This window comes from Podarcis melisellensis (assembly GCF_964234715.1).
Source record: "Podarcis melisellensis genome assembly, chromosome: 15".
NCBI classification, from domain to species: domain Eukaryota; kingdom Metazoa; phylum Chordata; class Lepidosauria; order Squamata; family Lacertidae; genus Podarcis; species Podarcis melisellensis.
Genome location: NC_138532.1, coordinates 24,730,845 through 24,974,637, shown reverse-complemented (window position 1 = coordinate 24,974,637; position 243,793 = coordinate 24,730,845). Strand labels below are relative to the sequence as shown.

General features: G+C 45.9%; 2 protein-coding genes and 1 long non-coding RNA gene across 7 annotated transcripts; all 3 read right to left on the bottom strand.

The window, feature by feature from the left end:
* Window positions 1-1,828: 1,828 nt before the first annotated feature.
* LOC309357410 lies at window positions 1,829-8,524 on the bottom strand. The gene is made up of 2 exons (XR_014163119.1): window positions 7,764-8,524; window positions 1,829-2,194 (listed from the first exon to the last, which is right to left on the bottom strand). It is a non-coding gene; the product is annotated as an uncharacterized lncRNA (long non-coding RNA).
* A 7,811-nt stretch (window positions 8,525-16,335) lies between these two features.
* On the bottom strand, window positions 16,336-25,109 carry SPATA19 (spermatogenesis associated 19). The gene is made up of 7 exons (XM_081890063.1): window positions 24,903-25,109; window positions 24,658-24,714; window positions 22,461-22,622; window positions 21,584-21,666; window positions 20,364-20,441; window positions 18,158-18,256; window positions 16,336-16,555 (listed from the first exon to the last, which is right to left on the bottom strand). Exons 1-6 carry the CDS (start codon window positions 24,978-24,980, stop codon window positions 18,169-18,171), a joined length of 546 nt encoding a protein of 181 aa, XP_081746189.1. The 5' UTR covers window positions 24,981-25,109; the 3' UTR covers window positions 16,336-16,555; window positions 18,158-18,168.
* Window positions 25,110-40,659: 15,550 nt separating this feature from the next.
* IGSF9B (immunoglobulin superfamily member 9B) lies at window positions 40,660-165,328 on the bottom strand. Of its 5 annotated transcripts, none has more exons than XM_081889741.1 (21): window positions 165,002-165,328; window positions 126,653-126,850; window positions 121,737-121,883; window positions 110,756-110,907; window positions 107,345-107,462; window positions 101,390-101,531; window positions 100,518-100,663; window positions 93,980-94,122; window positions 87,162-87,302; window positions 85,479-85,595; window positions 82,094-82,244; window positions 77,316-77,439; window positions 71,334-71,509; window positions 70,507-70,733; window positions 69,181-69,265; window positions 68,230-68,391; window positions 66,331-66,376; window positions 64,212-65,843; window positions 51,673-51,794; window positions 41,871-50,881; window positions 40,660-41,832 (listed from the first exon to the last, which is right to left on the bottom strand). In XM_081889741.1, the coding sequence occupies exons 1-20, from the start codon at window positions 165,066-165,068 to the stop codon at window positions 50,658-50,660; spliced, it is 4,320 nt and encodes a 1,439-aa protein (XP_081745867.1). In that variant the 5' UTR covers window positions 165,069-165,328; the 3' UTR covers window positions 40,660-41,832; window positions 41,871-50,657. The 5 variants fall into 5 exon arrangements, with proteins under 5 accessions (XP_081745867.1, XP_081745870.1, XP_081745869.1 ...); XM_081889745.1 differs by lacking the exons at window positions 40,660-41,832; window positions 41,871-50,881 and adding exons at window positions 61,811-61,856; window positions 63,323-63,689 and having other exon boundaries at window positions 51,753-51,794; XM_081889743.1 differs by lacking the exons at window positions 40,660-41,832; window positions 51,673-51,794 and adding an exon at window positions 61,811-61,856 and having other exon boundaries at window positions 50,782-50,881.
* Window positions 165,329-243,793: the final 78,465 nt, after the last annotated feature.

Below are 243,793 nucleotides of genomic sequence, written 5' to 3'. Positions count from 1 at the left end.
ACACTCCAAAAGTTGTTCTGGTGCTTCTCCCAAATTTCATGGAATGGTGGCAGGATAAATCATTCCAGCCCCCCTCCCTGTACTGAAGTAAAACCTTATAATTTGTTGAGCCGCTTGTTTAACCAAGCTGAAATCTTCTTGATTAGGTTTGTTTCTTTTGCACTGATAAAGCAAATGAGAGGTTCTTTAAAACAAAGTTTAATGAAATAAACCAAAGTTGAGATGAACCAATAAAATGAATTTGGGCTTCATTAGGCAATCAAGCTAAGTGAATTAAAGCAAATAAGAGACGCATTTTATTCTCTTGCTGAAATAAATGCCTGTGCTTGTGACATAGGAGTGGATTAAAATGTTCTCAACCCTAGCTGGGTCGTGATGTAAGCTCCTCCACCTGTTAAGTCTTTCGTCACATACCTGCATTTTACAGCAAGATGGCATTGGCTGGATCTGTTGCAGGCCTGGATCTGTTTCAGTTCTTATGTCTTTGGTTTGCTGTGAGGCCCTCCAAACTGATGGGTTTGTTGTTTGTTTGGTGGGGTGTGTTGTCCTACATGTCATTCACCTGTTAATAGCATGCTAGGAGCAGATTGAAAAGGACCATCCACATAATCATTCCCCTTTTTTGGTTGCAGTGTGACGCTTCCCCAACATTTCCACAAGATTGTGATCCGGAGGGAGTCTTGCTTTGTTCTATTACAAAAAAAATAAATTGGTACGTTTGTGGCATTAAAAAGCTACAAAGATTTCAGCAGGCTGTAATAGGACACAGATGGAAAATAGAACTGCATGTCCATCCCAACACTTTTTGTAGATGTAAGCAGCATCGAAAGTGGGAAGAAGCATAACTGCCCCAATACCTTCATGAGCACAGATCTTCACAAGTGCCCAATAAAAAAAGGGCATCTACAGAAGACCTCTGTCCTGCCTTCCACTCCTTTTGAATTCCAGTTTAATTTAGTGAATTTTCTCAAATTAATTCTGGACTTGCAGGTCCAGACCTGGTGAAGCTGCAGGCAAGGTGCGGGCTGAACATCATATTAGTTGTGATAAAACACAGGACAGCAGTGTGTTGTTGTTTAGTCATTTAGTCGTGTCCGACTCTTCGTGACCCCATGGACCAGAGCACGCCCAGCAGTACTGGGATTTAAACAGGCCACAACTTTATCGATTATAGATGTCAACCACCCCTTCTTCATGTGAAACACCCACACACAAGATTAGAGTTTGGACACATTTTGTCCAGGTTGTGCCACTCAGCCAACATCTCATTGAGGCCAGCCACTTTCCATGAATGAGCATATGAGCAACACATGAAGAACTGGAGCCTGTAACAAAATGTTGCAGTGTGAAATGCTCCAGCCAGAGCCAGTGTGGTGTAATGGTTAAGAGTGGTGGACTCGTAATCTGGTGAAATGGGTTCGCTTCCCCACTCCTCCACATGCAGCTGCTGGGTGGTGACCTTGGGCCAGTCACACTTCTCTGAAGTCTCTCAGCCTCACTCACCTCACAGAGTGTTTGTTGTGGGGGAGGAAGGGAAAGGAGATTGTTAGCCGCTTTGAGACTCCTTAAGGGGAGTGAAAGGCGGGATATCAAGCCCAAACTCTTCTTCTTCTTCAGACAGACAATCATGCCCCACCTCTTTTTTCTACAACCAGCTGGATTTTTCCACAGAGCCCATATTGGGATTTTAGCAGGTGGGTGTTTTTTAACAGAGTTTGTAAAATCTGAATCATTATTGAGCTTTATTTAAATCTTTTATGTGATTTTAAATATTGTTCTATTCTCATGTAAACCACTCTGAGCTTAAGAAAAGCAGTATGCAAGTATCTTAAATAAATCAATACATGAAATTTTAATCTCAGACTCTGGCAAAAGATTTGAGGGATATGAGAAGAAGAATTCCCTTCCTTGAAGGAAGTGGCAAACTTGAGGGGGAACCCAACATTTTCCTTCTATTGGATGTGAAAAATCTACAAACCCTCATCTTCATGCTCCCTTCTGACAGAGCCAGCAGGACTTCCAACTGCCAGTGCAGTTACCCTCAAAGTTTGAGCCAAGCCAAGCTGAGCACAGTTTCTGTTGAAGCCCCCAAAGATTTAATTAGTTAAAGTCTTCTCCTCTTCAGCCAAAGGAGCTTCCCAGAGCAGCTTGCAAAGATCAGTAATAACATAACCACTGTCCTCAGGCTTCCAATCTAAAAGACACAAGATCAAAGGAAAATGGTTTGGGAGGGAGGAGGAAAAAACAAGCCCAAGTACTTCTTAAACAAATTAGGAAAAGCCGGATCATATTGGATGAATGCATTTACCAATCTTTAAATACATTTCTCAAGATTTGTTGGGAATGGCTTTTATTGCTGCGCTGTTGACAGCATGGCATTTCGTTCATGCCTAAAGTTGTTTTACAGGTGGTAGGAAAATATACCTTAGTTACTGCATGATCTTGACTGACATGAGCCCTTGTCCTCCTGGACGTGCCCTGCCTTGAGCAAGGTCTGGGATAGCTCAGTCGATAGTGCATGAGACTCTTAATCTCAAGATCATGGGTGGTATAGCTTTTCCTCCTGTCTTGGAGCCTTAGGCCCTTACATTTACAAGGCAGGGCTGAATTGGTCACCTATGAAGCTGCACCATTGCAGAACCTTTGCTTCCATATTCAGGGCCTTTGCCAAGGTGGGGCAGATACTGTGCTGCCGCCACCATTGGGGCAGTGTCAGGATGCTGTCAGCGGCTCCCGACTGGTTGCCCAGGAAAGTATAAAGACAAGGAAAAGTTTCTTACAGTCCTTCTTTATTTCAATCTTCGCAGAGAGAGGCTACATAACCCAGTTTATTGGATAATGGCACTGTCCCGAGTGAAACTCCACCCCCCATCTCTCCCACTTCTTCATTCCACACTTCTGTGGGTGTGGCTATGTGCCCCCTGTCTTTGAGCTCTTTGCTCTCCTACTTTTAAGGTTCGCCAAGTTCTGGGAGATGGAGGGTCTGGAATGCTTTCTCATGACAACATGTCAGCCAGTTGCTGCTCCTCCTCTCCCATGATTTCCCAACTTTTCCCCTCATCTGCCTCTGAGCTGTGACCTCCCGCAAACCACTGTTGCAAATCTATACTGTCTTCCTCCTCCTCCTCCTCACTGGGAGGGTCAGGATGGGGAGGTAGTCTTCACCATTCCTCCTCTGCCAGGTCCCTGACAGGCAATTATTGACCCCATCATATGGCAGCTTCTATTTAAAGCTAGGGTGGGTGCAATGACACAATGGTCCTCTCTCTCCCTGGCACCACTGCACCAGCCCTCAATTTCCCTTCCCTCAGGTGATTTCCCCCAATGGAGAATGAATCATGACAGTGGGTTTTTCTTTTGGGAAAACAGGTTGCAAACAAACTTTATTATAACAGATGTAAAAAAGGAGTTTTGGTTCTTCTTTCTTCCACAAAAATGTAACAAACCGTGAGGTTATTCACGGCACAGTGCTGTTGCTTTTTATTAAAATGTATACTGTCTCAAGTTATAGGCTGTATGCTGTTCAGGCTCAAGGTTACTTTCTTTTACACAACTTTCATAGATCAGAGTTCTCCACACACACTTCAGGAACTTAGGGTTTTAACTGGACTGTTTCCCTTACAGACCCCCAAATCCTCCTTGGCCTCGGAATCACTACTGCCTGTTCCTGTCAGAGTATTCCCTCTGAGGACCCCTTTTTTCCTATAAACACCGTGTGGGACTGTGTCTTTTTTATTTTAACAGGGTTCTGTGATTCAGAACCTTAGAGCATATACTGAGAGTTCTCGGCGCTCCTCAGCTCTACCACCTGTCAGAACAAACTCTCCTGATCGAATCCAACTCACAGACTGAATCCCTCTCACACACTCCTCACTCCACTCCAACTGCCTCCCATGGAACTATGGCTGATCAGGAGCTGTTACTAGTTAACTGTTTGCTGGGGGGGGGGGGGCAATGACTCAACTTGCTCAGCAAACAAACTTTTCCGTCACAGTGGGCACATCAGAAACAGGGGCCAAATGTGGCCCTCCAAGTCTCTCTATCTTGCTCTTGGGACACTTCCCAGCCCACACCCTTCATCAGCCCTACTCCAACAGCCACAGGCAGCATGGTCAGTGGTCAGGATGATGGCAGCTGCCTCCAACAATGTCTGGAGGGCACTAGGGTGAGCAAGGCTGAGCCAGAATATTTCTTTCTAATTGGCCAGCTGCATTGTTGACCCAAACAGGACAAGTTCACATTCTGCATTAATCACATCTGTGCCCACAGTCAATCCTGTCATAGAAACTTTAAAAGCTGCTTTATTCAGACTCACTGGTCCATCTAGATCAGTATTGTCTGCACCATTGGTGGTGTATCTCTAGCCTGTGGGCCAACTTTGGCCCACCAGGAAGTCTAAGGTGGCCCATGGGGCCTTTCCCCCCAAACCATGCCCACCTGTCCATCTGCTGACACCACTGCGTAATGAGCAGGGAAATAGAGTTCAATCCTTCTTAGGGCTGCTTCAGGAGCACACTTACTGCACGGAATGTGCTGGTGAAGTGGACCTCTGCAGCCAGCAATATTGTTCCCTCCATTCATCAGCTGGTGAGCGAAGGATCCAAGGCTCCTCACTTTGGCTGTATGCACCTATTCCCCCACCAAAGCGAGGTTTTTTGAAAGTCCTTTCGTAAACAGCGCTGCACCACTCAGGGTTTTGGAGGTTCAGAGAGCAGTGCTGGGCTGTTTGCAAAAGGGCTTTCAAACAGCCCTTTTGCTATGTCTTAAAGTTCCAATAGTTAGGGCTTCAAAGCTCAGTGTCACCTGTTGTAACTGCCCACCGATCAAATTTGGCCCTCCAGGGCTGAGCTGTCACTCAGGACAGAAAAGGCTTCCCCCGCTCATCCCTTATCTACACCAACAAGCACTGGCTCACCAGAGTTTCGGGGGGGGGGCGTTATTCCCAGCCCTACATGGAGATGCACTTGGGGACTGAACCTGCAGCCCTCTGAATGCAAGGCAGGTGCTCTACCACTAAGCTGTGCTCCTTTGCCAAAATACTCTGGTATTTAGATCCTTTGTTATAAGATGTGGCCATTCCCCCATCATTTCCATGCCCCCACCCTCCCCCGCAAAAATCCTGAACTGTGTTGTATGATTCATCCACGGAGCAACTTGAACCAGAGGAATTAGGTCCAACTCTGTTTAGTGATGGCACTGGAATACTAAAGTCAGCAAGGGAGCGTTTGCCTGAAGAGATTGGGAGTGGGGCGGGGGCAGGGAGAGAGTGTTCAGTTTATGTTTGTCAGAGTCACAGAGGAAAATCTAATTAAAGATGGCGTCCGAGCTTGGCAAAGACTGTAGATGGTGCCAGAATATAAAACACAGCTCCTACCCACAGATCAGAAGGCAATATTAATAAACCCATGGAGAGGGGATGGCAGGATCAGCCGGTAATATTGATAAAATGCAAAGCAAAGACAAAGCGTCCAGGGAATATTGGATGGCAGGACTGATAAAAAATGAAATAGGGGCCATTTCAACAGGGGTTGGTGACAATATTTCTCCGCCTCCTGCCAGCGTTGCTCTGGTCATTTCCCGGGAGGAAGCATTCATTCCATAGCAGGGAAGGGGGAACTCAGGCTTGGAGAGCAACTGTGCCCAGAGGCTGAGCTAGCTGCTCCAGCACCCAGAGCGGCATACATGCTGTGCACCCAGGGGTGGGGCTAGCCACCCATGGATGTGTGGTGAGTGTCCCAGGGGGTGGCACGGCAAATTCACACACACCCCAGGGATGACACCCGGGATGGACTGCACCCACTGCACCCCCTTCCTCTGCCAGTGACTCTCAAGACTCTCCCCAGGCCATGCCCCTCACCCAGTCCTGCTTTGCATCCCCCATCTAATGTTCTTGCATGGCTGGAGTGTGACCTTGAACTTAGATCATGCCTCTTGCTTTCTTGAGTGGAAGATAGAGAGTGGGAGATGTGCCTATAGAATCAAGCCCACTGTGCAAAAGAGAGCCGGTGTGGTGTAGTGGTTAGAGTGTCAGACTAGGACCTGGGAGACCAGGGTTCAAATCCCCACTCTGCCATTAAGCTTACTGGGTTTGACTTTGGGCCAGTCACTGTTCCTAAGACAGCGCTACCTCACAGGGCTGTTGTGAGAATTAAATGAAGAGATGGGAAACCATGTGCCCTATAGTGAAACACGATAAATAGTAATAAAGATGTCCTTCACATTTGTCACTCTTTCCACTCGTTGTAACAGGCTATATATGCCTTCCTGGCACTTGTAGGGTATTGGTGTGTGTGTGTTCCTTCTGTTTAGGTGTGTGTGGATGAAAACTAATATTGCCACAACTTTGAAGTTCTCGAGGGTGTTTTGTGGGGAGGGGAGGGGTTGTTTGCCTTTGTGTATGTTCAATTAAAGGTATGCAAATTTAAAATTGCCTATCCAGATGGCAGCCATACAGATCGGCAGCTCTGAAACACGATCACAGTGAGCCACCCTTAGTTTAAATTAAAACTATTCAAGCCACGGCTTGCACAAGCACATATTTATGGGGAGGAAATCAATGCATGGTGGTTTATCCCAGCTTATTGCTGCTTCTGGGCTGCAGGGGATCACTTAGAAAACCTCCATGTACAGAGCCAGTATATCTTTGATTACCAGTTTTCTGGGGTGGGATGGTAGGAATAACAAGGTAAGCCCACCTTTTTATGTTCTGCTTGAGATCTTCTAAACACACACGAGAGAGAGAGAGAGAGAGAGAGAGAGAGAGAGAGAGAGAGAGAGAGAGAGAGAGAGAGAGAGAGAGAGAGAGAGAGAGATGAAAATAGATTGATAAATTGCAGGGCCACATACACACAGATCTAATCCAAAAAAGGGAATTATTAGGTTCATGTTTTCAAATACCTGAGAACCGAGTGTCACCTGTCCATTTCTCATGGAAGTCCCTCTTCCCTGCAAACAGTGGTTGAAGGATTTTGTGGCCTTGTTGCCTATGCAGATAGTGCTTCAAGTTGACTGCAGCAATGGCATTATCGGCACATTTCAGGGGGAGGGTGGCTGCAGCATCAGGGGCAATTTGAACAGCAATTATGATCTACACAGGACAAGAGGAAGAGGCATACAAGCCCTGGGAGCCCTGGGTTGCCCACCCGTAATTTTGGTGCATGAATCAAACTCACCAGGAAGGGAAGAATGTATCGAGGCCAGTTGTCTAAATCTCACCATCTTAGAGCAAACTGCTTTCCTGCAGGGGACCTTTTCCTGTACAGTGGTACCTCAGGGTACAGACACTTCAGGTTACATACGCTTCAAGTTACAGACTCCGCTAACCCAGAAATATTACAGTACCTCAAAGTTAAGAACTTTGCTTCAGGATGAGAACACAAATTGTGCTCCGGCGGTGCAGCAGCAGCGGGAGGCCCCATTAGCTAAAGTGGTGCTTCAGGTTAAGAACGGTTTCAGGTTAAGAACAGACCTCCGGAACAAATTAAGTACTTAACCCGAGGTACCACTGTATCCGGTTTCCAGAATTTCTAGAGGAGAGCTAGCATGGTGCAGTGGTTAGAGTTTTGAGCTGGGAACTAGACCACCAGAGTCCAAACCCTCACTTTGCCGGGTCATCAACTCTCAGGCAGCAACCTGCCTCACAGCAATGTTGTGAGGATGGGAGGGAGGACCCCCATGCATGGCAAATGGATAGATGGACAGATAGACAGATAGACAGACAGACAGACAGACAGACAGACTAGCTCCAAAGCAGAATCACTGACCTGAAATGACCAGCCTATTGCTCAAAATGCATTCTGATCCAACCTAACAGGACTAATACATCTGAGGAACGACCGTGGCTCAGTGGTTTGAGCATCTACCTTGCATGCAGAAGGTCTCAGGTTCAATCCTCTTCGAGTAGGATTGGGAGAGATTCCATGTCTGAAACCCGGGAGGGTTACTGCCGGTCCGTGTAGACAATATTAGCTGGATTGGTGAGTTGACACAGTCTGCTGCACCAGTTGGGTTTCTGTTTGCTTCTGTTTTTGGGGAGCGTGGCTCAGCTTTTGTGCTGAGCTCCACTCCCAAACTTCTAAACTCCTCCCACAGCCCCACCCCAAACTGTTGGCTCTGCCCTCCCAGGTGTCAAACTGCTTTCTTTAGAGAGCTTGCAATGTTTGGTTTCTAGGGGAGAGAGGAAAAGAGGTGCCATCCTGCAAGCTGGGCCGCCCTTCCCATTGTCCGGCGTGTTGTGATTGCCTGTCTTCATTCCGAGCTGGAGAATGCAGAGGGGTCAGGCGATCAGCTGCCCTTGCTTTGGGCTCTGGGCTCCGATAACAGGATTTGTCAAACAAAAGCACAGACCGCCATGCAGCAGGGAGGGGAGGGAGGAAGATGGAAAGCCCAGGGCAAGATGAGTCCGCAGCAGGAGAAGAAGAAAAGGCGCTTTGTGTCATCTATTCTGTGCTCCTTTTCTCTACCTTCAAAGGGGCTTTTGTGTCTGGTAATGTGAATAAATAGTTATCGGAAAGGAATGACCCCCTCTCCCCCAGTCTTGCCGCCTTGTCTCCAAGCTGGTAATCGCTACAGGAAACAAGGTGGAGGTGGGAAAGGTGGCAGAAAACAACATGCTCTGGGGGGAGGTGGGTTGGGGGGTGCTTCAAAAAAGCTTATAAAAAAAATCACTATAGCTTCATTAGGCTATCTGTTTACTGAATATCCATCCTGATTGGTTTGTATAAGGTTTGCAGGGAGGTTACACAACATTTTCTATTTGTCAAACATTGGTCCTCGTTCGTTTCCACAGAGGTTATATGACATACAGCCAAGCAAGTGTTATCTCATACATTCCAGAGCATTTCTGAAACACTCTTCTTATTGAAAATGAGGGGGGGGAGAGAGAGAAGCCATGGAGTTGTGGGATGATGGGTTTGTTGCACAAGACAGCCAAGTAAACGTCAGCCGTGCCACCTGAATTTGCAGGCATGTGTTAGACTCCCACCTGAAAACAACAACAGCCTGGAAATGCCCTGTGACCCTGCCACAGACAACACAACTTGTGTCGAGATGGCTAATGTTGCCAACTTTTCAGGTGTCTACTATAGCTGTGCCTTTAGCAGTGACTCAAAGAAATATTGGCCTTTGTCTGCATGCTTTAGAAAGCATCACTTGATTTTTGCAGATCAAGCTGCAAGTACAGTGGTACCTTGGGTTAAGAACTTAATTCGTTCTGGAGGTCTGTTCTTAACCTGAAACTGTTCTTAACCTGAGGTACCGCTTTAGCTAATGGGGCCTCCCACTGCCACCGCACGATTTCTGTTCTCATCCTGAAGCAAAGTTCTTAACCCGAGGTACTATTTCTGGGTTAGTGGAGTCTGTAACCTGAAGTGCCTGTAACCTGAAGCGTCTGTAACCCAAAGTACCACTGTACATGCACAGGAGCAAGCTGGGGCATTTTTCCCCCCCAAGTCAGTTGGCAAACTGAAAGACAAGCTGTTTGGCTGACAGTATGTGCTGCCTCCGACACAGCCTGTATGTGCTACTGTGCACCATCAATCCAAAAGAGTCTGATATAAGGCAAGAAAAAGATGGCAAACTCCCTCTGGGAAATGTTCTTATAACTTCCCGATGTGCAAATGCAGTAAAATAGCCAGTCTTAAATCCAGGGTTATTTCCTCTACAGCCCTAGGAAATGAAATGGCTTAACAGAGAAAGCCAACCACAGTGCGCTGTTAAATGCAGCCACTAAACTGGTTGCTGTTGTTAAACAAGTGCAGACAGCCAATCAGGCAGAGGCGTGTCCCTGATGAAAGTAGCGATTGGGTGGAGAGTTGCAGCGGGTCATTTGCTAGGGAGGGGAAGAAGAGCAAGTTCCGAGTAGTCAATGAACAGTTTGTGGGTAACGCTCAGCTCATTAACAAGCCATGCAGGGAAGCAAGGCAAACTGAGGCAATGGTGCCATCTGGTTGCAAAAAATGGGCAATAGGCTTGCCCCTGGAACAGCAGCGTCTTTGACATTACATCACAAGCTAACATTACGTCATGTGCAGGTACATTTAAAATTTATTTAATCCGGCTGCTTATTGTTCAGATTTCTTTCTTTTTTTTAATCCTAAATTTTCAGATAAAAGCTGCTCAGAGCAATTTATGGTGTGGGAAGGGGGACTCTGGCTATGTTCCTGCTCTCTCAGCTGTTTTTCCAAACCAATACCTGAAGCCTAGCAAGAAGCAGAACAGCCAGGCAGGGGGATTTGGAGCACAGTCTGACTCTCCCAAGGCTGAGTTACTTTGCAGTGGGATGCGGGGGAGACAGTGGAACCTACAACAAAATGTTGCAGTGCTGAACATTCTTGCTCAGGGTCCCTTCCACCCAAGACAGGCAACCATCCAGTGAAGCTGAATGTTGGGATATTCAGAACTGACCAAAAGAGGTGCTACTCCACACTGCACAGAATTAAAATGTGGAACTCACTGCCACAAGACACACTGATGACCAACAACTTTAGTGGTTTTAAAAAAGGATTAAATAGATACATGGAGGACAAGACTATTGATGGCTATGAGTCACAATGGCTGTGTCCTACTGTACCTCCACTGTCAGAGAATGTAACCTCTGAAGGTTAGTTGCTGGGAATCACAGGTGAGCCAAGCGCTGCTGTTGCGCTCAGGTCCTGCTTGCAGGCTTCCCACAGGCATCTGTTTGGCCACTGTGAGAACAGGGTGCTGGATGAGATGGGCCTTTGGCCTGAGCCAGCAGTGATCCTATTGGTTCTCTCTCCTGCTGAGGACACCTGCCCTCCCTGTGTTTCGAGACAAGGAAACCATTCCATGAGCCCATGTCCCCACCAGCCTTGCAGGAAGAAGATTGTTGAGACCTTTTCACCTGTACCTGCTGCCTGTCCCAGAAGAAAAAGAAGAGGAGGAGGAGGAGGAGGAGGAGGAAGAAGAAGAGTTTGGATTTGATATCCCGCTTTATCACTACCCTAAGGAGTCTCAAAGCGGCTAACATTCTCCTTTCCCTTCCTCCCCCACAACAAACACTCTGTGAGGTGAATGGAGCTGAGAGACTTCAGAGAAGTGTGACTAGCCCAAGGTCACCCAGCAGCTGCATGTGGAGGAGCGGAGACGCGAACCCGGTTCACCAGATTACAAGTCTACCGCTCTTAACCACTACACCACACAGGCTCCTCCTGTGTTGTTTTCCTTGCCTCACTTCGACTTTCACTTATTTTGTTTGCTTGCATTCCCCTCAAACAAGGGTCCAGGACTGGGCAGGGGGAGGCAAGCAAAGAAGCGGAAGGAAGCACCTGGGCACATATTAAAGATTGTGGCATTGCAGATGCTTCGGGGGGGGATGATTTAAACATGAAGTCAAAGACGATAATGGTGTTGTCAGAGCTGCAGTGTTAACACCAATCAATAATTCACTGATACACTGCTGGTGTGCCTTCAGCTATCATGTCCGCCTTTGGCAGGCGGGGGCAGGGGGAGAACAGGTGCAATAACAGGCAATTTGGTCCCTCGTGGCCTGAGGCTCATCTTCAAACGGAGGCTTTAATGACCTTCTGCAGCTTCAGATAGGGAGGAATGACAGAATCGACTGAGACTGAGTAAATACCGCCTTTGGTTAAATTACATAGCCTTTCTACGTAAATTTTGAGTTGGTGGGTCTGGGCCTGAAATGGCTTCATCATCAGAACAGAAGAAGATCCCTGCTAGATCAGGCCAATGGACAATCTAGTCATAAAATCATAGATCTGTGGAGTTGGAAATGGACTGTGAGGATCATCAACCTCCTGTAATGCAAGAATCCTTCACCCAACATGGGGCTTGAACCCACAACCCTAAGATTAAGCATCTCATGCTCTACCAACTGAGCTAAGTCCAGCATCCTGTTCTCACAGTGGCCAACCAGATGCCCACAGGAAAATCTCAAGCAAGGAGGGTCCAAGCGCAAGAGCCCTCTCTCCTCTTACGGGTTCCAGCAAGTGGTCTTCAGAAGCGTTACTGCCCCCAACTGTGGCAGTAGCCAGGAGTGGCCAGCACAGTGGGGTGGGGCTGCCCCACTGCCCTCCCAACAGCAGGGTCACTCCTGCGTACCAGAGCAGTGCAGAAGTGGGACAGTGAGATGGCCAGGTGGGAGCTGGATGGGTGCCCAGCAGAATGAATCCTGCATGGTTATGTGCACCAACATAACCCTGACCCCACCACCTGCTCTGCCGCCCCCCACTGCCCTGGTAAATGGCAGGCCCAGCCAGCAGAGTTGTACCCAGAAGCAGGCAGAGCCCATTCCCAAGCAGGAAGTGTAGGGTATTAAAAATGCAGACAAACCAACAATTCATGTTTTGCTAGATAGGCACATGATAGGAGCTGAAGCTTACAGAGTTTTCCTGCTAGAGAGAGCTCTGAGAGAGACACTCCCACTGTGCCTTGACAGGAAAGGCTATACAGTACATTATATATTATTCTACCTGCCTGAACACACCCTCTCCTTTTTTCCAACTCTTTCTGTCCTGCCAGCAATATGACAATGTCTGCATCTGTGCTCCAAACTGAAGACACAATTTTAAGCTAGACTTAAGTATGTATTTGTAACTGAATTACCATTTTAAGCCTGTCTGAACAAAGCTCCTGTATCTGTTACAAGTATTCTGAATGAATAAATGTTTATTTTTACCTTTTACAGCACTGTGATTGTTATTTTAAGGGGGAGAAAAGGAGGAAATGCTAGGAAAATCCAGCCTGACTTAAAGCACCCTGGATTGCTTCAACTAAAAGGCTAAAACTAGCCTATCCAACCTTCCTTTTTAAGCTGCAAAGGGAGGCACTGCAAAGGGAGTTCAGCAAACTCACAAACATGAGGAAGGGGCTGTTTGGGGGAGGGGTTAAGGGAAAATGTATTTGATTGCTTGTATTTGATTATATGTTGGCCTTATATTCAACTAATAAAATATTCAAAACAAACAAACATGAGGAAGGAAAGATAATATCTAATGAATATGTCCTCTCCTAACATCTACCGTATTCACACCCAACAGGAAGAAGGTTGAAAGATTCAGGAACAACAGAAGAAAGTCCTTCTTCACACAGCACATAGTCAAAGAGATGGAATTCACTCCCACAAGGAGTGATGGCCACCAACTTAGTTGGCTTAGGCAAATTTGTAGCTACTAGCCACAGTGACTATGTTCCACCTCCACTGTCGTAGTGAATGGGATGTGGGTGGCGCTGTGATCTAAACCACTGAGCCATTTGGGCTTGCTGATCAGAAGGTTGGCGGTTCGAATCCCCACCACGGGGTGAGCTCCTGTTGCTCTGTCCCAGCTCGTGCCAACCTAGCAGTTCAAAAGCACACCGGTGCAAGTAGATAAATAGGTACCACTGTGGCAGGAATGCAAGCAGCATTTCCATGTGCTCTGGCTTCCTTCACTGTGTTCCGTTGCACCAGAAGCGGTTTAGTCATACTGGCCACATGACCCAGAAACCTGTCTGTGGACAAACACCCGCTCCCTCGGCCCGAAAGCGAGATGAGCGCCAAAACCCCATAGTCACCTTTGACAACTTAACTGTCCAGGGGTCCTTAACCTTTCTTATCATAGGCGGTATGCCTCTGGGTACCATTCGCTTGGAATCACAGGTGGAGAGAGTTGCTGGTGAAGGCATCTCAGAGGCATCTGGTGAAGAGACACCTTCATGGATCGGGGGCAGGTCTGTGCAACTCATATGAACGTCGGCGTCTTCACCTTCACCCTCACAGGCCGGCAATTTAGGTCTATTTAGGTCTACAAGGAGACTACCGGTAAGCAACACAGACCATTCCTTTGAAGTCCGGCATCTCAGAGGCATCTGGCGAAGAGACACCTTCATGGATCGGGGGCATGTGTGTGCAACTCTGAACAGGCTCCCGCCATCTCTGGCCTTCCATTCTGCACACAGGGGCAGCTTCTCGGTGCTGCAAGCATCGCCTTCCCAACAGACCCTCTGGTCAGTATTCCACGGAAGCCGCCGGCAGCCTTGCGGAACCCCTTGACCCACAGACGCCTTGATTAGCACTTCTTTTCAGCCTATTTAGCTACGCAAATGCCTCCGTCACGGCTGAGCGGCCACGTCTTTGCCACTTGCTTTCCCATTAATTCAGCGTGAAAATTGGTGGTGCCTGGAATACAGGTGGGGATGCCGCCACCGTTTCTGTCTCAGTTTCCTGACACCTGCCCTCCTCCTCCGCCAGAGTTAATCATGCAGGGAACAAAGATCCCTTTGAATCGCTTAATGACTTCGTTTCCCTGAGGCCAGAGAGAGAAAGCGTGTGCAGCAGCGGCGGTGGCGGCATCGCCAACCGCACTGCTCTAGCACACGGTTGCCAACTTTCGTGACCAAGGTATCTATGCTCCTGAACATTTAATGGCAGCTCGATCCCCAGGCATTAACAGGCGAGAATGTTTCCTCTAATTCACCTGCTAATTTTCTGTTGATCAAACTGTATTTTTTTTTAAAAAAAAAAAGGCAAAAGAGTAGCTCAGTCTAAGTTTTATGTTGACCAGTTGGTAACTGCACTCCCAGCATTTAGCAACAAAAGAGTTATCAATATTTGTTCATTTTGTAATATGCTTTTGGTGTTTTCAATGAATATTCCCCCACACAAACACACACACAGTGGCTCTTTGGTCACTATCTGTATGCTCACTGGAGCAAATTAATATAGTCTGAATTAAGAACCTAGGTTTTTTTACGTGGAAATGAAGCCGCTGAGGTTATCTCTGCATATGAAAATCACAGTGTGTGTGTGAAGCAGCCTTACAGGCCAATGATATAGAACATTTTGAAAGAGAAAGACAGGGAATGTGGACAAAAAGAATGCCCCTTAAAATAAATCCCACATGCCAACTTTAAAGGCACTTTATTTTCTCTTCACATCTCTAACCCCCCTCCTCTGTTTCTTTTCCAGAAGTTTGCTCTTGCAAGCCTGTACTGCCATCTGGTGGGATTTCTGTGCAAGTTATCCCAGTTAGTTGGGGCTGAATTAAGACTCATAGATGCCCTGAGCACCGAAAATATTATGGTGCCCCCTTCTATACGTAATTCAAAATAAACACAATGCCAAACTGGAAAAATTAAATTGTGTAGTGGAGTGTAAGGAAGTCTAACAAAGCTTTGAACTTCCCCATGATGACTACTGTGGTGTGGGACTTTTGGTTGGTTGGTTGTTTTTCAAAAACAAAATCCTCATTATTATTTTTTGAGCCATTATTATTTTGCTGATGCCCTAACAACATGCTTGGTCCAACAATTGGGCAATCCACTGCAGCATTTAGTGTAGGCTCCAGATTTGTTTGAAAGGGGCTAAGTCAGGGATGGGGAACCTTTGACACACAAAACCTCCACATGCAGCCTATGAATCCATTTCCCCCAAACTGCACCCACCTGCCCCAAACCTGAATATTGTATTCAACATCAGGTGTGGGGCAGGCAGAGACATAGTTGGATTAGCAGTTTACCCCTGCAGGAAGCTGGATTGAACTCGATCCTGCAGGGTAGCAGGAACCCCACCTCCATGGGACAACTTTGAGAGGTGATTTGGACAACCCAACCACCAATCACCTGCCATTCGCCTGCCATCATTATTATGTCAGGTGATTGGCAGGGGTACAGTCCTACCTACCTAAGTTAGCCTGTGGGGTTTGGGTGTCATGGACCCAGAGGGGTGGTGAGAGCTTAGAGCCCAGGGACTGGTGGTGGGACTATGAGTGGTCAGAAGGAGAAGAGGGAGCAGACTGGGAGGAGGTGGCATCAGAAGCTGAAGAGGCACCAGGGTTTAGTGAGCAGGGAGAGCATGTGGCAGACAGAAGTCTAGAAACAGAAGCTGAAGTGGAGAGAGACCAAGAGGCAGAAATGAGTCAGGCTGGTGAAGAAGCCAGGGTGCCTCCACTCCTGCTACGACAAGTTCCCCTGCCCCCAGATTTCCCAGGATTAGAAGAGACATGAAGAGGGAGCAGCAGAGAAAGGCTAAGGCACCACCATGTCCTCCCACTTCCTGGCCACTTTCACCACTGCCCATCTGTTGCCCTTTGCGCACTGCAGCCCAGAATGAGACAGCAGCTTAAGTGGTGTCTGCATCTCCTCCTCCTCCTTGTCACCGCTCACACTGCTGCTCAGGCAGCCTTAGCAAAGAGGAGGAACAGGGTCTGGTGGGGCTTTAGGGATCAGCAGCAGGCCCCATGCAGGGATGTGGGCCTTGGCCGATGCCCTGTGGTGCCAACTCCGGGCACCAGGACTGTGTGAACACTTACCCTTTAAAAACTTTGCACCCTCCAAAAAAAGATGAAAGGAAAGCCCAGCCTGTCTTTTAGAAAGCGCTTTAAATGGTAAGCAATTTTTTATTAGTCATTCACAGTTCACAAAGCCAGGCATTTATAATAGCCCGAGCAAAAAAAATAAGTAAATCCTTCCGGAGGATTCAGGCTGCTTCTCTGGCCATTTCAAGAAGGCAGGGCTTTCACAGCCAAAGGAGAAGACCCAGAGGGCAGAACAGGAAGGGCACCTCCTTCTCCTCAAGAGCCACAAGGAAATAGGGACTCTGGGAGGAGGAAAGCACAGGAAGAAGATCAGGGGGAAGAATGATGCTCCTGCATCGGGAAAACATCACATGTCATTGCTAGAGCTGCTACCAGGTCATTATTTCCCAACAGACGTTTCAAATTGCTAACTGAGTGACTGGTGCTTTTCTGAGTTTGATCCAGAGATCAGGGGAAAAACTAGAGGCTTCTGCATTTTCCTTCCCCCAGATTCCTGCCCAAGCTGTATGCATGAGATCAGGGATGTGGAACATGTAACCCTCAGGATGCCATTGACCTACAACTCTCATCAACCCCCAGCTGGTATGACCAGTGGTCAAGAATGATGGGAGTTGTAGTCCAACAACATTGAGGTCATGAGTCCCATAGAGATGTCATGGAGGGGATGGGAGGATCCTGAGGAGGAATGGAAGCAACTTGGGGCATTGGATCAGGGGAGTCCTGAAGGGGGTCCTGGCCATAGCTGTCAACATTTCCCTTTTTTAAAGGGAAATCCCTTATTCTGAATAGGATTCCTCACAAGGAAAGGGAAAAGTTGACAGCTATGGTCCTGACAGGATGGGGGAAATTGTCTGTAGGCAGGGGCGTAGCACTGTTTGCCAGTGCCTGGGGTGGGTGCGTGTGCATGTGTGCCAGGCAGGTGGAGCATGCTTGCCCAACCCTCAATGCCCAATGGGCACTCGTGCACCAGGCGGGGCATGGAGGGTGAAGAGCACCCCCGTGTTCCCCAACCTGTGCCCTCCCTGGACTGCCATCTGCATGCCAAGTGGGGGCACAGCACCAAAGGTGCTGTTCACCCTCTGCACTCCCCAGGCAGGGCATGACAGGAATCTCTGTGGGGCCGCCTGGTTTTCACATACACCCCTTCAGACTGTGCACCCGGGGCAACAGCCCCTCTGGCACACCCCACACTGACTGTGAGATCCCAAGATGTGTCTGAGCCCACAGAAATCCAGGAAATGGAAAGCTGGGTCCAGGGAAGGGATAATTCAGGTTGGCAGAAAAGTACCCCTGTGGCATCAGGCACCTCTAATCAGAGACATCCTGCAGTTGAGTTCCCCTACCCCAGCACTGCCTCCGGGTGGTGAGGAGTTTCCTCCTGCAGGGGAAGGCAACAGAGACTAAATTGGATGCTGAGCCAGTGCTGTCAACACCTCCATCCTCCAGGGTTGTGGAGGCACTCGAGGTGGCATTAACAGAGCTCACAGACCCAACTCACTAGGTCAGTGGCCCATCCATCCCAGCATCCTGCTCTTACAGTGGCCAGCCTGTGGGAAACCTGCAAGCAGCACATGAGCATAACTGTGCTCACCTGTGGTTTCCAGCTACATGTATTCAGAATCATTACTATTTCCAGTTGTGGAGGCAGATCATAGCACTCATGGCTGCTACGTAGAGCTAAACATTAACAGAAGAGTCCTAATGGTAAGGGCTGTTTAGCAGTGGAACAGAGGTGGCCAGCTGTCTTTCTGTGGAAATAGGCAACCACATTCAGCGCTATGGCTGCAGGTTCCTGCAATGAATGAGGTTAAATGGCCCCGGGGTCCCTTGCAATGCTAAAATCCCATGGAGGGAAAGGCAGAGGGCTGGGATGAGCACCTCACCTGTCCATGTCTTAATACGCTGGCATTGAGAAGTGGAGATTGGTGTCTGATGGGCCGCTGTCCAGGTCAGTCACAGCTTGGAACATGACTCTGGAGACACTGAGAGGTAAAGAAATGAGGTCAGACTGAACTTGCTCTCTTGCGGAATCTGGACAAGAGCTGGTAGTGGATTCAGGACACAAAAACCTGCTGAAGGTGCACATCCAGGAACCCTGGACAAGACCCTCCAACCACCCTTGTGAGATGGCCACTTAGTTGCCCCAAACACACCAGCACGTCAGCCTGCCACAGCAATGTGAGGTGGTAAGTCCATCAATAAAACTGAGGTTTCCAGACATGCTACCCAATAGAGCAGCTCTGGGAAAGGGGTTGGAGAGGAAGGCATCAAGGCTCTTTGGAAGGCCAGCAAGCCACTTAAGATGCTGCAAGCCCACCAGAAAAAGGAGGAGGGGCAGCCCACAGATGCTGCTCAACCACCTTGCCTCCTATTATAAGTCCACAGGGTGAAATCAAAGGCAATTCTGGACTTGGGGAGCATGTCTGAATCTTCCCTGGATTGAGACCCACACACAGTACACACAAGGTCAAGCATGGTGGGCCTCTTGAGCTCACACACACTTTGTCACCAAACCCCCACTTCAAAACATATCCCAGGCTGGGAAACCTCCACCCCATGAGCATAATTAGGCCTGGCATTGGCTGGCATCCATATGTCCTGGAAACAATGAAGATGACAGTAATATTTCTTAATGCCAGTTGCTGTAAAATGGTAGGGGGGGAGAGTGGCTCTTGTGCTCAAATCTCACTTGCTGGTTTCCTAATGGGGCATCTGTGAGAACAGGATGCTGGACTAGAGGAGCCATTGGTCTGATCCAGCAGGCTCTTCTTCTGTTCTTATCTCCAAACAGGGCTAGGAAGAACCTCTGCTAGAAATCCCAGTCAGCGTAGACAAGAATGAACTAGATGGACCAATTGTCCCCTTATCACCCTCCAACAGTGAATTAAGCATTCCAGAAGTGCTTTCTTTTGCACATATGAGGAATAGCAAAGAAAGATGGGTTTGAAAGTAACTCCTTTCTGTCTCAATCACGGCAGCCACTATGGAGAAATTATCTTAACACTTTTAGTTAGTGTGTGTATGTGTGTGTACCGTATTTTTCGCTCTATAAGACGCACTTTCTCCCTCCTAAAAAGTAAGGGGAAATGTGTGTGCGTCTTATGGAGTGAATGCAGGCAGGAGGCTCTGCTCAGCACTCCCTTTAAAGAGTCACGTGGAGCAAGAGCCGCACACATGCTCCACACGCTCTTTAAAGGGAGCACAGCTCTTGGGGGAGCCTTAGCCATGCACAGCCTCTCCCGGGCAACAGGAGCCTTCATCCCGCTGCTGGGGAGAGGCTGTGTGCAGCTATCCCATAATCCAGGACAGCAAGTGGGATCACTGTGCTGCAATCCCTCTTGCTGTTCTGGCTTCTGGGATTCAGAATATTTTTTTTTCTTGTTTTCCTCCTCCAAAAAGTCTTGTGGTCTGGTGCACCTTATAGAGCGAAAAATACAGAGTGTGTGTGTGTGTGTGTGTGTGTGTGTGTGTGTACCAATTGTCTGACTCAATGTAAGGAAGTTCCCTATGACACAATATAAAAACAGAAGTTAAGGAAAACTAGTTGGCCTAAATGGAATACCCTTTGCCAGTCTGGATGTGATTCAAATTGCAATATCCATATGCAGATCAACTCCGACTATAGAAACTGTGTGTAGAGATGTTATGGTCTATTTCCCCACTCCTAGGGTTAGAGACTCACTGATATGAGCACCGTTAAAAGAATTCCACATTGGATCACATCTAGGATTCAGTGAATTTATTTTCATACTAATGGGGCAGAACTAGGTAAGAATTATTTTCGGAAGCTGGTGTTAAGGGCGGAAGGGGAACACTGTATTGAACTTGCAGAGATAGAATTGTTATCTCAGGAGTGTAAAAAGTTGCCTTAAACTGGGTCAGGGCATTGGTCCATCTAGCTCAACATTTTCTACACTGACTGATAGTAGCAGCTCTCCAGGATTTCAGGCAGAGGACATTCCCAATCTTATTTGGAGATGCTGGGGATTAGACCTGGGGATGCTCTACCACTGAGCTATGGCCCTTCCCCATATGTGTAAGCAACAGAAATGTTGCTAAAAGCTATTTGCCCTTCCAGCTGGGTCTCACCTATTGCTCACTTTATCCAGCCTCTCTTGCATGGCATCCTTTCTCATATCGCTCGTGACATGATACACCCGGGTGTGACTGAAAAATAGAGTTGGAAAGGACATCAATATGTCATCTAGTCCACCCCCTGCCCAGGAAACCACAGCAACAACAACAACCCAACAACAAGAGTAGTCTGAAATTTCTTAACCACCCCATGAGGTTCTAAGATACATTGTAATAATTTTAAAACAACAACATTAAAAACAATTAAAGCAGAATAGAATCAAGATAATGGGGAGATCATTAGGTAGTCATCCAGCCACTTCTTAAAATCCCATTCCAAAGGAGAGTCAACCACCATCCAAGGCCATCTTTGTTCCACAGTCAGGAAATTTCTCATAATATTTAGTTTAAATCAATTTTCTTGTCAATTGGACCCATCAGTTTAGGTCCTGGTCTTTGGGAATATCTGAAAAGGAATCTGATTCATCATCTATTTGACAGCTGTTCAAATATTTGAAGCTGGCAACCCTCTCCCCTTTTAACTGCCTCTTCTCTGGGCTAAATTTACCAAACCTGCCAGGTTTTCAAGGTCTGGTGCTAAAAATTCACTCATCTCTCAAAGTGAGTTGAGTTGTCACAAGAAACCATGCTCTACTCTCAGACGGCCTCGTAAAATCACACATAATGCTTGAACTCAGCTCTGTTCATGTTTTGGGTGCACGTCTGAAGAGGTCTAGCTCCATGGTTTTCTGTTTCCTCCCCTCTGGATCCCCTCTCCACATCGAGTTGCCTGCTGTGGAATCATCTGCATATCTTCTGTGGGATTCCAGCATAGTGCAAAGGATTCAGGATCACTTTCTAGATCAAAGGTGGGGAGCCTTCAGACCTGCAGATGTTGATAGGTTACCACTCCCAACGTCTCTGGCCATTGTGCTGACTGAGGCAGCTGAGTGCTGGAGTACACTAACATCTAGAGGGTTGCAGGTCCTCCTTTCTCCATCCAGATGTTGCTTAACTACAACTCCCACTATCCCTGGCCTTCCTGGGGTGATGAGAGTTGTAATTTAGCAACATCCAGGTGACCAAAGGTTTCTCACACTATAAAACTATTCTGTGGTTGCATATTTCAAGGAAAGATCAATGTCCCACCCCTGTTCAAGAGTGTGCACTCAGATCATTCAGAATGCCATTGCTCATCACTTCAATGGACACCATTGACCCATGTGAAGGCTCACCTCCATCGGACAAACTGGATCCTTGTCCTGTCATCTGTCAGGTCCAGGCTGGAACTGGATGAAAGCATTGTGCTGGAACACTCCTGCAACAGTGATATGAAAAGTCTGCTTATGTGCACCAGAAAAATCTTGGTGTATACTCGATTCTGGCCAAACTAAGCCTCCTGATGTATATATTGCTCTGGGAGGCATAGTTGAGTATACACTTCCAGAGATAATGCAAAAATACATAACTTCTGGTAAATGAGCCACACTAGTTGCTAGAGGGCCGTGGAAATTCCAGTCATCCACATGGAATTGCATACTCACTTCTCTGAATTTTGCAATGCAAGTTTGGCACAGTCAAAATACATTTGAAAATGTGTTCTTTACAGGATCAAAGATCCCCCCCAAAAAAAATATTTTAAACGGGGGAATGAGTTAAAAATGAGTACAAAAAGCTTACAAGTTGCATATTTCAAGGAAAAGTGCATATAAAACTATGTGCAATTTAAATGCAAATTCATTGTATAGCTCTTTTTTTAAAAGCTATGCACAAAGTAGGGGAAGAATGACTTATTGAAACTGACACAGACAGAAATACACTGATTTCTCATAGAATACTTCCTTTTGCAGGCTATGGCTGCATACACACCATACATTTAAAGCACATTGGAAAAAATATTCATCACCATGCACACAAAAAGTATGCTGGAAACTGTAGTTTACCACTCACAGAACCACAATTCCCAAGACCCAATACAGTTTTCCAGATGTTTGGAGGAGTGCACTTTCAATAGATGGTGTATCCACTGCCTATAAGTCATCTAAGTATTGCTCCTCTGCTTTTCTCTTTTCCATTCTCATCTGCACATAAACTATTGCAGCTCTCACTCACCCTTGGTGGCCTCCTGTCTTCAAAGGTCTCCCAGGTTTCTGGTTTTGATCTTGCTGCTGCCAAATCTAGGCCAACTGAAGGAAAAGTTCTGATCCCTTCCACGTGGCAGTCTGACCTGTTTTCTGACTTCTGCCTAAAGATCTTGACAGCATCTTCTTCGATCTAAGAGGCAACACAAAAACACATGCTGCCACCATATTCTCCCCCAAAGTGAAGTTATTTATCATACAAAACTAGTTGGTCACCATTAATGTCATTACAGTTGTACCTTGGTTTTCGAACAGTTCAGTTCCCAAATGTTTTGGCTCCCAAACGTCGCAAACCCGGAAGTGACTGTTCCGGTTTGCAAACTGTTTTTGGAAGCCAAACGTTTGACCTGGCTTCCGCAGCTTCTGATTGGCTGCAGGAGCTTCCTGCAGCCGATTAGAAGCCATGATTTGGTTTTCGAACATTTTGGAAGTCAAATGGACTTCCGGAACTGATTCTGTTGGACTTTCAAGGTACGACTACTGATTTATCATAAATGTGAATGACACTTGACTTCATAGAGTTTCATAAGAAAAGAGAGATGAAAAAGAAACAGGCTTCTGCCCTGAAATGAGATTGCAATTTAGATATCATGGAAGGCAAAGTATGAAGAGAGGGGACTTTGAACAGGACCTCAGCATAGCTAACTTTTATGCAGGATCAAACCCTCACTCATATCAGGGCCAACCAACTAAGAAATGCATTTTGCAACTCATGGCTCCAAAAAGGCCCAGACTCACCCAAGGCAGAACATCAACATTTCTTCTCTCTCTCTCTTGCTCTCCCTCCCTTCCCATTGCACAATAAAATATATTTAGAAATGCAGATATTGAGAGGGAAATGCATAGGTTTGAGATAATATGCTTAAAAATAAATATGTGTGTGCAGATTAAAACAACAATGGGTTAATGTAAACCAGGATGGGAAAGATTTGGGAATGATGTGTATGACAGCAGTTCTAGATACATGTGGAAGTGAAAGCATGCACATGTGGTTCAGTTATGCTTACCCCTATCCTATCCTAGTTACCCACGATGCTATCCACAATGGAAAACCATCCTATACGCCGTAGGCTCCTCTGCATTTTAGAGCCTTGGTTAAATGTGGTTTCAAAAACATGCAAAAGCTTCCCTAAGTGTAGAAGGCTAACCTGGTGCAGACAACCATCCTTGAACATGCAGAGTTTGAGGAGGGTGGCGCTAGCATGCTCATGCTCATATGGCTAGTTAAGCCCCATGATGAGTGCTTACATAGGTGCCTGGTCTCCATGCTAATGTTGTGTGCTGGATCCGAATTCCTTCCAAGCAGTCTGCATGGACAGAGCATAGAAAGCTGCCCAATATTAACTCAGCCTCTTGTTTCCTCCGTCTCAGCACTATCAACACTGACAGGCAGTAGCTTGAATTTTATTCATTTCATAAAATGTATACACTGCTTGATGGTTAAAAAACAACAACCTCAAAGCCGCTTATAAAAAGAATGAAACAATGATGTTATTAGTAAAAACAACAGTTCAAAACATTTAATAATAATAATAATAATAATAAACACCCAAAGTAATCAATAAACTAATAGTAGACTAAAACACACACCAACATTCCAAATATCTGGACAGGTTTGTCTAAGCTAAAAGCTTTCCCAGGGATTTAGGCAGGGAAACTTTCCCTGACACACCTGGAGATGGGGGGGGGACTGAATTTGGGAGCTTCTGCATGCAAAGCAGATACTCTGCCACTGAGCTATGGCTTAAAAGGTAAAGGTAAAGGTACCCCTGCCCGTACGGGCCAGTCTTGACAGACTCTGGGGTTGTGCGCCCATCTCACTTAAGAGGCCAGGGGCCAGCGCTGTCCGGAGACACTTCCGGGTCACGTGGCCAGCGTGACATCGCTGCTCTGGCGAGCCAGAGCTGCACACGGAAACGCCGTTTACCTTCCCGCTGGTAAGCGGTCCCTATTTATCTACTTGCACCCGGAGGTGCTTTCGAACTGCTAGGTTGGCAGGCGCTGAGACCGAGCAGCGGGAGCGCACCCCGCCGCAGGGATTCGAACCGCCGACCTTTCGATCGGCAAGTCCTAGGCGCTGAGGCTTTAACCCACAGCGCCACCTGCGTCCACGAGCTATGGCTTACCTGCCCCAAATTTCAGCCTGTAGCCCTATTCATTACACTCACCTTCTTCAGCCAATGCTCCAATACATACTCTATCTCTGGCTCAACTATGTTATCGGCCTTAAAGGGAAAAGAGAAAATGAGTGGTAGTCAGAAATTCAACAGGGTCACCTTATAGTAAGTATCACCAGTGCTTTTTAAAAAATGGGGGTACTCAAGGGTATGCAGTACCTGCACCCTTTTTCCAGGAGAAAAGCACTGATATCACCCCCCCCTTCACCACCTCACAGCCCCTCCTGTGCCCTTACCGGAGCATCGTCAGCTGGGAAAGGTGTTCTAGAAGCCCTGCGGAACAAGATGTACGCTCCCCATGTGGTAATGATCATCCTGAGGCACTCTTAGCGAGGGCCAGATCTCCTTTGCCTCAGCCACCGTTCTCATCTGCCCTAGAAAACGTGTAGCCTCTGCAATTCCAGCTGTGTGTTTGTGGCAGGGAGACATTATTGCGTCACTAAGTGCAAAAACACAGTTGTCTGGGCAACCATGATGTCATAATGAGATGGGGGAGGGCAGATACTTATTGGTCAGATTCATTGTGGAATAAATATAGCTGTTTATTCTTTTGAATCTGGAAGACTGTGGACTTTACCACAAAAGGCTGGCTTGTGAAGGTCCTACAACTAGCCTTGAATGAGAAGCTTACTGAGTACTGCAGGGCCAGCGAGGTGCGAAAGACAGATTACCTGGATGACCTTCATTTGGCAATGGATCCTGGAGAGAGACGCTCTGTTAGATATCACAAAAATACAGAACCCAGGGTCCTCCCACTGGTTTCCCCAACTGAAAACAGTCAAAACCTGCGCCAACTACTTGGCGAATATCACCAATCCCACCGATCGGAGAGCTTTCACCATGGCCCGTTTTCAAACCATTCCTACAGCCTATCTGTCAGGCAGATATGCAAAAATCCCAGTAGAGCAGCGTATATGTCCTTGTCATATGAGAACCAAAGAGGATCTCACACATTACATGTTGTATTGTCCCATCTATTCGGCCTTCAGGGATGCGATGTTACAAACCATTCCCAAATCAATAGTCAACTCTGAGGACCAAGTAAAGTTTTTACTGGTGGACGCTGATCCACGGATTTCTCACGTGGTAGCGGTCTTTGTGGTGAAGGCTATGAAAACTAGAGTATGGTTCCTGGATGAAAAGGGGAGGTCCCTCCCATTGCTCTCCTAACCTGTTGCTGTATCTTCTTTTTTGAATGGTGGGGTTTTTTGGGGTAGTTTCCTTGCTGGAACAGCAAGGCTTGAATTTTAGCTTATTTTTATAATTTTATTGTTTATCTTTTAATAATGTTTTATGGTATTTTGTGTAAAGGCATGGACCTCACAAATTTAATAAACTTGAACCTTCATTTGGCACTTAGCTAAAGATTTCAAAAACTGGTTGTGCACCAACAGCATAAAATACTGGGTAGCTGTTTTTGGTACAGCAGCAATAGCTTGTTGGTGCAGGATCTTGACCTAATTTTAAAATTATTAACACCTTAAACTGTTCTGCCTCATTTCAATGTAATGATTTTAAATTTCTCACTGTTTTTTATATTCTACATAGTTTTTAAATTCTATATTTAATATTTACTTAATGTACTATATTATGTCCCTGCTTCTCAACTGGTTATTGACCAAAATAAATTAACACACAATGCATTTGGGAATTATCTATGCTCACAAGTTTAGTAAAAATGGACTTTGATTTCTGGAATGATGGACCTCAGTTATGTGTTTTTACTATTTTTGGGTTGGGAGCTGCCCAGAGTGGCAGGGGCAACCCAGTCAGATGGGTGGCATATAAATAATGTAGTAGAAGTAGTAGTAGTAGTAGTAGCAGTATTAGATGGGGCGTGAGGACGATGAGACAGTATTGCTTGGGTTTGTGTAACAGATGTCAAGAAAAGCAATGAATACATGTTACTTTCAAAACAATGTATGGCCTGTCATATCCTTCCAGAGTGTAAGAAGTGTGTTGCTACATTTGAAAGCGCAAAGTTAACTTTGAATGCATGGTGTGAAAATTAACTTTTGTGCCCTGCAGCCTCAATCCTTCCCCTTTAACGCCCCTGGGAAACAATCCCATGCAGACAGAAGGAAGTTGACCTAGAGTTGCCCCTCCCTCCATCAAATCAAATAGGAAGGCTGGCTGAGCTGTATCTCTGGAGAATCCATGGAGTGCTGATTCAGAATCAAGGTTTTTGGATTGGTTCAGGACCGATTGTGTCTGTTCCAAGGTGTGGGGGGAGGCAGGTGCTGTGGGGTAAGTCATAAAGTGTCTGGTCAAATCTCCAAAGACACACTGGTGTCCATTTAGGATTCTGGGGACAACAAACAACTTACCCAGAGATGTCTTTGGAGCACAGTTGCCACCAAAGTCCTGGGATTGAATTCCATAGCTTAATTACATGCTGTGTGAAGAAGACTTTCTTTTTGTCTGCCCTGAATCTTCCAATGTTTAGTTTCATTCACTCTCTCTGAGTGGATGTAGGATTCCTCCTGACATTACTTTTGAGGTTGCCCAGGGGTGTTTGTCAGTGTCCTCACTGTTTATTCTTCAAACCATCTATTCAGAATTCTGCAGCCTCCCTGGGTGCTCATTCTTCAAAAACCTTATGATGTCCCAGAGTGGTTTTTCCTGGAAGTGCAGGAAGGTGGGGAGTCTGCCTACAACTGGTCATTGTTGTACTTTTTAAGTGAAACCTTTTTACTTTTGAACAAATCCAGGCAGAAAGATGTCTTTAAAAGGTTGTAGGAAGGGATTTATTTTTTTTAGAAAATGTGAGCACACTGATCTCAGGTGCTTAGGAGCTAGACTCCCTAACATCCTGCACTTTGATTAAAACTAAAGAGAAGGCAGTAAATGGTTACTCCTTCCAAGGTGCTTTTTCAGATCAGAATGTAAGAAAAGTGTTGTTGCTGACCTTTAAAGCCTTAAACAGCCTCGGCCCAGTATACCTGAAGGAGCATCTCCATCCCTATCATTCAGCCCAGACACTAATGTCCCGTGCCGAGGTCCTTCTAGCGGTTTCCTCACTGCAAGAAGTGAGGTTACAGGGAACCAGGCCGTGGACCTTCTTGGTAGTGGTGTCATCCCATCAGATGTCAAGGAACTATCCAACTTTTAGAATACTGTACATCTGAAGGAAGCTCTGTTTAGGGAAGTTTTTAATGTTTGAAATTTTATTCTGTTTCTAATGTTCTGTTGAAAACCGCCCAAAGTGGCTAGTGAAACCGAGCCAGATGGGCGGGGTAGAAAATAAAATGTAGTAGTAGTAGTAATAGCCAGCTGGATCAGGCCAATGGCCCATCTAGTCCAGCATCCTGTTCTCTCACAGTAGCCAACCAGGTGCCCTGCCATGGGAAACCTGAAAGCAGGAAACAAGTGCAATAGCACTAGTCTCCCCTCCAGTTTTCCAGCAACTGGTATTCAGGTGCATTGCTGTCTCTGACCATGGAGGCAGATCATAGCCATCATAGCTAGTAGCCATTGACAGCCTTTGACCTCTATGAATTTGTCAACTTCTCTTCTAAAGCCATCCAAGTCGGCAGCTGACATTACCTCCTGTGGGAGCGAGTTCCATTCTATAACTATGAACTGTGTGAAGGCGTACTTTCTTTTATCTGTCCTGAATCTTGAACATTCATCTTCAACAGATGTCCACAAGTTCTAGTGTTATGAGAGAGGGAGGAAAACAAATTCTGTCCACTTTCTCCATCCCATTTTTAGAAAACAAACAAAACTTCAGGTTGCAGAAGCAGCTGGAGGTTGCAGAACTCTTAGAAACATAGAATTACAGTCATACCTCGGGTTAAAGTTGCTTCAGATTGAGCATTTTAGGGTTGTGCTCCACGGCGACCCAGAAGTAACGGAATGCATTACTTCCGGGTTTCTCTGTTCACACATGCGCAGATGCTCAAAATGACATGACGCGCATGCACAGAAGCAGCGAATCGCAACCCGCGAACGTGCAAACGTGGGTTGCGTTCTCTTCAGGATGCGAACGGGGCTCTGGAACAGATCCCGTTCGCATCCAGAGGTACCACTGTATAGACTTGTAGAGATGGAAGTGACACCAAGGGTGGAGGAAGAGGAGTACAGGGGGAGTGCACAGTCCCCGGCAGCGCGATCCTGGTGGGGTGCCATTGGGGCTGCATCCCTGTCCGTGCTGGGTGCCACGCCCCCAGGATGCATGTCAGCCCCACCCCCACCTGCTCTCCGCCCCCCGGTGCTGGAGTGTGAAGCTCTGCCACTGACCAAGGGTCATCTTAGTCCAACCCTCTGCAATTCAGGAATCACAGCTAAAGCATCCATGAAAGTTGGCCATCCAACCTCTGCTTAAAAACCTCCAACAAACCTCACGAGGGAGACAGTTCCACTGTCTAGCAGCTCTTACTGCCAGAAAGTTTCTTCCTGATGTTTAGTCAGAACCTCCTTAGAAATGCATGGGATAATAATTATCATATTTAAAAATACTGTGATAAATGACATAATAAACTACATATTTTAATATGGATTTTCCTGCTTAAACAAAGTTAATGTAGAATAGGATGAAATGGACTTTTAAGCACATGCAAAATTGACTGATCTAGTTTGAGGTCCATCCATGAGGTTAAAGCACTGGTGTCCTATAGATATGCATGCATTTTAGGCAGCGTAGATGGATAGGAGTCTGTGTTCTCACATTAAACCTCCCCGGTGGAAGTGCATCTGCTGCCTGAAATAAGAGAATCGCTTTTCTGCACATTATAATCACCAAAGCCTTCCAAAGCCCAGACTAGCCACCTGGGCTAAAGACACAGGGATTTGGGGACTCAACTGCACAGCTGTGGAGCTGTACAAGGTATTATTTACAGTGAAGTCACAGATGCAGGAAAGCCCCATCTACCCTTGTACTGCCTGTCATTTCGCCCCATGGGGTTGTAGTCACATGTCTGCAAATGTAAATAAATAATTTATACCCTTGAGGGCCAGGGAATCAGGCTTTTTTTGGGGGGGTGGACAAGTGTGAGTGAGTAAATGATGGGCAGGGAAAGAGTTAAGCATCAACCCTGATTTTCCACTGCTGGAAATACTTTTTCCCTGCAGCAGTACCTCTTATCTTTTTAAAAGAGAAAAGGCATCAGGGGTCTCTCGCATGTGGTTGTGTGCAATGAGAAGGAGTGAGCAGTTGAGTAGGATTTTAAACACCATCTCCTTGGTTTAAATTCAACATTGTCACTAGTCCACACTACTGTCCAGACGCTGGCACTGATGTACAAAGCTTCATCCAGCTTGGGAGCAGAATGCCTAAAATATAGTCTCATCCCTGAATATTGCATTTTGTAGGAGACCTTGTCCTCCAGACACCACCCACTCAGGAGGTGCATTCCATACAATATTGAAATTGGGGCATTAGTGTGGTGACACCAACCCCAAGCAACTCTTTCCCATTATATTTCAGGCAGATGCATCTTGACTATCTTTTCACCATCATTAGGAGAATAGTCTCCTGATGAAAATGAGTGATAGTACCACTCTATTCTGTGTCCAGTCCTGGAAACCACCATTTAAGGAGGATGTTCACAAGCTGGGAGGATGGCAACCAAGGAGTTGAGCATGTTCAGCCAGGATAAGGGAAGGCTGAGTGGTGATTTCAGAGTCACCTTCAAATATCTAAAGGACTGTCACGTGGAAGATGGAGTAATGTTTTCTGCAGGGAAGACCCAAGGCAATGAATTCAAATGACAAGTAAGGAGATTCTGACTCAACATTAGGAAGAGCTTTCTGAGGGCAATTGCCATTTGAGTGTGGAATGTACTACCTCGGAAGGTGCTGGACTGTCCTTCATTGGAGGTTTTCAAACAGAGTTTGAGTGGCCATCTGTCAGGGATTATTTAGCTGTGATTCATGCATTGCAGAGGCTTGAAGTAGATGACCTTTGGGATCCATTCCAACTCTTAGGGTCCCTTCCTAGACTATAATTCTATGATTCCTATTGAAGACTTTTCTCTTTCAGCACACCTAAGTGAATATTTTTATCCCAGTCAGCATCTGCAGTAGATTTAAAATTCTTCTTACGCATGCAATTATTTCAATTACTTTTATGTATATATTTTTTATATAGGCAATGCTTTTAACTGCTTGCATATGTGCAATTGTTTTATATATGTCCTTATGGCATTGTGAAATCACTTTGAAATGCTTCCTAGGAATTGATTCGTAAATGAAATAAGCACACAGGCACACTTAAAGAAAAGCAAAACTATCACACAGCAGGACATTTTTTGCAAATGTTTATTTATATCAAAATACAAAACATTTCTGAAGCAGAGTAATGTTACATGTGGAGCAATTAAATGTTTTTGTTTTTTAGTTTTTTAATCAATTCCAAAATCCATCATTCTCCTACAGAATGGCTAGTTTTACGTAACATTGTAACACTGCCATAATTTCCTTTACTGGGTACATTCTTAAATAAAATTAAAAAATACAGGAGAGAGGGGAGAAGTAAAGTCAATGAACATGCAAGGCTTATAAAATACCAGCAGGTCAAAGGGTTAAGGGCATATTATCGTTCACATTTAAGGCAGGGGCTACAGTTTCCATTAACTGACAGCATTCCAGAATGCCTGGGGGGTTGGGTGAACATCAATGGCAGAGAGGAGCGGGTTTATTGCTTAAGAGCCCCCAAACCAGATGTGGCCAGGAGTTGTCTCCAATAAAAGCCAAGTGGGGAAGTTCTTTATAGGAGGAAGGACAGAAACGTCAGAAGGAACTGAGAGAATCTCAGCAGAAGGGATGGTCAATGTTTCCTTTTCCCACATGACATACACTGCCATTGTTGTCTACGCTGGAAGGTTTTAAACCAAACAACCAAAGTGACTGGAACTCCAGAAATCTTCACTGGTTTTTGCCACTTGCAGAATAATGATAAAAAATATCTGTCCACACTACACTATTAACCCACTGGCTCCTGGAGAAGGAGGTTAGGAGCTTCGGAACTTGGTATGTCCACATTACACATTTAAACCAGTGTGAATCCAGGTCAGTTCTCAAGGCTTCCAGTAATGGTCCCCACAACTCTTTTTTTTCCTGAGGGTCCTGAATTATTTGTGGGAGATTTGGAGCTTTTGGATGGAATGACACCTTTCTGGAGTCCCTTTGCTGGGAGCCATGGTAGTTAAAAACTGGCAATAAACTGGTTTATATCTGTAGTGCAGACATGCCATGTGTTCTGATTATCCTCTGCTCAGTCATCTGCTTGGAAAGGGAACGCTAGAAAGGAAGAGAACAAAGTGGCGCTTTCACCCGAAACTTGTGAGGTCATATGTGCCTACTCCAACCAAACATTAATAAATTAGCACCCAGAGATATGTGTGTGTATGTGTGTGTTGAGGGGGGTTAGACTCCCTTTCCACCCTTCATTATAAACTCAGGGCCTGGGAAAGGGTGAGATGAGGCTGAAGTCCTTTGCCTCCATATTCAGGCTGCTTGGATTCCTCAGAAGGAACATCAGCAGCCAAGAAGCTGAGCCTGCATCCTGATTCATCTACTTCAGATGGTCAAGAGGAGAGGCAAGGGAGGAAGTGGGAGGGCATGTTCTTCCCGCCCCTTACATTTCTGGCTCTCGTCTGATATGGGGAAGCGATATGGATCCTCCAGACTTAGGATCAGGAGCTGCATCTCCCAACTTCTGGTGAATCTCAGAAATTTGGGGGGGGGGGAGGAAGTGTGAGATTCTTGGGCTTCCAGTCTCAAAGCTTCCTTGGGAAGTCTGAAATGGCTCCTTGTTCCCCAGAGGCAAGGCAGCAATGCTGGCAAAAGTCCCCAAGGCCAGCTCACAGTCCAAATTCCTTTCTGCTGGTATTTTAGAGGCCTTTACAAAAAAAAAATGGAGGCAAAGAGCAACAATGAAGATACAGAGAGATTATATATCGCACGGAATAAGTCTCGTATAAGGCTTTGGTACAGCACCATCGTATCTTGGATTTTATTTTGAAACTGTTTACAGGAAGGGGAAAAAACAGACATACTGAAAAATAGTTTTTTCTTCTACTTTTTTAAATTTTTTAATCCTTCTGAGTTATCTGAAGTTCAAAATTAACCCTCTACATGCCACCTTGGCTTGTACTGAATGATATATATATATAGATATATATTAAACCAACCTACCATTACACTGTTTACACACTATTCCCATAGCTAACAGCTAAACAGGTTGAAGTGTGCCGATCAGGAATCAACATCACAGATTTTTTTATTTTATTTTTTAGTAGCAGTGACTACTAGTCAGTATTTTAAAAACCCAAGAACAGAAACACAATGATAAGGAGCAAGTGAGGAGGGAGGAGAGTAACCTCCTATTGGTTTTATTTATTTGTAAGTCAATCTCTTCACTCTCTACCCCACCCACCGCAATTGCTACCTTTGAAACAGCACCAAAAAGCACCTTAACGTGAGTTATACATCGTAATACTCAACATTCAAGAAATGGAATCGAGGTTGAATGGTCTTCAAAGGTTAAAGTCAGTTTAATTCAGTAGGCAAGACTATAAAGAGGAAAAAAAGCACAATTTTAATGATTTAAATAAATTCTCAAAAATTTTAAGAAAGGAAAATTAAAAAAAGCAATAGCACCTTATGGAAAAGTCCCATGGATCTCACATGGAAGAAACCAAGGGCATTTTTGTAGAACAGTATTAGAGATTTGCAGAGACCAAGTCTCCACAGAGTGATATAAGATAGTGATAAAGGATTTTGATTGTAGCTTTCTTCTTTTTTGAAACTATGACAGGGATATAGCTTCTCTCTTACATTTCTGTCAAGTGGATGCAAGCTACTTACAGAAAAAAAGGTCTCATCTACTAAGCCACTTCTATAGGATCTTCCAGCTGGGGAAGGCCAATTCCATGCACTTGGGAAGGAAGGTCCATGTTTTTGTAGCTGGAATGGAGAGTATTAATGGACCATCTTCCTGCAAAACAAGCTCTGTCCTAAACGGAAGTCTTACTGATCTTACAAACGGGGCTCAGGAATCATCGGCAGTCTCACTGAGACCAAGTGAAAGGAAAGTGTGCCCATAGGACCACCAACCTTCAGTGGGAGGTTCTTCAGACTTATGCTGGCCTTATCGGAGCACGAGAACAGCAGTCAGGAGCGACAAAGGTAACATTTGAGATGGCTGGCAGTTCACCCGACTCCTCTCTCCAGCTCCGTGTATGTTGCCTATACCCTCTAAACGAGTAACTGGACATTTTCCGTGTGGCCCACTCAGGGCTATTTTTTCTACCACCTCAGTTCTCATTCTCTTGTTTAAAATGTATTGATTAATCTCACACAAACCAACACCTTCCAAATTATTTGTCCCAATGAATTCACACCAGAAATGTGTCAGGAGGTAACAGTCCATACCACAGTTGAAAACCAGGAGTCCTGGTGTCAGAAAGTCAGGCATCTCCAGCTTCATACCTCAAATACTATACAGGATCGGGTGAGCAGCAAGACTCTGGCTTGCATTTGGCATTACAGAGGGCTAACAGTATTACTGCTAAACTGTGCTTTGTTGATGTTTACGACTACGTAGATATATATTTGCCTTATAAGTGATTGTGGAACAAGATGGAGAGATAACATACGCATGTCCTACTCTACTTCTGCTATACCAGTTAAGTGGAACCTCCCCCACCCACTATATATATATATATATATGCCGTATTTTTTGCTCTATAAGACTCACTTTTTCCCTCCTAAAAAGTAAGGGGAAATGTGTGTGCATCTTATGGAGCGAATGCAGGCTGTGCAGCTATCCCAGAAGCCAGAACAGCAAGAGGGATTGTTGCTTTCACTGCACAGCGATCCCTCTTGCTGTTCTGGCTTCTGAGATTCAGAATATTTTTTTTCTTGTTTTCCTCCTCCAAAAACTAGGTGCGTCTTGTGGTCTGCTGTGTCTTACAGAGCGAAAAATATGGTATATATATATATACGAAAGCATATATATATATATATATATATGCTTTCGTAGATTTTCACGGGTACAGGAATGCAGGTTTTGGTGTCCTCGGGTGTCTTCCCGTGTAAAAGTTGGGGTGTCTAGGCGACGTTTCGACGAGGTCTCACTCGTCATCTTCAGGCTGGTGCTTTCGGCTTCTTGTTACTGGAACAGAGCAGGATCTCAGTGTTTGAGTTCCTATAAATACTGTTGAGGGGGTGTGGTGTATAGCCTCCAATGTTCTGGGCAGAGAGGAAGTTCCCAGGCTAGTGTGCCTTTTCTTCTTTTGTTCCTTAATTACTTGAGGGATATCTTGAGTGATTTCTTGAGTGATATCCTGAAGAAATCACTCAAGATATCCCTCAAGTAATTAAGGAACAAAAGAAGAAAAGGCACACTAGCCTGGGAACTTCCTCTCTGCCCAGAACATTGGAGGCTATACACCACACCCCCTCAACAGTATTTATAGGAACTCAAACACTGAGATCCTGCTCTGTTCCAGTAACAAGAAGCCGAAAGCACCAGCCTGAAGATGACGAGTGAGACCTCGTCGAAACGTCGCCTAGACACCCCAACTTTTACACGGGAAGACACCCGAGGACACCAAAACCTGCATATATATATATATATATATATATATATATGGTTGGGGTAAAGGTCTTTTCTTTTTGGATGTTCTCATTGCTTGCTGCTAACCGATGAAGCTAAAAGACCTTTAAAAAGAGACAAACACCCATTTCCTCCCAAAGAGAAACATTTTCAAATTTATTCCACTTTCATCTTTGCAACCCCTGCTGAACAAAGGCTGAAATTGGAAAACACCTGCCCTTTTATATTCATATGTGTGATGGAGAAATAAAACAGAAAATGAAAGAAAATCATCATTGCACCATTATGGGATGGATAAATCTCTCTGAGTCCAGCTCCTCACAATTCCACAACGGTTTGTGATTTTAAAACGTTTTCATTAAAATTCATCACAATTTAGTGTGAAAATATCTGGATAAACGTGTTTTTGCAGGGGAGGGAATTCCATATTCACTAACATATGCATTTTTAGGCACACTGGGCCCCTAACATACAGAGTTTTATAAACATTATTCGGCTGGAGAACTGCATCACAAAATTTGGAAAAGTGCAAATTCTGAAGGATCACTGCATTTTACTTTGCAAATTGCTTCAGAAACTACAAATTACAGTAAGGAGGGTCGCATTAAAATGCAAACCAAACCAAATTTTCCCACCCCACCCCTACTCATGAACATTACATTCTTGTTTTAGCTTATAAAGGGTTGCCTAAAGGTGCTCACATAAAAAGCCACATCCTGTGGGTGACCTGCCAGGTCTTTGGTGGTGGTGGTAATCCTTTTGTGTGGACACAAAAATAGCTAATGCAATTAAATATAAACACCAACTTTCCTCCAAAGTTTTTATAGCAAGAAGATAGCACTTGAAGAACCTGGTTGAATCCACAAGATTTGCCTTAAAAAAAACCTCCTGCCTGGAGGCATTGCCCATGTGGAAGGAATCACCAACCTTCCTGAACTGTTCAGTCCAAGAACCACCACTAAGCATCAGAGGAAGCTGTGCAACCTTGCCTACACTTCAACTCTAAAGTTCAGTCTGACTATTGAGAGGGTGAGATAGGCCATTCCACAGAATGTGTGCTCCTCTGCCTCCCACAGTAAAAGGAACACTGAGAATGAGGACTCCTAGGCTTCTGCCAAAGGCTAAAGAGTCACAGCCTCAAGAAAGTTTTGTGGCTGCAACTCCGGTGCAGCCCATTCCAGTCGCTCAATTGCTACAGTATTTTGATTGCCACTTTGACTTCTTCGTTCTTTAATGGCATTCACCCTCCCTGGAAGAACTAAAGGCAGGTATCCCAGCTCTGGCCAGCCCAGTTACAGAACAGGAGATGTTGTCTGGAAGCACCAGCAGAGGCATCACATTTTGAGATCCACTTAATCTACAGGTAATATAGCGCCTAGACAGATGGTTTCCTCTCCCCACTACCACCAGTCCCTCTCTCCTATTGAGAGCTACTACTTAGGCATCCCACATCAAGGTCTCTTAGGAAATTTGAAGGAAGACTCTTCTTGCACTGAGCATAAGTGTTAACTTTGCTTCTGCCTGCAGCATTGAGAGGAGTCAAGTGCCTTGAAGATGCTTAGTAAATAGTGGACAGGAACCCACTGAAAGCAGCCACCCACCATATTTTGCTTTCCATATTCTAAGCCTACTTTTGTCCCCCATACCCACCTCACCAATGCATAGAGGCCAACCTATATACAACTTCATTAAGGACAGATGGACAGCAAAGATTAGGAAATCCTAAGTTTAGTGAACTGCTTCCCTAAGAGATCCTACTGAGCCAAGTGACAGCAATGCTGAAGCTTTCTGGGTTCCTGAGTAAGCACTTCTGACATTCATAAATGGCTACAATTTTGTGCTAGATCTTTCCACCACCCCCACCACCCAGATTGATGGACCAGATACTAACTAGAAGGATCAGCCTGAGGGGCACAGTAGGACGAAAACCTTCTGTTGATTAGTCCTTTGCCCCTCAGTTTCTCATGAAACTTTCCTCATCCCAACTACCAGATTAGTATTGCAGCTTTAAACCAGCAGATGGGTTATCCTCCCACCTGGAAAAACCTTTAGATGGTTCTTCAGTGCATCCCAGGGCCTTCTACAATTTCCCTGTGGCCATACCTTTCACACTCCAACAGTGCTATTGTGAGTGTTGAGGAAACCACTCCTGCTGAGAGGACAATTTAGAAACAGCCACTACCTAATTATATTTTTTTGCCCACCTGAACCAGCATTGATTACATTCACCTATATTCACCTGTATTTGGTTTGGGATTTCCATTTTTGAACTGAAGATGCTTCTCAGTTGAGCGGCACCAGATTCTACCCTTTTACAGAGCAGGAGCCGCTGGTAAGATGCAAATTTCATGCCAGCACACAAGGTTAGAACCACACAGTAGGTCTAAAGTATAATACTGACAGGGAAGTTACACACTTCAAGCTAGAGAAGCCTGGCAAAAATCTTTGCATCATATATCCCATTTCTTTGTACCAACCCTCTCCCTTAGAAATATGTCCCATTCCCTCCCCATTACCCACCCCAATCATTTTTTTTCTACACTAGTGTGACTGCATTAAAAAAAAAGACAAAACAAGAAGCAACAACTTAAAATGCATTTCACAGTAAAGATAAGCTGCATTGTGCAGGCAGGGCTGAGTGTCCTTTTAAAAGCCCTTCAAACTTTTGCACTGACTGAGATTTTGCAAAAGGAAAGCAGAATTCTGGAACCCATCTACATTATGCAAACCCAAGCCTATTTGCAATATTTTGCATTTTGCATAATTATTCTGCTGGTCATCAGGAAGGGGGAAGAATCTGGACAAGATACAACAGACCTACCCTCTGACCACTGGAAATCTTAGGTTCAAAAAGGATTCCGTCCAGTTTCTGAGATTTCACCAGATATTGCTCACAGACTTGAAAACATATCTTTGCAATTGCACGGGATAGAACCCTGGATGTGTGTTTTAAAACACACGCCTTTAGTCCTCCGGAAGCTCAAATGCTACACTGTAGCTTCTTGGCACATCTGCAGAATCACAGTGCACACAGCTCTGGGGATAAGAAGGGACTGCAAAATCACAGAGCACTGCTTGGAAAGGCTGACAGCCCACTCTGGCACCTCAGCTCATTTTCCCTCAGCTCGTTTTCCAACAAGAGGGAAATAATCTTCACAAGTCTGCAGGGGATGCACCTTGTGGTATTGATCTACCCTGATCTTGATGCCTTTTGATCAAAGCTCAAATAACTCATCCTAAGACAACATATTTCCCAGGATGAATCTAAAGCACAGGGACAAAAAAAAAAAAAGGAATCCACATAGTTTATGATATGCAGACAAGTGATGAAGTGTAGAATTCCTAAGCACCAAACACATTTTTTTGTTTTAAAAAAATACTTGCTCTGCTCCTGCTCTTTAAGCTTCACTCCACCTCTAACAGCTTTGCTGAACTTTCAAACACGTTATTATTTACTTGCTATTTTTAAATAGTTTTCTTCTATTTATTCCCATTGCCCCCCCTTAAAATAGAAATCAAATTTGTATTTATATAATTTTTATATACAATGCAGTTCTGGAATACACATAGAGCACATATTCAAAAGGTTTTTAAAGGAGCTGGATCTTATCTTTGCCAGTTCCTCTGGGGTGTCAATTCTGATGCACAAGTGGGATTTCTGTTTTTTGTATGAGGCAAGGCATGATCCTCCATTCTGGACCTCTGGAAGCTTCCAGAAGTTGCTGTAGCAACCCAGAGCTCCCCCCACCCAATGCATCATGGCAAGAATTTCAACCCAGACTGGCCCAGCCAAACCTGTGCTCTTCATTGTAGCCACAGAAGACTTCTGCACAAAAGTCTCAAATATGTGGCGCTCTTAAAAGTCTGCCCCAAAAATATACAGCTGGCAGTTTTTGACTGCCAGTTAACAAGCTTTCGACCCAGGGAAGGTTCAGGGAGTTCCCATAACCAACCCCCTCCATTTCCCCCATTTTTTAATTCATTTTTTTAAAAAAAGATATCCTTCCATGGTATTTCCATAAGTCATGCTTGCAACACCTGATTCCCCTGCCCTACCCCTTAGAATGTGGACCAACCCCCTTACCCCCATCTTTTTTTTCTCCCCACCCTACCCCACCCCTCTCACTGCTTACTGCCCTCCTATATCATGCACATTATCAAAACTACAAGAGTCCTCAAGATTTGGGGCATGGGAACCGCCTCACCTGCATACATCCTATAATAATCTATATAGCACACCTCTGTGTTGGATGCATGTGGTGGGAAGGGGGAGAAATATGGATAAATGCCAGGCCCATTGAAAGCCTGTAGAGGATGACTATTAATAATCATAACAATTGACTGCAGTTGGGTACTGATGCTGGATACAGCTGTGAATGTTCAGAAGTATCTCTATGGAAGGTGCTTTTTTCTGACCTCCATTTCGATCCCTTGATGACATGATAAGCCCAATAAATGTCATCAATTTAGAAAAGAAGTAACAACTACATTCGATTTCACACCAAACAGTAGTTACAAGCATCAAGTTCATCCAGTCTCAATAATCAGTCCTGTCCAATGAAAACTGCCAAATGCATTCCATCTCCTGTCTTCCATTCACCACCAGCAACACGCATTCATGAAGGGTTTTCTGTATCTTCCTCAGCCACCTGAAGAAGACTGAGACAATTTCTAAGACCAAATGAATATGGGACCCACTTGGTCTGAAAATTATGGCTTTAAACAAACTGGTTATACTTGGGGGTTTTCTCTGATGGCAGCTTTTAATTTGGCCATAAGTGAATGTTTACTTTATGGACATTCTATTAATGCTTTTTGTGACTACTATGTTGAGTTTTCAGTTTCTGCAGGGTGTTAGAATTATTGTCCCAAAATACGATATTATAGATACAAATGGGCTTTCTGGTTTTCCTGGTCCCTATTTACCATGTAAACACAGGATACATTTTTTAAAAATAAACATTTATGTAACATAAAAGCTAAGGAGAACGATTCCTGTTTGGCTTTCTCATCTGCACACAGGTTGCCATAAAAACACAGGTGATGTACCTGATATCAGGCATCATTTTCAGAAGACATGCCAAGGTCTAAGCTTGCTGAAACTGAATTACTTGGGTGTGCAATTCTTTAAAGTCGTCAGGGTGCATTATAATTCACTTTTGAATTAAGATTCACACAGGACAAGCATAAACAAATGCTATCCCTTGCCTAGGACATAAAGTAATGTTAAAGGGAATGGGCAGCCGTATGGGCCTGTGTGTGTGTAATTGGAGCAGCTGCACTCCTCTTCCTGTTAAAAAGGAGGGGGGGACAAAAGTGTGTTCCAGCACTTTCAAGGGTGTGGTGAATTAATCTAAATAACTAAATTCTAAAAATCAAGACTCATGAACTGGAAGGGTTAGGGTCAAATGTCTACCTGGCATTTTCCTGGCGCTACCCAAAGGAGTCACACGACAACTGTGCCACCGCATTCCACACAGCACACAATCACATTGGATATAACAGGTGTGTGTATAGAGGGGAGGAACCAGGTTTCTACAGCAGCAAACACATAACCAGTTACTCTTGCATTGCCAAGGAAGAAAATGTTTGTTAACAGTCTACTGACCAAACGTCCTGTGGAAAAGCATATCTGTGTGTACAGGCCTCGATGATATGCTAAGCAAGTTGTGTAGTCTAAAACAATGCTGCAGTCATTCATCACAGGATCCAAGTCAGTTTTCCCCACCTGCCATCTCAGATAAGTCACAAAAGAGGAGTTAACTGGGACTCTGTTTTGCTATGATCATTTAATGAACACCGTTATACTGGCTTACTCTGATGAAACATGCATTTGTAGTCATTTGTTACAACCTCCTATCAACTAAAAAAAAAAAGGCAAAAGGCACTAAGTGACTGAGTACACCTTGGGTCAATAAACTCCAACCAGAAGATTGAGCATCCTGAAGTTCAGTCAACATACTGATAAAAACAAACAAATGCTACTAGCTTCAGAGAGTCTATTTGTCTTTGCCTAGAGACAAACTAAGGTTGGTGGTTGATGTCTTTAAAAGAAAGATGAAGGTAAAGTTGCTGCCTGAGGCAAAATATTAAGCACAACATTGGAGGGATTTTGAGGGTGTCCCCCCCAAAAAAAAAGATTTAGTGAGACCAGCAAAATCACTCAGTGCTTTGCAGAACAGTGATGTGATAAGATGCATCCTTTCTAAATTGTGATTCATTTGACCTGGCATTATCTCCAGTTACACAGGTTTTGCAGAATCCTTCCAGAAACTGTTTCTCCATCCTGATTCAGTAGACTAATCCAATGGGCGCAAAACCTTTCTGAAAGGGGCACTTCCCTACAAATACAGCCACAGCTGAACCATGAGGAACTTCCATTTACATACCAGGCATTTGAAATATTTCCAGTATCCTTTTTTTCACTCCATAATTTAGTAGTGTCAATGAAGTGCAATGATGAAGTACTATCATTATTCTTATTATCATCAGACTCTGTGCAGATGAAGACCTGCATCCTTGTCGTGCACAGAGGCCAGAGGAGAAACTGCCACATCTCCCTACCCCCAAATCCAGTCTGGAGTCTATTTCCACCTTCCCACCTGCCCCACATCCCACCCCCATACTGCCTTCTCCCCACCCCACCTCTACCAAGCCTTTAACACCAAATGTTAGTTCTACATGCAAATATACTAGTTTCCTGCAAATACATCTAACTGCTTCTCCTATAGTTCCTCTGTATATATCACTAAGTTCTGATATACATTCCCCCTTCTTTAATTAAAACAAAGAAATCAAGGTAAGATCAACACTGCCAAGTTCTGTGTTGGAGCCTGGTGCCGGAGGGTCTCTACGGAGGGTAAACTGCAATATTCTGGCACCATGCCCAGGATTTAAACACACTATTCAGGGTGCTTGGAGGGTGTCCCAAGTACAGTGACTAAAACAAAAGGGAACAGTGCAAACCACAGGGTATAGCAATGGATTTATTAAAAGGGGTTTAGACAATGTCCATCAGAGACCATTGACCACAACAGCTGAGTGGAACCTTTCAATTCATTGAATACGGATGCTGGGGATAAACTGAGGGGAACGGTCCTTTTAAAAAGCCCTGCCTTTCTGGAGTCTGTTTGACCTCTGTGGGAAACAGGAATAGATGGATGTTTCATCTGATCCAGCAGAGCACCTCTTATGTTTTTATGGCAGGGTGATGGTGGAAGCAGGAAGCCAACACCACTTTATTCTGCCAAAAAGTCCTGGACAACTTTTGATCTGCACCTCTACTTTGGATGACTTTCAAGGGAAGGTAGTGTGAATAAATTATCATCCTATTTTCATTATTAATATTCACAGCACAAGGGAAGCTTCTATGCCATTTTCTTTTTCCTTTCCTTTCCTTTTTAGTTCTAGTGATGATAGAACTGCTACAAGAAAGCATGTGTTACTGAACTATTTTTTAAAAACTAATAATTAGATTTTAAAAAATAATAATAGCAACTTTCCCTTCCTCAGTTGTTTTCCTCTCTGGAAACACAACTTGCATACTACCTGCAGCAAAATACAGCGCTATACCATTCCATCCTGCAAAGTCCACAATCCCTTTGACCATCTTGTCATTCGGAATGGGTAGCTTGTCAAAATCTAGCAGAGTTCAGAACATACAAAACAGCCTTTCCATAATCACTTCAATAAATACTGACATGAAAAGTCTTGCTCTAAGCCTGTGCAGTCCACCAAAGCAATTGCATCCCATTCTGACAAGTCTACACACCCACAATGCATTTCCAGGAAGGAAGGAAGGAAGGAAGGAAGGAAGGAAGGAAGGAAGGAAGGAAGGAAGGGTGGGTGGGTTTTAGGCGTTTATAGCACCCCTTGTGGGTTATCACTATACATGTTTTTGGACTGATGTGTCACAAGATGTATAGGCCATATTAATGGTACAAATACTTAATGAAAGGGAAGTGATAATATCAGTGTGTTTCATTTACATTCTCAAAGGGGGGGGGGGAATAGAAGCCTTTTTATACCACAGTGAAAGACATTCTTGCTGCCGGTGTCTCATATTTTTTCACAATGTATTTTTGCTATATCCCCTGGGACTCACAGGAAATTTAGGAAACAAATACCATAAAGAGTAATTACTATGGAAATAACAGCACAATATATCTCAGAGTTCCTCACAATAATTAAAAGAACAAAACAAGCACAGATCTACAAAATTAAAGCAACAAACACAAATCCTGACCTTGACAACAAAAACTGGTTTTTTGGGGAAAGAATGGGATAAAGGAGAAACACCTAGCATAACATAGGAATAAAAAATCCTGGGTTCTCAGAGATTCCAAGGAGACTTCTCTGAAGAAGTTTATGAAAGGTTGTTCTGAAAGGACTGCAAAATGGGGAAGAATTATTAACAATTAAATGCACACAATTTTTCACTAGAAATAAACACACCTCCCAGAATCATGATCTGGACAGTTCTGAAACTACCAGTCTTGCCCTTCTGCAATCCAGCTGCAGTCCCTACACATACTTCCTCAAGAGTAAGCTTTTTGGGGTTCAATGGAGGCTTACTCAGGCTGTTTTTGTCTAGCTTGAATAGTGCCAGGCAAATGAGTATTATTATTTTTAAAGTCCATACAATTAAGCACACACATATTCACATAAATATATTTTATCATGGAAGGAAACCACACACCCTCTTACAGAACTAAATGTTTTCGATGCCCCTAAGAACATGAAGGAAAGTCTCTTGAAAATCAACTACTCCCCCCCCCCCTCACTGTTGAGACTGGGGATAGAAGCAAGTAAAGAAATACTCCTTAAAAATAAAAATAAAATCTCACCAAAATTAGCACCAACACCAGTTAGCTGGAGTAACAGTCTCTGTCTTTTCTCCCATGTCCTTTAATGGTAAAACTAGTCCAGGCCTTGGTTGGCCAAAACACACTAAAATATCAGTTGTGCCTATAGCAGCTGATTTATTGGAATTATTAGAGAACCTCCTATAGCACCATCAGGAAGGATTAAATAAGATTCTTGGAATGAAAGAGACAGTATGGGACCTCTGGAACTCAGAGGTAAGAATTCAAAGAGTTATGTGCATGCCTAGTGAGATCTTACTTCCTCCCATCCCATAACAACTAGCCTTCCATGAAATATGAGTTTTTAAAACATGGCACAGGAGATTGCTGAGTGAGAAACTGAATTGCTAATCCTCCTGTGAGCACAGTTGCACGATTCTCTGGATTCTGACCAGAACTACCTATTTACTTTATTGGAAGTAAGGTGGTTATTGCCCACCTTCCTTCAAAAGAACACAAGGCAATGCCCATGGGCATCAGAGGTCTCGCATGCAGGCACTGAAAAGACCCAAACCTGCTTAGATTTGCTGAGCTGGCTGTCTAGTGTGCCTGAAGACAAGCCAAAAAGCAGTCTAGCAGAATGTTCCTTTCCCAGGCCCATCTTATAATGAGCAACAACCACAAGGGTTTTTCTCACACTCCTCTTACAGGGAGCAACAGCCCCAACACGTTTTCCTTAGCATCATGGGCTTGTCAAGGGAAAGCCTAGTTGCAGACATGATCTGTCATTGAATTTGCATGGAAGCTACTATGGAGAAAGCTTGCAAAAGGAGTGGCTCACAACAGTGCTTATACCTAAGAAAAGAAGAATGAGTAGGTTCCATGTTTATCATATGTTTAAAGCTGGTGGTGTGTTTATGAATACAGGGTGGGCATGGGAAAAGAGCTCATTTCCCCAGCCCCCAATAAATATTCTCAGTATATTTCAAACTGGGAGAAACATGGGAATCCATCTTAAGATCCTAAGCCATTTTTTACAGAAATAATTCTAGGGAAAGAAAAATTATGAGCATTTTCACATTTGGGGCTGAAAGCATTTCCTAGCCCTGCCCCCTCTTGTCTACGCAAGTAAACCACAATTGACCAGAATTTTTGTCTGCACTGAAAGTGCCTTTCTCCCCATGTTAACAAGGAGTGCATGTTCACATATATGGCACAAGGAATGTTGTGGGGGAGGGACCCATTAATCGTCTTCCTACACATACATCTTAAGATCTCACACTGCTCCCCATCCCGAATGAAAAGATCTTGCATGGCAGCACAGGGAAAGACCTCCACCCAAGACCTGGGTGAGCTGCTGTCATAATACTGAACTAGGTAAGATCAACAGTCTCACTTGTTATAAGGATGCGTCATATATTCAAAATATCTGTAAACTTAGCAACACCAGTAAAAACGACCAGGCGCCCATATTTCAAATGAACCAAATGAACCCTGGGAAGCACATCTAGGGGAGCTCCTCTGTAAACAAGTGCACAAAGTACTTCTAGAGCAACATTCACCAGCCCTGGTGCCACTTCCAGATGTTTTGGACTACAATTCCCATCAACCCCAACCAGCACGGCACCAAGGGTGGCAAAGGCCATTCTGGGACTTTGTTTTCATTTCCTGAATTTCTCAAAGAACAAAGTACCACCTTAATAAAAGTAAACCTGACAAACTAAGGCCTTGGGCTGCAAATCCTAAGCAGGCTTTCTTGGAAGAAAGTTCCACTGGAGGAAGTGAGACTTCTGAGTGAAGCACACACAGGATTTGGCAGTGAGCACTCCATCAGTCAGGGAAGAACCTGGAAGTAAGTTATTTGCTCTTGCTGCTTAGGAAGAAGTTGTTACTTTTTAATATGAAGGAACTGTACTACTAACAATACTTGGCATTAGCGGATTTAATCAGAAGGGTCTTACAAAGTGCTTTGAAGTACGGCGAGCCCCTACTTTATAAGTGGGGGACACTGAGGCAGAGGTGGCTGAGCTGCATGCATGCCTGACTGGGTAACCTCAGGCTTGGGACAGAACCAGGAAAGGGAAACTGTGACCCAGAGTTTCTCAGCCCACCTTGCACTCACCTGCTCCATTAGTCCATAGCTTCCTCTCTCACAGGGTTTGTGCAGTCAAGAAAAGGCATATTGAACCTGACTATACAAAGGTAGGAATGAGAAGATGCTATTTTCAAACATAGTACAATGCAGGGCTTCCGAGAATTACAGCAGTCGGTTAAAATCTACAACATCTATCATATCTAGCCCAAGGGAGAGTTCACATTGACACATGATGATGTCACAGTCTATAGCTCAGTCGGTAGAGCATGAGACTCTTAATCTCAGAGTCATGAGTTAAACCCCATGTTGGGGAAAAGATTCCTGCATTGTAGGAGGTTGGACTAGATAACCCTCTGATACCTTCCAACTCTACAATTCTGCGATTCTATGATTGTTGCACCACTGGCAACCAACCTCAATCAAACAGGCATCCACTAGTTCTTTTCCCCAAGCAGCTAGAGGATACCAAGTGGGCGAAGGCTGTTCTGCATCACAACTGCTCACAACATCCATCCATGCTTTGGCTGTGCTTCTTGTCTGTTCTGCCCACCCCCTTCAACATGCCATACCTTTGCCAGAGAGGACCAAGCTTTTCTGTAAATGGCATTAGCAAAAGCTATGTTACAAACTTGTATAGATTTTGTACTACCGGGTTCTCGTAACTTCCCCCAAAAGCACCCTGGGCACAGCAGTCTGGTGAGGGTATTCCCTGGGAAGGGAGAATTACTCCTAAATAAGTCTATAGCACAGATGTACCCTAAGACTGGCACTCCTTTGAGGCCACTGGAATACTCTATTATCACATGCCAGGATTCAAAGAACTACTATTACTTCTGCGCACCCAGTGAGCCTTGATTTTTATTGCTCCCAGGTTGCCTAGCAAGCAAGTCTGAAAACCAAGTGGGGAAAAGGAAGAGGCATTTCAAAATCAAATTGACTGAAAAAGCAGAAATTTCTACCAGGTGTTCACAAGTCTGTAGGTAGAACAGCTCTTTGCATCCTGGCCACACACACACACACACTCACACACACACACATATTGACATGCAGCCCAACAACCATTTACCCAGCCCTGTAGTCCCCTTGTTCAGGTTGTCTGCAAATTTTGTTTAACTGAGGCCTGCATAGTGACTTGCGACCTACCAAGCCAAACCAGCCTGCTGGCCACTCACTGTGGGCCTGCCATGTGCTCAACTGGCCTTCTGGTTCTGCAGTCCCAGCCAGGCAATGAGAAAAGGAGGTTAACTGAACACCTGGGTTGGTTTATGACAATTCACCTCCTGCTTTCTTCATATATATATATATATATATATATCCCAGCAGCACCATCTGTTTTTATCCTCATAACAACCCTGTGAGGCAGGCTAGGCTGGGAGCGTATGACTGGGGCCCAAGGTCACCAGTGACTGAGGAGGGATATACATTGAGCATCATTGAAGAGTTCAACCTTTCATCCACACCTCTTAGGCTGATGTGATCAGAACTTTGCAATCCACCCAATTTCACACTCCTCTGACTTGTTAATACAGAAACAGAACAGGAAAAAAATGGTTAAGACACACAGAAGTGAAAGACAGATTCATCTGTCCCCCTCATTTTAATTTGGGTTGTAATACACCACCCTAACCATACCACCATACTGGTACTCAGCAGGCTACTGTAGACAGCTGAGGGTCTGAGTTTCGGTTGGCAGACCATAAGTTGTTCAGGCTTGGTATATAGCACCATCAAAACTTGGCTATTGCACATTCCTAGAGCCCCACTATTTCACAACACCACCCCAGTGTCCCGTCCCATTCCCCACTCCCCACCACATAAACAACACACCTTTCTCTTCCCAGGGAGACTGATTCACCTGGGTACGGCCAGCGTATGGATGCATTTGTACTGTTAGAAGTAAAATAAATAACCCAGCCCCACTATACTAGGAGGAAAAAGTGCATATAGACCTGCATGAGTGGGTGGGGTTATTTATTCTAGAGTGTTAACAAGCAAAATGAAATATGGCATGATGGGACATACCCTTAAGAATCAAACAAAGAAGGAAATCGTATAAGTGAAGCCAGATGCCAAGATGCATATGAACAAACAATGCTGGAGAGGCCTGTGGAATTTGGTTTCACTAACTGCTACTTGAAACACGTTCTGCACTCAGCAAAACAAGATAAGAAGTCACATTCCAAAACTCCTTCCCATGATTAATGCTGTTGGCACTTGCTGACACGGAGGCATGGCCTATTCCTGCAGAAGAGTGAGAGAGAACTGTCCTGAGATGGTGGAATGGACTTATCACTTCACAGGAATAGAGGGAGCTGCCTTATACTGAGTCAGACCCCTGGTCCATCTTGCTTTATATTGTCTATGCTAACTGACAGTGGCCTCCGTGGAGATGCCATGGACAATTCAACCTGGGAGCTGCTGATTGCAAAGTAGATGCTCCGCCACTGAGCTACGGACATAAAGGGATACCTATTCTGAATGCCCCTGTGTTCATTCAGTTTTTAAAAGCAGCTGTAAAAATAAAAGTAGCACTGAGCTCATTTTGTATTTGCAGCTAATTTTGTAGGTTGTAAACAGGGCATCTTTTTCATAACGTGCAACTAAGTTTTCATTCCACTGTAGTTCGACTTCCACCAAAGCTACACTATTCACCCTGCTGTCCGCGGTGCTGAAATCATGTAACTTAATTATGCAAGTTGCGTTGCCATTAGGTTATTCCACCCGAATCATTTCAATGAATGGAAACACAATGCCAATGGAAGGGGAGGGATGCAATCAATTACATGTTGTATGTGAACAGAAAGCAGCAGCAGCAGCAAATACCAATCATTTTCAGTGGACTGATTCTGGTTCTAGACATTGAATGAATAAGTGAACATCAGCAACTGCCTATCCCATTTCCATTTTTATCTGAATTCTCTGACACCCCTAGCTGTGAACCGACAACCTATTGTCATGGGTGGTGTTGTGGATTCCACCACCTCAGGACTCTGCCACCGCATTCTGCTGCATTAGAACACCACACCTGATTTGCTGTCTGGGAAAGGACTGGAAGCATAAGAAATCACAGAGAACCTCACCTAGTAATGCTCACACACAGAGTTAAAACAGCTTTTCCTCACTTCAGCAGACATTATGTGAATGGAGGCACTGATATAGTAAGGTTTTGCTGTACGAAGACTCTTTTTCTTCATAGTGTACTACTGAACAGATACTAGCATTATCAGGATTTGCACTTTTAAATTAGCCATTCTAAACCTACCATTTGCAACAATCTATGATCAGGGAGATGAATGCAAATACCAGAATTTTTCAACAAGCTGCCACCTTCTTTTCTAGTCTGGGGAAAAAATAGGTACCTTCCAGCCTTTTTAGTGGAAATTAAGAAGGTTCTCGTGTACATTGATTCAACTGTGCAAAACACAATACATACTCTAATTCTAGGTCTTCATTTGACAGATAAGAAAGTAAACTGTAATTTGTACTTTCACTCAGAATATTCAGACATCAAAAAGGTGTGACAGTTGAAACAAGCAGATTTCGCGTGTTTGTGTGTGTTTGTGTGCTGGTAATTTTTCCATTACAATTTTTGCACCACATTAATAAAATCCATCGGGTCATAAACCTCAGCTTGAAATTTTGGTTTCTTAACTGCAACCCATGATACTCCTGTGGTAATTCTTATATCACTCCCAACCCACTCCCTAAATTAGGAAAGCTTGTTCTCTCCCCCCCCCCCCCCAGTGTTTTCTACCTAAATTGAAACACACACTGTATAAATATACATTGTATCCTGTATCTATACTTTTTTTTTCTTTTAGAAAAACAACCCCCACAGTATATATATAATTTTGGAAACCAAGTTGTAAAAGCTCATCCTCCTTCCAGGACACATAAGACGGAAGCCACAGCACAGAGAAGAAGGTTTTGAGGCTCACCAGATTATTATGATGAATATTTTTACACAGGGTGGTCACTTCGAAGCTCCATTTCCCTCTCCTACAGAACTCCATGCACTGAGCTCTTCCTTTGCCTGATCCTCTGCAGGAGATCCAAACAAAGCTGATTTGCTTAAGCAGGGATGTTTCTCCCATGCCCGCCCACCTCCCGTCCTCTCTCATTTCAGATATTGCCTATCCTAACGGATTGCATTGCAATTGAAAATGCTACAGGGAGATGCAAACGGTCCCCCCATCCTGCAATGGTCAAAGACTTCATGTTGGGTTTACTCCTATCAAATACCACACAAGGGTATTGCGCACCATATGTAAGTTATTAATTGCTTTGTTAGGCACTTCCCACCCCCCCATGCTGGTAGCCAAAAACAAGACTGAAGCCCACACCCTCCAGTATGGATGAGCCACAAACACACACGCGTGCACACACACCTGTGCTTCAGCTTCTTCTCTCCCCATTGTTTCTCTGTGGATTCTGCCTGATCACAAGATATTTGCACCCTTATCCTTCCCCACCCCTCCACACATACACACCCAGCTTCCCCCTTGTCCCTTCTCTGGCTGGTGCTACTCTAAAGTAAGGTTGCATGCCCACTGGAATCATCATGGTCCACACTGTTGAGAATGGCTGTCTGGTCCTCAGGAACCTGCCGGTGGCAGAGGTCATCCTTCAGTGCTGAGAGGCGGGCAAAGGGGTCCTGGCGAGGATGTCTCTTCTTCTTCCGGAGACAGACAGCTTCGTCAGGCCACAGTACCTGAGAGTTAGGGTGTTGCTGAACCTGGGAGGCAGAACCATCTGAGGAGGAAGGTGACAAGGGCAGAGGAAGAGGGTGGTTAGGCATTTTGCACAGGCATCATGGAGGGATGCACAGGCAATCAGCAGTTTTATTTCGTTCTTTGTTCTTTTTAAGCCAACAACAAAAAGAAGGAGGAAAAAGAATTTCAGTACACAACTTAAAATATAACCAAGGCAGAGAGGCATTATTTTAGCACATGAAAAGTTGCGTGATTGTAGGAGAACAGGGGAAAGAAAAGCAATGCTTTGGGGTGGGAAGGTTTGCTTTATGCAGAGAGGGTGTGAGATGTTCATGGGATTGCTGAGAGGATGGATGATCCTTGGGAACGAGGCAGGGTTTTGTTTAAATAAAGATATAACCAAGAGAAGGGCAGAATAGGAGGAGGAGGAGGAGTTAGGAGAGTTTATTGAGGAACTGGGGTAGGAGGAAAAAGGAAATGAGACACAGGAGTTGAGTTTAAAGAGAAATCCACCGGAAAACTGTAGGGAACACCAGCTCAGGGTCTATACAAACTGGAGGTGAAAAGGGCTATAAACTACCTTTTGGCTTAAGGGATGAAGGCAAATATCAGTGAGGTGGGTGGGTGGTAGAACCTTTCACTTCTGAAGATCCCATGAACAGGTGAAAAAACAGGACAGAGTAGCACACTTTCTCTAGGCCCAGAGACGGAATCAATTCTCATTACAAGTCATTGACTTCAATGAGTATTGTGCCAGGCCCAAAGTGGCAAGGGGCAGGCAGGGCGGGGGGTGAGACGATTAGCCGGGAGTCTCGTGTTCCTCGCACTCACTGATTTGTTTTTTGGATTTCGAGGAGCCCTTGGATGACTTTTTGGGCTTCTTTATCCGCTGGTATTTCAGAGCTTCGAGCCTCTCAGGTGCAGCAGCGTTCCGGGTTGGAGATGGACGTTTTCTAGAAAGACAAAACAGACAAGCGCCATCAGTGGCCCCCTGCCGTATTCTGTCTCAAGGGAGGTCTCTCTGTTGGGAAGAGAGCATTCAACCTCTGTCAGGTCTGCCGTGGAAAAGGAGGGGGGAATATGAGGAGGGTCCTAGGAAGGTGAAATAAGGGTCCACACCACCACACTGGTGCTGGAGGGGAAACCTTTTTTCCCTCACCTCTTCATGAATATATTAGTGTTATCACCCCACACTGCCAGACACCCCTGGCATTCCCCAACCAACCCTACCAGCTCTTTCCTTGGGAATTGTTTGATATTAATTTTTTTTGCTACTCCCACAACAAATGCTGCTCAGGTCGAACCAGGCAAAGGTTATAGAAAAAAGACATTAGGACTCCGACCCCTTGGCCATTCCTGCGAATGGAAGCAAACTCCTACAAATGGCTGGATCTCTAGAAATGAACCATGCTGGAAAAAAATTGAAATAAAACTAGCACCAAGGCTCTTGAATTAAAATGATCTGCAATCTTTAAAAAATAATAATTAAAGTGTCAATTCTAATGTCCAATAAGGCACTTTTTGGAATTAAGAGGGGAGGAAATGCAAAAGGAAAAAAAGGCATATAACAGGTGTCCACAGTGGTGAGGCAAATTACCAAAATTTAGTAGAAAAAGGATGCATCCCAACTCCACAGCACAAAAAGGTGAAGGACATGAAAGAATCATGGGGTGTCGGGTGGCAGATGCAATGAGAGAAGATCATAAAATTCTGAACTTTATTTCCAATATACATTTGCATTCATCCCAGTTTTGTCCTAGTGAGATATCATTTCTGCATATTCACCACACAAACATACAGCACACAAGTCCAAGGGAGAGGAACATTGCAAACTGTCTTGAAAGGTACAAGAGAAAGTGGGAGAACTCCTAGACTACCAATGACTTTCTCAAAGGACGTATCTAGACCATTACACTGTCACACTTCAAACTGATTTTGGACAACCACAGCTCCAGCTGATGGGTTTTGCCATAGGCAATGTCATGTTGTTGGGTTGGCTGGAGCTACAGCTACAACTCAAAGCATACTTGCTCCATCAAAATCTGTAGAACTTAATATGGGGCTTCTTCCACATGCCCTGTGTTGGACCCCAAGTCCCAATAACCCCAGCCAGCATGGCCATCAGGGATGATGGAAGTTGGAGACCAACAGCATCTGCAGGGCTAAATCTATTGTTTCTTAGATAAGGGCCTTCTCTTTAATGGTATACCATCTCTAGAATGTTCTTCAGGAGGCTGACTACACCTTGTTCTAGAGGGAACTAGTTTCCCACTCCTGAATTTCTCTCTGGATAGACTGGGTTTGAAGCGAGCTGAAAGGCCTTCTCTCTCTATTTCAAGACAGACGGCCAGGCATCCAACACAAGTTCTGGATTGCCACAGGGCAGGTTTGCTCTAGCTCAAACGCTTGTCCCATCACCCCACTCCTACCCTAAAGCAGTCTTTCTCAACCTGTGGGTCCCCAGATGTTGTAGGACTACAACTCCCATCACCCCTAGCTAGCAAGGCCAGAGCTCAGGGAAAATGGGAGTTGTAGTCCAACAACATCTGGGGGCCCACAGGTTGAGAACCGCTGCCCTAAAGGATCAGGTGAAGGACTGAAAGAGATTACGTCTCTCTGCCCTCAGCTGAACCACTGTACCCATAACATTGCCAATGTGCCCTAATTGTCCTGTCATTTGCAATGTCTTAGTAACTGGTCCATTAGACCAAGTAGGGGGAGCTAAACAGGTTTTGACTGTTTGGGGGATCAGAAACAAAAAGGAATGCACTGTGGAGGCAGCAACTGTGGCAAAATCTTCCAAAGTTCTCTTTAGTTTGGGGACACCCATCAAAGTCCAGGGCCAGGACAACCTTCACAAAGAGTTGCTTCTCTTGTCAATGTCCCCTTCCTTGTGCATAGAACTGCAGAAATCTTCTCTGGCACCCACAGAGGGGGCGAGTCTCTCCTTTGCTGGGGGCAGGCCACATCACAGGGCTTCTCATAGGCATCTGATTAGCCACTGTGGGAGAGAATGCTGGACTAGACAGCCAGTGTGGTTGTAGTGGTTAGAGTGTTGGATGAAGATCTGGGAGATCAGGGTTCAAAACATCATGAAGCACACTAGGTGATCTTGGAAACCAGTCACTGCCTCTCAGTCTCACAGTGTTGTTGAGGGGATTGAATTATGAAGGGGAGAACCGTGTTCATCACCTTAAGCTCCTTGGGGGGGAAAGGAGGATATAAATGCAATAAATAATAAATGAGTGACTAGACTAGACATAGATAGATTTGGTTGCAAATATAATGAGCTACACTTAGTTCACAGTAGTGTAACATGGTATCATATTGTCATTTCTTTGTTGATTTTTCTACAGTACTTCTGTTTCTTATTACTCTCCCCCCACGCATTCTTGCTGTATCATCCTGCTTCTTCTCCTTCAGAATCATGTGATTTAGGGGAGGATGTTCCAAAGCAGATGTATTATATAAACACACAAACACAAACTCTGTGGGCCAGACCTTATGCCAGCCTTCACCAACCTGGTGCCCTTTTAGATGCTTTGGAGTACAACTGCCATCAGCCTCAGTCAGCATAACTGTATTCTAAAACCTATGTAGTGCACCAGCCTAGCAAAAGTTGCCTTGCGCAGTTCTCAAAACCCATTGCCTAGTTTCATGTTGCTCTAGTAAAGTCCTGGGCTCTGTGCTTCAGCCCTCAGTAGCAAATATTGTGCCAGATCAGTGCTTGAATGATGAGAAGACTGGCTGACTGTAATAAATTCCATAAGGCCCAGCCCTGTTTTAGCCATATAATCCCCCCACCTCAATTTCAAAAAACAGCAGCTAAGGGGGTCAGGACCCTATCTACTGTTATCTAATCTGAGCACTAGGAATGAAGAGTTTTGTGAGAGAAACAAAATACCCAAGGCTAACTGTTTGGAATGCAGTAACCCATCAAAACCCAGGTAAATCTAGTGATGGAAAAATGTTATCTGGCTTTCTTTCTTCTTCCCTTTTGGTTAAAAAAAAAGTGACGAAATACAGAATTACAGAGTACGAGCAGATATTTATTGAACCTAATACTTCTGGTATGGAGATAAGAAGGAAGTCTGAATAAATGTTGATGTAGAACAGATAGAAGCAACATGTTATCTTCACTGTTTCTCTTGGGTTCTTGAAATGTTATTCAGATTCTCATCTCCTTCCATATTCTGTTCTGCTGCACTGCAAACAAAGCGTCTCTTGTGTTTTCACTGTTTTTAAAAGGATCCAGGGAACAGAGACGGTTGCAAACAGGAGTTCTTTCAGGAAGGCCAGCTTTAAATAGGTAGATAACAGCAACAACAAAAGGAACGTAGGACATCTTTCCAGCTCCTTGACTTCAGCTTTTTCAAAGATGCATTTTTTTTCCAATGGCATCCCAGGTTCTTCACTGCCTCCCATAACAGCCTGACTCCCATGTTCAAACTTGAGATGCAACAAAAGAAGCAGATGGAGAGGAAGCAAAATAACAATGTCTGTTAAAAAACACCCTGAGAGGCTTCCTTTAACATGTGTCTTGAATATCCAATCTGAGTGTCCTACCATTTGGGACAATTACGCCAACACACAATTTTCAGCAAAATTTAAAATGTTATTAACAAGCTGGGACACGAACAGCAGAAAGTATGGCAGAAAGAGAGAAATTAGTCACTCCCATTTGAAGTTTTTTAAGAGACGATGGAAGGTGGCGGTGGGACATTTGTCAAGATCCAGTCAATGGCACAGAAGACGGCAGCAGAAAGGAGCTCCAGCCCAAGTTTCCATTTCCCTGTTCCTGCAGAACATTTGGAATCAAGCTTAAAGTGGTGAAGTTTCTTTTTCTTCTTCCTTGTAAACTACTAATCCAGAAAACTGCATTAGCCCAGCTCAGGAAACAGATTATGTTTTTTCCCTTGTTAATGTTAGATTATGAGGCATACTGGGCTGCTAAGAGAAGCATGTTCATAATAAGGTTTCAAAGATTAAAATTCTCTCTCTCTTTGTGTGTGTGTGACATATATTCAACACCGAGCAATAGTTGATATCAGACATCTCCCTCGTACAAGGACTAGGTAAGATAAGATGGGGAGCAAAACAAGTCACCTTGAACATTTTTGTGCCATCTTTGCGATTTGCAGTACATCTTTTCTACTGATCTACATTTCCCCAGCCTACACTCAGGAAATGTGTGCATGGACTATTCTTTTTTTGGGGGGGGCAAAATAAAACTAAAATATATAAGAATATGGCTATATATATGTATGTAAGCTATACTAATTGCATAAAAATAAGCATTCTAAGCATGAAAGACTATGAAACCTCTCCAATTATTTTGGTGAAAAGACAGGCTGCATGTTCAGGACAAATGTGCAAAAATGGATAGACTTTTTTTTTTGCAATGGCAGGATTTTCCAACTTGTAATGGCACACACTAGTTTGGATACCACCTAGTGCAGAATTAGCTGGCTGGTGTGCTATTGCACATCATGCCAGCCTATGGCTCACCACTCTTGCCCATCCCAATAGCTGCCATGCTTACATCTGCATTGAGTGCTGGGCTATTGTCGAGCACAATTCCCTATTAAAGCACTGGAGAGCCAATGTAGTGTAGTGGTTAAAGTGCTGGACAAGGTCCTGGGAAACCAGGTTCAAATTTCCACCTGGTCATGAAGCTCCTTGGGTGACCTTAGGACAGTCACTGCCTCTCAGCCTAACCTACATCACTGGGGTTTTGTGGGCATTAAATGAGGAGGACAAGAACCACATACACCACCTTTATTTCCATGGAGGAAAAAAGTGGGATACAAATGCAACAAATAAATTATGTTGAGCTATTTATTTTTTTAATAAAAGTATTTATATACTACTATATCATAAAAAATCACCATATTGGACACTATTCAGTGCAACTGGCCTACTTGTGAACTGTTATCAATCCCCTTGCCCACCCCACCTTTTTATTACACGAATCTGGGGTGCCTGTTCAGAAATCTGTTGCTGTATTTTGGGTATTTATCTGCAACTATGAATGCAGGATATTTACTTTAATTGAGATAGCAGAAGCTCAGCTCAGTTTTTCCACAAGTTAATGTTAGATGGCAAAGGAAGGAAGGCCACTATTCAATAGCACATAAGGCTTCAAAGGTTGGCATTCCAGCTATTTTTTTAACGTATCATGTATATTTGTTGCATCCTTACAATCTATGACCTTTTAAATGTGTTTGTGGGCCAAGCGATTATTATTATTTTGTTATTATGTGTTTTTATGTTGCAAACCAACCAGTGATCTTTGGATGAAGAGCAGTATATAAACATCATTATTTAATAATAATTATAACAATAACAACATAGTATTTAAGTAAGTTTTACTCAGAGCACACCCATTGAAATGAATGAATATTACTAAACTAGGTTCATTCACTTCAGTGAGTTTTCCCTGAGTAAACCTAGTTGAGTATCACCCCACTCTTTCCTATTAAACACTAATGTTATGGCCCATTGATCTGTCTTTTTACAAAAACTAAACTAAACATGGTACCAGGTGATGACATGCTGTGTTAGCCACATTTCAAATTCTTACCCAGACTCTATAATTAGGGCTCAAATGGATAAGTTTTTCCTGAAATGTCCAGTTCATGTTAATTGAGCATAGGTGAAAACTAGGCTAAAGCAAGAAAAGATTAATATGGCTTCCTTCCAGAGTGTCCAAAGACAAGAGGAGAAAAAACACCTGGAAGAGATACATGGTTTGCCTATTTGGCACAGTACTCTTCTTGAATGCCAACAGAAAAGGACAACTAAAATGAGCAGTTCTACTAGTCAGCAATGGCAGAAATTGGGAGCTATTATTTCTCTAGGTCTTCCTTCCCAGCTGAAGGTTGGAAGAGTAGAGGAAGAAATGTAAGGGTGAAGTGGCAACCTTTGGCACTGGAATGAGACACCGAGCTGGAAAGGTACAATGAGCACAGCATTACCTCAATAAATAGAGTCTCTCCCCAAAACGCTGGATTACAGCCTCTAGGATTTTGAAGCTTTTAAGCACAGAGACCCCTTCTTCTCCATTTTAAGGGATTGCCAGCCACCTCAAAACTCCAAGAAGGACCTACGCTTGAGTAATACTGCTGCATACCCATTTGCAAGCTGAGTCAATGAAAGATGCTCCCATCCTGCCCCCCAAGCATTTTCCTACTGCGGTGCCAGGCTCCACCACCACCACCAGCAGCAGTAGCAGCAGTGCAATGAGGTAAGGAGGAAGCTGATAAAAGAGCAGGGCACACACCAGATAAAGGCATCCCTTCACCAGGTTTGCGGGGGACAGCACAACTTGTCTACACAACGGATTTTCACCATGCTGACAGGAGAGGGATGGAGAAGGGAAAGGAACAAGGGAGAGGAGGCGGAGTTTGGGAGGTGAGGAGAGAGAGGTGGGAGGGGGGGAGAAGGCAGGAGAAGGAGGGGAAGGAAAGAGGAGGGGAAAGTAGTAACAATGGAGTGAGAAAAGAGAGAGAAAGCAAAACGTAAGGTAGAAATCATAATGAAATAAGAGAGAAAAAGCAATCAGACAAAGAGGACTTACAACTTCTCCAAGCCAGAGCGAGTGTGAAATGCATGCAGAGAACTGGCACATGGACAGCCTTTAAAGGGGAAAACTCTTCTCTTCCAAAAAAGACAGACAGACAAGAGTCCTCAAACTCCAAAAGATGTACACCAGAGTGACAACTGTCAGGGCATATGCAAGTCCTGGCCAACCCCCACCTAGGCTCACATCTAGGGCTATGAGCATGAGGCCCTGCCCCACTTAAGGGAAGAGCACACAGGACACCAGCTTGGCCTTGTGGTTTTTGGGTTTCCCATTACAGTGATGAGATTAACTGTGAGGGGACAAGGAGACCTGTCCTTGGTTAACAGACATTCACAGTGAACTGAGAGCACACACATAGCTTTTTATATCCTAAAGGACTGCAGGGTGCAGTACTGCACACCCACAATTCAGCTTCCTGAGAACCAGTGCTTCACCCCCACACGAGAACCAATGCTTTCAACCTCATGAAAAGCCAAGTTTCTAGCCCATACGAACACAAATATATTTTTGAAAATGTGCGGGCAATGCCTGCTGAGATCCCAGAAGCCAAACAGGGTGTGTGCAACAGTTAAGAGCTATGATTTTAGCAGCCTGCTCTCCACAACTAGCAAAAACAAAATAAATTATATGAAATAAGAGCTTCACGCAAACTTTGCAAATATTTGGTGAGGGTATCTTATCCAGCTTTCATTGATGCATAATTTGAATTGTCAAATGTGCAGAATATTGAGTGTGTGTGTTGTACATGCAGCCCAGATTAAAAATTGAAAAGAGGGTGATGACAACGCAAATCAAACCAGGCCATGGATCAGTGGCACAGTCCTTGCTTTGAATGCGGAAGGTCCCTGGCTCAGTTAAACAGTTCAGGTAGCAGGTGATGATAAAGACTCTCCTCCCAAGATCCTGGAAAGCTGCTGCTAGTCAGAAAGGCTAATCTGGGCTAGAGGGACAAATGGTCCAACCTAATTCAAAGTGGCTTCCTATCTTTTGGTCATGTGATCTACCAAGGCAAGACATGGGGAGCCTGTGGCCCTCCAGATACTGCTGTTGAGGCTACACCTACCATCACCCCTCACCATTGGCTGGGGTTGATGGGAGTCCCAAAACATTTGGAGGGTGCCAAGCTGCAAAAGACTGCAGTAGGGGGTGGACTAAGGAGCCTGATATAGTAGTCCCATACAATCTGCCACTGGGTATTAATGGGCCTTCCACTGGGGAGGCCTAGAATAAATCACCCAGGATCTTAAGTGTAACTTGGCCTGCAGTTCCCCTGGCATGACCTTGTATTGAAATCCATTCCCCAGTCCTCAGAAGACGGCACTGGGTTTTTTATGTTGCAGAAGAGAGAGTCATCCAGAGACACTGACGGCAATGCTCCAGATGCCTGTCCAAATTGGTCTGCCTCCCCGCCGTGGAAGTGAGCTGATCTAAGGCGTCTGCACAAATCTCATAAACCATGTCCCTCTTCAGTTTTTATGGCTCCATAAAACAGTGGGGTTGTGTGCGTGTGTGTTTGCGGGTGGGGAAGACTGTATACTGACCTGGTCATAAAGTGCCCAGCAACGCTTCACCCACTGACAACTTTACAACCCCAAATCATAAAGCTATCACTTGCCTCTCTTCTTTATGGAGTCTCTTTTTAAATAACAACAGAGTATGCAGTCACTTATCATCTGCCGGTTTTCACACAGGGCAGAAATGCCCAGCCTCTCTCGTTTAAGGAGAGACTCCTAGTAGATCAATGTTGCAGGACATAAATCAGTGCCTGCACAATTTGTGGTCATTTTTTGGGAAAGCAAAGCCAACCAGGCCTTTACAGCAGACTACTAGGGGTTCTGTCAAAGCCCCTGCTTTTGCTATTTTGCTAAGAAGAATGGTGAGAACAAAGTTTTCATCCAGTATTTGGCATGTTGCCACCCAAGGCGGGCGGTTTGAGATTCTATCAGTGGGTCTTGCAGACCCTCCAAGTGCCTCTATTTTCCAGGGAAAGTCCCAGATTTACAGAAGCCATCCTGGTTTCTGATTTGATCCTGGAATGTCCCACTTTTCCTTAGGACATCCCTATTTTCATTGGAGAAATGTTGAAGGGGACGGAATAGGATGTTCCTATGTTCATCAGAGAAATGGAGGGGATAGAATAGGGTGTTCCTATTTTCATCGGAGAAATGTTGCAGGGGATGTCTTTATTTTCATCAGAAAAAAAATGGAGGGTATGGTCTTGCAAAAGGCTCCTCCTGCTCCTGACAGTCAAGGTGCACAGCCCTCAAGGCCATGACAGTTATTTTGGCACCTGAAACAGAACATCCCAAAGCCCTGCTCCCTGTCCCCATCACTAAAAATAATTATAAATTAAATACAGGTATCTCCCAATTTATGCAGCGGTTTTGTTCCAGGCTTCCCTGTGTGTAAATGGAGCACCCTGGAGAATCCTCCTGGCTCACAAGGAGACCCTCCCAAGAACCCAAAGAGGGTCTGCTGGTGAGCCAGAAAGACTCTCCAGGGTGCTCCACATTTCCAGGTTTCACTTCTGGGTTTGTGGCATGTTGCATGTGCACCGTCACATGCAAATATAGCATGCATAAATGGGGAGTTACCTATAACTTAGCAGTTTGCTGCCCTTTCATGACACCCAAAATCAGCCTGAGGTGGCTGCCTCACTCTGGTAAGGTAATGGTAAGTCCAGCCTGCTCATTAAGTATGGGGAAGAGATGGGTAGTATAATCTCATACGCAGCAAGCTATATGGGAGGGTCTCTGAAAAACGGGGTTTGGAACTTCTGACTGGTGTGGCGGTTAAAAGTGTTAGGCTAGAACCTGAGCTCACTGATTCAATCACATTACTCCACTTGATATCCATTTATTGTGGTCCTTCTTGGTGATGGGACACACTCTTGAGGAGCAAGGGGGCAGCAGGGGGAGGTGTTAGAGGTGTAAATGACTTTGTAACTTTGAAAACCTGGTATCACTGGGTCAAGTTAATTAGTTTTGTTGAATTAAACTAAATTGGATTTTGAATACATGTTCAATTTACTGTTACTAAGGCAAACTGCTATTCTGAGTAATGCTTTTTATAGAGTGGGGGGCACTGGGGAAGAGTCTATGGAATCAAGGGGTCAGTGGTCCAAAAAAGTTTGGCTGATATAGAGTCTGTGCTTATAGAGAGAGGGAGATGTACAAGAGAATGGGGAAACCCAAAAGCCACAGAGACTAAGTGTGCAAAGGTTTGTCCTGGATTTTGCAATACCTTATTCCCCTTTAAAGGAAATGTATAGATATATAGATATATGTTATTGAAAAGAGCCCCCCTCCTTTGGAATCCCCTCCCATGCCCCTCTCCCCAACCACGCCCCACAGCACCATCCTTCCAGACATTGATCGCCCTTACCTATTGAGCTGAGGAGTGGCTTGTCTCGACAACACTGCCCAGATAGCTGAGATTAATCAAAAACAAAGCAGTTATCAACACCCGCAAGGAGCCAAGCTCCACAAGACATCAGCAAGTCAAACGGAGGAGGAAAATAATAATAATAAAATAAATCCAAAAGGAAAAGTGAGGGGGAAAGAAACCGAAACACAAAAGAAGCAAACAAACAATGCTGGAAAAACAAAGGGGGGAAAGAAATGGAAACGAAAGAAAGGATGGCGAAAGTGTATAGAAGGCATGGCTTCAAAGCACAGACAACAGGGCGCTAACACAGAGAAAGCTGCAGACCTGCAGAAAGCTTCAGGCTGCAGACCTGAAGCCAGCTCAACATTCATTTCCTCCTTCCAGGGAAGCCTGGGAACTGCAGTTGCATGAGGAGGGTAGGGCCAGCCTCAACATCAAGTAGGACAGTGAATGGTTTGGGGGTACCATTAATGGGGAGCAATTTGACACATTAAAATTAAATTTGACACACTTGTGAGAGGGTAAAGGTGGGTTAGGGATCTCTTAACAGGAAGTGTTCAGCAGAAAAACCACTACAATTCTCATGATTTTTGGGGGGGAAGTCGTGGCAGTTAGAATGGTGTGAAGTTTGTAGTGTGGACATGTCCTCTAGAGTAGTATTCTTCAACCTTGGATCCCCAGATGCTGTTGGACTACAACTCCCATCATCCCCAGCCAACTAAGCCAATTGTCGGGGATGATGGGAGTTGTAGATCAACAATATATGGGAGCCCAATATTCAAGAACACTGCTCTAGAGTGTCCTAATATGTTCCCATATGTCGTCTTTGAGTGGAAGTCTTGGATCCATTAGGTTTCAGATTGTCTATACAAGCATAGGTTTAAAGTAACAGAGGTTGCTTTCATTTTGCTAGTCATTTACAGTACCCTTCAGCTGTTTAGCACAAAGACATGTCTCCTATCCCTTGGGTCCAATCTCCTGAAGCAGCAACCAATAACCTTGCCAAATGGGTCTCCAAAGACTTAAGTGCTTCCAGGTACCAGAGAGTATAGGTAGAATGCAAGGATGTTTGGCAAGGGGATGAAAAGCCAGCTTCCCACGCTATACTCAAGTCTCACACCTGTGCTCTACAATGACCCTACCACAACCACTGCTTGGGTTCACATACCAGGCTGACCGCATAGTCAAACCAGCCCACCCTTCGCTCCTTGCTTGCGGTTGAGTCACTTCTCCCTCCTGATCCAAATTGATCTACACATGTTTCCATCAAGCCATTTGGGCGGGGCGGGGGGCGGGGTACCACCACTCATTTCCACAACGCTGCGGGATCAAGAGAGGGGGCAAGGGGAGTCAAACTCCACTACATGGAGAACAAAAAAATTGTTTGAACAAAGACAAAAGGATGGAAGGAGAGCGCACCTACAGTTAGTGTGAAAGACAGAGGTGTGGGGAGGAGAAGGAAGAAACGGAAAGAAAGAGAAGACGCTTTGCCTGGTGCAACCCTGGTACCTGGAAAACCAGCTGCTGGAGGTAATTGGCCAGCTGCAATCCCTTGCATGGACAGGATCCGAGGGTGCTGGCGGCTTCCTGATTTGACTTCTGTGTGTTTGGGGTAGATTTTGACTTTTAAAATTTTTTGGTCCTCTCCTTACAAGCTGTTCATGTGGCTAATGTCTTTGTTTCTCTCGCCTCGCCCAAGTCTTGTGGGTGGGGCTGCAGCACCCCTTTTGGAGATGTTGTGGAAAAAGGCGGCTTGTGCGGCCATGTTTCGTTCATGGAAGATGACAAACCCTCTCGGGGGGTAAAAGAAGGATGTGAAGAAGGCAAAGAGCGGGCCTCAAGGCCTTAATGTCCCAGGAAAGTAAACAGCCAGGAACTAGAAGAGGAAAATACTGGTAATATCTGGGGCTCACTGACCCAGTTGCAAAGCGAAAAGAAACACCACCTGAACCTACAGTTTTTAGACATTTGGACACCCTCTTCATTTCATCCCGGCACGTGACTCCCAAACAAAAATGAAAGCTTCAATATTTTTATTTCTTGTGATGGGGGAGGAAAAGGGAGAGCCCTTGAGCTAACCAACAGTACACAATTCCCAACAGTCCCAAAGGCCAGGGACCTTATGGATCTAATCGCCCATGCTGAGGGGGTAACGGACATTGGCAGGGGGTGGCCCAACACTGCAAAACTTGACTGGGGAAGGGAGGGGGAAATAATACTAGAAATCCCAGCTGGAGGCCATCTCCAAAAAAGTTGCTGCAGCGTGCCTCGACATGGATTCAGGTGATGGTGGCAGGGGAAGAAGTTGTGGGGAAGGGATGGGAGCAGGTGAGGTGGGGAGGGAGAGAGAGGCTGGGGGGAGGGGAAGCTGGCAATGTCCACACACACACACACTTACCCCGAACTGGTTGTCGGTGTCGGCTCCGGCCTAAGAATGTCCTCCCCTCCCCTCCTCGGAGAGGGGATTTGTCCGAAGACGTCTATGGGCTCCACGGGCAGGGAAGGGCACTGAGGGGGGGGATAGCCGGTGGCCAGAGAAGTGAAAGCCATGGCTGGCCGGAAGCTGGGGCTTCCTCCCCGGCTGCTCTGGGCAGGGGATCCTGTCGACGGGGTGGACTTGCGGGAGAAGCTGACGGCCGCCGGAGGCTGCAGAGTGATCTCAGACATCTCCGCCTGGTGGATGAGGCCCGGCCGTGGCCTGGCCCGCGCCGTCAGCTCTGGGGAGCTGGTGCGGGAGCTGAGGGGGCTCTGGGTCAGGGGGGAAAGCCTTGAAGGTTGTAGCACCACCTGATGTAAACTGGGCTCAGCCCTCCTGGCTTGCCGGGGGCTGGGCCGAGGTCTGGGTTGGGGGTCGTACCACCTGGTGTCCAGGCCAAATGTGCTTGTGCCGCTGTGGCTGACTGACTCGGACGGCCCATGGTAAGGCAACACAGGTATGCCCATGCCTTGACTGGTGTGTCTTAGCTGCCCTTGACTCGCCATTGGTTGCATAGGTTTGTCCTGCCATTTGGCGGTGGTGGGCATGGAAGGTTGGCTTCTGCTTGGCGACTTGCCAGTCCAGCTCTTTGGTGCCTCCAGGGCCAGGATGCCAGGGTAGGACGTGGGGACCTGGAGCGAGGAAGGTGGTGGTCCCCTAGGAAGACTGGCCTTTGGCTGCAGGCTCTCAGCCATTTCGCACTGGTGGAGCTGGTGGGGGAACATGATGGGCGACGATTCCAGGCCGCTGAAAGGGAACTCGGCCCTGCCCCATGGCTCGGGGGACCGGCCCCCCGTCGGAGTCTGGGTCAGGGGCAGCGTGCTGTTGGAGGCGTTCTCTCCATTCTCCTCGGGGATGGTGGCATGGCCAAAAGGCCCCTCTGGATGCAGAGGAGGGGAGGACATGACAGAGCTGAGGGGGCTGACCTCCGGCATGTAGAAAGGCGGAGGGTCCATCTCGCCGGGGCTGCTGCTGCTGAGGTAACCGTAATACGGGCCGTGGTGGAATGGCCTGGGGGCAGGAGGCCTGGCCTGGCCGGTGGCTTGGAGGCGGCTCTCCATGGTGCCCGTCCCCTCCAGGCCCCGGTGAAACCTTGGGCTGTATGCTGGTGGCTGAAGGTAAGACTCCTGGCTGGAGGAGAGAGGCGTCAGCTGGGACTTGAGGGCTGTCACAGAGGCAGGCATCACGGGGTCGTCGTTCTCTTCATCGGACTGGCGGAACTCCGGGTACATGTCCGTCTCCTCCACAAAGGGGAAGCCCTCTATCCGGCGGGTCTTGAGGGAGGGCTCCATCTCTGAAGGATCCATGACAAAACGGCCGTCTGGCCCGCGGCTGATGAGTTCAATGGGGGTGGTCGCCTCAGCTTCTGCCTCAGCCTTGGAAACACTGTACTTCTTGCTGCTGATGGCCCGCTTGGTCTTCTTGTAAAGGGAGAGCTCCTTCTCCTTGCTGGGGCTAAGCATCCGCTTGCCGGGTGGGCCCTGGTCATCGGAAGATTCGGAGGGGGGACGGAGCGTCCGGATGCTCTCGGGGCTCACTTTTCCAGAGGACAACCTGTGCCATAGAAAAGGGGGGAGCATAATTTTAATAATGGATCACAGAGAAGACCAAGGTCTGTAGTTTGATTAACACCACAGTTTGAGTAAAAGGATGTATGAGCCCTAAATAACATAAACTCCTTAACTGGATGTAAAATGAATAAGCAGAAGTTAGGGTGGGACATCATTATTAATATTACTTCTCCTTTGCAAAGGCCACATTCACGTCATACGTTTAAAACACCACAATACCACTTTAAACAATCATGGCTTCCCCCAAATAATTCTGGGAGATGAAGCTTGTTAAAGGTGCTGAGAGTTGTTAGGAAACCCTTCTATTCCTACATTTCTCAGGGTGGTTTAACCATTTAATCCATCTTCCCAGGGAACTCTGGGAAGTGTAACTCTCAAGGGGAATGGTTGCTTTTAACTGATGATTTCATAGATTTTCTTCTGTTGTTTTTGTTTGTTTGCTTGCTTTTTTACAACACACAGATACTTACGGAGACTCTAAACTCTTCCTGCAATGGGTTATTGAGAGAGGAGGGTCTGGAAAATATAAAGGGGGTGTGGGAGAAATAATTAAAAGAGTTGAAAGGAGAACATTGAATGAGGCACCCTATTTCTTACTTTTCCAACAATGAAAAACAGAACAAGAAGCTCACCCTTGCAGCCAATGTAAACTGGGTATCCCCACTATTACAGGATGTTCACAACATTAAGTGTTTCTCCACATGACCAGATGCACATATCGTCATCATCATCATCATCATCTATTAATTTATACACTGCTTACATGTCAAAATGGTTTCTAAGCACTTTACAAGTATAACATCAATTATAAAAACACACACACATGCAATATGTGTAATAAAGCAATTCCATAAAAAACATTAAAAACATCCTTCATTAAAATACATAAGAAAAAAGCCCATTAAAAATATTATTTAAACAAAACACAAAGCTCAAGTTCCGGGAAATGCTTGCCTGCACAGGTTTCTCTACAGAAGCCAGTGGAATGCCAATACGATAGGGCCTCTTGTATTTCAGCAGAGAGAGCATGCCCTAACACTGCATATCAGTGTTTTATATGCTGTTTTATTTGTAGTAGCACTGCATATAAAACTAGCACATCAGGGAGAAGGCGAGGTCAACTTCTTTTTTCCAGACATCAAATGCTTTGTGGTATTATTATTAAACGTTTGGTCATGCGACACTCCACCCCACGATACAACCTGACACTGTGGAAAGAGGTTGGCTCTTTGAGGCCTTATCATCATATCTAGTGATTGTATCCAATGTCAGTCATACATTTAATAGACCCATTGAAATGAAGGGCCAAGACTAACTTAAGCACATTAGTTTTAACAGGACTACTCTTATTATTATTACTACTACTACAATTTATTAACCATACCTTGCCATAAGGTCCCAGGATAGGATACAACAATTAAAACACAATGCATTAATATTAAAACACAGTATTACACAACTTAGCTGGATACCAAAGTAGGCAAGTGGGGGTGTAGAGAGACATTTTAAGACCACATTCACACCATCCATTTACCGCACTGATATACCACTTTAAACAGTCATGGCTTCCCCCAAAGAATTCTGGGAGTTAGTTTGTCCAGGGTGCTGAGAGTTGTTAGGAAGCCCTTATTCCCAGCCCAGAGCTAACAGTCCCAGAATGGCTTAACTACCAATTCCTCCTCACAGTAAACCCTGGAAATTGTAGCTCTGTGAGGGGAATGGGGGCCTCCTAACAATGTTCAGAACTTTTAACCAACTGCACCTTCCAGAATGCTTTGGGGGAAGCCATACGTGTTTAAAGTAGTACAGTGGTGCCCTGCAAGACGAACGCCTCGCAAGACGAAAAACCCGCTAGACAAAAGGGTTTTCCGTTTTGGAGGCGCTTCGTAAAACGAATTCCCCTATGGGGTTGCTTCGCAAGACGAAAAAAATCTTGCATCCCCCCGTGGTTTTTTTCCGCTTTTTTCACCCTTTTCTTAAGCCGCTTATCAGCTGTTCCGCTGATAAGCCGCTTAACAGCTGATCGCTGGAAGCCGCTTGACAGCTGTAGCGCTAATCCGCTAAGCTGTCAATGGGCTTGCTTCGCAAGACGAAAAAAACGCTATACAAAGAGCCTCACGGAACGGATTAATTTCGTCTTGCGAGGCACCACTGTATCATGGTGCTTTAAGTGGATGGTACAAATGCGGCCTAAGTTTGGTGGAGGGAAAATAGTTTGAACACATATTCTGTGCCTAGAAAAGCAAGTGTCTTGGAATGCAGCATGTTTATCCCAGAACTATTTCCTCAAGATTTCAGAGTATAAGGCTGTCTTGACGCTTAGGTGATTATTGCCTCAATTTTCCAGGAAATGCAAGGTACAGACTCACCTTTTTTGCGCTTAAGTTTCCGTTTGCGTTGCTTGTTGACGAAGCAGGCAGCTAGAGTGCTGAATAGGATGGCAGCTGCGAGGAAGCAAATGGTGGCAACTATTCCAGCCAGCACAGGCCGGGCCAAGCCTTCATCAGTCAGCTCTGGCTGTGGAAATATGTCTGGAAGAGATAGATAATAGGGGAGCCTCTTAAGACACTGCTACAGGCACTTGTTCTGCAGGGAGACCATCAGAGTAAGAATAAACAAATGGAATTACTTCCATCATCTTTTCACCACACACATTTGAGGAGATTTCATTGGGAAATGGTTGGTGCTGCTGTGCTGTGGTAGGCAGTTTTGAAGAGGGTTGGACAACAGTCAACATCTCAAACACATCTCCATGTGGGGGGAAAAACAAGGCTTCTGGCACCTTGAACATTTAACAGGTCCATTATGGCCTTCTAGAATTTGTTGAACTACATCTCCCATCAGCCCCAGCCAGCATGGCCAATGGTCAGGGATGGTGGGAGGAATAGCCCAACAAGATCCAGAGAACCACAAGTTAAGCTGGATCAGGCCAGGAGCACTTATAGTCCAGCATCTGTTCTCACAGTAGCCAACTAGATGCCCAAGGGAAACACATAAGCCGGATCCAAGCAAAATAACACTCTCCCCTCCTCAGAAGCTCTACTGCCTCTAATAGTGGAGGCAAAGCATGGCCATTGTGGCTAGTAGCCATTGATAGCCTTACCCTCCTCTATGTATCACTCAGATTTATGCATTAAATAATTTGGCAGAAAAACAAAACTGAGTTCAAATCTTTCATCTGGCAGGGAAGGCCAGGACAATTCCTCAGTTCTGAGGCCATTCTCAAGAAGGACCCACTCCTTGTGATGATCTTGCCCATCTGCAGATTTGGTTTGGCTGGTGAAAAAGCTTAATGGAAGGTGGAGAAAGCACTTCTTTACCTGTGCTGGATACGCCGGCAATGTTGCTGGGTTCACTGATGAGGTCTTGCATGACAGCCAGAACTCTGAACTCGTACCATGTGTCCTATGGCATGAAATATGTGCATTATCAAACATCGCCTGACAACCAATGCTGACATTTGTCGTGACAAATGAATGCCACCACAAATTGTGGTCAACAGTTGGACTCAGTTTTTAATTGGAAACGGTACATTTTCCCAGTGGTAGCAAAGGAATTGGCTTTATACATGCAGGGAGATTAGCCACTTTTAGTATCTAGAGTCATCAGGTTGCAACACTTGTAGTGAAGTCAGAAAACAGAGTATTCTAGGGTCTCCAAAGAGATAGTGAGTGCGGCAATTAAGCCCCCAAAATGTATTTAGTGGGTTTCCTTAGGGACCATTTAACACCAAACATATATACACACATATCACTTGATTACCTAACACTTGCTTCATAAAACTGAATTCACAATACCATTTATACCCCACCTGTCCACAGTCAAAAGGGTCGTCCAGGTGGCTTATACTGGTAAAATATATATAACATAAAATTAAACATAATAAAAGAGAACAGAGAGAATTATTATTTTTAAAATGGAGCACAGAGGATTACTAATGCATTGGTTCCACTTCAGAAGCAGGACCAGGTAATTTGCAAGTCCCAAATCCAGGGAGATATTTTGATATACATAATTTTTAAAATGGAATTTGGATGGAATTTGGATTTCAGAAGCATTCCTAGTTCGGAGAGATGGATAGTACGTCAACCACTCTTCTCAAAGAGCAGTGTGTTAGAAATTTTCACCATTAGGGCATCATTTCTGGTGCTCCAAAGGCCTATTTGCCAAGGAACCCTTTGCAGTCTTCTGTAGAACCTCTTCTACAGAAGATTTGGGGCTATGCTCTAGGATAATGTTCTTCAACCTTCGATCCTCAAATGTTGTTGGACTTCAACTCCTATCATCCCTGACACTTGGCTAAGCTGGCTGGGGATGATGGGAGTTGTAGTCCAACAACATCTGGAGACCCAGTCTTGAAGAACACTGTTCTAGGATGTACAGACAAGCTCATATGCAGCACTGCTCAGGCTTCCTGGAACCTCATTTTTGTCAGAGAGCAGCCTGGAACATACCTAACACTCCTCTGTGGCAGAACATTGCAAGGAAAGATAAACAGTTTGGGAGACAATTTGTCTTTCAGGGAAACTTGTCTATTATTACTAGCCTTCTTATTAAGGAATTCCTATTAAGCTTGCACACTTAATTCACTCCAAGATTTCCCAGAAAGACCACCACACTGTAGGTTCAATCTGTCATCCACTTACCTGAGTCAAATCCTTTGCAAAGAAGTCACTGTCACTCCCCAAGATGGCATCATCTAAAATCTCCCATCTTTCTCCAACCCGAAACTCCATAATATAACGGTCAATCGGAAAGCTATGATTGGCTGGAGGAAGCCATGACAATAGGACTCCTTGCTGCGTCCGATTGGCTGTTAGGCACCTTGGTGGAGTAACCAGCACCAGGGGTTCTGGAGTTGTGACAGGGAATGCTGAAGATAAAAAAAAATGTTGGGACAGAAGGGGAAGGGAAAAGAAATATTTTTAAACAGATGCAAGAAACCTATGGGGGGGGCGGTGATGGGTCTTGTGTTTTACACTGGAATTGCGGCACATTTGTCAAAGTGTTTGACCACTTCTGCTTTAAAAGCTCTACCGTTTCACCCTTACTGTCCCTTATGCCCAGAATGTTTTCCTCAGAATACCTGCTTTATGCCACCTATCCTGCTGCCCCTTAACTGCTTCCTCAAAGCTCTGCTCTTCCATGACACCTTTGGCTCAACCTTTTACTTTTACTGAGAGTAAGCACAGCACTAAATTTCCATGTGCCTCCCCCCCCCCTTTCTTAAGATGTCATAACCAAATTCTGCTTGGCAGTTCCTGAGATCAGTGAGAAGGTTTATGTCTATGCTTGGATGCAATTAGACACCATGTTGAACCAGTTGGAGAACCCTTGAAAGCTTTCTGGTTTCTTAGAATTCTAGAATAACACTGGGTACGACACTGCTAGTAATTCATTCTTCTTTTTTTAATGGCTTTGTCATTTTGGTTTATGCAACCTTGGATCAACAAGGTCCTCTTCTGAGTCTCACCTAAAGTATTCACAGTGACCACCTCACTGAAGGAGCTTGTGCCTAGCTTGTTTTGGGCCAAGACACTGAACTGGTAGGCAGTCTCCGGTTCTAGATTATCCATGAGGAACCAACTGGGCCCAGTTGGCACTGGGAAAGAGAGCCAGTCATGAGGTCCAAATTGTGCCCGCTTCATCCTGGCAAGATAGAAGAAAGACAATCGAAGGGGCGGGTTCTTTAGAGGGAAGAAATCAAAGAGAAAAAAGAGAACAAGAGAGAGAAAAGAAAAGTGTAGAAAGAGGAAAAAAGAGAGAGATAATTCCTTAATGAACAATGGAGCTACTTGGGGTTGGATCCAATGACACCCAGGACTCTGCTAAATACAAAATTCTGCACCAACATGACTCACATTTCATGGCAAGGAATGCTTGATTCTGCGGCCAGACTCAATCCAGCACATTTGCATAATCACTCCAGATTTGCATTCTTTATTTTGCTCCTACTAGTTACATGGGAGGGGGAAATGAGACCTGAACCCCACACCCTCTGGCTTCCCACAGATCTTATTCAGAGACTCCCCTGATTCCTGAAAATGCAGCAGATGTTGCCCACAAGCTTTCAAACCTGTTTTTAACCATCATATGGGCTAGAAACCTGATTGTTGATTTTAATGAAGGGTGAGACATCTAAGAAGTTGAATTCTGCACCCAACACTTAATGAAATGAGTTTCTTCTCTTGCTCTCTTCACACACACACACACACACACACACACACACACTCCTGCAATTTTGTACCACTAAGGTCTGTGCGCAAGTTTCTAAAGGCTTGATCTGTTTCCACTGCAGCAAAAGAGGAGGGAGATGTAAATTGGTTTTTTGCTTGCCACTCTAAACCTGGGTACATATCTTTCCATCCAATCGGATGTAAACTAATGAAATGATGACAGCCCCCAACAGTACAATGATAATCGGAAATGATATGTTTTCATCCAGCCATCCTGCACCCATGGGTCTCTTACCGCATCAGCCCTGATTATTTGTCACGGCAAATCTAAACATTAATTACTGACGGCCCTCTCCATGGCACACGGTGCTAGCTCTGCTAACGGATAAGCAGGTGGGAGGCTAGGCTGACTCATACGTCATCAGCGGGATTGCCAAATTAATGCTAGAGCCAAATGCTGCCTTCAGGCTAGGCTCACCTGAGCAGCACCTCCCATGAGGACCATGGCCAAGAAATGATTTCATTGGTCGCATTCCAGGCCCTGCTGATGCCAATGGAACGGAAGGCAGAGCATTGAAAGAAGGCAATGGGGATTGCCCAGGGCTGTCCCTACCATAAGGAAGAGTGAGGCAGTCACTGCAGGCAGCAGATGCTGAGGAGTGAGGATTGGGTAAGGCTGTTTGCACCATATGGCCAGGTTTGCACCCCCTAAGTGAGCCTGCTGTCCTTCAGGGCAGTGGAGGTTGCTGTTCGGCATTGAGATAAGATTCCACTGCTAATCTGGTCAGCTTCTGTACATGAACTTGAGGGAGCCACAATTTTTGCCCTTTGCCTCAAGGAACAAAATGGGGTTGGCCCATTGAATTGACAATTCTCCTTTGCACCACTAATCCTATGTAAGGTTTCCACCGAGAGCATCTGCTTCTGCAGAAACGAAGCTGCTGGCGGAAGTAGGTGCAAGTATGTGATTAAAGTGAAGCCAGAGCAAGATCCAGGCAGCACAACAAAAGCCTAGACAATGGGACCATCTGGACAGCAGCCCACAGGGCAAAGGCAACAGTGCCTGTCAGGGTGCCTCCAACACTTTTGGAGTTCAACCAGAGCCCTTCCAAGGAACAATTTGGGAAGACGTGGGTCCCTTTAAGGTCCAAGCAACTTCAGTCTGTCTTGCTCTGCCCCTCTTCACAGTGACTGGTCCCTGTCTTTTCCTGTTCCTCTGTAACATCTCCTGTTGGCAAGCTTTGCCTATGCAGCAAAGCACCTGCTGCATGCAGGAACTCTGATCCTCAGCCTGCTCTGCTGATCTGACTCTGCTACCTTCTCCATTCCTTTTTAATGTTATGCAACAGAAGATGCCAACACAACAGTGGTGCTAGTGGAAACTCTCTGTGCAATACATTGCACCACTTGTCATGCAACAAAATTACCAGCAACCTGCTCATTCTCTTGAGCGACAACTTTCCGCTGGGGCAAAACATTTCAAGGGTGCAACAAGTATACCACTAAGTCACATAGAGGAGGGAGAAAGGTTGTTTTCTGCTGCTCCAGAAAAGCGGACAAGGAGCAATGGATCCAAACTACAAGAAAGAAGATTCCACCTAAACATTAGGAAGAACTTCCTGACAGTAAGAGCTGTTTGACAGTGGAATTTGCTGCCAAGGAGTGTGGTGGAGTCTCCTTCTTTGGAGGTCTTTAAGCAGAGGCTTGACAACCATATGTCAGGAGTGCTCTGATGGTGTTTCCTGCTTGGCAGGGGGTTGGACTCGATGGCCCTTGTGGTCTCTTCCAACTCTATGATTCTATGATTCTAAGTGACTTTAATTTAGCACGACTTTGGATTACAACCCATGGACAACAGTGGAAGTGGATAAGGCCCTATGGAGCAGGCAGGCAACCTCAAACTGCATGAGGCCCTCCCACTAACATCAATAAAGCCCTCTGCAAGCAAGCAGTTCAGACCTCTGGCAGATCCTGGCTGACTGTCGGATGGGGAGAAAGGGGGCAAGGGTAGAGAGAAAAAGGAGGTAGTCTCCTTTTTGCTTTTGCCCCAATGCAGGCTTCATGTCTGCTCATAGTTGGCAGACTCTCTCTGATAGATTACCCCTGTTGGAATACAACCATAGACCGAGAAAATGTTGTCATTTCTTGCCCTAAAGGGAAGATCCAGCTGCTTCAAGCTGCACCACATACACCAAAAAAAACACCAAACCCAACTGCAATTCACTTGGGGAGAATAAATGAATAAGAGTCCAGCAGGAAAGAGAATCCCTGGATGTAAATTAAAAGGGGAGGGAGAATTTAGCATGGCACCAATAAGTGGCTCCAGTGGGTAATAAATTGCAACTCTTTGCTAAAGATGGAAGCAAACAACTCCTTAGGGCAGTGACTTTGAAACCATGTCCTGGAGCACTCTGGGCTTCCCCAAAGCTCAGTTAGTTAGGAGGGTGGGAATCAATAATGGTGCAAGACAGCTCGTCTGTCATTTGCAATCTCCCCCTGCAATGCCAGATGTTGGAAGGGCACTGGGAATGTTTTAGGCTGTGCTCAGTTCACGCAAGGCCATAAAGAGGCTCAACAGACGCAACCAGGGACCTGCATGAAATAAGCATGCCCCAGAATCCTCTGCGAGGGCACCGGGATCCCTGTAAAAGAAATGCAGGGCTTCTTCAGCAGGTGAGTCAGCATGGACCAGGTTCCCTGTAGAGGGGAAAAAATGTTTATCATTTATTTATTACATTTAGATCCCACCTTTCCTCCAAAGAGCTCAAGATGATGGACATAGCTCTCCCCACCACCTCATTTTATCCTCCCAACAACCCTCTGAGGTAGGCTAGGCTAAGAGACAGTGACTGCTCCCCACCCCAGGGTCACACAGTAGCAAGTTTCATGGCTGAGTAGGGGATTTGAACCCTGGACTCCCAGATCCTAGTCTAACCCTCTAGCCATTACATCACACTGGCTCTTTGGGGATGCTACTCTTTGCCTTGGGAACCTTCCAAAAACGGAAGCATCTTGTATCCACAGAGCTGGCTTAATGCAGAAGCATCTGCCACAGATGCCTGTGCTCCTTTCCCGCACCCCTGGGGACTCCTTGCGCAGACCCAAGCCAAAGAAAATTAACCTATTTTGTTTTAAAGGTTCTGAAAATATCCCTGTTTCTCAACCATGTGATGGGGTAAAAATTGCCAGGACAGCTGACAGCAATCTGGCTGTTCCCCTCCAAGGTGAGACGCAGCTCACAGAGGGAAGATGGTTTAATCGTTCCTTTGCAATGATATTTTAATCACAGAGGCAGCTGCATAAATTTTGTACTCTAAGCCTATTCCCTTGATTGATCTGTGTTCCTCCACCTCCCACAACACCCTTTTCCTTTATCCCACCCCTATCTCCCATCTCTCCTTCCTTCCTTCCTTCCTTCCTTCCTTCCTTCCTTCCTTCCTTCCTTCCTTCCTTTCCTTCCTTCTCACGTTTTGTTTTTTTACATAATCATATAACCCTCACTTTCTCAAGTGCTACCTTTATCCTCTTCAGGAAGCCAAGTAGATTTTATGATGGGGAAGCACATAGCCAATCTCTGCTCCATCAGCAACCCACCATCCTCACCCCTAAGCTGGTCAGCTTGGACCATCAAGAGGAGGGAGGAGAAGAAGAGGAGAAGAAAGGGTGGGGAGAATATCCTCAAGGATTTGAGATGAGAAACACAACTGAAATGCAGGTCACTGTCACCTCTGCTGTTCCTTCAGAGTCAACAGAGTGACAGAATGTCAATCAGCTTGGAGGCCTCTTTCTGCCAAGCCGTGTGCAAGGCAATGAATTTGCTGTGCTGCAGCAACATCTGAGCACCTGCCTAATCTGGCAAAAAGCTTGAAATGGGAAGGCATGCAGCTGCCTTACACCAATTTGCCCATCTAGACCAGCAAAGAATGACAACAGCTTTCCAGGGTCTCAGGAAAAGAAGGGTCCTTCCCAATCACCTGCTGCTACCTGATAGTTTTGATGCAGGGGAACCTGTGGCCCTTCAGATGTTGCTGGACTACAATTCCCACCATATCTGGCTAGTGGTCATGCTGGCTGGGGTTGACAGGAGCTGGAGTCCAATAGCATCTGGAAGGCCAGAGGTACCCCACCATGGTTTTAACTGGAGATTGAACTTGGGGTCTTCCACCTGCCATGAATGCAGTTTACCCTCTGAGGTATGCTCCCTTCTTTGGAATCCTGGTGCTCTCTGAGCTAGCTTGTGCTGATAGGCATTGTAGCTACTATCTGTCTACCTATCCCCCACAAGACCTGGGATATACCGTAATGATCATGAATAAAATCATGAGCTATAAGCAATTGTTGCGAGGAAAAAACAGAGAGAGGGAGAACAATCTATGCCACCTTGAGCTCCTTGGAGGAAAGGTGGGGTCTAAATGACAAAATAAAATAAACTATGGAATGGGAGAAACCACTCAATAGAAACGTTTAAACAAAAGTGGGTGTCCTATCTTTTCTATAGGAATCAAAACCAAACAGGAAACACTTGATGAAACCATGAATATAGAACAGGCAGGCTGCATTGAACTTCATGAGACGCAAGCTATGTGGCAGCAAGTTCCATAGTTGAACTATCTGCTGCATGAAGTAGGACATTATTTTATCAGTCCTGAGTTTTCCAACATTCAGCTTCATTGGGGTCCACAAGTTCTCATGTGATGAGAGCGGGAGAAAAACTGTCAAAGAGCAGCTGGAGGGGGGATCAAGAGTGTGATAGCAGTGGGGACAAAGTGCCAACACCCCCTTCCCCCAATGTTGGGGTTCTGCTCCAAATGGCCCCTGCTCCCCACTTTGGCTGCTATTTGGTAAAACAAAAAGCTAAGCACACAAGGGCCAATCAAATGCTTGATATCATCTCTGGTTTGCACCTCAGGAAGTCTGGGCCTGGTCAGTGCCCAGAAACCCACCTACAACACCTTGAGTTCCATTATGGAAACAAAGACAAGAGATAAGTGTATTAAACAAAGCACATGAACAGCCTCGCAGCAGTGGATATAGGTACCACTGAGAGGGGTGGAGAAAACCCTATTCTGTGCTAATCTTCCTCTTTGGAAAAGAAGTGTTGGGTACACCTGACACCCTTGCTGGCTCGCTTAGAGTGATTGGCATTCAAGCACATCAGGCTAAAAACAAGCTGTTCGGGGGAACTCCAGCCTCAGAAGGGCAAGGCCCCTTCCAACTCCGAGTTCTGGCCGAGTGAGAAAGAAAAGAAGCAGAGAGCAAAGCATGCTGGGATGACTCACAGAGGTCCGTACCAAACTGAGAATGTCTGTTCATATCCACCATCATAGCCAGGCTCCCAGGAAACATTGGCAGAGGTCATGGAAACAGCAATACGCACGTTGCCTGGGGCATGGGGGCTTGTGCCTGAAAACATGGAAGAGGGGGGGAGAAAAAAGAATGAGACTGTTTAAGATGCTGAGGGGAAATAATTAGAAAAAAATATTGTTGCACATCAAATTATAGAGTTATTTTTTAAAACTGGGGTGGGGAACCTTTTTCAGCCTGAAGGCCACATTCCTGCATGGGAAATCTCCCAAGGGCCGCATGTCAACGGTGGGTGTGGCCAGACAAAGACCGCTCTCCCTCCAAGCAAGCAAGAGGTACCATCAGAACTCAAGGACATATTACAACCAGGTAAAAGCAATAGAGGAAGGCACAGAGCATGGCCTGGGAAGGTGTGACAGAGTCCAAAGGGCTAGCTGAAGTGGCCTGAAGGGCCACGTTCAGTCCCTGGCCCTGAGAGTCCCTGGCGGCTGCTGCTGCTGCTGCTGCTGCTACTACTACTACTACTACTATCTTTGAGATCACTACTGTTTTGAGATCATTAGTGTGTTTAACAATCCTTACGATAATTTAGTCAAATTTTCTAAATTTAGGTAGCCTGCCCTATATTATACATTCTATTATCTTCATATTTCTTATTTTCTGTCCTTATCAGGACAAAGTACTAGGGCAAAATAAAGAGATAGCACATAGCTGTTAAGAAGCAGAGGAACAGAGAAGTGGAAATTAAAGGGCCAAGCAACCAGGTTCAAAGATGGCAACCCAGTTTTGGAGAGGGTGTCACCATGCAACATCAGTAATTTTGACATTATTAATTTGATGCATCAGCATCAGCAGCATCCAGTGGGCAGCTTCCCTCATTTCACAACCCTTGACAGAAACCTCTTCTGCTAATAGTGCAATAGTCTTTGTCCATTGGAAGCAACACAAATCCATGGGTCACTTCATGAGAATGTGAGCAGAGCCCTCCCAGAGCAGGAGAAAGGCCCATCTGGTCTAGCATCCTGTTCTCACAGTGGCCAACCAGGTGACTATGGGGAGCCAACAAGCAGATTCTGAGTGCAACAGAAGTTCTCTGCACTTGTGATTCCCAGCAATGGACATTCAGAGGCCTCCAACAGCCGAAGCAGAATTCAGACACCATGGCTAGTAGCCATGGATATCGTTATTCAGTGTGAATATGTCTAATGCTCTTCTACAGCTGTCCAAGTTGGTGGTCATCACTATGTCTAAAATGGATACACAACCAGTCCATGCAACCTGTACTTCAGGGAGGTTCAGCTGCTCATACCATTGCATTAGTGTGGTCTGTGTGCTGCATTGGGGCCTGTGGACCTTCCAGAAGCACATCCATTATCTTTAAGAAGATACATTATTTATTATAGGTCTATGTAGACATGACTGCTCACCTACTCCACATTATTTCTAGATAAAATAGTGTGTGATCCAGGAAAAATTCAATATTCTAAAGCCAAAGAGAACCCCTTAGTGATCAAATAATTATGAGGTTTCACAATTCTCCCTCCTCTGCATCCCCTTCACATATATGTTTGGAGGTTATATTGTCATATGAGAAGCTGGGCTTGCTCTGAGGTTGCCCCGAAACTATGGAATATCCTTCCCTAGGAATGTCTGCTAGTCTCACCCATTTGATTTTTTTCTGAACAGGGCTCTGCAGTCCACCTTCTGGTAGGAAGAGGATTGTGCCTCTACCCTTTTGCTTATCTGTATAAGGAAAGAGGCAATGCTTTGGGAAGGTGCAGGTGAACCAAAGCAGTAATCAAGGAAGCACAGAGGGTGTAGGAAGCTGTCTTATACAGGGTCAGACCACTGGAGCTACTTAGCTCAGCATTGCCTACACTGGCTATTGGCAGCTTTCAGACAGGGATTCTTTGCCAGCCCTACTCAGAGATGCCGAGGAATTCAACTTGAGACGTTCTGCAGATATTCTACCACTGAGCTATGGTTCTTCACCAAAATCTGAGTAATTGGGGGCCTGAATCCTGCTAGGCCCTGACAAATATTGAGGCTGAAGCCATATATGTGTCTAGACTCATCATTTGCAGGTGAGAAACTTGCACCAACCAACAAGAAAGGATGCTCCTTTTCTTCCCCTTCAACCCATCTAAAGAGATAGCCAAAATAAAATAAAAAAAATAAAAAAAATAATTAAAGAGCAGATTTTAGCAACAGGCTCATTGGAGCATGAAATTAAAAGGAAAAAATGATCTTCTCTTCCTGGGAACCATCTATGACTCAGACATGGCATTTGCCACAGAGATCATCCAAGAAATATGAGCCTCCCTTGACACAGAGAAGCACATCACCTCCCTCCAATTATCCATTAGCCACTCTGCGGGCTGTAGGCTCAAACATTTTGACTCCTAGAGCAAACAGATGGGACAGTTGAAAAGTCCACACAATGAAATCATTGAAAAGAGAGGCAAAGAGAAGTTGGGGAAACAGCACTCAACCCAAAACATAGGGTGATTGATTGGCATTTTTTCATTCAAAGGTGGCAGAACAGCATTTTCTTTTATCTCAAGTCAAACTTTCAAGAAAAGCTTCCAGATGAGGTCACTGAGATAGCACTAACAGGTGATATCTGTTGTTTTCTAAAGAAACTTATCAGATTTCCCCCAGAAATAGTAAATAAGGATTAGATGGGTGGGGATACATACTGCCATTTTAATGTCAACAACACTATGCAGATGTTGCAAAACAAAACAAAAAACAAGAAAACCCTTGAATTCATGAGGAACCCTGATTCTAAAATAAGTCGCCATCATTCCTCCCTCTTTATCTATCCCCAGCGCTGGATCAATTATGCATCAGCTAGGAGCCTTTATGAACCTGATGGTGCCACCAGACCTTTGCTAGCTGGCTCTTTTCAAGGAAACATCAGTATCTGGGAATTTTCCTTGTCCTCCAGTATGGATCCAAAACTGGGTATCTTCTTCATACACACAGAGGCCAGACTTTCTAAATATGGAGATCAGCCTCTGTTGCACTTCTCCTTTCTCCACATACCCTTCATTCCCAGCATGCCTTCTCCTAATCCATTATTTTCCTATTCTGGAGACACTATCAGCTGTGTTCTATCTAAGAAGCCAGCCATGAGCCAACCCTCCTCCTCAGCGAACTCTATTCCATTCTTCTCCTTGCCACCAACATTCAGACATCCTGTCCTGTTTGGCTGTAACTTCTCATTAGGATTTTGTTCAACATTTCTCTTCCTACCCTTTCAATTGCAATGGTCAAGAGAGAACTGCATTCCTTATTACAGGTGTTTCCATCTTCCTGGATACCACCACCACCTGCTCCAGGGGCGTCTTATCCATAGAGGCTAGTGGCGCAGGGCGCCAAGTTCTGAAGGGTGCTAGGGAAGAGATGGAGGCTGGACGCGGTGCCTCCCGGCATCAGCTCGCCATCCTCGCCCGCCTCCGCCATGCAGCACCACGCCCGGAACCTCCACCTACCATGGCCACCACAGTACAAAGTGGCCAGCTGAGCCGGGAGCCAGCCTCTTCCTCTTCCCTCCAGTCACTGCCCGCCTCCTACAGCCCCGCAAAGCTGGGAGCGTCACCGGCAGCGCCGTCCTACCTAAAAAAGGTCGGCAACTCTGGAAAGGGGGGGGTGCACAGAGGGATCTTTGCACCACAGCGCCGGATATGCTTAAGACGGCCCCGATCTGCTCAAGAGACTTGTCCACAAAAGCAGATCTGCTATTTTCAGAGCCATCAGATTTGGGGCGGTTCCCAAACTGCTATAGTTTCAAGGTTCAAAAAGCACAGGCAAGACTATTTCACAACTACTGTAATTCAGGCACCACTCAAAAACAGTGCTCCAGTGGTTGAGAAAGGAGAGGGGGGTCCTTATTAAAACCCACAAGGTCCCCTTCCTGGCTCCTTCAATTTTAGCCTAATCATTCCCCCCCCCCAAAAAAAAAACCTGTTAAAAAATTGCAGCTTTAAGGGGCTGCCATGAAATGTATTTTGAGCACTGTAATTTTATTTTATTTTATTGCAAGCCACACTATTACACATTCTTATCTGACTATTTCTCGCAGGTCATTCTTGCGAAATGTTACCATCCATAATGTGTATGTAAAGGGTTAATTGCAAGAGCTTCAGAACTCTGTAATGTCATGTGCTCTGTGGCAGTTATGGCAGTTGGTACCTTTATGGCAGTTAGTTGAACAGTCTTAACAGTTAGACCAGCAGGTATGCTGCGTTGTGCTGGTATCTGCCTCAGTCAGAGTTCGTCTGTAACAATTTAATCTATGTAAGATGTTTTAGCAACCTATGTATCACCTACCTGCGTTGTGTATTTAATCTGCAACTGCAAGTACACTAAGTAAAAGCTACTTGCTCTTTAAACTTTAAAAGAGAGCATTTTGCGTAGTTTCTATAGGAGGGGAAAAGAGAACTAATAAACAGGTCGAATGACCCAGACTGTCTTCCACAAAGCTCTGCTAAATAGGAACTAGAGTCTAATTCCCGCAATTCTGAACCACCATTGTTCTGCTGGTTTAACAGTGCAACTGCTCATTCTGATTTTTTTTTTCTCCCCACAGCTCAGTGAGAACTATTTGCAAATGGTTGCTTCCTAAGGACCGTTATCCACAGTAGCAAATATAACATTTTTCACTCCAGGAGAAGAAAAACCACAAACATGCATGGCATCCCCCATTTGGCCATGCCCATGAACGCTTCCAATCCATTCCCATACCTACCGATGACAGTCAGATGAGTGCTAGCAGTTATGCTTGTGACTATGTTGGTAGCGACACATTCCCACTCTCCGTGGTCATCCTTACTGAGAGATCGGAACTGGAGGCTGCCACTTGGAAGGGTGTTGTGCTTGCTTCTACTGGGCTTCCCTACCTTGGTCAAACAACAGAGAAAGCACAGGGGAAAGGAAGGAGAAATAAAGAGAGAAAAAACACAACTCAGAGGCATGTCGCAAGGGAAGCAGAGTGAGGCGACACGATGCCAATGCTGCTAGCACAAACTGGGAGAGGGGTGCGATTCTGGGCCCTTCCTGCAGACACTTGAAGGCATCTTTGGCAAAATCATTGGCCAGAGAGGTCAGCTCCCAAAAGGCGGTATGAGCAGGTAAGGCAGGTGTGGAGAAAGGAGCACAAAGAGGTACAAGGCGGAGCTGGAGAACCAGCAGAGATGAGGGAGCAGGCAAGGACAGAGCAAGGAATGGGCATGAGGGTGCTTCTGCTGCACAGATAAAGTGGGGTTTGGGCAGGGGAGCCCCTTTACAGTGGACAGTTCCTTACTTGAAGGGTTGCCTGGCTCAAGTCCAGTTTAAATGAGAAAGAATCGTAAGAAAGAAGAGCAGGAACAACCCTGAAGTTACACATTCTCAATTAGCAGCTGGTCAGCAGGCTGAGCAGAGACACAGGTAATCAACCCATAGTCTGCTTCCTCTACAGTGAGATGTACAAATTTAGAAATAATTAATACAGAAATCCAGTACATCTATGAAGTAGCACATATAAATCTGCATCTACCACTCTTCTTTGAGGGTGGGTTGATGCATTAATTTTTCTTAGCCACTGTTATAGGAATTCTATGTGCATAAACTTACAAGGCAAACACATGCATAAGTATATAAACTACGTGTCTGAAATAGTACAGGAGAGCAATCCTGAAACCATTTTGACACTCCCAAATTGACCTCAAATGTTTCTCTGCAAGGAGGAAGGAAATGGGAAAGCCTCCCCCTTGTCTTTTGCTAAAAAATCCTGTCTGAAGGGCGTATCTGTGTTTAAATAGGGTAAGCCTGTAACCTGGATTCAGGAACTGAGTATTTACCATCACAAAAGAATGGCCAGGATGCCCAGATAAAAGCAATCAGTGACATTAGGTATCCTGGCAGACAGGTTTTCTGCTGTAGACAGCCCCTTCAGTGATGTATGTATGATGTTTTGGGGGGTGGTCTTGAGCCACAGAGGAGGCAATTTTCAAATGTCTATGTAAGAGCTTGCACACCATTGTTCTAGGTTCCTCTCCTCCCTCCCTGCGTGGGGTGAGTGGGGGACCCTGTTGCAACAGTTTAATAAAGATCATGCTTACTAGCTGCTTTGCTTCTCAATATACTCTGGCTGGCCTCTGTTATTTTCTCCTACCGATAGAGAACCTACTTAATCTCTATATGGGCTCTTAGATACCCCATAAGGAAAAGGGGGCAATATTTTTCTTATAACAGTCACCTTAAGAGGCACCTGCTTCTGACAACTGGTAGAGATGTCTGTGATGGCTGGAAAAAAGTACCCTAATGTTCCTGCTCTACTACCCCACTAGTAGAGCACCTACTTGAGTACAGCAGGCTTCTCCCTGCAGATGTTCACCCTCCAAAGGATGCAGGTCAGTGGGGTCAGGCAACAAAAAGATGAAGTGTTCCGTGTGACCTGAATGCCTGCACAATTCTGCAACAACTGAAGGTAGCCCACCTAACAGCTATGAACATTACATAATTGTAATGTATGTTTAAAAAAGACAGTAATATTTGGGAGGCGGAATAGATGGATTCTGGGATATGAAACACTGAGTGCATACATTTATCTGCACTATGACTTTAAACCACTTCTAGGCCAGTTTTGATGTCCATGGCTCCCAACCCAAGGAATCCTGGGAACTGCAGTTCTTCAGGGGTCCCTTCAAAAAATATCCTCCACGCCACAAAACTACAGTTACCAGAATTCTTTATGGAATGGGTCAAAAGGTCATGACAGCTGATCTGGTCACTGGTAGATAGATATTCTTTTGCATTCTACGTACTGTTGCTCAGTTTAAAGCTTTAGGCCGCTAGAGGGAGCTACGACACCATGGATCTCACCTGCATTCACCCTATTAATATCTGGTTGCATGATGAGGCAATCACTCTGTTTCCCTTGAGTTTCAGGCAGTGCTGTTTCCCAAAGAACAGGTATGGGAACCATAGGACTACAAGCCCCACCATCCCTTGCCACCAGCTGTGCTTGGTGGCGATGATGGGAGCTGCAGTTCAGCAACACCCTAAGGGACAAAGGTTCCCCGCATCTGCACCAGAAGAGGGCCGTAGGGTGATGTTTAGGGCGGCACTTGGCCATGGGAATCACTTTAGCTGCAGCAATGGACAAAACAGATCTCCCCCTCCTGACCTCTGGCAGTGTATGTTGCTTCTGCTTGTCAAAAAGAAAGAAGAGGCAGTGCTATAAGGAGGTACAGACAGTCCAAGCAGCAATGAAGGGACACCCTGAGGACATGAGCAACTGCCTTATACTGGGTCAGACCACTGGGTCCACCCAGCTCAGTAATGTCTACACCAGGCATAGACAAACTCAGCCCTCCAGATGTTTGGGGACTACAACTCCCATCATCCCTAGCTAACAGGACCAATGGTCAGGGATGATGTGAGTTGTAGTCCCAAAACATCTGGAGGGCCGTGTTTGTCTATGCCTGGTCTACGCTGACTGGCAGCAGCTCTCCAGGTTTTCAGACTCTGTGTCTTTCCCAAGACTACTTGGAGATGCTGTGGGATTGAACATGGGACCTTCTGCACACAAAGCTGTTCCTCTACCACTGAGCCACTCCCCTTCCCTGAAGGTTCAGGGGCCCAGATGTGGAGAACAGAAGTTCAGTGGGTGACCTTGGGCCAGTTGCTGCCTCTCAGCCTAACCTATCTCATGAGGTTGTTTTTTTCTGGAAAAGTTTTGAATTAGCAATAATCGCGCCTCGGATTAACCTCATTGGCTACGATACTGCCACTGCGCAAAGCTATCTCATGAGGTTGTGGGGACTAAATGAGAGGGGAAACCTTGAGTTCCTTGCAGGAAAGGTGGGATATGAATGCAATAAAGAAATGAATAAAACAGAGCAGCTCATTTTGCAATTGCTGCTGTTGCTGGCTGACAGTGGCTAAGGTTTCTGCAGCTTCTAAGGCTTCCTTGCTAGGAGCTGGGTCTCTCCCCCACCCACCTGCGGGACGGGGGCGGCAGTAGTACAGCCCGAAGCGAAGCAGCTGAACCTGCAGTTTTGCTCTTACCGGGACAGAGTGTGGCTTCTCTGTCTGCAATATTCATCAAAAGCCAAAGGCACTGCAGATTTTTCTGGCAGGCCGGGTACCTTTCTCCAGGCGATGGCAGGAAAGGGGTCTCCTGCAGCAGCACAGGGTATCAACAGCTCCCTCCCTGCCTCTTGTCTGTACTCCCAGCCTGGTAGCACCGTAAAATAGGGCGGGTCCTGCAGCCAGGGATGGAAGGCAAGGGGAGAGAAAGGCGGGTGGGGGAAATTAAAAAATCGAACAACTCTCATTGAACGCACAGCCGAAACCTGCATTTAAAAAATCTGCCATCCAATTACAGAACTTTTAGCCAGTTAATGAGTCTGCCAAAAGCCAGATGGTTAAACAGATTACATTGACATACATACAATCACTGACCCATGTAAATTCACGGATGAGGCGGGTGTGCAATACCTTCTCTGTGTTCGTTCTCCCTTCGCACACTCTCTCCCTCCAACGCTTAGCTGCTCACAACACTCATGCAAGCATGCAGCTTGCTCGACTTGGTTTGCACGATGCTCTCGTGCGCACACACTCACATTCACTGTCCATTTCATGGAGACAGTATGTGAGAGCTGCCCGACGCTGGCAGATTGACAGGTTATCTTCTCTGCTGGATGCCTCCAACTGACAGCACCATCTCCTCCTCCTCGACATTTGCATGCTGACTTTTTCAGCTTCTTAGAAGGTGGATTGTTATAGTATGTCATATCACTGGAGTCCCCACAGGCATCATGGTGCACTCAGATACCACCACCCCTTGGTAGCTGCCAGATCCTCATGCCCCTCCCCACTTTATTTTTTAAATTAAGGGTTCTTCCTCCTTTTTTTTTTTTTTTGCATTTTGCAATTGTTAGGTTGATTTTATTATAGGGGGCTGCCTTTTTTTAAAAAAAAATTGCTCATTGGGCAGGGAGAGTCTAAGCATCACCAGATATTGGTTCCCCACCCCCACTCCCATGAAATGGATACTTGTGGTGTTCGTGGCAGTTTCTTAGACTTCCAAGGGGGCCTCTGAGCTCAAAAGGGCTGGGCATCTGTCTTCTATCACATTAGCAACAGAATCAGACAGACTCATTTCAATCAAATGAATCTAAAATTCCTTTAAATCAAAGCCTGTGGTCTCTTCACTTTAGGTGAGCTGATCTGATTTGGGGCACAAAGAGAGGCTCTGTACTGTGCCCCCGCACACCACACCCAGCCAGGAGAGCTTCACAACAGTCGTCTTGCCATCACAGCTGACATTTTGTTGATGTGGATTGCATCCAAAGTTAGGCATGCTCAGTGCAATATGCATAGTTCACAAGCTTTTCAGAACAGCAATATATCAAGAGGTGAGATACTAGCTGCCTCTGGCTCTTCCCAACTGTCCCTTAGAGTTATCGCATCAGGCTGCTGAGCTTGAGGGAGAAGCAGAGCAATTCAATTGCCTCTGTTGAGAGACCAGACACCTTTAGCCTTTCCTCAGATGTCATCTGGCAGCAGCCATTCCATCAGGGTATGTGGGCCATTTGCATTCAAGCTGATTGGTATAAGCACTTTAAGAACTGCTGCCTGACCTGTAAGGGGGGGGGGAGGTTCTGTCTCCTCCCTCCCTGTTCCTTTTCCTTGTGTGCCATGCCTTTTAGAATAAAAGCCTAAGGGTATGCAGTGCCACACTACTTCTCTTTTTTTGTGAGTATGCTGCTTTGTGAGCCTCTTCAGTTAAAGAGAAATATATTAATGTTTAAAAAGTAAATAAATACCTTCAGTACGAGTCGGGCAGGGGGGGACTGGCCCATTGTACCCAGGGCATTATAAGGCACGCAGGTGTATGTGCCAAGAGCTTCTTCCGTTGCCTCTTCTATTCGAATTGAGCCATCTTCCATCAGACTCCAGCCAGAAAACTGCACAGGCAAGAGAGAAGACTAGACACATTGCAGTTTTTGAGTTTCATATGAGATATAGGGCTGTTTTGTCTTTTTCTCTCCGCTTAAATTATCTGGTTGAATGTGTAGCCATATATCTAAGTGTAGATTGCATAGACTGGAACCGCAATGAACCCCTCCTCTTCAGCTGACATTTCAATATATACTTTGATGTAATGCTTTTCATTTGTCAGTAGATGTTGCTACAGTGCTGTTTGCACCACCTAGTGATTCAGGGTAAAAAGGTAAAGGGACCCCTGACCACTAGGTCCAGTCGTGACCGACTCTGGGGTTGCGGCACTTATCTCGCTTTACTGGCCAAGGAAGCTGGTGTACAGCTTCCAGGTCATGTGGCCAGCATGACTAAGCCACTTCTGGCGAACCAGAGCAGCACACAGAAACACCGTTTACCTTCCCGCCAGAGCAGTCCCTATTTATCTACTTGCAACAGGAACAACAGGACAACGAACAACAGGAGCTCACCCGGTCGCGGGGATTCGAACCGCCGACCTTCTGATCGGCAAGCCCTAGGCTCAGTGGTTTAACCCACAGCACCACCCACACTAAACTTAATATAACTTGTAGCTGCATTTTGAGGGGGAAGACCAATTCTTGGGGTGAGAGAGAGGAACATTTTAACCCTGTCCAATTCTGCATTTTTTTCTTCTGGAAGTTCTCCCCTGCCCTGACCCCCTGCAGACATATGGATTTCACCTCTGCAAGTGAAATAATATGGGTATCTAAGAAAATTTCAAGTGGAGGCCTAAGGACTGTGTCATTGCCAGGAGCTGATTATGGGAGAGGGAGTTAGGAACAAATCTGTCCTAGGTACCCAATTTGGATTAAAGAGTTCCAGGTCTAAGCACAACACATTAAATACAGTAATGGGGGCCTAGTCTGTCCAGGTACCTGTTATGATTCAGGTTTTTTGTTCCCAGGCCACACAAGCCTCCATCTCTATGCCCAGAAACCTCTAATGCAGCAACAGGGTCAACGTTACAAGTGTTGGGAGCATGTAAAGTTCACCTGGATGCAGAAGGCCTCGGAAGGCATCCTCGGTGCAAACTGAAGAATCCACTCCAAATTTCACATTCCTCTGGAATTCTGGCAGAGTGAAATCGCCCAAACTTTCCAGAATTGGAACAAGCAATTCAACTCATCCTTAATTCAGAAACGTCCTAGCAGCTGCCAGATCCTTAATGTCAGAGCTTAGAAAGTTCATTTTTTAAAAAGTAACTAATTCTAATTCTAGGTGAACGTGTCCAAAAAGAAATTAATTCTAGTTCATGTTGGTCCCCCTTTACAAAATGAACTATCTTGGTTCATGCTCAGTTCAAGTTCATCCAAATGTTCATTGGCAAAATACTTTTCAGTATTCACAATGTTACAAGCAGCTGTGCTGAGGCATACAGTGTACTTCAAACAACTAAAATAACAACATCAAAATATGGATACAGTGGGATGTGAATAGCTTAATTCATTCCTTCAATCAATTATCACATTTAAGCTTAAAAGCCCCCAAAGTCCAAAGTGTAAAAAAAGAAAACCCACATGTAAGAAAGTTGAAGGTTTTAACTGGAAGTTGTTCAAAGTTCCATCCTAAAACTTTATCTACATTCAATTCACTCAAAAGTTATGGGGGCAACTTTCAGGTGTTGTTCAGAGGTCTCTGAACTAATTCAGTGGACTTTTTTTTAATTCAAGCTACTTTATTCCAAGCACTGTATAGAAGAGAGAGAATGAATTACTGGAGTTAGAGCCCTGGTCCACAGTTCTTTTTTATTTTTTTTCTTAGGGGAGGGAGGGAAGCAGGAAGAAAGATTCAAAGCTGCAGCTGTAAAACATCAAGAATCACACCTAGCAAATGCTAAGGAAGAGGAGAGGAACAGGACAGCAGTTCTTTAGATTTTTTGGGAGGGGGAGGGAGGAGGATTCATAAACCAAAATCCCCTTGTCAACATTTTGGACTGCATTTGTAATCCCTTTGTTTCTGTCTGCTGGGAGACGGTCAGTTATCATAATTGGCCTACTTGGATGGCACAGATGTATCGCTTCGGGGAAACATGTTGACACAGAGCCCTGCTAATGAGATGTGGACAATTCCTCCTCCTGGCATCAGCTTGAATATAGCTCAGGTCAGTAGCGCTCAACAAAAACAAAGTACCCTAGGATCACCAATTATTCCCATCATCATGATGGCTGGGGTGCAAAATCATCCCATACCAACCTGAGTGCCGGCCTCGATTCCAGCATACAGCAACTTATTCCAGAGTAAGCTACCATTGACTGTAATTTCGAGGGAACATATGCTCGCTCTCCTCCAAAGGCCAGGGAAGGTCCACATTCAGCCCCAGTGCCCACCCCACTTAAGGGAAGCCATTTGTGCCAGATCAGATCAAGGAAGGAGCTAGGTATGTAGAGGGCTTTGGGTGCAGGCCCACGACACCTATGTGTATCCATGTATAGATCTTCTTTGGAGTATTAAAGTGGTCATAGGACATGGTATCCCTGGCACTGCACTTTACAGCATGAATCACCCAGTAAGGAAGACTAGAAATGTATTTTTTAGGTTTAGGTGTTTAAAAGTGGGGACTGGGAAGAGGCAGGAAATCTAGGGCCCTGCAGAAAAGAACTGGGCTCAGGCTTCCTAACTATCTTCCTGGATGACCAAAGGATCATCTGGTGCACTGCTGCTTCTCCAGCTGTGGCCAAACAGCTGCCCCCAGCAAGCTTGCCAACAAAGCAAGATGGAGGTATCCTTTGTTGCCTGCTCAAAGACATCTGAGATCTCATGCCTCTGAATAAAGCATCGTGCCAAACATTGGGTCCCTGGAGGGTCATTTCTGGTGGTCAGGTCCTGAGAACAGGAGGAGTTAGTATCCATCCAAGCAGCCCAGTAGCAGCTGTGTTGTCCAAAACAAATCTAGAGCACCAATCAAGGATGGCAGGAAGGGCAGGAGCTTAGGGAATATCCTTGTACCAGAGAGAAGTTCCTTGGAATACAAAGCAAACACTAAGGCTATGGCTTTAAAAAGGTCCTGGTGGGCAGGAATTGGCTTATGGGAATCAGCTGACTCAAGAGTTGTAACAGGCTGGGATTGCAGCGAAGATGGTGCCTGAGCTACAGTGCTGGAGCCATGTGAGGGAACACAGGAAGCTGCATTATACCAAGCCAGACCATACGTGCGGTAGCAGGAGCCACCACAGTGAGTCCCACTAGTTCAATGGGACTTTCCCCCTATTCTCCTTTCCCTATGTGCCCCCCATTGGCTCTGGAGGGGTCAGGGGAGCATGCAGTGGGAGTAAGCAGGGGCACCATTCCATCAGGCAAGCAGAAATGCATACACTGATGCATACAGTGTTGGTGCAACACTGAATTCCTTCCCATTTAGATCAGGATTGCCTACACTGACAGGCAAAAGCTCTCCAGGATTTCAGGTACACTTCACTCCCAGCCCTGCTTGGAGATGCCGGGGATTGAACCTGCAACCTTCTGCATGTATAAAGGTAAAGGGACCCCTGACCATTTGGTCCAGTCGTGGCCGACTCTGTGATCATCTCGCTTTATTGGCCAAGGGAGCCGGTGTACAGCTTCCGGATCATGTGGCCAGCATGACTAAGCCACTTCTGGCGAACCAGAGCAGTGCACGGAAACGCCATTTACCTTCCCGCCGGAGTGGTACCTATTTATCTACTTGCACTTTGATGTGCTTTCGAACTGCTAGGTTGGCAGGAGCAGGGACCAAGCAACAGGAGCTCACCCCGTCGCAAGGATTCGAACTGCCGACCTTCTGATCGGCAAGTCCTAGGCTCTGTGGTTTAAACCACAGCACCACCAGCGTCCCCTTCTGTATGTATAGCAGATGCTATACCACTAAGCAACAGACCTTCCCCTGAAAGACATGCAACCCTGGCACCATGCAATAATAAGTTATCAACATGTTATGAACATAATGTCTCATTGTATCTTGGTAGAAACAATCCATGACAAGATTATGGTAAACATGTTTCGTCACTCAGCTTGAAATCTAGATTGCTCATTAATACATATATATACATTTCTACCTTGCTCATTACAGAAATACATTCTGCTGATGGGAACACCCTTACTTGGGGCAATATCTGCTCAACTGGAGCTCCGGGGGGCGGGGGGACATTTGCCGCACAGTGTGGCTGTAGCCAGACAGGGGAATAGTGTCACCTTCCTGCATGGCTGAGGAGGGGGTGGCTGCCTGATGCTGCCCTCCACCTGGCCATGCCGGACCCTCTAAAAGAGTGGATATTGACCACAATCAGGGCATGGGCATGGGGGTTGTGCCCTGCCTGTCCCTAGGGTATTTAGGAGGGTGACCTGGAGCAGGCCGCCCTCTTGGTTGACCAGCACATGATTTACCACCCACCCAGACAGTTAGAGGCCTGCTCAGTGGGGGAGCGGGCAAGTTGGCGTAAGGACATTGCTATGGTTAATTAGTCACCATATTCGGGGCCAAGGAGCAATTTTCTTCTACAAGCAAACTGGCCAGCTTGCAGACTTTCACCCAGTGCTATTTTTCTAGAAAAAGAGGTGCAGGAACTCACTATGAACACCTCCTTCATTCTCTTAGAATGACAATGGTGTCCACCTGAGAGGTGATGGAACTGAGTTCTGGTTGAAAAAAAGCCCTGCTTTCGCCTACCTCATAGCAACTGTCACAACTTTGGCATATAAGGCATTGGGCTGGATCCTTAGTCACACGAATACCCCATTAAAGGGGTCCAGAAAGGGTGACTCTGTCTGGGAATCCACTAGGAGACCGATGGGCCAAAACACCTCTCCCAATGGTGGGCCTATGCGAAATCGTGGCACCTGACCCATATCGGGATTGATTCCCCAACACTGGATCAACCCATTGGGTTCCTATCCTCCACATCAGCCACAGACATCATGTGTCTGTGGTGGCAAATAGTGGGCATGATCCTTCTAAACATTGGGCATAATGAACCCTCACTGATTTCAATGAGTGAGCTAAGCACATAACAAGTATCTTCCCCATGGAAATCCACAAGGCTTCCAAGTGCTCAGCTGTGGCTGGATTGTACCCTTCCCTGATCATCAACACTATCATGCCTGAAGTTGAGAATCACATTAGTAGATGACTTCCCTGCACACACACTCCATTAGAAACAGTCAGAATATAATCTTTAAACTGTTAATATTTAAAGGAAACTCTAAATATTGAGTATTTTGTTTAAATATTTAAAAGAATGAAGTCCTTGATAGGATTTTTCAAACCAAGGTAATAGCAGGACGGAGTCTCATTAAAGAGGATCTTTTAAGCATCCCATATATAGTAATATCTGCCAGATGACCCGTTATACTTCCACCAGTGTTAGATTAATGATGCTCATCTCCCACAGTGACAAGAGGAATAAACTCCCTATGAGACCCTAGATGGAGAGATTGCTGTTGATTAGATTGAAGAATCCAAATTATTGTTCTCTTCTAAATGCCAAGAGACTTTCACATGGTGTGGGGAGGGGAGAAGTGCAGCATCTTCGTATGCAACAAGGGTGTCCCAGCCGAAATTGACAGAGATCACATGGAAGGCGGTGGGTCAGTGGGTCACTAATTGGCAAAAGGCATTCCTTACAGGACAGGTATTCAACCAGTAGGTTGGGACACCCAGGTGGGGGCTCTCACATGCTGGAGGGGAAGCTGGAAGATCCTGAGAAAGGACCAGTCCTGACTTTTCAGCTTTTTCCAGCTGTTGCTGCCATGTTGGAATCCAGCTGAGGCCAACCAAACCAAATAAGAAGAACTACATGCGGTGTTTGGGCTAGAACATGTTCTTCTGGTAAGACACCCATTTTTTATATCCAAGAGTTCTGCAAAGTAGCAGGAGAAGGGCAAGTGTCTTTTTCAGTAAGAAATATATTTCTGACCAACTGTATGCCTCACCTTCCTATGTATAGCTATACCTGAAGCAAGGGACATATCTATGGAGCAGGGGCACTGTTCACTTTCAGTTTTCATCAGAAAATCTAACTGATTAATGAACAGCAATCCTATGCACATCTAGTGAGAACTAAGTCCCATTGGTCTGTAACTTACATTCTTTGTCTGCTAGGGCAAGGGCTAGAAGACAGATGAGGTTTAATGTTGTGCAACAAAGGAATCCAACACAATGGATGTGCTAGTGGAAATTCATTGCACAACAGATTGCACCATCTGTCATGCAACAAGGTTACTAGCAACCTGCTTATGCTTTTGCTTGTGCGACAACAGTGAATTCCTTCATCGGAACATGTATACAGCTAAGAGGCATTAACTTAGTGCTACATTGGATGCAGACCCATTGAGTTCAACAAGGCATACTCATAGCTAAGCAAGTATAGGATAACAACCAAAACCTAGTTTCAACCAGGATAATTAAATCAATGTGGTAGATCAAGATCTGGGGAGATTCAGCTTCAAATCTCCCACCAACATTACTGAAGGTTGGTCGCTATCTCAGCCTAGCCTACTTCATAGGGCTTTTGTGGGGATAAAACAGGAAGGGAACAATCTTGCATGCCACCCTGAGCTCCTTGAAGAAAAGTCCAGATGTTAATGCAAGTAATAAACAGCTGAAGTCCTAAAACAAACAAAATCATACACAATTAAGAGCTCCTTCTACCTTTTCAATGTGCAGAGGGCGTCCATCTTTGTTCCACTTGACCAGGGTAACCGGAGGTTCCGCCTCAACTGGGCAGCGAATGTATCCATGTATCCCCACCGGAACGTATATGACGGGTGGCATGTTGACCACACGGGCAGGATCTGGGATGGGATAAGTCAGAAGGGATGAAGAGCTTTAAAATATGAACCCTTCAGACAAGCATCAAGCTTGTACCTTTCTACTGTGGCCTAATTGAACAGAGGTCAGCAACGTTTTTAATAATGGAGTCCAAAACCCCACATACTAAATCAGTAACATTCATAAAACTCTGGCCTCCAGAGACCTTTATCCTTGTGCTCATTATCTCTGCCAGCTCCATTAGAGCAACACTTAGCATTTACATGGACCCTTACGTCACCAAAAACGTTTTATCTCAATCTATCTGTGCTAAGCTCTAGGAGCATGGAAGCATTTTTCAGTCCGGAGGGAGGGAGGGAGAAGGAGAGGGAGGGAGGGAGGGAGAGAGAGAAATATAGGCACATACACACCCTCCATCTTCTCTCTCTCTCTCTCTCTCTCTCTCTCACACACACACACACACCCATGATCAGTGTTAAAATCTTGCCATCTTACTCAAGAAGTAAAATAAACCTTTCCCAGTCAACATTTAGCAGGTGCAACTCACACCTTTTCCAAAGTTGTTTGCATAAAATTTGAGGAAGGATAGTTATGCTATAATTAAAAATGGGGTAAGGGATAACAAGGTTACCTGCTTTGGTACATCCCACTGGGAGTTAGATGGAGTGGAATTTGAGGTGTACTTGAAAGTCCCTGTTCAAATACAATGAACCCTGTAACCATAGAATCATAGAGTTGGCTCAAACCACTAACCATCTGGTTAACAGCCAGATGCATTCACCCATTGCGCCAGGTGAGAGAGAGAGGGGGGGGGGAGAGAAGGAAGGAAGGAAGGAAGGAAGGAAGGAAGGAAGGAAGGAAGGAAGGAAGGAAGGAAGGAAGGAAGGATTTTGATCAATTTCTCCATGTTATTCTTATTTTATTTTTATAGCTGGGAAGGTGGGTTGTACATCATCAAGCTGCCACCTAAAATAAAATAAAAATCAAGGCTACAGTAAGGTGGGAGCTCCCACTCAGAAGAATGAAGAAGAATTCTGGGTAAAGCAGAAGAGAGATTCAGTGAGCACATATTCAACAGCGCAATTCTAAGCATGCCTAGGTTTTGCAGAATTTGTAAGGAGCTACTTCCAGGTAAGTGAGTATATGATTGCAGTCCAGCTTTTCATAAGCAGCATTATATTTCCCCTTCCTCTCATCCTGCCTGCATCTCCCCCCCAAAAAAATCTACTCCTGGAGGTTGGGGGACATTCTGGGACAGATTTGGGAGGCATGCAAGGGGGCTGCAAGGGGAAGAAAGGAAGTCTCGTTGTGCAAGGAAGCTTCCCCTCACATGACATTGGATATTGCTCCATGTTTCATCCCTTTCCCCCCAGTTATTAAAAAGATACCATATCTATACCACAGCCTTAAACTGCTTAAGAACAGTCATTCTCTCTCCACAGGGAACTCTGGGTATTATAATCCTGGGTGGAATCTCAGCAACCAGTGGGAGTGGGGGGGAGGAAAAACATATATTTATCTATATGAAAACTACCACATTCAGAGAACACTCAATTGAACACAATAATAAGAGAGGAATCAATTTTCAGTTTCATTATTTAAAAAAAAAAAATTTCCTTTTTAGTTCTAGCTGTTGTTGTTAACCCAAGAGGTTTCACTGCTGCTTTGGATAAAGAAGTTGCCTGTAATAGACAGAACATGCAGTGCACCAACAGAGTAGGGATTTTTTAAAAATTAAATACTAGATATTACTTTTTTAAAAAATAATGGGAAGGAAGGCAACCTAAAGTAATTTGCTGGGAGTTCTCTGCTCTGGCAGGGACACTCTGATCGGCTGGAGGAGTATAATTGGAAGGGAACAGGAGACAGTATTAAAACCTTTAGTTGCATCGCTAAGGAAAGGAGGCTATTTTGGAACACATGTGGGGGGAACATAAAAGACAACAAAGATGAGGAAAATACCTGACAAACAGTTATGAACATCGGAAGCTTACTGTGAGGGAGGCTGCTGGTATACTGTCTGCACTGACTGGCAAAGACTCTCTGGTCTTCCCCAGTTTTGTGGGGAGATGTTGCGGATTGAAACTGGCACCATTTGCATGCAAAGCATCTGATCTACTGTCATGCTATGGCCTTTTCCTAAGAGTTGAGGCCAAATGAGCATGATCTAGCTCACCACACGACAGTGGGATTAACCAAAAGGTTTAGCCATCGCCAAACAGGATGCTTCTTCACAGCAAGATCTGAATCAGGGTCATAGCATCATTGACAACAATCGGCTAATTTTGCATCATGGTGTGCCTACTAGTACACCCTTTATTTTCCTTCTCTCTCTCTCTCTCTCTCTCTCTCTCTCTCTCTCTCTCTCTCTCTCTCTGTATTTGTGGTAGATATAGGGGTGTGGGTTTATTGGAGAGAATGGCAGAGCTGAAACATGAGTTGCAGAATGATTTGGGACCAGTGGCATGGGATTCAATTTTTAAGTGCAGGAACTTATCATGACAGCTTTCATAGCCAACAAGAGTTCAAAAATGCAGACGTCACTGACAATCCATGCACATGTACACCTTAAATAGCAGGTGTATTTAGCACAATACCCATTTTGTTAGGATCAGTTGACATCCTTAGGCTAGTGAGTTGGCAAAGGGTGGTGAAGTGATTGTTAGAGTGTTGGTATTTGGCTGGGGAGACCTGGGTCCACAGCACTGGTCAACTATGCAGCATGACTGTAATCCTGCAAGCAAGATCCATTTGACTCAGTTCTGACTTCATAAGCTCAAGTTGTAAAACATACCGAGCTTTAACAACAGATCTTCTGACATTTGAAATGCAACAGTTGACTTCTAATCAGAAATGGAAACAATCTTGCAAGGAAGTGCCATGAAGCAGGAACCCCATCAAAGAAAAAGAAAGAAGCGCCCAGCCTCTGCTTCACTATTTTCTTTTATACCTCTGATGCTAATCTGTCACAGACCCTAGCAAAACTTGAAACCCTCGATTCCACGTCATTAACTTGCCTGAGCAAGGAGGGCCTGTCAACTACCCATGTGGTCCAGCACATGACACTATCACTCCTGCTCTGGGAGCAGTGTTTTCCCTCTGCCCTTGTTTGTACGCCTCAAAATCACTGGCGAGCAGAGATGGGGGGCAGAGACAAATGCATAGCACAGTCAGTTCTAAGTCAGCACCTGAATCAAGAAATCTGTTTAGCACAGAGCTGGAAAAAGGGGGTAAGGCAGAATGGACAGGAAAGCAAGTTTGCAGAGATCAGACCAGACAGGGAAAGACAAAAACTGACTGAAGGGAATACTTGGAGTAAGGCTGGAGGAGCACACAGGCAAGGCCAAGGCCTGACTGTTGCCTAGGCAACAACTCAGGCCTCACCTGGAGGTATTTATAGCCAGACCAGGCCAGAAGGAACCAATAAGCTGACACAGGGCGGAGCCACACCAGAGTCCAGGAGGGCAACAATGTTCTTCATTCTACAACAGTGACTGGGTTCCTCCCAAGGGGCTCCAGGACACTGCCATGAGGTTCTTGGTTCAAAAACTGGTTGATTGCAACATCGTGCCTGGATCCTGCACCATAGTCCTCCAAATCTCATCCTCCACATCTTCCTGTGTCTGCTCCCTTGCGCTACTTAGCCTTGTCCAATTAGCAGTATTACAGAACAGAGACTAAAACCTCCTTTTGCATCCTCCGCTTTCTGGTCCACTGACTATTTGGGAATTCCAGATTCATTCGCTTTTGTTTTTCTCCTCCCCTTCCCTTGGGTGATGGGGGTGGGGAGCAAAAAAAAAAGGCGACGGGTAATTCCTAGCATCAAACCAAGAGTGATTGAATGACGCCACCATTGTCAGGGATTTTGGATCCCCCTGCTTCTGTGATTGATGGGAACAAGTCAAAAGGAGGAGGGAGGGCATTAATCCTTATTATTCTGGCTTTAGAGGGTTTTGTGTTCGCTTCTTTTCGCTTTCCAAATTTGATAGCCTGCCAGGGACAAAATTAAAAAAAGAAAAAACCCACACAACAGAGGTATTAAAGATTAAAAACCAAATGATTAAAATCCATAAAAGAGCCTTGCATATTCCCATGCAGCAGTGTTCCAGCGGCACTCAGCACACGAATTGTGAACGGGAGTAAGATCCTCCAGAAGGAGAGGGATTTTTCAATCAGAGGTTTTGTCTGATCACACTGCACTGCACAGCACACACACAAACACACCACTCCCCCAGCCCATCACACTTTGCAAACAGCTGACAACCACCAAGGACTGAAACGTTTATCAAGGTCATCTGATGCCGTCTGTGGCATCGTAACCCAGATTCATATCCAGGGCGTAATGAGGAACTTGATTTGTATACACACAGTTTAGAGCCATGTCTTAGGAAATGTAATCAACATAGGCTCAAGGGATTGGTAACGGGACACTGAGCTTTTTCACTTCTAGGTCACTGGACAACATCCAACTTGGTTGATTAATGACTGGCCAAAAGCCGTTGCCATCTGACAGCTACTTGGGGAACACTGAACGAGAAAGCTTTCCCTCCCAGACAAGAACTGGAGCAAAAGTGACCCGGAAAACCGGAACCTAAAAGTGATGCTCCTTTCCTCCTAGGTTCATAGCATGTTGCAGATGCGTATGAAGCACCAAAGTCCAAACAGTGAATCCAGAACCAGGAAGAGGTTTTAATTCTGGGCAAAAATGTAACCATAGTTAGGAGATGCGGAACATGCTGCAGGCGCAGTCACTTTCTCCTCCTCATTTTTCTGGCATTAATCCCTCTCCTGTCTGTGGTTTACTTTTTAAGCAATGGTGTAGTGTTGCACCAAGGTTAACACAGACCATGGTTAGAAGTAACCAGTGTTACACCCTGGTTTCAAGGAAACTGTGGCTAGCACTAACTTAACTGCAAATGCAACACTATTTTATTTTATTTAACAACAGTTATATACCACTTAATTGTAAAAATGATGGTGGGTTTTGTAGTCCAAACTATCTGGGAGGGCACTAGCTTGGGCAAGTGGTCATATGTGGTCAAAGTGCACAGCAATGACCCATGAGCCAATATCTGGGTTGCTTCAAGGAGCCTCAGGCAATGCCTGCTGAATACGGCTGGTTGTTACTATATGCTTTGGGCTTTCACCTTGGAGGCAAAAGCCTGCCCTTTCCCAAGCTGCTTGCTGTTTTATTGATCCCCAACTTCCTTCTCAAAGGCAGTGGCATGCCAAGTGTGCCAGGGCATCTGCACAACTACTGTGTCCCTTCCAGCTCAGCCTTGTGGTTAACATCCAACTCACACGGCTGGGTCTGGGAGACGCAGCACAGCTTTCACCAGCCACCTTGAGATAAAACAAATGTAACAGAGATATAAAACCATTCTGATGCACTTGAGTTTGCAAGGATCGGTGCGGTATCTCACCTATAGTTTGAAAAACCCCTGGAAACAAATGTATACACGTACACAAGCACACGCTAGGGACTCCACCAATCCTACCTACCCCTTTGGCAACTGCCCTTCCCCTACAGCTGACCAAACACCCCTCCCTTTACACCTCACCAAGCCTCTCCCCTCGATCCAACATCCAGCCCCTTTTAAAGCAGAGGGGGAGGCATTTCACAGAGCATCTTGCTAAACTGCACTGTGAAGCACATCTCCCCTCTTTCCCCTGCAGGTGAGTTTAACAGAGAGGGGACAGCTGCTCCCTGAATCATAGCCTAAAGGGCACTCCCACCGCCCCATTAAACCCCAATGCATGGCCAGTCTGCCTGGGCCAGCCTGCTGCTCCTCACACTGCAGTTGGCATGGCTGCCATAACCTGCAAAGCAGGACAACATTTTACGTGTGTGTGTGTGTGTGTGTGTGTGTGAGAGAGAGAGAGAGAGAGAGAGAGAGAGAGAGAGAGAGAGAGAGAGAGCAGTGAAGGGTCCTGTTTGGGGGACTGCAGGAAGCAACGCTGGCCAAGCACCTAGCAGATTGCAAGCACTGGTTTAAAAAACAAAGAATTAAATAAAAGCTGATGGGTGTGCATCCTGCCTAGGCAAGGAGTGGCAGCTTAACCCTCCCTGGGGACATCTAATACTCATATGATACTCTAACTCTGAAGCATCTGCTGCTTGGTACAATATGGCAGGGCTAGGTAGCATTGCATTAAACAAAGCAATTAACCCAGCAACCGCACTGATCAGCTTGTGCCTCGTCAGTCCCAGTAATTTAGGCACAATTTATTCTCCACTCTCTGGGCTGACGTTGTGCCAACGCAGTCATCTCAGTGCCCGTAAAAAGTTACGGGGAGGCTGCACAGGGATGCCACTGCCGACATTTCTCATGCCAGTAAGCATGTCATTAACTGTCCTCCTGTGTCTGGGAACTCATCACCCAGGCAGCCTCCATTCACCCCAGACAAAGGCACTCACACTGCACAGTCAGGTAGGCAGAGGCTGATGGCGAGCGCCCCAGGCTGTTGCTTGGAATGCAGGTGTATTTTCCAGCGTCTTCAGGCTTGACTCGGAAGATGATCAGTGTCCCATCAATCAGGATCCGAACCCGCAGCTTTAGGTCGCTGCAATGGAAAAGGAGCAAAAGAGAGGACAAGTGAGCAACAACAGGGTCAGGGAGAAGGGGGTATCCAGTGTGTAGCAGAAGGAACATAGCTCAGTGTTAGAGCATGCGTCTTGCATGCAGAAGGTCCCAGGTTCAATCCCTGGGCATCACCAGGTAAGGCTGGGAAGATAACCACGTCTGAAAACCTGGAGAGCTGCTGCTGCCAGCCAGTGTGGCGAGTCCTGAGCTAGATGGGCCAAGGCTCTGACTCAGTAAATGGCAGCTTCCTAGGCTCAATTATGAATGATTTGACACCACTGAATGTGAACTGCATGATGGGAAAGAGGCAGACCTCTCCTGACTATAGAGACTCCCGATATTGACAGGTTTGCAGCACAGGACACAGGACTTAAGCACAAAACCAGAGTCATACTTGGGATCTCCCATGGCTTTTACAAAAATTGAACAGTTAGTCTGGACAGGGAGGCAAGTTCAATCAGGATCACAGCATTGGGGAAGAGGGTTGATCCTTTCCATCAAACCTTGCCATCAAACGTATGTGTCAAATGCACTTAATTAAAAATGAATAACTGTTAGTGGATGATTCCAAGGGCCTCCTGCTGGAGTGTGCAGTCCTTTGAAAAGAGAGCTGAGGCTGCTTGCTCACCCTAGATGCCCCATTCCCAACCGCATCCTTCACCAAGACAAGACAAGAAAGAGAGACCCGAAAACAATCCAAACTCACTTCTTAAAGTAGACATTCTCGTCTTCCCAGTGCCAAGTGTAGGTCAGGTTGCCTGGATATGCCTCAGCCTGGCAGGTGAACATTGCATCCTGGGAGATGTTAACCGTGATGTTCTCTGGAGGGGAAACGATGAAAGGGGGTCCTGTGGGAGAGCAGGAGACAAACAGTTACCTCAGCAGCCAAGAAAGGGAAGATGAGCTCATTGCTAAGAGCGGCTGACTTAACGGTGCAGAGAACGAGAGCAAGAAGAGCCGCCATGCCTAACGAACACAAACTCTTGGCATTTTGCCCAGGTCACATAATCCAGCACAGCTCCACTCTGAATTCCTCCCTCGTAGAGTAAGAACCGTGTACTTTTGAGTTGGTGCATCTGGCCCTGAGACGACTTTGCCGTAAGAACATAGGAAGCACCCGATTGGATCAGGCCAAAGGACCCATCTGGTCCAGCACGGGAACTGATCATTCTGAACTTCTCACTCTCAAAAGGTGCTTAAGGCAAACCTCTCAGGCTCAACTCCTCAATCCCCCCTCAATGGGTACTGGGCCATAGCTCAGTGGCAGAGCCTTGCTTTGTATGCAGGAGGCTCCAGATTCAATCTCAACCATCTCCAGGTAAGGACTGGGAGAGCTCTGTCTGATACTCTGCAGAGCCACTGCCTGTCACTGTGTGGAGATTCCAGGCCACAGGCCAATGTTGGCCAACCAGGGGATCCAATTTGGCCCACAAGGCTGTTTTCCCCAAATCACGCAGGATCGTCAATCAGCTGATATCACTCAGATGATGGAAGGGAGTGGGGGTTCAGTTCTGTTTTGGTTGCACATGCAAGTCCCCAGCAGGGAACAGCTGCTCGCAGCCAAAACAGAATTTGACCCATTGCTCTTCAGCCAAAGAAAGCAGCCTCAGTTGCTGTTATTTGCAGACATTGCCTACGAGAGAGACTTTTCCCACCCACAGCCAATGTTTGCAAATTCCAATGTAGACTACTGGTCTTGAACTGGTGGGCTGGGACCTATCAGTGGGTCACAGCCTGATCCAAGATGAGTAACAAGAAGAGCATTGCCACCATGCAAATGTAAGGCAAAATATTAAGAAATTGGTCCCCAAATGCATATTTGGGTTAAAAGTGGGACTGAGAAAAGTGAAGGTACCTGTTGTGCGCAATAATGAGCTAGCTGGACCATTAGCCTGGCTCAATATTGCAGCCATCTCCCAAATTCCCAACTCCAAATCTAGAATACTAGGATAATGTTGGCTTGCTACAGAGGTTTGTGGTCACGATTATCAAGATGTTATGAGTTGCTTTCAATTTTCTGAAGTGCTAGAAAAATGCTTATTACTATGATTATCTATAGCCCAATCTCAACATTTGGCAAAGGGCCATTTTTAAATTGAAAAGAATTATTACGGGGGTGTTAACAATGGCCACGTTTTCCCCTCAGAGCTAGATGGGAAATGAATGTTTATGTATCTATGTGTCAGTCACCACATGGCACAGATTCTGAATATACAGCATTTCTCAGCAAGGCTGCTGCAGAACCATCATGGGTGCTTGAAACACCCAGATCCTACAGAAAAGTAAAGAGGCTAGTCCTCATGGCTATCATGTTTCCTGTCCTCGAGACAGATGAAGAGAGCAGCTGCAAAGGATTCTGGGGTTTGCGTGGAAGTTGGCCCCTAAGTCAGGCATTTTCCTCTTCTATATGTAATAAGGGGCATGTTTAAAAGAGGTTATCTGTCACTGGCATCTAGGAAATTGAATTCTGTGGGGATTCAAATAAGACAGCTTTGTGTGTATATGCAAGTACATACAAATCATGGCCTGGGTGTGACTCCATTACACCATACATTTAAAGCACTGTGATACCACTTTAAACAGTCAGAATCCTGGGAGAGTGCTGGCCAGTGGTCAGGAATGATGGGAGTTGTAATCCAAAACCAGGTTGGCAAAGGCTTGGCCTGTGAGGTTGCAAACACTGCTTTAAATCAGCATTATTTGCACAGAACAGCATTTCTGCTCTTGCAAATTTTACACTCTCCTCTCCAGGAGCAAATGTTGGCTAGATTAAAAGAGGCTTTTGCTTTGTTTATGAAGGAAAGTTGTACATGCACCATTAAAAACAAAAAAAATGGCTATTTTCTCTCCAAATAGATCTCTCCCTTCCCCACCCCACCCCCATTTTTCATTTTAAGACTCTCCAGACTTTGGAGGGAGGGTGTGAATTAAAACAGTCTGCCTATAAACCAGGATGGCTGTTCAATCAGGATGGCAGGCCCATGCACAATTGTGTTCCAATTAAATGGATTTTTCTTTAATACTAATGGAATGCAGGGCCATTAGCTGCCATCATGACAGACGAATGCCACTTACACATTTGTGGTGTCTGAAAAGGCCTGGGGGTTCTTTTTTTTAAAGCTGGGGTGGCCGCCTGAGAAGGAGGTCAGGGCTCCTGCAGATTTAACAGCTGCGCAGAAGAGGACAGTTTTGCAGGACATAGATCATTTCCTCTTCTTTAAAAGACAGAAACCTTTTGCTTCCAAGAAAAGAGGGTGGTGGCAGCTGTCTGCCCTGCATTAATAACTTCGCAAGGGAGCCTTGGAGTGACTGTCACATAGCAGGGGTGAGGGGGGTGTCACACATGTACTGCAAAGATGGCACAAATACAAATAATATACTTGGGAGGGGGGACCTACCTAACATATTTTGAAGAATCCCAAGGCTTGCAGAAGTTCAAGAGAATCTTTAAAAAGAAAATCTAAGGGGGGACAATGTACCCACCCCAAAAAACAAGTGGAGTGGGCGTGCTCAGTAACTACTGAATGTTGTGTGTTAGTTGGAACACTCTCCACCACCCAGCCCAGTTTGAGCTCCTTAATATCCAGTAGTCAAGCAAGGCTATTGGGGAGGAACCCTGACCAAGAGCACTCCTGAAGAGCTGCAGGACCAAACTCAGTGGTAGAGCATCTCCTTTGCATGCATAAAGTCCCAGGTTCAGTCCCCAGCATCTCCAGCTAGGACTGAGAATGCCTCCTGTCTGAAACCCTGAAGAGCAACTGCGAGTAAGTAGAGAGAGTGTTGAGCAAGATGAGCCAAGCGTCTGACTACATACAAGGAAGTTTCCTGTGTTCCTGGGAGGTGAGGACACGCCGCAACATTTTGTTGCAGCATGATGCAGATCCTTGGGCACTCCAAAGCATACCCACAATGCAACTTATCACTGCTCCAAAATGTTACCCTCCAAATGGAGCAATGAGTCTTCGCAAGGGGCTGCACCTCAGTGGCTGAGCGTGTTCTTTGAAATCAGAACATTTAAATGGCCTCTGGCTTGGATTGGCCACTGATGCAGATCTGCTGCAAGTCAAGAACAGACAGTGTGAGTCACAGGACACTGTGGCCTCATCCGCTGGCCAGTGAACCCAGAATAGCCTGAGCCCTTCCAAGAAAATATGCCATCAGCAAGGGTAGGACAAGGGTTGCAGGTGGCCTCACATATTGACCCGGAGGACTGACAGCTGGGGGAACATAAAATGTCATCTCTCTTCCCCTAAGGGGACTCCCATCAGAACCCACTAGCTGTTCTCTGTATTGCTGCCAAAAGAAACCAGGGGAAGAGAAGCAGCCCGTGCTCTTCTGGATCTGTAATAATGTGCAGAATTATTTCTCCCTTCTTTATTTCTTTTGCTCTTTCTGTTCCCTCCCTGTTTTTAATATGGTGATGCTGCAAACTCGAACCGCGAGCTGCCCCAGCTCTTAAAGAACAGGAGGGACCCAACTGCAACAATAAAAATCAATGCACAGACAAATCCAGCTCGCAGAACAGCTGTTAAGCAAGCAGGAGGAAGGGAGCGGGAAGGGAAGTTAATACTATCGATGCAGACACAGGAAATCAATACAAAACGCTCCCCCTCTTCCCCTCAAGGCAAGGCCAAGGCTGCCAGTTTGGGCTCCACCTGCCTTCTGCGAAACCTTTTGTCTCCCATGCAGGACAAGGAGGCATCAGGCCTCTGCTCTTTTATACACACACACACACACACACACACACACATCCGACCCACTGCTCCTCTTTTGCATTCCTTGGGTTCTTCAGCTGAGCTAGCAGCCTTCAGCACTTTTTAGATGTCTGAGGTCTGGACTTAATGCTCTTGTTTATTTATTGATGGCATTGTGGAGGGGGTCTTTTTTTTAATGGAGGGTTGGGAAAGAGGCTCATCTCACTGGCTGAAGGTTATGTGGCCACTTGCTCAGGGTCACCTTCAACAGACGCAGCCGTTAACTATTCTTTTAGCAGGAGGCACTAAGAAAAGTCTAGGAAGCACAAGTGGGGAGGCCGGTTGGACTCCATCTCCCATCATCCCCAGCAAGCACGGCTGATGGTCAGGGATGATGGGAGTCTTAGTCCAGCAATGCTTGGAAGGCTGCAGGTTCCCCCACCTGTGCCAGAGAGCACATAGGAAGAAAGGGTGGACGATGCTAACTCAGAATCAAAACTGCAAAAGCCTTTGTGGCCAAGACTTTTGGGGAAGCAGCAAGCCTCTCTCTACATAAAAGGGCACATTGTACAAATATGCACGTGCAATTTCCGTCTGAGAAATACAGGACCACGAAGAATCAGGGCTGAAAGACAGATTCCACATACAGTCCAATTGCAACACTGTCCCCAAACCAGCATTTTACTTCTCTACACAGGAGTAAATAAGAACCACCTACATATATGATTTTTAAAATATTGACATGGAGATACAATTTAGGGGGGTGGTCTCAGCCTCCTCTCTCTCCTTAACTCAGCCTCTTCATTAACCCTCAGTACCATCCAGCCATCACGCTAGCATGTGAAGGGACAACCAAACACTGGGTTTTGATAGACAGATGCTTGGAAGAATTACAAAATGAGTTTTGGGGGGGAGGAGGAGTATCAAATTTCAATAGTATATATATATTTCTATGAATCCCTTTTTTGCATTTTTTAAAAAATTAGATTTATATGCCGCCCTTTATCAAAAGATCTCAGGGCAGTTCACAAGAGAAAAACACAAATAGTTAAAACCAGTGCTTTTTCTGGGGGGGGACGCATACCCCTAAACATTTTGTGAATCTTTGAACTTTTGTCCATTTACTGTATTTATTTTTCCCAAACTGAACTATAAAATGGTGATTTTCTTGAGTCAAAATGAGAGTACCCCTAAACATTTTTAGGGGGGGAGCACTGGTTAAAACAGAAACATTGCACTCCTGTTGCAGGCTATTGCACACCTTGGTGTTTGTGCGACTCTGCTTCTCCCTTATTTCCCATATTATATGCAACCCACCATGCAGAGGGCATGGTGGGGCAGCAGCACTCACCTGAACTCCCAACAGCCGAGTCACTGCTGAGTACCAGGAAGGTTGGCGCTGTGCAAACACGGCACGCTGACCTCTCTGCCACCTCTCCTCTCCCAGTAACCAGCAATGACCCGGCTGTAAAGGGTTCAGGGGAGCGGCACAACCATGCCATCCACACCTGCTGTAAGTTCATGCTTAAAGAGAATCGCAGGGCAGAGGAGGAAGCCGCTCTTCGTGCCGTGAAACAGAAAAGCCAGCTCACAAAGTTTACCAAACCCAGAAGAACAGTCTCCATCCGTTAGCCACTAAGGCATTTCTCTAGCAACTTTAATCGTACACTAGGCAACAACTCCTAAACAGAATAAACAATGAAGTCATTGCACAGAGTCATACAGGACGAAAAGCGAAATATAAGACCTAAAACAAATATAATTAAGTAAAATATGCTGCTGAAGCAAGCATCAGTTGTAGCACCAAATGGATACCCCCAGCTGCTGCTGGACTGCAACTCCCATCATCCCTGCCTAGTGGCCATGCTGGCTGGGCCTGATGGAAGTTGGAGTCCGGCAATGTCTCTAGAGCACCAGGTTGCACACTCCTGTTCTAGGGAGCCCATAAGGACTCTCCAGCTAGTTACCTTGGACAAGCAAGCGGGTAGTGTGCACAGCCTCTCCCTGGATGCTATAAGCCCGGCAGGTGTAAGCGCCCCGGTCATCCCGACTAACGGAAACAACAGTCAGACTCCCATCACTAACCTGAAGAGGGAGAAAAAAAAGAGAATGAAAGTTCGTCACCCAAAACCATTGCAGCTACAAACATATGCATGTGCACACACATATACACCCCAGCTAAACCTATGTGCAACATTAACTGCATGCTTTCATTCCTTCCCAATGCAAATAGCAGCTTCAGAGGGGCATTTTTTGACAGGCAGGGGAGGAAAGTGTTAAAACACCACCTCCCTGATCATCACCATCGCTCCCACAATGGCTGCTATTTGCATTTCTAATAAATATGCATCTGGACCATTTCTAGCTGGTCCCAAACACCCACACCCACACCCTAGTTTCCTATACCAGAAAACATGAATCACATATTAATGACTTTGACACAATCTAGTTCAATTTTGTATCCTGCACGAAAATGGAAAATTGTTCAGTGGCTCCTCCATCAACCCATGGATAGTGAGACTTACGATGGACATCATGTACTGAATAGCTAAATCAACACTGTACCTCTATGTTCTTGTTCATCATCACCCCATCTTTCCTCCAAGGTGGCATACATGCCCCCCACATTTTACAATCACAACAACCCTGAGAGGTAGGTGAGGCTAAGATGAGGTGACTTGGCCCAAAACACTCAATGAGCTTTATGACTGAGGATTTGAACTCTGGTCTCCCAGGTCCTAGTCCAGCACTCTAACCAACAGAGGAAAAAGTGGGAGACACAAATGGAAATAACTCTTACCTTTGTACTGTTGGCTACATTCCTGCCAAGTAAGCACCAGAGGTTTCTGCACAGAAACACACACACACACCCCTCCATCCAGGCAAGCAATAGGAATGATCGCATTTGAAGAACACATTCCAGGCTTGCAAAAGCAATCAAGGAGTGCATGGATGAAGCAGGACCAGGGAGGGGTGGAGCATGGGGAGAGGAGGTGGGGTTTAGAGAAAGTCCCAAGGGCCAGACAGAAAAGGCTAAAGGCCTGCTTTTGGCCCCCGGAGTGTGAGGTTGCGCCCTCCCGCATCATTTTAGTTATTCATTTTTTTATTTAACAATATGTATACAGTGTTTGATTGTAAGGAAACCTCCAAGCAGTTGACAAAAACATGAAACATTAAAGTGATCAATAAAAACACAGTTAAAAACATGAAGATAAAACCAACAGCAGCTAAGAAGACATAAAACACACATAACTTTCTAATTTCTTTTTTTAATGAATTTTTATTAATTTACATCAAAAGAAAAAACAAACATATTAGTTTCACATCAAAATTTCACAACATATTCCTTTTTGGGACTTCCTCCAGCTTATCCGTAAATCATCCGTAGTTATAATTTAAGTTGTGCATTTCTTAATTTTGTATTGACATTGTTTATATCTCTCTTTCTATTCCCTTTAGACAATATTTCATAGTCTTTCACAGTGCTTCTTTAAATCCCGTTAGCGTTATCTGTCCCTCACTTATATGTTCCAGATATTCCACAAATTTGTGGCATAACTTTCTAATTTCAACCCATGTGTAACTGTATTCATTCTATGTGCCTATCTTACAGTTTAGCTTTTCGTATTTTAATCTTCATCCATCATTATAATTATTCCCCCTGTTTTATACATGTTAAAGAATGAAATAAAGAAACCCACACATGTAACTTCTGCAGGTCTGGACAGGCTTGCTGAAACAAACGAAAAATGTTTTATGTGGGCACCAAAATGAGTATAGCAGAGGCACCTGCTGATGTCAATAGGCAGGGAGTTCCAAAGTGTGGGTGCTGCCACACATAAAGATCGATTTCTTACACGTGTGGAATGACTATTAGGTGGCACCTGAGCCCCTTTCTGAATGGGGATATGATAATCCCACCTCATCCTGCCATAACACACTATGAGCAGCCTAGCCCACTGCAGGGTCACTTAAGCTACCATACTTTTATTCCCACGTTGCTTTGTTTAGTGCAAGTGTGAAGTGAGCATACAGACAACGCATGCATTATTTCCTCCACCTTTGATCCATCCTCTTCCACCCCGCTGCCAACGCGAAGCTTCATTTCACTTCACCCTTCCATTTCAGCTCATTAACAAATGACTCCTAATTATTCTCATTGGTGCCGGTACCAATTCCAATGCCTGATTTGCCAATTACAATTCATACAGATGGAATTCCTGGCTGAGCAAAGGACAGAGGCTTTTCGGGGGGGGGGGAGCATTTATGAGAAAGGATGAAACAGGGTGGTCCCCTCTGTGAGAGTTTGATGAGTTGCATGATAGAGCTTTGCACCCCGTGGGGCGGATGTCACAGCTCAAGACAGCAAACATGACATATTTAGAAATGCATAGTGTGTGTTTTTATTTTAAAAAACCGAAAACAGTAAAAGGGTGTTCAGTGCCACAGGCACTGCTAATTGATGTGTGAATCCTTCCAGATTTGGGCATTGCATTTCAGAAGGTTCTCAGGACAATAAGTCCATGAATGTCAGCTGGTAAATACTTGCAAATCCAATAGCGGTACCATCCAGGGGTTAAATGTACTGTTTGCTTGGAATCACAAGATCAGGAGAGTTATCAAGCACCTGCCATGTATAGGTAGGTAGGTAATATGGCTGGTAAATTTATTTGCCTTACTGGTGAAGCTGACAGAGAACCTCTCTTGCAATTTCCCCTAATACACCAAACTTCAGTGGTTCTGTGCCTACTGCTTTGGAAGCGAAAACAGAGCCATCCAAAAAGAGAAAACAGGATGTTGGACAAGACATGACCCCTCTCATGTTCTTACATTAGCCCAGGACGGCACGCTCGGATCACCAGCAGCTCTCCAAGCCTCATCCTGGGTTCTTTCCTAGCCATCCCACCCACATTCCATTGAATGTGGTGATGCCAGAAATTGTACCTCCCTACATTAGACATGGGACGCGGGTGGCACTGTGGATTAAACCACAGAGCCTAGGACTTGCCGATCAGAAGGTCGGCGGTTCGAATCCCCGCAACGGGGTGAGCTCCCGTTGCTCGGTCCCTGCTCCTGCCAACCTAGCAGTTCGAAAGCACGTCAAAATGCAAGTAGATAAATAGGTACCGCTCCAGCAGGAAGGTAAACGGCGTTTCCATGCGCTGCTCTGGTTTGCCAGAAGCAGCTTAGTCATGCTGGCCACATGACCCAGAAGCTGTACGCTGGCTCCCTCGGCCAATAAAGCGAGATGAGCGCCGCAACCCCAGAGTCGGCCACGATTGGACCTAATGGTCAGGGGTCCCTTTACCTTTACATTATGCATGCAGAGTATTTCCTCCATCCTTGAGCCGTGGGGCCCTTTCTGAGCATGACCTTACCTGATATTTATTGTTGGCACCTAAGAGGTCCCCCTCTTTCAGCCAGGTGACGGTTGGCTTAGGGTTCCCGAAAGCCATGCAGGTGAGTGTAATGCTGCCGCCTTCCTTCGCCTCTACGTATTGGGGGGGAGTTTCTGTGAAGGTGGGGGGAGCTGCCAAGGAGATTGGAGAAAAAGAAGACATGAGAAAGATGATGGCACACGACCTGGCCACACATTCCAAATCTGCTTGAACTTGAGCATTGCTGGCCTACAAACCCTTTGCAAATGAAACATGGTTCTCTTGACCGACACATAGGTATGGATGTATCATACCTATGTGACTTTTATAAACTTTGTTCTGTCCTGTATCCAATTTAATCTGCTATTTCTTCTTGGGGAGGGTTTGAGGAATGAATAGGTAAGAAAAATACACATTGAATTATTTTTTAATTTGACATATTTTCCCACATTCAAAGTACATTTTGGTAATATCATTTGACCGAAGAACTTCAAAGGCATGTGAAATCCAAAGGAGGGGCTGTGTTCTGATCCGCACAACAGATGGGGGGGGGTGGATCAGGTCTGTTAGCATCAGGTCTGCTTTCCATTTGCCCACAAAATGGATTTTGTCAAGCATCCCTTTACCTGTACAGGCTTCAGACAACGTCCCAAGAGTAAGCAATAGCATACAGTAAATAGCTAAAGAGTGAACAACTGGAAAGTGGATTTTATATAAGGTTCTGTCCAAATTTTAGATAAAGGTTCTGCACACCTTCCATCTTGTCAATATCCTTCTTAAACTGTGGTGCCGAGAACTGAACACAGGACTCCATTTGGAGTCTAACCAAGGAGGGTAACATGAACTATTCTTCGCAAGGCACACACACAAAGAGCCTTGTGGCACTAGACTAACAGATGGCATAAGTCTTTGTGGATTTGAGACTATTTCAGACACATGAAGTGTTATGCTCAGTTGGCAGATACCTTATTTATATATATATACATACACATTCATATGCAGAGAGAATATATATTATAAGGAGTGTGACCAAAAGGCTATGAAACACTCGAAGCGTAGTTTGCAACATTTCTATGCAAAACTCTTAACTATACATTCAAGCAAGTGCAATGACCATTTGCAGTGGCCATTTTGGCTAATTTAAAGTATGAAAGGAACACCCTCTCCATCAAATACAGGAAAATCTGCCTGCATTACTCCGGGACCCATTCACCCCACCATTGTAGGAAAGCTATCAAAATGCACAGATGCACCACAGTGCAGATAACTAATCTGCCTTTTGATTAAACAGGCTCCGGGAGAATTATAATATAGGCCTAATCATAAATAGCTGTTAATTCCAATTTTCTAAGAAGGCATTCCAGCAATTTCAATTGACTCTGAAAAGAACTGATTTTTGGGTAACCACCCCCAGAAAACGTTGCTTATTTTCTGAAAAGAAAAAAATTAACTAGGCTAATGTGCTCAGGGTGGAGGGGCGAGAGAGGGTGGGGAGAGAATCATAATGTATGAATTATAAATTCTTAAGAACATGAATTCTACTTATATTGCACTGTTGGACCTGGAGGATTAAGTCTGCAATAAGGTTATTTAAAAAACAGGGTTTTTTAAAATTAAGTGTTCAGTGTCATATGTGGAGGAATGGCGGATTCCTTGGAACCGGAGACATCTCACTGATGCGAAGATGCTGTAGATATATCTGATTTGCAGTTTCCAATGTGAATTATCCACACTGCCAAATGCCACCCAGGGGGCAAAACCTTAGGAGTTGGCTGGACTGAAAGCCTTTTCTGAACAGAACTAAATCCCACGGAATTATGGAAGGCTGTGGACCAATCCTGGGAAGAGGCTCCCATGCAGTAAAAAGGTGGCATGTGGGATATTTTGCCACTCCTTTGATAAGCCACAGATCTCAAGGCAGAGGTCTAATGTGGCTCAGAGCCAACCCAGAGCCCTGGGTTCACCTGCTCATATGGGCTGGGGAGCTTCATGCCTTGGGAGCTGGGTGTGGCCTTCAGGGTGTCTCTTTCTGTCCCTTAGGACTCTTACTTACTTACTTACTTACTTACTTACTTACTTACGTACTTATTTAACTTTCGCGTAACGCTACATCATGAAAATATATCAAAGTGGTTTATAGTAATAAAACCCATGCAGTAGAAGCATCAGGAAGTTAAAAGCAAAATGAACACCAGTAAACCACTGTAGAAGGATGTATTCTCAATTGCCCGCCTAGGCCTGGCAGAAAGGGAAAGTGTTCAGCTTAGGATTTCTCCATGTTACCAAACAAACCTCATGTGGGGAGTAGTCAATGATGTTCCTGCAGATGACCTCAGTGAACAAGCTGGGATTGAAGGGTCCAGGAAATATCTCTTCCCAAAATGCCTCCTCAGGCTACATATCCCTCTTCCCAGGTCACACCGTTCACTGATCTCTACCTTCTACAGGTCTTTTTGATGACTGGAAAGTGCTCTTGAACTGCGACTATTCTTCACCTTGGCCTGAACGAATGCTGGAGGAGTGCATGTGTAGGTGTGTGCCTGTAAAACATTTTACTTTTGCATGGTTGAATGTGGCCCTTGGGTTGAAAAAGGTTCCCCCAGCCTTCATCTGGGGTCTCTGATGAGGTGAGGAGGCAATGAAGATTATGCCCCCTTCCTCTGCCCAAAGCCTTAAGGTACGTACTAAGAGGTCTAATCACAGCAGTTCTCTCTAAGGGTGCCCGCCAGGGACTGAAGAATCTATCTCCGTTTCTGACATTCATTCCAGTCTGGCAGAACAAAACTCCAGAACTGCAGCCCAGAACCAAGTAAATCTGCCCACCTCACATACAAAGACCGCCATAGACAATTACCTCAGCATCTTAAGGCACATTATTTTGTAGACGTTGCAGCAACATGACACTGGAATCAGAGGCTGACAACTTTACCATGCAGACAGCCGTAGATGTAAGGCCTTTGAAATTTTCTTGTGTGGTTTTGAAAGCTATTCTATGCTATGAAGAAACAGGGGAAAGGGTTTGCAATACCCATAAGCATTCTGGCAATTGTAGGTTTTCTCTTACACAGCTTGGTGAGTGAAAGCAACTTGAGATGTTAGCCCCAGCTTTAAAAGGAAGGTTGTTGTTGGGAGGGGGCAAAACCCTCCATTTGGGCTCCCAGCAAGCATTAGGAACATCATTAGCCCTTAAATACAATGCCACAGAATTCCAACCTTGCCATCCCACCCCCATCCCTTGGGGCAACTGAACCAGACACAAGTTAGTTAGTTTTTTTGTGATTCATTAACTCCCCACAATGCAGCCAGACTGGTGGGTTTCATTCTCTCCAGCCCACAATGTCGCAGTGTTGCAAGCTGCCAGCGACATGGCCCAGGAAGTGTTAAACAAAAACGAAATCCCAGCCACACTGGAAATGGTTTGAACGTTTCATTCTCAGAAAACACACACGCACACCAAAAGATGGTAATGTAAAAGTCTCAAGGTCACGGCTTATGCAGGAAAAGATTTGCTCTTCGTGCTGCTAACAATGGCGAACCAAAAGAAAAAAAGGAAGAAAAGAAAGAAACCCTAAGGATGATATTCCAATTAAGGCTGAGCTAAAGGTTCCCTTTGGGGGCCAAAAAGAGAGGAGAACAATCTTACTTTTTAACAGTGTTTTGCTGTCTTCTATTTTGCAGCAGCAATGTTCCTTTGGGTGCTTGTAATCCCCCCCCCCCTTTTTAAAGGCTGTTTAGAAATCCGGTCCATCATGACATACTGTCATTCCAAGGGGATTTCTTTTTATTTTTTTGGTGAAGCGGGGCGAATGGGAGTGCTGCTGCCATCCACAAGATTATTCATTTAATTAAGAAATTTATATATAGTGCTTCATCAAAAGGCCACGGGGAGCTTTGCAACATAGCAATATGACAAACAACACAACATACATGCATAATGTAATATACATAAAATACAAGAAAACAAAAGCTATATGGATACAAACCATAGTATGCATTTGTGGCAAATTATTCATAAATTATTTGAGTCATTCACCCAAAAGCCTGTTGGAAGAGGTGTGTCTTCATCCATTTCCTAAAAGAAGCAGCTATGTGCTCAGATGCACCTCAGTGGGCAACGCAATAGGCAGACCACTGAAAAGGCCCTTCCAGGGACTTCATCCTGTGTAGGGACCATCACCTTCACCCTATTTTGCACCCATTTGGGAACCCATACTGGAAAATAATCCAGATACCCAGATATATATCTATATATATTTACACATACACACACCATTTTACCAATTGCAAATGGGGTGCAGAATTGGAGGTTCAGTCCCAATTGCTATAGGATGGTTTTATACTATGTTGCTCCTCTCCTTTCTAGGCTATCTAAAATCTATATCTATATCCATATCTCTTCCTTATACCGATTCAGACCTAACCCACTTCTAATTCCCCAGAGTTTCAGGGAAGGCATTTCTCTGAGACCCAGCATCCTTTATTTGGAGATGATAGAAAGTGAAGTTCATCTCTGCCACTGAGATATGCATGCAGGCGCTCGCCATCTTCTGAAGCCACGGTCCTGGGGATGGCAACTGCCAGCAGGAACTGGTGAGAGGGGGAAAGGGAGAGTTTCAAACAGCCCTGGCTCTGAATTCCACATCCCATTACGAACCTTCAAATGCAAGCCTGCGTTACAGTGAGGTCTGCTCCTACCATCGGCCAACCCTCCCCTCCAGTTCTCACTACCTCCCCCTCCCAGCAAGTGAACCTCTATGAAGGGGGAGTGTAACCATGCATAGTTTGCTGGGAGAGCCAGGAGATGCCTTTCGGGCCTCTGCTTAAGAAGAGTCCTGCTGGATCAGGCCAAAGGTCCACCTAGTCCAGAATCCTGTTATCCCGATGACCAACCAGATTCCCCAAGTGGGAAGGTTGCAAGCCAGAATGAAGTGCAACTGCGCTCTTGCCACGCAACTTGAAAACCATGTTCCATCTTTTCCTGTTGGGATTCAGGGGGGTTGTAGTTTGCTAGCTTCCCAACTAAACTCCATTCAAGGGCACTGACTTAACACTTTCAATAATTTAAGTTTTAAAAAGATAGAGACCTCTTGATATCGGGAGAAGAGATAAGAACCAGGGAAAACAGTCAAGCAAAGCCAGCAAGCCCCATGATTAACGGTGGATATGCTCTAGTCCTCAGTTCATTTGTTTATGTCACATTCAAAAAAAAAAAAAAAAAGCATCCAAAATGCTGATGGGAAAATGCAGCACTGTCCAGAGCCTCCCCAAAGCACTTTACAACTCTGAAGCCTGCATCGATTATTCTGCAAGTCAGAGAATCTCTCTCTTCAGTCAGCCATGATGCAACTACAGTGCCCCTTTGTCCCAAGGTAGCGTTGCTTGATTTTCTAAGGGGTACAGCTGTCTATGATCAGTGAGAATGTTTCTATGTGTGGGGGGGATCCCAATAAAATTAGGTCTAATCAAATTCTAGTAAACTTGAAGAATTATAAATATTGTGGCCTCTGAGCAGTACTGCAGTGACCTATCTAGTGAGGAAGCAGTGGCTGCATTAAACCTGGCACCACCATAGATACGAAGTTGTCAAAATGAAAATTCAGAAGCAGCCTTTCTCCTAGCAGTGAACTGCTAGGGCAGGTGTGTGGGGATCCTGTGTACCTCTAGATACTGCTGAGGTACAACTCCCAGCATTCCTAAAGGTAAAGGGTAAAGGGACCCCTGACCATTAAGTCCAGTCGTGATTGACTCTGGGTTGCGCGCTCATCTCGCTCTATAGGCCAAGGGAGCCGGTGTTTGTCTGCAGACAGCTTCCGGGTCATGTGGCCAGCATGACTAAGCCACTTCTGGCAAACCAGAGCAGCGCATGGAAACACCGTTTACCTTCCTGCTGGAGCAGTACCTATTTATCTACTTGCACTTTGATGTGCTTTCAAACTGCTAGGTTGGCAGGAGCTGGGACCGAGGAACGGAAACTCACCCCGTTGCGGGGATTCGAACCGCCAACCTTCTGATTGGCAAGTCCTAGGCTCTGTGGTTTAACCCACAGCATCACCCACGTCAGCCCAGCATCCCTGGCCATTGGCAATTCTGGCCAGGGCTGATGGCGGTTGTAATTTGGAAACATCTGGAGGGTCAAATGTTCACCATTCCTGCACTACAAGATTTTTCAACAAGCCCTAGAGGTCTAAACATTTTCCCAGAGGTGGCTTCCTTTTTTAAAAAAAGTGCCAGCCCAAAAAATACGAAGACGTTTCCCCATCAATGGAGAAAAAAAGACAAAGACACACAGGGGGAGGCCTGTGATTTTTACAAAGCGGTTCCTGTCCCATTCTCTGAATTGAGACATGACAATAAGCCACATTTTGCAGGACTTCAAGGCTTAGCTAATTAGAGCAATAAAATAAAATAAACGGAGCCTCTGATGTCCTTGGAGCCAAGCCTTAAAGCAAACCCTGGCCCACGGTTTCATGCAGGCATAGCTCCTGAGCTTTGCCACTGCTTGCAAATCGTGCAGCTGGAACGAGAAGCAGAGTCTGCCTCAGTGAGCATGCCTCATACTTCAAGAAACACACATTCAAAGGATGCTCAGTTGAGTGCAAAGCTCTTATTAAAAGTTAACGAGGCCAAGTTGCTCATTTTCCTGGAGGTTTGTTCCTCCCATCTCCCAGGCACGTCTTTTAAGTTAGGCACAGAGCAGAGCCATTTAACGAGGTCACTCACTTTCCCCTCTCCGCTTTTCAAGGAACACTTCTGCCCCCCTTCCTGACATCGCTGATCACCCCCAAACACCGTCACAGCTTATGAAAGTCGCAGGTAACGAATCACAAGCATTAAATGCCATGTCTGAAAAGGGCATCACAAAACAGGTCTGATGCAAATATGCAGGTGAGATGCTGCAGCAGCCAGACACACCTGCAGTTTCCTCCATGGTCAACAACTCAGCTTCTTAGAAAAGGATGCACCAGCATTTTGTATCTCACCTACAGAAATGGGTTGCCAGAAAGCAGGGCAACATTCCTCAGGGAGATGGATTAGGTCCACAAGCTGCTGTTTTCCTGCTCATCCCCGCTGCTTGTTAACCCTCCAATATTGACATCCTTACCAATCCCTGATCAACACTCCTCCCTTTCACCTGATGGCATCCCTTAATGTTATTCTACTACAGGGGCAAGGGACCTTTTTCAGCCCAAGGCCAGCATTTGCTCATGAGTGACCTTCCGGGGCCCACATGTCCACAGTGAGCAGGGCCAGAGGCAAAAGAACAAAGGCTCTTACCTTTGTCCAAGTGGACTATATTTTCATTCATGCAAAAGCCAGATCTTTGCATAAACATCTTTCTCCATCTCCCATGCTGGTAAGCAAGAGCCATTAGCACAGTTGAAGGATATATTGCAGCTGGGCAATATCACTCAAGGAAAGACCAGTGAGGGATGGGGGCACGGCCTGAGGAGATTCCTATGGGCCACAAAGGGGTATCTGGAGGGCTGCATTTGGACCATTGGTTTCCACCTCCTTGTTCTACTGAAAGCCATCTCAGCACAGGTAGCTGCTACTTTGGTCCCAACGCTAAGCAGCTCCCTGTATAATAATATGGGTCACCTCCTACAAGGCCAGTTTTAGGTAATTCCTCTCCCTCTCACTGGAACTTGGAGGCCTGCACTGCTCCTTGCCACCCACTTGTTGTTGTTGTTTAGTCGTTTAGTCGTGTCTGACTCTTCGTGACCCCATGGACCAGAGAACGCCAGGCACCTCTGTCCTCCACTGCCTCCCGCGGTTTGGTCAAACTCATGCTGGTAACCTCGAAAACACTATCCAACCATCTCGTCCTCTGTCACCCCCTTCTCCTTGTGCCAACAATCTTTCCCAACATCAGGGTCTTTTCCAGGGAGTCTTCTCTTCTCATGAGGTGGCCAAAGTACTGGAGCCTCAGCTTCACGATCTGTCCTTCCAGTGAGCACTCAGGGCTGTGAGTGCTGAGGTGGAGTGAGGTGGAGCAGGTGTGCAGCAGCGTGTTGGTAGCTGGGTGCTGGAGCTCAGTGACTGTTATGGAGCTGAAAAAGGGATCTGGTGGCAAGGTTTGAGAAACTGCTACCCACTTACAGTTTCTCAAACCTTGCCACCAGATCCCCTTTTCAGCTCCAGAACAGTCACTGAGCTCCAGCACCCAGCTACCAACAGGCTGCTGCACACCTGTTCCACCTCACTTGTCACTGCTTCTCCAAAACTTCATGCTTACCTCCATCTCCCCCTAGGATGCTATGCCTTTTTTGAACAACAAGACACTTGCACTTCCTTAATGTGCTTTTCCTCCTTGGAAACAGGAACTGAAAGCTCTGGGAAGCAGAGGTACTTTCCATCTGTTGCTGCCATGATAACTTGGACCCCAGTCAGCTATTCACACCTAGACCTCAAGACCCCCTAACAGTAACCTTGAATCAGGAATATCCGTCTTGCAGGGCCACTAGCCCTTGACTCTACTGGCACAGAATATGAGGAGGGGACTCTTTTTCTGATAATAAGGGTTTATTGTCAGACTGTGAACCCAGGCCTGGCTCCTCTCACTCAACACATTATATATCCAGGCAGTTTGTCTTCATCAGAGGCAAGATCAACAGTTGGATGCCACTGATGAAGTACCCTTTGTTAGCTTAGGCAACTTCTTCCTGTGCAAATTCTCCCCCAAACCAGTGTGGTGTAGCAGTTTCAGCATTAAACTAGGACCTGGGATAGCATGAATCAACTCAGTCATAAAGCTAATAGCGTCACCTTGGGCCAGTCATCGCCTCTCAGCCTAACATACCTTACAGGGTTCTTGTCGGGCTAAAATAGGGAGAGGGAGGACCATGTTCACCACCTTGAGTTCCTTGGAGAAAAGATGGGGAGTAGAGGCAATAAAAGAACGAATTTGGCAATCAGCAGAGAGGCCTCTGGCTGCCTTCATCAGAACAAAATTGGTGGCAGCTAAGAATGAGCTGTCCATGGTCCTGCAGATCTTGACTCCAATCCTAACTGTCTACCTCCTCAAACTTCTAAGTTTCCCACATATTTATGTTGCTGTCATAGTTTCTACCACTTGGTTGAAAGTAATCCAAGGCTGAAACTTGACATTTCAGCTCTGCTAAGCCAGACAAACTCTTATAGCTACATCCTGCAAAGGGGCAAGAAGGCCCATGCACCAGCCAGCAGCCTGAGGAGACATTCTCTTCCTCCCTTGCTCCCCACATGGAAGCAGCCACGTGGGATTACTTTCTAAGATGATCCCACAGGGGAAAAAATGCTGTGGAATGCAAAGTTAATGGGAGAAAGTTCAGAAGACAAAACGAGTGCATGAAAAGCTTGCTGCTACATGATAGGAAAAGCTGAATAATTGCATTCAGGAATACAGCTGTGGTCACTTGAGCAACAGAAAAGGGATTTAGTAGTTGGGGTTACAGAGAAAATTTCAGCCTCCTGTGATTTACTCTATAAATGTCAACTTGATTCAGTGTTTAGGTAGCCAAGCAATGTTACTGAACAGACATTTCACCACAGGAGGAGGGGGAGGCAGATGGATCTAACTATGTGTACAGCTCTATTCATTCTATTCTCTACTATCCTCATACCAAGGGAAGCCTCAACAGTTAGTCAGCTGTTTTAACCCCCAGTTCCTTCTCAATATATTTATCCAAGCAAAGTTTATACAAAATATAGTAGGTTATTATTAATCATATATGTATTTGGACAATAGTATTTTATATATAATAACGTATGGAAATGTAATTGATCACAGTAAATATACTATATTATCTTTTTCTTGTTGTATTTTTGCACTATTTCTTTCTCCATTTTCTTTCCTCTTTCACCACTGAAATTCTTTCAATAAAATGGTAATTTATTTATTTTTTAAAAACCCAATTCCTTCTGTTACCATCTTCACATGAACATAAGAAGGGCCTGCTGGATTAGGCCAGCAACCATTCTAGTCCAGCATCCTGTTCTCACAGTGGCCAACCAGATACCCATGGGAAACCCACAAGCAGGATTTGAGCACAAAAGCACTCTCCCTTCCTGGTGTTTCCAGCAACCACCACCAATCTTTATCATCCATGGACTTCTCTAATCCTCTTTTAAAGCCATCCAAGTTGGTGGCCATGGCTGCCTCCTGGTGGAGTGAGTTTCATAGTTTAACTATGCACCAAATGAAGAAATGCTTTCTTTCCCCTATCCTGAATCTTCCAACATTCAGCTTCACTGGATGTCCACAAATTCTCATGTTATAAGAGAGGAAGAAACACTTTTCTCCATCTATGTTCTCCATGACATGCATAATTTTGCAAACTTCTATCATCCCACCCTTCACTCGCCTCTTCTCTAAACTATAAAGTCCCAAACCCTGCAAACCCTCCAAAGGGAGGAGTCTCTCCATGCCTTCAATCATTTCAGCTCCCCTTTTCTCCCTTCATTCTTATTTCCCACTCTTTGGCCACTGTGACAAGATTGTGATTTAGACTGTTCTTGGGTCGGTGTGGGTTTTGGGTGCTTGCTCCATGTGCTTTCTCTGAGTATGAAACACATGGGAGCCTCAGAGGACAATTTCAGGTCCTGTAACCAGGGGATGCAGAGAGAGGTCAAGGGAGCACCAAGCAATTAAACGCACCTTGCGCAAGGGAGTTATTGAGCTTGTGGAATAGCTAGGTAGATAATTAGGCTTCTTTACTGATATTTACTCCAAGCAGACCCATTGACATTAATGAACAGGACTAGGTTAATTTCAATAGGTCTACCCTGAGATAAATGTAGTTGCATTATTATACACACATATGCACATCTCACATGATTGGTCCTACTTCTATAATAGGCAACAGCAGATGCTTTGATGAAAAGGGAGAATTCCACGTGGTGGAACGGCATGAGAACAATTGTGTGATAGGCCACCACACATGCTTGGAAAGAGAAGAGAGTGATACAGAGCTGGCTTGGGCAAAGCAGCCCTCATACTTACCATTGACAGTGAGGTGCACCCAGCTGCCGTTGTGGAACGTGTCGTACTGCTGATCAAGCATGAGCACCTTGCACTCGTACCAGCCTTGGTCCTCGGAGCGAACCTGCTCAATGCGCAGAGATGCCTTGTCATGAAGGTTGGCACGGCCTGAAAGAGAGCAACAAGGTGGAGATCAACAGAGTTCACCAACTGAACCCAACAGAATGTGGGCAGCACAAGGACGTTCAGGGCAACTGCAGAGCCGTATTTTGCTAGTAGGAGGAGAGTTGTGTGGGGCATTAATGGTGGTTGTGATCCCAGGTGCTTACCCACGAATGAGTAGAACACTAAACATTTTCTTCCACAGGACTTTTAAATTTTGGTTCATGGAAAATGTTCATAACAGCACCTACAAGACTCATGAATCAGCTTCAATTGTCCCTGTTTATTTATATAGGCCACACCATACATTTATAGCATTATGATACTACCATTTTTACTTGAATGTAATGCACCGCTTTTTTGGCCAAATTACGTCGTGAAAATTAGGCTGCACATTAGATTCGACGGCACACTACATTCAAGTAATTATGGTACATTAAACAGTTATGGCTTCCCCCAAAGACTTCTGGGAGCTGTAGCTTATTAAGGGTGCTCAGAGTTGTTAGGAGACCCCTATTCATCTCCCAGACCTACAATTCCTAGAGTGGTTTAACCATCTATTCCTCTTCCCTCTTCCCAGGGACCCTTAGGAATTGTACTTTTGTAAGTAGAACAGGGATCTCCTAACACAGGCATAGGCAAACTCGGCCCTCCACATGTTTTGGGACTACAACTCCCATCATCCATGACCACTGGTCCTGTTACCTAGGGATGATGGGAGTTGTAGTTCCAAAACATCTGGAGGGCCGAGTTTGCCTATGCCTGTCCTAACAACTCTCAGCATCCTTAGTGAACTATAGGTCCCAGAATTCTTTGGGGGAAGCCATGACTGTTTAAAGTGACACTGCATTGTGAATACGGCCTTAGACAACTAACACAGGCCAGGAAAGGGCATAGCTCAGTGATGAAGCACCTGCTTTGGAAAGATCCCAAATTCAATCTCCTGGTAGGACTGGGAATATCCCTGCCTGAAACCCTGAAGATCTGCTGCCGGTCAGTGAAAGCAGTACTAAGCTAGACCAACTAATGATCTGATTCAGAATAAGGCAAAGCTCTCAGTAACTTACAAAGCAAGTTTACAACTTTTATAAATTCTATTAAATACCCGCAGGAAAAGAAAAGCCATAACCTGGCACCAGAAAGATGTCAAGGTTGGCATCAGGCAGGCATCACTTGGAAGGGCATTCCTCAGGCAATATGTGCATGTGCAGGAGCCCTAACCATCACTGTGCAGCACCCAGCCTTCGTTTCACATGCTGCCTAGATGTGCTTTGAACAGCTAATATTTGAACCTCCAGGATGCTTTTCAAGCTAACCTTTAACCATAACAGCAAGCACTTTTAAGTCTGTGGAGGACAGGGCTATTGCAGAGTAACATGGTTACAGCAGCTGGAGCAGTAGAGCCTCCAGCAATGTGAGCAATAGTCCTTGGGGGGTGGGGTGTCAAGCAGTATGAGAAATGGAGTAGAAAAACAACCAGAGACCTGGGAAGGCAAAGAAAAAGAAAAAGAGGAAGACAGTGAGACAGAGAGACAGAGAGAAGGAAACTCCGGGTGCTTGGTTTCACAGAGACTGAGCATATTTTGGAAGAGTCCTTCTTTGGCAGCACATTTTAGGTGGTTCAGCTGCATGAACCATCCTAGTAACTCGTATGTGTGCTACAAGTATTTGCAGCTGTGAAACACTGAAGGGCATGAATGACTCAGGGCCAGATCAGAAGTGGCAGGATCATCATTCACATGCCTTGCCCTGCTTGCATACAAGGCAGGCAAGGGTGGGAGGGTCTTATGGTTGCAGAAAGAGGAGCATGCAAGAGAAGGGTGAAGAACCCGCCCCCACTCCATAGCTCCTTTCCCAGCTTTGATATCAGAAGTGAGCTGGGAAGAGGAGAGGGAGAGTGCCTGGAGAAACAGATTAAGGGTTATAGGGAAGGGACAGGGGAAAGTTCAGCACCCCTGACCCACATTCTCCTGCTGATGTAAGACACGCAACCCCATCATCCCCTGCTTTATAAAGGAATGAGACAGGGGCAACGTGGATGGGGAGAAACTGTGTCCATCACTGCTGCATCTTGTTTAGACACCAGAGCCCCTAGTTTCCAGGAAAAAGCTCAGGGAAATTCCTGCACCTCGGGATGCATCAATTGGGGGGGGGGGAGAGAGAGAGAGAGAGAGCAGACAAAGTGAATGCATCTGGTTTCCAGTCTTCTCTGAGGCCAGAGAGAAGCTTGTGGGGATTAAAATATCATCACTGAAAGCTGTTCCCTCTTCCCCTTCCCTTTTCAAGAAAGAGCCTGGGTCAGGCAATCCCTCACGAAGCAAGCAAACCAGGTAACAGAGAAGGGAAGAGGAGAATGAGGAGGACTAGACTGAGAGGCACAGAATGGAGCCCTCCTCAAAACCCACCCTGCTCACATAGCCCCTGTTTAATCCTTTCATCCTTGCCTACAGTTGAAAGGAGACCTGAGTGAAGAGCAACTCTGCTTTCTGACGTGCTTCCCTCAACCCCATCTTCACAAACTCGCCAACTCCCTCCCACTGCCAGAATTGAAAACTGCATGCTCCTTGCGTTCAGAGACCTGCAAACCCACTCCCATTGGGCATCCCCTCCCCACATTTCAAGTACTATTAGGGAAAAGGAGAAGAGAAAACATCTCTCCACCCACTCTCTCCATGCCACTCAGGATTGCATATGCTTCTGCAATGTCCCTCCTTATCCACCTGGATTCTCACACATCTGGAGTTTGCGAGAGATATGCACTCGGACCATAGCCTTGGGAAAGGGCCACAGCTCAGTGGCATGTGCCTTGTGTTTCACAGGTCCCAGGTTTTGATCCCAAGCATCTCCAGATAGGACTGGGAAAGACTAGGTTCCTGTAGTCATGGAGAGTTACTCTCAGTGTAGACAAGGGGAAACCAACCCGGTGCTCCCTAATGTAGCTGGACTACAACTCCTACTTCTTCACACAGTGCCTAGTTAAACTATGGAATTTGCTTCCACAGTGCAGCCCCAAGTTCAAACCCACGGTTGGAGGCAAGTGTTATTTCGGACAGGAAAGGGAGAAGCAAGCTCCCTGAAGCTGCTCCTCCTCTAGCTGATTAATAGAGCCAGGCTAGTCTTTCCCATGCTTTGGCGTTTGTGCTGGAAAGTAAGGGGAGCGGCCTCCCAGAGGCCTTTGTCCTCTGGTTGATGGCAGAGGCCAGTGTGTTGCTGTTTCTTTTTTTTCCCTTCAGGTGCCCTCTTGGTGTGATCTAGCAGCTGAGCTCTTCTTAGAGTCCAAGGGCAGAGACAGATAGACAGAGAGCGCCCAACTGACACCCAACATTGGATTCGGCTAGATTTTGGGAGGTATGGGCTGCACAAATGATGCCCGAACTACTGCAGCAGCATCAAATGCATCTGCTCTCCAAAGCTGCCACTCAAGTGCAGGGGAAACTGCAGTGCTTCAAGAGGTGACTTAATAGGCTAGTTCGCATTCCTGAATGGCGTCCAGGGGCACTCCTGGCTGCTTCTGGCCACAGCAAACATTCAGCTAGACACGTGGGAGAGGCAGGTGCCTGCAGCAGAGCCAGGGCCATGCGAGTCACTCTCTTCCATCCCTTACGCTGCCTTCTTCCACATTTGCTTTTCAAAGTTTTCAACTCTACACAAGCTCTCAGAAATTCAAAGGTCGGTCCAGTAAGCACAGGAGTCCTCCAGCATTTACCAGGCATCCTCGTCTTTGGAGCTATCCTGAGATGGCCCTGGAGTCAAGCCCTCTGGGCCACATGGAAGCTGGGGACAAGGACATGCCAAGGTAGGCCATGTCCCTCCACAATGTCAGCTCTCGTTCTCTTCTCCCCGGCTCTCCCCAAACGCATCCGTCCAAAGAGGTTTAGCACATGAGCGTGCGAGCGAGTTGCAGCAGCAGCAGCAGCAGCTCCCCCTTCCGAGGATGTCACATGAGGTTTCCAGCACAGGGCCCCCGAAAGCATCACTCAGGGCTCTCTGCTGCCACTGGAAAGCCAAGGCAACAGGCACGGGAGCAGCAGCGGATGCCCTCCTTTTCGCTGCCTCGGCTTCTCTTGGTCCCGACAGCCCAGCTGGCTTCTCTCTGCCGCTGCTTAATTAAAACCAACCAGGCGGAAATGATGGAATAAAAAAGGGGGGAAAGAGAGAAAGAACTTCCTGAAAAAGAAGAGGGAGGTGGTGGTGGTGGAGGAGGCAAAACGAGTCTGGCCTGATCTCTGTATTTAACCAGCCAGCCCAAATTGAACCAAGGGTAAAGACAGATGCAGTGGTTTACTTGTGGCAGAGGTCACTTTGAAAAGCATCTTATCTACCCAGTCATGAACACAAGATACCGAGTTTTTCTGTGCAACTACAAGCTCTGGGGTGGAAAAGATACAAGAAATGATTCTGCAGGTTTCGAATCTATAGACCCTGCAGATTAGGAGCTTACAGAACAGCTGCCTGTAAAGGGGGGGGGGTCCACAGTGGTAAGCACCTATTGGCTAGCAACTGTGATGGTTTTACAAGGATCCCTTCAGCCTGGTGTGTGTTTTACAAGTGTATTATGCAACATGTCGTTAATTTGCAACAAAAGTAGTGCATTACTGGTGGATTTATATTAGATGAAGCATGCATAATCCTGCTCAATAGGTGGTTCCCTTTTTCATGCTTGTCTTTTAAAAAACAAAACCCTATGCAAATAATAGAACCCATTCAAGTTTTTAGTGTAAATGAGAAAAATTCTTCCATTGTTTTTATTACGGTGGGGTAAAAAGAAGACTCACCGGCATATTCTGGGTCCACATGGGGAGGGTAGAACCCAAATTTGATGAAGATGGGGATAGGCACTCCAAACTTGAACCACTCCACCACATAAGGAGGGGGCTGGCCGGTCAGTGGGTGGATTACGTCGCATCCCAGGATCACACTCTCACCAGCACGAGCTGTCACAAACTCGGGTTCCTCCCTTAAGCCGTGGGCACCTAGAGAAAAAGAAGAAGGAAAGGGAGAGGAGGAATCAGTGGTGCTGCTTCCCAATTGCTGGTTTGGCAAGGACCAGTGATTCTTATTTTCAGTAGGAACAACATTTTAAGCTCGGCAAGCTTCGAATGGCTGCACTTACTCACTCACACTCTGTACTTGCCAAGCCGCTGGCCAGAGGACTCTGTAACCATAGGCAGTTTTAGGGGAGCACAACTAGTTCGGGTGCACTTGGCACCACGATGCAGGGGGCGCCACAACGATGCTGTAGAATGTAGCGAGAGAGGCTGGGGGCAAGTTTTAGTGTCGCACAAGGTGCCACTGAAATTCGAGAGCCCAAGGTCCATCACTGCCTTAATGCCCTCTTCCTGGGCAGAAACAGAACAGAGGTTTTGGTGGAAGGCTCCCCACCTCAATCAAAAAACACCACAGTAGATTTTATTGTTTCTAGCCAATGGCCATCACAATCCCCACCCGTGCTATATACTTGAAGCATCATCGTACCACTTTAAGCAGTCATTACTTCCCACAGAGAATCCTGGGAACAGAAGTTGGCAGATGTTAGGTGATCCCCTTATTCCCCTCCCAGAGCTACAATTATCAGAGTGGTTTAGCAACCAATCCCTCTTCAGAGGGAACTCTTGAAATTGTAGCTCCATAGAGGGGGGGGTGTCTCCTAACAGCTCTTGGCAGCCTTAATAAACTACATTTCCCAGGATTCTTGGGGGGAAGCTATGGCTGTTTAAAGTGGTAGGATATTGGGGTTTAAAAAATTCATAATCAAATGTGTTTAGTACAACTTTGGCTTTGCAACACAGTGCCCAGGAAGAGAAGAAACATGTCTGTACTTTCCCAATGATGCAAGGAGCTTTGTTGTATGAGGCATTATCTTTTGGGGGTTAGAACCCCACTACCAAGAATCCACATTCTAAGGGTTTCAAGCAGGGATCTCTCCCAACTCTAGCTGGAGATCGCAGAGATTGAAAATTCTGCATTGAAGCGGGTTGGACTAGATGATCCTTGGGAGTCACTTCCAAATTGCAAATCTACTATTCTGTGAACCTGGGGGCCTTTTGCATGCAAAGCACATCTTTTATCAGGAAGCAATGGGCCCTCCCCTTATATCCATCAGGAGGGGACATACACACAACGGGCTGCAAATTTAATATTGAGAAATACCATTGTATTCCTTATCAAGGTCAACACCAAACTTGTGCTCAGAATGCTCTGCGCCTCTTGCATCATCTCGGTCCACTTTGCTCTTGATAGCCAAGCAAAGGGGGACAGGCTCCCAGGATGAAAGGGTGGGTCAAGCAGAGGGCATAGGAAAGGGGAGAGATCAGCAAGATTATAAAAAAAAAAACCACAAAAAATAGTCATCTCTGCAAAAGGCTGCAAGATGAAGCTGACTGCTGAGGATAGAAAAGCAGGAAGTAGAAAGAAAAAAAACTGGGAAGAGAAGAGACACCTGTGTGTCCAAAGGAATATACACTTGTTTGTGCAAAAGGCTGTTCTATAAAGGTAGCAAGATGAGAATTCTACTCTGGACCCCCCTGCTCAACGCACATAGGCAGGCATCCTCTAAATGCCCCCTGCCTGGAGGGGATTTACCCTGAGCAGACAAAGGCAGAGTCAGGCAGTTGCCGAGTCAGCCTCCCAGCATCACTCCAAGGTGACCTTCCCATAGGGGCTTCTCACAACCACCACCAGAGATGCCTCTCTGCCTCTCATTTCAGAGAACAGAAAGGAGGAGGGAACTGGGAAGAACCACATGGGTTTTGGTGTGTTTCTTTGCAGGGGTGGGGGGTGAGATTTTTATTTTAGCATCTTTGCATCGCCTAGCAATACCTGCAGGGAATTTCTCCCCTCCCTGTAGCAGGAGCAGCATCCATTCATAAACCAATTTGCCTTTGCAGCCAATCACCAGCAAAGCGCTCCAAAAAATCCCTGGAACGGGCCTTTGATGGGGAAACCGCTGACGCAGCCTGGGCTGCAGTACAAGCAGTGACAGCATTGTTAAAATAGAAACACAGTGGATTACAGCGGCTGCTACACCCAGGGAGACAGGGAGAGAGAGAAGCCGGCATCCATTACACACACCTGGTGCCTTCCTCATGTGCACCCTAACTGCAACCGGAGAATCACACCTCCATCCAACCCATAAGCCAGAATCCAGAGTCAAATGCACACACACACACTTATAGACCCAAATCCTAAGTCTATTTAACCTGAACATGCAGAGCATCAGATGGTCAGATCGAATCTGCATCATCGTCTGAAGCCCCAGAGAGCCAATACAACTCACTGTAGAGAATCCTGAACCAATGAGCCAAGTTGCTAAAAGACAGCCGTCCCATGTCCTGGCTAAAGACTCAGCTGTAATCAAACAGCATCAGATTTGCAACTCAAATCCTACAAAAGGGAGAGGCATATCTGCACCACTGTCTCTGCCACCTGCACCTGCACCCAACCCTAGATCGCAATGCTAATCTCTGGCCCTTTAGACCCTCAACCAGTTCCCCACATGGGACCCCAAGATGTGGCCATTTGATGGGTGGTGGGGTGCTGACCTCTGACATGCTGTAGGAAGGCACTGCCTCGCACAACTGAGAGCACATCACACAAGGGGAAGACCACAGATCTACCAGGGCTGGCCCCATCATGGCTCAGGTGGCATATTGGAAAGGGTGATGGATCATAGGCACCAGCCTCCTCCACCTGCAAAGCTGGCAAATCCACCACCATCACTGCTCTGGATCCAACTGACTGGCCAGCCAACCATTCCCAGCTTGCCAGACCTGTCCTCTGCAAAAACAGACTTGAACAATAAGTGGGAGGGGAAATAGCTCTTTGCTGTCATTGCATCAAAGCAGCGGTGCAGGTGCTCTCGGGAAGGAATTTGCCCACAATGCCTCACTCTGAGGAAGAAGCAAAACAATGTGTAGAAAGGAAATGCCCATAGAAACCTGTGATTAAAATACTCATGCTTCTAATATTGGATAGCTTTGGATAGTTTTGTGTCTCATTTGTAGAAAATATATACTTTTTTGTGCATTCTGCAATCCCTTCCTCAGAGTGCAACGTTCAGGTGGCCAGGACCGCCACTAGGGGACATGGCATGGCTTCTGTGCAGACTTGAAACCTACCATGTCTCCCCAATGTTACTGGTCTACAGGGTCTGACTCAATCACTCTCGTTCTCTCATTCACACACGGTAAAGCTGTGTGAGAAAGGCTCTCAGTTCAGTTCCCAGGTTAATCCCACCTTCAGGGAAACAGCGTCCACACAGCTGTTAGCTCAGTGGTAAAGCAGAACATTGCATGCAGAACGTCCCAGTTTCAATCCCCAGCAGAGGAAAGACTTCTGTGTCAAACCCTGGACAGCTGCTGGCAGACAGTGTGGACAATACTGGGGCTAGATGGACCAGTTTTACACTATCTCCCCCCCCCCCGCCGCCCCCGCAAGGTGGTATGCAGAGTTCTCTCTCCCTCCTCATTTAACCCCTACAACAACCCTCTGAGGTAGGTGAGGCTGAGAAGCAGTGGCTGCCCCAAAATCTCCCAGCGAGCCCCATGGTCGAACGGGGGATTCGAACCCTGCTCTCCCAGGCCCTGTTCCAACACTCTAACCAAAACACCACGCTGGTGTGCCTTTGCTCTCAGGCTTTAAAAGAGGGGATTAGATGGATGATATGTCTGTAATCCACATTGATAAAACAGATCCTCAAGGTTCATAACCCTGTTACCTCTGCATGTCAGTACAGTAGCTGTACAAACAGCAGGAATAAGTACTGACTGCAAGCTCTGCTTGTGTGCTTCCTGGAATCGTCAGATTGGCCACTGTAGAAAGCAGCAGACTGGTCTGGTTCTGTGGGACTCTTTCTGCGTTTGAGGAGCAGAGGAAGCTGCCTTGTGCAGACAGAGGCTGCTGGCCCAACCAGTCCAGCCTATTCTGCATTAATTGACAGTGTCTCTCCGGGGTTTGGGTCTTTTTCCAGGTGAGAGTCTTTCGTCAAGGATGGAACTAGGGGCCTTTCACATGCAAAGACTGTGCTCTGCCACTCAGCCAGGCTCCTTCCACCAACGCAGGGGGATGAGGGTCACTTAACAGCCTATGTCTCACTGGTCTAACCAGGCAGCCAACCCTCCTGGTCTGCTGTTGCGTAACCGGTGTCAGGATCTGCAAAGCCAGTAAATCGCAGCATTTATTTTTAGAGCCCTAACTGCCAACACTGTGAAAAATCACAGCTTCCTTATTAGAGGAGAAACATTTTTAAAAATAAAAAATAAACAGTAGGGTTATGTCAAACCTGTGCCTTTATTTCTACAGAGCCTTCCTGGTCCACCCCCTACATAGCCACAGATATCCACAGAAACCCTCCAGCATGCTTTGAACCTACATGGGTGTGTTTTTTAATTACTTGTGCATTTCTGTGCATTACACACACACACTCACACACCATTTTTTTCTTTCTCCACATTGGCTTGCATGCACAACATTTTGTACATCCAGAGAGCTCAGTGTTTCATGCAACATATTCTGTTCCTGCCTCAGAACCTCCAGATTATGACAAATGTTGCTCCTCCCCTGCTTCTGCTCCCCCTCACCCCCCCCCCAGTCCAGTCTGAGTTGTGGGGAGATTTTGGCATTTTTGGAATAAAAGATGTTGGTCACTCTCTCACCAACTGACACCACACGAGGTCCAGTTGTTAAGGTGCAGGTGCAGAAAAGGGAAAGGGTACAGTGGGTGTCATGGAATAAGAGTACAGTGGTACCTTGGTTTAAGAACAGCTTAGTTTATGAACAACTTGGATTAAGAACACTGCAGTGTTTTGGTTTGTGAACTTTGCCATGGAAGCAGAACATGTTCCGCTTCCTGTTGAGTGTGTTCCATTTGTAAATTGAGTCCCCCGCTGCTATTGGAAAGCACGCCTTGGTTTAAGAACGCTTTGGTTTAAGAACGGACTTCTGGAACAGATTAAGTTCGTAAAGCAAGGTACCACTGTACTGTGATTTGAATCCATAAGGACTAGAATCTTACTTTGAAATTGGGTGGGAAGAGAACCAGCTTATATTTACAGGAAGGTAAATTATTTGCCTCTATATTCTGCAGTGCTACCAAAATTCAGCATGCGCCTGGCCCTGATTACAGATTCTAATGTCCCTTTTAATAAGCACTTAAAACAAAAGCACTGAACATCGGAACAACACTGAACATTAGCAATAATGGCATGGCCATCCATTAACACTTCATTAACAAAAGCCTGCCTGGTCACTCTCTTGGGGTTGGCAGGTGAAAACGAAGCTGAAGACTATCTCACCTGGATTCAAATTAAACTGCAGACTTAGTTTATATCACTAGAATCACTTATATGGGGCAAGCTACTGCGGGAAGAGCAAGAAAAAAGCTTGGCAGTTAGAAATAAGGGCTACTGGGAAAGTGAGATGCTTTGAAACAAGGAAGGGGTATTTTGCTAAAATAAAAGACCTCCAAGCATTATTATTTTCTTGGCTCCTTTTGAGGAAGAGCGCAAGAGTTAACCAAACACATTGCTTTTTGCAAAGGAAAGGAAAACCCGGCACAGCAGCTGGTGCAGCCTGGTGATGTCATTTCTCATCAGTACTGTCAAATGAAGCTTGACTGTCTGTAGAGAGGGACGGGGTCCTCCATCTAGAGATTAATATCTACAGAGAGAGAGGCACACCAGGGCATTAAAGCTGCAGCAAGACCTTCGTTCAGCTTGGGAGCCTCCTTCTCCTCCCTGCCATCCCAGCTGTGTGGAATGCAGGCTGTAGTGACCCTCCCCACCAAAGGCAAGGGAATTGCATTCCGTGGATATTCAGGGATGCTCTTAACTGTCTAAAAATTGGCCAAGAGGTAGATGGGCAAATTGACACAGGTGGAACAAGTTGTGTGGATTGGGGGTCTCTTTTCCAAACCATTAACCCCCACCCCACTCCAAATATTGAATGTTGAGGGAGGGAGAGAAACAAGAAGCTTTATCCCAACAAAGAGGTCCTATTCCTCACTCCCAAACCCCATTTTTTTAAAAAAACCCTTATGTTTTGCACACCCTAGAAATGGGTGTCCCTGTCAGAGAAGACCCATCTGTCAACTGTCAAGGGTTAGGTTTTCCCCCCTTACTACAACAGCACAAACCCCTCACCTCGCACGCTGCCCTGTATGCACAGCCAACAACCATTCACTTCTATTTATGAAATTAAAGGGGTGCAGGGTGTACTAAATCTGCCCCTTCCAGGGGACCCAGCCTTTGAAAGAAAACAAGCCAGATCTGAATAACCAGAATCCTTAAGTTGTGCCCCCCCACCCTCTCTCTCTCTCTCACTCTCTCTCTCACACACACACATACACACACCCTTATCTATATCTATGACTGGATGTGTGGAACTGGCTTCCATTTACACTGAAGAGTCAGTCATCCCAGGGCTAAACCTCAGCACAAAAGAACTATAGGCTTGCCTCGCTCCCTTCTCTCTCTCTCTCTCTCTTTCTCTCTCTCTCTCTCTCTGCATGAAAGCAGGACAGGATCACTGCCTCCTCCAGCGAGGCATCTTCAGAAAAAGAAGTTGAGCGGGGAGAGAAAGAGAAAAGCTCCCCCACCTCCCCTTGCCAGCTTCTGCGCTCTGCTCTGCAGGGCTGGTGCTGATTGGCCCAGAATGACATCACTGTTTTTTCCACAGCAGGAATCTAGTACGCCGGCAAATCTATTTTTGGCACCCAGGAGATAGAGGCATTAACCAGCAAGTGGCCCCAGCGGGGCCCCAGCTGGGCTTACGACGAAAGTCTCTCGGGGACCCGGGTGGGACAGGTGGCCTCGGTGCTGCAGGTTGCAAAAACCGGATATCTGGAGAAGCCACAGCACTACACAAACACCAGCACAAGCCTGGGGAAGATAATAGAGATATGCATACGTGGATGTTATCAGGAGGGAACAAGAATGCGGGGAAGGAGAGGGGGAGAAAGCTGTGTGGCATTTAAATGCAGATTGCACCGCATCAATTGCAAAGGGTGAGCAGACGCTACTCTTGTGTGATCAACTTGGGGTTCACTTTTTTTTTTTTACTAGAATCCCCCAATGACCCCCATGCAGAGCTTGATGCAAAACAGTGGCTCAGAAGCAATGAGGGGGGGCATGCACTCAGAATAAAGGGTGCCTGCTGAATACATCTTCGGCCAGAATTTTTTCCCAGTATCAGAACCAAGCTGAATGTCCTTCCACAAACACCCCAAAACCCTCTCCTGGTCTCCACCCAAGCTAGCTTTCTTTCAGTAGCCTAAGTTAAAGGGAAGGGAAGCCTTGTTCTTTTCTTTTCTTTTTTGACAATATAATCCTATATTTGTCTACTCAGAGGGAAGCCCCACTGAGTCCAATGGGACTTCCTCCCAAGTAAGTGGGTTTAAACATACAGCCTTGTTGTTGTTTTTTCTATTGTCAAAATGTCTAGAAGTTGAGAAAGACTGGGTCAGAAGTCTTATCAGGAGATTTCGGATATTCCCTGGTCTATAGGGCTGTAGAGTAAATGGTGGAATCGCTCACCTATCAGCTGCCCCTCCCCTCTTTTCTTTTAAGGCAACCCTATCCTTTAAAATAAAGGGGATGCATGAGTGAGAGAGATCCTTCTCAATTTCAAAGACTGATGGCAGCTCCCTGCTGCCTCCTCTCCATCCCCCAAAAGAAGCCTACAGAAAGCATCTACTGCTGCAACCTCCTCTCCCACCCTCCATGCAATGGCTGACCTCCCCCAATGCGCACAGGCACACACCAATTGCACACGCTTTGTTCGCACCTTGATGCGCCTCATTATCACTGCATTTCAAATCTGACTGAGGCTTTCGCAACCTGTCAGCAGACAAGAAGACTTCAGCTCCTTCCCTCCCCTCTCGCCCTCCCCACCACCTCAGAAAACCTCCACGGATGTGCAAAAAGAGAAGGAACCTGCCACCTCTCCCCCCCACACACACACACACACAATATCTGAGGGAGGGTTGAGGGAGGAAGAAGAGGGGGAACTTTTATTGCTGTCAAGCATGTATGCATGCTATTGCAAGGCACATGCAAGCACCTCTGGAACTCGGAGCCCTGAGCAATGCCTCCTAAAAGGGACAGGGTCTCCTTTTCAGACACAGGAGCTGCTGCAACAGATCCTGGGCAGAAACTAGCTGAAGCCCAGAAGCCTTTCACATCTTGTTTTACAGTGCAGACTCTGGCTGCATTCGCCTTGCACCTTTTGCATGACTCTCTCCTAGGTGTTACATGCTTTCACACAACGTAAAACATACTTCTGGGATTCTAGTGGAATACAGTGCAAGGCGAGGGCTCATTTCTGTGTTATATCTTCTTCTTTTTTGCAAATAATGCGGAAAGGAGTGCTAAACTTGTACTATATTTCACTATAGTTCCGGAAGGGGCTTATATATACCATGTGCGAGCTCAAATAGAATTATACCTAGAAATTAACTGTTAGGGAAATACCATGCAAATAGAATAAACTGCCATGTGAATGCAGCCTTCGTGTGTTTAAGAATCCGTGTAAATAAGGCAGGAGTTAAGAACCTGAGGCTCTGGGGCTAAATAAGGCCTGCAGTCCTCTCTGTCTGGTACCAGAAACTCTCCAAGCCTCACTGCCACTCTCTCAAAGCCACTACCCTTGCTAGGGCTACTTCACACCTCAAACCTTTTTGGCTAGTTGGAATGTGTCCCTGGACAATAAAACCTCTTGCTCATATGAATGGGAAATAAACAAAGGTGTATTTGGGAGGAAACAAAGGTTAAGTTTACATTAGATACCCTGCCCACTTTTGCCTCTGGCCCCACTCCCAGTATATGGAATGGCTCAGTGGGTAAAGAGCATAAGACTCAATCTCAGGGTTATGGGTTCGAGTTGCACATTTGGTAAAGATTCCTGCATTGCAGGGGGTTGGACTAGATGACCCTCGTGGTCCCTTCCACCTCTACAGTTCTATGATTCAATATGGCCCTCCAGCTGAAAAAGGTTCCTTATGATATTATTCCCAAACCTCTGCCATTTAACATTAACCATCTACAAGTTCTGCAGCTTGATCCATAGTTTTAGAGTCTCCATCTTTATCTCTCTACAATGTTTTTAATTTCCCTGGGGATTTGGTAGCGCAATTCCTCTAAATCAATTAATTCAAGCACCTTCTCTGCAATATCTACATTGCAGCCGTCACCCATTTCCGGAGAGCACCTTTATATTTTGCCCCAAACTTGACCCTCGATTTGACAGCTTGTGGCCAGAACCTTTTACACCTTTTCCTGATGTGTTTAAGACCAGGCTGCAACTTCTTTTGTTGTCCCAGGTTCATTTTCGCCTTGAGAATGAAACTAGAAGAAGTACTAGCAGGGGTACATTACAGGGAACGACCATTTTTCTAGAGATCAAGGCACATGTGACCACCGACCAAGAATGCCCACCTTGCCCCCCCCCAATTGAGGGGGCTGGCACACTGCAGGGTGTATTCTACCTCCACTGTCAGAGGCAGTCTAGTTCTGAATACCAGTTGCTGGAAATGGCAGAAGGGGAGAGTGCTGCTGTGTTCATGCCCTGCTTGCAGGCTCCCTTTAGGAGCATCTAGTTTGGCCACTCTGAGAACACTATACTCAGTGAAGGGCAGAGACAAAAGGCAGAACATGGGAAAAGTGAAAATTTGAACTCATGTTGCATGTGGGATTACTGACTAGATAAAAGTAAAGGTAAAGGGACCCCTGACCATTAGGTCCAGTCATGGCTGACTCTGGGGTTGCGGCGCTCATCTCGCTTTATTGGCCAAGGGAGCCGGCATACAGCTTCCAGGTCATGTGGCCAGCATGACTAAGCTACTTCTGGCGAACCAGAGCAGCACACGGAAATGCCATTTACCTTCCCCACTGGAGCGGTACCTATTTATCTACTTGCACTTTGACGTGGTTTTGAACCGGTAGATTGGCAGGAGCAGGGACCGAGCAACGGGAGCTCTCTCCGTCATGGGGATTCGAACCGCCGACCTTCTGATCGGCAAGTCCTAGGCTCTGTGGTTTAACCCACAGCGCCACCCGCGTCCCACTGGCTAGATACCAGGTCTGAAAAGACCAAGGACTAGTCTCTTCTCTCTTCTCTCTCTCTCTCTCTCTCTCTCTCTCTCTCTCATACACACGTGTGGCACAAAAGCCATTGTGAAAAGGGCTCCCTGAACAGGCAACGTTCCATTTCATTTTACAAAGGTTTATACCTTGCTTTTCAACTCTAAGATTTTCCAGATGGACTATTAAAACAACATTTAAAACAAGAATTCAGAACACTGAAACAATTGAAAAAGCAGAACATTAACAGCAGGTGTTGGAAATCATTTAAAAACAAATGCCAGAGGGGGCAGAAATTTATCAACAGTAGCATCTAGCAGGCTTGGGGCCAAAGAGATAACAAAGGCGGCGTCAAGCAACTCTTTCTAGAGAAGACACACCCATGGCTCATCGGCACCATCACTAAGGGCTGCAGAGCACATGTGGATTTTGGCAAGTAATGTATCCCATGGCCAAACTATTCTTTGGGAAAAGGGCAAGGCTGAAATTAAAATGTGCTCCAAGAGAAATCAGCCCAGTTTGTAGCACCTGTGAAAAAGGTAGATTCCATGCTTCTGTACACAATATGCATTTTAGAGCACATTCAAATCATATTCTGTCCCGTAAAGAATTCTGGGTGCCACTACCGAGAAGGCCCTCTGCCTGGTTCCCTGTTAACTTCACTTCTCACAGTGAGGCAACCACCAGATACTTTGCTATGAGCTCCTTGGAGGAAGTACAGGTTGCATCCAAGGCAAGGCAAAAAGAATAAGCATTTGCTGGGTTATAGCCCCTTTCCAGACTCCTTGTTTAGGGTCTAACAAAGAAGCTTCTGCTGAAACTTCCATCAGTGATGGGTGGTTGGTCGGATGCTTGGAAGGAGAACAGTGCCCCAAGCTGCTTTTTCAGCACCTCACGAAGCTAACTCCCTGCCCAGTCATTTTATGCAGTGTGGAAACTCGGAGCTGGTCCAAGTTGTCTCTGGTACAAAGCAATTGCGGCATCTCCCGAACACACAGCTGGAGACCGGCCAGGAAACAGAGGACTTGATGCGCCTTGGCACTGTCCCCGGTTCTCTTATCTCCCGGTCAGCACCAGGGCCACCTGCTCACCTGTAGGGCTTCGCAAATTCAGTTAAGTTTGCAAGGCTCAAAGCAGAGCAAAGCAGACAGAGAAGGAAACAGGAAGCAGGTAGTGGAAGAGGCATAGAATCCCAGGGACCAGGGAAGTCATCCAGGTCCAACCCTCTGGCTCAATGCAGGGTCTGTAATGCTGGATGCCAGGAAAGCATCCCTGGCAAATGGCTGCTAATCTAGTGGGCTACCGTCTGTGTGTGTGTGTATGTGTGTGTGTGTACTTGGAGTCCACTTTACACCCAGACATGACCCTGGAACATGACAGTCAGTATGAACCTCTGGTTCGGGCAGGCAACATAAAAATACTAAGGACTAGCCCCTTGCCTAATCAGTCATTCAAGGATTTTGCTAGTTATGCTTCAGACTCTAGCTTTCCTAGGTGAGCTCCCAGGTCCAGCCACCAAAACATATTTTTGTATGCAATTTTGGCTAATATACACATTTTTGCAAACAATTTACCCCAATAAAATGCATTTTTTGCCATTTTCACCAATATATGCATTTTTATGCACACTTTCAGTACATTTTTGTTGCTACAGAGAACTGATTTGCAAAATTCAGAGACATGGGAATTTCGAAGGACAGTTGTGCCTCAATTTACCTATCAGTTTGAGAAATGTGAATTACTTGGTTTCTCAATAAAATGCAAAAAAAAGAAGAAGAAAAAGAAGTTATCCTCTACCCATGCAGAAGACCATGCAGAACATGAATGGAACAGCCCTGTACAAGACTTCTGCTCCCCAAGACAGCCAGATGGCAACACAAGCAAGGTTCTCCCTGCCTTAAATACACTTCCCAACAAACTGAGTGGTTCCTTTTCACAATCCATGCACATCCAGAGGTGGCACCAAAGCCACTCATGTATTCCATTGCATCAGTAGCTTTCAAAGCAGGTAGTTCTCAGTGAGGAAAGCCAGTGTGGTGTAGTGGTTAGCATGTCAGACAAGGATCTGGGAGACCAGAGTTTGAATCTCCACTTGAATCTCCACCTTGGGGCCATTCACTGCCTCTCAGACTAAGGTACCTCACAGGATTATTACGGAGATTAAATGTACCACCTTACATGGAAGTAAGAAGTAAGAACAGATTTAAACCATCCCTCAAGTGGCCATTCAGATAAGATGTGCAACAAGCACAATCTGCATCTACTAAGCAGTCACATGAATACATTTAAGAGTTTGCTTGCTTTCCTCTTTCCTCCTCCTCCCTTCCTCCTTTTGTGTCATGGCTTGTTAGATTATAAACCTGAAGGCAATTGGCTGTTTGAATTGGTTTTGGAAACCATTCTGAGAGCTTAAATACAACCATGGTAAGCTACCTTTCAATGAAGGGTCATTTCCACATACCCGCTGAATGTCAAAGCAGCTCAAACTTGCAGCTGAGGCAAAAGAACAGAGGGTGGAAAGGTGCCAGAAGCCCCTTCCCCAAATTTGATTCAAGCTATGAAAAGAACCCGGAGATTAAACTGGAAACAGCATTTCTCAGGAAGCTGCCCAGGTAGACGACATCCGATTGATCTCCTGTCTCCGTTATCCTAAGCCAGCTTCCAGATCCCTCCATGCTAGTAGCATAATGTTTAGAAACAGCTCTCGACTAGACTGTGTTTCCTCGTGGGCCCTGCTGACAGGAAGGAAGCCGGTAATTCAATCTCCGCACAATCCTTTAATGGTTTCTCAGCACACAATTTTTTAAAAAATAAAAATGCATAACCACAGCAGCTCCAATAAAACTTGACAGCGAGCCAAGCCAAAGGCATGGGAATATGCCCAGCAACCTTCCTCCCTGAAAAGTCTCAGGTAAGAATATAGTCCAATACTGGAGTAAGCCTCAATGCCTCCTCTTCCATGTCTTGGCCATAAGGACATTGGCTGCAATTACTTTGTAGTGTACATACAATTAGGGTTTGGCAGCTTCCAGATTACCTGTTTATTGATCATAGAACTGTGGAGTTGGAAGGAACACCAAGAGTCATCTAGTCCAACCCTCTGCTATGTAGGAATCTTTTGCCCAATGCGGGGCTCAAACTCACAATCTCAATGTCTACCAACTGAGCTATCCCATGCAAGCTCTTTCCATGCTGGGTTTTCCTGCTGCGGAAAGGGCTGTTAAGTTCTCTGCCTTCTTACCGGGCTTTGGGAAGCTATCGTGAGATCTCAGATGGAGGGCAAGGTCGTGCTTATACATGCTTCGCCAACAGGCATGGGGGCCAGGAACAGAACCCCCATATGAAATGGTTACCACCTGTATATGAGATTTCAGCTTTATGCGCAATCCCCAGAACGTGAGCCCCATGCAAGGTGCGAGTCATTTGTATTTGAAGATTGCTTTCATATCACCTCTTCTCCAGGCTAAACATACACAACTCCCTCATGGTTCCTCATCAGATCTTTGATCATCTTGGTCACCCTCTTCTGCACAGCTTCCAGCTTGTCATTCTCAAACTGCGGTGCCCAGAACTGATCACAGAACTCTAGGTGGGAGTCAGACCAAGGCAGAATAGAGCGTTGCTATTACTTCCCTTGAGGACGCGGGTGGCGCTGTGGGTTAAAACACAGAGCCTAGGACTTGCCGATCAGAAGGTTGGTGGTTCGAATCCCTGTGACGGGGTGAGCTCCCGTTGCTCAGTCCCAGCTCCTGCCAACCTAGCAGTTCGAAAGCACGTCAAAGTGCAAGTAGATAAATAGGAACCGCTCTGGCAGGAAGGTAAACGGCGTTTCCGTGTGCTGCTCTGGTTCGCCAGAAGCGGCTTAGTCATGCTGGCCACATGACCCGGAAGCTGTACGCCGGCTCCCTTGGCCAATAAAGCGAGATGAGCGCCGCAACCCCAGAGTCAGCCACGACTGGACCTAATGGTCATGGGGTCCTTTTACCTTTACCTATTACTTCCCTTGATCAGCACACTGCACTTTTGTTGATGCAGCCTAGAATTGCATTAAATCATTTTGTTAACTTTGGTTCAGTTCTCCAATCTGATCATCCATCCAAACTGTTTGCAGGGAGATTAGATGACATTGGCTATTTAACAAGCATTCATTTTGATTTGTTTGTGGGGAAGTTATATGACCCTTGCATTAAAGCAAGAATTATCTGACAATTAGCCTTGATTAGAGTGCACACATTCTTGCTCGCTCTCTCTCTCTCTCTCTCTCATACACACACGTAAGTCCCTGTTTTAGCCTTTACTGCATTCCTCTCATTTAAGCAAACGCCTGTCACCGCATGTATGACATCACTCCTACTTACTGCAATTTACAACCCCTCTGTCAACATTTGGGATGCTTCCCCTAGAGGCCATTCAAGCAAATGAGACAGGCTTCTAAGCAAGGCTGATTGCATATGCTACTCAGCATCTAGTTTAAAAAGGGGAGAGGGGTGGGGGGAGAGAATAGAAGCAGCATAAGGTTTAATTTGTGCAGGGCTCATCCAAGGAAGCTATTTTTAATACCAGGGTCAAGTCCTGGAATACGGGTAATAATAAAGATGAGGCCACAGCACATCTCTCATTTACTGAGCAACCCAGGCCTGTCCTGCAGGCGTCAGATGGAAGGGGTGGGGGCAGAAATTAAAACAGCGGATCGCCACACGAGCTTAACTGCAGGCAAACAGAAGCAAAGTCCTGGAAAAGGGGGAATCCGAAGTGCTGGAAACGCAATGGAAGCAAACCCTCTCCTCCTCCTCTCCCTGCTTTGCCGCCTGCCTATCATGTCAGCTTCAACACGGCTCACGGCTTTTCCTTTGCAAAGATATGAAGTCACCTTTTCTCTCTCCTGCTTTATTTGCATGCCGCGTGCCTATTGGATGGGAGAGCTCTCCCTTGATCTATTTGCATCCTGCAAGCTCAACGTGGAAGCACAAGCCACAACCAGAGCACATACGTGGTGTCACGTAATGCCAAAGAGAGGAGAAGAGATTTTGCCATTTCTTTCTGTCTCCCCACCACTGCCCTCTCCCAGCTCCCATCCCTAGCAGATACTCTCTAGCCTCTGCAAAGTGGAAACACAGTAATTGCTAAAGGGCAAGTGAACTGTGGGAAATAAGTAATCTTCCGGATGGTTTCTTTGGAGCGGGGAGGGATGGCAGCATGGCCCAGCAAGCAGGCAGCTATATAAAGAAGTAGCAAAAGCCTATCCCTGGCAGAACTGGGACCAGAGTCCCTGAGCAGGTCATAGTCACAGAAGCATCATCAGTCTGAAAAAGGAGAGGTTGGGTCAAAGGCTAGAGTCTCAGCCATTAAGTCCATCAAACAAAAAAAGGCCTCTGTAAACAAATATCTGTGTGGGTAGACACATAAATGAATCCATTTCAGTTTCTCTACTTTGTCATTTTCCAGTCTTAAGTTTGGTTCTCTAAAATTCCACAACTGTTTGAGTGTTGTTTTGTTTTTTTAAAGTTATCATGAAGATTTGTAAGTCTCTTAGTGCAAATTTCTCCAGCTACACCAGACCCTCCAAGTGTCTCTATTTTCCAGGGACAGTCCCAAATTTACAGAAGCTGTCCCAGTTTCTGATTTGATCCTGGAATGTCCCATTTTTTCCTTAGGACATCCCTATTTTCATCGGATAAATGTCAGAGGGTATGGAGTTATGTGAAACCATGTTCCCCACATTCCTATGCCTTGAGCAACATTGGCATATGAGAAATTGCTTTATCCCGAAATTGCTTTATCCCAAGTCAGTTTTTCTCCTGGTAACTTGTCTGCTCTGAGCAGCAGCATCTCTCCCAGGCTCTCCACTACCCAATCCATTTTCACTGGACCTGAAGGAACTGAACCTGGAGCCTCTTGCAAGCAAAAGCACCATGGAGCTCTGGCTCCCTCTCCCTGCACAGTGCCTTGCCACAAGGGACCCCAGCAAAAAGGAGAAGCTTCTGCTTTGAAGCCCAGCTAATGCCAAGGTCCACATCCTCTTCCAGGTGGCTGCACTAGCAGAGAAAGTTTCCACTGTCCTCCAACGACCCATCACTCTCTCCCAGATCGCTCTCTGTCCATTCTCATTATACTCCTTCAGCCTTTTACCTTTCTTACTTCCATCTGCTCAATGGTATAGGTTGGATAGAAAACCTTGACTAGGAGCAGACAGATTAAAGCTGGTATCTCCCTCTTTCTCTCATTTTAGTTACGTTGCCCGGAGTTACTCAAGAGTTCCAACAAAGAGTAGGAAAAACGTTATACATGGGGGGGGGGGATCACCACTATAGATCTCCAGAGCTGCTTTAAAAATCTTTCAGAAACTTCTGCGAAATTGACTGAAGCTATCACCAGAAGTTTCCATCTTGCTGAAGCTAAAGGCAAACAACTTCTTGTATTATTTCCATCTTGTTAGAAATAAGTAGCAACAGCTAAAAACGATGTCACTTTGAACTTATTCTACAGTGCAGCAACAGCAGACAACTTAATAGCAATAAATGCATCCTAATAAGTTAAATTTATACAGTGGTACCTTGGTTTATGAACTTAATCAGTTCCAGAAGTCCGTTCTTAAACCAAAGCGTTCTTAAACCAAGACGTGCTTTCCCATAGCAGTGGGGGACTCAATTTACAAATGGAACATATTCAACAGGAAGCAAAACATGTTCTTATTCCAAGGCAAAGTTCACCAACCAAATCACCTACTTCCTGGTTTGCAGCGTTCTTAATCCAAGTTGTTCATAAACTAAACTGTTCTTAAACCAAGGTACCACTGTACAAGCTTCCTTGGCTTATGGCAGTGGTTTTTGACCAGTGTGCTGTAGCACCTTGGGGTGCCTTGAATGATAGTTGGGGGTGCTGTGGACAACACTGGCCTCTGGCCTTTTTCCTTCCCTCCCTTCCTCTGATGCCCTCTTGCATCTCTGACTCTAAGTCTTGCAGGCTATTTGTTGCAGCAACCCTGGCTACAAGCTCCCCAAACGAATAGTGCCTCTGAGGCTGGCTGTGGGTGATTCCCAGGCCCCTGTGGGGCAGTGTGAGAAGACACCTCTCTTTGGGGTGGGGGGGGCAGCTCAGAGACCAGGGGTTGCAGCTGCGGCTGCCCAGAGGACTGCCAAGGAGAGGGGAGAGGGGACGAGGCTGAGGGAACATTCCACAAGGGAGGGTGTTCAAAAAGTGGTGAGGGGCTACCAGCTCTGCAAGCAAGGGGAGACATAACTGGGCTCCTGAGCCCCACAAGGGTGCCACAGAAAGAATGTAGTTGGTCAAGGGAGCCATGGACCCAGAAAGGTTGAAAACCTCTGGCTTATGTTGCTAATGCTGTTCAACTTTTGCTAGAAATTTAGTAATGTGACCAAGATGCCTTCTTTCTGCCTTCCTTAGGTCCACCCCCCCCCCAAAAAAAAATCATGAACAGTTTGGCCCATTTTGATTTCCCACTCCTCCAGCATGCCATGTTTAATTGCATTTGGAGAGGGGAGGTGACACAGATGTAAATGTGGGAAACAGAGCCTACATAAAAAACTACCAAAAAAAAAAAAAGAAGAAGAACATACCACAGAGCAAAACCCAGGTCAATTTCCATGAAAGTACTTCTAAGGGCTGCAAAGGATCCTGGAGGTCATCTGGTCTAACCCTCTGTTCAATGCAAAACATAGGATTGCAACTATAGCATCCCTGATGGAGGACTGGCCAGGCTCTGCTTAAATGCATCCAGTGAAGAAGAAGAACATGAGATGAGTCATGCTGAATCAGGCCAATAGCCCATTTAACCCAGAATCCTGTTCTCACAGTGGCCAACCAGATGCCACTGAGTACATGAGCACAGCAACACTCTGCCCACCTGCTGTTCCCAAAAAACTGGTATTCAGAATGCTGATAATGGTGGTAGAACATAGCCATGGTGGTAGAACATGGCCATCCAAGTTGGTGGCCATCACTGCCTCCTGTGGGAGCAAGCTTCATGGTCTAGCTCTGCGCTGTGTGGAGAAGTCCTTTCTTTTAGCTGCCCTGAAGCTTCCAACATTAAGCTTCATTGGGTGTTCAAGAGAGAGGAGGCGGGAAACTTTGCTCTATCCCTTTTCTCCATGCCACACATAATTTTTCTATCATGTTACCTGTTAATCACATTTTCTCTAAATGAAAAAAGGCCCAAACACTTCAACCTTTCCTCGAGAGGAGTCTCGCTCCATTTCCCTTGATCATTTGAAGCTTCGGAAGAACAAGTATGCTCCATCTTTCACATAACAGCCCTTCAAATATCGGAGATTCAAAGGCAGTTATCAAGTCTCTAGCTGTTTCAGCCATTCCTCCACTGGCAATTGGTGCCCCTTGGGAATGGAAGGGCAAATGGCTAGGAAACCAACAATAGAAGGATCTCGAGACAATGACAGGCAGAGCCAACTAATCTCCATTTTTCTGCCTGCTGAGTTCTACAAGGAGCAACCCTGAAACTAAGGAGAAGGAAGCTGAAAGGCAGTGCCACCCCCTGGGTTGCCTGTAAGTAAGAGGGCAGGCAAATGGGGGCTGGGTGAAGGAAGAATGAAGTTGGTGGGGCATTGCCCCATTGGCCCTAACAGGCCTGCCTCCACTGCATTCCTCTTAGGACTTTAGTTTCCAGACATCTCAACAGCATGGTCACCCTTCTCTGGACATACTGCAGATGGCCAACATCCTTTTAAAAACGTGGTGCCCTGAATCAGACACCATAAACCAGATGTGATCTGACTATTGCCAACTAAGCTTAAAACTGAATAGTTGGAAAGACCAGGAGTTCCCACATCCCAGTCCAACTCCTCTGGCTTTAGCTACCTGCTCAACCCAAGTAATGGCATGTTCGGATAGCTCAAGCACATGAGATAAGCAACCCCCAAAGTTGACAGAAGATCCCACTTAACCGTGGACCTCAGCATCCCTTTCCAAGAGAAACAAAGTTGGCATGCACACATCCAAATGCCAAACCGCTTTCATCATTCTAAACAGGATATGGGAAACAAGTGGTTGCTGTTGGACTCAGAGACTCAGCCCTACCCAAGATAGCCCATGGTCAGGGGTGAAGGCAATTGCAGTCCAACAACATCTGGAGAAACACAGGTTCCCCATCCTTCTACTGAACCAAATAAACATTACAAAATCACATGTGTTTCTGTCATTAGATTACTTGCAATTGATTGTGTTATGAGACTCCGCCAAAGAGTAATGGGTTTGAAGAGATCTGAAAGTTCTGTTCTTATTTGCATGCATGCACTGCAGTCATGAAGATGTGAACACAGGAGCATGGAACAGTCCACGGCCGAGAAAATCTCTCTCAACCTCTTTAGCTCTAGGGTGAATTGATTTTTTTTTTAATGCAATTTAAATTGTAAGGGGGAGGACAGATGTAGCTTACCATTTTGTAATGCATTTATTTCCTGAGTGAGAGTGCATATTAACTTGTTATACTATATACAATTTAAACCTACTGATTTTTTTCTCTATTTTTAAATGGAAGTCTTCATATTTTACCTGCAGTTCAAGCCTGGGCATATTTACTCAGAAGTAAGCCCCACTAAGTTCACTGGAATTTTCTCTTGGATATGTTTAGGATTAGCATCATTCAAAACATCTGTGCATGCAAGCCCACCTGCCTTTACCCTTCAAGAATTGTATCAGCTTATGAAAAAGAAAAGCTATTTCTAAAAGGTATGGATTTCTTTTCTTTTTTAAAAAATGTGCATTTTATTGATTTTAATAAACAAGCAATAACAAACCAGGTGTGGAGCAGAGTCAGTCAAACATAAATCCATAACATTGTTCAACACATGGATTATCAAAAGACCCCTCCTAAGAGTAACATGCGTCATTGGCGGTTCAACTTGGGAAACATATTTATTAATATAGTAAATGAATAAAAACTACATTGCATCAAATCTATCTTTAAAAAAATGGTCCCTTGCCACTGCAAAATGTATATATTTCTGTACAGACACAAGGATACTAAGAACACTTTCTTGCTACTGTCACTCATGGCTTGGTGAATTCCTCATTAATATTACTGTGTTCTATGTAGGTTACTCATGAAGTTGGTTCAGAAACAGCAACTGGTACATTTCACTGGTTACAAGATAGCTCCACTCATCTGCTGACAGATGTGAGTTGGCAAGAGCATGCGTATTCTAACACACCTCAACTGGCAGCCAATTTCTAGGTCAAATTCAAGGTGCTAGTTATGCCCTTTACAACCCTAAATGGTATGGAAAGTGGTTGTATCAAGGGACGCCTTCTCTAGAAAAATCCCTCTGGCCCAAGAAACCAGGGCCCCAGCCTTTTACAAACTGAGGCAGTCTACTAAAAGCAGGGCCTCACTGCTGCAGCCCCACAGCTATGGGGTGGAGCTCATTTGTATATTTCTATCCCTTTTAGTAAACAGGTAGATATATTCTGTCAAACATTTGGAAACTGAAGCTGGTGCTTTTTCTGTTGTTGTTTTTTTAATTCTTAAAACTATTTTATTTCTCCAAGGAGCTCAAGATGGTATACATTGTTATCCTCTTCCTCATTTAATCCCCCTCAAAAACTTTATGAGGCAGCTTAAAGCTGAGAAAAAGGACTAGCCCAAGGTCACAACCAGGGAGCTTTATGGCCAAATGGGGATTTGGTTGCCCAGGTTCTAGTCTCACACTCTAACCACTATGCAAAACAGCCCACAATCCAATAAAAAGAGAGTTGGGTTGTTAAAAGAGTTAGGTGTGCTGAACCATGAGCAAAATGCCCCCAAACGTTCAACAAGCAATGAGCAATTAGAGGGCAAATATATTCCATGAGACAGAAAGTTTAAGTGACCACGCTGTTCGGTCAACAGGGTTCATAAATATTCATAATCCGCCAGGGTAGAATACAATACATGACCTATTATATCATTTATAATGCTGGACCCAGAAGTCAAATATCTTCCCCAACGGTCTTCTATTTTGCCAAGAAAGAAAAAAAGCAACGCATGCTTTAATTTGGCATGTTCAATAAGATGGTCGGGCTCATTCGTTTTCATGCTGGCTGGGGCTTACAGGTGCTGTAGTTCAAAACACTAGGTTGGTGAAAGCAGTTTTAAAAACCAGAACAACTGGGTTTTAAATGAGAACAGCAGCAGAACAGAGCAGCTGATACAAGATATCTGGGTTCTGGGTGAGGGATCAGCAGCAGGGAAGAAGTGCTGCCCATCTCATGCAGCCCTTAGATGCAATAAGAGCCCCCCCCCTTCCATTTGGTCTTTGGAATGCCTGCTCTTCATCCCCTCCAAGATGCTGGCTGCATCCGTTCATTCTGCCTCAACAAGCAGCAGCATCCAACCCTGCCTCCGTCGCCCTAGTGCAGTAGGAAGCTATCTCCTCCAAAGCACCTCATTGCGCAGAAGCAGCCACGCTTGTCAGTGTAATCTGAAGGGTTCACTCAAGGCCACAGGAAAAAAGCTTAAAGGATGTTAAAAACCATCTCACTACAGGCAGCGTCTGAAGCACTGGGCTTTCTGCCATCAACAGGTAATTAAAGGGCTCAGTGGACCACTCTGCCACTTTGCACACCCATCTGGAACTCCTAGCAGGCCTGGGAGATGTATGCCCTGCCCCAAACCAGGACTGAGATACTGGGAGGGTTTTGCATCCTGGCCCTGCATCCTTGCCTGTCTTTGCCATGTGGCTCCATTAGTGGCACAGCCATCCTCCTGGGTCCTCCCCAATGTACAGTGCAAATTATTGGCAACCAGAGGGAGAAGAATGCACACTTGCAATGGGCCCACACACAAATCTATCATGATGAGTCCATACCAAGCTCTTAAGATGAGCAAGAAGTAGCAGGCAACTCTTCCCTGTTAAACCTTTCGGAAAGGGGAAGAAGAAAGAAGAACTGAGCATGTCCGGTGACCTCCAAACACACCCCAAATTAAGCCTAATCTCAGGAAGGGAAAATTTTCCGAAGTGTGACAGCAAAAGGAGTAGAGGTGTACAAGGGTGGAAAAATAGAGAATAAGAGTTGCCTTGCTGTGTCAGGTCTATCTAAAGCAGCACTGAGTTTCCAACTTTGGTGGCCAGCTAGACGTTGGTAGCCTCCTGCGGATATGGAGGTTCCACTCAGCTCACACACGTAAATAAGGGTGGACAAATCAGCCTATGCCTGTACTGTGTCAGCTTGGCATGTATTCAGCCATGCCCATTTTGCCCTGTTTCCTGGAAGGTGCTTTTTACTGCATGGTGGGGGGATGCATTTATATTAGATGCACTTTCTCCTAAAACACGCTTTTTTGCATTCTCTCCCACCATATGCATTTGGATGGTTTTCTGTGCATTTCCCCTTCAACGCATTTCCACTCAAATCAGCATTTTGCACATTTTTTTCACCAAAACTGCAGGGGGGTGGGAATCCAGAGAACAACTGCTAGGCAATCTAATAACTGCTTTTAAGACTGAAAAATGCCAGTTCGCTTTAAAATGAAAAACAAACCGGGATTGGTGGCAGGGGATTTCTCTGTTCCTACTGCTAACAGTAGTTCATTCTTATTTTTCTAAGGAAGCGAAACAGGCATCTAAGCAAGTGTCTATCACCACATCCAATAGGAGCAAATTCCATGGCTGAATCACATATTTGGAACTTCCTCTCTATGACAGGGTGGCAGGAGGGGGGACTACGATCAAGGAAGAGCAGGAAGTACTGGGTGAATCATAAGCTCACACACACAACACATCGCCAGTCAAACCCGACTGGAGCCAGCATCTCTGGCTGAGCTACTGGGTGGGGGGTGTACTCAGCCAGTTAGAAACTGTGTGACAGAATGCTGCAATTATATGCTCAGTCATCTAAGAAACTTCTGAGGAATCTGCCCTGCTTCTGTATGCCCCTTCCCTCCCTGTTACTGCCAAACATCCAGCAGGTTATCAAATTGCCGAAGGGGTGGGGTGTATCCATGCCACATCGTGCACAGGCCCCCTCCCTGACCACCTCTGGCAACAGCCATCATCCATGATCACCATCTTTTTGTAAGTCCCTGGTCAATGACCTTTCCTTCTCCTTGGTTTGCTTCTCTGTATCAGTGAAGAAGCAGCATCCAGAGGGAGGGTTTATTTCCTGCTTTTTAAACCAGATTTTCCAAATGGAATGACTTGGACCCAGCTAGGTCAAGCAACCTGCCTCAAGGTCATACAGACAGGCAGAGAAAACAGGGAGAGGGCCCAAAAATGGGAAGTGGAGCAGATATACGGGGGAACTGGAACTGGTTCAGGCACTACCCCATTCAGATGAACCCAACTCCCCACAAGAAAAAGGCGAAAAGAGAAATCCCCTCTTTCTGGCAGTAAAATACATATATATGCAGAGGCAAGTAGAAGAAATTAGGGTTTCAAAGATGCTTTGAGGCTTTCCCAGTGCACAATGACCATATAATACAGGTCTTAAAGGATCTACATCGGTTCCCAGTACATTTCCAAGCACAATTCAAAGTGTTGGTGTTGACCTTTAAAGTCCTAAACAGTTTTGGCCCTGCATACCTGAAGGAGTGTCTCCACCACCATTGTTCAGCCCTGACACTGAAATTGAGCACTGAGGGCCTTCTGGCAATTCCCTCACTGTGAGAAGTGAGGTTTCAGGTAACCAGGCACAGGACCTTCTTGGTAGTGGTGCCCACCCTGTGGAACGCCCTCCCATCAGATGTCAAGGAAATAAACTACCTGACTTTTAGAAGACACCTGAAGGCAGCCCTGTTTAGGGAAGTTTTTAATGTTTGATGTTTTATCATGTTTTTAATATTCTGTTGGGAGCCGCCCAGAGTAGCTGGGGCAACTCAGTCAGATAGGTGGCAAACAAATAAAATACTAACAACAACAACAATGCCCCCCAGTATGCTATGACTGCGGTGCCCTCAAGGATCCTCAACAAGAAATAAATATGGGGAAAGCAAAGCAAGCCTGCACACTAGATATTGTCAGGTTAAACCAATTAAACCTTCTGCCACTTCAGAACAGCCTGACTGTCTCACTATGAAGTACCGGTAACTGGATAGTGTTTGTTTGCCCTGCTGTGGCCTGGAGAATGGTGAACATGAAACCGGCTTCTGTTTATAACAGCTCCGGACCTTGGCTTTGAAAAATAATAATGCAGTCCTAAATCTAGTAACTAGGACGCTCACTGTTCTCTGAAAGCAGAGATAGGAAGAGGACAATGCCCCCATTCAGTCCTGAGAGTTGCCAGTCAACATGAATAACATATTGGGGCCTACGAAGCAAGATGGTTCCCACCTAGCACAGACCCAAACATACATTTTAAGGGCCTGTTCATCCAACGTCAGCCTCCTTAAGTTTCAAAGCAAACATTACCATTAAGAAAAAGACCTGCCACATCCACAAACGTACCAGCCACCACCCATTTTAGCCTCACAGCAACCCTAAGAGGGAGGGAAGCACCGTGAGTTTGGCATAGTGTTTGGACTCAGACCATGGAGACCAGAGATCAAATCCTTGCTGAGCCATGGAGCCCACAGGGTGACCTGCAACCAGCCATGATCTCTGCCTAACCTACCTGACAGTGTTGTTCTGAGGATGAAATGGAGGGGGGGGGGAACACTGTAAGCCGCATTGAACTCCTTGGAGAACAAGTGGGATAGAAATGGCAGAAGACAAAGGCGGAAGGCAGAGAGGGGCTCCATTCACATGGCAGTTTGTTCCATTTCCACACTGCTTCCCTAACAGCTATTTCTTACATTTTATTTGAGCTTTCACACAACTACAATGAAATGTAGCACAAGTTTAGCACTCATTTCCGTATTGCCAGTAGATTTTTCCTAGAAGCAAATAACATGGAAAGGAGCACTCAACTTGCACTATATTCCACTATAGTTCCAGAAGTGGCTGTTACATCATGTGAAAGCTCAAATATAATGCAGAACTTAGCAGTTAGGGGAAAGTTGTGACAATGGAATAAACTGCCCCATGAATGAAGCCAGAGTGTGATGAACCGAAGGTCACTCAGGGTTCGTCCACACTTCCACTTGCCCCACCACTTTCCCACGGGAAAACCAGCTGTTTACCACTGAATTGGAGCAAACGTCCATTGGTTTTTCTGTGGAATGATGCTTGTTCCGATTCAGCACTAAACTGCAGGTTTCCATGGGGAAAGTGGTGGGACAAAAGAAAGACCACTTGGAACCATGCTGAGAAAGCAATGGGCAAGCAGAAAACCTCTCAGGCCCATGCTTTCTAAGCACAGGACAAGCAGAAGTTGGGACGAGTCCTCAGAGAGAGCATCAAGAGAAGATTTGAACCTGGGTCTCCCTGGCCCCAGGCCAACATTCCAACCAATGCACCACCCTGGATTTCTGCTGGAAGCATCCACATGTCCACTGCCAGCAGTGCAATTGACAAGTAGTCTTACCAAGAACCCTGGGTGATTACTCTTCTTCCCATCCCCACCCCCCACCCCCACCACCTTCTATTGGAGCCTGGAAAGTAATCACGAGGAATCAGATTAATCTTTGCCTGCCCAGCAGGACTGGAAGATTACCGCTCTCTCGCTCTCCTCCCAAGAGCCAGAAGTCAATAGGACCTCACAGTGGGGAGGCAGGGCAGGGAAAGTTCCCTCTAGACTCAACCAAGATTAAAAAAGGATAAGGCAGGAAAGCAATGGAGCTTTCCCCAGCCAGGCACCACCTAGTCCAATGCTTCATGCCTTTTGCTGTGCTTCTAATGTAAAGCGGGGTCGGGAACTTCAAGTGTGTGGGCCAAACACAGCCCACTAGGAGGCCTCTCTCTCTCTGACTCTCAGGACTGAGCATTGCTTTGTCTCCTTTCTGGGTGTTTTTGCCTGACTGGAATATGTCTTTGACCTCTTGATGGTGCTTCTTACTTGCCAGGATATAGGACAGAGAGGGATGGGTGACTTTGAAGAAACTAGCCTACTGAGCAAAGCTACAATTTACTTTCAATGCTCCACCCACTTTTGACTCTGGCTCCACCCACCTCTGACATGTGGCCCCCAAAAGGGAGACCAGATGGGAATGTGGCCCTCAAGTGAAAAAGGTTCCCCGCCCCTGATGCATAGAAATGTGTTTCACATGTAACCCACCTTGGGATCAAAGATGAAAAGCATGGAAGAACTACAATAAGAGATGTAGTAATATTAATAGTTGTAGCAGCAACAGGGAAATTATTATGGTTATTATCTGCAGCAAGCGGAAGAGAAAGTTCAGTGCTGGATTAATGTTTGCTACTGTGTACTCACAATCATTCACAAGATGCAGATATCTGGAGTGCAAGTTAACACCTTCGGCAACCTACAGGAGGAATGAGGAAACTGTTGCCCGCCAACTCCCAGCAGTCCCAGCAAGCAAAGCCAGCAGCAAGGGATGATGGGAGCTGTAGTCCAACAGCTTCTGGGAGGGCAACAAGTTCCCTGCCCCTGACTGATGGATTTGTGACCACTGGCCAGATAAACATCCAACCATTTCCCCCACAATGCAAGATCAAGGTTGCTGCCCAATGCACCCAAACAAGAGAGCAATGTAGTCAGTGGTACACCCCACACACATTTGGGCCAGGAGACTCAACACCACAGGCGACTGAAGGCAGTGTTGTAGGCCCATTGCTGCCTGTGGGGAGCGCCCTCATTCCTACTGCCCTAATGTCATCTGACAGGCTTTTGATGCACCACAAAAGGACTAAGGAGATCAGTGTCCACGGCCAGCACAGTCTCTATTGTAGTAATTCAACCCTTGGGGAGAGGGAAGTACAACTATTCCCGTCCCCAGATTCAAGTCACCCAATGTCATAAAGCCAGTATGGTATAGTGGTTAGAGTGTTGTACGCCAGTTACTGCCTCTCAGCCTAAGCTACCTCACAGAGTTGTTGTGGGGATTAAATGAGAAAAGTGAGAAGCATGCATGCCACCCTGAGCTCCTTGGAGAAAAAGGTGGGCTATAATTGCAAGGAAAAAGTGCACTTTGGCACATCCATTCCTTCCCAGCCTGCCTTCCAAGAGCACAGGTCTGTTGGGTCTACTGGTTAAAGCTCATCACACTTATTATCCTGTCTTTTGTCCATGATGGGAACACTTATGGGCCATGCCTTTGGTTCTAAGAAGTCTCCCATCCAGCCACTGACAAGATGCAGCCCTGCTTAGCTTCAGCAAGGTGGTACCCTGTGCTTTTGACTCGTACCCTAGGATACTGCTGCAAGTGTCTTTGCGGAACGAAGGATATAAATGCAATGAACAAATTATAAGCACCAAATCGGCCTGAATATAAGCCACCCTTCTTCCTCCAAATTCTGACTGTGAAAAGTTAAAGTGCAGCTTATATTCGCAAACTTACAAAAATTGGCTTGGAGTGGGCTTGTCCCCGGATGTTGCCTGGTTTCGGATGGACCGGCTCCCAAGATGGCGGCATGGTGAGGAGGTCCCTGAGAGGAAGCAAGAAGGCGGCGAGGAGGGAGGAGGAATGAAGGGAGGAGCGTGGACGAGAGAGGCAGAGAGTGAGGTCTGCTAGGAGGAGGAACAGGAGATACATCTTGGACTGGAGATAGCCCAAGGTGCTGCCCAGCTTGAGCCACTGAGGGGCGTGTGAGTCCTGCCAGCCGCCACCTCTCTCCACCCATCCCGTGGTGGGGGGCATGGTGGTGCTGACCCTCTGGAAGTGCTGTTGCCCACCACCGCCGGAGTGAAGGTGCTGCCTCCTTGGCCCACCCCGGCCCCGCTCCTCCTCGGGTATTGTCTTTCCCCCCATTTATGGGTAATTTTAAAGGTGTGGCTTATAATCAGGTGCGGCTTATATTCAGGCCAATGTGGTAGTAACTGAAGTAAGATAAACTGCACACCCAGGAAGAAGTTGCTGAGGACCACAAAAAACGTGGCTCCTAAGTGTCTGGAGAAATTCCCCCATTTGGACCCCCATCTGCTGTGCATCCATTTGAATGAAGTGTCGCCTTGAGCTGTCCAAACTAGCAAGCCAGGAATGCAAGCATTTATTGATTGGAGTGTCACCTTAAGATTCCATTCAGTATTCATGGCTTATTTGCAAAAGAGAAAAGTCAGCAGTTTCAGCAACGACATCCATGCAAGCAAGAACTACAAATTCCAGTGATCTTTCTTTTTACTTTTTTTGAAGGAACACATTTGTGTGTGTGTGTGTGTGTGTGTGTGTCTTCATTCACATAGCACATACATTTGCCTCTTTCAACACATATGAAGCAGTGCAGCTGGTCCCCAGGCCAGTCCAGAAGAGGAGAGGGTGCACCTGGTTCCATGCAACCAACCCATGCAGGTGGGAGAGAGGGATTTCCTCAACCAGGCCTTGAGGTGGTTGGCACACCCACATTGAAATCTGCTGCCCCTCTCCACCTCTGCCACTGAAGAAGCTGCGTCACCAAGGCCCATGGTAGCAGCAGCTGCCCTGCACTCACTCCTGGACTGAAGGGTGCTGGAGAAGACCATCTCCCTTTTTATTTTTAAATATTTTTTTATTAAATTTTACAATTTTATATTCATCACATGGAGGAGACCGTCTCTCGCTCTGGTTTGGATCTGTGCGTATACTGATACTCAAAATGTCCTTCCACAAAGTTGACCACAGCTCATTCTTTGCTTGCAACCCATTTGTCAGAACTGCAAAAAAACAGCAGCCACCACCAAACTTCAGAGCTCCCCACACTTTACCTTCCTGACCCTCTCGCTCTACACTTCGCAAATGTGCACAGGCACACACGTCCACACCGAGGGTGCATGGTAGATTTTGCACATGACAGTTGGCGTCCTGCATGCTGCAGATTCCACCCACAGTTACCGTATCTGCCTCCCAAGGGCACACCCTCCTGCACAACGCTTCTGGTACATGCTCGCAAGAAACACCACGGCTCGTGCAGCACGCAGGCTTCGCTACGATCGTGTAGTACTCTCAACCCACACCCACGCACCGATTGGAATACGCAGCCATCATTCTTCACCCTGTGCGTACACTTGTAGAGCACTCACTTTTGCGCTACACACACCGCTCAAGGCAGACACGCTTGTCATATAATTCAGCGCCCACCTCTTCTCCTTCCTTTATGCTCAGACAAGTTCCAATTTCCCTTTTCTAAACCTGGTCTATTTATCTCACTGCATCACAGCTGGGCTTACACTTATCGAGAGGAGGGGAGACTCCTTTTTTCCCCCAACAATCATGGAGTCCCCCCCTTCCTTAAAGCACCCCTCTTGGCCCAGAAAGAAGACAGTAGGAGCCACTATCTCCCCCCCCCCTTCACTAATCTTCAGTGGGTCTTTCAAGACCAGGAAGGGCTCTCCCACCAAGCACTCCAGCAACTGAAGAGGCTGGGGCACCTCTTTTAGGGAGTCAGTGCAGCATTACGGGGGGGGGGGTGCGGGCGGTTCAGTTCAGTTCATGTTTCAATGCAAATCACAGATCTCCTTTTGAAATGTGCAAATTCTGCAGTGCACTTTCTTCTAACCAAATCACATGTGCAAAATGCATAAACCAGGAGGAAAGGTGTGTGGAAAGGCAAAAATGGGTGGAAATATACAAAAACTATAGCAAAAGTCTGAACAGTTGTGCAAAATTGCAGGCAAAAATGTGCATATTAGGAGGAGAAAGGCACACTAAATTGCTGGTGAATTTTCATGAGCATTTTTAAAAAATGCAAATTGGTGCAGAAATATGGAAGAGTGTAGTTAAGAGTAGGACAATGAGAAACTGAGAGAAACTGAAATTGACAGATTCATCCTCCCCCCATTTCATGGGTTCAGAGAAGGGTAGCAAAGATGGGCAGGAGCCATGGGGCTGGGGTGGAGAACCTCTAGGCTGTAGCCTAATCTTGACCCATTTGTGGATCCAAATTGGTCTGTGGAGCCATTTTCACCAGCAGGGATCAAGAGCATGCTGCTAAAGAGAGCAGGATTTAACCTGCACTCTTCAGCTAATAAGCAGGGGTTAAATCCTGCTCAGTTTGGCAGGATTCAAGCAAACTGCCTCCTGATTCAGGAAGCAGTTTGCATGGAATCCCTGCTAAAATGGGAAAGGAGATTCTGATGCAAACCCTTTTATTGGTTTCAATGGGCCCACTCTGAGTAAAACCTAGTTGACAAGCACCCCAAGTTCTGAGTTCTCTCCTTCCTTGGAGGTTTTTAAGCAGAGGTTGGGTGGTCATCTGCCATGGATCCTTTAGCTGAGATTCCTGCAATGCAGCGGGTTGAACTAGATGACCCTCAGGGTCCCCTTCAACTCTACCCATTCTGTGATTCTATGAGGGCAATTTCAAATGCTGCAGTTTTTCTGCCACAGCACAGAACTGCAAAATGATACCTAGAGGCATGCTGAAATCATCTCCAGTGCGGGCTGACTACTTTTCATGACAATCTCTGAGGTGGTGTACATGTGCACACAAACAAAAACACACACACACCCCAAGATCACCTGACCTTCAAAGCCCTAAACAGCCTCTGTCATGTATACCTGAAGGAGCATCCATCCACCCCATCATTCAGCCCGGACACTGAGATCCAGCGCCGAGAGCCTTCTGGCGGTTCCCTCATTGCGAGAAGTGAGGTTATAGGGAGCCAGACAGAGGGCCTTCTTGGTAGTGGCACCCACCCCGTGGAACACCCTCCCTTCCGATGTGAAGGAAATAAGCAGCTATCCTATCTTTAAAAGACATCTGAAGGCAGCCCTGTTTAGGGAAGTTTTTAATGTTTAATGCTGTATTGTTTTTAACACTCGATTGGGAGCCACCCAGAGTGGCTGGGGAGACTCAGCCAGATGGGCAGGGTATAAATAAATCATCATCATCATTATTATTACTAAACCAAAGACATGAACAACCATTTATCAGGTTACCTGCGGCAAATACAAAATCACCTCAAGGTGACTAATCAGAGAACCATCTGCAAACTTGGCAAAAGGGGTGGTTTCATGCCAAGTTAAAAGTCAGGTGTGCATTTCATAGGCATTTTCACCACTTCCAAAACCACCTATGACCATTATCTCTTTCAGGTATTTTTGCACTCCTGCATAAAAGGGCACAAAAAAAATGTTCACAAGAGACTGGGTGATGAGAGAAGGGGTTACCGTCTCATTATGATCAGGCAACCAGACGGAGCCTCCCTCATCTCAATCAAATCATGGGCAGCTAACTATAACATGAGTAAGAACGTGCACTTCAGTGAGGAAGTAATCTATGCACACTCTCATTGTTTTCAAAAGAATGCATGTGTCCCTCTATGGATTCTCCCATCCACATTCTGCACCAGCTGCTCCTGCAAGTCCAGGCTGGACCCAGGGCAGAAATCTTGCTGCACGAGCAGGAAATCACCAGCAGAAGAATGCAGGGAATATCGATGCAGCTGCCTGAGCAATGGAGATGCCTGCCTCCTTCCCCATTCAGACAGAGAGAGAGAAAAACCGGAGGGATTCCTTTCCCCTCCATGACATCACCATCATGCCAAACCTGATTGGCTATGTAGCACAGTGGCATCATCATACTCACTAAACAGCATCTCACTGGCAGAGAAAAAGCCACTTTAAACTGGGACGTGCAGCCATTGGTAACAGGGGTATAGGAAGCTGCTTTCTGCCAGGTAATTCGACTATTTGACCGCCGAGCTCAGTGGTGGCAGCAGCTGCCCAGGGGCTCGGGTAGAGTAATATTTCCCATCACTGGCAAACTGTGGATCTTCTTCTGTATATGAAGCACATGCCCTGCTCTCCAAGGAGCTGTGGCCCCTCCCCTTGTGAAGTGTGTCACCCCCAAGGGGGCTAGTTGCAAGGAGGAAGCTTCTGGTGCAAAGAAACCCAGGATGATCCCCGAACCCACATCCTCCTCCAGGTAGCTTCATTGACAGGGGGAGTTTCTGCCATTCATCCTCCACCAACGCATCACACACACACCATCAATTCTCACTGTGCTCCTTCCTCTTTTTACCTTCGATCCCACAGTGGAACAGTAGGCAGGACACAAAAATCTGGTCTGGTGGGGGGTAATGTAGGGGGTAGATAAAGGGAAAGAACCCCCAACACACACGCACCCCAAAAGCAGCAAAGTGAAAATTCAGCACAGTACTGTCTCCCTCTCCCTTTCAAGTTGCTGGTGTGGCATAAAATAATGAACACAGGTGTGCACTGACAGGTAGGTTAATGGGAGAAAGAGCTGCTCTTCTGATGATTTTCAAGATTTTATTCTACTGCAGGGTAGCTCTTGTAATAAGATACCCTCCCTCTTTCCAGTTTAATTCTAAATCTTCACATGCCACCATCAACATACATGGTGTTGACAGTGCAATCATTTTATTCACTGATTCATTCTTTGAATTTATATCCCATCTTTTCCTCCAAGGAGCTCCAGGTGACATGGAAAATTCTCCCCCTCCTCATTTAACCCTCCACAACAACCCTGTGGGGGAGATAAGGCTGAGTGGCAGTGACCAAGATCATGCAGTGTGCTTCATGGGAGAACACAAAGGTCCTGGGCCCCAAGGAACAAACCGCTGAGAGCAGCTTTGCTCAATGTGATGACCGCCAGATGTCTTGGACCACAACTCCCATCATGCCTGACCATTGGTCACACTGGCTGGGGCTGATCAGAGTTGGAGTCCACCATCTGGAAGGCAGCCCTAGGAACACACAGGAAGCTGCCAGATCATTGGTCTACCAAGCTCAGTATTGTTTACACTGACTGGCAGCGACTCTCCAGGATTCCAGACTTGAGTCTTTCATACTCTACACCTGAAGATGCCAGAGATTGAACCTTCTCCTTGCAAGGCATGCACTCTGCCATTGAGATTCCCAAAATCCGGTTATAGGAAGCTGCTTCATACTGAATCAGGCCATTGCTCCACCCAACTCAACACTGACTAGCAGCAGCTTTTTGGGGTTTCAACAAGACGTCTTCCTAGCCCTATCTGGAGATGAACTAGATTCAGTCTGGGAACTTCACACATACTCCACTAATGAGCCATGACTTTTCTCCTAGGTTGAACCTATGGCTTCCAAGATTTTGCTAGACCCCCAACTCCCATCAACCTCAGCCAACATGGCCAATGGCCAGGGATGATGGAGACTGTAGTCCAACCATACCTGGAGACCCACAGGGCGTTGTCGACTACAGGGATGGTGCACCTGTGGGCCTCCATCCCTGACCATGGGCCATGCTGGTTGGGGCTGATGGGAGTTCAACAACAGCAACATTTGGAGGGCACCAGGTTGGCAATGGCTGCACAGCTATCACTTGCTGATGGAATTGTCTGCTTTGGACAACATGGGTTGATCCACTGGAGTTGTGGGGAGAGAAGGATATTTCTGCTTACAGGTGGTTGCGCTATGCTGGCTGTGTAAATATGCCAATAAAATGATTTACAAGCCTATAAAGATTGATACCAGCCCATGCACACCTGTGATTCTGGCACGTCGCCAGCCTGAAGAGAGGAGAAGGCAGCAACATTTACACACATTTCGCTGTATAGTGCCTAGGAGACAATCCCAACTAGCCACAAGAGGACAAGCTGGTTTGACTGATTAAAAAGCCTTTCCCTACATGGTCCGATAGGTCCACCGGCAGACGGAGAGATGGTAGGAGCCAGAGCATAACTTGTTAATCAGCTCTTCAGTGGTGGGGCTGCAGTGCAGTGGAACAAGGTCTTTGCATGCAGAAGGTCCCCAATCCAATCCTGCAAGGGGAGGACCCCGGCTGCAGGAGAATAATCAGGAGCGGTTCCTCCTTTGCAGCTGTGACTGGAACTGCAAAGGAGGGTCTGTTGCTTTGGAGCCCTGGTTTGCTGCAGGGGGGGGGGGAATAGGAGCTCTGAGCTCTCTTCCAGTTCTTCCTCTGCAGCAACCACATCTGGAACTTCGCTGTACCTGACATTATATATGATGTCAGGGGCAGGAAAGAACACAAGAGGAGCTCTGCTGGATCTGGCCAGTGATCCGTCTAGTCCAGCATCCTGTTCTCACAGGGGCTTGCCAGATACCTGTGGGAAACCAGCAAGCAGGAGTACTCTCCCCTCCTGCGGTTTACAGAAACTGGTATTCAGAAATATTGCTGTCTCTGGCTGAGGAGACAAAAGAATAGCCATTATGGCTTTCAGCTGTTGATAGCCATGTCCTCCGTGCATTTGTCCAGTCCCCTTTTAAAGCCTTCCAAATTGGTGGCCATCCCTGCCTCCTGTGGGAGATCCACAATTTAACTATGCACTGCATAAAGTACTTCCTTTTATCTGTCCTGAATCTTCCAACATTGAGCTTGATTGGACATCCAGGAGTGGATGGATGTCCACACCAAGGTGGGGGGAGCTTCCCAAAGTATCTTGGCAGTCGGATCTCCAATTCCTAATTACACCCCCCCAAGACAAAGGTTTCCCACCACTGCTGCAGACTTTTCTACACTGCCCTGGGATCCTGTGGGCTGAACAGCAGTCTAAAACTGCAATAAATAAGCAGATAAATAAAAGAAGCCTGACTGAGATCCTAAACCTGGAGAGTTTCTGCCATGGTGACCATAGTGCCAAGCTAGGTGATCCAGCTGTCTGAGCTGGTTCTAATGCACCCACGGCACTGAACATCTCAGGAATGTGTAATTCCTGGTGCAAACTGGCCTTGCCCGACTCTGCATGGCTTATTCCTCTAGCACAGATTTCTCCCAACCTGGCACCCTTCCATATGCTGTTGGACTCCAGCGCCCATCAGCCCCCAGCAAGCATGGCCAAATGTCAGAGATGATGGGAGCAAGAGTCCAACAAGGGCACCAAGCTGGGAAATATTGCTCCAGGCCACTTTGGCCTATGCTAATGGGCAGCAGCTCTCTAGAAGAGGCATTTCCCATACGTTCCAGCCTGATTCTTTTAACTGGATGTATCATGGACCGAGCCCAAGACCTTCCGCATGCCAAACAGCTGTGCCACCACTAAGCTATGGACCTCTCCTTTCTGATTTCAGCCACCTATGTAGATGCAAGCCACAAAGTCTCCACTGTGACTCTTGGGCCAGCCACAGTGTCTAACCTACCTCACAGGGTTGCTGTGATGATAAAAAATGGGGAGGAGGAGAGCCATGCATGCCACTTTGATCTCCTTGGAGGAAATAAATAAGCATATTCAGGTTTGCAGCCATTAATGCCTTACCATCAGCATTATTTATTCCAAATAAAACATTATGCCAGGCAAAGCAAAGTTACAGGGTGGGAAATGGGGTCTCTGCCACAACTCAGCATCCCATCCATTCCCCACCCCCACAAAAATGTGCAATTAATAAAACCTAGGACTTCAGGGAGAGATCCCAGCCCCTTCCCTGTTGTGCTGGTGTTCTGCTTGCAGGGAGTTCCACAATGCAATTCACCAGTACTGCTACCTGCAGTCTGAAGCTCCTTGTTCCCACCTCATACTGCTGCACATGCAGACCACATCTGGCAATGCAGGGGTAGCGACACTAGCCTCCGACGGAAGATTCCCACTAAACAAACTAATGCAAGGTGCTTAGCAACCAGAAAATAAATGATACCGGAGAAATGCAATTAAACTAATGGATCATGAACATGGTTGCGGGAAATTTGTTTAGAGAGCCACATATGCTAATCCTGGAAATGTACGCCTGACACCATCCCTTAAGAACAGCCAAGCTTTACTAAAAATCATTTTTAAGAACATCCTTTCCTCAAAACCAAAGGGGAGAGCTGACCAGAGGCCCTTGACCCAAAGCAACAAGAGGTTATATCAGGCAGGTGAGCGTGCCTGGTCACCTGCGGCAAACAATGTCATTTCCAAGCAACCAAGGAGAACAGCTTCTGTGAGCTAACCCTAACCCTTGTTGCAGGGTGCTGACATGCCACATAAATGATATACAGGTAAGTGTGGTGGACTAGTGACTTGCAGGCTGGTTTGCATAGCTGGACACCAGCTCTCAACTGAAAAAATTGTAAGGTGTGCATGTCATGCCAGCCGGCTCTGTGCCAGCCTCCAAGAGAATCGAGAGACAAACCCACTTTCCTTCCGCTATTTCTTACTCTGCACTCATGGATCTCAGGGCTGCAGCATTGCCTGCTTCCAGACAGCAGCTCTCTCTGGTTAACTTATTGAAAGTGGTCGTTCCCTCCAACCCCAATCTCCCCCAGCACCACCAGCAACATTCAGGTGTCTTCCATCCCATATGGTGCACACAATGGCTATCTATGAGCTAAGCTTTCATACGCTTGAGTTTGGGTTGACTGCCCTCCACAGAGGTCATTTTTTAAAAATGATTAGCATTTTCATAAAATGCTCAAGGCTACTGCTACTCTAAGCTTTCCCCCAGATGGTGTTCAGAATCATTTAAGTACTTAACAATCATACATAACCAAGGCTGATTCACTGGGCAAGAAATAAGATACAGGTTTATGCTGCAAACTTTAAGCCCCCTGAGCAAATTGTATATTCACCCGCACAGTCCTTGCACTGCAATGGCAAGAGGCACATATATATATTTATTAATATGGGTATTTATTTATATACAGCTCGTGTGCCAAAATGGCTTCAAAGCAGTTCACAGCTATAAAATCCATTATAAAATACATACATGGTTAAAATACCCGGTAGCAATTTGCTCAGAACATTTAAGAGAATACTAAATAAAATACAGAATAGCACAAGTTGAAAGCCTTGACAATTTGAACAGGCTTTTTTTAAATAACAAATTAAAAAAATAAAAGTTGAAGTTCAGTTTCAGGGGACAGTTTGCCTAAACAGGTGTGTCTTTAGGAGCCGGCAGAATGCCAATACTGATGAAGCCTCTCCTTTTCAGCTGGGAGGGCATTCCACAGCACTGGTGGCACCAATGAAAAAGCCCTGAAACCAGAGACTGCAGCACAACGCGGTGAGAATTGCCTTTTGCCAAACATCGTACCCAACCTCTCGGAAATCCAGTTTGTCATCTCTTAAGTAAAGTTAGAATCTTCTATTGAATCACAAGCTTATTCATGCCTGCAAGAAAAAAAATGAGCTAACCAACCCTCTATATCTTAGTATTTACCGGTAACTACGCAGAATCGCATTTAAATACAAAGCCCAGATGAATTTCTTTCTGATGAACATGTGAAACTAGAAATCTCACTTTCAATGGTGATCTCTCTGCCCCAAGAAAAATACTGCAGGCAGCTACCTAGTGACAGGTCACACACATGTGAAAAAGGTTCACATGCTTCATCATTGACCCAGGATCTCTAGCTCTCCCTAGAGTATTCAGAAAAGAGGTTGGAAGTAGCTTAGACTTCCAGGCAAACAGATCTTACATATGAGCAAGCCTTGAAGCGTTCAGTAGGGCTTTACATCATCGGTAAGCATGCACAGGATTGCAGCCTTCATAGCACTGCTTTGTTAAGCAACTTCAGCATTAAAGAAAATAATCGTCCTCTTGCTAGATCACGGACTCATACGTTACTTGGATCACGAACATGCACTGGTCAATTGCACGCCTTTCTGCAAAGTCCATCGACATGCTCTCTGCCAAACCTTCCTCTGAAATCGTTACAGAAAAACCAGGCAACAAAAATAAAATAAGACCAAGAACGAGCCGCGGTCCAAGGTCTCAAAAACTCTGCAAAAGACTTATTCAAGTCCTGCTCTCGCTTCATCGCATCCTTGGCTGGTTTTTTTTTTTTTAATGGTTTTTACTGTACTGATGAAACCGTATCACTTAACCATTTCTGAAACCAACCCCTCTCCGGGGAGGAAGGCGGGGAGCAGAAAGCATGCTGCCTTTTTTATTTGTGAGTATTTCTTCTTTTCTTTTCCTTACAATCTGAAGCGCTCCCCTACTCGCAAGGGAAACTCCTTTTGCGCGAAGGCGGCGGCGCGGCGGACGAAAAGCCGAGCATCCTTTCTCGAATCGAAGGGATACAGGTAACAAATGAGAGAGGAAAGGTGGAGAGAGAGATAGAAGGGAAGGTCCACACAGGAAGCGTCAGCCCGGAGAGCTTTCCCGGTGCCCAAAGAGGCCAGCCCAGAGCGCAAAGGAGAAACCGCTGCAGGGGGGTGGAGGGGGGGGGGACCCGGTGCACTTCAACTCACCTTGAGCTGCTGCCAGTCCTCTGGTGCTGATCACACTTGCTATCAAAGTGGCCACATACCAAATCATAGTACTACCGCCCGCCGACCAGGAGCATCATCCTAGCTGCAAAGCGCCCTGCCCTGCCGGGGACCTTCTCATCTGCCCAGCCCAGCCCGGGGCGAGTGCACAAGGCGCGCTGCCTCCCCCTCGTCTCCGCTTCCTTCTCATGCCCTCCGCAGCCCTCCTCCTGGCTGCCTCCCCGCCGCCCTCGCCATCCTGCCTCTCCCCGACGTGCAGCGGCACCTGCGCGGCTCGCGGAACGCACAGCCAGCAATGAGCGAGCGAGCGAGCGCCAGCCAGAGCGCACAACTCCTCTCCGGCGCGCAGCCTAGCCTGGGCCATTTGAGCCTCCTGGGCGACGCCCCCGCCGGCCGACGATTGGACGGCCGGGGAGAGAGGCGGGCCCCCATTGGCTCCGGGCGCAGACAACGCTAGGGAGGGGGGAGGGAGGGAGAGAAGCCTCCCCCTCCTCCCAAGGTGGGTTGGAGCGTGCAATGCACAGAGCCGCAGAATCATGCGCAATGCCAGGGAGAAGGAGTTGGGTGCCTCCCCCCTTCTCTCCCTTCCCTCACTCCCTCCCTGCTCAAGCTGCATGGCCGGTTCCCCAAGAGGAGGGGGCTCCCTGGAGCAGGGTGAAGGGAGCAGCAAGGAGGAGGGGGTCCGTGCAGCGCGGGGGGGCGGGGTGCTGGCTGCAGCCCCAGCTCTGCAGAGCTCCCCATTGCAGCTGGTGTGGAGGAGAAGGGAGGGAAGGGGAGGAGGTGCCCCTTTCCAGAGCTCCGATGCACTTGCTCTCCACTTCGCCCGCCGCTTCCCACACTCCTGCCGATGACTCCGATCCCGGAGTGGGATGGCGGAGCTGTCAGCCTTTCACCCACTCGCCCTGCTTGCGCTCCTGCAGCTGAAATCCTCTCTTCTCCCCCACCAGCCCTCCGTTCCTGCCGGTCTCCCTCCTTCCCCTGCCACCAACGATCAAGGTTTGCTTTGGGGGAGCAGGGAGGAGACTGCCTGTGTGTATTGCATGCCGAATTGGTAACCCTTTCCCTCTCCCCCAATATTCTGAGTGTGGTTGGTTTCCCCCCCCCCCACTCCACAATTGAGTTTTAGGGTGCTGCAGGGTTCGTCCCCTAGCAAAATGCTCGTGGTCATGATGATGGACGGAGAGGTTTGGGGAGGGGGAGTCTTGGATCTTGCAAAGTCCGGGAGGGGGGCGTGCTTCCCACTCAGAGGCACATTGCAGCAGCCCTACCCTCCCGGACCCTCTCACGGGAGTCGCGCTGTCTCAGTGGCAGAGCACATCCTTTGCATGCAGACGATCCCAGCAGCGGAGACCTTCAAGGCAGGGCTGCGGGTAGAAGTCCGGGGACCCACTCAGCAGAACGAGCAGGAGGAGGCGGGTCCGAATGCATCAGGGCTGGCTTACCGCGTTTTGGAGTGACGTAATACTAGGCTTCCCCCAAAGAAGCCACTAGGAGAACAGGGTGCAGGAATAGATGGGCCGTTGGCCTTATCCATCTAAAGAGAAGGGCTGCAGCTTAGCGCAGGAATGTCCCAGGTTCAATCCCCAGCATCTCCAGGAATGTCCCCTTCCTGAAACCCTGGCGGTCCTCTGCCAGCCAGGATGGACAATGGTAAGCTGGGTGGATCAATGATCTGACTCAATACAAGGTAGCTTCCTGCACTTCTGTGTAAAGATGGGATGTTATAAAGTCCCTAAAGTCCCTAATATAAAATCACCTCACTTTCTCCCCTGGGTCCCAGATTCAATGCGGCTGAGAAAGGCCTCCTGTCTGAAACCCTCGAGAGATGCTGCCAATCAGTGTGGACAGTACAGAGCTAGATGGGAGACTGTTCTGACTCGGTAAAAGGCAGCCAACTCCCTGTGTGCTTAATTGGAGGCAGGATGTTGATCCCAGCCCATTATCCCCACCATGCAGCCCTTGGCTCTTGCTCTGATATGTGAAAGGTGCCACTGAAAACACCATTAGGGTGAAGGCTAAACCCACTTGCATCACACCAGCCACTGAGAGTCGCACCTGCACCTCTGGTTGCCTACTTTTCTGTGTGTTTGGGTTGGGCAACCTTCTGGGTTGCCAGAGGCAAAGGTGGATGGAGCAACAGGTCATGTGTGACTCTCGCTTCATGCTGAGGGCCGCTGGAGGTTGCTGCACACACATGTACAAATATATTTATATCTTCCAATAGACACTATCATAGTGCAATGCATAGCTGTCAATGTTTCCCTTTTTTAAAGGGAAATTCCCTTATTCCAAATAGGATTCCTCACAAGAAAAGGGAAAAGTTGACAGCTATGTGCAATGGCATTTTCAGCCAGGCAAAAGCATTTGAGGAAGTTGGTGGGGGTGTGGCCTGGAGGGAGGGGGTGTGGCCTGGTGTTCAGGTTTCTAGCCCTTGTGGTGCAATGGGACAAATTGTGGGGAGCTGAAGTGTATCTTAGAAAAGTGGGCCCTCTGGGTGCATTTATTTTGGGAATCCACATAAAGAGGGAATGTGGTTTTTTAAATTTATTATTATTATTATTATTATTATTATTATTATTATTATTATTGTTATTGTTATTGTTGTTGTTATTTTATTCCCTACAAAGTGATTTACATTTTAAAAACATGCATAAACGTATTAGGCCATAGAAAAGAAAAATTCCCATAACATTAACATTCCATACAAAATATTAAAAAACAGCCCCCACCGAACAATGTTAGAAAGCTTTGGCAGCACACTCACAATAAAATAGGCTTAACTCAGTCTAAGAAAGGCCTTGGGGCCAGGAGTTATGTTCTCACCTGCTTCCAAAAATATGTCAACAAAGGCACCAGGTGGACCTTGCTGTGGAGGGCATTCTGCAGACAGGGAGCCATAACCAAAACGGCCCCCTGTCATCCAGGGCTGGTTTTCAGCTGGAAAGCACCTGAACTCAGATCTGGCACCTCTCAGCTGGGTGCCATTGCCATTATAAGAGAACAAGGGAGGCATTCATGGTAAGTTCTGGCACCTCTTTTTTCTAGAAAAATAGCACTCGTCATCACCCTCTGAGCCTCCCTGAGAGGAGGGCCCCCAAGAAGGGCCTCGGATGACAATCAGAGGGTCCAGGTAGGTTCATATAGGGAGAGGTATTCCAAAAGCTATGGCAGGGATGCTCATCTGTCAAGACTAGAGACCGCCCTACCTTTTTCAGAAAGGTGGGGGAGTGTCAAAGTAACTCCTACCTACCTCTTGCCATGCTCCAACCCTAGGTACTTAAAAGTATTCTGGGCCCAAGTTGTTAAGAACCTTGTAAAGGAATACAAGGCCCTTTTAATCAGCCCAATAACATGGGGAGACAGTGAAAGCTTCTAAGCACCAGAGTGCTGGTGGCAGCCTGTCCCCACGAGCAATTTATTGCATGTGTGTGTTTGTGTGTGTGTACACATACATCAGAATTATTATTTTTTAAGTCTGGCACAGCATTTAGGGTGACCTGATACAGAGGACAAGGCTTCTGTGCCCTTAACAGTCATACAGAAGAGAGAATTTTTGGAAGAGAAGCTTTTCTCACCCATGCATAACACTCTAATAGGTCTTCATTGGGAAAAGGAAAGGTGCTAACTTGTGCAATATTTTCTCTCTTTCTCTCTCCACTCAAGGAGTCTCAAGGTGAATTGAACCTGAGAAGTTAATGGCACTCTGTACATGAACCATGACATTCATGTCCAGCCAGCTTTTATAAGTAAACAAAGGCCATTGCAATTAAGATATTAGGGAAAGGTATTCACACCAGATGCTGATGCTGCACTGTTTGACCTGCACAGCTAGGGACATTCCAGACATTCAGTGTCTCAGTGGGACAAAACTACTGAGAGATCCAAGGGATTTTGCAGCTTTAAATAGTGCAACCAGAAGCCCACAGTTAATTATTTCAATTAAATGGAATGCCAGAGCTATTATAGGTCTTGTCAGTGCCACCATTAAAGCTGTGCAACGTGATCCCTTGCAAATTTTCTCAGAAATAAGTGCTTTTGAATTAAATGGAGGGACTTTGTAGACCGGGTGCACAGGATTGCAGTCTTAGGCATAAAAGTGCCATTGTACACATGTATACACCAGTGACAAATGCCACAGTGTGTGCAATCACCCACAACCTACATGTGGGTTTCATGCTATTTCCCACATGCAAATGTGTGTATGTAAAAACAAAAAATGCATTTGTTAGTAGCTGCGGACAGCATTCTGAATCTGTCACAGTGACTGCAGGAGGGCAAGAAGCGGGAGCACAGCTTCGCAGAAGGGGACGTGTTTGCATGCAGATGGTCCCAGGTTCAGTCCCTGGTATTAAATGGGTCACATAGCAGTTAATGGGAAAGGCTTCTGCATGAGGGCCCAGAAAACTACTGCCTCTCAGAGTAGATAATATATAGGCTAGACAACAGGTGGAAACCTGTGGGTCCTTGCAGCCTCCTAAACCTACTCCATCCTTCAATTCCATCAGAGTTTATAGAATCATAGAACTGTAGGAACGGGTTCCCAAGCAGGAGTCACAGGTGAAGGATCCCTGGCAGGTGGTCACCCAACCTCTGTTCAAAAACCTCCAATGAAGGAGAGCCTGCCACATTCCAGGGGAGTTCATTCCACTGTCACACAGCTCTTACCATCAGAAAGTTCTTCCTAATTTTAGTAGGAATCTCCTTTCTTTTCATTTGAATGCATTGGTTTGGGTCTTACTCTCTGGAGCAGCAGAAAACAAGCTTGCTCCACCTTCCATGTGACAGTCCTGCAGGTAATTGAAGATGGCTCTCTTATCACTTTTCAGTCTCCTCTTCTCCTTCAACTATTCCTCATAAGGCTTCATCTCCAGACACTCATTTGCAGACTTACTGGCTTGTCAATACCCTTACTCCTTATTTCCTTGTGGCTGATTCCCCACCCCCACCTGCTTGTAAAACTGTTTTTCCACTTTCTAAGTAGTTTCAGAACAATTAGCAGGATGGCTATTGATACAAATAAATTGATTTCCCCACCACACACACACACACACACACACACACATTTTTTCCCTAGTTGTATGGCTTGGGGTTGAGGATAATGTGTTCCTTTCCACAGCTGTACAAGAATAAATTGGTACATTCCTGCTCTGCATGTGAGGCACTAAAGCATGGGTAGGCAAACTAAGGTCCAGGATTTGGCCCAATCGCCTTCTAAATCTGGCCCATGAACGGTCCAGGAATCAGCGTGTTTTTACATGAGTAGAATGTGTGCTTTTATTTAAAATGCATTTCTGAGGTATTTGTGGGGCATAGGAATTCACTCATTTTTATTTTTTTATTTTTTCAAAACATAGTCTGGCCCCCCACAAGGTCTGAGGGACAGTGGACTGGGCCCCTGCTGAAAGAAGAAGAGGAGGAGGAGGGAGGAGGAGTTTGGATTTGATATCCCGCTTTATCACTACCCTAGTCTCAAAGCGGCTTACAGTCCAGTGGTGTAGCATGGGGGGTGCAGGGGGGGCCGGCCGCACCGGGTGCAACATCTGGGGGTTAGGGTTAGGGGCGCAAATCCACGGGTTAGGGGGCGCAAATCCACGGGTTAGGGGGCGCAAATTACTTGCCTTGCCCCGGGTGTTGACAACCCACGGTACGCCACTGTTACAGTCTCCTTTCCCTTCCTCCCCCACAACAAACACTCTGTGAGGTGAGTGAGGCTGAAAGACTTCAAAGAAGTGTGACTAGCCCAAGGTCACCCAGCAGCTGAATGTGGAGGAGAAGGGAACTGAACCCGGTTCACCAGACTACGAGTCCACTGCTCTTAACCACTACACCACACTGAAAAAGTTTGCTGACCCCTGCACTAAAGTCAGAAAGATCTTGCTTCCTTTACAGAACCATAGCTGCATTGATTTGCTGTACCAAAAAATAAATAAATTTCTGTGTTCTTTAAAAAAAATTGAAACTCAGTGGGACTTTTACTTCTAAGTGGACCTCAATCTGAGGTAACAATGGTGAAAATTCAATCAGGGTGGTCTTTATTCCAGATTAAATAATCTGGGGCACTTTTGTTGCTGGCTCTGCCCACCACCAGCTCTGGCTCCACGCACTACTGCCCTGTGACTCCCACAGATCACCCCCTAGGATTTCCACCCCAGTACTAAAAATTGGCAGAAAGGGACTGTAGGTCACTTGACCAAGCGTCTGCTTTTCATGCAGAAAGTCCCTGTGGCATCTTCAGGGAGGGCTGGGAGCAGGGCCATGAGGCAAGGGGAGGCAGTCACCTCTGACAGCAGATCTGGAGGGCCCTGCCACTGCACCCTGGCTGCAGCTGTGACCCCACTGCCACACCCGTGTCCTCTCTGCCCACACTGCCACCGTGCTTTAAATGTATTTGGGAATGAGGCCAATGACATGTTCCTGAATACACACCCTCTGTCCCATTCCCCCCCCCCCCAATTCTGGTCCAGCAAGACTCTTTTTGCATGTTTTTGAGTTGTGACAACAAGGCCCCAAGGCCAGCCAAGACCTTCTAGACAAATGTTCCTAGAATCAGGGTCCCAAACCCTTTGCGATTTGCTTTCCTTGCAAAAACAGGAGACTTTGGGAGGAGGGGTGGGGAGAAAAAGCACCAAGTCAGCTCTTAATCCCTGGATCTGAAGTGAAAGCTTGCAAATTCCCTTCCAACAGCCTGATCACCTTGTGACTCAGATGGCATTCTTCTCATTGGGCTAAAAACAAAAACAAAAATAGGACAGAAGTGTCTAGCCTCCTTGTGTTAATTTATATTCTATCATCATCAACATCATCATCACCATCAATATTATTCCAGCCAAATGCCCTGATAAGAAAACTGTCTTAAGAAGGGGGGGAGACTTTTACAACCTGAGGGCCACCTTCCCTTTTCAGAAACCTCCTGGGAGTCACATGCCAGTGGTGTGTAGGTCCAGAGGCAAAGTGGGCTGAGCAAGGAATATACCATTTACCTTTGTAAGTTAAGCTAATTTCTAAAAACATGCGCACCACCCTCTCTACCTTCCATCCAGGGAAGCTAAAGGCAGTGTCAGTGCTGAAGGACACATTCTTTTTTTTATAATAGTTTTTATTAATTTTCCAATTTTTACAACAAAACCACACCAAACAAAACACACAACAACAAACACAGACAAAACATACATTTTGCTTTCTTAACCTCATTTTCATAAGCCTCTTTTCTCAGACTTCCCCATACCTTCCCCTTTTTGCATCCTAGTTTTCCAGTTTTTCAGCAACCCTTTTAATCAATCAAAATTTAACTTACTCTCATTTCAATTTCACTTTAAATCAAAAAAGAAAGAAAAAAAAAGATAAGTATAGCTGTAATTATACATCTTCCTCTCCTTTAACACTTTAACATTCCTCAAATTTATAGCAATTTTTAAGATATGCTTTAAATTTCTTCCAATCCTCCTCCGCAGTCTCTTTCTCTTGGTCGTGGATTCTGCCGGTCATTTCTGACAGTCCCATATAGTCAATCACTTTCGCCTGAAGGACACATTCTTGCCAGGCAAAAATACTCGGGGGATGGAGCCAATCCAGTGAGGGGTGTGGTCTGCAGAGAATTCCAAGGGCCAAGTAGAGAGGCCTGGAGGGCCGGAGGTCTTCCACCCCAAATCTAATGTCAAGGCAAAGACAGCCTGAGGCTTTCTAGAGTCTAACCTAATACAAGACATGCTCAAAATCTGCCACCCAAGGCAGGTGAGGCCACATTACAGGTGGCCCAGTCAACCAAAATGTGTGTGTGTCAGACCCTCCAAGTGTCCCTGTTTTCTAGAGACAACCCTGATTTAGAGAAGCCATCCCGGTTTCTGATTTGATCCCAGAATGCCCCACTTTTCCTTAGGATGTTCCTATTTTCATTGGAGAAATGTTGGGGGGGGGGTTAATGGAGTTATCTGACACCCCCCCGAGCCCGCCTGTATAGGGAAGTTTTTTAAAAAAATGTTTAATGTTCAATTATGTTTTTATATATGTTGGAAGCTGCCCAGAGTGGCTGGGACAGCCCAGTAAGATGTGTGGGGTATGAATAGAAAAAGTATCATTATGGAATAAGGTAAAGGTACCCCTGCCCATATGGGCCAGTCCTGTCCGACTCTAGGGTTGCATGCTCATCTCGCTCTAGAGGCCGGGAGCCGGAGCCGTCCAAAGACTCTTCCGGGTCACGTGGCCTGTGTGATGAAGCTGCAGCTGGCGAGCCAGCACCATCGCAGCACACGGAAACGCCGTTTACCTTCCCGCCATAAACCTATTTATCTACTTGCACTTAGGGGTGCTTTCGAACTGCTAGGTGGGCAGGAGCTGGGACCGAAAGACAGGAGCTCACCCCGCCATGAACAAACTACAGCTCCCAGAATCCCTTAGGGGGGATGCCATGACTGTTAAAAGTGTCATCATAGTGCTTTAAATGCATGGTTTGAATGTGGCCGAACTCTATCCTCCAACATCGTCACACAAAGGCCCAGAATGAGGTGGCCTCAACCAACACCTCTTCCCGCTTCCCAATTCAACCAAGAAGGCAACATCAGGGATGTGGGTTGGGCTACCAATGAACTTTGCCAATTCCTCAAAACTATCATTACGAGAGCAAAACAAGCCCTCAAATGAGATTTTGGAAGACATCAAGTAAGTTTTGAGATTTTATTTTAGCTCATTGCGTCTTTCCCTCCTCTCCTCTTTCCCTAGATGATCAGTGGTTCATCACTGACTAACTGTCACAGCTGGCTTGAGGGAGGAAACTATTTTTGATCTTCCAGTACCAGTCAGAATGATCCACCTGTGATTATGACTTTTTTTTCTGGGTGGGGGGGGGATAAAGCGATGTGTTAACTCATGCAGAATGGGTCAATTGAATCATATTAGCAGTTCTTCCTCCCGCTAGCACATTTCCCCAACATACCGTATTAGTCATCCGTCCCACTAATAGAAACACTTGCACAAAATTCGCTGTATCAGACGGCAACAATTGTCTGTCGTGTCTTATTAACCTCCTATACGGCTTCAACTTGGGTAATATAATGCCCCGGTCTTATCTTGTCAATTACCTTTCCAACGAAACCCTGGCTTGGGTCGCTCCTTCCCTCCCCTCTCTAAGAACATAGGAAGCTGTCTTATTATGAGTCAGACCACTGGTCCATCAATTGGCAGTGACTCTCCAGAGTTGCAGGTGGGGATCTCTATCTATTCCATCCTTATCTGGAGAGGCTGATGAGGACTGAACCTGGGACTTTCTGCATGTACAGGGACGCGGACTTATAAAAAATATTGGGGGGGCCCGGGAAAGCTCATGAATAATAAATAAGCTCATGAATATGCAAATAAAGTGGCGCCGCCTCCTCGTGATCAGCTCCAAAGGAAATTGGGTGGAGCTTTTGCTCGGGAGGGAGGGCAGGAGGCATGCAGCCCGCCCCTCCCTGTGCATTTTGGGCTGGGGGAGGGGCGGCGATGGCGCTCTGCTGGAGGGGCGCCGGAGATTATTGGGGGGGCGGAGCCCCCCCAAACGAATTTTTGAGGGGGCTCGGGCCCCCTCAAGCCCCATGGAGTCGGCGCCTATGTGCATGTAAGCCAATGCTTCTAACCACTGGGCTGCATGCTGTGGGAAACTGGGAAATCACAAGGCATTTAGATGCCCGCCTACCCCCAGCCAGGGTCTCATGTGTTCTGTTGGTCTATATTTGGGGATCACTTTTAGAAAGTTGGTGTGCATCACCAGGAAGGCAATGGATAGAAGATGAAAAAGACCTGCATGAGAGGCAGGCCAGAGAGGCTTCCTTAGGATGTGAGGCTGAGGGAAGAGAAAGATGAAAATGGGGATATCTAAATAATAACAGTAATGATAATGTTATTATTTATACCCTGCCCATCTGACTCAGTTGTCACAGCTGCTCTGGGTGGCTTCCAACGTATACAAAAGCATTTGTTGTTGTTGTTTAGTCGTTTAGTCGTGTCCGACTCTTCGTGACCCCATGGACCAGAGCACGCCAGGCACTCCTGTCTTCCACTGCCTCCCGCAGTTTGGTCAAACTCATGCTGGTAGATTCAAGAACACTATCCAACCATCTCGTCCTTTGTCGTCCCCTTCTCCTTGTGCCCTCCATCTTTCCCAACATCAGGGTCTTTTCCAGGGATCGTTTTCTTTTCTTCTCTTCTCATGAGATGGCCAAAGTATTGGAGCCTCAGCTTCAGGATGTGTCCTTTCAGTGAGCAGTCAGGGCTGATTTCCTTAAGAATGGATAGGTTTGATCTTCTTGCAGTCCACTGGAGTCTCAAAAGTCTACTCCAGCACCATAATTATATAAAAGCATAATAAAGCATTAAACATTTTTTTAAAAAAATAACTTCTCTATACATGGTTGCCTTCAGATGTCCTCTAAAGGTTGAATAGTTACTGATCTCCTTGGCTTGGGGTGGGCACATAACTCCATACCCTCCAACATTTATCTGATAAAATTAGGGGTGTCCTAAGGAAAAGCAGGACATTCCGGGATCAAATCAGAAACCGGGACAGCTTCTGTAAATCTGGGACTGTCCCTGGAAAATAGGGACACTTGGAGGGTCTGGGGGAGGGGCTTCTTTCCCCTGGAAGCAGCCAGGTTGCCACCAGTTGCACCTGTGTCCTCATAAGGAGCAATATCTGTGAATCGCAATAAGGTGAAGCATAATAAAACGAGTTGTGGCTGTATATAAATTTTGTTTAATATAATTCTTTTTTAAAAAAGTTCTCGGAGTTGCAGTGCCTTCAGTGAAGGCAAAAGAAGACTGCTACAGCAGATGCCTGACTCCACCGTGTCTGGAGGGCATCAGGTGGAGGAGAAATGAGTTTTTCAGTGTTGACTGGAGCCAAGGATTGGGCTTGGCATGGGGTGAATGGAAGCTGACAGTGCAGGGCTTCTCTGAATGTTATCTCCCCCCGTTAATGAAGCCCTGCAGAAGTACAGCAGGTCCAAGGCAGACAGTGACAGAGAGGATCTTTGGCAGGTGTCTTCCATTTCTCCCATCACTGAAACGCAAGCCTGGGCTGGGAGGCAGCCATCTTGTCAAGGTCTAATGTTTCCACTGTGCTGCCACTCACTGACTGAGGGGGAATCAAAGGGTTTTAAAGCTGCTGCTATTGAAATAGTTTTTTCTCTCTCTCTCTCTTTCTCTTTACACACACACACACACACACACCTGGCAAAGAATTAACTGTGAGATGGGTAGGTCAGGCCTCAGCCAAGTCCAGGGACAAGTCTATAGCTGGGGGTCCAGTTCAGGCAGAGAATGCTGGCTCCAGGTCTGAGAGGAGCCTGGGCAAATTTGATGTCCTACTTGTGCTGTCGTTGCAGCAAAGCAAAAACAAAAATCAGATAAATCTACTCCCACTAATGGGCAACCCTTGAGAAATTTACCCTAGTAATAGAGAATTCATTCAACTATATTTTCTTGTTAGTTTTCAGCCTGAGGCTGGCATGTCTTAAGTATTTGTTAAATGACTTCTTTGTATTTCATTTTCCTTTTTTCCCCATATCTGTGTATTAGGAAGTATGGTCATGATCCAACCAAATTCAAGCATTTTGGATTATTTCAATGTACAAATTAAACCTTTGTTTAACCCTATCCCTTGCTGAAATAAATTGGATTAAAGGTTGTGATTCAGCAGGATTGATTTACAAGGAGACATGCATAGAGTCAGGCTGCAGAAGGATTGGATTGTGGAGAGTTTGTGCCACACATTTTTATACTTCATATTTATGGATTTTCTTATATGCTTTTGTTATCTCTCTCTCTCTCTCTCTCTCTCTCTCTCTCTCTCTCTCAAATGTCACTATGGTTTATGGTAACTTACAACATAACCAAGACAGCAATCTTACAATACTTCCCTGGAGGTAAGTCCCATTGAATTCAGTGGGACTTACTTCTGAGTAGATAGGATTCTGCTATAAATTTGAAATTTGATCTTACCTGACAGCTACATGCTTTCTGACAGTGCTATGCTTTGCATCTCTCACTCTCTTTTTTAATACAGAAAATATTTGCAACCCTCTCGGTGATGCTGTATGAAGAAGGACCATCGCTCGCTGAGAGCATCGGCTTAACATACAGAAGGTCTCAAGTTCAATCCCTGGCTAGGGCTTGGGAAAGTTTCTCTGTGTGAAACCCTAGAGGGCTGCTGCCAGCCAGTGCTGACAGTACTGAATTAGATGGTATGACTTAATAAGCCAGTTTCCTATCTTCCTATGCGCCACCAAGAACATAGGAAGCTAGCTTGTGTCGGGTCATTGGTTCATCTAGTTCAGTATTACCTATACTGATTGGCAGTGGCTCTCCATGGTCATATTTTAATTAATAATGTTTTAATGCCCCGGTGGATTTGTTATTCTGCATTTCAGTTATGTATTATAATTGTAAGCCACTTAGAAGAAGTTTGGGCATATAAGGGGTATATAAAAACAACATCTTCCCACTCCTCATACGAATGGGCTGAAGCATTGCAGTTTCATTGGGATTGGATATTGCTGAGCTGTGCCAGGATCATTTGTTTTCTTTCTAGTATCCAAGGTACCAGTGCAGTGCAGCATCTTCACATGTGACCTCCTTGCATATGTGGTGACTTTCCATTGGTCTTGGAATACAAAATCTGAAATTGCTTAGCATAAAAAAGAGTTTCTTGATCATTATGGTCTTCGTTACAGCATGCATGCAGGTAGAGAGAATCAGCAAGTGTAGGTTGCGTGGGTGGAATCTTTTAATGAACGTTTACCTATGAGACAGACCAACTTGTGAAGAGCTCCATGACCTGGAGCATGGAAGGACGATTTAGAGGAGATGGGTAAAAATGGTAGGAGAGAAAAGCAACAGTGACCTTACTATGGGTGTCTGCTAGAGACCACCAAGCCAGACTGAAGACTCGGATGATGCCTTCCTAGAGCAGATTACCAAGCCTTCAAAGAGAAGAGATACAGCAATCATGGGAGAATTCAACTACCTTGATATCTGTTGGAACTCAAACCCTGCCAAGAATCTAAGGTCTAACAAATTCCTCCATTGAGTCACTGACCATTTCATTTCCCAGAAGGTGGAAGAAACAACAAGGAGAACATCTTTCTTGGACTTGGTCCTCACCAACTTGGAATATCTGAATGATGAAAAAGAAATACTGGAAACTATGGAATGTAAGTGATCGTGTCCTCTTGGGTTTCATAATACAGAGGAAAGGGAAAGTTGAGTGTAGTTGGACATCCACTCTGGTTTTTAAGAAGGCTGATTTAAAAAATGCTTAAGGAACTTCTGGGTGAGAACCCATGGTGAGAGACCCAGAATGGGTTTCTCTAAAACAAGTTTGGTGGATATGGGGAATGCTGTGGACATAGTATATCTTGATTTCAGTAAGGCTTTTGACAAGCTGGAACATGTGCAGAGGAGGGCAACCAAGATGATCAAGGGTTTGGAAACCAAGCCATATATGACAAATGGTTGAGGGAGTTGGGTATGTTAGCCTGGAAAAGAGGAGACTGAAAGGAGATATGATAGCCATCTTCAAATATCTAAAGGGACATCACATGGAAGATGGAGCAAATTGTTTGCTGCTGCTCCAGAGGCTAGGACCTGAACCAATGGCTTCAAGTTACAAGAAATGAGGAAGTATTTTCTGATAGTAAGAACTGCTTAGCAATGGAACAGACTCCCTTGGACGATGGTGGACTCTCGTTCACCAGAGGTTTCTAAGCAGAGGTTGGATGGCCACCTGTCATGGATGCTTTAGGTGAGATTCCTGCTTTGCAAGGTTTGGACTAGATGACCCTCAGGGTCCCTTCCAACTCTACAATTCTATGAATACAACAAATCCCCAAGAGCTTTCTATGGGCAGCTTAGATGAAGGTTTGATCCTTATACAATGGCTGCATAAGAGCAGAATTACAGTGGGTGGCACATTTCCCCAGTGCTTTCACCTCAGGCCATTCCTGTCCGTTTATACCATCGATAGTCTTTCACTGTGTTTGTATCAAGAGTTGCCTTGAGATCCAGCAATGGGTTTTGGATCCAGAAAGACCCAATTTGCTTGCTAGCACAAAGCACTGAAGGACAGTAGAGGGCGACATTTGAAATCACATACAACTAATAGATTTTTCAAAATAATGATGGTGGTGTTAGTGGAGAAAGGTAGTTTAGTAATGACTGGCCTTCTTCCTTTCCTGCATGTTGAGAAACCCTCCTGTGCTCCCATTTCTCAAGCAACAGAACAGCTGTACACAAAATGCTCTATCAGTATCCATCACTCAGCCAGCAAGAATATCCATAGCCCAATGGATGCGGCTGGGTTCTGTGAATGGCAGGCTGGCTCCTGGAGGAGACACAGCTCAATGGCAGAGCACATTGGAAGGAAGGGGTCCTTCCTTCAATCCCTGGCATATGCAGGTAGCACTGGAAAACACTCCTAGCTGAAATGCTGGAGTCCCTCTTCCAGTCAATTTAGGTTAGCTGTGGAGAACCAAGGCCTGAAAAGTTGTTGCTGGACTACAGCTTTCATAATCCTTGACCATTTGCTGGGTTGCCTGCAGCTTATGGGACCTGGAATCTATCCATGATGGCTATTGTTGGACTTTCATTGTTGGAGGCAGCTTTTGAATACCAGCTTCTGAGAATCACAAGAGGGGAGAGTGCTGTTGTACCTACATTCTGCTTGAGGTTTTCTCATGGGTATCTGGCTGGCTACCATGAGAACAGAGTGCTGGACTAGGTGGGGCTTTGGCCTGATCCAGCAGGACTTTCCATCTGTTCACCATCCTTGGTAGACAGTGCTGAGCTAGGTGGACCAATGTCACGTCAGCATCCTCTGTTCCTTGCTTCAGCTGAAATATGAGGCAGATGAACCCATCCTGCTCTGAGGGTTCCTTGAGGGCTGCATCACCACACATAACCATGATCTTCCCAATCACCCTGTGACGTAGGTTAGGCTGACACACTGTGACTTGGCCTGTCAGCTTCATGGCCAAGTGGGGATGTGAACCCTGGTCTCCTAGGTTCTAGTCCAGCACTCTAACCACTACACCGCACTGGCTGCCATTGGAACATTTGATTTCAATGTCCTTCAGATTAGCTTTTGCTTTCTCCCAGGTCAGGGGTCGGCAACCCGCGGCTCCGGAGCCGCATGTGGCTCTTTTACACCTTTGCTGTGGCTCCGGGGCAGATACTAGCGAGAGGAGGAGGTGCATTGTGTGCTCTGACACTCCCCACTGTGGCGGACGCTGTACTGGCTGTGACGTCGCATGGGGGCGGTGTGTGCGTTAGTCACGCACCATCCCAACGTCACCTTCCCGCCCGCTGTCAGATCGGAGGGCAGCGGCGCGCATGCAGGTCTACGACTGCCAGGAGGAAGATGACGTCCCTGTTTTGGACCCCCGGTAGGCCAGCCGGTAGGTTTTGCGGCTCCCAGTTGTTTTTTCTTCAGAAACAGGTCCAAGTGGCTCTTTTTGTCTTAAAGGTTGCAGACCCCTGTCCCAGGTACTTTACATGTGTGACTTCGCAAGATCTTTCTGCCTGGGAAGCAGGACCATGGATAGCTCACTGTGGAGTTTTCCAGAGCCTGGGAAGTGACTTCTTTAAAAAGCACAGCTGCTTCTCTAATGACTTCATAAACTATATAAAGGTTTTTCACAGGGTCAGTAAATTATATCATTGCTAAGACTAACTGGTACACAAAAAGCTGCCTCACTCAGGATTTAATACACACCCACTTCCAGTGAACATACTGGTACTCTTTCTTTTTCTTTTCTTAATTTGCAATGCTATATATCCACCAGGATTTAGCAGATCTGTGCCATGGCATTTCAGCTCCCCCCAAGTTCTCTATTCCAAACCTTTACATTGAGAAGATAAAGAAATGGGAGGAGGACAGAATCATTTTTTAAATATAACTATACAGAGAGAGATTATTTTTTTAAAAAAATCAACAAAGAGGGGAAACAAATAGGCATTTTGAGTTGAGGCACTTTGTTGAATTACTTCAAGGAGATTGGTGCAGTATCACCCCTTATATTCACAACAACCCTGCAAAGTAGGTTAGGGTGGGTGAAGTACCACATAATGCAAGTCAAGGCTGAGCAAGGAGTTGAACCTTGGTCCCATGGAGCACTGTAACCACCACACTATACTCTCTCTCATGGTCTGAAGCCTTGCTTAGTTTTGTCTGTTGATTATTTCAGCGTTACATTTGGATGGAGGAAGTCCGTGAAGTTTGAGCCCAGCCAGAACTGTGTGGCATGCTTTCAGGTTACATAGAGGTATGTTGCAAATAAAATAAAAGCAACATCTATTAGTCGCATTTTAGGGAGCTCAGGAAAGTGTGCACAGTCTCCCCGCCTTCAAATTCATAGCAACCCTGTGAGGCAGATAAAACGGAGGGCCCCTCCAGATGACCTATTTACCAAGCATTCATCCCGATTTGCCTGCACAAAGCTTATGCAGAGGCTAGAATATATACCTGACCTTTGCTGAACATTCATTAAAAGTCTGATCTTTTGCAGAAGCAAGTTTGTTGCACAGGACTACAATTGCACAACCTGGATTTGCCGGTAAGCAATTGAATCCCATCCAAAAGCATTTGCATTCTGTTTTTTATTGACCATTCATTCTGACTTGTTATGGAGGAGGTAGACAACACTAAGCATCCATCCTGATTTGCTTGCATGGATAATAAAGGGAGGAAATTTTGTTATACTTGCCCTGAATATTATTGTATACATTTTTCATACTTGCTCAGTGTTTGTTCTTTATTTGTATTCATTTTCCCCTTATTACATATATTTTTTAACTTCATTCAGTCAATTGTTATGTACTTGATTTGATGTTTAAGATTTACCAAAACTTAATAAAAAAACTAAATATCCATAAAATCTTCTGACTTCTGTATGACCAGAATGAAGCGTAATGTACAAAGATAAGAGTCATATGCAGTATTCCACCCACTTTTACCTCACCCCACTCACTAATAACATGTGGCCTATGATGGAATGTAGTCCTTCATCTCAAACAGCATACCCACTCTGCTTCTAAAATGACTTGCATTGGCATAAATCATACCATTCCCCAGTTTTGGGGACATGGGAGAGACTATAGCTCAGAATATTTTGAGCTGAACTGGGAGAAGCTTGTGTGCCACTACTTAACACACCCAGCCAAAGAAAACTAACAGCAGAGAGGTCTGATTAGCTTTTGTGTGATGCTTGAGACAACAGTAACATCAGATGCACACTGAGTCCCTCCTAATATAATTTTTATTGTACATCTGTGATGCTATTGGAGCAGTTATACTTGAGTCTGCTTCCAAACTGTTTGTGTTTGCAAAAGTTTCAGGGCAGAAATGTAAAAGATATAAGTTTAGTGTGCATGAAATATAATGTTCATATGCCTTGAAGTTTTTCTGAGGGGACAAATGTAAAGGTTTGCATTTGCAAAGTAGATAAGTTTGTATGAGGCAGGAGGTTTCACTCTGGTAAATGCGGTAGAAAGGGTTGGATGTTTCCATTTCAGTCTTTAAATGAACTGATGAGTCATCACTGGAAACCCGAACAATCTCTCTTCAGGGAAGAAGAAACCTGAGACCTCAGAGTCTAAGTCACTAATGGAACCATCCACAAAGATGGAACAGGCAAGTTGCTTAAAAACTCTCTCTGGGACCAGACAGAGGAACGTTTATTGAATTGTACTGAGGACTAAAAAGAAGATACAACCACATTGCTTGCTTGATTAAGAGCAATGTGTTATAATTAAACTCTATACAATACAAAGTAACTATTTTAAGACTTTGCTGCAGTAAACCTTTGAAACTCATTCTTGTGGTGGAGAGCAGTTTATTTTCTACCCTGCACAAGGTCCAGATCAGGAATTCTGTTGAACAGAATCCAACAAGACATACTGCTTTGTTTCCAATTGGTGCAGGTGCTTTAGCTTTCTGCTGAAATCCTGTAACTTTTTATACCACAAATGTTCTCTCTCTCGGGGGGGGGCATGCATGTCTTGCATTTGTTGTGCTATAGTTCACGAATGTCCTTCCAGATGGCAATAAATCAATAATGCTGAGGATGCATCACAACTAATAAAGTGGAATGGTGTGTGAGCAGAGCAGTATAAATGCAACACCGATGCAAGATTATGCATCCATGGCATGTTGCAGACTACACCTGCAAAGAAGCAGCATTCTGGAGGGATCTACTGTCTGCCTAGGCCAGTGGTTTGAAGTGGCCATTGACTTGTTTGATTGTTTGTTCCTTGGGTTGCTTGTAAGCCTGCAGCAGTCACTGAAACAAGGGAACCAGAAACATTTTAATGAACACAGGGGACTGATGCCTTCAGGCCTTTTGGAGCTCGAGAATCCCATCCCAAAACAGAAGACGTTGCATAGGAAAACAAGCAAGCTTATCAGAAAGAAATGGTTGTGCCTGATCTGCATGACATGGGTCTACAGACCCCTGCAAAGAAGCACAGGAGGGCTGTACTTGCAAGAGAGATACAGTGGTTGATGGAAGGCTTAAACTGTTCCCCATTTGTGGCTTTTCTCTGCAGTGCTCCACACCCTTGGGGTGTTTTTCCTTGTGTGATGTGGGAATGTTAGCTGGGGGGGCAGGGGAAGGATATAGGGGCAAGTCTGTGGTGGGAAGAGAGTTCAGTGCAACCTCTCCCTCTCTCTTTCTCTCTCTCACCACTGCTTTCCCTTCTCCTCCACATTATCCTGCCAATTTGCATTACCCAGGATTCCCAGGCCTGCATTTACCACAAGAAGCATACATCAGCTTGTACTTGGGGGAATGTCGTGGGGCAATGGAGAGGAGAAGATTTATGAGAGGGGAGAGTAAGCTGGTTATGTCATTGAAGGCATCGTTTAATCAGCTAGGAGCTGCATCGGCCCTTTATTGCATTGGTTTTTCCATCTCAGCAGCATTATGCTGAGCACTGATAGATGAATCAGTATAAAGGTGTCAATCCCGTCCTCAGATGTGCAGGCATATATCTGGTCTGCGGAACATGCAAAGAAGCAGTGGCTTCAACATCCAGCTGCAGGAGCATCTGCCAAGGGCCCACAGGGCTGGCAGCTATGTCAAATTGACCCCACTTGCTCCCCAAACTCAATTTTTACCTGGCAGTTGGTATCTGGCTGCAGTTTCAAAATGCCCCAGGTTGCAGTGCTGTGAATATCCTGTGGAAGCCATGTTGTTCAATTCAACAATTGCAGTGGAAGCAGACTGGATGCCACAACAGTGCCGCTATTCGCAGCCTTTATGGAAGTTCAACAGAACATATCCACAATGCTCAGGCCCTATAGATGGCAGATGAAGACCAGTTGATGGTTCCACTTTAGGCTGCTGCCCGGTTGGCTTTGACCCATGACAGGGCCTTCTCAGTGGTGGTTTCCCTGCTTCTGGAATGCCCTCCCTGGGTGTTGACTATTGAGATAAGTTTAAAGACTTTCAATGTATATAAAGTGAAAGAGGTGTCTAAAGAGAGTTCATGATTCATGATCCCAACCAAGTATTGTGCTGCCTTTACTCCAGAGATCCTGCCCACCTTTTCCCAAAGCTTGAGTCTCTGAATCCCAGAGTTGTGGGTTCAAGCCCCACATTGGGTGAAAGATTCTTGCATTGCAGGGGGTTGGACTAGATGACCCCTGGGGACCCTTCCAACTCTACAATTCTATTATTCTATTATTCTATTATTCTCCCACTGGAGCAGCAGTGTGGGCGCACTGGGAAACCTTGTGAATAATTGCCGATCAATATTTAGTAGTCATTAATGCAGAGCTCCTGAATTCCACAGCCTGTATTATATATACACTGTCATCCTGGTCCTTTACAGAGTAACCAAAGTGGAAACAAATGATCCCTGCCCCAAGCAGCTTACAATCTATGTGTTTGACCCACAGGGCAAGGCTATGAGCAGAGGAAAGTCGAAGTAAATTTAACCTGTTTTAGTATTTTAACTTCTGTGTGTTTTAAAGTAGAGTTGCAGTAAATCTTTCTTGATCTTATCACTTTATCTTTTTGGTAAATTGCTTTGAGGGTTTTGTTTTGTTTTTACAATCAAGTGGTGTATAAGTTTTTATCAAACAAACAAACAAATGGGATGTGGCGCTTTGTATTTTACAGAACTAGCATTTCCCAGCTGCTAAAAGCCTAAGAACAGAAGGATAGCCTGCTGCATCAGGCCCATGGCTCATTCAGACCAGCAACCTGTTCTCACGGTGGCCAACCAGATCCCTGCAGGGGAACACAGCCATCATGACTACTAGCCACCGATAGCCGTCTCCATGTATTTGTCTAATCCTTTTTTAAACCCATTTGAGTTGGTGGCCATCACTGCCTCCTGTGCGAGTGAGTTCCGTAGTTGAAGTCCTTTCTTTTATCTGTCCTGAATCTTCCATCATTCAGCTTCACTGGGTGTCCACAAGTTCTAGAGTTATGGGATGTCAAGGAGATAAAGAACTACACAACTTTTTGAAGACATCTGAAGGCAGCCCTGTATTGGGAAGTTTTTAATGTTTGACGCTTTACTATGTTTTTATAAATGCTATAAGGCATCCAGAGTGGCTGGGGAAACCCAGCCAGATGGGCATGGTATAAATATTATTATTATTATTATTATTATTATTATTATTATTATTATTATTATTATTTTAAAACTACTATAGTTTGCCCTGTCTCCAACCCCCAAGCTATCTATGGCTTGCTTTCTTCACCACAGAGCCAAATTGCCTTCACCCCAGCAGAATTACTTCTTTAAAAAATCCTAGTTCCTGCATCCATGCGCTAGTGCATCGCTTCTTGAGTCCGATCTCCTGTCCTCGCTTGCCGCATAGAGGAAAAGACCAAGTAGAACCGAAAATTCTATAAAGAGAAGCTCTCTACTTCTCTCCTTCCTCTGTCTTCCTCCTTTCCCCTAGGAGCACATGGCCTAGAAAATAAATGCCACAGAAATACAGGAGCAGATCTGACAGGCTGCCTTTCCCTTCCTCACCCCATTTCCTCACATGCCCTTCTCTACAAGCAACTTCTAAGTGTTGGAGATTCTGTTCTGCAAGGGAAGGGTGTTTGTTTTGCTCCAAGAGACAATGATGGACAAAGTCCGGGGGGAGGGGGGGTGAAATTAAAAATGCAATATCCTCATGACACAATGAAATTGATTTTAAACCAGCTTACCCAGCCCATCGGTAATCCTGTGAGTTGTGGGCCTTCCCACAAGTCTAGGAGATTGCTCTCCTAGGCAGCATTTTTGATTTATTCAAAGCAGAGCAGCAAGATTGGGTAAGTTTAATTGGTAGTTTAGGCAACGGAAGCCTTCGTAGCTGATCAGTGGAGGCATTTGGAATAGGAGAGGGCAGGGGATTTTAAAAGGTGGGGGATGAGAGGTAAGGGCACATACATTTCTTTTCGGAGGCTATTTTGGTCTTGCTGAGTTTCAGACAGCACACACATACACCATGGCAGATTTATTATTATTATTATTATTATTATTATTATTATTATTATTATTATTATTATTATTTTATTTATACCCCGCCCATCTGGCTGGGTTTACCCAGCCACTCTGGGTGGCTTCCAACAAACACTAAAATACAATAACCTATTAAACATTAAAAACTTCCCTAAACAGGGCTGCCTTTAGATGTCTTCTAAAAATTTGGTAGTTATTTTTCTCTTTGACATCGGGGGGGGGGGCGTTCCACAGGGTGGGTGCCATTACCTAGAAGGCCCTCTCCCTGCTTCCCTGTAACTTGGCTTCTCACAGCGAGGGAACTGCCAGAAGGCCCTCGGCACTGGACCTCAGTGTCCGGGCAGAATGATGGAGGTGGAGATGCTCCGTCATTTTAAAGCCTTAAACAACTCAGGCCCCAAATATCTGAAATATGTCTCCTTCCCTACAGACCCTCAGCACCTGAGATCAGTGCAGGGGACTCTTCTAGGGCTGTGACCTCAGAGACTTAGAAGGGTGACCCAAGAGGGGGCATTTTCTGCGGTGGCCCCTAAGCTATGGAACTCCCTCCCCAGAAAGATGTGCCTGGACTTTCGCACCATTATGCAGCATCCAGCAAATGCTGAAGACGAACCTCTTCAGCCTGGCTTTTCACACTTGAGGAGTATACTTTTGGGACCCACCTTGTTTTTTATGGTTGTAAGTTGTTTTAAATATTGTTTCTAATGCTGCAACCTGCCTTGGGACCTTAGGGTGAAGGATGGGCAATACGTACATAAAGCAAGTAAGTAAATGGATGAATGCAAGGAAATTACTGGTTTCAGGGCACCTCCTGGAGACCCAATGTAATGGTTCTAGGGGTTGCTCGTGCCTAAGTTGCCGCCACTCCTGGCTAGGTTACCTGGTTGAACCCTTTCTGTCTGGACAGCCTTTCACTTCGTGGCTGTCTCAGTCGCTGGCAGAATCCGTCAGTGGGCGTTTCTTGAACTTCTTCCAGCAAATAAGTTCTTTGACGCCAAGTCTCCTCCTACTCTCCCTGCGCAGAAGTCTTCTGTGCAGGGAGGGTGTGGGCAGCTGAGCACCCGTGCTCTCCCCACTGGTCTCTGGTGAAGAGTCCTGGAGCCTTCTCTCCGATTCCCCCATCTGCCCCCCTTCACCCCTGGTGTTACGCTGATTTCCTTCCCCAGCAGATGGGCTGCCTCTCTCCCTGCTGGGACCCTCTCCGGCATTGCTCTGGAGCCTTCCCTCCGCCTCTGGCTCCGATGGCAGTTCCCTGACACCCAACATTTGTGTATTAATATTCTCTAGTCATCTGGAGCACAATGCATTTTCTCCATTTTTAAATTTCAACACACACACCCCACAAACACACACAAGGGGGGGCATTGAGGGAGCAAAATATTTCCTGAAAAAGTCCTTCAATTGAAGGTTCACCTTTGGGAGGAAAGAGAGTTGTTCCCTGCCACTGGTTCCCCTCTTTGGTGCATTTGCTTCCTGGCTGTTTCCTAGAAAGGCCTCAAACACTTCTATATTGAGAGGGCTTAGACCCATCCTTCCCAAAGGTCAAGCTGCAGCTCACACTTCCCCTAGGTGCGAGCTTCTTCTCCACCCAAGGAAGCTGACTCCAGTTCCTGGTCAGGTAGCCAGCTGCCCACATTGCAACCAAACAGCATCTTTGGTGGTTGGCTGGTTCTGAGAGAAACACATCCCAAAAGCTCAGGGCAAGTAACCTGGCTGTGTGGCTTCCTAGTCCCCTCCCCCCATCACTTCCCTCTTCCGTAGCAGGCCTAAGCTTCCAGGATGCAGAGCCTGCGAGAGACAGGTGAGTGGCAAACGTGTCCTCTTCACAAAGGAAGGAAGCGTCACCAGACCGCAGTTCCCCCTTCACTGTAATATTAACAAAGCCGTGACACTAACAGCGGTGACAGGCGCACTCCACGCCAATGGATTCATTACCATCTGATCTTTAACGCAGCACTTAGTGGGCAGCAGTGAACGAACACAGGTGTTTAATAGAAATGAGTAATCATCTGTCTCCATTAGCTCATCTTTGAGGGTGACCCCCCTTCTCCTCCCTTCCGTCCTCTCGCCCTCCTCAGCTTCCCTGGATCCTTTTCAGCCCGTCATTCTGGGCCCCGCTGTTCACATTACCCCCTTCCTCCCAACTCATTTTTCTTTTTCCTCAATCTCATTTGTATTCTTCCAGCTCTTTCTGGCTCTCTCCATTCACTAGGTGGAGCAGGAAGATGTAGTTATGGCACCAAGCTATTGGCTGTGAGGTAAAGTAGCACCAGGCCTATCCGGGCCAAATTTTGCTCTAATTAATATCTGGTGTACATTTATTTAGATAGCTATTACATTGATATCCCACCTTTTTTTCTTTAAGGAGCTCAAAGTGGCGGATACATGGCTCATTTTATCCCCACAACAACCCTGTGAGGAAGGTTAGGCTAAGAGAAGGCCGCGACTGGCCCAAGGTCACCCAGCAAGCATCCCTTCCCAGAATCAGGTTACAGGAAGCTGCCTCATACTGAATTGGTCCATTGTTCCACCAAACTCAGTATTGTCAACACTGACTGGTAGCAACCTTCCAGGATTTTAAGAGCTGAGTCTTCTTTCTAGCCCTGCCCAGAGATGAAGGTGGTTGGACCTGGGACCTTCTCCACCTTCTCCTGAGCTTCAGGGCTCTCTACTTGATCTGCTCCAAGGTGGGGTGTTGTTATGTTCATGCTGCCACTTCTCAGTGAAAATTCAACTGCTCTTGGAGGCTTCAGACTTGTGCTGTGTGGGTGGTGGAATTTACCAGGGAACTGGAGAGACAGCTAAAAAAGATTTGAGCTGCTCTGAATGACTGCTTTCTTATATTTCATTGCTGCAATCAAAGTCCCCCCACCCGCCTCGCCCCCAGGCCTTCCAGCAAAGCCTCATCACGACTTCCTCCAAAATGTTGCTGTCATTGCCATGCTCCTCATCTTCCCTTTCTCCCTCAATCTGTTTCTTTTGACCATGTCTGGGAAAAGAACCGTAGAGCAATTTCACGTTCCTTTGCTGAGATCTTTTGTCTGACGCTCTAAAAGAGGAGATTGGGAAATATCCTGGCAGGGGGAGGGAATAACCATGTTGGTTTTGAAAAGTAAGCCAGGCTTTGGGATCAAGGCAGATGATGAAGGAGAAGAAAGGACTTCTCCAAAGCGGAAACTTCGATATCCAATAAAACACCACCGTGCAGATTTTGATGCTGAAACTTGACTGCACACTTTCAGGCTTAAAATCTGACACTTTGAAATCCAGCCATTCAGGCTGATCAAATGAAAGAAAGGCACACAAAGCTATTTTGCAAGTCTCGTACCACCAAAAACTGTATACGATGCTGACTTCATGGTGGCTTTGAAAAAACAGAGGCCTGGATCCCAAAAACCTGTGAGCAAAAGAAGGAAGTGCATCAGAGTTTTTCTACAAACTCTTGCACAAGAGCTAGGGACATAGGAAGAGGACATATATGTCATATATCATGTCAGACCATTTGTCCATCTACTGTAGCTCAATATTATCTACACTGGCTGGCAGCATCTCTCAATGGTTATTCCCAGCCCTACATTGAGTTATCTAGGATTGAATCAGGGCAGTTTTGCATGCAAAGCGTGTCCTCTGTCACCAAGCTAGATGAACTTCTCTTGAGTTTTACTGTGCATGCAGTTTTCCTGAGCTATAGCCCTTTCCCAGCTAATAGAAACATAGAAAACTGCCTTATACTGAGCCAGACCATCAGTCCACCTAGCTCAATATTGTCCACACTAACTGACAGCAGCTCCCGAGGGTTTCCATCAGGGCTCTTCTCCAGCTATCTCTGCTTTATGCTTTACCACTGATTTAGTGGAAGACACGCACACTGCGATGCCGTGCATCACGGGGTTGACTTGCAGCTCAGTATAAAAATGGCGAAAAAGAAAAATGCAGCTGGCTGTGTGCAAATTCTAGTGGGCCAGGGGAAAGCCAACATTATCGGCTCTGTCTGGCAGGGGCCTCCAGTTCTGTGACCTGAGGTCCTTTCCACTTTTCTTGAAGGCAGTCTGCCTCCAAATGCCACTTAACCAGGAATCACAAGAGGGTGGAGTGCTGTTGCGCTCAGGTCCTGTTTTCAGGCATCGCTTTGGAACATCTGGTTGACTGCTGTGAGAACAGGATGCTGGACTAGGAAGGGCTATTGGCTTGATCCAGCAGATGGCCATCTGTTGGGGATTGTTCCTGCATTGCAGGGGATAGGGCTTCATGATCCCTGGGGGTGCCTTCCAACTCTATAATACTGTGACTCTATGATTATTATGTTTGTGTGCTCTTAGGAAACAGCAGCAGTGCCTTTTTTCTGGTTATGCAGTATCAACACCCTTTTTTTCTAGAAGAAAAGCACTGGATAGCAGGACTCGAACCTCAGACCATCTGCACACATTCAGTTGGGTTGTACTACAGAGCTATGGTAAAGGTGAAGATAAAGGGACCCCTGACCATTAGGTCCAGTCGTGACCGACTCTGGGGTTGCAGCGCTCATCTCGCTTTATTGGCCGAGGGAGCCGGCGTACAACTTTCGGGTCATGTGGCCAGCATGACTAAGCCGCTTCTGGTGAACCAGAGCAGTGCACGGAAACACCGTTTACCTTCCCGCTGGAGCAGTAACTATTTATCTATTTGCACTTTGACATGCTTTTGAACTGCTAGGTGGGCAGGAGCAGGGACCGAGCAACAGGAGCTCACCCCGTCTCGGGGATTCGAACTGCCAACCTTCTGATCGGCAAGCCCTAGGCTCTGCGGTTTAACCCACAGTGCCACCCGTGTCCCTACAGAGCTATGGTGCTTGTCTCCAATTGGTGTTTCCCTGCCCCCTGCTGCAGTCTAACTGTTCGGAGGTTCAGAAACAGATAAAATAGGCATACCTAGAGGAAGACCAGAGGTAGATACTCATTTATTCTCCGAAGCAACATCCCATCCTGGCTTCACTGACAAACAGAGATGGAGGGAGGGAGAAAGCACCTTTCCGTCAAATTAATAACAATCCAGTTGGCTGCTGACTTAATTAGTGAACCCATAACATAGGTGGAGGCTTGGCAAAGCCCCCCCCCCCCCGCGCGCCCACTGTTTGCAACTTCTTTTGCCCTTCTAATTACTCACTTCTTGCTATGCCAGCAGACCCGCCAACCAAATTACCATTGATTTGTCACTCCTGCCCAGTCAATTTCATTGACCCAGGCATCAAAAAGACAAATTTGCATCCACACCCTCCTCAAGTGGCAAGCTCTAGGCTTTAGGAATTATGTGCAAAAAAGCCCCTGTTGCCTGGTGCCACGCACGCTGGGAGAGGGGAAGAAGGAAATGAGGAGAACGGGGCTTCGGCCTTGAGCCAGGGAGTTCTCTGCCTTGCACAGCCATTTTGTTTGGTAGCCATGGGTAAATTGGGCTTTCCTAAGGATCCTTGCAGAATCCTCCCTTTCTGGATTGAGAGAGTCTACTGTACTGTTAAAGGACTCGGGTGGCCACATGACCCGGAAGCTGTGTGTGGACAAATGCCGGCTCCCTCGGCCAATAAAGCAAGATGAGCGCCACAACCCCAGAGTCGTCCGTGACTGGACTTAATGGTCTGGGGTCCCTTTACCTTTACCTTTACTGTACTGTTATTGTTTTGCAAGTACATTTCTGGAATTTTACAAGCCATGAAGGGTTTGGTGTGTGTGTGTGTGTGTGTGTGTGTGTTCCTCTTCCATTTTTTGCATCTTTGTACTCACCAAAGTTAATTAAAAAGTGAATCTCCCTCCTCCAAAAAGGCATGCAAATATACCAGGGTGGGTTACAGCAATTTAAAACCCGCTATTAAAAACAGCTTAAAACAAATTACGGTCACAAGAATGGGGGGGGGGGGCTGAATATATATTTCTCATTTACCTGAACGAATGGATTCAAGTTACAAGAAAGCAGATTCTGGCTGAACATTGGGAAGAACTTTCTGACAGTAAGAGCTATTCGGAAGTACCTTGGAAGGTGGTGGGCTGGAGGTTGTTAAGCAGAGGTCAGATGGCCATGTGTCAAGGATTCTTTAGCTGTGATTCCAGTATTGCAGGGGGTTGGACTAGATGACCCTAGGGGTCCCTTCCAACTCTATAGTTCTATGATTCTACAGGTTTTGGAGGGCAGAATAAAGGCATACATCTTCAGCATACAGTGGAAACTATGCAATGAAGGTGTCAGGTGTGCCTCTGTGGGGAGGGAATTCAACAACTTAGGGGCTGCTACAGAGAATGCCCCTCCCCAGGCCACCGACACCCAAACTTCTGAGGACAGTGAAACAACCAAGAGGCCCTTGTCTCATGATCTTAACACCCAAGAGAGTATGCAGGGAAGAATGTGGTCTTTCAGATATTTAGAGCTTTAAAAACTTATATGAACACCTTGAATTGGGCCTCAAAATGAAATGGCCACCTGTGCAGTTGTTTTAGAGCGTTTGGTCCAGACATGGGCTTATCGCCTCATCTGCTCATTGTGCAAACTTGGCCATAATTTATCACCATGGGGTAATAAGACACTTATTTCCCTGGCTCCAACAAAAGCCAGAAACCTGCTTGATCCACCATCCCAGCTAGAAATGTAGAACCGGCCTTCATGCCTCTTTTATAGCTCAGTTAAGTGAGATGCTCTGTTATGTGAGGGTTCTGTCAGCTCCCAGCAGCGAGAGATGTGAAGACATTTCTGCACCTATGTTTGGAGACAGCTGGGAGCTGTTAGGAAGAGGCTTCTGTGAGAAAGCTAGTGGAGATGTGGCACTTGTTCCCAAGGTGGCTGCGATCAGCATCTGGAGTCGCACCAGGCAGAAATGTAGGCTGGATGCTGTTGACACAACTCCTGGTTTAAGAGCTGTGTAGGCTGGCCTCAAGAAGACTCATCACCCACCACCTGACTCATCCTCTCCCATCAAAGCCTCCTTCAGCTTCCACATGCACACACATCAAAGCATTCATCAGGCTTCAGGCCCTTCTCCCCTAGCAATGAAAAAGCAATAGAAGAGCCCTGTTAGAACAGGCCAAAGGCCCATCTTATCCAGCAATCTGTTCACTCAGTGGCCAACCAGAGGCAGTGATGTTTTGTGGTTAGAGTGCTAGGCTAGAACATGGGAGAGACCAGGGTTCAAACCCCCATTCAGCCACAGAGGTCACTAGGTGACCTTGGGCTAGCCATTGCCTCTCAGCCTAACCCACCTTTCAGGGTTATTGTGGGGGGGAAATGGGGAGGAGCAGAAGAATATAGGCCACCTTGAGCTTCATGGAGGAAAAGTAAAAAATAAATGAAACCAGATAACAGTGGGAAGTCCAAAGGCAAGAGATGAGCACCCATGCACTCTGGAGTTGCCTGAGGTCACCAACAACTTGTATTAGCCCTAGAAAGGTCTTTACACAGAGACCGTTGGGACATTGGTTCGATTCCCATGGTCCTATTTTGCAAGGGGTTGGACAAGATGATCCTCAGTGTGCCTTCCAACTTGACAGTTCTATGATTCTACGGTTCTACCTCAGGGATGGTGAACCTGATGCCCTTCAGGTGTTGTTGGACTACAGTCTCCATCACTCTTGACCATTGACCATGCTGGCTGGTGCTGATGGAATCTGGGAGCCCAAGACCATCTGGATAAGTGCAGGTTCTCCATCCCTGCTGGAAGGCACAAAGTAGTATATCTACAGAGCTGTAAGAATATTGCCACTATGCAACTGCCCATTATTACCTATCCAACGTTGCAAGGTCTGGCTCCCCTGTTGTAGTGGAATTCCAACTTATGACTGGTGCTGCCCTGCAGACTTTCCCCTCCCCATAAGGAAAGGGACAGATTTCCCTTGTAATCGGGGACCCATTTAATCAACAATTCCACTTAATAATGAAAATGTTTCCCCGGGCAGTGAATTAAGCTTTAATGATCCTTAATGGTGAGGGTCACTGATTAACTGGGATGACAATACTGCTAAACTGGGGGGGGGGGGGAGTGGCAGCAGCGAGGTGATTAAGAGAGACTTTGAGAGGGTGAGCTGGCATCTGCGGATGCTTGAGGGAGTTGGGGGAGGGAGAGAGGCCTGATGGCATTTTTCAAAGCCTCTTTCAAATGATGCTTCAGAGATCAAAGAACAGAGGGAACGTAGAAAGCTGCCTTACTCAGAGTCAGACCATTGGTCCATTAGATCAGTAAGGTAAAAGCGAAAGGACCCCTGGACGGTTTGGACTCAAAGGTGACTATGGGGTTGCGGTGCTCATCTCGCTTTCAGGCCGAGGAAGCAGGTGTTTGTCCACAGACAGCTTTCCAGGTCATGTGGCCAGCATGACTAAACTGCTTCTGGTGCAACAGAAAACCGTGATGGAAACCAGAGTGCACAGAAATGCCATTTACCTTCCCACCGCAGCAGTACCTGTTTATCTACTTGCACTGGCGTACTTTTGAACTGCTAGGTTGGCAGGAGCTGGGACAGAGCAATGGGAGCTCACCCTGTTGCAGGGATTCAAACCACCGACCTTCTGATCGGCAAGCCCAAGAGGCTCAGTGGTTTAGAGCACAGCACCACCCGCATCCCCTATTAGATCAGTACTGCCAGTGTCAGTCAGCAGTGGCTCCCCAGGGTTACAGACAGGAGTCGTCCCTAATCCTAACTGGAGATGCTGGGGGTTGAACCTAGGACCTTCTGCATGCAAAACATATTCTTTCTCACTGAGCTATGACCCTTGCTGGAAGAGTTCCATAGGGACTGCAAGGGAAGATCTCCAGCGCCAAAGAGGGGTGGGCAGGGAGCTCGCAGCAACAGTTCCTGATATAATCAAGATTCTTTGAGGGTTTTGCAGTAAGAAAATCAGCACTTTGATTTGAGGTTGGAAAATGGGTTGGTCTCCAGTGCAGAGACCTCAAAACAGGTGATGTGCAAGTGAGAATATTGGTCCACACCTGTCTTCAGGTAAAAAGATGGGGCCCCTACAGCCTTGCCTATCATTCACACAGAACCAGCTAGGAGGTCCTAGAAAGGTCAGGGAGAGCCTCTGCCCTTCACCTGACCTCTCTAGCCAGACCTCACATGCTTCTGCCTCAGCAACAGCACCCTCTTCAGGCCATACCCCTCATCAACATTGCTCTGTGCCCTCTTTCAGTAACTTTGCCTTGTTGCGATTTGTTGTCCTTGAAGTCTAGCAATGCCTCTTGCTTTCCTGGATATGGAGGACAGAGAGAGATGTGTAGAAACCTCATCAATGGAAATGAAAGAGTCACATGCATTTCCCTGCCCACCCTCTTTTGCTTCTAGTCCTGTCTCTCCCCCCCCCCCGCCCGTCCCCCGCTCTGGACACAGGTTGCCTCCAAAGGGCTGCTGACAAAGGGAATGCGGCCCTTGGAATGAAAATGCTGCCCTGCCCCCCACAAGGAAGAGGAATCCTACCAGAACAATCAGCCACCTGCAGGGGAAATCTGATTAGACCCATCCATTCCTTGACAGTCCATTGCTTGGGAAACTCAGCTTGGTTCAAGGTCTCAGACAAGGTCAAAGTCCCAAGTTGCCCTTCTGGTCCCAAGTGAGGCTGCAGGAGGAGCTGCCCTTCAGTCTGAAAACTCCAAGGTGGCACCCGGCTCATCTCCCCGCCTCCCCCAGAGTAATTAATTTGATCCGCAGATGCCAGAGGAGGCCTCCTGCTGGAATCAATGCTCAAGATTATTGAGCCGGGGACAGGTGCTGGTTATTACCCTGGGCAGGGGATTAGATTCTGAGCCCAGCTGTCAGGGGGAGAAGAGAGCAGTATCTGTCTGCAGGCAGAACCTCTTTGCTTTCTCATTCCCTCCCTCCCTCTGGATCCCTCTCCCTCCACTTCATCTTTCATGGGGACTGAACCCTCGGCTCATCCTTCTCTGCCAAAGAGAATGAAAAAGCGAGGAGTTACAACATAATCAGCAGCCAAACGTGAAAGGGAGACAGAGAGAGAGTTAAGAAGATGGACACTCGAGCATTCAGCTCTGCGCGAGGAGAAAGTATGAGATATGCAAAGAGGGAGGGGGGTAGAGCACAACTCTGGGTTTCTCCTTCTGAGAACTCAGCACATAAGCAGGTGCTCCTTCCACCCCACTAGACTGCACCCAAATTGCAGCAAACTGGTAATCTCAGGCTGTTGTGTTTCTTTTTCCTCCTACCCAGAAGGAATTTTCATGTAGGACAAGCTGTGTGTACATTGTCTGTGTAGTCAGAATAGCTTTGCATGTGCTCATTTTGCTGTGTGCACACGTGTACCCTAATCTAACAAAGGGGGATCTTCACGCTGAAACAGATTTCTGCACCTGTCACCAGTGTGGCTGTGCACCTGGATGCAGTGCACAGCTGCATTCCCCTCTAGATCCTTTTGCTAGAAGAAACACCTGGATGCAAGCAGGAGATGATCACTCAGTTTATGCAAAACTAGTTGCCTGCAAACGGTGCTGGAAAGGATGCACAAACCCTGGGAAACCACAGCCAACCATTGTTTCCAGTGGATGTTTTGCAGAGTACCAGCAGGGAGGAAGGAGAGGAAATGGAGACCAGGCTTGGAACAGGGGAGGGGAACCCTTTTTTCCAATGGAGGGGCCACATTACCTTCTGGGCAACCTTTTGAGGGCCACATGACATTAGTGGATGGGACCAGAAATAAGGTAAAGATAAAAAAGTTACGGTAAAGGACCCCTGGACGGTTAAGTCCAATCAAAGGTGACTATGGGGTTGTGGCACTCATTTCGCTTTCAGGCTGAGGGAGGCAGTGTACAGCTTCCGGGTCATGTGGCCAGCATGACTAAGCCGCTTCTGGCGAACCAGAGCAGTGCATGGAAATGCCGTTTACCTTCCCGCCAGAGCGGTACCTATTTATCTACTTGTGCTTTGACATGCTTTCGAACTGCTAGGTTGGCAGGAGCAGGGACCGATCAACGGGAGCTCACCCCATCGCGGGGATTCGAACCACCGACCTTCTGATCAGCAAGTCTTAGGCTCTGTGGTTTAACCCACAGCGCCACCCGCATCCCTAAGGAACAATACAGCCAGACAAAGACACTTGAGGTATGAAGCAGGGGGCCATTGATGGGTGTGGCTTGGAGAGGGTTCTGGGGGCCAGACAGAGAGGCTTACAGGGCCACACTCAGTCTCTGGGCCTGAGGTTTCCCAGGTCAGCAGGTTCAGAGGTGTAGCCGCGGAAAAGAGAGGAGCATGATCATAAAGTACAACTTGTCTGCCCCCGTTTCTCTCCGTAGATTCCCCATTTTTGGAGCATGAAAGAAAAAGAGCTCAGGAAGTGGATTTCGCTCACTTCAAGCTTACGTCTTGGTCCTGGCCTAGTTCTTAATATCTGACAGATACAGAAAGGGAGATGCAAACAGGAGCAGAGGAGACATATTTCACCCTATGTAAATCCCATCGAAAGTTCCTCTAAAATAATAGCAGGGTGGCACTTGACTTCAAGGAGGATTAAAAAGATTTACCCAGAGGAGAAGGCTGACTGTTGGAGAGGCAAATATCAGCAGGCAGATACATTGCACACTTGGCGGAACAGTCTGGTGATGCAAATTTTTTTGGGTAAGGTTATTAAGCAAGATTAAGGCAATAATAGATGCAGACATTCCATTGAACCTTATTTGGCTGTGAGTGGAATGTGGGGAGGGAATCACATCAGACTTTACTGACAGCAGCAAAAAAAAATATTAGTAGCTGAGGAGGAGGGAAACAGGTATACCAAAAAAAGCAGATTGGAAAAGAAAATTTTGAACTTTACTCAGATGTGTGAAACTAATCTATTCAATTAAATTGAAAATTGGAATTGAAAAATAAAACCCCCAATATAATAATATATACAAATCTATGGTCCAACCCACACATTTGGAAAACTGTCCATAGTTCTGGTTGCTTCATCTAAAAAATGATATTGTAGTGTTTGGAAGAGGAAAACCAAAATGATCAAGGGGCTCCAAAACCTCAAGGTTCTTGTGTTATCTCACAAGACCCCTAAACTTGGCTTCAGGCCCAAAGTACCTCAACGACTGTCTCATTCCCTCCAACATTTATCTGATGAAAATAGGGACGTCCCATTCCATAATGATAATTTTACTATTTATACCCCAAACATCTTATTGGGTTGCTCCAGCCACTCTGGGCAGCTTCCAACTTATTAAAAAAAAACATAATAGAACATTTTTTAAAAAATCACTTCCCTTCAAACCGCTCAGGGGTTGGATAACTCCATACCCTCCAACATTGCTCCAATCAAAACAGACATCCAAAGGAAAAGCGGGACATTCTGGGATCAAATCAGAAACCAGGGACGGCTTCTCTAAATCAGGGATGTCCCTGGAAAATAGGGACACTTGAAAGATCTGCTGTCTGCTCCCTCATGTTCCACCTTAATCGCAGAGATCCTCCAGGGGGGAAGTTCTGGTGGTCTCTGACTTACCTCCAAGGACTGACTGGTCTTTACTAGGCACTGAGTCTTTAGTGTAGCAGCAGGCTCTGCCCTGTGGAACTCCCTGCCACTAGAAGTTTGGCAGGAACCATTCCTGTCTTCTTTTAGACTTAGAAACTGTACTTTTTAAACAGGCCTTCACAATATGAATTGTTAAGCAACCACTATCTAGTGATGTTTTTAATTATGTTTTTCAGAGATCTATTAATTAATTTATTTTATTGTATTTTAGGTTGTAAGCCACCTTGATGCAGTTTATGAAAGTGCAGGTTGCAAATATTAAAACTGATTAATTGATGAATTTAAAATGCCCCCAAATAGCGAGCAACCTTTTGAGTCCTACGGAATACTTTGGGCCTGGTGTTTAGCAATATTAGGATGATTGGAGGTGGGAGGAAAAGCTGATGTTGGAGCCCAAACATCAGCAGTTTGTAACTACCGTATTTTTCGCTCTATAAGACGCACCAGACCATAAGACGCACCTAGTTTTTGGAGGAGGAAAAGAAGAAGAAAAATATTCTGAATCCCAGAAGCCAGAACAGCAAGAGGGATCACTGCACAGCAAAAGCAGCGATCCCTCTTGCTGTTCTGGCTTCTGGGATAGCTGCACAGCCTGCATTCGCTCCATAAGACGCACACACATTTCCCCTTACTTTTTAGGAGGGAAACAGTGAGTCTTATAGAGCAAAAAATACGGAATTTTAAGGTAGGGAGCAGGAGGCCTAGGGAAGACTTAACTGGCTACCAGGTAGGTTTAAAACAGATTTTAGGATGCAATGAAGATTGCTGGGATGAAGAAATAACAGCGGCCACAAAGTCCCTGATGAGGATGCTGGGTTGATCTGCTGCACATTTTACCCTCACCCTCTTCCTCCCAGGTGACCTGGGCAAAGCCAGCTCTGGGGGTGTCAAGGTCAATCAGTCCTTGGGTTCCCAAGATGAAGAAAAGGCCCTCTTTCCCCAAAACATTGCCATTATCATTGCACATAGAGTATTCAGAAGGCCAGGGTCCCTGTAAGAGGATTCTCAGCTTACATGTCTCTTTCCTTTCCAAACTAAGCAGACTCCCTAAATTGCATCAGCTGAGGGGATCCACTGATTCATGGAGCCAGGGATCTACACTGATGGAGCTCTCTGGAAACTCAGGTCACATCCCCACCACCTATTTAAAGCACTCTCATATCGCTTTAGAATTCATGGCTCCCCCCCCCCAAAGAACCCTGGGAACTGTAGCTCTTTAAGGGTGCTTAACATTGTGAGGAGACCCTTAACACACTGCAGTTCCCAGATATCCTTATCAAACTACACTTCCCAGAATTCTTTGGGGGGGGAAGATGACTCTTAAAGTGGCATCAGGGTGCTTCAAATGTGCAGTGCGGATGGGACCTTACACTCTGTTCTTAAAACCTGGTGTTCTTTGACTTCACAACAGATACCCCAGCTCATTCCCAGCACGTCTAACCCTCCACCACCCCCCACCCCCCAGCACCACGAAAGATACACTGGAAACCTTGTTCAGCGGTTGGGATTTATTCTGATGATCCCTATAATCCTCAGCCTTGATTACCAAGCCTCCAAATCCCATTAGCATTTTTTTATGTTATATTAATCCCATTTTGATGATCTGATGTTTATTGGTTTTTATTTTTAAACTTCCATTTTTACATCCTGGGCAGCGCAACAGGAAACACACCCACAGTCCCCACCTTTCAGATTGTGATTTGGAGGACTCCAAAGGGTCCGATGAGAGCAATAAACCTACCAAACACCAGACTATTTAGCTATGTCACGCAGAACTTGGTTTATTCTTTGTCAGAAAACAAAGCTTTCAGAGACCAATTTGCACAATGTTTCCTTAGTTGTTGATTAGCCTGACAAACTCAATCCCCATCCATTTTCATGCATGTTCTGTCCATGATAGCTGACCTGTACATCCCACATTGGGTATTTATTCATTTCATACAATTTATATTCAATTGTTTGGTTGTATAAAAAACCCTCAAAGCATTATTGCTGAAGACTGGGGTTACGATTTCAAAAGCTATGAACCAAGGGGTGGAGAACTGCAATGGCCAGGGCTGGATGGGGCCCTCCAAACATTTGCATCTGGCCCTCGGGATCCTGTGCTGGCCTTACAACCTCCTCCACACCTTTCAGAAGCCCCCTAGGTGACTTTGGGCCAGTTAGCATCTCTCAGCCTAGCCTACCTCACAGGGTTGTTGTGAGAATAAACTGGAGGGGGGAACAGTGTTTATGCCACCTTGAGCTCTTTGGAGAAAAGGTGGGATATAAGGAAAGAAAAAATGTCTTGCTCTGAACACGAAGCATTCTCCTCCTCTCTTCTCTGCAAAATAATAAAGGGTGCAAAGCAATAATTGCGACGCATATGACACTTCATGGGTTTTTGGTATAAGTCTGCAAAACCTGCATGCTTTATTATGAACATCCTAGTTGAGGGTGAGGGAGAGGAGAACCGCACACAGTGCCTTGAACTCTGTGGAGGAAAGATGTGATTTAAATGTAATAATAGTATTTATTTTAAAATCAGCTAGTCCATTCACCCTGTTGCTGATGCATGAAATCCCCATCACTGTTCAGATTTCCTGCACTGGAAGAGGGTTGGACGAGATGACCTTTGAAGGTCCTTCCGACTCTGTTTCTGTTTCCTATGTAAAATACCATCCGTGTAGGATGATTGCTATATACTAAGTCAGGAAATTCAGCAAGGAACCCTGGGCTGAGCTCTTTGGAGAAAAGGTGGGATATATAACTGTAACGATAATGATACACCACTGACATGTGGCTGGAACATAACCTCCTGTACAACAGTTGCTCTGCCCAGTTTTGTTGATGATCCTACATTTATTTTATTTTCATCAGGGCTTTTTCCGGTTAAAAAGAAAAGAAAAAAAAGATTGCTTTCATATCTTGATAGAAGTATCACGGGCGCCAGCACAAAATGGCTGCCATGTGCAGCAGAGAAAGACCTGCCCATTCTCCATACTAGTGAGTCCTGCCACATACAAGAAAGAAAGTGGGAGGGGTAAGCCCTGACTTATATTTATTTATTTCTCTCTGATACATTTATTAGGCACGAGTGTGTTTTGCAACATTTGAAACAATTTCAGATGTACACAACATAACTACAGTCATCAGAACGGTAGTCAAAACATTTCAGGTTAATTTACCTCAGGCAGCCATGCTAGAAGATAAACTGAGGCTCCTACCTATGAAACCCCCTCATTAAAAGGAACCCTGAATGAAAAATGATTTTAGAGCCTGCCTAAACACTACTGCTGTGGGTGTGTGAAACAACTGGCTGTGTATCACAGGGAAATGAGTTCTTTTTTATTATTTTTTGAAAATAATTTTCATCTATATACATTACTTTGCCAAGTTTTAGCATTTTCAGTTTCAACTCCCTCTGCCCTCTTTCTGCGGTTCCTTACATTTCATCCTTTCCTGCATACTCCAAATTGTCTTAAATTATTCTTTTATTTTTCTGTTCTGATATCTATCTCATATATTTTTTTAAAACTGCAGGTTTTTACAATAATCCTGCCAATGTCTTGATCTGTTTACATTTTTTTTGTAAATACTCAATAAACCACTTCCATTCCTTTCTAAAAAGTTTGTCGTCTTGATTTCTTATTCTTCCAGTAAGTTTCACCATTTCTGCATACTCCATTAGTTTCTGTATCCAATCTTCTTTCATTGGGACCTCTTCATCCTTCCACTTTGGGGCAAATAACATTCTTGCAGCTGTAGTCGCATACATAAATAAATTTCTATACTGTTTGGGTAGTTCTAATCCTTTAATTCCCAAGAGAAAAGCTTCTAGTGGTTGTTTAAATATCTTTTTCAATTCATTATAGATCATTTCGCAGTAAGCTTTAACCTTATTACAAGACCACCACATGTGAAAAAGGTGCCTTCTTTCCTTTACAACACTTGTTTGACTTTGATTTATACATTTTGCCAATCTACTAGGTGTTAGGTACCATCCATATAACATTTTCATATAATTTTCTCTTAAACTGTAAAATGCTGCAAATGTTATATCCGTACTCCATAATCATTCCCATGCTTCCATTTCTATATTATGACCAACACCTATTGCCCAGTGTATCACTGAAGATTTCACTTGTTCATCCTTTGTCTCCCATTCCAATAACACCTTGTACATTTTAGACATCACTTTAACATTGCAATTTAACAGGTCTCTCTCTAATTGTGATAGTTGTTCCACAAACCTCCACTTCATATCCTTTTAAAATATTTCATTCAAATGTTGATATTACAACCATGTTGTTAACATTCCTTGTAAATCCTTAAACTCTTTTAATTTAAATTCTCTACTCTCCTCTCTTAATAAATTTTTGTAAGTTGCACAACTTTCCGTCATACTTACCTCCAAAGGTGAAAAAGCGGTGTTTTAGTTTCCAATAAATTTTTATATTTGTCCTGTTTTCTACAGAATTTTTTCCTAATTATATGGTTTGTAAAACCTTTATGAACTTTCACCTTCTCATACCACAGATAAGTGTGTCAACCAAAAATATTATCATGACCTTCCAAGTCTAAAATATGTGGTTTCTTCGATAGCAACCATTCCTTCATCCAACACAGACAAGATGCTTCATAATATAATTTCATATCCAGCAGGGAGAAACCTCCTGTATATTTCGTGTCTATCAGTATTTTATATTTTATTCTCAGTTTTTTTTCCTTTGGCAAATATATTTAGAAATGCCTTTTTACCTTTCGTTGAAGCAATATGTCTTGCCAATCACCAGTGTTGACCGAAACAAAAATAACATTCTTGGTAATACATTCATCTTTATGGTTCTAGATTCAGGTAGCAGCCATGTTGGTCTGATGCAGTTGAAATAAATAATAAATAAATAAAAATTGTATAGAAGTGTGCATGCATATGAAAGCTTATACCCAGAACAAATTTGGAAATGTACATTCAGGTTTGTTTGTTTTTTTAAAAAAATTGAGGGCCCCCAAGAGAGTGGGGCACTAAGCTATAGTCTGTTTAGCTTATACGTAAATCCAGCACTGGATCTGACCCTTCCTTTTCGCAACACAGAGGGTGGTATGATAGATTCATCAATGCCTGTGGTATAGACACTCAGCTCCCAGTTTCCAATATAGGCCTCTCAGCTTCAGCAATTGGTAGATTACAAAAAGAGTCAATAGCACGCAATCAAAACACTTCTCTCTCTCTCTTTAAAAAAAGGGGGTTGATAAAATTATCACTTTGGGTGACTTCTAAAAATTATTTTTAAAAATCCCAGGAAATCGGCAGTTTCACACATTTGCAAACTTCCTATCGTTTTGACAGTTCACATTGCGGTGGCACCAAACCCCTCTGGGAAATTACCTCTGAGCTGAATGGAAACTGCAGCAGAACTGAAGTCAAGGTGAGAGAAGCAGCTTGCCTAAGGCCATGGGGGGGGCTGCCTTGATTTCTTATGTTCTTATATGCCTCCTTGCACCTAGGACTGGGAAGGAACAATCCCAGAAGATACAGGCGTGCAGTGGTGCCAATGAGTCTGAATGAGTCTTGAGCACTGTATATTTGCTATCTACAACTGTGCATTGTGTTAGAAACACAAATCAGATACCAGACTGACAGCCAGGTTCTCTGTTCTTCCCATCTCCGCATATGACCTCTAGTGAGGTGCTTCATTTAAAGTTGTATCTGTAATACAAATCTAAACCAATCTAAGCTAAGCCCTTTCCAAGAATTACAATGCTTTAGAGTTCCTTGTGGATCTTAAAATTTGACTTCTTGGTTTGTTCTATGGCCTTCCCTTCCACAGGATGGTTAGGGTGATTCTCTCTCTCACACACACACACACCCCACTTCAGTGAAACAAATGGAATCATTTTCAAATGAACATTAAAATGTCACAGTAGAAAAGCAGTCAATGGAATTAGAGCACACAACAAGCAGAGTAAGAGCATCATGAGAGTCTTAAGCTTCTTAGTAATCAAAGCCAACAGCACCTTAAATTGGGGATGAGGAACCAGTGGCACTCAGGATGTTGGACTCCCCATCAGCCACAGCCATAAGGCTCATGGTCGGGGATGATGGGAATTGTAGTCCACCAACATCTGAAGAGCCACAGGTTTTCCACCCCTAGCTTATATGAAAGGAAAAGCGTGGTTAGGGGTTCCACAGTACTGGGCTATTTATTACCCACAGAGGAAAGTACACCATAGTGAATATCAGAGAAGCTGCTCAGCAACACCAGCAAGGTTCTGAAGAGGCCTTGTTGCCCAAATGCTGAACAGCAGTGGAGCTGTTCATCTGTTGTTAGAGCTGCTCTGTGTAGCTGTTGCAGCAATTGACATTTTACATTATTGCTGTTGTTTGTCGTCCATATGGCTGTCACACCTTTCCTGATGCACCAGTGAGAGCCCTTCTCCTCCTCTCTCATGCAATGAGATCTCTCCTACTACCGAGCAAGCACTGCACCAGCCTCGCAAATTCTGTAGATTTCTTGAGTGCAGCACATTCCTGGGTTATGGTCCCAGGGTGCCCTGACTCCCTCTAGTTCTGGTACATGCTGGGACCTGCAGCAGGGTCTTCCTCTGATGAAGAGGAAGTGCCTTATGCCAAACCAGATCTTTGATCCATCTAGCTCTGCATTTCACTGGCCAGCAGTGGCTCTAGGATCACGGGCCACATTCTTTCTCAGCTTTTCCTAGAGATGTTGAGAATATAATCTGGGACCTACTGCATACAATCCTGGTACTTTGCCACTGAGTACCCTTCCCAAAAATGCAACTCATAGGAAAATGCACCTCTCCCACTTTGGATAAAATCCAGGTGCATAAGGAAAAGCAGTGTTAACTATTTGTGCTTCCTCTCTTGTCAAATCTTTGGAACATCCAAAGCACTGCTGAGTATTATTCTGCACATTGCATGGAACAAACTGGTAGGTTTTGCAAAGACTCCTGGGTGTGGGTGTGTGTAGGGATGAGAGATTATATTTCTAATCTTTCCTCATGTAAGCAAACAAACTTCCTGCTTGCAGAGAGAAAAATCTTTTTGTCAACTTCTTCCTGATGAATTTGCAGATTACATGTGGGGAACTATTTAAACAGAGAGGACTTTTAAAATATTGCGCGCACAAACACACAAACCCTCACCTGCAGTCTGGAGTGGTTCAGTCAGCATCTCTATGGCCTCATTCTGCATAATGTGTAGAAGACTGAATATACCTCAAACCACAAGCCTGGTCTTTGGAGGCCTGATACCTTTTGATTCCAAAATGCAAAATGTGCAGCCGTATTGCCTAATCACTGTTATTTTAATATTTATTAATATTGGGTGAACAGTCAGCTCACCTAATAATCATCATATCAATGGGATCCGAATGACTTTGCTTGGCAGGGCAGTCTCTACCTTCATTTTACAGGCAGGGGTTCCTTCACCGTGTCATTTCCCTTAGCTGTACAGCTAACATTTGCCAGCACAGGCCTAATGCTAAGCAGGATTGAAGGATCTCTGACCACGCAGGTTCCATTATATTCCCAACATGGAAGCCGCCCTTTCCATTGTCGTTGAATTGGCTGCTCTCAAAAGGCATTTGCCTCCACTATGCCAGATGGGCTCCCTTCCCATTATTAACTCATGGCTCTTTACTTATTGCCTTTTTGGACCTTCTGCTAGGAGGCAATGTCGTGCTTACTACTAGACCGCCCCCAGGATGAGTTCTAAGCAATTGGGTTTGAAATAATGAACGTAAAATGGAAAGATACTCTCTTCTCCCTGGTGCAAACCATCTTTTAGTGTGGCAGCAGTTATCCTCTGGAACTCCCTGCCTATTGATATGAGTCAGGTGTCTTCATTGTATTGTTTTCAATGCCTGCTGAAAACCTGTCTGTTTAGGCAAAATCCTACACAAGCAGGTAATTTTATTATGTGCATTTGTTTTTTTTTAAAAAAAGATCTGTTGGTTTTATCTATAATTTGGTTGTTTTATTGCATCAGCTTGCATTTAAAGGTTCCTTTTATTGCTGAATATTTTTACACCATTTTATGTAACCTGCTTAGAGATTTCTTAAAAATGATTATTAAGTGGCATATAAATCCTGACAAATAAATAAAATAAAGTCAATTCTGAGGTGCATTTCCCCCTGTCAACGTGCTGAGTTGGCACTTGGGATCGGATCCGAAAAAACATAAGGACCGCTGAACTGCCTTGATGGAACAGTGCATAGTCAAGCATTCTGCTGACCCAAAGGACCGCTTAAAGGTAAAGGGTCCCCCTGACAATTAGGTCCAGTCCTGGCCAACTCTGGGGTTGCGGCGCTCATCTCGCTTTGTTGGCCGAGGGAGCTGGCGTACAGCTTCCGGATCATGTGGCCAGCATGACTAAGCCACTTCTGGCGAACTAGAGCAGTGCACGGAAACGCCGTTTACCTTCCCGCCGGAGCGGTACCTATATATCTACTTGCACTTTGACATGCTTTTGAACTGCTAGGTTGGCAGGAGCAGGGACCGAGCAACGGGAGCTTGCCCCGTCGTGGGGATTCAAACCACTGACCTTCTGATCGGCAAGTCCTAGGCTCTGTGGTTTAACCCACAGCGCCACCCACGTCCCATAAGGACCACTTGGGTATCCCTTAAAAAGTTCTGGGCACCTGCCGAGATGGCTTCTGCAGTAGCACTCTCTGGACACAGTCAGTGCTGCTGGCGCCCTTCTGTGGCACAGCCCAAGCCAGCAGCTCCCCCTTCTGGTGAGTTGTGCTGGTGACTTGGAAAGTGATGTTTCCATGTCCATCAGTCCAAATTATCTGTGATTTTTAAACACAGAGAATTTTTTTATCCGTTATTTCCGTGTATAGACCACATACTATCCCAAGATCTCTAAGTCATTTACAACAGATAAACAATAAAAAATGCATATAAACATAAGAAGACGAATAGAGAACACTGAGCGTCATGGACCAATGGTAAGAGAAGGCAGCTTCCTCAGTTTCCAGAGGCAAAACTCAGCAGTAGGGCATCTGCTTTGCATGCAGAAGGTCCCTGGTTCAATCCCCAACGAAGACAGCATTTCCAACAGGGATGGGGAAAACCTCTGCCTGAAACCTTGCAGAGCCGCAGCCTGCCAGTAGAGGCACTACTGAGCTAGGTTGGCCAATAGTCTGACCTAGTATAACACAGCTTCCTATGTGTTCAGGAACTCTGCATAATGGGGGTCCCAGAAAACACAGGGCTCTCTCTGCAAATAGGTCTCCACATTGCAGGGACACATGAACAGAGGTAGGGCTTGCCTGCCTGCACAGTATCTTTAACATGCACATTCCCCCTTGATATGCAGAACACGTTAATTTGGGACTCGGATCTCCGCTGCTGGGAGTGGGAAGCGATCAGGATAGGAGCCATGGTTTGTGTGAGAGGGTTTTAACCCTTTCACTGCCACCAATGCATACGAGCTTCACTCCTGGGCCAGATAGCAGCTTCGGGAGAGTCAGGGATGGTATTGGCCAGAACCACAGTATGGAAGGAAAGGGTTAAACCCCCCTCTGTGCAGCCCATGGACTGCCAGCCCCCTAGTGGCTGCTGTTGATAGAGTTGTACAACTGCAAGCAACGAGTTTTATATGCATCGTTCAGCCCTAAGCTTCTGCTTGCAGATTCCACTGGAAAGCCATTGCAGTGTAGAAGTTATAGTGCTAAAACTAACACCTGGTAGACCAGGGTTCAAATGCCCACTCGAGCAAGATGGACACTGGCCTTGGGACAATTACCATCTCTCATCCTAACCTACCTTGTGAGATTGTAATGAGAGGTGGAATTTCACTTATACTACCTGAAACTCCTTGGAGGAAAATGCAAACTATAAATGGAATTAATAAACAAAACAACTTATATCCATGTAATGCTAATGTATTTATAGAGACACAGAATGCTTTAAAGTCAGGTGGGATTGCATAGTAACTTGCAGGGTTTTGTTTTCTTTTTAAAGAAAAGCAAATCCCTGCTACATATCATGCCTGAATTAGGAGACAGCCACTGTCTATCTTTAGTAGACCATAAATGTATTCAAAAAGAGGGGGAAATATTTTTGGCACAGAGGACTACGAATATTTCAAAACAAAATGTGTTGTTTTAAAGATGTTTTTATATTCCAAGTAATTTGTCTCTCACACTTTGAGGCTAGGAATAGGAGCTGTTCTACGGCTGAGGGTAATTGAGTTTGCAATTACTACTTCCTCCCCCCCCCACCCCCACCCCAAATATATCATAAAGATTTGGCAGGAAAAATGCCTATATGAGACAAATATTGGGACATTCTCCTATGTCAGAGCTCTCACTGCCCCAAATAAAGTATAAGCTATTTGGTGTTGCTAGTGATTGTCTTCATGAGAAGAGAAGACTCCCTGGAAAAAACCCTGATGTTGGGAAAGATGGAGGGCACAAGGAGAAGGGGCCGGCAGAGGACGAGATGGTTGGATAGTGTTCTCGAAGCTACCAGCATGAGTTTGACCAAACTGTGGGAGGCAGTGGAAGACAGGAGTGCCTGGCGTGCTCTGGGGTCACAAGGACATGACTAAACGACTAAACAACAACAACAACAACAATGACTGTGTGGGTTCTAGACTTCAAATACGTGACTCTAGGACCAAGACACATACTCACAGATAGGTGTTCTTGAGAAATTATTTAACTATATAATAAATTCTGATGTGATCTGACCTGATCAGCACCTCCTGGACTAATGTATGGACTGGAGCATGATTAACTTTTCAGATTTATTGTTTCTCTGAATTCTTCAATATACTTCACGGGTGTTGTTTTTTTTAATGGTGAAATGAAATGATCTGTCCATCGCCAGGACAGGGATATGAAAAGACATTATGTGGTATTTTGGTAAAGCTAGGCAAGTCTCAGTCTGGGCAGTGTCTGGTAAGGTGACCACCTGAGAATCCATAAGAACATAGTAAGAGTCTGCTTGATGGTCAAACTTGGCCCTCCAGCTGTGTTGGGACTACAAATCCCATCATCCCTGACCACTGGTCCTGTTAGCTAGGGATAATGGGAGTTGTAGTCCCAAAACAGCTGGAGGGCCAAGTTTGGCCATGCCTGTAGGCAGCTTGGGAAGTCAGTGATATTGCTACACACTTCCTCAAGCAGTAGAATATTTTATGGCAGGCTGCCATTTGCACAGCTGGATTCCTCATGAGAAACACCAGAGACTCATGGTGTTGTAGCTTCTTTACAAGTAGGAAAGCTGAGCAAGTGGGAGCAGACAGGCCACCACAGAGACGGGCCAGATCTGCCAGTCTGAAGTGTTAGTCTGTGGAATAGGGATACTTGTGCTGGGGTGAGAAGCTGCCCCTTCTAAAATTCTCTCTTCAGTGAAGCTACGAAAGGGACAGAATCAGTTTCCCAAGAGATGGAGGAGAAACATGATTCCATTCACACGTCAAGGCCCACTTACCTAATTCACACTTTCTGAAACAATACGCAAACCGAAAGACAGCAATTCTTTGAAATTTGCCTTCAGTTATCCAAACAAGTAATGTGTACAAAAATGCACATGCAAAGGTAAAGCGTGCCTTAAAAGGCCTATATTAATACACACACACACACACACACACACACACACAAAACTACATTACAGTGGTACCTCAGGTTAAGTACTTAATTCGTTCCAGAGGTCCGTACTTAACCTGAAACTGTTCTTAACCTGAAGCACCACTTTAGCTAATGGGGCCTCCTGCTGCTGCCGCGCCGCCAAAACATGATTTCTGTTCTCAACCTGAAGCAAAGTTCTCATCCTGAAGCACTATTTCTGGGTTAGCGGAGTACGTAACCTGAAGCGTATGTAACCTGAAGCGTATGTAACCTGAGGTACCACTGTATATTAAGGAGCTTGGCTTCACATTTAAATGAATTTATTATAAGAAATTTGCAATAAAATGCTGGTGCAAACAGATGGGGAAATGTGGAGAACTGAACTTCTGGAAACTGAGAAACTGGGAGGATCTGAAATTGGTCTATTGGTCCACTCAAGTTCACTAAAAAGCAATCAGGGTCATTCCTTTCACCCCCACCCACTCAAACAGGTGGGATGTGATGAGTACAGTGGTACCTCTGGATGCGAACAGGATCCGTTCCGGAGCCCCGTTTGCATTCTGAGTAGAACGTAACACGCAACTGCACGTCTGCACATGCGCGGGTCGGTTTTTGCCGCTTCCATGCATGCGTGTGACATCATTTTGAGCGCCTGCACATGCGCGAGTGGCAAAGCCCGGAAGTAACACACTGTTACTTCCAGGTTGCCACAGAGCGCAACCCGAAAATGCTTAACCTGAAGCTACTTCAACCTGAGGTATGACTGTAGTCACAAGCCAGCATGGCTCATCTTCAAGGCATTAATCCCCATCAGAGAAGCACCTTTGGCTGCTAAGTCGAAGAAAATCCAGGTGCAAAGCGGCTCTCTTCATTCTAAGGCAGTAAAAATATTATGCAACCTCTACCCACCCCAATTCACCTCCACCACCATTTCCACATTCAAACCTTACTTGTATTAATGATATCTAAGCTTTTCAAGAGACTTTCATCGTTCATGCGCATCCTCCACATGTTTACCTCTGACCCCAGTTATTGTTTTTCTCTTTCGATACTGAATTCAACTCTAGAGAGAAAATCCTGGCCCCACATTTAGATTGTGCTAAGTGACTGAATTTAGTGACTTCTTGTTTGCCAGAAAGCAAAGGAAACAAGGTTAGTCTTGCAGAAGAGGGAATACTGCAAGCATGGACTGTTGTACAGGGGTGAGAAGCTGCCCCTCCTAAAATTCTCTCTTCTGGGCAGCTATTAAAGGCACAGAAGCCCTTGTCTTCCTTTGTATCTGACCAGGTTACTGGCAACTGTAAGGATCCCAGGAAACAGACTAGTAAACACCTGAGCTTGAGATCTTCCAAAGTCAGTGCCAGTCTAGAGCAGGGGCAGTTAACCTTCAGTCCTCTGGGTTTTGTTGCACTACGACTCCTATCAGCCAGCATGGCCCCAGCCAACAGTCATGTTGTAGTCTAGCAACATCTGGAGTGTCACAGGCCTGCTATCCCTGGCCTAAAGAGAAGAACTGGGCACGGCCTGGGTATAAGGCTTCTCCTATCCTAACTGATGAAGCAGAAGATCTTATTGCAAATCCAGCACAGGGCAAAGGAGAGAAATAATCACTTCTGTATTGACAGATGGTGCAAATTTGACTTCCCACACGACAGGGAGGAGGAGTCAGCATCCTTGATGCATTCCGAAAACCTGCACAACATATCTGCAGTTGATTTGTGTGGCTTAGCCTTTGTTCTGAAAGATTTCCATGATGGAAAAAGGTGCCCAGCCTCATTCAGACACACATGCACAGCAGGTGAACACAGGGAGTCTCCAGGCAAGTGACATGAGGCTGGGCTGGGCTGGGAAACCTGTGGCCCTGCAGATGCTTTTTGGACTGCAGCTCCCATCATCCCTTCATCCAATTGAAGTTCACTAAAAAGCAATCAGGGTGATTCCTTTCACCTTGAGGGCTGGGGCTGATGGACAACATCTGGAGGTCCAACAGTTTCTCTAACCATTGACACATGCTCAAGATAAAACAGGTCCAGCTGCCTTGATTGTCAGCAAACACTGCATAAGCTGCTTGGCTCCAAGCTCCTCAGCATCAGCTACACCCAAAACTATGTACATGAAGATGCTCCAACTACACCCACAAAGGCAATGACATGCAAATAGTCCAAACATCCCCCCTTGCCCCAGTTATCAGGGTTTTGTTAATAATTCTCATTCAAAATGGTGGACTCAAAGTAGCCTCCCTGCACCCTGCCTAAAAAGGTTAAGCTATGTAGTGCTGCGTTTAAAGACTACAAATACATTTTGATTGGTGCAGAAGGCAATGGCCCAGTTGTTGATTGGTTCTAGCCACTGGAAACGTATCTCACAAGTGCTGAAATAGCTCTACTTACTTCAGGACCAGCCTCAGACATTTTGTTGCCCGAGACAGACAAGATGGCTGCCTTCTCTCACTGTGTTCCATATGCAGACGTTGACTGTACTGGCTGTGAAATCTTACTTCAATACTGTCAATGGGACAGTGTCCTTCACCACACTCAAGGGTATCCAGCTATTTTTTTGGGTGCAGAACAGGTCATGTGGCACTGTTGAATGATCATGTTGACTGGCTGGAGCTGATAGAAGTCGTTATCTATAATATCTGGAGGGCAGCAAGCTGGGAAAGGCTAATGTATGACTACCCTGCCCACCCAATCCTGAAAGCAGCAATTGCATCGCCATCCTTGGTTACTCCTTGAAAATTGAGTTGTGTTGAATTTTTGGCTCCTGGCACATTGGCTTCGGAGGACACCCCCCCCCCCCGAGCTGCTGGCAGTAAACAAAGGCACAACTATTGAGGGGCAGAGGGGGAATGTGATGTGTGAAGAGTGAGGCTGTCCCAGAATTCCCTGCAAAGTTTCAAGGGGTTTTGGATTGCCCTGCCACTTGGCACAGGGCCTGGGCTAATTGCATGCAGCCGTCATGCTGCACAGAGTGAAAGCCACAATGTCGTCATGGAGTGACGATAGCAACAACAAGCACTCCATACCTTAAACCCACCATGGAAATGACCAAATCCACAGTCAGACTCTCTTGTTACTGAGAATCCATTCCTGAGCAATGCAGGGACAGATGGAAGAAAATGATGAGTAAAGCTTCTAAATACGGAATGATAGGCATCTACTGAGCATTCGAACATTGCAAAGGACCCAGGTGTGAGCATGAATAAGGCAACAGAACAGTGAAGACTTAACTGGTGATGACAGCATCACTATGCCATCTTTCCTTGGACAGTTGCTGGGGCTCCATAGCCCTGGCAGGACCTATCTGCCTTTGATCTCCTTACTCCATTTTAACTTCCCATGGTGCACTGGAACAATGCTCCTTCAAGGGCATTGTGGGAAATAAAAATGGAGGCCTCCATTGGGAGAAGCACCCCTTACACCATCAGATAAGCTTGCCAGGGGAGTGGGGGGGGGGTGACTGGCATAAAGGTTGACACTCCAGAGGGCACTACGTTGAGGGCTCTGCTCCCCCAAGCCCATGGTCAACCCTGGTGTTGCATGGCGATATTGGGCCAAGCACATTTTGTCATCATAAGGTCGAGCTCCAGGTTTCTCAGACCCTGCAAACAAATTTAAAAACATCCCTGTAGTGAGCTCCCTCAACTCATTTTTCTTCCACTGAGCATCATTTTCCTGTGTTCCAGCCCTAATCTCCAGTTGAGATTTCATAGTCAGTTGAGCAATAGTCTATGTGTACGATCTGAAACAGGCAAATGCTCCATCAGGACCAAACTGCACCGACCCACACACTGCCTGCTACTCAGCACACTGGGACCAAGAAGCTAACAAGCTCTTGGCTTTGTGCTGTTGAGCTCCCCAGAAGCAAAATGACAGGCAGAGGGAGGCATTCTTAAGTGCTTTTTGAAGGCTCTCTGCTATTTTCCAGGGGCCAACCCCCACGCCTGCCCCAAAGTCTCTTCAAATCCTCTTCCTGTCACACACTCATTCTCTGACTTGCAATTTCCCTCCTTGGCATGGCAGCCGCTTGTCTGCAATTATCTCTGGAGCCCTGGAAACGAGGGACAGAAAAGCGCTCTCTTTCCCCACCCCTTTCCAGCCATGCTGTGAAAACTGGGCCACTATAGGGAACTTGGAGGGCAGCTTGGACTATGTTGCTGGGGCATGGAATTCATGCCAAGGGCAGCTGGTGTGGTATGGAGAGGGTGAACTGCAGCCTAGCAACAACCTCCCTGCCATCACCATAACAGAGGAACGCCGTGTCTGAGCTTTCTGCTCAGCCAAGGCTATAATCACTGTTGCTGGAAGAGACCCCTGTCTGAAATCACTGTCAGTCACCTGAGACAACACTGAGCTAGATCATCTGATTCAGTATTAAGGCAGCTTCCAATGTTCCACATGTAATTTTGGGGAAGGACCACAGTTCAGGGCAGCATATGCCTTGCATGCAGAAGTTCTGCTCTCTTGCAGATACCATCTGTCTCAGGAGGTCCATCCTGCATGATATAGGAATTGGGCCTTTAGTGTTGGGGCACCTACTACTGCATTGAAATGGCCTCCCCTTGAATATTAGACAGCCACAGCCTCTGTTGTCTCTCCAGCATCTACTGAAGACATTCCTCTTTCAACAAAACTTTTCAGTAGAGATCTGCACCAGTCTGCAATCATATTGAAATTGTTTTTGAGATAAGATGCAGCTTGTTGTTTGCCACCCTGAGCTCCTTTGGGAGGAAGGGCAAGATATAATTTTGATAAATAAAGCAATAAATAAATTAGAGCCTTGGGCAGTGCAACAGGATACTCTGGAAGGTGGTGAGCTCTCTTTGGCTGAAGATATTTAAGCTGAGCCTGGGCAGCCACCTGTCAGGGATGCTGCATTCACACCCCGTATTGCAGATCCTGCACTGAGCAGAGGGATGATTTGATTTGATTTGATACTTCTCTTCCGCTTTTCCAACAACAAATGTTGAGCTCAAAGCAGCTCACAATAATCACAGAAGCATTACAAAACAACAAACATTAAAATCACTATATTATCCAACACAATAACATATAGATAAACCAAACAACAACAAAACAATCAAAGTGATTGATACAATTCAATGAAATCATAGTAATTCAAAATATCAGAAAATATCAAAAACCATTCATCAAAATGATTGATACAATTCAGTGGACTAGATGAGCTCAAAGCTCCCTGCCATCATCAGAATTCTATTACCTACAATTAGACTTCACAATAAAGGGACCATGCAAATGGTTCAGTCTGCTAGACCTTCCCGTTAGACCCTGAAAAACAGAAGCTACTTGTCTCCCTACCAATCTATTCTTTCCTTTGGAATGCAAGGGAATCAAACCAATGGCCCCCTTGCTGTCTCTCTTCTGCCTGGGGGGTTTCTAGTGGATCTCCTCCCTCCACTATAAAGATCAGACACACATACACACACTGCCAGCATGTTGTTTATGTTACTGGGGTTTGTGTGCCAAGAGTCTGACATTTGACACTGATTATTTTATTAGGTCGCCTTTGGTTTTATTTCATCACCGCATAATGCCATGGGCACCTTTGCAAGCTTGACTAATAAAAGGGCTATTGTTCTTAATCATTATTTATGTCTCTTTCAGGTCCAAGTACAGCCTGGGCACTTAAATAAATAATGGCTGGAAATTTCCCACTTCTCTGCACTTTGGGAAGAGACTAAGAGATAGGGGTGGGGGAGAAATTTGATGCTATTAAAAGCTAACCAACCAAATTTGCACTTCACAAAAGAATAGGTGGATTGCAATGCAGCTGTCCTTCAAAATTCTCTAGCCAATAAATGTGTACAAAAATGCATATACTGGGGTAAAGCCTGCATAAAAACGCACATATTGGCAAAAAAAGCATATAAAAATAATTTTGATTTTCAAAAAGTGCTTGCAAGAATGTGTGCATTAGGCAAAATTGCATTGGAAAAAATGTCAATAGAAGACAAAATTTGCTACCGAATAATAATAATAATAATAATAATAATAATAATAATAATAATAATACTTTATTTGTACCCCGCCCATCTGGCTGGGTTTCTTATGTTCATGAGAACTTAAAAAAAAATTATAATAATTGCAAACTAATGTAGAAATTAGAGAAATGAACTTATGATTGGAAAAATGAAAAAGTGAGAAATACTGAAGTGGATAGAACCATCCACCCTTTACTTAGAGATGCATGCAGAAGACCTAGGGGAGTTTTTAAATATTTGGCTGCTTTTCAACATTCATACCATGAATTAGACCCAGCAAAAGGGATGGAAGGCTACTTGCCTGCCAGGCATGGGGACAACCGGGGTGCAAGACTGAATTTTAACTCAAATGGGGGAGTAAATCCCCCACAGATGATATTTTCCTGGGCAAGCCAAACAAATGTATGATTTTAAAAGAATCTAGAGTCTGCAGTAGGAGGGAAGGTGTCATCTTTTGATTAAAGTAGAATGAACTTAATTTTCTGAACAATTATCTTATTCTTCAGTTCATTTAACAAAAGTAAAAAAGAACCCTAATAGGATAATAAGTAGGCAGGCTGAGCCCATCCTTTAAAATCACTAGGTAGGTCAAGTCTGTCTAGGCTCACATTGAATTCAGCACCTGACTTCTACTGACCACCCCAGCATTTCTGAAGGTATCACAGGTGCTGCAGGAGCTTTATCCCCAAAATATGCACCTGGCAGATTAGCTTCCATGAGAATCGTTTGCTGCAAAGTGCAAATATCTGCAGAGATGCAATGGGGATTGTAAGGACCATGGCTTAGAGGGCCAGTCCCCCCCAACCCTCTAGTGGTTGTCATTAGTTTCCACACAGCTGCCCAGTGGTTATTTGTTTCCATTTATAAGCAGGGTTTCATTCTGTAGGCTGCCCCCAATTCATCTATTGAGCTCTGTCCCATTAATGTCCCAATCTATATGCTGATGATAGCTGATGCCCCTGATCTCCCTGAATGCTGGCAGAGACTTTGTTTGAAAGGCCTTTTTTTAAAGCCTAAAGTAAATGCCCAGAGGAGCCTTCTCACCCAGAGATCTAGTCAAAAGCAAGAAATCATATCAGCAGAGAGATACTCCAAAGAAGCTATGATATTCCCAAGTAGTGTCCACTCTGCAATTATGCCCTGTAGATGTGGAACCAGGAGCATGAGGTGGCACCTCGAAGACTAGAGTTCATTTTGTTTTGCTGAAAGCAAGCTGCTAGCCCTTAAGACTACGGATAACATAAGCTTTTAAAAAACTGTGAGCAACTCCTGCTGGACCAGGATGGGCAAAATATTCATGCGTTGCAGGGGGTTGGACTAGAGGACAACTGTGGTCCCTGCCGATGCTATGATTCTATTATTTCCATTCTGAAAGCCTACTTCACCACTTCATATATGTATGTGGAGCCCAAAGGAAGGATATAGGTCAGGTGGTGCAGACAGGGAGCTGGGATTTGTGGCACTACTAGAGAAGATGAACCTGCCTCAGGTCTGTCCTGCCTGCCTGTCTGGCTTAGTAGATTAGAAACAAAAGCACCAGCAGCCGTAGAGGGGAAGGTGGTTGGATACATCCTTGCAGTGTGCACCAAAGCAGCACTGTCTCTTAATCCTGACTTGACTTGGGGTATCCTTCCCTAAAATGTTGGCCACCAATGCTCCAAAGACCCCATGCTGAACCATCTTCTGGGGACTTCTGTCCATTAAGCCACAGGGCTAAACTAGATGCCATGCTTACTGCACAGCTGCATACCTTGTCTCATGACATCACAAAAGCCTGATCATTCCACTCAGCAGATGCTGACTTAGGTAACATATGTGGCCCACAGCTCCTTGCTTGAAGAACGCACCACCCAACAGAGATCTCATAGGTTATCAGCCCCAGCTTCCGAGGTGCTCACAGATGCTGTCGTAGAGAGTTTCCTGCATCAACAGGGGGTTGGAATAGATGGCCTCTGATGTGCCTTCTGATTCTTTTGCTTAATTGAATCAAGTTGGCTGTCTTCTCCTGCACTCCATTTTAGGACTAAGTGCAGACTGCCTGGCTTCAACATCAAGCTGGCTTTTCTCTCCCCACCATCAGCGGTGTAGCGTGGGTTGTCAGCACCCAGGGCAAGGCAAGTAATTTGCGCCCCCTAACCCCTAACCTGCCACCGCTGCCAGCTTCTTCTTGCTGCTGCCTGGGCTGGTCTGGTGTGGTTCTTTCCCACACTCAGCGCTGCGCTGGGCAGCCACTGCACTGTCCCTCCCCCAGATAGTCCCTTGATCTCTCTCCGCACCGCACGCCTGGCACCCCCCCCCTCCACAGTGGGCGGCGACCCGGCGGCTCGGATCGGATTCGCACAGCCAGCACTGCAGTGAGAGAGAGTAAGTGAGTCAGGTAGGGGCAGAGAGCTGTGAGTGTGAGAGCGCCCCCCAGATGTTGCGCCCGGTGCGGCCGGCCCCCCCTGCACCCCCCATGCTACGCCACTGCCCACCATCCCAAACCCTGGCTTTGTTTAACATGCAGCCTGGTGAAGCATTCTGAAACACTCAGAAGTTTGCTTGCTGTTTTGTAACTGTTTACTTGATCCAAATAAAAAAAAGCATTTCCTGGCTGTGTTTTGGAACTTGTCCCCCTGTTAACACCTGCCCATAGAGATGGAGCACACAACTTGTATTTCATAGTCCTAAACAAGATGAGCAAACCCTCCATCATATCCACTTTGTTTTTCCTCCAGCTAAACCCTTATCCTTGAATTCAGACAGATGAGTCATTCCAAGGAGCTTTGGAAACCTTAGTCAGCACTAGTTGCGGGTAGCGCATTTGTAAATTAATCACCTCCAATTACCACATCTAATGAGGAACTAGGGTGGAAGAACATGCCAAGCTTCCGCCTCCTCCCCCCTCACCTCTCACCTGATTGACAGCTCCCAGTCCAACTACCCACCCACCCACTCCACCCTTCCCACAAGCCTAGGCTTGTTCCTCATGCACAAAATGTTTGCTTTGTCATCATCACTGCGGCTGTGACTCAGGCCTCTTTACCATGTTTGAAAAATGCTGACTCAGCCTGCTCGCCCTCACTCTTCTCCCTTGGGTACATCAGACCTCTTCTGTCACATGCATAAAGACCCTGAGGGGAGGGAAGACGGGTAAGGTGATCCACTGGCAACCAACAAGCCCATTTGCATCAATGCAGGGAATAATAGATTTCTGACTCAGCACGTTTCATAATCAGCAGCGGAGCTACTCCTCAGCAATGAGTAAGAGGGCCTCTTTCTCTTTTCTTTTCTGCCATGTACCCTTGGAGGAGCAACATGAGACTGCTCCACAAGAGACCAGTTGATGTACAGTCACGCCAGCATCATTCCGAGGGGATAGGGGAAACATGACGGGACTGATATGCTGAGAGAAAGCTAAACTGGAGAAAGGGATTAGAACATGACTCAGCTCTCCCTGCAGCAACATGCGTCAGACCGAGGTGCACACAAGTTTTGGGGGTGAAGTGAAAAGTTGTCACCAGCTCAAGGAGCAGTAGCAAGAGCAGAGCCTGTGAGCAAGGAGCTTCTTTAGGGAGTCATTGGATATCCTGCTCCAGCTGGTGCCTTACTGGTCTGCTCCTCCTAAAGTTTCTGATCTGATCTATCCTTAGCAGATACCCACAAGGTACAGCAGCACCATGGACAGCTCCACATGTGAAATTTCTCCAAGAAGTTGGCAGAGGCCTAAAGCAATGGTTCCCATACTTTTTTCAAGTCACCACCCACTTGTCTGATAAACTCATTCCCAGTGCCCCCCTTCCCTACCCAATCAAAAACATTATTCAGAATAGTGGTTTGCACAGCCTACTAAGGAAGATAATAATGCAATAAAATTCAAAGAGTAACAATTAGTTGCACATTTATTCAAAATCCCATTTAAATTATTTAGTTTAATTAATTCAACCAAACTGATGAACTTGATCCAGTGATACCAGCTTTTCAAAGCCTGAAAATCATTTACGCCACCACTTATGCCCCCTTGGGTAATTTCACCGCCCACTTTGGGAACCACTGCCTTAGGAATCCCTGCATCCAATCCACCCTTCGTAAGTTCTACGCTAGGACTGCCCGGCCCAATCCACTGCATGGTCCTGATCTGGCAAGCTCAAATCAGGCTGCCCTGCCTTGGGCCAACCTGAGGACAACACACTCCAAACCAGATCTGGTCCCATATTAACTTGGTGGTGGGTGTAATGTATAATTAGGGTTTAAATCAGTGGTTCTCAACCTGTGGGTCCCCATATGTTGTTGGACTACAACTCCCATCATCCCTGAGCTCTGGCCTTGCTAGCTAGGGGTGATGGGAGTTGTAGTTCAACAACATCTGGGGACCCACAGGTTGAGAAAGGCTGGTTTAAATGCAGTTAAGCATACCGCTGAAAGGGGTTGAGGAAGGAGACATTGCATATCCTCTGACATTTCTCCAGTGAAAATAGGGACATCCCAAGGAAAAGCGGGATCAAAAAAAAAGACTGGGGCAGCTTCTGTAAACCTGGGACTGTCCCTGGAAAGTAGGGACACTTGGAGGGTCTGGACATTGTGTCTCCTTCTTCTTCCACACTCTGGACCAATTCTGTGGGTTGTTCCTAAGCAGACAGGGATAAAGCACATGCATAAACACACACTTCTCTTTTCCAGGAGGTCTTGGTAAAAGTTGGGAACAGTAGAATTACCCTGAACCTTGAAAAGCACATAGAGCTGAAAGAGGAAGTGGCAAAGAGTGCCACACGCCCAACTTCCTCCTCCAGCTCTATGGACATTCCAAGGATTAAGAGAGTAACTGCACCCACCACCTCGTGACCAAGGAGGTGCAGGAAGGGGCCACCAGACAAAGGTCTCGGGAGTACCATTGTGTCCACAGGCATCACACTGGCAACCCCTGCAGTAACGCATCAGCCATGATTGCTGTACTTTGCATAATGAGAAGCGGATATTGGAGGCAGTGAGGCTTCTAAATACAAATATCAGAAAACCACAGGTGGTGAGAGCACTCAGGTCCTGTGTGCAGTGGCGTAGCGTGGGTTGGCAGCACCCGAGGCAAGGCAAGTAATTTGCACCCCCTAACCTGTGGATTTGCGCCCCCTAACCTGTGGATTTGCGCCCCCTAACCCTAACCCCCAGATGTTGCGCCCGGTGCGGCCGGGCCCCCCCTGCACCCCCCACGCTACGCCACTGCCTGTGTGTAGGTTTCCCACAGGTATCTGGTTGGCTAGGATGCTGGACAAGGAAAGCCATTGGCCTGATCTCATGTTCAAATGTTCAGTTGCCTAAATGGCACACAAAGCCATATCTGAGTAGCAAAGGTATCTCTACTAGCTTCACCAAAGGCAGGAGAAAATGTGGCACCTGACTGCAACTTTCATCGTATCTGACTCTTGAGAGCTGACTGGAGCTGATAGAACCTTCCTATGCCTGAGGGTTACCATATTGCAAGGCACCCCGAAAGTTGTTGAGTTTTTTTTAAGTAAGACCAAAAATTGTTGAGCTGATGCTTTACAAAAATTCCAAATTTTTCAATTGATTTGCCTAAGATCCAGGACAAAGCCCCGCCTTTCATAAATTCCCCACAGAGGCCAATTCTGCCTTTTCAGATCCTGGAAATGTCTGGGGAAATTGGGACGTATGGCAGCCCTAGATCAAGGGGTCTCAAGGTGAAGACTCTCCAGCTTGGCCCAGGAACCAATAATCTGAAATCAAAGCCTAGCTTGGTTTTATGCCTCTGAATACCAGTTGCTGAGAATTGCAGGTGGGCAGAGTGCTGCTGCGCTCACATTCAGCTTACAGGCTTCCTGCACACATCATGTGAGAATGGGAAGCTGGACAGGATTGGCCATTGGCCTGGCCCAGCAAGCTCTACTTATAATCATGTATATACACCTGGCTCTGTGCAAAAGGAAGAGTGTGTCTATTAATAGGCTGACACATTCAACATGCTGTGTGTCGCTCTATCAATCCGAGAAGCATACAAAGGCATCCATTGCGCCTGTGTGCCAGAGAACGAACATGCACTTGTGTACGTACCAGTTTGTCCAATGTGTGATAACAGAGGGCGGAAAGCTGGCTAGGGTCAACTTTCTGCAAGTGTCGATTTGCCAGGGAGACGTCCAGCTCGTGGAAACGCTTCTGCCGGCTGGGTGCCATGGAAACAGCATTCCTGCAAAAATATGCAGTAGCACTTCCTTTAAAAAGTAACTAATTGAGGCACGAAGGGTTGACACCCGTCGGAATTTATTCCCCATGAGCTGCTGACAAGGACAGCAAAGGCTGCTGGGTAATTAGGGCAGGCATTGATGCTGAGTGGACAATAGCAAGCTGTATGGGGTGTTTTTTTCTGGGAGTGGGGAGAGAATGACAACTGTGTGCAAAGATAGATCATGGAAGGACATAGAATCACCATGTTTATTCACATTCACCTGTTAGCAACCCTGCTTCTTCCTTTCCTGTCTTCCCTTCTCTCCCTCTTTCTTACCATCCCCACAGTGGTGAAATTTAGAGCAGGGAGCTTTCATAGAATCAAAGAATTGTAGGGTTGGAAAGGACGCCAAGGGTCATCTAGTACAACCCCCTGCAGTGTAGAGATCTTTCTTTTTGGCTAGACATATCCTGCCACAAGTGTTTTATTCCCTGATAATACCATTTAGCTCAGGGGTGTGGAGCCTCGGGTTCAGGGGCCAAATGTGGCCCTCCAGCAGTCCCTGTCTCTGGCCCTCATTGGGTCCAGGCCACACCCTGCTTTGTCCACGAAGGGCTTTTGTTTGACTGCAATCTGTTCATCATACCTTGACTGTGCCTCTTGCTGATCTGGATGGAAGGTAGAGAGGGATCTGTGAGCATGTGCAGAAACTAGAAGCTAGATTATTCCACAAAGATAAATTTTCCATTCATTGCCCCGCCCACTTTTGCACCCGGCCCACACCCACCATGCAGCCCTGGAAGGTTGTCCCAAAAGGAACATGACCCTCAGTCTGAAAAGGGTTCCCCCATTCCTGAGCTAGATATAGATTAGAGCTGTGAGAATGATGGCACCATCCTATACACATCTGCTTAAATGTAAACCCCACTGAGTTCAATGGGACTCAATTCCAGATAAAGTGCATCAAAGATTTCAGTCTTGGTCAACCAATCGATGAACAACACTTCTGATCAGCCGAAAAGGTGCTCCTGATTTACTGGGCAGCAGATCTCAACACTTTTAAAGTTATCTTTAATGCAAGTACTTTACAAAAGCTACAAATGGCAAGTACTATCTTTAAAGAGATGTTACTTTCTGGGAAACACCTCTTCTAAGACCTGAGTATTCACAAAAAACAAAGGAAGTATGTCCCCCACCCATGTCTCAGAACTATTGCTCTGTCCTTAAATTGCCTTAGGACACAATGGTCATTGGTCATGCTGGCTGGGGCTGGGAGTTGAATTCCAAAAGCATCAGGCTAGCCAACTGACCTAAAGTAATGTGTGATGCTAGCCTTACACACAGGTGCATGTGCAAACTCACTCCCAAGTAGAAGTGCATAGGATTACAGCCTGAGCCTTGAATAAAGGTAAAGGTAAAGGGACCCCTGACCATTAGGTCCAGTCGTGACCGACTCTGGGGTTGTGGCGCTCATCTTGCTTTATTGGCCAAAGGAGCTGGTGTACAAATTCCGGGTCATGTGGCCAGCATGACTAAGCCACTTCTGGGGAACCAGAGCAGCACACGGAAACGTTGTTTACCTTCCCAGCAGAGCGGTACCTATTTATCTACTTGCACTTTGACGCGCTTTTGAACTGCTAGGTTGGCAGGAGCAGGGACCGAGCAACAGGAGCTCACCCCGTCGCGGGGATTCGAACTACCAACCTTCTGATCGGCAAGTCCTAGGCTCTGTGGTTTAACCCACAGTGCCACCCATGTCCCTGAGCCTTGAATAAAAGTGTGTAATCTTCTGCATAACCACTAACAGCCCATACCTAGAGAAAATGAGCCATGTTTCAGCCCGGCTGCCCAGGTGGGCAGATTAGTCTGTGACTTAACTTAAATGTGTGGTTGCCAACTTTTCTGTAAGCCCTGCTAAGGGGATTTGAACTGCAGCTGGACACAAAAATAAAGCAGGTGGGTTTCCCCCCCCCCCATCATTTTTTCCCCTCACTGGGACTAGTTCCACCTTGATAGATTTTAGCATATTGAGCTGCTATTAATAGCACAGGAGCTGAGCCAGTTAAAAAAGGGAAAGAGTTGGCAACCCAACCTCTGTGAGTTAGTTTGGTTACATTCTGAATTTTTACGGGCCTCTGACAAGGGCCGGCCCAAAATTATTTTGGCACACGAGGCAAAAGAAATACATAATCCACAGTGGCACAAAACTTTCAGAACAGAATTAACGGTTGACAATTTGCCACCTGTTAATTGCCTCACTCTGCCTAATGCAGGGCTGGGAAAGGCTTCTGGCAAGGCTGCTGTCAATGCTCCACCGCTGCGCTGAACCAGCACAGAAGCCAGCCCTGGGAATGGACAGAGGGGAGACCCCAAGGCTCCCACAAACCCCTCCTCTTCTGGTGCACCTCATAAGATCTGGTTCCACCACGCTTCTACCAGGGTGTCCGCAGTGGGTGATGAAGGCATCCTGATGCACAGCCCTGGCTCTCCTTCCTTGCACCTTTTGCTCGCTTGGCATCAGAAAATGCTGCAGATGCCTCCTTTAGTCAACAATGGGGTGGGGGGAGAGAGATTTGTCTCGTGCTCTCTCGCCCACACAGCAGATGGCAGCCTCTCACTTGGGGGAGCTACATGTCTGTGTGTGTGTGTGTGTGTGTGTGTGTGTGTGTGTGAGAGAGAGAGAGAGAGAGAGAGAGAGAGAGAGAGAGAGAGAGAGAGTCATACAAGCACACACAAACACAAACACGCTTTCTGATGTTATTTTTATTCATCGCTCCCCCAATGCACTCATGAAAAGATAACAGCTTGGGAGAAGGGGGAGCGTGTTCATTTCCTGCGTGAGAAAGACAAAGGAATCCTTCACACAGCTGGCAGCTTCACAAAGGGCAAGGTGACCAGTGGCTACTAGCCATTAAGGCTGTGTGCTCCCCCTACTGTTGGAGGTCGCATGCCTCTGATCCCAGCCGCTAGGAATTACAAGCCGGGAAGGTGCTGCTGTAGCACTAAGCTCCTGCTTGCAGGCCAGGCTTACCAATAGGGAAGCAGATTGGCCACTGTGTGAACAGAGGACTGGACTAGAAGGGACATTGGCCTGATCTAGCAGACATGTTCTGTTTTTATTGCTTTCAAATACCACTTGCTGGAAAGAGCAGGAGGGGAGAGTGCTCTTGTGCTCAGGCCCTGCAGGCACCTGGTTGGCTGCTGTGAGAACAGGGTGCTGGACTAGATGAGTCACTGGCCCAATCCAGCAGGTTTTTCTTATGTTCTCATGCTATTTAGCATCTGACATCTTATGGGCTGTCATGTTCAATCCCTTGCAAAAAAAATTAAATATATCTAATCTAAATGGGTAGGTGCCAGCAGATCGGGACCTGCTGGGGATGTCAAACTTTGAAACAAAATCTGTGATGTTCACAGTGCAGATTCAAATTTGACATCTCACCAGAGGAGAGATTTATTTCTTTATTGCAATATTTACATACCGTTTGATCGCCGTAAAACCTCAAAGCAGTTTGCAAAATATGTAAATGTTAAAATTACCAGCTAATAATAATAATTTTAAAAATCCATGTGTTTAAAAATCATTTGAAAGGTAATTAAAATCCAAAGTAAACATGCAACTACCGTAAATTGTGGGACCCACCAAGCTGAACAGTTTGTTCCCTGTATTGGGCTGGTGGGGGGCCAATATTCAGCCTGTAACCCACAACCAGTTCTCCCACAAAAGAGGGAATTATGATGAAACTCGACACCAGCTAGGAAGTATCTTAGCAACCATAGATGACCCTTTCACCTCTTTAAAGGCTTCCAGATCAGACGTTCTTGCAACTAGGGCTCTCTGTTCTCAATGCCTTGTATGTTCCCTCTACCCTGCAACTTGACAGATCTGGCATTCATTTATTGTGCCAGGAGATTCAGGATGAAGACAGATAGATATTTAACAAGGTGGTGTAAAATGTGCTGGTTGCATTGCTTGCTCATGGACAGGACCTTCCCAAAACACTTTGGTACCTGAGGTGAACATCAAACGGCACCCGCCTGCCAGCTGAGATGAGAAGGGGGAGTGGATGAAATGAAAAAGGTATTTAAATATACCTTCCTGAAGAAAGCAGAGACCTTTCTCCTGGGCATGGTCGGCCAATTGGTGCCAAAGAAGGACAGAACTTTTTTTATGTATGCGACAACAGCAGCAAGAATGCTCATCGCGAAGTATTGGAAGACACAAGATTTACCCACCCAGGAAGAATGGCAGATGAAGTTGATGGACTATATGGAACTGGCGGAAATGACTGGCAGAATCCGAGACTAGGGAGAAGATTATTTACAGAAATACTGTAAAATTAATGAATGTTAGAAAAATGTTGGAATGAAGTTATATGGCTTTAGCATAAATGTTATAAGGAATTAAGTACAGATAGATTTTTAATGTATTAAAGGGAAAAAATAAGGTTAGAATAAGTTAAGATAAATTACAGGACAGAAAACAGAGGAAGATGGAAAGGAATTGCTGAAACAGTTAATTGAAGTGGAATACAAAAAGGGAGGTGTGAGGAGGTCGTGGAAACAAGGGAATGAAAGATAAGATATTGAAATTATTGGATGTGTTCTAAATTGTGTTTGTTTTGTTCTGTTAATTCAATGCTTTGTGTTAGTGTTATGTAGTGTTTTTGTTTTTGTATTGTGTTGTTGAATTTTTTTTTCTTTTATAGTCTTTAAACTGTTAATAAATATTATTTTTTAAATAAAAAGAGAAGGGGGAGTGGAAATCAGCATCAGGGTGGGGTGGTGGTGCAGATGGGAATGAAAGTGGGGAGTAAACATCAGCATCAGAATTAAAGCGGGGGCTGGAGATCAGCATCGGAATTGAAGGGGGGTGAAGATCAGCATTGGAATGAAAGGGGACAATCGAGATAAGCATTGGAGTGAATTGGAGGAATGATGATGAGTCTTGGAATGAAAGGAGAGAGTGAAAATCAGCCTGGAAATGAAAGGGGGAGAGTGAAGATGAGCCTTGAATAAAAGGGGAGAACAAAGATTAGCTTTGGAATGAATGGGGAAAGTTTGAGTTGCCATATTCCTGACACCCACAAAGTTTTTGGGAACAAACCGAAACTGTTGAGCTTTTTGGAGGAAACCTCCCCCCCCCAAAAAAAAATCATTAACCAGAACATGTCAGAAATTTTCCTGGGGAAACTACTTCACCATATTAAACATTTTTTTTTCAAAAAAGAAACAAAGGTGAAAGGCTGCTTCAGAGATTAGGGAATGCCCCTGGGACCTCACAGGCACTGGCCAATTGATGCTGTCTATAGGCAGATTTGGAACACAAGAAGCTGAATTTTACTGAGTCAGACCACTGGTCCACTGAGCTCAGAACAAATGTTCACCCCACCCATCACCTAGCTGCCAAGAAGGAGAACAAATGGCATAGTTGTGTGGAAGCTGAAGACACAGAGACATGCCTTGCTCTGTGCTGGACATTAGGGCTTCCCTGGAAAACTAAAGGTTAAGCAAATATGTGTGGGTTAATGCCGTGAGCCCCTCTAACCTATGCCCAGGTTGTGCATATGAGTAAATGAAAAACCATATATGTTAAAGACACCATGGTCTCTGCTGACCTTCATTCCAAGTAAATCGAGCCCTGGGTAGGCACAGGCACCCCTGGAGTCTCTTGTCGCTTAGAGATTGCAGAGGCACATAACAGCATGTTTGTGCAGAATACAATGAGGGGGTTTCCGCGCTGACCCCAGTGCCCTACAAATGTTCTGCCCGCCTTCCCAGCAAGGAGAGCTAAGCATTGTGACAGCCACATCATTCCTCTGTGTGCTGCAGACCATAGCAGACTGTGTGCCTTTGAGCCACACTTTTAGCTGTCCAATGGTCTGGAAAGGACTCAGGACAAACTGCTGGCCTCCGCTCAGTGGGGAAATGGGCCAGGAAGACAGAATTGCCCGAGGACTGTTTGGCCGGTGGAGAGGCAAAAAACTGACGTGTCTCGAATCCTGCATGGGCAGCCAGCGGCACGCAGGAATCTCCCTGATGGCACTTAATGAAATCATTAACATGCTTGAGAAGGAGCCAAGAAAACCACTTGCGAGTCGCAATGCGCAGCATCACAGCGTGGCCAGCAGAGTGGCTGAGCGGTTGCAGCAATTTCCTGGTCATTCATTTCCCTTGCAGCTGGGATGACCTGCATCAGTAGACAGGCGCTCACAGCTCCCGCAGTCATGAAGGATTCTGTACCTAAATAATACCCCTCTTCCTGATCTCAAGGCCAGGCTGCTTCATCATTGCAGCATAGCCTGAGCTTGCAACCCAACAGACCACACAACAGACCACACACCTAATAGCATTGCCTTAGCTCTAAGATCACAGAAGTTGCTTCTAACTAGAGACAGAGGAGCATTTAGGAATTTTCATGTGGCTGCTGTCAGACACCCACGCCAAGGAAGATGGTTGTGGTGGACAACTGCTCCCTTAAGGGCCTCATGGATCGAATCTGATCAACACATTCTATAGAACAAGGTGGCAGAATTCCAAGCCGTTCCACTTTGTATCCACAGCAGTGACCAGAGGAGAAATGACGAATGGGAGGAGCGCAGAAAGAAGAAACACTATGGTACAGCTGCATCACAACCAGATGCCATCATCTGCCCTAGCTGCAACAAAACATGTCTTTCCTGTATCGGTCTCCACAGACACAGCAGGCACTGCAAATCTCCAAGGGATTAACTTCATCTGCAAAGGCACACTCTTCCAATGTCTCCTGTGATGGATGGATGCCAACCAACCACATTCAGATTGCAAGTTTGGGAAGTCATCTTTAAAACGATATGGATAACTGACATACTGGAGAAGAGCAATCTGCATGCAGTAATTAATTAATTAAGTAAATAATTAAGTATGTCAGGGAGAAAGAGGTATGTAAGCCTGCACTAGTTTTCATGAGGCTTTTTTTCAATGAGGATCATTCAAAGATATGACACATACTTCCCAAGTATATATCTGTAATGTGAAGTGGTACAGAACAAAATTTTGCCACCCTGTTCTGTGTAATATGTGGAAGGGCTCTTGGTCCCAGCCAGTGGTGTCTGGACAATGAGGGGGGGCTCAAATTTCGTGTTATCTAGGATATCTGAAATGTCAACATGATGACCCTAATAAGTTTTAGAATCTATCATTGAGTGATGGTGGACAGCTGTGGCTCATCTTAGACCACAACAATGGGAATAGCTTTTAGGAACAGGATTTTTCTGTCTTTCTCAAGGTCAAATGAATGACAACTGGTCAAAATTGAGCTGGAGCAAAGGGATAAAGAGCCACCATCAGCCATGCTGAGTTGCCAAACTCCTCCCTCCATCAGCTATCACTTGGCAGCAGCTATTGCATCAGGTTTGTAGCTGAGGAAGGAAAAGAAGGGAGGCAGGAAGACCACTCCATTAGCACAGCTGAGAGACCAACACCTTAGCTCTACCTCTGTTGCAGTTTTACACCCCAGCTGGTCATCAGAAGAACTTGAGTTTGCTCATTTCATCCACCCTCCTACACAATTTTCCTTTTGTCGTGTCATTTTGAATCAGAAGCCTGGGGACGGGGACTGTCTTGTTTGTAGTGATCCATAAGCCACTCTGGGACACGCCTCCCCTTTTTTGGCTACAGGAGAGGAATTCTTTAAATAGACAATCTTGCATCTCTGCAAATGAATTCAGTCGTCAACCTTTAACCAGAGGAATTTGCTGTATTCATCTGTTGCAGGGGCTGGGGGACTTAAATGCCCTCTTCTCACAGCCTCAGTTCCTTATCTGCAATATACTGTCCAGAAAGAAAGATTTAAATGGTGTGTGCTGTCTGACAGTTTAGTGTGATGCCATGGACAATATTGCACTTAATACTGGATTCAAATGTGACTTAGCCAGTTAGCATCTTTTACTCCAGTCTACCGCACAAGACTGTTGTCATGGCCCCATCTGCAGTGCCTTGAGCAAAGGCAGAAACTGACATGATTTCAAAACATGTGCTACACTGTTAACTCATCTCCTATAGAGCTCAAGGTAGGAGAATATGTGGTTCCTCCTTTGTCCTCACAATACTGATTTGAGGTAGGCTAGGCTGAGAGGCATCAACAAGTCCAATACTACCCAGAAAGTACTGAGGCCAAGTGGAGATTAAAACCCACAGCTCCCTGCTTTCACTCCAAAACTCTAGCCGAGTCTTCCCACCAACCTGATGCTCTTCAGATATTTTCCACAAGAAGTCCCATCAGCCCCAGCCAGCAAGGCAAATAGCCAGCTGTAGTTCAAAATCTGGGAAGCACTATATTGAAGAAAGATCACTAAACCCATTCCACCCGACAACTGTGCTTTGGCAGTGAAATCACAGGGCAATCTTACACAGGTCAGGGATTCATTAGCGGTGACTCCTGCATTGTACGGAGTTGCAACAACATGATCCTTGCAGTCCTTTCCCATGCTACAGTTCTGTGATTCTGTGTCGACTCAGAAGTTCAGTGGAACTTACTTCCAGGAAAGTGTGCATAGCATTTCAGCCTGGAACCACTGAAATCAGGTAAGAAAAGTTCATCACCTGCTTCAAAGAATGACAGTCTTAGATTATGTCATTTGAGCTGAAAGCCATTATTTAAAGGCTTACAGTAATTGGTGGTGACTGGCTCCCCACCACCCTGACAAAGCTACTGAAATGTTAAAGATCTGACAAGTCCAATTAGGGTTTGTGTCGATAACATAATGACATCAGCATAAACGACTAATCAGGATAAAGGAGGTTATTGCATACGTTTACTTTTTATATATGCTGACTGGAAAGTCCTTACTTTTGGGTTCCTTATCCTCAGAATGTGAAATGAATCTATTAAAGGGGGGCAGAGTGCACTGGAAAGGTTGCTGATTTATGGGAACGTACATCCACGTTTGAGTAGCTTGCCCCTTGGTTCATGATTTTGGGGCAGAGACTTTAAAACTGATTTGAGACGTGACTGGTGTTAATTTAGATGCAACATGTAAGAAAAGGGCCCTTCCTATTAAAGCAGAAACAGAAAATCGCTCTTGTCCACATGCCCTATATTTCCTAGAAGCTTTAGGACATACTTTGCTAGCCTGGTGCCATCTAGATGTTGTTGGACTACAATTCTCATCAGCCACAACGAGCAGGGACCCCGAAGTTGCCATCAAATAGTTCTTGGACAGGCAACTCACATGGTCACAGTCTCCACTCCAGGGCTCTCTATCCAGTCCTCAGGACTCTCTCACAGCCACATCCCCTCTGGAAGCCACACCTCTCTGTCCCACATCCTCCCTGTGCTTTAGCTTGGTTGGACTGCCACCTTGGATTGAACAATGCTTCTCACTTGCCTGGATTAAGGATGGAGGCATGTGGTTGCATATAGAACCCTCTGACTTTTGCACAGCTGAAATGTATATTAAAAAAGCAAGACTCGCATCTGGTGCTCTGCCCACATCTAGCTGCCTTTGAACACACCTACCACGTGAAGGCTGTCCGCAAGAGTACTTGGACCTTGGGATGAAGATTGTTCCAAGGAACCACAGGAGAGGAGAGTGCTGTTGTTGTGCTCAGTTCCTGCTTGCAGGCTTTGCACAAGCATCTGGCTGGCCTATGTCAGAACAGAATGCTGGACTGGGAGGGCCATTGGCTTGATCTGGCATATATCTCTCTAGCACCGTTGTTAAAGCATCGACACTGGCTGCCCATACACTCCTGAGCCAGGTTTAATTTACAAAGTCCTGAACAACTTAGGTCCAGGGTACCTTAGGGACCACCTTACATCCAGCTCCATCACTGAGATCAGCTGTTGTCCCTCAAGTTGGTGAGGCTCATTTGACATGACCATGAAACCGAGCCTTTAGTCTCGCTTCCCCAGTCCCATTGAATATTCCTCCCAGAGACCCAGCATCTTCTCTACTGCCATTTAAACATTTGCTGAAAACTTTTCAGGCTTGCAATTAATCTGAACACCTAAGAACATCAAGAGAGCCCTGCTGGGTCAGACCCTTGACCCACCTAGTCCAGCATCCTGTTCTTGCAGTGGCCAACTAGATGCCCTGATGGGAAACGATCAAGCAGGACTCAAACACAAGAGCGCTCTCCCTGCCTACAATTTCCAGAAAGTGGTGTTCAGAAGCATTTTGACTGTAGAGGCTCAGCATCACCATCATGCCTAGCAGCCATTGATAGCCATACCCTCCATGAATTTGTCCAATCCTCATTTAAAGCCATTCAGATTGGTGACCACTGTTGCCTCCTTTTCCATAGCGAGTTCCATAGCTAAACTATGTGCTTCAATACACTTTCTGATCTGTGTATTTTTTTATTATTCTGTGTTTATATACCTGTAAACCGCTTTGATTTTTTTAAAATGACATTGCAGTATACAAGTATGTTTTTAAATGAACCAAATAAAATAAATATTGCCCCCATCAGTCTAGGGGGGGGGGTGCTTTAAAAACTCTTGGGATGGTTCATCAGAAAGGTGGTGGGGTAGAATCCTCCTCCCTTTGCAATGCTTGTCTATAGCTGAGCTGAAGACAAGAAAGTCTTGCCAAAGATATGAAGAGTTCAGCTGCTCAGCTGTGCTGGGAAGAAAATGTGGGCAAGGCAAGGCTATAAATAAAGGCTGCAGAAGACGGTAGCGGCTGCCACAAAGGTCTTTGTGAGCCAGGAAGAAAGGAAGGTGCTTTGGGGGGTGGGAGGTGGGCGGACGAGATGCTCAAAGTTTTCGACTTTACATAGCCAGAGATACATGAGGGTATCCCTGATACTGCGAGGGGTTGATGGAGACACGCTGCCCCATTCCCAACCCCCAACACTCTTGCAAGCTGAATAAAATAAACCCTGGATTCAAACGTCGCATGCTAGAGATGGAAGAGTTTCTAAAGCAGAAAGAACAGAGGGGAAAACAAAGAGAGATGGAGAGACTGGGGAGAGAGAGTGCTCAGGGGCTTCTGAAACATTTAACAAACAAACACAACAAGCTGTAGGAAAATGTACGCTGGGGGTGGGGTGGGGGAACAGGAATGTCAATATTAACAGTGTACAGTACTGGGACTTGGGAGGCAAAGAGCCCACGGAAGGGAGTGAGAAGGAAAGCGTCTTTCCTTTTCTTCAAAATCTCAGAGGCCAACTCAGAATCTCCTAGTATACCTACCAAAGGATATTCCTGCTGGTTTGTGGAAGGGCCATAACACAAGAGAAGAGCATCTGCCTTGCATGCAGGTTCAATCTCTGGCAGATTTGCTCAAGTAGGGTTGGCAGAAGCCCCTGCCTGAAACACTGGAGAGCCTCTGCCAGTCAGTGCAGGCACTATTGACTCCACACAGTTAGGAGATGCCTAAAAGAAGGCAGAAATGATTCCTGTCAAATATCTGCCAGAAGGGAGTTGCACAGGGCAGAGCCTGTCACAACAAAGCCTCAGTCTTGAGTCCAGGGCAGTCCAACCAACCCTGAGGGGCCACATGGGGAACTACAAGATGTGCCACATCAGAGGATCTCAGTGATTGAGGTGGTGCATAGGGAATATATGTGCCCACTCTTGCAGGCCTGGTGGGTCAAATACGGCCTCCAGAGCTCTCTATCTGGTCCTCAGCCATGCCTTGGAGGAAAGGTGGGGTATAAATGGAACACTGAACAACATAGCAGTGTTCGATTTACAAGTCGTGTCTCCATAGCTGGCCTTACCACTGGGGGACATTCCTCAAACAGGAGATATGCCAAATGTCTATGACAGCCTTCCCCAACCTGCAAACACTTTGGACTACAATTCTCATCATCCACAATCATTGGCAATGCTAACAGGGGCTGATGGGAACTGTAGTCCAAACCATCTGGTGGGCACGCAGCTGGGGAAGGCAACTCTAAGCCAAGCATCGAACCCATGTTGAACCCCACAAAAATTAAATAGAACGCTGTTCGTTGATGGCCAGCCGGGCAAGCAGGGGCCAGTGAAATTGTGGGAGCATGAAAAGGAGGCAGAGCAGGAATCTGTGGGGTCTCCGTGGACCCAGGGGTTTTCTCTCAACCGGCTCTGCAGCATTGAGTCATCAGGAGCCAAGCAGTGAATAGAATTCCACTGCCAGCCAAGCAGGGTCATTTCCAGCATGATTTATTTAGCAGGGAAAGAAAGAGTTTGGCTGAGTCCTTTAGTGGCTATTAAAAGGGAGAGAAATCCTTGCAGGCCTGCTTACCAGTGTGTAGCAAAAGCGTTATTCTGCGGACAGAATAGTGACTGCCAGCCTCTTGCTGTCTGTCAATGCTACCCACTCCTCTCCAGGCTCCCTCCAGCCAACCACATCTTTCTCACAGGCAGGAGGCAAGTGCAGGCATTTGGACAGGACCCCATAACCGAGCATTGCTTTGAAAGCCTGGGCTCACTCCACGCGCAAAACCACAAAACGAGGTGGACACAGTTATTGCTCAGAGGAGTCTCAGGTCTTCCAAGTGCCCCTATTTTCCAGGGACAGTCCTGGGTTTACATAACTGTCCCAGTTTCTGATTTGATCCCGAAATGTCCTGCTTTTCCTTAGGACGTCCCTATTTTCATCAGAGAAATGTTGGAGGGTATGGTAGGTAGCATTCATGTTATTTCCATCAGATGATCCTGGGCACTGTAGTTTTCCCCTGAAATAGCCGCAATTCCCAGGAAACCTTAACAAACTACAGCCTATGTGACAGAGCAGGGCAAGGGCAAGCCAGTCTTGGAAGGAGCGAATAAAGCTTGCTTTGCCTACATCTCTGTGTTCCAGGCCTATCAATCTCTCCACATGTAAATATACCAGCAGCTGAGAACCCCACTAAACCTGCATGCACCACTGAGAGGGGACACCATTAAACCCCTTCCGAAAGCTATTATTTTGATAAGTGACAAAGAGGCTAGAGAAAGAGAAGGCACAAAGGGATACAGTTAAGATTCACACACACAAAAAGTAAAAATAGCTACGTTGGCCCATTTAGAGATTTGTCCATGCAGAGGTTGGGGGGGGTGGAGTTGGCAACCCTATTTGATCCTGAACTTTGCTCCAGCCTAGTCACATCCTTGCCCTGAGCTCACAGCCTGATAACAAACTTCTTCCACAAAAAGCATAAAAGGCTAAAGGTATTTCAAGAATGACACTATTTTGGGGTATGACTCAATCACATTTCATGTTGCACATTTAAAGTTGATTGGGCACTCTTGCTGCCCCCCCCCAAAAAAAAAACACCTCCGCCTTTTTGCAATAAGGAAAATGACTTGTAAAGTGTAGTAGAGCATTGATTGCGTACATACCATGCATGTAAGGCACATTCTCCCTGCAAAGAATCCTGAAAACTCAAACTTTCAGAGAACTACAGTTCCAAGCACCCTTAACAAACTACAGTTCCCATGATTATGGGGTGGGGAAAATGTGCTTTAAGCATACAACCATCCTATAAACTCCCCATAAACAAAGTGGAACGAATTTTCAACAAACAGCCGGTACAGTCTGCCCTCCTTGCGAACAAATCAAGATGACGGCTCAATCAACAGGCTGTCTGGAAGTGGCCTAGGGGTCAAAACTGCATGTGATGTTGTTCACACAATAAGCAATTATATATATTTTTGGTAAAGTAAATAAGTAAATAGCAGCCTGCCTAAGCAGTGGGTGGGGGGGGGGACGAATAGCCGGGCTCTGTGCCCAAGGCAAGAATGTGGAACTGGGGGCACCATGATGAGGTCAGTCTTATTTCAGATCCAGGCACCAACTGCAAGGTCAGCCCTGAGAATTCCTGCCTCCTTTGTAAGTCAAGAGTGAACGAAAATAATAACCCAAAAAAGGTGAGATATAGAAGAGGACTAGTTGGGGAGACAGATGGGCGGGAATGGGAACATAAGTTAACTGTAAGGAATCGGATAAGCAGCAGGCTTGGAACAGACAGGCAGGCATATGTTCCCAAACAGACAGCCAAGCACATGGAAGCTTTCCTATCTGTCTCAGGATTTCTCTCCAAGTCCCTGCAGGCTTCTGTCCAGTGAGTGCAATGAGAGAACATTGGATGGACGCAGAAACATAGGGATGCGCCTTATACCGAGGCCACATCTGCACCATACTGTTGCAAGCCACCCCAATCTCCAAGCAGAGCGAGATCCCAGGGGTTCCAGGTGCTTACCTGATATCTGGCTTCCTTGGAATGAGGGACAGTGGAGACTGTCATGTCTTTATGCTATATGGTTTGTTTACATATACGGTTATACCTCATGTTACGTCCGCTTCATGTTACGTTCTTTCGGGTTATATCCCGCAGCAACCCGGAAGTACCGGAAAGGGTTACTTCCGGGTTTTGCCACTCACGCATGTGCAAAAGCGCAAAATGACATCACACACATGAGCAAAAGTGGCGAATCGCAACCCGCGGAATGGATCGCGTTCGCAACCAGAGGTACTGTACCTTGGTTGTCGAACTTAATCTTTTCCGGGAGTGTGTTCGACTCCTTGAACCGTTTGAAAACCAAGGCATGGCTTCCGATTGGCTGCAAGAGCAGCTTCCAAAGAACGTTCAAAGACCGGTGCTTGGGAGCCAAAACGGACGAGTACCAACACGTTCAAGAACCAAGGTACGATTGTATATGCATTCTGAGCCTACGATGGAGTGGCTCCCAGCATTAACACTCCAAGAAGATCTTAGAATCATAGAGTTGGAAGGGACCCTGAGGATCATCTGGTCCAACCCCCTGTAATGCAGGAATTTGCAGCTGTCGCTTACAGTGATCGAACTTGCAAACTTGGCATCATCAGCACCACACTCTAACCAACGGAGCTATCCAGCTGGTTTTTGCTTCTCCCATAGTCACAGCCTTGGGATCAAGCAAAAATCAAGCATGGCTCTCGCTCTCTGGCTTCTGCCTGCTTCTAGCCCTGCTCTCACAACAACTCTGGCATATGTCTCCCAACTAACAATAGGCAAAAGGGAGTGGGGCCCATCCATTTGCCCTCTGGAGCAGAGCAGCTTCCTTTAGCAACTGTACTTAGTGCCATTAACTCACCAAGAGGATGGTTCAACAGTGGAAACATCCATTAGATTTTAACCCTTTCTGGATCCAGGACCCCAGGAATTAGAAGGGATTCAGGCATCATATAGACTGATTCCTCAAACTCACAACACTATGTTGAAAGCATGACGGTACAGTGGTACCTCAGGTTAAGAACTTAATTCGTTCTGGAGGTCTGTTCTTAACCTGAAACTGTTCTTAACCTGAAGCACCACTTTAGCTAATGGGGCCTCCCGCTGCCGCTGTGCCGCTGCATGATTTCTGTTCTCACCTTGAAGCAAAGTTCTTAACCCGAGGTACTATTTCTGAGTTAGCAGAGTCTGTAACCTGAAGCGTATGTAACCTGAAGTGTTTGTAACCCAAAGTACCACTGTACTGCTTTAAAGATTAAGGGCTACCCCCAAAGACTTCAAGGAAGTGTCCTTTGTTAAGGGCAATCCCTCTTTCCAGGAAATTCTGGGAACTGTAACTCTAGGAGGGGAATAGGGGCCTCCTAACATCTCTCAGGTCCCTTAAAAAACTACATTTCCCACATCATAGTGCTTTAAATGTAAATGTGGGTCGGAGTCAGGCCACAGCTGCCTTTGCAACACACTTGCAGAGAACACAGCTCACCACAGAGGAAGTTGTCTTATACTCAGTAAGACCACTGTGGTCCACCCAGCTCAATATTGCCTACACTGACTGGCAGGGGCTCTCTAGGGTTTCAGGCAGGAAACTCTCCCAGGGAGTTGCCAGGGATTGAACCTGGGACCTTCAGAACAAAAAGTGGATGCACTAGGACTAAGCTGTAGCTGAAGGATATTGGAGAATTCTGACAAAAATGGAAACAAGAAGAAAATGCTGACATGCACTAATTCATCCCATATCCAGAATGGAAATCAATCCTGTGAATCCAAGAAATATTCTGTTGTTGTTGTTGTTGTTGTTGTTGTTGTTGTTGTTGTTGTTGTTGCTTTCAGTCCACAAGTGATACATAATGGATTACATCCCCCAGTCCCCAATCTGCATTGCATTTCCTTTGCAGGAAATGAATGGGGTGTGATAACATAATGGCAACGTAGTTTACGTAACTAATTACGTAAGTTACATAATTTTGCCACAGCAGACAGTAATGCAAAAATCGTACCTTTAGGTAGAAGATGAACTGCAGCAGAATGCAAACGATGCTGCGTGTGATGAAGGCGAGGTAGAATGGAAAGCAATGCTTTTGTACATGCCCAACTATTGCCCAACCCACCAGCCATATGTGAGTGATTGACACACAACCTCATCCTCTACTTCCTCCCCCTTCTTTTTTTCCAGTTCTATGCAAGCAACAGATAACAGGAGGTTTCTCCAGGCCCTGGAAGATGCCAGTGTGTGGTTGGTATTTGGGTCATCCCAAGCCGTGCAAACCTGCTTTTGCAGATGGGCTTGGCTAAGCATGCAGCAGAAGGGGGGGAGATTGATGGGGAAATTTTGCTGCCCTGCATCTCAGGCTGCTGTTTAAATGCACAGGAACAGAGCCAGAACAGTAGTGAGGGAGCAGGGGAGGGGAATCCACACAGAATGGATTGGTCCTTTGACTTTCAACAACGGTTTGAATGGCAGAAGCTTTCCACAGTGCCAATCTAAAGTCACCATCCACTCATTCCTGCATGTTGAAGTGTTGTTAAGGGCTTGGCTTCAGGGGCTGGGTTAAGAGCTGGCAATCTCCACAGCAGAGCCAGGAAAACAGGGGTGGGAGATTGTCAGTCACCCAGGTAGGGCTGTGCAATGGTTAGAGAGTGCCAGATTATGACCTGGGCAGACCAGGGTTGAAATTCTCGCTCAGCCGCAAATCTCCTTGGGTGACTTTTGGCCAGGCACAGTCTCTCAGTCGGACCTACCTCACAGGGTAAAAAGGTAAAGGGACCCCTGACCATTAGGTCCAGTCGTGACTGACTCTGGGGTTGCGGCGCTCATCTCGCTTTATTGGCCAAGGGAGCCGGCGTACAGCTTCCGGGTCATGTGGCCAGCATGCCTAAGCCGCTTCTGGTGAACCAGAGCAGTGCACGGAAATGACATTTACCTTCCTGCCGGAGCGGTACCTATTTATCTACTTGCACTTTGACGTGCTTTCGAACTGCTAGGTTGACAGGAGCAGGGACCGAGCAACAGGAGCTCACCCCGTCGCAGGGATTCGAACCGCTGACCTTCTGATTGGCAAGCCCGAGGCTCTGTGGTTTAACCCACAACGCCACCTGGGTCCCACCTCACAGGGTAGTTTTGAGAAAAAATGTGGAAGGAGAGAACCACACACACACACACCCTAGAGCTCCTTGGAAGAAAGCTGGGGTATACGTGTAATAAAAAAGAAAATACACACATTAGGAACAGAGAAACCTGCCTTACACCAGGTCAAATCCCTTATCCATCTAGTGTGATGCTCTTTACTCTGACCTGAGAGCAGCTATCCAGAGTTTTCCCCGTTATTTTCCCCGTTACTTGCTGCTTCTTCCAACCTGCAATGTTAGGGGTTGCACCTTCGACTTTCCATATGCAAAGCATGCACTCTAGCCACTGAGAGATTCTTCTCTCCCACAAAGCAATGTTAGGCATTACCATGTAGGCACCCACTTATCTTTCTCCCCACCCCCACCCCCAACTTCCTTCCATCATGCTACTGTCACCTCCTTCTACTAGGATGAGGGAAGCAGAATCTCCAGTGGGCCGAAAGGGCAGGGTTGCCAACTTTTCAACAAGCCTCTCTGCCACACATTTAACAGCTTCTCAACGCATGGGATGCAGCGAACGGAGATGGACAGTAGCAAGTGGAGTACAGTGGTACCTTGGGTTAAGAACTTAATTCGTTCTGGAGGTCCGTTCTTAACCTGAAACTGTTCTTAACCTGAAGCACCACTTTAGCTAATGGAGCCTCCTGCTGCCGCCGTGCGGCCAGAGCACGATTTCTGTTCTCATCCTGAAGCAAAGTTCTTAACCTGAGGTACTATTTCTGAGTACTGTACTGAGTACTGGAGTCTGTAACCTGAAGCATCTGTAACCTGAAGCATCAGTAACTTGAGGTACCACTGTTTGCAGATCCAGGTTCTCGGCTGCTAAAATGCTCTTGGTAAACAGGAGTGGACAACTGAGGACCGAGGACTAAATGTGGCCCTCCGGGCCTCTCTGTCTGGCCCTTAAGACTCTCTCCAGGCCACGCCCTCTCAGTGGCGTAGCGTGGGTGTCAGCACCCGGGGCAAGGCAAGTAATTTGTGTCCCCTAACCCATGGATTTGCGCCCCCTTACCCTAACCCCCAGATGTTGCGCCCGGTGCGGCCGGCCCCCCCTGCACCCTCCACGCTACGCCACTGCGCCCTCTTTCCCCAAGCCACACCCCTCACTGCCTCTGCTTTGTACCCTCCTTGTGTGATTTTTACTTGGCTGGAATGTGTCGAACTCTGGTGACGCCAGGACAGAGATAGGCACACAAGTGCGTGTAGGAACCAGCCTGCTGTACAAAGGAAACATTTGCATTTGCTGTTCCACCCACTTTTGCCTCTAGCCCCGCACACCATAGGGACATGGCCCCAGGAAGTTCAATCAGGAGGAAATCTGGCCCTCGGGCTGAACAAGGCTCCCAATCCTTGTGGCAGAAGCTGCTGTTGAAAGGATCGACTCTACAGGGGGCATTTCGGTATCCAGGACAGCTTTGGTAGACTCTGCATGGCTCCTGCCTAGGCAGAAGAGGGTATGCAAATGTGTTTCATATGAATAACAGGCACAGGTTGCAGGATTCTCTTTCCTGAGAATAAACTCTGGGTTTCCTCAGTGTGCAATTTTAATTTTTGTTTTGAGTATAATGAATACACACAGCTCTACCAACTGGACTGTGAATCTCCCACTGTTTCTGTTAGATCTTAAATAGCAACAGCAGAATTCCCTTGTCATTGCTGGAGCACTTAACCCTTGCTTTAAAAAGGCTTCAGTAATCAAGATACTGCAATCAAATATATGCCCAAATCAGTCTGTTGTACCTATATGACTAATTTGGGGTGTATTTGATCACAGTATACGATTAGAGAAGTGACTGGATTTTGTTGAAGGTGTTAAGTACACCAGCGATGACAAGGAGTTTCTGCTGTTTGATGTGCATGTATCTATCTATCTATCTATCTATTATTATTATTATTATTATTATTATTATTATTATTATTATTATTATTACTATTACTAACTACTCACCCTTTATCAGCAGGATCTAGGGTGGGTTTTGACAATTCAAAATCCAGAATTAAAAAATAGTTAAAACAAATTACAGGAATAGGGTGGGTCTTGAAAAAAACACTTATCTCAAGTTTCAAATACCAAGGTCTAGGGTGCATTTGCCCAAAGCTGCATAGTGAAGGTGCCAGGTGTACCATTGTAGGGAGAGAGCTCTGAAGCTTAGGGGGTGCCACAGAGCCCCCTCTTCAGGTCCACCTTGACCCACTCTTCTCAGAGCAACAGAACTACCAACAGAGCCCCCTCTGCTGAGCTGAACACTCAAGAGAGTCTCTTAGGAAAGACACTGTCTCTCATATATTTGGGGCCAGATACATTCTGGGCTTTAAACACTAGCAAGAACACCTTGAATTGGGTCCAGAAATGAACTGGCAGCCAATGTTTTAGGAGAGGGGTTATATGAGTTCTAAAGACAACCCCAGCCACTAATCTGGCCACTGCGTTTTGAACCAGTTGGATTTTCTGAATCATCTTCAAAGGGCAGCCCCACACAGAGTACAATGGTACCACGGATTACAGATGCTTCAGGTTACAGACTCTGCTAACCCAGAAATAGTACCTCGGGTTAAGAACTTGGCTTCAGGATGAGAACAGAAATTGCACGGTGGCAGCAGGAGGCCCCATTAGCTAAAGTGGTGCTTCAGGTTAAGAACAGTTTCAGGTTAAGAACAGACCTCCAGAACGAATTAAGTTCTTAACCCGAGGTACCACTGTATGATCCAGCCTGGAAGTTACCAGAGCATGGAGTGCAGTAGCCAAGTCATCTCTATCCAAAAGGGATTGCCGCTGCTGAACCAGCTGGAATGAAAAGCAGGCACTCCTAGCCACCAAGGCCACCTGGGCCTCAAGTGAAAATGTCATATCTGGGGAAAACCCAAGCTATAAACCTGCTCTTTCCAGGGGAGTGCAACCCCGTCCAGAACAGGCTGTCTTCCCACCTCCTAGACCAAAGAACATGGAACACAGAACACCTCTTGTCTCTTCAGGGTTCCATTTCAATTTGTTGGCCTGTATCCAGCCCTTCACTGCCTCCAAACACCTGTATAGCACCTCGGCCACTTCTCCTGTGTCAGATGAAGCAGACAGACCGAGCTGGCTATCATCCACATATTGGTGATGCTTCAATCCAAAAGTGTCACTCCAAAAGTGATGACAGCTCCCTGAAAAGGTTTGAGGGAAAGCACTGCAGAAGTGGCAGCAGGAAGTCAATTTATGATACAATGATATGAAGATTGTTGTGAGAATGTTTGAAAAAAATTAACGGGAAACTATATTACAATAGTGATGACAGCTCCCAGCAGCCTCCTATAGATGGAGGAGGAGGTACATGGAGGAACCCTGTGGGATTTCATGGGGAAACTGCCAGAGCATCGAAATGTGGCCTCCCATAACCACTTTCTATATATATTCCTGGGAGTAGGAACAAAACCACAGAACAACAGTGCCTCCAGCCTCCATGAGCATCTCCTGAAGGGTACCATGGCCAATGGTATTAGAAGTGGCCAAGAGGTCAAGAAAAGCAAGCCCTTCCTGTCTCTCTCCTGACCAATGTCATTAACCAGGGTGACCAAGGCAGTTTCCATGCTATGTCTGGGCCTCAAGCCAGACTGTAACGGATCCAAATATTAGGTCTCATCAAAATGTGCCTGAAGTTGGACAGCACCATGTATACCTGAAAGAGTGTCTCCACCCCCATCATCCAGCTCAGACACTGAGATCCAACTCCAAGGGCCTTCTGGCGGCTCCCTCACTGCAAGAAGTGAAGTTACCAGGAACCAGGAAGAGGGTTTC

Coding starts and splice junctions, on each gene's coding strand:
- IGSF9B (XM_081889741.1), bottom strand. CDS start 165,068: ATGATTTGGTATGTGGCCACTTTGATAGCAAGTGTGATCAGCACCAGA. Junction 110,908..121,736: donor GGTGCACCTCACTGTCAATG/GTAAGTATGAGG, acceptor TCTCCTTGGCAG/CTCCCCCCACCTTCACAGAA. Junction 101,532..107,344: donor TACCCGCTTGCTTGTCCAAG/GTAACTAGCTGG, acceptor GCTCTCCCACAG/GACCCCCTTTCATCGTTTCC.
- SPATA19 (XM_081890063.1), bottom strand. CDS start 24,980: ATGATCATTACCACATGGGGAGCGTACATCTTGTTCCGCAGGGCTTCT. Junction 22,623..24,657: donor TGGAGCATTGGCTGAAGAAG/GTGAGTGTAATG, acceptor GTTGCCTCTTAG/ATCGAAGAAGATGCTGTCAA. Junction 21,667..22,460: donor AAGACAGGAGGCCACCAAGG/GTGAGTGAGAGC, acceptor TCACTGTTGCAG/GAGTGTTCCAGCACAATGCT.